The following is a 260,507-nucleotide window of genomic DNA, read 5'->3' on the forward strand; positions in this document are numbered from 1 at the left end:
TTTGTAAGCTAACAGTCAGTAATAGATGAATTTACAGAGAAAAATAACCTTGGTTTTTGGACCAGGTTCTGATCTTAGGTCTGGCATTTGCTGAGGATTAAACCTGAGAGACGTTGATGAAAAGTCCTCAATCCAGAGGTCCAAAGTCGAGGCTTGATAACTTTGCGTCTGCTGCTGGAAGGTATAGGATGCTCAGAAAACCAGCATAGCATGTATGAAATAAAGAAAAAACCTTTGAGTCCAAGAGAAACCTGCAAAACAATTCCTGCATGAGAAATCGACTCTTCTCAAATGCACTCGCTGCACTCCTGAAAATCCTCTGACATTGTCCGGAAGGGGAGTATGAGTGAACACAAATCTCCCAGTTCGTTCACCCCGATGTCACTTCACACACGCACACTTTTTGCCATGACCTTGGGGCATTCAGTGCTATCGCTATAAATTCTAACAAACTACAGCGGCTGTTCCCAGTAAAGGAGCAAGGTAGTAACTTTTCAGAGGCACCTTTTAAGACTTCACGCTGTAAGTATGTGATGCTCAGACTGTGGATTTATTTTATTTCAGTCTAAGTACAGTGTCTGAGATTTAAGGCTAAAGTTGATATTTTTGATTACATTCAAACAAACATGGAAGTTCTGCAAGTTACAGACTTCCAACATCATGTAATGCAACACAGATTAAATTATGACTCATAGTACACAGATATCCACATTTAACCATTCTTTTATTCATTATCATAAAGACAAATATATGTCGACTGTAACACAATACATGCATCAAAGTCCAAGGTATCAACCCTTAAAATATAAAATCCTTTTAGAATATAAAAATAAATAACGGGATATCATATATGGCATTCAGAAATCATCATCCCATTCTAACTTCCACCTGTACATCCATGTGGTTTCACTGGCCTGTACCTTTAGATAATACAATTTTATGGAAACAGGTGAAGCGGATGAATACGTCTGAAACAGTGAAATACAATTGGAGGAAAGTTTGGACCTCAAGGACCTGAACTGCAGAAACGGACGAACCATTTGTAAAGCAGGACACAACAGCAAACCTTTGAATGGGGTTATTAACAGTTTGTCTCCAAGTCATTTTGGGGAGCAGAATTTACACCACAAAAAGCACTAGAGAATCCTTTACTGTGGGAACACTCATGAAAATATTATTAAAATACTTTACAACCACCAAAGAGCTTATCTACAAACACTGGTCACACAGTTGTTCTGTTTATTGCTGTTTAGGCCGTGACAAAAAAAAAACAAGGCAAAAATAAAAAGTGCATTTATTTTACAAGTAACCGATGTTTGGCAAATCCAGCGAGGGACTCAGTGACCCCATAACCCCCCTCACACAACAGAGCAACCACAACCGTAAAAACAAACAGCAAAATATAACATCCAGCAAGTTTCTATGATCACTATTGTTTCTTACATATACACTACGTGTGTAGCACACAATGCACATGGGTTTTGTCCTCAGGAGTCGACTTTGCCGTACGTCCCCTCCGGTGGTCGGTAGCACTTAGGAAAGGCCATCAGCTGCAACATGTTGAAGGCATATTTCCTGCATCTAATATTCTTTTGAACGTTCTCAATGCGACATCCTTCTCTGGTGATCAAATAAGGAGGGCGAAGAAGAATGAAGAAAGAAAAGAAAGGAAAACAAAAAGTAAACATGAATGAGTTTTTGAAATGATACAAATGATTCAAGCTTAAAAATGAGGCTTCAGCCCCAAAACACAATTTAACTTTGTCTGTGAACACAAAGATCACCCACAGTACCCATTTGTGTTCTACTTCAGGTGAATATTTAAATAATGTACTAATAACACTGTTGTGACCAAGTCATCTTTGCTCGAGTCCCAAGTAAGTCTCAAGTGATTTGGTCCAAGTCTCAAGCAAGTCTCGAGTCATTTTCTCTTGGGCAAGTCAAGTCAAGTCGCAGGTTATGTCAAGTCAAGTCGAGTCTTTTTTTCCACCCAAGATCCAGCACTCTTACCTGTAGTATCCGGTCTTTATAAAGAGAAAACACAAGGTGTTAGTAGCCAGTCTAATAATGATATTATTGGCCAATTTATATAACCTGTTCATAAAGTATGACAATGAATTGTATCTGTATTATCTTTGGCACAGACGAAGCCATGATGATGGTCTGGTTAGAGACTGTATTGAGTAGTAACGAGTACGACTGATGAGGCTTCTCTTTGGGGGAAAAACATCAGGTAGCATGGGGCTTTGATGTTGCGTGTTGCCATAGCGAGGAGTCAGCAAGTCATCCAATCATGACAATCACATACCGGGGAGCTTTTTGAGTCGTCCAATCATGATTCCCAGTTTGCGCTGCATACATACTTGATAGTTGGACAGAAACTTTGAATTGTATCAGCTAACATTCAAACTCATGAACACACTCAAGTCATCCGAGTCATCATGCCTCAAGTGAAGTCGAGTCTCAAGTCATTAACTTGCAAGTCCGAATCGAGTCTCAAGTCATTTATTTTTGATAAGTCAAGTTGCAAGTCATCAAAACAGCGACTTCTTGCAGACTTTTTACTGCCAGCCTTCTAGTACAATGTCTGCAAGCCGTCGGCCGATGTGTGAACGCAGCGTGTATTAGTCAGGAACATTCACTGCGAGCTAGACGGCTCGGAGAGATGACGTTTACATCACCTTTTAAACATTAATTTCCTTCAGTTCAGACACAACAAACCAAGCATCAGCTCCAGAGTAGTCCACTCTCTCTCACAAGTTTAAAGACTAAATGTCAGAATGCAGGAGATGCACAGTATACACAGTCACCATGGTAACCTTTAATTGCAGGTGGGAGCGCACAGATGATTTAGATGAGCTTATTGGACTGCTTCTCTGATCTCTGGCTCTGAATGTCCGAACATCAACGGCCTCGTAAAGATGCTTTTTATCACTGTAGTTTTTGACGTGTCTATAATCTAATAAAGCCATACAGCCTCGTGCCAGCCCTGACTTGACCTGACGACAGTGAACAAGTGTTACTACATACAGTGTGACTGGAGTCCTCACAAGTCCAGATGGGGGACACTTTGATTGGGCCTCAATCATCCCCTCCATCCTCCTCCTGCTGCTGCTTCATAGAAAACTAAACTAGCACTGAAGTTTAACGTTAGATTTTTATGAACCAGCTTGCAACTTATTAAAACTGCCTGCTTTGGTGATTTAGTTTTTCAACAGTTCTCCTGTTTTCCCAAAGGCCTCTTCGTAGTAAACAAATCTCCCTCTTCCACTGGGACAGAAGACGTCTTAATAAGCCAAAGTAAATGGTTTCAGTGGAACAGTGCCAGTTGTTTTATGCTTCAGAGGATTTAGTTAAAGAAATAGCAAACATTTTTTCTGTTTTATTACAAATTAGAACACTTTGATATTGTAATTAAAGACCAACCTTCAATGCCAAAAACTACCTTTTAGCCGGGAAGGATCCAGCTCATTTATTCAGGTTTTAGTACTTTAAAGGGCTTTGACACTGTCTTAACTTGCATCTGTTAAAGCTTCAGTCATTTATCAAAGATTATGTTTCTGTTTGAAACTGTAATGTGGTGTGGGGCCAGAGCCAGAGGGTTAGATTTCAGACAGGCGAGAGATGAGTGTTGCCCTCTTGGGCTGTAAGTGTGTTTTACGACAGTTATGTTTGGGCTTTATTTCCAGAAGAAGACACCTCAGTCTTAAATCAGCTCATCTGTGACACAGCCTCAACAAATATTTAACATTACAAGCTTCACTAATTTGCTGCAGGTCTTACTGTTTTTATTGGATTACAACACAGTGTAAAAGTAGTGAGAAGTGGGACCATCTGAATTCTGGCATACCAATTAAGTTTAATGGCTGTGATGGTTTCACCAATTTGGAACTCGATCAACATACAACAGGCCTTCTGTGTGCTACAATAGCTCCTTAAAGGGTGATTTCACTCAAATAACCCAAGTGTCTACAGTACAGTAGTCTGTTCATCACTGCTACAAGTGGGACATTGTTTCTGGAAAGAATTGCTGCTTATGACAAAGGTCATTTTTTTATGCATGAAGAGCCACAAGTCAAATTCCATTCGTTCATAAAATATTTCTTCTGGGGGAGTTGACTGATCATGGAGATGTCATAACCTCTGAGTGAGAATGAAACGATCTGCACGCAGCAGGTGAGTAAGGGAAGGATTTTTCTGTTTGACTCTGTTTTGTTTGGCGGTTTATGACAGAAGTCTGCACAGAAGATAAGAAAACTAAGAGTAAAAGTAAAGTCGGAGTAAGTAAGTCCTCTGTGCTAAGTGTCCATGCATGCTTGTTCACTGTGCATGTGCTGACACAAAAGCAGATTAGTTCAGGACAGGTGTTAAAGAGAAGTCTACGGTGTTACAAAGAAAGAGTTAGAAAATCAGGCCGGTTTTCAATCAATCAATCAAATTTTATTTGTATAGCGCCAAATCATAATCAGAGTTATCTCGAGACACTTTACAAAAAGAGCAGGTCTAGACCGACTCTTTGTTATGTTATTTAAAGAGAGGCCCAACATGAATCACCATGAGTAGCACTTAGCAATATTCGGGACATTGGCAAGGAAAAACTTCCTTTTAACAGGCAGAAACCTCGAGCAGAACCAGACTCATGTTGAACAGCCATCTGCCTTGACTAGGCCCGATTCCCCCCTTCAGGCAAAAGCAAGCAAAGTCCCGATGATGGATCTAAAGCTCCAGATGTTCCTGTGGTGTGAGGTACGTTAGGAGTGATTTTACTTCCAATGATCTGCTTGGAAGAACGTTGTGGCACCGCACTGATTTCAAATCGTAAACATTAAACATGTTCAATATTTACGATCCGACATCCTGTTGGAATGAAATGAAGGCCAATTTGGAAGCAAGCTGACAGAAGAAGGAAGCCACAGCCATGGCCATTGTTTGAGATCTCTGATTGTCGGGACTTATTATTGTTTAGTTTTGTATTTCATTTATTCTTGTCATGACTTAGTCTTGTTTAGTTATGTAATTCATTTGTGTTTCACTGTCATATCACTTCCTGGTTTATTACTGACACAGTCTTGTGTTTGGTTTCAGTGTTTCCTGTTTTATTTTATAGTTTTTGCTCCATGTATGTCAAGCTTTTTTGTTTTTGCCTCGTTTTGTGATTTTGTGTTTCATTAAATCTCCCAAGTCTGCATCTGGGTCTTCTCCCTTTTTGTTTGAACACACAACCGTGCATGGTTTAGCTCTGTAGTAGTTACTAACTTGTTCATCTGTGTCCCCTGCAAAGTTTCGTTGGTGTGTACACCTTGCTGCATGTCCATGTTTGCATTTCTTTTTCCAAGTATGTGATGTCAGATAGATAAATAGGTTTCTCAATTTACGTGTTCTGTACTACTTTCAAGCAATTAAAAAAATGCTTCCTTTAAGGTGTCGAAACAGGGAATCGACTTCTTCACCCATGTTATTTTGTTTCAGTATTATTTGGCGAACTCCTGGGTCTGAGAGAAACTGTACTTTGTGGCAGTGAAGTTGACTTTGAACTTCATATGCTTGTGTATTTCTCAAGTGGCAGTGCATTGAGTTCTGTGAGAAACTGCACAGAGCACACCATACTGAAAAGTCAGAAATAAAGGTCTATATAGTTATATGTTTATGCGTTTATATAATTATTGTCTGGTAATAATTAAGCTGAAAATACAGCTGCTTTAGGAAGAACAACACTGCAAGGTGAATGATGTGGCTGTCAGCAGCGTTGCAGAAGTGTTTTACTCCCACAAAGCATGTTTGGAAAATTAAATACAGCGCCAGATGTGAACATTACTCACATCTGAATATGAACGTCATATAATGCAACTGACAACGATGTTTGTGTTTGCTAATTGTGTATCACTTTGCCGAAGAGCTCCCCTGTTGTCCAAACGCCATGAAAAACAGATCAGTAAGCTTCATCGTTGCGCTGCACTTTTAATGGACTTCTGTCGCTGTGAAGAACACAGACACTTTTGAATATTTAGAGCCAGTCCGACATACATCATCCTATTGCCCAAAACACTTTGCAGTGCAATAAATGTGTATTAATCTGCAGCTGGAAGTAGCCCCCTTAAAAATATGCTTTTTATTTCTGTTTGTTGCGAAAAGTTTTGTTGAGTTTTTTATATAAATAAAAGTGTACAATTGGGACCTTTTCTTTTTTTTAAATATTGACATGTTAAAGTGGAAGTAATAATGGCTATATGATTAATGAAGATTAATGCCGGGCTTATCCATTAACACTAAAATGAAGATAAAGTAACTTAACTTCTGTTGTGTATGCTTTAGTTATGCAGTTGGTGTGAACTTTACTTAAAGCCCCCCTCCAGTGAAAATCAAGTGTTTAACCTTGTAAACATCTCCATGTGGTGTTCTTCATGTGCTACAAGACATATCAGGGACAACATGAGCAGTCATCTCCATGGCTGGGCCTGTCTGCTTTTAAACTGCAGTGTACCAAGGACAGGCCGAACAACACATTTTCAGATTTCAGGTTTGAGACGTCACAAACCTAAGGAACCAATCCCATTAATGGACGGGGCGACGCTATGCATATCATTATGTGTAACCTATGGCAACCACTCAGGCGATGCGCGAGCCAGCTGTAACCGTCATTATAATTTTAGCAAACTCACTACTGACTACTAACGTTAACGTTACTACTGCTAATAACTACATTTCAAGCTAGCTAAGTTTCAACTAGTTGCCACTAAATGATGGCAGAGACGCGTTTAGTTTTCACGACAGAGGGGGCGGTTGTAAATTTGCATAGTGGGCGCGGACTATGCAGGAATTTTTAATGAGGCAGAAGGAGGAGATGCCTCGGGAGGATTTTTACAAGGTGATTAAACATATTTTGCAGAAAAAACATAACAGACACAATTTATTATTTCAAGCAGAGCATTTTATATGTCTTAAAACACGACTGGAGCTGGACTTTAAGCATTACTCTGGAGAAAGTTTGTTCTTGTTACATTTTAAAAACTAACTAGCTTATTATCAAAATGAAATAAATTCCTCCCAACCCCTCAGGGATTAACACCACGCAGCTTGAGGTCGATATTAAAGCACTCATGCTTTTTACCCTTAAAAGAGAAAGCCAATCAAACCCTACCACCACCACTCTCAAAAGAAACATCGCAAACATGGAAAAAAAGAAGTGAGCCTAGATGGCATTGTCAGCAATTTATTGATATTTTGCAAGCAGAAAAACAAGACTTAAAATGAGCCACACAACCAGTAAGTGGGAGCTAACGAGCAGCAGGGCAATGGGGTAAAAGTGTCGTGACGCTGGTTTGTTCTCTGTCACGGCGCCAGCCTCAGGATCCTCCCACTGCCCAACGTCTCCCTGGGTCAGCCGACTGCAGGGGCGCCCGTCAGAGTGAAACAGAACGGACAGAGACAGATTAAAACACGGCGGTGTTAGTACAGTCTAGATGCAGTCTAAGTGGGACTTCTGGCACAGACTGATCACTTGAGAGACAGCGCAGGCTGCTACCACAAGGCCCACTTAGACACAGAGCCTGAAAAAGCCACAGACACACGAAGCAGAGACGTGAGAGAGACAGGCTCACGGTAAGCTTAGATGGCAGAGGATGGAGAGCGGAGGCATGCAGAAAGGGTTAATGAAGAATGTGTTTCCATTACATCTGATCCCGGTGATATGCAGTCACTGAAGTGTAGAGCGGAAGCATCGCGCTTACGGTAGGGATGTATCAGGTTTCCTTGTGAAACGTGACGCTTGTTTGCTGTACTGTAGACTTGACTCGCTGCCAACTCTTCCAGTTCACCTCAGCTCAACACTAAACGAATGTTCTTCTCAAACACAAACTGATCCTCCAACTACAACGTTTTAATTAGACCGACAGGCTTAGTTCATTTAGCAGAAAACAGACCTGTTTACAGAGCTTAAACAACTTAATCAGAGTTATTGTTCTCCATCAAAGGGTCCCTTCATTGTGCCTAAAGGGCATTAATAAGGGCTACTTAAAGGCACTGTTATGAGTTTATAGTAAGTGGTTACAAAGCAGACTCAATGTAATACTGACGCCTCCATATGAACTACTATAGCCAACAAGATGGACTATTTCCATCCATCCATTATCTACACCGCTTATCCTGTTGCCCCCCAATCCTGCCTGTCAATCACAGGGCTGACAGATACACACAGACCAGAAATTACACTCACATTCACACCTACGGATAAGAGTCACCAATGAACCTAACGAGCATGACTTTGGACTGTGGGAGGAAGCCCGGGTACCCAGAGGGAACCCACGCATGCACAGGGAGAACATGCAAGGGGCCCCTGCTGGCGGAAAACAGGATTCAAACGGGAAACCTTCTTGCTGTACAGTGCTTACCACTGTACCACTACGCCGCCCCTTGACTCTTTCTATCTAGTTCTTTTTTAATGCTTCTCATCACTGCCACTGTGTCGGTGCCCGATGAAGCCATTTGCAGCTCGCAGACCGCGAGTGCTTACTCTTTTAAAAAAGGACGATCTTTGTACGGATCATTTACGTAATGTTGTCGGACACCTGGAGTAACAATCTGAGCTGTCAGTGGCAAAAACAAGCACTTTTAGCGGACGTGCTTTGAACTGGCAAAATTGCCCCAGTCCGTATCGCATCCACGGTGGACACCACCTACTGGACCGATTCCAAAAGTTTTTGTTCCTATGAGTCATTTTGACACCCAAGTTTGTAAAAATAGGGCCCAGGCTTAAAAAACGTCTCCTTTAAGACATTTAAAATAAAGCAGGATGACATTTTTTGTTTGAGAATACTACACACATGTACATTGTCTCAGTTAAGAGGTAAGAAGCATTGCTTTGTTCGGCAAAATTGCCACAAAATGAATGTTTAACGTTAGCGAAATGTTTGTTTTCTTACATCACATGCATTTATGAATATTGCTCTACTTGACTACATCTGAATGTGAAATCAACAGTATGATAAACCCTAGACATAAAACACTGGCTCTAACAAGTAAATGTATGACTAAAGGCACCACATATAACACTGAAGAATGCAGCACCTGCATTAAGACCGTGAAATACTGCTGCACTGTTCTTTCACCTCCCCACGGGAGCCGTATGACGTGTGCTCAACTGTTTCAGACATGTGTTAATAATAGTTGGAGATGCACTGCCTTAGAGGAACAGTTGGTGTAACATTAGCCTTATTAAACAGATAGATTTTGGTGACAGTCACAGGTACAAGAAACACCGAGGGTGAGATCCATGCATCACTAATTCTTTAACATTCTACAAATTGATGATGCATATTTCTGCATATTAAAGATCTGATGAGCATGAATCAACACTAAGCAGTGTTTTAGTGTCTATAAATTTACCAAGTGAAGATAAAGCTGTATCTATAGTTTGGTTATGAAACGTCCTGTTCTCTTATTCATCTCACACAGCTGCCATCAGGTCATTACCACAGGCGCTTCAGATGTGCACTTCACCAACGGCCTTACAAAAGTTCTGAAATGAGGATTCTCAGATTCGACCAGATGCAGATGAAGATGTTTACCCTGCTGGCCAACACACACATTAAAGGCAGCAGTGTCCCTGCAGCAATCATAGGAACATGCATGGCTGCCTTTGAATGTTTGAGGAGAGGTGGTGATGGTGGAGGGAACACATGATGATCTGTATACGGGCATCACACAGTGATAAGCTCGATGTTTTGATGTGTGCGATGGACGTCAGCTTTTACTTACATGTGGTGCAGGTGCAGGTTATTACTTTAGTCATGTTACTTGTTTCTTTAAGGGTTAAAGAAACAAGGACATATTCTGCAATCTTTATATGGGAGGTCTGTAAACAAAACTACCTCCAGTAGTGTCGAGCCATGCTGATAGTTTTAGCTTCATGAGCTCAGATTTTGAGATATCTCACCAGATAACTCAGCCGGGAGTCAAACACAATGGAGGTGAACAGTATCTTATCTGTGCTCCACAAAGCAATTTGTGTCGAATTGTCAAAAGCTCTGAAAATAACTTTTCTTTTGGAGTAACCATTAATTATCCTGGAAAGACAACTTGCTATTTAATTTTTCGTCACATTTTTTTTGGCATTTATTATACACTTAAAACATTCAGCGGGGAATCACTACAGGATTGCACGGGTTTTACGCCCGCAAAACCCGTGTAAATGACACATTCTCAAAGCACACGCAAAGTGCGCCGCAGAGCAAACAGCATCTCTGTGCTCTGGTGCTGTCTGCACATATTTAAATGAGTCATTATGCAGGCATTTGGGACAAATTTGGCCCCTTTCTTTGCAAATGAGCCTCGTGGCAAAAAGCACCTAATTCACAAGCGCCAGTGTAGCTGAGTCAATATTTTATTTTGAAAATATTGTTATTTTATTTTGATGAACTTTTTAAAAACCTATATGTGATATTCTTTGCCATCATTTAAGGTGATTATTTTTTCTGTGTACTGTCAACCTTACATGAGTAAGTGAACATGTTTTTTATATATAGTTCCGGGTAACCTGTTGTAGCTGGGGGGCCTTTAATTAATGAGACACACGGGGCACGTGAGTGACGAAGCTGCATGTTCCTGGCAAACGTTGTGAAGCTTGTGCTATGGGTAGTAGAGCTGTGATGCCCTCTCCCATATTGTTTAAGCTAGCAAGTTGTAAAAGTAATTTAAGCTGCTCTAAACTGCATAAAATGCAGCGTTAAATTGTTGTTAACGTGTACGTGACTTTTGATATACATTTGGTCAGCGAAAGGGTCTGTTAATCTTTAACATGCGTCGAATGTTCTACCTCATTTGCATATTGTCCGACTCGCTACAGGAGACAGAGAGAGAGCCTGCCACTGCCAGTGTGTTTGTTAATTGTATTTTATGTTTGTTAATTGAACACTTTATGAGATGGACTGCACTGTTTAAGTAGCCTATAAAAGGGGAAATAACCTCTGTATTTAATATGTATTTTATTTTCCTCTCCTGGAGAGGTGTTTACATTCACATGTACATTGATAGGTGAGGCATTTGATGAGAATGTGTTTTATTTAAGTACATATAATGTAATATAATCTGTTATTTTATTTAAATGTTTAACAAATACATATTTTTGTAAACAACTGTAGATGCATATATATTTTTAATGTGCATATATTTTGACTTGAAACAGAATATTGTTATATATTTACTTTGAGACACTAAAAAAAATGTTGGGCAGCTTCTGCTACGGAGACAAAGAGAGAGCCTACCACTGCCAGTGTGTGTGTAAATTGTGCCCTGTGCTGCTTTCATAGAAAATAAACGTGCAGATCCTGATTCCTGGTGTGGGTCGTATTCTTCAGCCTGTCAGAGACAATCTCAAAGCTGCTACACCGGCGCTAACAGCACCATGCAGTTAAAGTGAAATTAATACCGCCTGCAGAGAGCTGGTGGTAACTGCGGCGCATTATTACAAGGGCTGTCACTCTCTGAGTTTACAGTGATCATGACAACAACTTCACATTTTGTGTGATTAAAAAATGCATTTGTCTGTTAATAATAAGTTGTCATTATTATTATAATCGGAAGACCAATCAGTCCGGGCTGTGCGAGGCTCAACCCCAACACACGGGCACACTTTGTCCACATCTGTGGAGACGGTCTGTTACGCAGGACAGGGATTATTATATGGATGAGCTGCTGCTGTGCTCTCGTCTAAAACAAATGAAGCTGCGTTACAGACAGTTAAACTAGTAAACACTTGTTGAGTCTGGACATTACAATAAACTGTTCAAAGAGCTGCCCCCTCCTCGTCGATCTGTGCATGAAGTTGGGATCCATCAATGTGCGCTCAACTACTGCCTGAGAGCGCAGCACCACGCAGCAGAGAGTGGAGGGACAGCTTCTCTCCACAATCAGACATAAAACAAGAGCAAACTGCACGAATCTGCAAAACCTAATGGTCGTGTTTGCTAACATCATTAGTGCAATCTGCCTTGTGAATCGCACCTTGAGAAGGGGCAGATAGCGGGGGCAAACGATTTATGGAGCTAGCATCTGCCGCAATTCATTCTTAGTGCATTCCCCCTTCAATGTTTTTCACACTACATGTCACATTGGTACACACACTCATACAGTGATGGCAGTGGCTGCTAACCTGCCCATCAGTATCTAATTTAGCACATTCACACACACACACACACACACACACACACACACACACACACACACACACGCTGATAGCTTTGTATTTGGGAGCGTGTGGGGTCCAGCGTTTTGCCTAAAAGCTTTTTAACAAGCAGACTAAAGGAGCAGGGGATTGAACTGTGAATTTTAATTTTAGTGGACATCCGCCTCACCTCCTGAGCCACATCCACCCCAATTGAAACAAAACTACCTGCATGGATTCGTACTTCTTTACCAATGTATGTATGTATCTTTTGATGCGTGACTTTTTAGAAGCGGCACGTTTGGGATGGCTAGAAAAATAACCTGCACCTATAACAGCTTTATACTATTTATTATCATGATCTTACCTTCGCATACAGTCGAGAGCGCGGATGAAGAAATCCTTGCTGAGCTGGTGTTCATCACGTAGGAGAGCACACTGCTCTAATGTGACAGACATGGATGTCCGGTCTTTGGCACTTTTACAGCTGGTGAACCTGATGCCATTTAACCTCCGGCAGATCTGGCGGGGGAAAAAAACACTGAAACTGTTTACATGCATCATGCAAAGTGTTTCTTTTTGGTTAAAAGTGACTCATCTTAAAAGGAGACTGCCTTCTTTAACATGTGGATTTTACCCCCTCAAAACTACGGCCTTGAAACACTCGCTCGTGCTATAGTTGACAGGATGCTAACACGCTACACTGACATACCAAACGTATTAATTTCAGCACAGAGCTGCTAGCACGGCTGTAGTCATGTTATAACACATTCCTGCAGTGACTGTGAGTCACAAGCCCAGCAGGAACATGTGAAACACTTCATTAACACGCACTCACACAGACACGTTTATAAAGTATCATCTACTGAAGACAATCCATCACGCTCAGGCACTTCCTCTGTGTTCGGCTCAGCGCCAATAAAACCCATGTAAATTTGATACTAGACTACATCTGCGTTCTTGTTTACACATCACAGCTACCTTGGTTATGCAACAGAAAGTTTATTTATATTAAACTTCCTTGTCAAGGAGAGAAAGTTACAATGACAACACTGCTCACCGTTCCAGCAATCCACAGTATCTCCACATTCTTTCTCTTCTTCGTAACTACATTCTGGCCCAGGGTTTCAAGTAATTCCTTTATGTCAGTCTGTGTCTGGAAACACGGTAGACCTGTTCACAGAAAACACAGTGCCAGTGAGAGGTTTTTTCGTTTTTGTTTGGTTCTGGTAGATGGAAGAATTCCCGAGGACTGGCTGCCACTCAAGGCTGAATACAGATTCTGTTTGATGAGTGTGTGTTAGCAGTAAAAAGGGAATCTATTTACTTCCCACACTTTGCTTTAGATGATTCAATTAAAAGAGTCGCTTCTAACAGATAAGACAACAATGAATGGTCCTGATTGCAATGCATATTAAAACTAGTTTCCCTCCGGTTTTCAAAGTCTTGCAAAGATAAATCCTATTAATGTTTGGTAAAAGAAATCAAAATGTTGTGCACTTACATTCTAATGGCACCTTTTCACTTAATGATTTGTAATAGGCTTCTAACATCTCAAAGTTCTTCTGGTTTATTCTCTCTTGTAAAGAGATATCGCCGAACCTGAGAGGAGGTCACAGACAAAAAGAAAGAATGTAATCAAACATAGAAAAAGCTAATTATTATTTGAATTTAATATCTGGACACAGCTGCTCTGCAAGAATGAACTCTTGTTCTTTATGTAAACTTCATTACTGTAAGACCGCACTGGCCCAGGTTAACATGTTCACACAAAGAGCGGATTGGAAGTTGTACAGAGTGAACAAAGAGCTTTCGCAGTACCTCTCTGCTATAGTTTGCTGTTCATTGATGCCCACGTTAAACAGCACCGGGAACACTCGTAGAGGCTTGCCCTCCTTGATCTCCTCTGGCAAGGCCTGAAAAACCAGTCGTGGTAATGGCACTTCAACAGTGAAGTGGTCTCTGAATGCAGGGAGAGAAATGGAAGGTTAAAAAAAGATTAGAGAGAAATGCAATACGTTTTGCAAAGCGGTACAATTTGACACGTTTGCGAAGTTGTACAATTTGACAGGCCCGTGCAAGCTGATGGTGTGTGTGCATAAGAGAGTGTAAGTGTGTGAGATAGATCGCCTTACACACTGACTTAGAGGGGGTGCGGCAAAAGGATCATCTTATCACACTTGGCACAATTCAAACATTAACACATAAAGTGGCTTGACCTTGTTTTGGGACCTTTAAGTGAATGATTTGCCTGTGTTGCAGGGAGAGGGAGAGAAACCAACAGCAAATGATTTATTCACTCCAATGTGGACTGAAGTTCTCCAAGATTAAAGTCAATATACTTCTTTATAATAATAATAATAATAATAATAATAAGACTTTATTAAGGACACAACGTGTGGTCCATAGCAAGGGGCTGCATGGTACAGTTTTAAAACTTTGTTCCACTTGGCAACTCATTGGGGGCTTTCTCTGGCCCGGACAGCACACACCAGCAGACCCTTGAACACTGAGCCTTGCTATAATCTTGATACACAAACAAACACACAGACATGTCCTTTTATAGAGATGTGCCTCCAAAGTGCCCTGATAACTTATATGGTCAGAGAGCTTTATAAGAAAATATACAAATCTATTCCCTAAAGTCTGGAGTTTGATTCACAGGCTGCACTGCTGGAGCAGAAAACAGCTTCTTGCAGCTTCTTGCAAAAGACGACATGGCTGCAACTGCATCCAGTTACAGAACAGATAAGAGAATGGACAATTCTCAACCCATTGGCAAAGCAAGACAATGCAATGGAACAACCCATACATCTGCATACAGTTTCCCTCTGGGGTTAGGATGGGAGCAGAGAATGCCTAATTCAGATTAGTCAACATCCTGTATACACACTAGGAAGGTTCTGGCACACGTGCCCCCTTCTCCTATCCAGCCATAATCTCTCTTTTCTGTCTGTTCTTTACAGCAGTGACTGTAGAAGCTAGCATGGAGACAGGCGAACCCAAACCTGCTGATGACACAGTTTCATCATGAAGATAATTCTGAGCATTGCCTGGTAGTAGATGAGTTTGTCAAAGGGTGTGATGAGGCCCTCCTCTAATTAAATGCCACACAGACCAAGGATGTAGTTTAATTTAGCAGGAAATCATGGCTGCCATCCGCTTGGAATTTGTAGATTTGATGACAACACAAAATTTGATGCAAATGCTGATCTGTTTATAAGAAGGGGCAGCAGCGTTCCTTTTGTCCCGACCAGACAGAGTTTGGTTATTGCAGTAACCGTTTAACAGTTAACTGTTTTTGCAGAAGCAATCTTAATGCTTCGAGTTGAAAAAACTCGGGGAAGAAACTCACCAGACTTCACAGTTTACTTTAAATCTTTCCATTACCAACTTTTCTGTTGTCATGGGGTAAAACTCAAATATTTTTACACCAATGATCAAAGTAGGAAATTACACAGCGGCAGCATAGATAGAGAGTGTTAATTTTGTTTCGTTCTCTTTGGCGGCACCTATGGTGATAAACTGTAATTGCAGCAGCACATATCGCAGCAGATATCCAGACAGTGTCGCATGTGTGACGTCCACGGTCGGCTCCGGTTGTAACTCTTGATTTTCCTCGCTGACGGTCGCTTTCCTTTTTAGACTGTTTGCCTTCATCTGAGCGTCCAGTTTGTTTCTTTTTCTTTGGATTTTCACTTATTTTTGAAGTTGTATCTGTAGTCATCCATCTTTTCTTTGTTTGTTCAGCCAAAGTAGATAACTGTTTACTCGCAACACTTGCAGAGACCGGAAAAGCAGCCGCTTAGCTCCGCCTACCCTCTCTGGCAGACCAACCACTGCTGGCTGATGGAAAACGCGTCACTAACTGGGCGCCGCTTGGGATTTTTTCCATGAAAGTTGCCCCAGACACCCAGTCTGTAATACTGCAGATGCAAAGGCTTTCATCAGCGGGTCATAGGCTCAATCACCATTGTGTTACCTCATTCGGCGATAGATAGTGACTTAACAGACATTTATTTAAATGGAAATCTTCAAGATTATTACTTTAACAAGAGAACTTGACCGAAACATCATCAGTTCATTGTAATTATTTAAAGTGCACCAAATGAACATGGTATCCACTCTTCACATAATCGGCACCATATTACATCATCATTTTGCCAGAGCCTTTCAAAGAAACGAGTCGTATCTCAGACCCTTTCTTAGAATTTAGAAGAAGGAGGAGATAAGGTCTCACCGCCGGCCACACACTGAAGGCTGGAGGTCACTGAGGTCATCTGTTTTAGCCTCTGTTATCTGGAAGGCGACTCTCCGCAGATCTGAGATTCCAACCTCCATGTCCTCCAGCATCCCGATCTCTTCACCTTAAACAGTTTGTTAAGACACATTAGAAGTAGTGACTTCATGCTGACTCATCATCTGTTTACTAGTTGCTCATATCGAGGTGAGCTTGTCTGGAAGGTTTTAAAATGTTAAAAGGGTTAACTTGATAATGAATGTCATTAGGAAACTGCCCATACACTGCAGAGGAATTACTTCAATGGAAACATGGATCATAAAAAGAAAGAGTTTGACCCGGGCGGCCTGAGTGAGAACTTTGATCAGGGTGTTTATCAGAACAGATTCACAAATAACTTCCAAGCACCTCTCTTGAAATCAATCCGCTGTTTCTTTATTGTTCTGATAAAGATGTATCAAAGAAATGTTGAACCTGCAATAAAAGCGACGTGCCAAAAATGTTCTGAGGGGACTCACTAGCTCGCTACGTGTCATGATTTGCAACAGCCTCACACTCACTCATTGCATCAGCCGGGCTCAAACAACCCCAAACCCCTCTGTTAGGTTGTGTCCTCTCAACAAGGCAAATTAAAGGGAGCAGCTGCCTTTGAGCTAGCCAGTTCTGATTTGACTCTTACACATCTACTCACTGTAGGTGCTGAGCAGGCTCTCAAACTGGGCCACCAGGCCGACCAGGTGGAGCTGCCTCAGGAAGCCTTTGTCCTGCATTCCTGCATACAGCCTCATGACAAAACCACACGCCAAAGCCGCCAGCTGTTAGAAAAAACACACAAAAGACAAATATGAAAATTTCAACCATATCGCCTGTAAGTGAAGAGCCGGGCAGAGTATACACGTAAACCGGGAAGCCCAGAATATGCAGGGTCTGACACAATCCAGCTGCAATAGAAGGTGAGGAGGTGTCATAGCACAACATTTGGGTTGTTGACATGCTCTAAACATAACAAACAGGAGTCGGCTCATGAAGCAGAATCTGTAGGAGGATATTTGACTATCGGTGGTGTGCTGGTTTCCGTTTTTCCTTTGGTCCACTTTGATTGCACGCATCAAACAGTCTGGGTAGATAGCAAGAGATTGAACAAATGACAACAACAACCTCTTAGCTGAACTTCAAACAATGACCGGAGTTCAGAAAAGGAAGTCCTGGCCCTGTTCTAGCTAAAGCGGAAGCTACAAAAAATATTGGCTGAGATTTTAAGGAGTGTTGTTCTTGATAGTCTGTTTAATCTTAATTTGTCGAGGTAAGTTGCGTCTTAAAAGTGTTATCTTTGCCTCATGACGCAAAGACAAACGAAAGATCAAGATATTAAACACATGTGTCTGTTTTATAGGCCTTTAAACGAGCCAGGAGAAAACCCTTCTCCTGAGAGGCAGTAAATAAAGGTTTGTTATTGTCTCAGTGTTGCCACCTACTGCCTGACTGAAGACCACGTCTCGCCTCTGTTGGAGGAGGAAGCCCTGTGGGATGCTGCAGGCTGCCTCCTGCAGGAGCACAAAGGTCATGGCTCTCTTCGCCTTCTCCACCACCTCCATCACACACTCCTTTAGCCTGGTCACCAGAGGACGCAGCTGCTCCCTCCAGTCACCTGCGGAAAAAAAACAGGCGTAGGCACAGATGAAATGACAGTGACAATGTTTTTGTCGATTAAAACCTGTGCACTCAGCCAGAAACAGCACATAGCTTATCTGTGCGATGGAACAGGTTCAACAATTCAAATGTTTCCCAGAAACTGGGGAGTTACAGGAAAAAAAAAAAAAAAATACAACAACGAAACCGAAACTCTTGAGCGAGGCACAGCTTAAAATGGAACACGATTACATCCCTGTGATACTTATTTTAAGCACTGTTGTCTTTTTAAATACACCATGTATGTGCCACAGGGCAGATTGCACAATGCATAGTGAAGTAAAACTATATGTCAGAGGTTGTTAAAATGGCAATAGATGATTATAATAAATACCCTCTAAACCAGTCACATCCCCGGTCTCTTTGCTCCAAAACAGCTGTGACGACCGGTGAAGTATGACAACAATAGCTCCAAACTCCTCCAGGAAATCATATTGTTGTCTGGTGATGGCACGGCGTGAACACACGGCGCCCCGATCCTGCAGCTAAAGCCAGATGGTGTGAGCTTTTTCAAGCTTAATTAGCAGCATGATGACGGAAATAAATTATTTTAACAAATAGTTTGCTGAAGCCGTTTATATGATCGTATCAATCTGACGCTATTCCAGGCATAATTCTACAGCACATTACGTCCTAAATGATCACATTATATTGTAATTGATGTGACACACCAGCATTTGCATCATAATTTATATCGAGTATAATGGGTTTTTTTTAAGATAGGTAAGGAGGAAATGATGCACAGAATTAATGAGCCCTGCTTAAACATGCAAAATATGAAGTGTGACGTGTGCAGAGTTGTGTGTGGTTGTTTTGTCACTTTCATGTTATTTAAACAACGAACAGGAGTGTGTGGAGGCTCTGTTGTGGAACTCGTTGAACGAGAAGCTGCAGGTTTATCAACATGTCTGTGCCGCTGTCTTCACACAGTGAACAGATTTACTGAACTGAAGGTGTAAGCATGCAGTACAAACGGCTGTGGACAATCATTCACCCATTTCTGGATTCCTCGGACTGCCTTAGCTAGCTAGCAGTTAACTTTGGCACTGAAATGACTGAAGATACCACACAGACAGGCAAAGTGAATTTGAAGGACAAGGGTCAAACTGCACGTAATGAGCTCTAAACTGGTTGTTACTTCACCTTGAAAGGACGGCCCCTTTCATCTATTGCCAAAATGTCTTATAGCTAGCTCTCTCTGTTCTGTCAGTCATTAAGATAATCATGAAATCGCCTCTCTACTTCCTTAATGTGCTAAAAGTCCTGTTAAACTGGATGTTTGGGTGAAACAAAGCACAGGCATGTTTGAGACAAAGTGAATGCTTGTGCTCCACTTGACAGTTAAGGTGTGACAATTGTTATTATTAATTCTTGCACTACTTTTATGTGTCTGATACTTTTACTGCAGCTGATCGGCAGCTCCAGAGTTTTCATGAATCATTAGAGACTGGAATCACTCTTTATTTGTATATTCTAACACTAAAAGCAGCTGATGATATCCTTAAATAGCGGTACGCCTGGTCTCGACCTGGCTAGCATGTATCTGTTTAGTTAGGGAATGAAAGGAAACATCTGACATCTAAACATCTGCTGAATTCCCTGTCTTGCTGTTCCCTGATTGTATCTATTTGTGGCTGTGTAAGATCTATAACTGTGACATGACAATGATAAAACTGTAAACAGCGAACAGCTTCAACTGCTTGGTAGCAACATGAATTACAAGCCTGTTGTTTTCTAGTCATGTCCACCATCTCCCCCGCAATACACGTCATGGATGAGATAAATAAACCTGGTATGGAGGAAGAGTGCAGGATGGGTTTCAGACCATGGTGACCTGTGTTTTTTCCTGTGCTCTATCAATGATCTTTTTTAACTTATTTGTTAAAGCCATTGTTTTTTTCTATCTCTGCACATGACCCTGTATTGTATGTGTATTGTGTATGTGCCGGCTGACGTACTGCAGAACTTGCAGGGAAAATAGGAAACGAAATAGGCTTAGACTGCCGGGGTCTGACGCACCTAGCTCCATCATTACTATGCTGTTCTCGCTAATATTACACATTTTTACCATAAGTCTGTATTATCTGTTGTTGTTGTAGTTGCTGTTACAAGAACATATGTTGTTGTTGCTCTCTCTGCCTGTCTCTCTCCTGCCTCTCCCTCTATCCCACTTAATCGGCCCATCGAGTCGAGGCAGATGGCTGTTCAACGTGAGCCTGGTTTCTGCCTGTTAGGAGGACGTTTTTCTTGCCACTGCTGCCGAATGTTGTTACTCATGGTGGATCTCTCTCTAAATAACATAAAACAGAGCAAACTATTTTGATAGATTGATTGGAACAAGGGCTCTTTGCTCTGCTGGCTGTAAATCGCCTCTTTGAAATCTGACCCTATTTGTAGTTGCAGGCATTACAATTACCTTTATAGAGACGTCAACATTCTCACTGATAGTCTGGTTCGATTTGAAGGTCACATGGAGGCATCAGTGCTAAATTAAGACTGTATCACAGCAGTTTGAAATTCACTAGGTTTAACACTAACTAAAATACTGTCATAATACACTGATCCGAAAGTAATCTCAGGCTTTAGCTGTTCTGATTATGTCCTATTCCATCTTGTGTATTCCATTGTGAGTCCTTGTGAACATAGGCACACATTCAGTATGCACACTGACCTCTTTGAGTGGACTCAAATGTGTTACGCTGCACACTCAAAACCTGCTTAGAAATAGTATGTAGGAGTCGGGACACAGCTACAAAGTGTGATTTCATGCCGTCTTATTATGTTTCAGTCTGATCTCCTCAGTAGCCAACAGGGGGCAGTGTTGGTTAAGTTATCAGCCAGATGAGATATCCCACCAAGCAATCTGTTCTACTTCAACATATTGAGAAGTTCTTGTGTGGTGATGGGGACACACACACATGCACGCACGCGCACACACACAAAACAAACAAGCAGCGTTTGATATGACCACGAATGTACAGCACATCCTCCTCGCCCTTGCCTTGTCAGAGAAGTCATGTCTTATCTCATTCTGCAAATACCGCCTCTGCACAGAGGAGGAGGAAACAGACCTCCAGCTGTAATTTCTTCACTACCCCACCTGTCCAAACACCCAAACCCCCACTACGCCTTGTCATCAAACGCCCGGGCTTCACCAATCTCCTCCAGCAGATAAAGCCCCTCTCATTATTCTGTCCATGTTTGTATTTATCCAAGCAGATGACCGCTTGCTCGGCGCCTGTTCATCGTCTTCATAAAGGTTTCTCGGGGAGGTGGGGGTCGAGCTTATCTCTCTCACAGAACAGCGGGCGAATGGCTTTGTTGTCACCTGCCAGACGCACACAGACACACGTGCACACGCAGGCACGAAATGATACAAAGGCACCAACACTTGCACAGAAGCCTGAGTGTGCATTGGCCTGTGACACACTCTCTCACACACACACACACACACACACACACACACACACACACACACACACACACACACACACACACACACACACACACACACACACACAGAGCCTCTCCTTGTCGCCTGGTCAGACTAATGCCTCTGCTCTGCGTGCCAGTTGGCAGTCGGAGCAGACTGGGCACTTGTCTGGACTCAAGCTTGAGGCAGGATTTCATTGGATGTAAGGGAAGACTGGGCAGCAGCTTGCGGTCAGCAGTGAAAGGCTCTGCATATCAAATGTTGCTTTCATCCACTTCTCTGGCATCACTTTCACTGTCTCTTTTTCTGATGCTTAAACAACAGGGAGCCTCGGGATTGGACGTTCTCGCTTCTTTCATCTGAGCCTGCGGACACACTGTAAAACACTGACGGTTCTGTTTGTTTCCCTCACACTGAAAACAGATCTGATTTAGTGTTGCTGTGTGTTTACATGCTAAAATTAGCTGTAGTTGATTTGTAACGGAAACAGGAGTCTCTGATGCATTAAAGTATCTGTAAAACTGCAGCGAACACATTTAAAAGGAAAGATACATTCTCAGTAAACAGGGATTAATCATAAACTGTATTTATTTACTATATTTTAAAGTTAAGTTGGTGTTTTTTTACTTTAACAAACAAATAGGAGGAAGAAGTGTGATGTCTAAATCCTCACTGACTCAGAGCCGTTTGACACACAGCAGGTTGTCTGCAGATACCGCAGATTTTTCATTTAACAGCTTTAATTACCACATATGAAGCGAGTTTATACCAATTTTGGGATTAATCATGCCAAAAGCTACAACAAGGTCCTTGTGGTGCCACCTGTTGTAGCATAATTTATTTTATTTTTTTTACGATATCTCTCAGCCCTAAAGCTGCAAAGCTGTTCGGATCACTCTCCGCAGGGAGCAAGGTTCATCTAAAAGAGTTGTTTATCCGAAAGCTGTGTATGAAATGAAGTGATTTTTAGGCATCTTTAGCATTAGGCAGGCTTCTGGCTCTGATCTGAAACATGTTTATACTGAACTTAAGATCTTAAAAATACAGATTCAAACAACAACTATTTAAGAAGCTGATTTAATAGCTGAAATAATATCATAATTAAATATGGAAAAAGTGGTTTTACACTTATATAAGACATATATATAAAATGTTATAGTGTTGGATGTCCAGACTAAATGTGGGTGAAGTTTCAAATCTGTAGGTAAAAGTATGTTGGAGTAATCCCGAGGCTTCTTTGGCAAGACAGTGAGGTGAGAGAGCTTCTTCTGATCCGGGGGAAGAACCCTGTTTCCGGCGTATTTGTGACGTCAGACGGTGATGCAGCAAAAAAGAGACCGAAAAGAATATACTCCACTGGCAATGGGAAAAGAGACAATCAGCATTTATTAGTGGGTCTTCCCGGGTCTTAAAAACCTGCGTCAACGCTCTAATTTTGGTGGGAAAGGAGTAAAAGGGAACATAATTACGTTTTTTTCTTTAAATATCCATCTTCAGGTGAACAAATGGTCAGGGTGCAACAGACTGTTTTGACCAACATACTAACCCACTACTGGTTCTGATCTTGTCTTATTAAAGAGGGGGTATTATGCTGTTTCACATTTTAAGACATATATTTAACTTTACAATGTTGGATGTCCAGACTAAACGTGGCTGAAGTTTCAAATCTGTAGGTAAAAGTATGTTGCAGTAATGCCCAGGCTTCTCGGCTCAGGCTGCAGGCTGCTGTGAACGCCAGGTTTCACACAGTTTTTTCTAAACGCTGCACTTTGTGAAGTCACAAAGTGCAGCCTCAGGAGGCTTCGGCGAGCTGGCCAATCAGAAGAAAGTGGGCTTGTAGGGGCGGAGTTTCTTAGAGGGACAGAGCTGACTGAGTCGTTTCAGGCAGAGGCCTGCACAGAGCACCAGTGTGAGAAAAATGATAAGTGTCTTTTTAACTGTAAATTATGCTAAGCTACTCCACAGGTATCACAGAATGAAATATGAAGCTTGAAATTAGCATAATAACCCCCCTTTAATTAATTACGACAGGTGAGTAATGTTTTCTCACTGGCTGGAGAGGACTGCAAATTAAAACACTGAATAGCCAACATCAGGTCACGTGACTTGTAATAATAATAGGAAAGGTCTCCAACTGTTGGTAAGCCACCTGCAAAAGTGCCAATTGTGCAAAATCCACTGGACGTTTGTGCTTCACAAAAACAGTAATTTACCGGGGTTGTGTGAGGTGATGACATCAGCGAGCTGCTGCTCGGGGACCGGCTCCTGCTTGTTGTTGTCTTCGTCCTGGAGTTTATCCACCATGGCGATGACACAGTTGAGACATTTGGCCACGTTTGCCCACACCCTGTCCTGAAAGAGCCGAGGACACAATCAGCAGTCAGAACAGCTTCAGTGATCACACACCTCTGTCTTTTTCTAGCCCTGTTTTGAATAGTGATACAGAGGCAAACCAAAACCATTGTTTCCAGCTTCTTATTCTGCGCTCCAACTTTTGAAAGACGAATGGACGCTTTCTGTTTTCTGTGTGTGTGTGTATTTAAAATTTAGATTGTGAATTTTTGTCTTGGTTTCTTGAAAAATACGGTTTCAACATGCTAAAACAGTGAGGAATATTTTGAGGGGTAATTAGGCATTGGTTTGCAGAAATCGTGATATCGCCTGCTGTCAGCGAGACAGACGCTGTCCTCACAAACAAACAAACAAACCAGCAGACACAAACTTCAGTGAAAAGAAGCAGCGTGGCTTTGACTCAGCTAAGGATACCACCAAATACTCAGCTGTTTGTCAGGACGAATGCTTTAAAAACTTGAGATTATTTGCCAGAAAAATTCTAAAATTTGTTATACAGTAATAGTTACCTCCATGTGTGACTCCTCTACCATGAGTACAGCAGTAAAAATAACAATTTGTCACATTAAATAAAAAAAATAATCAAATTCTAACAAGACTTCTTTATAACTTTGCCAAACTCACCCATTCCTCCTCGTCGTACTCTTTGTGGTGCGGTATGGAGTCATGCTTCGTCGACAAAGGCGCACCTTCTCCTCCAGCCGTGGTTTGTAATCCTTCCACATTATTACACATCACTGTGCTCTCAGTGGCCGGCGTGGCTGGACTGTGGCCTGGCAGTCCCTGCACTGGGCTCTGATTCTGCTCATTGCTCTGCTGGATGTGGCCTTGATGTTGGCCTCCCTGCACCGGAGTCTGCTTCTGGTTCTTGGAAACGTACCCGGGCCTCGCCGCGTGCAGAGCGAGCAGCGCACTCTTCACCAATTCATCCTTAAGTGTGTGAACAAATTGCTCTGTCTGAGAGAGAAAGAGAGATTGGAAAAAGTTATTGCGGGACAGCAAAACAAATGAAAATTTAGGACGTTGAAAAAGCAAAAGAGACGGAGGAAGTGAGAGATTTAGAGGAGAAATTGTCACATTGGCGAGGTGAGTGGGTGGAAGAAAAAAACACTGTTGAAAGAAGGTTGCTATTTACAGGCGAAGCGAAAAGAAACGAGGAAAATAAACACCTTCCTTCACCGTAAAGATGCTGCTCTCCATCACCGCAGCACAGCCGGTGAGCAACAAAAACAGCAACAAACAACAAACAATTCAATTACTCCTCCTCCAGCCAGTTTCTCCGAGGAGAACACCTCCTTTGATCTCAAATTCACCAGCTACTGTAAGATGATGATGATCCCGACTCCAAGGAGCCTCACGTCGCTGCTGCCACTGTGTAAAAAATGATAAAGGCTCTCCAGTGTAATTGAGTTAGCACTGCAATAAGCAATTTTATTACCGCAGCAAAATGCAGTCTGATAAAACACGGGGGCTGGCCTTCAATGAAAAAAAAAAACATGCGAGGTCATTATAAGCATACAGTATACTCGCTGCACAAACACCCTTTTCCTGCTCCCGCCTCTCTGATGTCGACTGAATAGTGGGCTTGTTGAGGCTGCCAGAAGTAGAGGAGAAGGCTTAGTCAGCAAAGAAGCGGATAACTGTGGAAAAGAACCCCAGGCCAGTCCTGTCCTATGACTATAGATGCTTTATGTGGATGCTGAACAGAAGCCATGCTGAACTTTTTCTGGCTTTTGACCCTGTGACGGCCCACCCCTCTGGCTTCATGTCATTCATATGCCTGCCTTACACTACTGGCATTCATTTCTGTGTGTTTGTGTGGACAGGCCTGAGTCAAGGATGTAACAAACACCTTTAAATAAAGCAATGTCAACTCGGGACTCTTTACAACATGTGTAAATGACCTATCAGCAGTTTGTCACGTGTCTGATCGTGCTGTTTGCATAATTATCTACAAAGAATAATATAAGAAAAAAGCCATAAGCTTGAAAAGGTGTTAGAAACATCATTAGTGCAGCATTGATGTTGTTTTTCTCCTCTATTATAATCTTATCTTGACATCTCTTGTTTGTCTTTATGTTAGGTCGTGACCTCCATGGCGGGAATAACTTTCAAAAGGGATTCGAGCTACAGAAGAATTGTGACGCACTCTGTTGAAGGGAAGCTTTGTACGTTCATCAAAGAAGATCCTTTCTGTCATGTTAAGCACTTGTTCTTCTGCTGACGTGTACACGTTCTGTACTCAAGATGCACAGATACCTGTATGAAAAGAGACTGATTGAACTTGTTTACTGAAGTGAAAGTGAATAAGCACATACTCTGAAATGGACTCACAGTGTAAAAGAAAAAAAGTAATCATCTGAAGGATGTGTACCAGCAGTGTCCGTGCAACGCTAACCGAACCTTGAGTCAGATTCTGGAGACCGTTAGGGCCTGTGTCCACTAACAGTGGTTTTTGCTCTGGCAGCTCCCACAATGTCAATTTCAGAGTGCTTCTTACCGACATGTTTCTCTGTATGCTTAACTGCTGTTATTCAAAGCCATTTCACAAAGAATATAGAAAAACAATGGAAAGAAATCGCTCTACACCTGGAAATTGTACCCTCGCAAAAACCAAAGGATTAGCTTCTCCTCCGCCATTGTTGTTGACAAAGTTGATATCAGAAGTCTCGCTCCTTCTAAATTTGGATTGGTTGTTGAAGGAGAAGTGACATTGACAAGTGCTGCGGTGTTCCAAAAGTTGAACTATTTTCAAATGCGAGCGCTGTGAGCGCAGCGACATAAACAGGGCGTTTTTGAGCCTAGGACACTGAGCGCTGAAATCGCTGAACTGTGTTAGTTTAGTGTAAAAAAATAAGAGCTGCCAGTGCAAAAGCTGCCTTTAGTGGACACAGGCCCTTAAACTTCAATCATTCTGACTTAAAGCCCCCCTCCAGTGAAAATCAAGTGATTAACCTTGTAAACATCTCCATGTGGTGTTTTTCATTTTAAAACATATCAGGGACAACATAAGCAGTCATCTCCATGGCTGGGCCTGTCTGCTTTTAAACTGCAGTGTACCAAGGACAGGCTGAACAACACGTTTTCAGATTGGCAGGTTTGAGATGTCACAAACCTAAGGAGCCAATCCCGTTAATGGACAGGGTGATGCTATGCATATCATTATGTGAAACCTATGGCAACCACTTCGGAGACGCGCGAGCCAGCTGTCACCATCAGCGTAATTTTTGCAAACTCACCACTGACTACTCACGTTAACGTTACTACTACTAATTACCACATTTCAAGCTAGCAAAGTTTCTACAAGTTGCCTCTAAGCGATGGCGGAGACGTGTTTTGTTTTCGGCTGTAATTTTCCGGAAGGAGAAATGAGTACATAGTGGGCGGGGCCTATGCAGATGCAGGAGTTTTTAATGAGGGAGAAGGAGGAGATGCCTTGGAAGGATTTTTACGAGGTAATTAAACATATTTTGCAGCAAAACATATCAGACACAATTTATTATTTCAAGCAGAACATTTTATATATCTTAAAACGAGACTGAGCGGACACTTCCTGCATCTACAGCCTGATTCAGTCATTAAGATAACAATACACTCTACCATCTCAGCGTAACTGTTCTGCTCTTCATTTAAAAAATATGATAAAGACTGCTATCCACACGAAATGGCCCATTTGATCAATGTTTGAGCAGCAGAAGCAAATTATGACTACACTGAAAACACCACTGTGTTTAATTCATATCCATTTTAATTGCCCTGCATGGATCTAAATGAGTTCCATTACTGTAAGTCAGTGATGTGAGAGCTGAAATCTATAGATAAGACTACATGTGTAATTGCCTGAGAAGGAGCATTTCTGCTGGAACACTAATCTGTGATGCACACAAAGAAGTAAACATCACTTTAAGATAAAAATGTCCAAATGACTAAACAAAAAAAAAAGGAAGGGCCATGCTTGAGTCAGCAACCGAAACACTTCACAGGCACTGGGAATTCAACATGTAAATTCATATTCAAATTGAACCCTGCTTATCTGACCTCGGTGTTAATTTGCAATCTATGAGAGCATGTATTATTCATCATTTCCCCTGAGACGAGTGAACAAAACCACACACTGTGTTTAAAACAATCTGGGACATATTTGCACTTCTTAACCGCAGGGTCACAGATCGCATGTGTTTGACTATGCAAGTGTTCATACAGTAACTTTTTATGATGCCGAACTTATTTCCTGTACGATGAACTTCGTGCAGCTTCTTGTGGGTAAAAGGGAATTGGTTATATAACAAATCAAAGCTTCTTACTCCTGAATATTAAGCCAAAAACAGAGCTTGTATGCTCTCAGATCAGGAGACACTGTAATGGTACACTTTACTGCAGGAGACGTATAGATATTGTGTTCAAACTGAAAATAAGAGGTGCACTCTTTTAGGAAAAGGAAAAGCATTGCAGTTTTATTTTCTTACCGAGGCTAAGCCAATGCAACTCTGCTCCATCACCTGAAAACTACTCCTTAGTGTAGCTCACCCACACCCACCTGTTTTAGTGATCTGAACCGCCGAAAAAAATCCCTCGGGAGAATTACTGTTGCTCTCTTTCTTCAATATATCTGCTGATAAGACTCTGACTGAGCAGAAGTGCAAGTCAGAACGAGCCTCTGTGGAGTCCAGCTGCGAAAAAAATAAGTTACGTTTGATCTATAAAAGGAGAAAACTGAAGGAATCTATTCACCCTGATTTACCCTGCAGGATGAGGCGCATGAGGTAAAAATAGAGCTGTTTTTACTCGATGCATCTTCACATGAGGGATGAGGGGAGGCTGAACGGATAGAGCTGGTCAGATTCCAGCAGCATTTGGCTGTAAGGACACTTACTCACCATGCGTGTACGACCTCCACACAATATATAATTGAACACAATCATGCAAAGACGATCAAGCACTGCCCAGGTTACCCTTACAGCGGAGATAGATCTTCGGACACAGCTGGAAGGAGGAGAGGAGATGTGTTGCCCTTTCACCGTGATTATCATCAAAGTGAAATTATCATCATCATCAACAGACACATCATCATATATATGAAGCAAAAGCACATCTGACGTGTCCAACACCAGGCAGACTGGCCCAGGAAAAAGAAATAAAGAATAAAAAAACCACATCATGCTTTGAGTCAGGTGGTCTGAACCAAAAAAAGGAACAAGAAAGAGGCAGCGAGTTCTTGATAAAAAAAAGCTTCTTACATCCCCCTGATTTCTCTGCAGGTGTCTCATGTTTCCCAGATTCTGTGTAGGTGTGACTGAATGTCTTTACTGGAGAGACTTCAAACACACTCCAGAGACACCTTCTCAAACGCACCTGCCTTTATTTATATGGCTGTAAGAAAGATATCAAAAATCTGCCTGACCTTAAATCTAAGTATGGATTGTTTTTGATGTAGTGTGTGTATTTCTTTCCTCTGTTAATTCCCAAGTCCCCCTGAAATTTAGTGCTTATCTACAAATATTAAGAAAATAGTGAAATATGGCCGTTACAATTCCTACAGCCAGAGGAAGGGTATTCTAAGAGCTTATTTTCTAACTCTCACAACAAAGACAAAGGCGTTAGCTAACAGTCAGTTAGCTTAGCTTAACGCAAAAAGTGGAGACAAGGAGAAACAGTTTTTACACAGTGATTTTTTCACAGATTGAACAGACAGGCTTTAAAATGTCAATTATTGAGATTGAGAGGTTCTGCTGGGCAGATTTTATTATATCTAGACTGAAGCTATCGGTTTTCTCATGATACCAGTCTTAACGCTAAAGCTAAGCTAACTGGCTGCAAGCTAGGCCTTTATATAAAATGAAAGAAAAGAGTCTGATAATTATCTTCTCATCTATTTCCTGCCAGGATACATTTCCCAAATATTTCTGTAAGTGCTTAGAGATTAATCTGTGATTCATAAAAGTGACTAATCTCGACCTCCCAGTGAGCACCAACCGGGATTTCTACGTTGAAATTTGGTTGATGACGGGTCAAAATCAGTTACGGTTACGACATTAACGTGTCAGGAAACACTTTTTTTTTTGCTTTTGCCTTTATTTATAGGACAGCTTAAGAGAGACAGGAAATATGGGGAGTAAAGTGGGGGATGACATGATCACCAAATGATCAGCATACCAGGAGAACTGCTATTAGTGCATTCAGGACTGTAGCCTCTATACATGGGGCACCTGCTCTACCAATTGAGCTAAACTAGCAACCCAGAAAACACACAAACACTGCCTATATATATATGGTGTTTGCGGACCTCCCTATTTAAATCCATTACAGTTGATGTTAGAGGCGCCTCTTACAGATAGTACTATATGACAGCTATGCAGCTCGAATCCCTCTTCGGGAGTACTAACTTTTGTGAGACTTTTCTTGTTTTTTCTGTGGGTACACATGACACGCACGTCTTTTTGTGGGGTTCCATGGAATGTGTCCTAAGAGAACTACAACTAGATCGTCATTGAACATTGTCTGTGTATAGGCACGACAGGTACGCTTTTGTGGTACGTGTTCTACTTTTTCTCAGGGTAGATTTTTTGTGTGCAATACATTCGTATGATAATCAAAAAATGATCTCATGTGTTACTTAATTAATTATGGATGTCAGCTGTATCTTATCATGTGGATGTCTGTATGTATTTAAGATGGCGACTCACAAATGCCTTTACAAGTGGTATGTGGATCTTTTTATATATTTTTTAAATACTTGATTGTTTTGGATCTAGCACCCACTGGGGGATGTGTGTGTATTTAATTTTTGCAGCGGCAGTTCAACAAACTCATTTTGAATGCAGCTCTTGTGAGATTGAATCCAACTCCACTCGTGTTTGAAATAATATTTGCGTTGGTGACAGTGGTGCACTGCTCACTTTTACAATCATTTTAGCTGCTAAATATACGGTATGTTGGATGCAACTTGAAAACTGCCGTTAATATGTGTGTGAACGTGCGATAATTCTTGTGACAGAAGCAGATTTCCTGCCGATGTCAGTGAAAAAAACTTTCACTTTTGAACCAGGTTTGAACGTCTTTTCAACGGTGGCCATGGTCGTCTTTTAAACGTCTTTTTTAACGGAAAAATGCTCACGTGTGTTAGCATGCTTGAACAAGTAAGATCAACCGTATGCAAACCTAGACATATTACAAAGAGAATGGTCCAGAGCTAGTAATGAGAAACTTTTGTAGTGATTTCTTGCTATATATATTAAAATATTGATTGATTGTGTGTGTGTGTGTGTCGTGATGGATAACCAGATGCTGAGGAAGAAATGTTGATAGAAATGTGCCCTGTTGTTCACGACTGCAGGCTTTGATGTTTGAAGAAAGTGATGTCCCTTTACATCAGCTTTTTAAACACACACACAAACCCACACACAGTTTCACACCTCCACTGCCCCGAAACCACACGCACACACACACACACACACACACAGACACAGCTTGAGATTTTAATCAGAGAGCAGCCCTGCGAGTGCTGACCAGGCCAGGGGTTTACTTGGCCACTGTGTGCGTGTCTAATCAAGGATGAGAGGAAGTGGTGACAGAGCGAATGTACCAATTAAGCGGGCTGATTGCGCTCTATTCCTCTGTGGCAAAAACAATCTCTCCCACAACAGATTGCAATCTGACAGCACCAGATGTAATTCATTAATTATACTGATAAAAATGCCTCAACTCCATAAACCTCCATGTTGCTGTTCACTTTTGTTAGTTTGGCATTTTTATGATGACTTATGGATTTTTCCTCAGGTTGTCTCTTTAGTTTGTGCATGTGTGTGTGTTCAACTGTGTCGAAGCAACAGCTGGATTTGAATGTAGTTTGAGAATTTATACATTTTGTGGTTTTGTGTGCAGATAAACAAGTAAATCAATATTACAGGCGCGGGTACGAAGTCACAGAATAACTCCTCTAAGGGGGTAATCATTTGGATTGTCGCAGTCAATACATTCACCTGAATAGTGGTCGGAGCTAGTTATAGGCTCAGAGGCAGAACCCCTAAGCAAATAATGAAGTTATTTAAAGAGGAATTTGGTTCTGAAGCAGCTCGCAGCAGTTGAAGTTAGATCTAAAAGGCTTCAGTATTGGGGTCAAGAGGAATAAAGGGACAGCTTAGACAGAAGTGAGGGTTGGTGGAGGGTTTTTTGGGGGCTGCCTCACCTTGTCAGAAAGATTCTTGAGTGCATCCCTCAGTCCAGACGAAGAGTGCTCCTGTGCCGCTGTGAGGAGCTGGTCTGCTAAGCTTGTGATGAGGGGCTGGAGGAGGCTCATGGTGCTGAGGACCTCCTGAGCTTTGGCTGTGTGCTCTGGAGAGTAGTAGATGCACTGGTAGGCAGTGCTGAAGCTGTAGTGAAGGACAAAAACACATGCATTAGGGTTAGCTGTGACAGATCTCACTGCTGTTTCATGGTCATAGGTTAGAAACAGGGCTGTTAGTAAAATTCATATTTTCATATGTGAAGTTTTTTGAAAACTGATATTTAGGTAATTCTGTGTGCTTGTATTATGTTGTATATGTATTTCTGTATTTTTCTACCACACCCACACATGTGTTTAATATTTTCTTCACATGGTTTGTATTTTTTAAATTTTGTGTGAAATAAATAAAGTAAAGCAAAGCAACGTAAATTAAAGTATAGCACTGTGAAGTAAAGTAAACTAACGCAAAGTAAAACAACGTAAAGTAAAGTAAAGTAAAGTAAATTAAAACAACGTACAGCAACGTAAAGTAAAGCAACGTGAAGTAAAGCAACGTGAAGTAAAGCAACGTTAAATAAAGTAAAGTAAAGCAACGTAAAGTAAAGTAATGTAAAGTAAACAAAGCAATATAAAGTAAAGTAAAGCAACGTAAAGCAAAGCAAACAACGTAAAGTACAGCAAAGCAACGTAAAGTAAAGTAAAGCAACATAAAGTAACGTAAAATAAAGCAACTAAAGCAAAGCAACATAAAGTAACGTAAAGCAACGTAACGTAAAGTAAAGCAACGCAACACAATGCCCAGTAAAGTAAAGTCAAATTAAATGCAGTAAAGTAAAGCAATGTGAAGTACAGTAAAGCAACGTAAAGTACAGCAAAGCAACGTAACGTAAAGTAAAGCAACTAAAGCAAAGCAACATAAAGTAAAGTAAAGTAACGCAACGCAAAGAAACGTAAAGTAAAGCACAGTAAAGTAACGTAAAGCAACGTAAAGGAAAGTAAATTAAGTGCTGGCAAAAACTAGCAAAATAGAGAGAGTCTGTCTGTTAGTGCTTTTCTTTTCTGCTGTTGGGAAAAAAAAGCATTGCTGATTTCGAAATATATTTTCTCCATGCCTTTGCTTTCTGTGGAGCAGATGATGCAATAAACCTGGTTGCTTTGTGCACTAAACTGTGGCAGCTCTAAACCTCACACACAACACCTACGTTAAGCCAGAGCATCACGCTGTGAATAATAAGCGTAACCTCCCCTAACCGCTAGCAATTGCACCTAATTGTATTGACCTTGCATCACAGGTGTAACTCAGATACTGACTACAAAGATAAAATTAAACACACACAGAATGGATTTTAAGGACAGGGACTCAAAAAATGTTATTTTACAACAGTAGTAAGCCTCAGAACAACTCCTTTCTCATCTGATCATAAACATGTTGTCGAGCGGTTATTCATCATTGTCGAACAGCTATTCATTTTGTTGAGGTCATGTAATGACAAACACACAAATAACAGGTTTAAGCATTTTGTTATGGAGCACTAATTTTCTCAGCTCATTCCATTATGTGTTGCTACTTTTGCCGTCTAGAAAATGCTCTGCAATCGACACTTTCCAGGTACCCAGCCTGACCTGTCAAATCGAACCTGCAGTCCAATGTCAACCCAATTTTCTCTTTATGAATAATTAATCCCTTTTTCATTTCTAGGGAGCTATTTAATCTCAGACAAAAACACCTCTTGTCAGCTCATAGATTCAGGGCAAATCACTCCAATCAAACATTCTCCGCGGGTGAAGTTCCAGTGACTTTCAATGAGTTTCCGCTGACTTCCTGCCATCAGATGCAGCGTGGAGCGAGGCAGTCATTTGCAACCCTCGCAGCTAGTTTAGAGTCAGCTCTGCAAGCCTCAATGTAGGCCAGAGCCCAGAGCCAGATCCTGGGGCATAACTGACATAAGAGAGACGGAAAGAGAGAGAGAGAGATAGGGGAAGGGAGGGGCAAATACAAAGGGCTGCATTAATACAGAATTCTCTGCAGCGCTCACAATACTTCACAGCGAGGGAAAGAAAGTGCTTCTTTAAAGTCCCCCTGTGTCAAACAGCTCTACCTGATGTATCAATAATCCTGGAAATCTGAAGGCCTTAGGAAATTAGGCGAACCGCTGTAGGTGCTAGCCACTAACTATGTCTTTGACTGGCTTTAAAATCTTGGCCTTGTCATTACAGCTAATGAGCTCCCTGGAGGACAACCACCCACAAGTTCAAAGCTAATCAAAGGAATCACTACGAGAGAGGGAGAGAGAGAGAGAGACAGACCACCACCATTTCTGCTTGCAAACTTCTGTTATCCCCTCTCCTTTAACCGTACCTTCAAATGCTAAGACCTCAGCCACAGAGAGGAGCATAATTGAATAATCTCCTGCAACAAAGTAAAGTCTGTAAAACCCCTTTCATCCTCTGTGAGCTTACATTCGTCTTATTACATTACGCAGAACTAAAGAGAAAAAATCCTACAGGGCTGCAACAGCAGAGATACACCAGAGAGGAGGCAAAGGAGGAAGTTGTTGGAAGAGGACAATTGGTTCTGCGAGTGAGATTCAATAACAGCCCTGTTGACTCATAAGTACAAATCCAATCCCATTAGGGAGCATATGCAGGCAATAATGAATGCTGGGACCTGCCACCTGATGCTAGAGGACGGAATTGATCCCCTCTAAGGCTGGCGAAGGCGAGGAACTTTAATTGCCTCATCAGCATTGCTGTCAGTCCGAAAGGAGCTAGCAAGACAGCAGGACATGCCGAGATATTAGAGCGAAAATCTGTGAAAGGAAAGTTGATGAAAGGCCAAAGGGGATGAAGCACACCAGGAACTGTTTGTCTCTTTAAGCCTCAGGTATGTTTTCCATGCCTGATGGCACACTGGGTTTATGAAAGTGGAGATATTCTGATGCTAACCTTCCTTCCCGATCCGACCCGATATCAAGTACTCCTCTGATACTAGTGTGTAAGGGTGTGAATCTTTCAATATCTCACTATTCGATTCAATTTCAATTCTTAAGGTCAACATTCGATCCAAAACAGATTCCCAATTCATAATCACTTCCCTATTTGTTACAAAGGGGTGCTTATTTCAGGATTTACTCCAGTCTGCTGTGTGCTAAAAAAACCGCAGTGGTAAATTATTATATGACATTAAAGCCCAGGAAATTGTGTTCAACATTCAAGATGTTTAGTACTTGTTGTGAATTTTCAATTACTTTAACTGTAACTGTAACGCAGAGAGCTAGCTAACGTTAGCAGCGCGACTGAGTAGCCAGGGCGCACGACAAACAATGCATGCACGAACTGGCTGGTGGTGAAAATGTACTGAGGATGAAATAAAAAAACCTTTATAAAAATCGATTTTTGGAAGTTTCAAATTGGTTAAAAAAAATAATGAATTAAAAATATATACACAATATTGGCGGAAAAGACTGATTGTTGACATTTTTGCTAACTTTGACTAACACTTTAGTTTTTGCTTGCACTACACTGTTTATGTTTGTTATTATCAAATGATAATTCACCTGAAACCAGGTGTTTTTTTCAGGAGGACTAACTGGTTCTGGTATTAGTTTGGTACGTTGACTGGCGTACTCGTGAGATCTGATTCCAAATTTTTGGCGGTATCGGAGGCAGATACCGATGCCATGAACAACTCTATATATTAAAACTGTTTCATTAGATTCTAATATAATCCAACAACCCTGCAAAAAAATAGTCCCTTTGTGGAGTTTTCTTTGGCTGAATGTCAGGGAGGTGGTGATTGACCCCTGAGGTAACGTCTGATGCCATAACTCGTGGTGTCATTGGAGTGCATGACATTAATAAATGAGTACAAGAGAAAAAATCCTCCCACCGTTGGCAGGACTTCGCCTGAAGCTGACTCACAGCACACCTGAACCCACAGAAGGCCTCCTTCTTCTGAAAGCCTTTACTTTTGATTAAAGGAGCTCCCTGAAGAACTTGTTATTTTCTTGATCGTTTCATGCTGGACCTATTTCATGTTGGAATCTAAATGAATTTCTTTAAGTTAAATCGTGTTCTTATACAGCTGCCATTTGATCACACCATTCAGAGTGTTTGCCTTTGCCTTGTAGCGCTGTATTATCTGTAATGATCAGAACGAAAGTGGAAAATCCCTTGAAAATAAAGGAAAAGATTAGATGGCTGTTTGTGTTGGAGTGTATATAATTTGCAGATTTCTTTTAACAAGAGAAGCGATAGTGGATTGGTTTTTACACCAGGGCTTTCTTTTATTGTCTACTGCATAATAACCTCTTTGATATTTATAATGTGTAGTGAGCCATTTGTCCAGTGACTGCGTAAACTTTTAAGTCTGCATGTTATTTATGAATATTTATGTGCGTGCACCGCAGTCCTGAGAGACTCGTTAGGTTACATTTCATACATGCACTATAGAGCATTTCAAGTGAACTGGTTTTCATGGTTTTTCATACAAAACGGACAAACTAGTGAATAAAACACACTAAGTACACATCGGTGTAGAAGGCTGCCGTTGGAGTGTTTCAACAATAATGACGCACAAGGTCAAAGGCAATGATGAAATAAAGACTGTTGTTATACTTACAGAGAAGAAAACTCCTACATTTGTGCAGGAGAGATTTCTAATTTGTCAACAAATTGTATATACCGTAAAATCTGGAATATAAGTCGCACTGGAATATATATTGCAGTCTGTTTCTGGGGGAAATCCCAGAGGGGAAAAAGGTTTTCTATAGCTATTTATTAATAAGAAAAATGTGTGTACATTTTATTTATTTATTTTCATTTAACACACACACAAATTACAGCCTACCATCTGTTTTCGCCATGTCGAGTTTGCAATCCTGCTAGCTACCGGTGCTGTAGCTAGCGGTAGCTGGCAGCCTACGGGAACGTTGATTGTTGTGAGGACGGCGGCTGCAATGCCGATCATGACGGTGCATGTCCGTGATGAAGCGTTAGCAACAGCCAAGTTAGATTTCCTCGTAGCGATAGAAACAGCACTGCGGCATATTGTAAATAGGAGACGAAGCGACTTGGAACCGGACACAGTTTAATGTGGAGATGTGGAGTCACCACTTAACAACCGGATAGCAGCCATCGTCTGGGTAAAATACCGTAACACAATAACAGACCTCTGTGAATTTTATACTGGTATATTGGTTCTGCCGGTATATAGGACGCAGCCCACTTTTTAGATGAAAAAAAAAAGTGCGTCTTATATACTGAACTTTACGGTAACTTAAATGATCTCAAAGTGGAGCTACAATAGATGAAGAGGCTTATTTGTGCAGACTCCAAACCATGTTATCTTAATAGTTACCAGCCTACCTACATAGAGCTAGGGCTGCACAATCGAATATTAATCCCAATCACGACTGGCTTCCAACGATTGAATAAACATCATTGATCGCGACATTGATGTTTAAAATCGATGCTCCGCCCGTGGAAATCTTTCCTGCTTATCAAATCAAGCGCTCCCGAAAGTAACAGCCACTCCCCCAGGGGGGCCATCGAGAGGTTTTGGCTTCACTTTTGGGGGAGCTGGCATGTCATGGCATGAGGGCCTACCTTTGCGGTGGCAACAGAGACGGTCGGGAGAAACAAAAGTCATATGTCTGGAACAGAAGACGTAGAGCTGGTCTCCCGTAACAACCTGTCATCGGTTGTTTGGAGGTCTTTCAGCTTTTAGAGCAAGCGATGTTAAGCAAGACAAAATAAAATGCATGAAACCTGTGTCTGCGCCCTAAAGCAACACAACTAACTTGTTAAACCAGCTGAAAAACAAAGTGCAGCATGATGAGTGTGTGAAGGTCACGAGGAATAACATCGCTACTCCCCGTCCTTGTCCAGCGTCAATCAGACATCCATAGTCATAATCGTGCAGCTCTACTTAGAGCCACAGCCACCTGCTTGCTCAGAGTCAACAGTGAAGTGTAAATAATTCATTCATGTTTTGTGTGTCCAATATGAAATTTTTATCAGCTACTCTCCCACAAAGAGCTGATTAACTCACTACAAAGCGATCTGAAGATGGCAGGTTTGTTTTCCATCCACTGTGCCGGATCTACACGGCTTAACATTTCATGCAGTGCACACTGCTGAGTGCTCCCTCCTGAAGACAAATAATCCAATAAATACTGACCTGTGGCTGTGATGAACAGCATGATGAAGAACAGTAGAGTAATCTCATGACGGGAACAGATAGCTTCACTGGTTACATTTAAGAATGGTGTAAATTACCACATTTGTGGCTCACATCCAGTTTCATAACGGTAATCTTTAGTTTACACAGGCAGCGTAGAAAAATGGTTTTGTTCCCAGCGTGCCAGCAGTGACAATATTGATGCATGTAAGCTTTGTGAATGCAACCATTTCTGATGCCAAATTAACTTGTTCAGCATCAGAAAAAGACAATAAAGCCTGTTGGATGATCAGAAACAACAACAACTGAACTCATCAGGCCTTGGAGGTTGTTTGAGCTAGACTGCATTTGCCCGTGCGGCTCTCCCCCTCCTAGCTTCTTAGGTAAAGCTCCTCCAGACTGCATTAGATGACGTCAGCACATCAGTGAGGGAGGCAATGCTTTTAGAAGGAACTGATGTCAGACCTCCGCACACTCTCTGATAATGTATGATAATGGATTCCTCTTAATCCCACCTCATTTCCATGCACACCCTGGGTGCTCCACGCGCCTCCAGCCATGAAAATACCGAAGGTGTGCCGGCGCTCCCTCGGCACAATATGCACGCTGTACTGCGCTGACTGCGCTTTGTACCTGCTCTTTGACACAGGAAATTCATAGCCCTCCAGCTTCGTCTACTTCTGGTTTCACACAGAGCATCCGCATTAAACCTCTTTCCACATGCTCACATCTTTGTGCTGCAACACTTTATCTTGAAAGTCAAGTCTAGGAGGAGACTCAGGTCCTCCAACAGATTACTAAAACCAGCAGTTTGTCCAGGAAGAACTTCCTCCTCAGTTTTCCTAATGATCAATAGGAAATTGGTTATAACGGTAATGAGAGGGGGAAAACCACTGGGCCCAGAGGCCTAATTAAGCCAGCGTCTACAGCGCACAGCTAATTAATAGTGGAGAGAAAATTAATGAAGAGCTTGTGGCCGGCTGCTGACAGCCAGCAGGAGCAAAATGCAGCTACGTCAGCACAGAGCCCTGCAGCACTCCAGGTGACTGCCAAAGCCTCCTTTGTCATTTAGACAGCATGCTCTAACAACGGTGCTTTCACCAGGCCACTGCCACATGGCCACAATGGAAAATATAGCCTCCTATAGATACAGGACACAGGCTGGAAGATCTTTTAACTAGCAAGCTCCATCTGTTGTTGAATCCTCCGCTCGGCACTGATCTCACTTCAGTTCTCAGAATAACAGCCAAAGCTTTCCTCTGAGATGCAGACACAAGCTAGAATCCCTGATCTGAGACCAGATCTGCTGCCAGCCCTCCTCTCCATCACCAACAGAACCTGGAGCAGGCTGACTCCAGAGCAGGCAAAGAGCTAACAAGCTGCTGTCTATCAGCATGGAGTCGTGGGCACTGCCAATGTCCTGTCTCTGAACACATGCAGGAATCCTGGGAGGGAGTTACTTTGTTGGACAACATGCTGCTAGTCACATTTAATGTGAACATTCGCCCCAAGAGACTCTATTAACTGTGTGCGAGGTGGCTTCGAACACTTTCTGCGTCCCAGTCTGACGTTCTGCTCGACCAGGAGCTGACAGGGCCTCTTTCTTCTGTTTCAGAGGACACATGAAAAGAGGAGCTCTGCATAACACGGCAAAAAACATTTTTAACTGTATATCTGCTACTCCCATACATGCACAATAAAACACACTCACATAGGGCACATTAGGTACACTTCGTACCGTACCGAGTACGGTTGCCCCCCCCTCTGCTCTCCCCCGCCGGTCAGCTTTCACATTAATAATTTCGTTCTGTACCCGAGCACACTTGCGGTAGGACTCCGAAGCAGAAGGTGGCGGTAATGCACCTCAAAAACAAGGAGAAATAGAAGAGTATCATCAACTACAGAACATTGTTTATGTTGTTGTTCCAGTGTCGAAAAGCGTTCGAATCGCATGATCCGAAGCCCATACAATGGAGCCGACCTTCGCCTTTATTCTCCAGAACGATCCTCTCACCTACATTCCTATGGTATCAGCCATGGCCGTGCAGTTTAGAGGGAGATCGGCGGTGCTGCGCGCATACGCGGATTTCGGAGGAGATGTTATAAAAAGCAGTCCACTTCCGTGGTTTGGTACGGTTAGCTTTTCACACCTGATGCGGATCGTACCCGAGTACACATGAACCGTACTCGAGACCACCTTTTCAAGCGGACCCGGGCACGGATCAACGAACCGTGCTCGAGTACGGTACACAGTGTTCCCACTAATCAAACGAACCGGATTTTGGGGTCACGTGTACTCGGATCCGGGCCCGGGTCCTTCATGCGAAAGCCCCCATAAACACCATCGGCCCAGGTAGGAGAGAATCTGCATCATATATTCCGTTTAATCCGACTCCATAAAAGTGTGTTGCATCGTTATGCAGATTAGCTGAATAATTCAGAAGAGGCCCGTTAATGAAAGATTAGACCACCTCAGCACATCCACAGCTCCGTCTATAGGGTTCAATTAAAAACGGATAAAAATCCAGTGACTTTTAAAACAGCCATTTAAGTGGGACTGCATGCATTAATGAAAGATAAATGCTCTTGCCCTGTGTGTACATCTGCAGCCTTTCAGGAGGAATACTAAGTGTAGCTATTGATTAAACTCTTTCCCAGCCCATCCTGAGAGACAAACTACATTGCATACTCTGGTCATTGCCAAGTTTGGCCAATGCAGGTTTTTAATGGATCTGGAAAGCACCCCCCTCCTTCTCTTCTAGTGTCCAGGGAACAAAGACGAATCGCTCTTTTATTGCCCTCCTGGTAACACCTCTGTGCTCAGGTTTTCACCTTTTTTTCAGCCCTCCTCAAACTGTTTCCATCTCCTCTTTGATGAATTCATATCGCATTGAATAGCCAAGGCTCACATCTCAATGATTGTTCCCTTTCTTAATGAAATGTGATTACAAAAGGCTGCTTCTGAAAGGCGGGAAGACATACCGGGAAGTATAATGAGTCAGTGTGTGTGTTCAAGCACACGTGTCTTTGCCCGACTTAAATAGGCCGACTTTTAATGCAATTAAGTGACTCTCAACTGGACTTGCGCTCACATCGGGTCCCTGTGGGCGAAATATTTGGTCAGACGTTTAGTGCTTGCATAATAAAAACAAATTAAACCATGAAATAATGAATGTTCCTCATGTAAAGTAGACACGCACCTTCATTAAAACGACGGCGAACACTCGGAAAAAAAAATCACAGAGAAATGGACTTTATTCCTTTTTCCTAGCAATGACTGACAAATGACTGCACATCAGGTCAAACATGGATAAGGCTCAGCGCGGGGCCGCAGTCAGTTAGCCAGGCGGAAAATTGGAAAATTTAAGCTACAGTGAGTCATTAGCTAAGTCAAATATGAAACAAAAAGCTCTGACTCCCTGGAGAATTCTTTGTGAAGTCTAATCTCTCATTGGAAGAAAACAATTTCACCTCAGTGGATTCTCAAAAGTATGCTAACCTTATCATTGTCATGCTAGCAGATAAAACTGACCATCTTCAGCACATTCGCTTGTGCACGTCAGCGTAAAGAAGCCCTTTCTTTATTTTTTTTACTATCAGCACATGCCCCCAACTATTTTCCCATCAACTTATCCATTTCATACCCACACCTCGGCCCTCTCCATCTTCCCTCTCCTCCCCTCTTTCTTGAGCTGCAAACTCTGTAACTAATTGGATCTGGCATGGTCTGTAATGACTTTGCACTCTGTGGGGAGCTTTGGGAGAAATCACCCTTCATTTCTCCTGGCATCTATCAAGTGACCACATACTGAACTCCTGTGACATACACCTCCATCCTGCATGCAAAGGGCAGAGACTGCAAAATGTAGAGGATTCTGCTGATCTCAGGTTTGAGGAAGTCGTATGGATACGTGGCCCGAGAGTGCACTCTCAGTCAGTGTATGTGCGTATGCATTTATCTGTGTATCTGTGTGCATAGAACAATCACAGCAGCATAGTCTGCCTCTTTGAAAACACCCAGGAGGAACACGGGTTGTTTGAATTACCGTACAATTCGGTGTATGAGACCACTTTTTTTTCATCTAAAAAGCGGGCTACGTCCCCCACCAATATACCGATATAAAATGCAGAGAGAGGTATTTCATTGTGTTACATATTTGTGTGTTTACACAGATGTTAGGCTGTAATTTGTGTGTTTTTGAGTGTGTTTCAAATGAAAATAAACACAAAAAGTGTTGAAATAACTTGTCGACATGTTTTTATTAATAAATAGCTACAGAAAACCCTTTTTTCTTCTGATACCCCCCCAAAACAGACTGCGTCTTATATTCCGGTGTGACTTATGTTATGGATTTTACGGTAAGACCTTTGACGAAATATCACGATGGTTTATTTCTTAATGATGGTGTTTTGTTAGCCTGTTTATTTCTGGGCATGCTTTGTATGTTCATCTATTCATTCAAACCTTTATTTAAAGCTCCTGTGAGGAGTTTTCCGCTGGCTATGAAACAGAAATGAATTCTGATTACTCTGTACGAGCTACAAAAGCAAACCAGACCATCAGCTACAAGATTGATTATTTCTATATAGTTATCTTTAATGTCTGAACACGCTGGCGGGGGGTAGGTGTCAGACGAAGTGGTTAACTGCACGCTGCCTTTGTTTACATTTTCCAGGGCAGAAATTTAAAGTGAGTGATTCATATGACTGTTAAAGAAAGCAGGAGCAGATATTTTTAGTTAAAAACCACCACTTAAGCATTTACAGGACAAAATAAGCAAAGAGATGAGAGGAACGGCTTTGTCCACAGGGGGCGCCAAAATCCACCCCCAAAGTTCCTCACAGGAGCTTTAAGCCTCGAAAATCATTGAGGTTTCCTTCATTTGCAGCAACGTCGAGATACAGAAAATGACACAATAAAAACAACTTAGAAATTAGAGTGTCGATCCTGAGAGTGTGTTGTAAGTTATTCCATGTTTGGAGCACAAAAACTAAAGGCAGATTTTCTAAGTTCAGAGTAAACACGAGGGACTTGAAGCGTAAGAAAGTCAGTAGAACGAGTTTAGGATTTATAAATATAAGTGATTACGCCCCTAGTTAGAGAAGACCAACCAACTTTGTTATACAGAATACAATGATGAGTGTAGGGATCTCCAGTAATGAATCTAAGAGCAGAGTGACGATCCTGCAATCAAGCAGAGAGCTGGTTCACACCAACAGACTGAGCTCAATCTAACATGAAACCTCTGTGTGTCAGTGAGAAGAAAATCACACCTCATACAGTAACAATACTTATGGAAAATGTCCTCCTTCTTTAATAAAAGCTTTGGCTGACCACTTGGTTCTGAGCTAGATTGCTTTTTTAGTGTGAGCTCCAGGTGGCAGCTTGGTAGCTGTAGCAAGTGTGGCTTGCTTTTCAGTGACAACCTAAAACTCAACTTCAGGAGGTAGCCGGGAAAAAAGAACCGGTGCAGAGAAAGTTCTGACTGTAAAAGCCCTCTCCATCAAGCCTGGTGCCTGCAGTCAAATGGAGCTGTCACAGGCAGTGGAGTTCCAGTCTAAATTCACAGCATTGTTTGGCTGTAAGTAACTGTATGTGGCTGTGAAAATCCAGTCCAAAGGCCAGGGACACATTTATCCGTCGCCATCAATTATGCCCGGGTTAAATTCTTTAGTCAATACAAGCCTGTTTCCACCTCAGCCTGTGTCCCCTATTAAATCACCCACTCAACAACAGGGTGTATCGGGTTGTTTTTGTCGTACCTCTTTTTGTCTGCTTCGTATCTGCTGAGGAGACGCTGCAGGCCGCCACACTTGAAGCCCTGGAAGTGTGCTGCAGGGGCGCCGACAGTGATGATGTCATAGAATGCATCTATAAAGAGAGAGAATAACAGTGAGATGTACAGAGAGAGTACAAAACTCAGAAACATCGGCACTAAAGGGCCTTGAGGTAAGAAAAAGAGATTCAAATGAATTAATTATCGCAGCATTTAAATATACTTTAACTGAAGATTTCAGCTTGTTTTCTTTCGCTGACGGTCGCTTTCCTTTTTAGACTGTTTGCCTTCATCTGAGCGTCAAATTTTCACTTTTTTTTGAAGTTGTATCTGTAGTCATCGATCTTTTCTTTGTTTGTTCGGCCATAGTAGATTACTGTTTACTCACTAACACTTGCAGAGACCGGAAAAGCAGCCGCTTAGCTCCGCCTACCCTCTCAGGCAGACCAACCACTGCTGGGTGATGGAAGACCTGTCACTAACTGGGCGCCGCTTGGGATTTTTTCCATGAAAAACTCCACAGACTCCCTTATTCGGTTATAGATAGTAGGGATAGACTGATTATCGGCCGATTATTTTCTTTGCAAATTTTATTTAACTTTGTTTTATTTACTTAATAAAACTTCAGGAAGTTATTTATTTATTTATTTACATTTTCAGTTAACTTTATAAGAGATTCTGCTGACCCTGGGAACTCCCTGCGCTTTTTGTTTGTTTGTTTAATAAACATATGCTTAAAGGCATTTAAACAAAGTTAAGTGTTGGAGTTTGTATTGTTCAAAATTTTTACGCCAATATTTTCACTTTTACTGCAAATGAATATCGGCTCCAAATATCGGTTTTCTGCCTCCTTGACTACTAATAATCGGTATCGGCCCTGAAAAACCATATCGGTCTATCTCTAATAGATAGTGACTTAACTTAAATGAAAATCTTCAAGATTATTACTTTAACTTAATTTTAAAGTCCAAATTCTGCAAAATATCATCTTAAAGTGTTCTATTAACAATTAAAAGTACCTGATATGAGGATTTATTTGAGTATTAATTACATGTCAAAGTTGTAAGGTGCCTTTTATAAGCTGCACACAGTACTTCTAATCCCGCAGATGCACTGTATCTATGCACAAGTTATCCTGCACTCAGCCACTATATTACTTTTTCGGCACACATATTTCAAGTTGATTCATGTTGTGTCCACATCCCTCCATTAATAGTCATCCCGCGGTCTTAATGTAGCGTTAGTCCCATGTTGAACCAGAAGGACGGCCAATGTCACAGCGCTTTATTCCAATTTGCACACCGTCGTCAAAAGTAAATAAACACTTCACAGGCGGCTAGGTGGGCACGGGGGTGCTTACAACAGGCCTTGTTTTGAATGAGTAATGGATGAGGCCGACAATTAAATCAGGGAAAGAGGGAGGACGGAGAGAGATGCTGGTGGACGGGGGTTTATTGGGGTGAATATTTTGGTGTGGTTGAGTGCCAGGTCAGGTAATGATCACCCCCGGGGAAAGCGGCAGCCCACAGATCAGACCACAGGAAAACACGGCTTGAAAAATCGTTGAAAATAGAAATTAATGACACAACATAGCTCCAAGTGTTGCCACAGAGATATAAACGACATGCGGCCAACAGAATCCCGTCCCCTAACAACACCACAATAGACCAATAGCGGTTTGATGTGGGGGCTTCGCTGCTACCCACTGCTTCTTCCATTAATTATCCCTGTGTCTGGCCATGAGGCTCCCTGTCTGCCACATATTCGGCCCCTGGAGTTTTCAGACATCCAAGTTCCCTTAATTGGTTCTCCAACAGCACAAGTCCACTGAAATACAATGTCGGGTTTCAGAACATCAAGCCCGATGACCAATTTGTGCTTGATTTGCCTTCTCTGACTCTCACACCAGCTCTTTCTCAATAAATCAACATGAGAACAAGCTGTTTAAGCAGGAAGAGGAAGTTTGCTTTGTAAAAGAGGAAATTGATTGTGGCAGTCAGGATGAGTGGTTATAATTCATACTTAACCTGTTTCACAATCCTGTTTAACAATGACAAAACACCCTTTCACTTCAACCTAAATAGTGCGACACAATGCTTTTCAGTTGGGCTTTGCCAAGCTGAGCAGTTGTCATGTTGGAGACAGAAGACAGCCGTTCAGCCGAACAAATGAATACTGTTTGGAGCCTGACGCGTTTTTTTCCCCCCTCCAGATTTCCTTTTCTTGCGGGATGATAAATAGACAAGATGAAAATGAATGGTTTACCATTGTTGAGTGGATTGCGTAGCCCGGCTCAATGAAATGCATCACTCCAGAAAATCAAATGGAACAATAGAGTGACTGACTGCGCTGAGAAACCGAGCCCCGTTATGCAGCAGGTTCCTCTGTTTCCTGATTGCAATCATTTACTCCGTGTGTTTTTCTTGTTAAAAATGTGCATTCCAATTGTAATTCACTATCAAACAAGGTGCTCACAGTAAATTAAAACTAAAAGCTGTTTTTTTTTGGTTTAATTTTTGCTGAACTCTTCATATCAGAAGGCTTCTGCTGTCATCGTCAGTCGATCTAAAGTGCGTTACAGCTGCCACACAAGCTAGCAATCAAATTCAATGGTAACTTTTTATAGGGGAAATACACATGTAGTCGCGTGTTAGTTTGGGAAACCTACCAAAGTAATGCACGATCACGATCAGTTTTTAGTTAAACAGTTTCAGCGTTGATTCAACTACATTATTTTATGTTGAGGAAGTTTATGTGGCTTTTACACTGTATTTAATCTGTTAATTTAACCTGCCCTCATTGATGCAAACCAAATGAACAGAAAGGTCTGTCAGGGGCGTCAGCGGTTAAATCAGCGGCCCATATTCAGAGGCTACAGTCCTCGATGCAGCGCCCCGGGTTCGACTCACACCCTCAGCCCTTTGCCGCGTGTCATCCTACATTCTCTCTTCCCCTAGTCAACACTATACACTGTCTTCTCTCTCTCGCTCAGATAAAGGCATAAAAGGCCAAAAAATATTTTAAAAAAAGAAAGGTCTGTCAGTGTAACACAATACAATTGAACAGCACCACAAGACACGGCCTCCAAAATGCCCAGACGGTTCAATCACACAAAATTTCCCCACATTATCATTTAGCAGTGTGTGTATGTGTGTGTGGTTTCTCCAGATCAATATTTTTTAATGATCCTTTTTTTGCATTTTTGCCTTAATTAGATAAATAACACGTTAGAATACAGGCAGGAAACATGCAGAGAAAGAGGGGGGTAAACGACAGGTATCAAAGTCCTTGGCCAGAGTCCAACGGTGATGTTGCTCTTAACCAGTTTCCACCTGAACACACCGGTATGTCCCAACATTATTAAAATATCAGGAAGATATATAAAGAAAGAAACCTTAAATATATATATTTTTTATATTAATATAATTAATATAGAACTTTCAGTGGCAAGAATGCATGGGGCTGGAGCAGGGACCATTCTAGCATTGCACGCGATGGCAGATACAACTAAAGAAAATTTATCACCAAAAAATATCACTTTAATGGCTTTTACGATATCTAACGTGCAAAGAAACATGTTTTCCTGTTACTGTAAGTGCAGTGCTCAAACATACATGCAGTATATTGGATTTCACTCTGTGCTAGACGATGCTTAAGCAGTCCTCATTCAACACAAACCTGCACCGTCATGTAAGAGGAATGATGGAAGCACTGGGTGTATTTCAGACCAGTGGCGTACTCAGACTGTTTGAGGGGCAAAAAAAAGGGGCACCCATGGGGCACCAGCGCGCACAAAGTTGTGATGCCAAACAAAAACGTGGGCATTTTTAGCTGCAGAGGCATACCATGAGGGCACATTGTCTCACACGTAGGAGTGTGCGGAGGCCAACTAATTTTCCAACATGTATCATTTATTCACTGGAAGGACACCCAGAGCGCACTTCATCACTTTTATCAAAGACGAAAGCATCCATGAGGGCACTTTGACTGAGATTTTTCAGACATCGTGGGGCACAAAAGGGGGCGATTATAACTTAGATAAATTTAACATGCAACTTTTTATATACCAATTTATGCATAAATGCATCAGGAAGCAGAAAATAACCTCGGGATGACACAAGATAAAACACTTGAGTAGAAAGCGATGGTGTCAACAGATTTAGAGCACTTTAAACTTTCAGGCAGACTGTTGCAGACTTTTTTGTGTGTAATTTAGGTTTGTTCAGATGCTATTTGATGTTACTGCTTTTCATCATAACCCAGATTTCTTAATTAATATGAGGAAGCCGATGGGAGCTGTGTGTAGTTACACTCCTGTCACTCCTGTGTTACTGCAGGTACTCCAGGTCCTGTTGCAGGAGACGCAGAGGAGTGTGCGCAGGCAGACACGTCAGCTAAAGCACCGCTGCTTGGACTAGAGTCAAGGTGTGAATCTGGCCCACAGAGGGTAATTATCAGGCTGTCAATCAATCAATAGACAAACTCCTCTGAGGCTCATTTTATCCTGATTTCTCCCCTTTTTCTGCCTCAGCTGTGCAGGACAGCTGTAGGGTGTATGATGACTTAATTTTACCTTTTTCATCTGTCAGCCCGGATACTCTCACTGAAAGAACCACTGTTTATGTCAAGGTTTGTCTCTCTTCATCTTTTCGTCAATCATCTGGTGTATAGTTAAAAAGGAGCCCACTCACGCATGAGGCAGCAGTTTGTCGCCCTAACACACTCAGACAGTTCCAGGGCAATAACAGGCTGTGCCAGCCAGAGAGCAGCGGTGGAGGAGACGGCCTGCTCATTCTGTCCAGAAGAACGCAAAGGGCTTAATTAGTGTTTGTCTATCGCTCTCAGGCCCAGTTAATTCTCACCTTCAGCCTGGCCGATGACCTAGAACCTCCCTGTCTGAGCGCTCTGAGGATCTCTGACAGATGGAGAAGTCAGACATAGAGAGACATCAGTCAGTGAAAACCACCGCAGCTCATATGAATCCATCTTTCCACAACGCCTGCTTTTAGGTCTGCATTGGGTTTGTAAAAATGTTTTTCAAAATAAGAGCGTATAAAATAAATGGTAAATGGACTGTTCTTTTTAGTCTTTAGACCACTCAAAGCGCTTTTACACTACATGTCACATTCACCCATTCACACATGACACAGGCTGCTATGCAGTACCAATCTCTCCATTAATTCATGGCCATAGGGTTCTGTTCGTGCATGTGTGTATTTCTGGCCTATGTGTGAGTAGCATGTTTCTAATTATAACAGAGAGAAAACTTTTTTGGATTTTTGCCTTTATTCAAAAGGACAGCTGAAGAGAGACAGGAAATGTGGCGAGTAGAGCGGAATGGATCGGCAGACCGGGAACCGAACCTGCGATCATCGACGAGGACTGTAGCCTTTGTATATGAAGCACCTGCTCTACCGACTGAGCTAAACCAGCGCCCCATGAAAAGTTTTTTTGAAATTGTTTTATTTTTTCCGAGGGTAGACGGTAGCTCAGTCTGTAGAGACTTTGCTTGGGAACCAGAAGGTGGTCGGCTCAAGTCCCAGTACGGACCAAGCATGGGAATTAGGGCTGGTAGCTGGAGAGGTGCCAGTTTCCTTTCCTGGGCTCCATCGAGCTGCCCTTGAGCAAGGCATCGAATCCCCCAAATGCTCGGGGCGCACGTCCATGTGCAGCCCCCTCACTCTGACATCTCTCCATTAGAGCATGTCCACAGGATCCTGTTTGTGCTTGTGTGTATTTCAGGCTTATTTTGTGTGTGTGGCATGTTTGTCAAAACAGAGTGAAAAAACATGAATTGAATTTCCCCTCAGGGATTGATGACGTATGTCTTCTTCTTCTTCTTCTTCTTCTTCAGGGTCTAACCATTCACGCACAAACATACACCGATGGCTTCAGGAGCAATTTGGCCTTCAGTGTCTTGCCCAAGGACACTTTAAAATGTTGACTGTAACAGCTGGGGATCGAAAGACGGCCTACCACTGAGCCACAGCTGCCCCTTAACTAACTAGCAAACAAAGCGACAAAGTGACAGGGTCACAATTATCACCTGAATTTGCAGCTCCTATCTGCTTTAAGGACATTTATAGTGAGTTTGAGTTCAAAGTCTGGCTCTTTGAGATGCACCTTCGCTGTTTTGGTTCACTCTAACTGCTCTTGAAACTTGGTTTTAGCCGCAGTAGGCACCTTTTTGTTTTTGCTAAACAGGATGGAGTAGCTGCTTGGCACCAGACAGCAGGCAGACACTGTTAGAAACCAGCTGGTGAACATACTGGAGCGTTAAGCGGACAGATATGTTCAGAAGTTAGTAGGACCAAAAAAGGAGTGATAATACAAAGTTAATTTTGGACTTACATTCGGCAGGTAGCCAGACACATGATTAATAATGTTGCCCATAAATGCTGGATGTATATAAGCAACTGTTTCATCATATCAACTCAAAGGTCTGGAACATGATTGCAATACCTGTTTTCCTGGGGCACGTCACCCTCATCCTCTGGGTGTGCAGGTTTATAGGGATGAACTCCAGAGATTTCTGGGCTTTGCAGCAGCTTGGCTTGAACGAACGGCCTGAAAAGAACAGAGACGCAAGCACATGTCAAACTGTCATCAAACACAATTGAGTTGGAGGAAGGTTCAAAGACAAAAACATCCGTGTGAAAGCCTCTTGTGTCTGTATACTATGATCTTTCCAGCATGACCGCTTTACATGGCTCTCTCTTGTTGATGTGCTCATGAAGGGGCACGGCAACAGATTAGCAAACGTTAGATAACAAACTGGATTGATGTTTGAATGTTCTCTTTGTTTTAAAAATCAAAGGAAAAGTCCTGAAGCAGTTGCATGCCTTGAGGTCTTTTTAATGAGATCTATTTAGTGACAAAAAAGTTGCTATGGCAACAATCTCCAGATTGGAGATTGGGACCCTACGCAAATCTTGCGGGATGTTTAAACTTTGTTGCGGGCAGGAGCAGGAAGTAAAAAAATAAACTGCGGATTTTTTGCGGCATGAAAATTGTAGAAATTAGTCCCTTTATGTCTTTAAATAGCCTTGTTTATTAAGAATAAAAAAACAGGTTAACAGATTGTTCACAAGACTTCTTTGACTACAGGAATTACTGAACCCGAGCACTGTCGTTGCCATGGATACGCATACAAGTACGACAATCGTTCAGAAAAATTATACATACACAAATGAATCAAACTGCTATGTTTGCATGCAAAGGAGGAGACCGTAATTTTCCTTACGTCATTACCTACAGGTATGCGCATTGCAGCTCTCTTTATTAATACTAAACAATAAAATAACGTTTATGTCAGACCTGTCAAGTTAATCTATTATTAAGACATTTCCTGTCAAGCTGTCTCCCTCACCGTTGATCACCGGGTCCCTCCCTAATGTGTTGCACCTGTGTTCCAACTTTTCCTTCTTCAGGCCTGGTGTTCCCTCACTTCCCTGCCAGATTATCACTAGCCTTAGCAGTAGATACATCCAGCTCAATCCAGCTTAATTAGTTATCCAAGTTTTTCCTTACCTTGTTCCTGTTTTTACCTATCGGATCTCTGTACCTTTGCCTTCGCTTCTTGACTTTTGTGTATCGGACCTAGTTTGAATAAAGACCATGATTTTGGAACTATCACCTGCCTCCGCGGTTGAATCCTTACTCTGTGCCTGACAGTTTATTCCCTGTGGGACAGGAGAAGACATGAAATCAATCTGTTGCGTGGGCAGGGAATGTCATAATTTCTGCGGGTGTGGGTGGGAGTGGTAAACACACATTGCGGGAGCGGGCGGTAATGGTCAGAACTCCAACGGGAGCGGGATTAAGGAAACAGGGCTCGAGTGCACATTCAGTTGCACATGGGAAGGATGTTGAGGTTTCAACACTTAACTGCCATTATTTTCAAATTTGAATGGTGGACAAAATGCATAAAACTTCACGAGTATTTTCATCCCTTTTCAGAGGATGGATGATAAATAAATATGCTTAACTATACATAACTTCTGTCACAGATCACCATCACCCATTAAAACACATCTACGCAAATGAGGTAGAGAATGTATAAACCAGCATGTCATTTTTTTCATCATCTGTTTGTGACATCTTCTTATGTGCACTGTAATCCTTTAAGCTCTGGATTTTATGCCCTTTGCAGCCACTGCTTTCCTCAAAATGTCCAATTAAATTTTTCCGCCAAACCATTCTTTGTTTTCAGATTAAAGTTAAGCTCAAAATCACAATCTGACTCTCCAATCTCAAATATGTAAATAGGGTTGATGAGCCTCTTGGAGATGGGGCTTTCAGGAGAATTCACACGACAGAGGAAATTTAGAGGAGCTGTCATGTCTGCCAGCAGAGGTAAGACGATTGAAATTAAGTTATTCAGAAGGGGCACAGACGAGCAAAAAGGGGGACACAAATTGTCATGTGATCAGAAGATTTAATTAAGTCCTCTTTAAAGACTCTAAATTTGAATTTCCTACTTGAGTTACAAAACCAGAAAGTTTCCCAACACGTCACTGCCCTCCCGCCGGGAGATGTACTGGTATAGGGGTTGAAACATCAGTGGTTTTCCAGCAGGCGACCCTGCGGCTGACCTTAATGCACCTGAGAAGGTGCGACAGGCTGAAGAGCCAAGGCAGGAAACGACACCTCACCTGTACAACCATCTTAATGCTTGTTAATTGCTATATTATGACACAAAAGTGAGAATTCCCAGCTGTAAAGTCTGCTTCCTCCTGTTCTTTAATCACTCCTAAGACAACAGACCAGTTTGCAGTTGTTACCTGCCACAGATTTTAAACACCATTTGGCAGGTTGGCCAAACATGAAAACAAATCAGCGCACCTCTAATACTGTATATGACGCTGAAGCAGCTAACCCACTCAAGCTGAAATGTGTTACCTCAGAAATGGAAAACACTCCTGACTCGGCTGCAGCTGACGTGATACGGCTTATTATTTCCCAGCGCTGGGAATCAATCATGTCTTCTTTCCAAGCTGGTAAGTGATTTGTTGCTACTTATCAAAGTGCAAATGTAAAAAAGGAGCCATATCTTAACGCTGAATGTAACATCCATCGAGCAAATATAATGAAGAACAAGACAGAAGCTGCGCATGACGAAATGTTCTGTTCAGAACACTAAGAGCCAGATTTATGAAGCCGTTGGAACACGTTTTTTTTCGCTCAATAAGAACTGCAGCGCACATCAGCCGAACACCGTTTGCAGTGCACTCAGAGGCAGCAGAGAAACATTAAGGCATTAAAATATTCATACAGGACTGAATTAGCCTTTGCACCAGTTGCATTTTTGATGTCAATTAGGTGTCAACTGATTTATTCTTAATGCCACAATGAGCCCGTTCACATGTTGGTACAGGTATAATCCTTACAATCGTCACCATCTAAGTTGAGCTTGTTAGCATGCTAACATTTGCTAATTACTAGTCGACACAATAGCTGTGCCCCAATCCTGGGGCTGCTGCTTTCGAAGAAGGCGGTCCACGGAGTATGCATCATTCATATCCTGCGTAGACCGGTAAAGCCAAACTGATGAGGCGGCCTGTCTACGGAGGACTTCCTGTTTGCACCACCAGCTGTTCCCGCCCTTACCCTTGCATCCCCAACGCCATAGCAACAGCTAACTAGCTAGAATAACTAAGTCCAGTAGGTTAACCTATTGTTTGAAAGATCATTTATTTTAAGGGCCCTTTAGTTTATTTAAACATGTATAACGCGAGCTGTTCGACTGAAACCAAAAACTTTTACATTTTAAGTGTATTCCTCAGCAGCGTAAGAGTCCGCCATCTCGTTTGAATTGGCACGCAATGAATCTTGGGATAAGGAGGTCGCATTTGTCGGCCGCATCTGAAGGAGTCTTTGAATTGGGACAGCCTTCGACGCGCTTCTGTGCTGCAATCGGCCCTTGAATGCCTATGAAGGCTGAAGGCCCTGGATTGGGACACAGCTAAAGACATTGGGTTTTGGTTATCTAGCAATGTACAGAAGTATCTTGCAAATGGCAATTTTGACGAGGTGATGGTGCCAGATAAAATGTCAAGAGGATCATGCAATTATTAGAACTGATCCTCTTTGGATCTTTAATCTCTTTAGCAAATTTCACTGCAGTCAATCGAACATTTAATAACACAGAAATCCAAAATTGTCAATAAAGATTTGGTGCAACTGGGAAAACTCACAAGCCAACCAAAGTCAGCAGGTGTTATCCTCCGAGTGCATAATGCTGTCCATAGAGGCATGCGGCTAGTTAGGCTAATAAAAACACTTAATCGGCCGGCTGTTTCTGCAAATGTCTTCACAGACGTAGAATAAAAGTTGCCTCCACATCCTGGATCAGCATCTGTTTCAAAAGGCTAACATTCAAGTCAATAACCAGCCTGTCATCCCTGCTCCGTGGGCTCTCACTGTCAACTGCAGAACTCTGGGGACCAGGCTAATCGAGCCAGTGACCGTTGTAGGTTAGATGAATTAGTCATATCAGATCCCCATCTGTTTGCCCAGGTGGGCTGGCTGTATGACAGCAGGGCTGGACGCCAGCAGTACTGACCAACATCTGCCCACCATGTCTTCTTTTAATCTCTCCTGTCGTTTCTTTGCTCTTAGCCACTTTTCTGTACTTCTTTGAATCCTTCAGAAGATGAGCGACCAATATCCTGTGCTTTTATAAATGTTCCGCCTCGATGCCTGAGGATAAGCTGTGAAGAACCAAAGAAGAAAGATCACAACGACAGCGACCAGCGCTGGAAGAAGAACCGTGTTGTAAGGGAGGTCTGTCAGATCAAAGTAGGCCTGTTTAACTATGTGAAGGGGTTTCATCGTCATGGTCCTGTGGCACTGAGAGCGCAGCAGGGTTTCTTAATAAAGCCACAGTTACATATGTTGTAGACATAGAGGAGGATTGGACACATGCTGTGTGAGCACTGCGTTGGGATAAGCAAGTCATGTCTGAGGGTGCTTTTCCATCCAACAGTTTGTCCATTATCTTTAAGTCTTTTTCTTTCCTCTTATTATTTAAATGTGAGCTGTAGAAACAGGAAAATAGAAAACGTGTGTGCACTCCACAGCTGAACATTTTACCTGGAGGCACCAGACTGCAGAGACTACAGTTCTAATACAGATATTAAAGAGAGAAAGTAAGATATGAGCTTTAATCTACAATCCGTAGCTCTGGGCTTTAAGCTGCGGTTATCCCATAAGTGCGCTTTAAGAGTGACTGACAGTTTTGTGCAGAGGAGCGCCGGCAGTGTTGGAGGTCCAACAAACAGCACCCTGACGGGATTATGTCTGCGCCTTTAATAAACAATGAAAGCCGGGATGATTAATTTATGAATGGAATAGAGTTATTAGAGAATGTGGAGTGTTCACTGAGGTCAGCTCGTCATTAAAAATGGATAAAATGAGGGTGCTGAACCTGAACACAAGGAGTCTGCCTCCGTCTCCCAGCAGGCTGCTTCACTTACTCTGCTCTCTCTGGCTTTCTGCAGCCTCTCCAGCTTTAGTCTTTTTTCATACACACACAGTGAACAGAGAGAGAAGAGACTGCACAAGCTCGAGTATTTTTAAAACATGGCAGAAGGCAAACCAGTCATGTTATCTTTTTTTTTGAACCTTTGTATGGAGCTGTCCTCCAACATGGAGAGAAGGAAAAGTAGCTTTGCAATGTATGTTTTTATGTCAAAAGGGTTAATTTGTATTTTTTTTAAATTGTTTGTATTTTAATGTATGTTTTTTGTTTTAGATCTTCCTGTCTGGGGACTACAGATGTAAATTAGCTATATAGTTAACTCTGGCCCAAAAGTGGTGTTGTGCACGGCCCCTGTCATATAAACTAATAAGCTAAACTAAGAAAACCAACATCCAACTAATGACGTGCACAAACGGACGACTCCACATTGCGCATAAAAAAAACCCCTGACTCTGGATTGACCTTAAATTATTTGCACATTAGAGTCAGACTCTAATTAATTTGAATGTATAAATAATCCTATTTAAGGACAGAAATCCTCAGAGACATGTTTAGAATTTTTTTTAAATGCAACTTGACACTTTGGGAGTGTTTTATGATTTCTTTTAACTTTGTATTATTTGGTTTTTAATTAAAGAGATTGTGATTTCCTTTATATATCATGAAAATCTCTGCGCTTTAAAGTAATAATCTTGAAAATTTTCATTTAAATAAATGTCTGTCATTATCTATCACCACATGAGGTAACACCATGGTGATTGAGCCTATGGCCTACTGATGAAAGCCTTCGCATTTGCAGTATTACAGACTGGCTGTCTGTGGTGACTTTCCCAGTTAGAGAAGTGTTTTCCATCAGCCAGCAGTGGTTGGTCTGCCAGAGAGGGTAGGCGGAGCTAAGCGGCTGCTTTTCCGGTCTCTGCAAGTGTTGCGAGTAAACAGTACTCTACTATGGCTGAACAAACAAAGAATAGATCGATGACTACAGATACAACTTCGAAAATAAGTGAAAATCCAAAGAAAAAGAAACAAAGTCGACGCTCAGATGAAGGCAAACAAGGAAAATCAAGAGTTACAACCGCAGCCAACCGTAGACGTCACACATACAACACTGTCTGGATATCTAGGAAGTGTGCTACTGCAATCACCGTTTATCGCCATAGGTGCCGCCAAAGAGAACAAAACTGAGATCTTCAACATCACCACTTTAAAGAGAATGTGATTTCCTTTATATATCATAGAAATCTCTTTGCTTTAAAGGCATCCTGAACACTTTGAGGTCATATGTGATTAATAATTTGAGGGTAATAACATCATTATCAACAAATTTACCTGCATTAATTTGTGTGAACATAGTAAAGTAAAGTGTTGCTCTGTCCTCTCTTGTGACGGACATCACTTCTCTTGTATATTTACACCATTTGTTTGCTTTGCGTAATTATCTCCCCTGTGTTTGCTCACCCACCGGTCTTCCCTCTCAAACCACATTCTCTCTTTTTCTCTCTCTACCCTCCATCTTTTTTTTTTTTTTTCAACAAAATGAAATAACTTATCAATAATTAATCTGCTGCAGCTTGCCCACACAACTTGTGTCATGCTGTTTGAGTTAATCGCTGTTTGATAAGGGTGATGACTTTGGCGGGGGGCTCCTCCGTATATTGCGGCAACGTGGCCCACACAAGGGACTTGTCAGGGTCCGTAATGACCATCGTCACATTATCCACTCCCCCTCGCCGTCATCTCTTATCAGCTGAGCCAAGCAAAAACATATGCTTCATTATGGGGATGAGAGAAAAGTCCAGTTACTCAGAGCTAAGATGTTTCTTTGCAGCGTAAATATGCATGAGATCGCTGCAGGGGAAATAAACAAACCCAGAGTTATTGATCAGTCTGTGAGATTTTTAATGCATGTTGTTGTTCCTGTTAAGATGTCATTAGTTATGAGCTTCATTTAGGACAGTAGGACATCTGTTGTTTTGTACAGTAACATGAGTGTGTCTTTAAGGGCTTGTGCTACACAAGGACATTACCTATTGCATTTAAAGTACGCAGTATGCATGCACACTTTGTATGAGTTTTCATCCTGCTTCTGAGTAATGAAACCAACACAACTGATATATTAACTATGTATAATAAGGTTAAACAGCCCAGTATCAGAGGTATCCTGCAGCATGTCCAATGCTTCCTCCTTCAATGTCAGAGGCAAATGAAAAACAGCCTAATTACGCTCTGTGTTCACATCAGAGCTAACTGAGTGGATTAATTTTATTATGTAAAACATCTGCAAAAAGTGCACAAAAAACACAACATATTTGCATACCGAGTAGAACACAGAATGTTTGCAAATGAGATGCAACACTCGTGTTTTCCCCTGCACGTGGCACAGATTTGTATCAGTTTTCATGTGCACTGCAAACATTTACTTTGACACAACACAGAAGAGCACATGGGCTCACACATTTCAGTTGCTATGGAAACTCTTTGACAGCAAGTAGATATATAGGAAATTACCTCTGGCTGAGCTTGCGATCGACACAAATTACCCAGAATGCATCATTCAACTCAGAGACGGCTTCTGGTTTTCAGATTTAACCTAAAAGGTGACGAGCTGACAGTGTTTCGTGTTGTGACTGGGTCAGATTTGCGACACACCACACTCCTTTAACTCCTCCCACAAAGTCTCTATAGGAGCCACACATTACACAAGAGGCTACATGCAGAGTTCAAAGCTGGATTTTACAAAGGAAGAAAAATTAATTCTACTTGCAAAAAGGTTTATCTTAATGGAGCCGGATATTCTGACAATAAAAAGGATGAATCCAAAGTCACAGAGCTTTTGTATCTTTAGGACATCCTTGAACTCTCTGAACGTGGAAAAGAAGCACTGTGACATTCTCCACTTAGTAACATTAAAATCAAACACTGTTATGTCACAGTATCAAAACAGCCAATATGTGACCTCTCAATCTGTTAATAGACTAAAAGGGATTTTTTTGGTTGAGCGAGACTCTCTCAAAGTATGAGCTCATTTGAGTCATAAAAAGTCTTAAAAAAATACTAAATGTGAATATTTTCTATGTTTTAGGACCTTTTGATTCATTTATTTAAGTATTTAGTTGTAATTTATAATAGAAGAAGGTATAATTGAAACATTTCAACACTACCTTCTCATGTGTTTCAACTACAGTTGCTCCACTGAGGGTTAAGAGCCTGCTAAAGTACACTTCCTCAATGTAAGACGCCCGCCTCCGATGTCATGTCTTGTTCAAAATGGTCAGGTTTGAAATGTAGACTGCAGATTTTTTAGACGATCCACCGGTATATTCTCGTCGTATTTCAGATTCTGTACCGCTCTGAGCCGTTATCTACAGCGAAAACGGTTGTAGGAATGTAGAGTGGGCGAAACCACAAGCTGTTTGTACAACTTTCTCCACAGCAGCTATGCCGCCAATTTCAAATATTATTGCTTCTACTGATTACAGAGAACACCAGCTTTGACTGACAGTGGCTTTTTCCAGGGGGAAACTGCTCCTTTAAAGTCCTGCATTGAGTGGTGTGGAAACATATTTTTTGCATGTTTGACCATTTATGAATAAAAAAGATGATAAAACACAGATTATGCCTTTTTTTTTTAAGCCAACTTGATTAAAAAAAACAAACACAGAAGCTGTGTCTCAATTGAGGGGCTGCATCCTTCAAAGGACGCATTGTTGCATGTCGCCTAGCAACAGGCAGCTAGCTAGGTAACTAGCCAACATTATTTTAGTTTCATGGCCCTTTTCAAGTTCAACGTTTGTATCGCTAGGAATTTGATTGAGTTGAAACCTTTGTATTTCAAAGTGTATACCTCGGCCGCTTGAGAGTCCGCCATCTCGTTTGAATTGGCAGGCAATGAATGTCAGGATAGTTGGGGTGTGAAGGAAGCACCCGATGGATCCTTCGTGGCCCGAGAAAAGGAGGACGCATTTGTGGGCTGCATCTGAAGGAGCCTTCGAAGTGAGACAGCCTTCAAAGCGCTGCTGTGACACAATAGGCCTTCAAATATGGCCTTCAAAGGATTCAGACCCTGACTTGGGACACAGCTAGAGCTAGATCCAGAAAAGCTGGACAATCATTACTAAACAAGAGTGAAGCCAAGGACACTGAACTACTTAATGTGAATGCATGAGTAGATGAGCAGCTTGTGTATTAATACCTGTAATCTTGTCCAGTTCAGCCAAGGTCTCTTGGTAGGAGCTGATGATTCCTCCGTATCGTGTCATCACCTCCTTTCTTAAGTTGTCCCAGTGAGGGGAAAGCTCCCCCAGCTCCCTCAGGTCCTTCACCCTACAGACAAACACACATCAGTGAGGAACTCTGTGGTTTTACTGCACATTAAACAGATCTTTAAGTCCACAGTCTGCTCGGCTTATCAGGCGTAAAATAATCTAATGTAAGGGAGAGAAACTATTAAGTATTATTTCAATGCTATATCTAGTTTGGGCTCGTATCCATGCTTCCCAAAAGTCCTTTCCAATTATCTCCATTTTCAAGCGAGGGCACAAAATGATTATCAATCCTGGGAAGAAGACACAAGCACAGACACAGAGTGGACCAGTTACACATGCACACACAGAACTCCCGCAGCTCCCTGTGCTGAGCCAGATAAACACATTTTGAACCTCAGGCTTGTAGCTTGTGCCCACTTATCCATTCTGCCCTATCACATTCCTCCCTCCTGCTCCTTCCATTACTTAGAAAATAAAACCATCCAGTCTTTACTGGTGTCACTGGAGCGATTGCCGTTTCTGCAGCCCGAGGCCAAAAACATCTGTTCTCCTTCTATAGAAAAATAATAGCGGCCGTGCATGAGTGTGTGCATCTGTGTTTGTGTGGGAAGGGGAGTCCTGCAGCCTCTTTCACTGGCTCATCATTTGCATGTGAAAAGACACATCAGACAGACAGATATCATTCAGAAACCAGCCCCTTATCCTCCATTGAAGGTAAATTGCAGTGATATTATAGACGTTGAAGTTGGTTCAATATAGTATTCAGGATAATAAATGAAGGGCCACAAGCATTTCTTTAATGAAAACAAGCCCAATTTTCGGTTATTATACCTCATGCATATTGTAAACTGTATGTCCTAAAATGAAAGGCTGCATGTATAAATGCCCAATGGTTGCACGCATTGTGAAGAGCAGGTGTAATTGCTTAACTGCATTATGCAGTAGTTAGTTCTTTGTTGGAGTTCAACTACTACAACACGGCATTAGGCGCCGAAAGCCTCTCCAGACTGTTTCCTGATTTTCTCCAGGTAACTCAAGTTATTTTTAGAGGACTTTGAAGTCTTTCAATACACGGCAGAGCGCGATAGAAACGGTGCCAGAGAGAAAGAGGCAGAGTGAGTCAAGGTCACATGTAGCATGAAACGCAATATTTCTGTAGTGTGGGTGAAGCATTAAAAAAACAAAAAGCAGACGAACATATTTTGTCACGTATTGCTGATGGTATGTAGCCATCTCGTCTATTTTCAAAGGGACTATTTCTTTGCTTGGAAGCGGTTCCAATAATAACAGTGTTGAGTGAGGTCTGTCCAGGTTGATAGGAACATTGTAGACGCAAGGACATGTTGTGGTGGGACTTTAAGCACTACAGCTAGACTCTGCATTGGTCGACATAATGAAGCAAAGCCAGTTCATGAATCCCAACTTCTGCACTCACATGGCACGCTGCAGTCTTCTTGCTGCCTCATATATCAGACACACCCCTTTAATCATGTCGTTCAGCCATCAGGGCTCTGCTCACTCTTTTAATGCGTTGTTGCTGTTGTTAGCATTTGGCACTGAGTCCTCCTTCCCTTAGAGGAGGAAGACACACTAGGTTGCTCCTCACAGACTGCTGTGCTGAAGTTGACACGTAAAAACTGTGTATCTGCATCTTCAGTGGCAGTTTGGCCACTGTAGCTTAGCTTGCATGTTGGTTACAAGCATAGACTGTATAAAAAGATGGACAACCTGACGGCTCCCTAAAAGTGATGCCAAAACCCTCTCCATCACCCTCTGCTGACTGGCTGCAGTATAGGTCATAAAGCCCGCCTTCTCCATGTTAACAGATGGGACATGAGTCAAACTATAAAACCAAAATACACCCCAAATACATTTTCCTCAAACACGGTTTCTGTCATTATAGTTGGTTCTTATCATGCTGCTTTACATCCAAGTGTTAATTTTTCCGACAAGTTTATTTCTTATTAGTTATTTGATGCTGTAAAAAGGATGATTGACAGCTCTGTTGACAAATCCGGCTCCTGCAGCCGATCTGTTCCGGATTAGCAGAGCAGAGGAGGAACGGCGAGAGGAGACGCAACTAAAACAATCACTACAGTCATTGAAGTTTACATATGTGTGAACTTCTGCTTCAGACCAACACAAGGAGCTGTTCTGCTGTTAAATACGCCCATGTTTTTGCCGGGGGTTTTTTGTAAGTTAAGTGGTTTTGGTTAGCAGTGGCTACGGTAGCTCGATCTCTACTGCGCAACTCTGGCTCCAAATGACGTCACCATCGCAGGTGGCAGCACCTATCACAGTATTTTGGCTTCAGTTTTGTCCAATGAGAGCAGATGGAGATGCATTGTCCATCTTTATATAAAGTCATTGGTTATAATTAAAAAATTAGTCGTATCAGTCAGGCTGATAATCAGCATGAGTAAGCAGTTCTATATATCAAAGGAGAGAGGCAAAACTCAAAAGAATGGATCCATCAAAACCTGCACACATTGCACCAAGATTGTCTGCATGGGTTAATCTACTTGAAGTAATAGATTTTTTGTATTATATTTTGGTTGAACTGACTCTTAAACTACACTACAGCACAGCATGCAATCAGCTCAGTACACATACATACACACAGAAAACATGAGAAGTCGACATGAGAAGATGTTCTTCTCTAACTTCAACATAATTGGCAGTAAAACAAATGAAACATCACATTTGAGACAATTTCCTCATCTCTGCCTCGTTCAAGATTTAAACAAAAGCACAGCTGACAACAACCTCGAGCCAGAGAGTTACCGCATGCTGAGCAAGTCTGCCAACACGCTCTGCAGGTGGTTGTAACTAACTTGTGTTTATGGCATAGAAATGAAGAAGGCAGCTTTCAGGAAGCTAAGTGTGCAGTGAGGAGTGATACAGGTATGCATGTGACTTTAGGTTATTTGGAGGAGGAATTATTTTTACTTTTGGGATATAAATAGTGCTTGAAACTATTCTTAATTATAAAGGGATTTAAACAGAGAACAATGATGAATAAACATGTTTATTCAGGAGGTGTTGTGTGCAAAAGTCCTAGAGACAAAATTAGCATCTTTAAAAATGAGACGGGCTCAAAAGTGCTGCTTCTGAAACGAAAACAAAGACGAATCCAGCAGCAGCTCTTAAAGAAAAGAAAAACAAAGGACACAGAAGAGAAAAAAAACAGCTTCTTTCACAGATGCATGCTAATGTTAGCCCGCGGCTGAACAAAATAATGATATCAAGACTCTCGCAGTGAGGTATGAGCAGGGCCACCCCTCATTTCTCCCCGGTTTCAATCACACGTATTGTTTCCAGCGTACCCACTTCAGTTAAAGTGGCGCCTAATACCATAAATGGGTCTGTTTAATCAATCAAGCAGCGATGTTGTGTTATTTTCTGGTTCATGTTGCAGATTTTACACAGAACTTGATTGTTAAACTGTTCTTTGAGAAATTGCAACAATTCACAGTAATCTATCTACCTCGGTCTGAACCTCTCAGACACGCTTATTTGTGCTCCGCGCTGATTATTGTCTCAGGAGAAATCTGTAATTTAGTGTGGAGTGGAGGTCAGGGTGGATGATCCCGCCGTTAATAATAGATAATAGATTAAATAATAGAGAACCTATCTGCTTGTGAAATGACTGTGATAAGAAGAATGGTGGACGGAGAGATATCGGATCATTTCCTTAATCAGAGGGCCTTTGTCTGGAGGAGTAAAGGTGTGGAGGAGAGGCTTGATAAGAGCGAGTGTAGGGTCACTATGAGCACTGAAAGAAAGGTGCTTTAGTCTCACATCCAGCAGCAGTCATTTACAAACGGGATCCAACAAACAATCAATACTTATGGAAATTAGGACCTGTTTCATTAGAGGCAATCGGATCCCATCGGCTATAGTCTGAGACGATATAGCTTCAGGGGACAACAGTGAACAACAGCGGTTAGACAGTCAATACTTCCTTCTCTGCGTGATGCTTTGTTTACAGAAACAGAAACTGTTTTTCTTGTGATTGACTTTAATTAACGGCTCTTACCTTTGCCGAAGTTTCAACATCATGATGCAGATTAGTAAAAAGTCAAAATTCAAGCTTTGTCAGGTCTGTCCTCAAGAGGAGAAGAAAACTACTTTTAAAATCCTCGTTTGTTGAACGGAGGCCTGAGCTATAATTTCTGATGCATTCGCTGAAGTTGGGAAATCTGAACGCTGAGCAGACAGATGCAGAAGTCTGTTTATAGAGATTAAAAAGAAGCTAAATCATCGTCAGATAGCCGCTGATGGGAATGGGGAAGTCATTACGCAGCATTACATTTTTGCTCTCCACACGCACTGTTTTTCGTACACACGCCGCAGCCTGCTGATACGTGATTGGTCAATATTACTCGGACTACAAGCATAGTACAAACGGAAACCAGAACACTTACCATCCCTAAAATCCACGCCCCTGCTTACAGAGTCTACGTTCCTATGTAGAGATTACACGAGAGGAAACTGCACTAAAATTAAGCAACATATTTGTTTGTATTCCAAAATACAAAGATAAAGCATACAGTCGTTGTGAATACATCCATTTTCCTTGTCTTCTGTCGTTTATGGCTGATTATGAGTCAATTGCAGATATTTGGTTTCAGTTTTATGAATGACTGATTCTTTCGTCCTTGGATTACTTTATATTTATGGCAGGTTTGTTGTCAGTTGTAACTCCAAATGCTTGAAGAAAGATGCTTGACAGATACACAGCCCAGTCCTGACAGTGAGTGTGGGAGCTGACTTTTTCTTACAAAATCTCACAGCTAAAAAAAAACAGTTCGACAGTAAAAGTTTTTGGAATAAATGCAGCAGAGTTGCTTTCTGCTTTTTACCCTTCAAGTAGACAATCAAGTTTTGGAACGAGCCAATACATTTATTAAACTATAGAAGCAGAAAAGTGATGTTCTTTAAAAAGAATGGATGGATGGAGAAAGGTTCATGCAAGGGAAGGCGGAGAGCGAGGGAGGGGAATAATAAGAGAGAATAAAAATGATAAAAAAATGAATTTGGTTTAAAGACATAAAGCAGCTGAAGCATTTATTTGGACTAAAGCAGGAGACGAGGAAACAGTTGACAGAAATTAAGCGGCACAATGTGCTAAATTGACTCAGACAGATGACGGAACACGTTCCCCACCTGTCATGTGAGCACCTTTTATTTCATGGTGCGTTATAGTGCCAGTTCAATTTAATCACACAGGGCTTTGTGTGAGGGGTCAATAAAACTGCGTGAGAGGACTGAGAAGCAAAGCGTTCTTTCACATCGCACGCAGCTCAATCTGAAAACAAAACCACCGGCTCGAGTCATTAACACTGAAGCTGGACGCACAAAACATTTGGAAACTGATGTCCAAATGTCACCTGTGTGATCTTGATACACAATCATAGCACGTGTTTATTAAGGAAGAGAAAGGGGGACAGGATTTCTCTTCATTAATGAGAAAGCCGACGGCTCTTAATGAATGGGGTTTTGACACCCACACACTGACACTTTACAACACGCGCATTAATTATCTTTACACACACACACACATAAGGAGTCCCAGCATCTTCGCTGGAGAAACAAAGACAAATCAGCCACCTCTGTGTTCGATTAAAACACGACTGTAGACATCAAAGATAATCACAGAGCCGTAAAGCAAACTAAACCACCCACCCTCCGCCTTCAGCTGCACTCCCAACTTTGCAGCACTGAGCGAGCCATTAAAAACATCGCAGCCAACACCGGTGTGAGGCAGGCTGACAGAATGGGCTAAATGGAGAGGCAGCGTGGAGAAAGACGACATTCAAAGAGGATTATAGGAGCGGCGCTGGAGATGCGGCTCACACGCATGTTAATAAACAAACACAGCGAAAGGCTAGTCATGGTTTGGAGCCCGCTGTGTGCTCAGGAGCTGTAATATACCGATAAGGCATTTAATACATATCCTATAATTGTCTTCTATACTTAGGGCTGATTTTAATGATCAGTTTGCAGAGCAGATCAGCGTCTATTTAAACAGGAGGGTTGCAGATACCGAGAGAGGACACATGGGGGGGAAAGAGTCGAGGAATGTGGACGGATTTCAGAATATAAAAGGTCTATCTGGTCAGTCAGTCTACGATTGTCTGTGTAACTCTATTCGCATGGGACTAGTGTTACCTGGGGACCTCTAGTAATTTGTAATAATTGCGGAGGTCGTCCTTGAACTTAATCTAGTGCAAATCAGGTATGTATGTAATTTATAAAAGAAAAAAATGCAGCACAAATGCCAACCATATTTTAGCAAACACAGAGGTCATCTGATTGAACTGAACCCTGGAGCGTTTGTCCCCTCGGTGCGGTTCGTCTAGGTTGGTGTGAACGCCAGAATCGAACAACCAGATCATGGTCCGCTAGAAAAGATGGGTCTAGGTCTGTTTCCAAACGAACCACGGTCCGGTTTGATTCTGGTGAGAACGTAAACGGACTTAAAGCAGGACCTAATAAAGAAACCAAACCAAAACACTGTGCATCGTGGGACGTTAACGGGTGCTGACACTTGCAGAGGCACGCAGCGAGATGAGTAGAGGACAGACGTGGGGGAGCAATGAGGAAATAGAAATATGGCTGATCAAGCAAATGCTTGTGGAAACGCACAAGAACACGGAGGTATTCAAAGTGTTCAGTGAGTGAGAGTGGGACTGATGTCGGTTAAGGGTAGAAAAAAACGATTAAAGTTTGCGATCATGTTGAGTGTGATTGATCACTGTGCTCTCCCTCTTTGTTTACTTCAGGGAGTTTTCCCACATGGAAATTCTGACCGATCAGAGAGCAGTTCAAAACTTTTGGTCCGCTGGTAAAAGCTGCGGTGTGAACACAAACCAAACACGAGGCAAAATGCAACTTTGTAACAATTTGGTTTTTGGTTCGGACCAAACAAACTTTAGGTGTGAAAGTGTCGTCAAATCCAACACAAGAGCGAAATCCTGAAAGATGATGAGATGGATGATGTGCACGGCAACATGCAGTAAGAAACATTTCTCTATCTTTCAACAGGTTTAAGCATTTAAGCAGATGTTACCTTGAAGCCTTGACATTTTCAATCATATCCGGGGGGATAAAGTCTGTGAATTGTAGTAAAATACAGACTTTGCTTATCCCGTGCGAATGCGCTGCATGAAACACAGACGTGTGGGGGTCATTTCTAAATCACATGAGGTCCCCAGGTAGCACTAGTCCTGTGCGGATAGGGCACATGTGTCTGTGTTTTGAGGTTATGTTTGTAGTTGTGTGTGTGTTTTCGTGTCCTTGAATTCGCACACTGATTACAAATCACTCTCTCTCCTCCCACATCCAAGTTTATCAAAACCTCTGATTGCTTCTTTTTGTGCCTTTTCATGGCATTGAAGCAAGCATAAAGAAATGCTTCCAAGCTGTGTGTGTGTGTGTGTGTGTGTGTATGCCTTTGTGTGGCATGCATGAGAAAGGGTTGCCAGGGACAACAGGGCAGCTGAGTAATGATCTGCCTTGACAAACACGGGTCGGGCCTGAGGGAAGGGGGCGCTTTGATCTAATTACGGGTGCAAACTCAGAGACAGTTGAAACATCACCTGCTTCTGACCTTGGCTCCACCTGTCCTCATTCTCACACACTATTAACTGGAGTTTAATTGCTGTTCCTGATGCACTCCTTCTTGATGTGTTCAAAAACTATTTGATCAAAAGAGGTGAAACGTCTTTGGAAGTGGTTGAGCTTTAAGAATTGAAGGGAGTAATGGGGCAAGAAAAAGACGGCACATTGGACATTTGCAGGCCTCTCAGCAAAGCAACAACTTTGCTGTGACCGACCGTTGTGTATCAAATAACTTGCACTGTGCACTGAATTAAACCAGACTGTACTAGCCCATGGCATGATGGGAAAAGGCCAAGTTTTGATAGACTTCATTATTAAATCAGCATGAATCTGTTTGGCTGCACTGTTAACACACACACCAGCCAGTCTCTGCTGTTTTTCTGACTAAATAGCTCCTAAAGCAACAATGCTGTGCCCAGAAATAAGCCTGGAGTATTACCGGACACTTGCTGTTCCTACAAGAAACCACAGGTGTCGCCAAATTAACCAGTACTGCAGTCTTATGGGTGCAAACTTTTACCTACTTATAACTTTTTAAAGTTTTCGTCTGATTCAGCACAAGCAGCAGGATGTTCCAGGAGCGTTCTCTCACTGCTTGGCGCGAGGACGGGGAGAAGGTGTGCACGAGTTTGAAAGAGACGATGTTTGCCGTTTTCTGGATCCATGGACTTAGGAGGCTCTTTTGAAGTGTTAAGCAGATCTGAATAATTCACTCCTCTCCAAATACAGGCGGAACTTTTTAAATAATCATTTACATCGGCGAACTGGGTCGAGACAGACTGTCTAGAAGCTTCATACTCCTAATGTACGGGAAGTGAGGTAACACTACTTTGAACTTTTCATTGTTCTCCTTCTAAAGGTTCAGTGATGCCTGAACAAAAAGGACACAAGCTGTCTGATGCAATGAGAAAGCTGGCAGTGACATCCGGGGACTCAAAGGTATGATTTGAAAGTGACGTACCTGCTCATGTCCTCCTGGATATACAGCGAGAGCAGCTGTTTGGGGATGCTAAAGGATAACGTGCACTCCTCCATTTGTTCCCGCACCAGCATCCACTTGCTCTCCATGGTTTGAAATCTGTACACCTTGCATACTGGGTTCTTGAACACTGGGAGAGGGAAGGAGAGAAAGGGAAGGGAAGAAAGGCATATTGAACAATCTGCCACAGCAGGATGCATCACAATCTTTTTAAAAGTAGTTCCAACTTTTTAAATTCTGGAGAGGGGAAACAGCAAGATCTGAATCAAGTCTGACAGCTCGCAAGCTCAAGGACATAAACTCGTCAAAAGTTGCATGAGGTATGACGCACAAATTAAATTCTATAATCAATAAGTGTGTCTGCCATAGATAAGGTGGCTTTTTCAAGGCCTTCTCTCTCTCTCTCTGTCTAATACAGTGGAGCCACTGCAGAGCAGAAGGCAGTCTAACATAATGAGGCCTTGTCCTGTTAATCTTTGCCTTATTATTTCCTCTATTTCCATTTTAATTGCTTGTTTATTGTATTACAGCGGGGCACAGACATTTGAATGTTTCTAAAACTTTGATTTGCTAACCTCACCACCAGAACCTATTCAGATTCAGACCCAGCGTCTTCAGTTTTGCAGAGAGTGGCTAATAGCAGCAAATCGAAGGCTGGAAATGAAAACAGCTCTAATGCTCTTATCTGCATGCCGGCAGCAGAGGGCAAGAAAGCTGTGCGCCTTTAACAGTGTTTACTGCCCCGGTTCCTTTTCTAGAGCTGCAGTCATAAAGGAAGTCAGTCAATAAGTCGGAGCTGAAGCACCCGGGGTGAAACGTTGACAATCTGGCTCTAGGCAGTCAAACACGCATGGCAACAGTGAAAAGTTCCCGCTTGATTTCAGAGGCAGGAGCTGCACTTCTATAACAGAGAACAGTCCCACCACCAAACCCTTCACACTGTCCTGTACCCCGATCTGACCCTATAGATTGTCCTCTCTCCAAAGTCATCTTTCCAAGTGTCCAAGTCATTAATCCTGCTGGCGCCTCGCATATGTCCTCAAGTCTTTATGTTCAGCGATGCCCTTCAATGCAGACAGCATAAAGATGTTCTTAGCTAGTTTCATGTATCTCAATATAAAATGCAATGTCATCAAGACCGATGGTTTAAATGTGAAATTTGTGCAACCAATTAAAAAGTGGCTTGTGGAATATAAAATATGTTCGGCTACTTTGAAGTTTCTTCTTTATTAGTGTCATTGTCTGATTTATGTGCAAGGTACAAATCGGTTTCATTAGCATCAGTTTAGCGGACATGATTTCATGCTTTCCTCGAAATACACCCACCGGCCACTTCATTAGGTGTACCTGAAAAATCTAATGTAATCCACTACATCAGCTCAGCCATAGGATTTGCTTTTATGATGCCTGTAATGTACAGGCTTTTGTCTAAGCTGTCATAGAGGTGTTGATTTGATGATATGTCAGCATCAAGGTCATAATTGGTGTTGGGGCTGTACTGAGCTGCATTATATTCAGAGGTGTCTCTAATACTCTGGCCCCCTCATGTATGTAAATAGGGAGGACAAAAAGTTAGAGACACATCTCAATATAATTGAGTTCAGTTCAACACCACCTTTAAGTACGGCCTCAGTAATAAACATCATTGAATTTACACACTTCTGACTCTCAACAAAACAAAAACTAAACTTCATAAAAGCAGAATCCATGGCAGTGCTGTTGTATTGAACTGCATTAGATTGTACAGGTGTGCCTAATGAAGCGGCCGGTGAGTGTATGTTTCTATTTTCACTAAATGAAAACTGCAGTTCTAAACAATCAATCCTAATAAAACAGCGTTTTTTGTCGCCTGATATACAGTGGCTTATTCAAAAGTGCCGTAGATAATCATAGTGGCATGTTCTTCTTTCATGTGAACAAGCACCAAAGTTAATTTTAAACTGTTCTGTTGCTTCTTTAAATACTTGCTAGAAGCGCAAATGTGTATTCAACCGTAGACGAAAATAATCCCCCAACAATAAATCATTCGCTCCCATAATGATGTTTGCAAAAAAACTACAGACCCCAGCTGCCTCGTGAAGCTTAAAAGAAGCATCTCTGTATGTGGGAGCAAATGTGTTTGGAGCCTCAGATGAGGTAAGGAAAGGTAAGTACTGACAGATAAACTTATGGGTTGTTGAGTTGGTCTTTTTGTATCTTAGTCTATTATAACTGCAGACGTTTCCTTTGAGCACCGTCTGGTGTGATATTTTGACAGCAATGTTGAAATACATCTTGAACATGTAAAGAAACGACTAAAGCTCTGCACAAGAGGTCTTTCTATCCCCGTTTAGCATGTCTGCAATTACCTGCAAATACATGTTCAGAATTAAAACAGAGTGACTATTTTGTAGGTATTTTGATCAAATAAGCTGGTTTTAGGACCAGGACCTGGATGCACAATAATCCCCAAGTAAATACAGAAAATAGAGGATAGAACTGTAACCCAAACAGCCTATAGAGAGGCTTATTGCTCACTTTCTATAATGCTGAAGTTGATGTTGAAACTAATGCACATTAAGGTTAAGCCTTGCGCTAGCATGACCCCAGAAAGGATTCATAATTGCATCTTAATGAAATGAGATATGCAGATATTGTTGGCATGGGGATAAGAGGAAGTGAGAGAGTGAAATGGATGACAAAAATAAATGGGGAGACAGGGACGCGTGAAGAGTAGGGGGTGCAGGCACAGCCTCAATCGGAAGAGCGACAGTTGCTGACTTACACCTCGGTAAGAGCAGCAGATTAACCCCTGAACCCCCCCCTGCCACCACACTAATCTGAGCACCAATCAGGCGCCTCCGTTTCCCTCCTCGACACCTCTTAAGAAAATGACTTCCCGAGACGTGCTGTGCGTGGGCTCCCCTGTCTCCCCGCTCTCTCTGCATGCTCATTCTGAAAGGTAATAAAAGTGGAAGGCTAAATTGCATTACTCAATCTGGCGCGGTCTGCAGGGAGGATATTGTTATGACGGGCTGCAGATGTGCACCTGCAAACGTGGCTGCAGTTCACTAGCTAATCACAGCAGAAACGGTAAGCGACAAAGACGCCACGACAACAGGCGTGGGGCTGCTGGGGAGTTCAGGGAGGCGGCTGGGAATCTGGATAAAAGAGAAAATGGAAGTGGAACAAATGATTGCTTGAGATGAAAAAATGGAAACTAGTTCCCCAAGTCTCCCCGGAACAAGGGCTGTGAAGTTTCAACACAACAGGAGTCGTGACCTTTTTCAAGTCTACCCCCTTTTTGTCTGCACGTCTTTCATTTTTATTTCAACAATTCCCTTTCTCTGCCAAAGAGAGAGCTTGCGTCTGTGTTACCACTCAATTAGCATCACGCAGCTAGCACAGCTTTTTCTCGTGGTAAGTTAGTCCACAAAGCACTGAGAGGGTTTACCTCATAGTCTTACTCCTCCCATCTCTCTTTGACTCTGCCCTAAAAACAACAGGACTTAATACAAGCAGGATAAGTGGGTACTCCAGAGATGCTCAAATCTTGTTTATAGAAAGGATATTCAAGGGCAGTGCAAGGTCAGCTAGTTACCAAATCAAGATTAAGGGGCTTTTGTAAAGGGACGATGTTGTAGTTTATTAACCAGCACAATGCTGCATTGTGATATAGTCTTTCCTCTGTGGGATCACTGGTTGAGTTTTTGCCATTTTTCTCCGGCAAAAACTTTGTTGTGGCCAAGCAAACAAATCACAAAGATGATGTAACAATTAGAGAGCATTTTATGATTGCCATGTTTAAGCAATAAAGCAATACATGTGTAAAGGACAGGTGTTCAGAGTGTGAATCCTACCCGGCCCTGTCAGTAGGTTATTTTCTCTGTCAATGGTGGCATGGTGGGTAGCAGACTCACAGACCATGGGACACTGGAAAGATAAAAGGACAGAAGGAGAGAAACACAGACAGAATATTACTCGACATTAATAATTGCTTATGAGACAACAACAGAAACGATGGAATATTGTGAGGAACAGGCTCACAGCAGGCTCTCATCAGGACTATTATCATATCTGAAGGTACTTTAGAGATTACCTCAGCTGTGAGCAACTGTATCCTGTGACCAACATTTCATCTCACAGCTAAGTGGTAGTTTAGTGATTGAAATGCCAAGTTAGCTTTGTCAGTCAAAAGTAACATAACATTAGTGTCAAGCCTGCAGCCAGCAGCCACCCCTAATCTTTGTGTTACAGTCAAGTTAGATTCAAGTTGGCTGGAAAACAACAAAACTCAGAGGGTGACAAAATCTGAACTGTCACATTTTGAACTTTAATGACACATGAAATTGTAAGCATGCTCACATTAGTACATTATAAATGAATTATGCAAATAACCACAGATATATGTATGAATTGCTAATGTCTGATTTGTGTTTCCAGAACTACAATAATCTAATTGAATTTTAAATGAAACAACGTGCCGCAGTGTCAAACAGGCCGACATAATATCTACTGCACGCATATTACAAACGCTACTTTGAAAGACTGTATGGAAGCACTAATAGAAAACAGCTGCATTAGCAGTGCTCTCCTTAAACATTAAATGTTTGAGCATGTTGCACTTTTGTTTCACTGCAGTCAGTGATGTCTCAGCAGGTGTCAGCTGCAGGAAACACCTGCTGTGATTTCACTGTCTGGGGTTACCAATTTCTCATCTCTGCTGTCATTACGGTCTCTCTTTATCTGTACAGCATGGTTTGTTGCTTTTGAAGAATAACCTCATTTTACCACGCTATATGAGATAATAATAATTGTGGTGTGTGGGTGCTCACTTCAATTTACCCAAAAGAGATGGGGAACAACATAACTTAAAACTGTCACAATGTGTTACTGGGCAGCATACCCATTATTTTTGTTTATGTCCTTATTAAGTAAATTTATACATATTATAATTTCTATTTTGGTTTAGCGGAATGTTCCACTGGTATACAGTGTTTACACCGTGACTGATTGTCCCATACCCATAAGTTAACAATAAAAACAGTGTCAGATTTTCAACCTGAAATTCTTTCTAATTTTTGAAACCAGTTCTTAAATTAAAAAAGAGATAGACATAAGAAGTTTTTCATATCTGTCCAGCAACCGTCAACTTTGCTTGTGGAAATAACTTGTTAGCGGGTGTTATCAGTTGTAGCTAGCTAGCTAACTTTGGCTCAGTGCACTGTAGAGTGCTGTGTCCGGTTGACTTCCAAATGTTTTCAGTTGACATGTTCTTAAAGATAAATCTTGTAAAAGAGGTCTTATATGTGCACTACATGGCCACACACATGATATTGTGCTAACAAACTGAAGCTAAAGCTAAGGCTAAAGTGTCTGTGTGTAAAAACTCAAAGAATGAACAAACTGTCTTGTTCTTGTAATGCAGTGTAGCGTTAGCCAGGTAAAAATAAGCTAAGATTATTACTTTGTTTTAGCATAACCCTGTAGGGTTGACTAGCTTATATGTGTTTGTATTTCAAACAGCATGCTATTAGTATTAAGGATACTGGAGGAAAAGGTTTTAGATTAGCCTTCGTGTTAAGCTAATTTGACTTCACTTAGCATAATGCTGGTTAAGTGTAAGGTCACCCGAATCAGCTTCAACATATTGGATAAACACTCCACAGTGAATAGTGTTAGCTTTATTTTACCTGTAGCCCCACAAACAAAAGTAGTTAGTGATTCTTGTCTGTAGATATGACCCAAGGTTAATACTTTAGGTAGTAGTCTAGGCTAGTTAGCTGGATATGCTACCTATAGCAGCTTACTGTCACCGCAGATAAAAACACACATTCAAACCATTCCTACACTTATTTGTTTTATAAAGGCTTCTCCATGTTATCATGATGTCGTGCATTTTTAATGCAGCATACTCTGGTGTATAAAGTATAAAACTGTAGAGTTAATTTAACCACTAGTGTATCTATCTCTACACTCTGCTACTCAAAAATCCTAAAACGATGTGTCTGCTAGGCCTTTGATATTAAAAACCTTCAAAGCCTCTCGATGCATTAACTGTGGGATTCTCTTCAAAGCAATACTGACAGCTAAGCATCTATTCAGCTTGCTGTATGTCAGCTCTGCCCTGTCTGATGAACCATTTAACACAGTTAGACAGCCAAACCTGTCCCCAGAACAGGGCTTTAATGACTGCTAGGAACAATCCATCACCGCTCCTGGTTTGGGAACTGATCCTGAATAAACTAGACACCTAACCGATGCCCATCCTCATCCCACTCAACTCTACCCTTCCAGAAAGATTTCTAATAATGAAAAGTATTAACAATGAGCCAGGGGCCACAGCTGTGAGAGCAGTCCCATTGTAATGGTAGGCAGTGGGCAGCATGTGTTCGATGGCTCTTTGATGACTAAAATATGCAAAGAGATCAGATCAAACGTGACTGGAGTCTCTTTCTTGTTTCACATGACTGTTTTTCTCGGGTCAGAGGCCTATTCATGACAGGGCATGATCAAACAAGTGCCTCCTACTCCCCCACAGACACACAAGAGCACACACGTACAGTAGACAAACACACACACACACACTGCTAAGGTAAATTGAACAAGAACTTCGCCACAAGTGCATCTGGAGTCTGAAGCGAGCCCTCCCTAATGTTTGTCACATGCCTCCCCTCGTTCCTCCCCTCATCTTCTGCAACACAAGCAACACACACAGGGGGAAATGTGCTGTGACAACACACACACACACCCACGATACTTCACCCACACACACACACACACGCACGCAGGGCAACACAATCATCAAGGCGACATGGGCAGATTGTCAGTGACACTTTGGAGCCTAGCAGGGAACCTCCCTGCACCAGCAACAGGGGTGGGCAGAAGCAAAAGTCAGTCAGCCATGTAGAAGCCCTTGGTCAATTATATAAGACAGTGATTCATGCGCACACACACACACACACACACACACACACACACACAAACATACACACACAGCAAATCAAATGCAGGCAAGGACTTCAAGTCTCCCTGCTGCCTTGCAGAGCTGTGCTGTGGTGGGAAAAAACCCCCGAATGTTCCTTTTACAGATCAGAAACATCATTAAAGCCCCTTCTTTACTTTTTAATACCGACTCTGCCTCCACAGCACACATTCATTTGACAAATGCTCAACAAATCTGGCTCCAATAGGAAAGTACAGAAAATTAAGTGAAATCAGAGTACGTACGACTTCATTTCTGGTGTGCAGGCACCCCATTCGGATGACAGTCTTCGGTTTACTGTGAACCTCTGCAGAAAAAATACGCTTTCTTCCTCTTTCTCCCCCATGGTAACGTGAGTCACTTCAGAGCGGAGTTAAGCGCTATGTATTGTATGAGATTAGAGTGGAGAAGGGGGGGGCGGTGGCGCCATGAAAGCCACGCTCAGGAGATCGGCTTCACTTGGTCATTTGAGGGAAGGTTGCAGGTTGTCTGGGTTTACAATCCCAGAGTCAAGTGAATGTAAGTCAGTATGCTAATGCGGGCCGTCCCTCTTTAATCTTTCCTCTATATGACAGAGAGACAAGGCAAATGTACTGAGGACGCAGACATTACACACACACACACACACACACACATCCGCTAAATCCCCATTAGGGTTTACTGGAGTTTATTTAATCTCATTGGAGGACTTGAGCACTGCCAGTCTAATCCTAGCATTAGCGCTAGGCATTTGAAGCATGGAGGCTCCTACTTTGTCTCTTCCCCTCCGTGACTTTACCTTTTGAGACTGTATGTCGGTGGTGATGTGGTCCAAGTCGACCTCCTCCATCTCCCCCATCTTCAGACGACTCACCACCACTGATCCCGCTGCGCACACACCATCAGATGACCTAGAGGGAGACAGGAAGAGAGTTTAATGGCGTTAGCGCCTTCATATAATCTGTTGGATAAAAAGTCCTCTGGATTCTACCTCTCCATGGGCCTCAAAAACCTCCATGTTGGGCCCCCCAACTCTTCAAACTTAATAAGCTTATTTTCAGGCTTGAACAGGTTGTGAAATTATAAAGCTGTTTGGATAAAAAGTGGAATTAGGATAGACGCTTGCATTGCGGAAACTTCTTTTTAACTTCCTTTGCAGAAGAGTTAGCGTGCTGAATGAAGCTCAGACCTCCTCCAGAGGGATTGTGACGGGTGTGTTCAAATGGCCGTCTAATAACCCTGGCTGTGTGTCCTGACAGACGCGAAATTGATACTCAAGTTTTCATATATAAGGGAGCCCGACCAATCACTTTCCCAATCATGGCGCCATGATTAAGGAGCTGATAGAAAATCTATACTATTGGCAGCGAGACAGACGCTAGCAAATGAAGAAAAATGGTCCCCGGGCAGCACGCGAGCAAGATGATCACCTTAACAGACCCATCCCTAATGTGCTCAGTTCCACTCCAGCTGGAGAAAATATTGGATGTTGTGTGCCAGCGTATGGTCCGGGGGAGACAGAGCGGGGAAGGAGGGATGACACACCCCCTGACTGAGGAGGAGAAAACGCAAGGATGGTGATAGAAGCAGAAAGGATGCTTTCAAGGCCAATCCATCTTGGTCAGACACGAGGGAGAAAATCTAATCGCACCCAGGAGAGAAGAGGAAAGGGAAAGGAAGCAGCTGAGGAGCGGTAGAGAGGATTGTGAGGTACTATAGGAGAAGAGGATTGGGGATGGGAAAAGTGTCTCTGCAGTGGGACATAGGGAGTGTCAGTTAGCGCTTAATGTCTTACAGCAGTCCCCGAGCAGAGAAAATAACATTGGTTGCTTTATAAATCTAATCATTGTCCCTTGCCAGACACCTGTCTCAGTGTTTACTCATCTTTCTCCCTCCCTCTCTCTCCATTCCTCAACGTCTCTCTCTCCCTCTGTTTTCTCTGAGCAAGAGCAGAGGACCGAGGCGCGGTAAAAGAAAGTCACCCTGACTTTGAACAAACAGTGCGTACTGACAGTGGGCCGCGCATAATCGAGGAAATGGAGATTAACATGCATCACGTTCGGCGATAGTCGTCCCCGGGCAAACCTCAGGGGTTACAGTGGCCCTCTACTCCTTAGATTGCTCTGCCTCAATCCGCTAATGAAACTCTCCTTTTAAACAGACAGAGGAGACTTTGTAAGAATCGCTTTAAGATAATTGGTTTATGCCTCTGAGAGATGTATTGTGATTTGTTTTTTTGTATTTGCAACTCAGCACCTGTTCCAATACAATCTTGATACTTAATGGTGCGAGGGAGAGAGCTCTTCAGCAGCTCGTTGTGTGATTTGATTTAGTTTCTTGTACAAATTCTGCTAAAATCAAGCGGAGAAAAAAAAAGGGCAGAAACGTTAACTTTCTCAGAGAAGTGCCATCTTTAAAGATGCACTTTGACTGACCTCGAATTAACTTTAAAGGTTCTGATGAGCTGTGGATGAAAAAGAAGCCCATCTCTCACTCCCCTCCCATATCCCTTCCTCTTCCCCTCTCTCTCTCTCTCTCTCCGTCTGTCAGAGCTGGCATGGACACAAATCTGCAAACTGTTCTTTGCCTGCGAGCCCATCTTTTTAAATCTAATTGGCCCCGGATCTCTTTTATGACAACGCTTAATCAGACGTCTTTGTTAAAGTGACAAAAATAATGTGCTTACAAATGTCTGCGATGAATTTGGCACAATTCTAAAAACAATTAGTTATCAGGGAAGTGCCTTACATTTAACAGTTATTTTCTTTTGAAAGGCTGTCTTGCAATTTGCAAACACATTTTCAGATGCAGGAACCCACAGCGTAATTTGTTTAACATACTGATCTGTACCCTGCTGGTCTAAGAGGCTTCTGAATTATGAGCCACATACTGTAACTACTTATACACGGCACTATTCAGCAGCGGCTCCAATGAAAGGTTATTAATTCAAAATAAAAGTCTCCTGCTGAGTGTAAAATCTTACATTTACTTCCTCTGAATAATAACATGAGTAACTACATTCCCTATTTATAGACACATTTATAGAAGATTCACAGAATATTATTCACTAAGGATCCCTGAAATAAAGTGTTATGGTTCAGTCGGAACTTTCTGTGCTTCCTACCAAGGTTCAGTTAGTTTGTCCTCCCTGCAGACGATGTTGAATCATGCCTAGTTGTCAATCTATTTTAAGTTTAACCAATTTTATTCTGCGGATAAAAATACAATAACTAGAAAACTTTATCTGCCCAGTGAAAATAATCCTCACTGTCTATTTAACACTTGACAAAGAGGCTCTTTCAGTGAAGTGACACTCTAAAACAATGACTTTAAAACCGTCTGTCACATTGCAGTAAGTGAAACTGAAAGGAAACTGACAACTCTTACAATGGGAACAAGTGTGTTCAATAAATAAAGACACAGACATTGACCAAGACAAGATACTGCGGAAAAATGTCTCGACAAACTCATCCTTAACACGGGCACAATTGGTTGTGCTTGAACGCAACACAAATGTAGCGACAGCCCACACGCCAATGGGAAGGCGTGAAAGCAGTATCGGATTAGTCATCACGAGTGACTACAGGTATGCCAGTAGCTGTGGAGAAACCAACAAGGATTCACCTCTAATTACAGATTCTACAAAGTGTTTGTAGTACACTTGTAGTCCGAGTAATATTGACCAATCACGTGTCAGCAGGCTGCTGCGTATGCAGGACAAACAGTCCGTGTGGTGAGCAAAAGCAGGCAGAACGTAATGCGCCGTAATGACATCCCGTCTCCCATCAGCGTCATCTGATGATGACTTAGCTTCTTATTAATCTCAATAAACAGACATCTGCATGCTAGCAGCTAATAATCTGTTCTAGATGTAAAATTCAACATGAGATAAATTCCCCCTGATGTGGTGTCACGAAAGCCGCTCAGATTTCCTGACTTCCTGGAATGCATCAGAAATGATAGATCCGACCTCCATTCAACAAACGAGCATCTAAAAAGTAGTTTTCTTCTCCTCTTGAGGACAGACCTGACAAGGCTTCATTTTTACTTATTACAAATCTGCATCAAATTTCAGAAAAACTATTTATTTTTCTGTAAACAATGCAGCACGCAGAAAAGTAAGTCTTGACTATGAGTCATTTATCGCTTCGCTTGACATCAAACCTGTCATTTTTGACAGCTCTGAAGCCCCCCCTCCTAACACCAGCACCACCAGCACCAAGGACAGTTCCCCTAGCAAAACTGGGCCATTTCCAACACTGCATATGCTGCATGTGTTCCTATGCAGCAGAAGGCTGAGCACCCTTGTTTGTTTGCAATAATTGATCGTATCACAAGTACCATTATTAGAATCGTCTGCTTTTGCTGTAACTACTATCATTACCAGTGTTATTGTTTGCTTGTTTGGAGGATAAACAGCGGATACACATTTTGAAGGTTACAATTTGAGAGTTTTTGTTTGGTGAAATAAGCAGTTCTACTGTTGTGTTCGGCTCCAGAGGAGAAATGGTGACTGTGCAAAGTTTGGAGATATGGTGGGTAATATTCAGAGGGGTTTCGTCTTTGTCTGTAATTACAATATGAGCCATGTTTTTGCTCTGAACACAGTAAATGTGGAAGTTGTATTAAAGGATCATAATAATAAGGATGGTTCTGCACAGGTGTTTGGAAGTTAAGACAGCAGAGTGGACAAAGAGTGGCATATAGGACAGTATACATGGTCAATCTGAGGCCCTCTCTCTGACAAAATAAGGAACGCTATACAGACTAATGTTTAGGACAAGAACAACATCAATAAAGGTTTGATTTGAACAGCCTGTAGGTGGGGAAGTCTATCAAAAACACTTCAAAGCCGCAACACTTCTGCCATTAAGGGCTTTTTCTCTGTACGAAGTCTCAGAGGAAACACCTGACAGCCACAGAATTGAAGCAAAACCCCGTTGGCTTTTCCACTCACTGGAGCTTTTTCTTCAACTGTTGGCAGCCACGAATACACAGCAGGACCTGGGGAAACTATTTTGCCTTTTGCTCTGGATTTTTCCAACAGGAGATTTGTTTTAGGAGTCCTTCAGGGCACCTTAAATCTGTACGTTGCCCGTGGAACGGGATTGGGCAGAGAAAACTAATTGTCAGGATCCTACACAGGCAACAAGAACGCTACAGCCTTGAAGTGCAGCAGTAGAAGTGTAGATGGGATTCTTGACCTATATAAAGCTGGACGGGTAGGCTAAATATAGCGCTGGCTACTTTTCACTGAGGACAGATGTTAGGACGCGGGGCTGTAATAATGGGGAACGCCAGCTACAGGATTGATTGTGCCGGTCCTGATTTTTTATTGGTAATAAATGACATTATCATGTGACTCAGCAGTAATTGCATATCTCGCGACAGGAAGGCTGACTCAATCAATAAGACTACACTGACGGCACCGTTCATAGAGCCCGCCAGAATCACCAGGGGACTCGAAACCGTGCACACACTCTCCTTCATGTCTGGACCACTTCAAGTATACTCTACGAAGAAAAAAACTGCCCTCATTTCCTCTCGATGAAAGAAACCTCCATGAAAAATAAACTGTTTATTCAGGCTGAATCGAAAAATAACTGCAAAAGAGTTCTGCAGAAATCTGTTTGGTGCTGAAATTAAGCACATTTATGTGGCAGAGGCATGCTCAGGACTTTTTATGCTTTAAAGGTTGAGCAACTTTCACTCAAAACAAGCTGATTTACCCAGAATACACCAGTGTGATCAATCTCTACGACATAGAAATTCGAACAATGTGAGAAAGTCTGCTGCAATACATCTGTAATAAGCAGAATAGGAGCTGTGTCAGGGCGAGATGCAAACTCGCACAAGATTTGTGAGTTTTAACGCATCCTATTTGTTCCAGTTCAAGCGCACACACTACTGTATTCTTGCATGACGAGGACTGTCTTCACACCGCATTTACTTTTATGTTTGTGCTTAACCAGTGTCAGAAACAGTCCGGGATAAGCTGCACAGAAGGAGCAAGGTGGGAAAAAAAATATCCAGAGAGGATGCTTCTTCTCTGTGCACTCACAGGCCGGGGCTCAAAACAAGGCGCTTTATGACTGTTGTGTGCAATATCTGTACATTTCATAAAGCAAGCCAGATAAGAGAGATGGTGAGAAAGCTGTTCATGTAGCAAGAGAACAGCGACGACTCATTCAGAGATTCCCTGTGCGTCAGAAGTACACATGCAATAAGGGCAAAGAGAACATCTGACTTTAGCTCTAGAGGACAATAAAGGTTTGGATACTGTCCTGTAAAGACAAAGAAACATGCTGAATGTTTCCCATACTATCACGGTATATAGTGTATATTGTATGTACATTACAGATGTGAGCAGCAGCTACTGCTGCATGTCAGGCTGTGAATAACAGCAGCGATGTATCAGCAAAAAGACTCACTGACGCATCTTGAAATCTTCGGCCTCTCTAGAATTTAACACCTGGAATAAAACCTTTCTGGTGTCTTACCAAGGGCCTCTAAAGACCAATAAAAACTACACAAGCTTTACAGTAGCATTGGGCGTAACTTAATAATATTACAATACTTTGCAGTGTTCATGGGGGTATTGGGCGCTGGCTGAAAACCCAATGCTTGAATGTGCAATGCAGGCGCTTATAAGATTAAAAATACGGGGCTAAAGTAAAGTATGGAGCTGCGTTGGCTACACCTCTAGCGACGCAAATCATGACTTACATTATAGTTAAACAAAACTCCTCGGATCCCTTGTCTTGTAACCTTCATAAAGAAGCTCACCACATCCGAAGAGACGAACAACTTTAGAGTGATGCTTTAATTCTTGCATCTAATTTCTATAACTTTACTGTTATATAAAAACAGATGACATAAATATGTAATTATTATTATTTTCATAATGCTGATTTGATCAAAACAACTTTATTTATATTAACTGTTTCTCTGTTGCATCTACTCAACAGTGAGTTCAATAAATGTTCTGTTTATGCCACTCAGATTATCAGAATAACACGTTTGTAGTCCAAGTAATATTCACCAATCACGTATCAGCAGGCTGCGGCGTATGCAGGAAAAACTGCACGTATGCAGAGCAGAAGCAGACGGAACGCAATCCGATGTACTGACATCCCGGCTTTCATCAGTGGTCATCTGACGAAGATTTATTTATCTCTATAAACACAAGTCTGCATGTGAGTTCAGCTAACAAAATTTCTGCTTGAGCGAAAAATCTGCAGCGAGAGTCACTCAGCGTTCAGATTTCCTGGCTTCCTGGAATGCATCAAAAATGATCAACCCTCAGGGCGCTGGTTTGGCTCAGTTGGTAGAGCAGGCGCCCCATTTATAGAGGCTACAGTCCTCGACGCACTGATCACAGGTTTGACTCCCGGTCTGCAGATTTATTTGGTGCATGTCTTCCCCCACTCTCTACTCCCCCAGTTTCCTGTCTCTCTTCAGCTGTCCTGTATAATAATGCCCAAAAAATAATCTTAAATTAAATAATATTTCAACGAAGGAGCATTTTGAAAGTAGTTTTCCTCTACTCTTGAGGACAGACCGTTTATTTTTCAGACATATCTGAACACACAGTCGCTTCTCAAGTTGCCAACTGGACTGTAGCGCACGGAGAAGGAGCGACTTCCACCCAAGACGAATGTCGTTTATCGCTAACCGCTGGCTACGCTAGAAATACAGTAAAGTTAGCCATCGTTCCCAGAGGTATATATCATCGTCAGACAATAGCCGATGAGTTCCAACACCGGTGTAACATTAGTGGGACTGCGTTTCTGTCACAGGTGCAAGTGCACTAAGTAACACTAAAAACTCAATATATTCAAACACAATTTTTCCACATTGTATCAATATTGCAATCCAAAAATGGCCATATCCAACCCGCAGAAGCAGCATGTTTGTGATAAAGGTAAAAATTGTGACAGAGCAGCATTATAATGACGTCCTGTAGATCTGCAGAGAGGACCTGGGCTATAAATCTTGTCGACCCAAACAGACTTCCATTAAAAAAAAGCTGAAAATAATTGCCACTAATCTTGAATCATATTGCAATTGTGTGTCACGACAATTACATATTATACAGACCTATTTGGACTGACAAACCAAGCCCTGTGGTTTGCTGGGAAGCGCCCTTTAAGTTAATGTACATGGCAGTTGTTAGGTGCCAAATGATTGAAGTCAGACGGCCAAGTATGCTGTGTAAAGTGGATAAGGGTGAGCGCTGAGTGTCAATCACAAGTAGAAATGTAATTATGTTCTTTCATTCTTCACCTCAGCCTAACACACACACACACACTAACACATTATCTTTTTCTACCTCCAATGCTCCCTGCTACATTAAACACTGCTGCACAACTGAACGTAAAGGCTTTTTAACATTGTGTGAAATATTTTATAATTGTTCAGATGAGTGATCAAAAGGTGCTTGTGTTCTTCGCTCTGCATTCATTTCTGATGATGAGGATGAGTGGCATGCATTCAGTGTGAGGCCACTGAAAAGCTAAGAGCAGATCAATGACAATTGAATAACGGTGGGCGGAGACGATATTTGAGTCGGAAAGGTCATGTGGTACGGGGACAAAGAGCCTCCTGTACGCCCAGAGGATGAACTTCATCACCACTTACTCAATGAACACTACATTACAACACTTAAGTGGTAGGGGGTTAAACTAAGCTCGCAAGCCGCACTACGCGACATGAAACACCCCTGAAAATGGTTCTCACACATTCATCAGCTTGTAAAAAAGAGAAAATCACAGTCTGTTTCATGTGTAATGACTCAGAAACAGAGGGAGAGTAGATGCCCCCACAGAGAGCCACTAAGGCGTCATAATTATTTTTCAACAATCTGTAAAAGAGCTGAGAAAACACAGTCTCTTTTCATTTCTGTCAACAGATGCTTTTTGTCCTGTAATTGCTCTTAGAAAAAGAAAGCCGGCTAACATTGTCCAGAGCGCCACTGATTGTGAAAAGCAGGCACTTACTGTAGGAGCGGAGGTAGGTCTTTTGTTTTTATGAAGTGTTTGTTCAGTTCTGCTCTTTTTCATTTTGGGGATTTCCTGCTGAGAGTTAGAAGAGAAGATTGCGCTCACATCTGTCTGCCAAATATGAAACAAGGAGACCGGCTGAAACAGGGGACAGAGCTAAACTGACAACGCAATTAGCATCACTGCACATGTTAACGTAACAATCTCAAACTTTAGCTAAAACATGTCTGGCAGATGGGGTTATTTGGGGACTACTTCTTGGCGGGGCGCAGTGACTTTTTGGAGTCGCTACTTCAGGTCTTCAAGCTAAGCTAAGCTAAGTTTACCTGCTGCATGTTAATGGTGAAGATTTAAGACACAACAATGTGGTATGTGGTTGTTATGAGACCAATGCCTGCGAAGCTGCAGCTGTATTTTGTCATCGCTGTCAGAGTCCTGAGAGACATAACAGAACTGAGCCATAAGGTATAGCAGCTTTCCTGAGGAATAGCAGGCGACCTCAGGGGAGGAAGCATAAAAAGCCTTTCTCCCAAACAACACTCCCTGCATGCGTGTGTGGTAGACAGGAAGAAATGGTGTGTGTGTGTTTGTGTGTGTGGGTGTGTGTTTGTGTGTGTGGGTGTGTGTGTGTGTGGGTGTGAGGTACAACAAAGCAGATAGAAAGTGAGAGCTACTGTTGCTAGCGGCGGTGATTGCAGCGAAATGGTGGCTCACGCCTCGGAATAAGACAATCAGCTGATGACGAATGTTTGGCTGCATGACTTTGGTCAAAACAGAATCTCAGAGCAGCCAATCAGTCCAAATATTTACCAAGTAGCTTCAGTGCACACATTTCCTGAGGCGGATCCATAAAATTACAAAGAAACAAATCATTTCTTAAGCAAAAACTAAAATGATTCAAGCAGAGTTAGGATATTTTTAGTCAAACTTTAAGTTTTAATATTCCTCTTTTACATCCGATTATATTAAATTACCATCAGCAGATCATTATTTTACTGGCTACAGGAAAAGTTTAATGTAGTCCCAGACACAGATTGCATCAGTTATATATTTGCTCATGACCTTTTCATTCAATGTCTTTGTTGCATTTCTTGCTTCTGGCAGTAAAAATGAACAAATGATATGTGAGAACTTTTGGAGTTGATTGGTGAAACAAATGTAATTGTGCTAAACCACTTAGAGTATTATTATATATATAGGCACTATATTTAACTGTGAATTTGCATCTACTCCCTTTAAACTATCAAGACCTAAAAGTCTGTTTGATGTGTCCGTATGAACCTGTATGTGTGCTTTAAAGTGATAATTGTCTCTGTCGTTGAATGAGGTAACACAATGGTGATTGAGCCTGTGGCCCACTGATGAAAGCCTTTGCATTTGCAGTATTATGGACCGGTGTCTGGTGTCTTTCGTGGAAAAAAAATCACAAGCACCGCCCAGGTAGTGACGCGTTTTCCATCACCTAGTTATGCCCCCCGCTACAAGTTTCTGTTACAAGAATTGCCTTCTTTCTTACAGGTATATGACCCTCTGAGGGCATTGTATAAAACACAGAATTTACAGAAAGAATGAAGAGTTTAATTAATTATTGACGGATCAAAACAACCTGTGATTTAAAAAACATTCTTGCAAATGATAGTTAATCACAATAAATTGATATAATTTACATATTTATGTGGAGTGGTAGTAATTATTAATCAAATCCTTCTTTTTATTAGTGTGCGGTAAGTATACCAATTACTATATACTTACCATATATGAAAAAAAAAACTAATTTCCCCCCAGGGATTAATAAAGTATTTCTGATCTGATTAATTATTGTCAGGCAAGCAGTTTCCCATTCGCCAGGATCCTTGCATTAATGATTTCACCCAGCTCTTGCCTCAGTGCCCTAGCCAACCGAACCGGGTTAAAGGAGCTGAAACCTGCTTCAGTTTGAAAGTAACTTTAAACTCCCCTGGCTGGTTCCCTTCCATCCTCATCATCTTTGAATGTCCCCGCTGCTTCCTCCCTTTGTCTGACGAATTGCTCTTGCTCTTTCTTTTCCTGTCTTTTTTCCCTATACTGCTTTGCCAACTCCCTCCACCTTCATCATCAGTCTCCATGGTAGGTGCAACAAAACTTGTGTTTTATTAATTAAAAGTCAGAAATGGCCGAACTTGAAGCAAACTCAGCGTTCTCTCAATCTTCCCTCCACGCTGCCAGCCTGCTGCTCCGCCTTCCCGCTTTGACATCTCACGTGGTGATGTGTTGTGATCAACTTCAAAGAAGGGGGCGTTTCTTGTAACAGGGAGCAAATCCTGTAGCAGGGGGGCGTAACTCTCGCAGGCTGCAGACAACCCCATCTCCACCCAGCAGTGGTTGGTCTGCCAGAGAGGGTAGGTGGAGCTAAGTGGCTGCTTGTTCGGCGAGTAAACAGTAATCTACTATGGCTGAACAAACAAAGAAAAGATCAATGTTTGGTAGCTCGTTCCATCACCGGGGGACTACTGAGGAGAAGAGTCTAGTTAGCGACTTAGGGCCCTGTTGTGATGAGAGTACCAGGCGCCTTTCATTGGCAGAGAGTAGTGGGCAGGACGGAGTGTAGACCTGGATGAGGTCGTTCAGGTAGGCAGGAGCCGTTTTTGTTGCTGTTTTGTAAGCAAGCAACGGGGTTTTGAATTTGATTCCAGCGGCGACTGGGAGCCAGTGGAGGGATATGAGCAGTGGAGTGACATGGTTGATTGAAGACCAGTGGCGCTGCTGCGTTCAGGATCATCTGCAGAGGTTTGAATGTGCACGCAGGAAGGCCTGCCAGTGGGGAGTTGCAGTAGTCACTGCGTGATATCACGAGAGCCTGTACTAGCAGTTGCGTTGCATGCTTTGAAAGGAAGGGTCTGATCTTCCTGACTTTGTACAGGGCAAATCGACATGACCGAGCAATCGAGGCCATGTGGACCTTAAAGGTTAGCTGGTCGACAATTGTGACGCCCAGGTTCCGGGCAGACTTAGTGGTTGTGAGTTCAGTTTGCATAGAGGGACTGGCTGGAATGACAAGGAGCTCAGTCTTGGACAGGCTGAGCTGAAGGTGGCATTCTTTCATCCATTTAGAGATATCGGCAAGGCATGATGAGATACGTGCTGAGACTGTCGTGTCGTCTGGTGAGAATGACAGGAAGAGTTAGGTATCGTCCGCATAGCAATGGTATGAGCAACCATGGGAGCGGATGATTGCACCGAGTGAGGTTGTACATACTGAAAAGAGCAGGGGACCGAGCACTGACCCTTGAGGCACCCCTGTGGATAAGCTCTTGGGTTTGGACACTTCTCCTTTCCAAGATACTCTTAAAGAGCTCTCTAACTTTACTGACTCAGTTACGTATAAATGACCTACACTGAACTTTCCACAGAAACGAATTCCTTTTTTAGAAAGAGAGAAACAGTCGTCAAATGAACCACTACGGACTTCAAGAGTAACACACTGTAAGAAAGTCCTGAGTGGTTACACCAAGCATAGGTTGATATCTTCTTCTTCTTTAATTCTAAGAATCAGCTGCTTAAAAGACATCATTGTGGGCGTCTGAGTTATTAAGCTGCGGGCTGAAAAAAGCTACTTGTGCCCGTGTACTGAGCTCACAGCTAGATATCATTTGTAAAGAACTCTATGAAAGGTAAATACACTTGCTCAGAAATTGCCACCATCTCATAGAAATATGAATGCTTACAAATGTCTGCAGTGCAGAACACAGTTCAATCAAAACACCGACCAGCAGGTATGCAATACAAATAAAATCTGAATTAGCTTGCTAAGGACCACATACTTACATTGATCTGAAGAGATTATCCTCTGTACAGTGGTTACTTTAGGTTGCACACTCAGCACCACAGGCTCAGCCCGATGTTCAAGAGTCAGAGCTGCACTTTGTCAGCCCAGCATCTACCTTCTCAGTTACAGTGCGTTATGAGCCGAAAGCTAACATTAGCATGCTAAGGGCCAATGTTAGAACCGCTGCACAAGGGGGAATCTTGACCTGTATTTGGGACTATAAGTAAGAAGTCTTCCTTTCAGTATTAGGATGCATGTGTATAAGCTGCTCTTTTAACACACAATCACAGACAAACATGAAAGGTGGAGAATTCAAACAAAGTATGTTCAATGATTCAGGTCATCCAGGTGAGTCTGAGTCACTTAGGAAACACAATAAGAAAGGTCAACTACAGTTCTATAAATACTAGCCTCTTTAAAATGTCGGGTAGCACGGAGCTCTCTCTACTCTCTCTCAGAGAATGAAAGGGATTTAAGAGCTGTGCTGATGCAGGTCATTGCTATAGACAAGGCAGGTAGTTAGAATTCTGCACGCGCTCCCGCTCAGGGTGTTAAAAAGAAGCAGGGATTGGCTCCTGCAGAGTTATGTGTCTTCCTGAAAATATAACTTTAAACTAACAAGGAGCAGTGCAGGGATGTGATTTTAATGCAAATAGCTGAGTGTATGTTCACTTTAATAATAATAGAACCTCTGTGCTTCTTCCTCTCCTGGGTTATAGAAAAAAAGAGACGTGCAAAGAATCCAAAACATTTTTTTCTTCTCTGTTGAGTAGTTATCTCTATCCCCCCGACATCTTTCTCTCGAAGTAAGTAAGAAGGTAAGTAAAGTACAAGTGTAAGACACAGTCCCATGGTGCAGTGTGACCTTGCCCCTGACCAAAAAACAAAACACGAAGGCTATCACACGTAAGATTTGACCAGACATCGTCCAGCCCCAGTGGTGTGTGTTTTTTCTGTGTGGGTGTTGTACGTTCGCACATACCAATGTCTGTAACATGCCCACACAGACCAGTGCAGACCCAATGGCCATTTATGTAAATGCAGGTGAATAAATAATACAAATACAGAAGCTTATTCCTGCAATGCAATCTAACTCGCAGTTTACTCCGTGTCAACACTATGAGCCAACATTAGCTTCTTGTTATGCTAATGGTGGATGCATGTCACCGTGGATATGCAGCATGCATGACAGGACAAACACAAGTCCTATAGATGCCACGTGTCCTTGTTTGCTAAGATTCTACAAACAGCAATGAGCTGGTGAATCTAGAGATCTCTGGAATAAACAGCAAAACAACAACAGCAACCAGACCTTTGCTATACTTGTCTTCAAAGTGGTGTGATCTCAGTTTCATTGTCTTATGGTGATAAACGGTAATTGCAGGAGCACACTTCCCAGATATCCAGACAGTGCTGCAGGTGTGACGTCCACGGTTGGCTCCGGTTGTAACTCTTGATTTTCCTCGCTGACGGTCGCTTTCCTTTTTAGACTGTTTGCCTTCATCTGAGCGTCAAATTTGTTTCTTTTTCTTTGGATTTTCACTTATTGTTGAAGTTGTATCTGTAGTCATCGATCTTTTCTTTGTTTGTTCAGCCATAGTAGATTATTGTTACTTTTTACTCGCAACACTTGCAGGGACCGGAAAAGTAGCCGCTTAGCTCCGCCTACCCTCTCTGGCAGACCAACCACTGCTGGCTAATGAAACACATTGATGATTTTTTCCTACTCCCAATCCATAATACTGCAAATGCAAAGGCTTTCATCAGTGGGCAACAGGCTCAATCACCATTGTGTTACCTCATTCAGCGATAGATAGTGACTTAACAGACATTTATTTAAAGGAAAATCTTTATAAGATTATGTCTTTAAGAATAAGAATTCATGTACCTGTTTTCTGTCTTTAAGTTACAATACAAACCACTGTCAGTGAATAAATATCTTGTGTGTTAACATGATAGTTATTGGATCTATGGCCTGCTCTTTAAAGCCCTTGCATTTGCAGTACGGTTGCGATAACGAGTAACGGGTCTTGATATGAAAAATCAGCAATGGTATCCAACACCCAGCAGATTGATGGTCTGCCAGAAAGAGTGGGCAGAAGGTTGTATGATGTTATCTTGCTAAATAAATAAAGGATAACGACTACAGATGGTGAAACTTCAAAAACATGTCCAAATCCTGAGAAAAAGAAACAAAATCGAAGCTGAGATGGAGTGGAAACAGTCGAGTCAGCCTGACAGCACTCTGTGCAGATCCCTGGATAAGAGTGGGGGCCAGAAATAAAGCTGAAATTGGCGCATAAAGCCATATTTGCTGTCATAGAGTACAAAATCTAAGAACTAACTAAAATTTAACTTATTATTATCAAACTCAAAGTCTCTTGCAGACATTGTGCATCTACACAGGTGATTTAGTTGTAATGGACAGCTCTGTCCCTCTACTGTAGCTCTGTTGCAGAGATAGACGTGTTAAACTGTCTATCGCTTATCAGTTCATGTAGTCAGTGACATCCGGTTATAAGCATCAACGCTCTCAACACTTCAGAGGTGTGATCAGCTATAATTAGTGAACACACATGAGGTTGTGCTAACCAGCAAAACAAGGTAATAAACTAACTGGTGAGACATTTGACAATATTCCAATATAGAGAAAAGTCAACTAAAAATGGGCCACAAAGCTGACATGTAGAGTTTGTATATTGTAACGCTGGGTAGAAGTTCCTGTTCATGTTTGCTGTTGTTTACTGAGGGAGGTGTCCACCGTCGCAGGTAATTGGCTGGGTAGTTCCGGTGGAGGGAAGAGGGCGTTTTTGTGATGAAGCTACTTTTAAGCGGGAGGAGACGCATGTTGAGCGAGCGAGAGCAGTTAGCCAACCTGTTTTCTCGGCGACACCTCAACCTCGAGTTAGCTGTTGCCGGACAAGGAAACAAATCTGGGCTCGGCTGAGCTAGCAACGCACAACGCCTCTTCCTCGTTCTTCCTCCATCTGTCTCCTCGCAACGCTACAATATCATATGTGCACATTTAAAAAAAAAAAAGCATGAAAAACATACACTGGTGTCATGCACTTAATGCCTTGTGATAATCATGGCTGATACTTTATGTTCGCAACTCTAATGCTCCTTCAGTTTTTCACATCACGGGCAGGCTGCAATATCAAATAAATGAGGAGACATAAAAAAATGAAAGGATCTGCAGATCTAAACTTCACAGAGACGAAACAAATTAAAAGCTACCAGATGAGTTTACCATGCAACACCCGTGGTAGAGAGAGCGATGTCAAAGTGTTGGTATATGTGCACTTTGTAAATCCAGCCTAACTGATGTTCTATGCATTAAGAAGCAGAACACACCCTAAAGACAACATTTGAATCTTTAAAGCCGTCCTATGCCGACAAAAGGACACTGCATTGCATTATTGAGGTGCATGATATTAAACAGCCACCCAGACAGGATATTATACATGACCTCAGCTTCTATGCAGCACATATTGTAGTTGGGCCAAAAGGAAAGATTACGTTGCCCCAGCTGGGTGCTTCAATGATGGAACACCGCAATTTAATAGGAGAGCAAAAATAGAACATCAACAAACCTGTGAAACATTATTTTACACACCTACTCTCGTCCCGTCTTCCTCCCTCCTTTTTTTATCCGTATTATCATCCTCTCATCACTTAGTGAGCTGCGCCCCGAGCGTGCCTCAGCACCCCGTCGGGCCACATTTATTAAATCTCCCTCTCCTATCTCCGACTCCGAACACATCGCATTTTTCCATCTCTTCGACCTACATGTGTTGCATTGCAAAGAGATGCTCTATAGGAGGAACCTGATGAATGATTGACCCCAACTAATAGATCGTACCATAGCTCTATTGCCTTGTTTAATATGAATGTTAGCGCCGTACTAGGCTCGGGGTCATCCCTGATGTACCTGCTCAGTTTAGTAGGCTTGTAATTACTCTGGGCAAGTAATTTAGGCAACTTATCAACAGAATATTTCTCCACTCATTTTTCTCCCATAGTTTAATTTTGATGCCATGGTGCAGTATTGACCGAGTTAGTTATTTTCATATTCTGCCCATGAGCCTTAAAGCCTGGGGGAGCTCACAGATTATGCAGAGGAACCGCGCAGCAAAGAAGCACTTTTAGCGTGGAAGGAGTAAAAATGAGGAGGCCATATGTGCATTCATTTCTGCACAAGCGAGCGCCTGTACCCTCTTCTTTTACATAAAAAGGTGGTGTGTCTTTGTATTACCATTTACAGTACTGTACGTGAAGAAATGCTGTGTGTGCATGCATGCATGTAATGTGTATGTGTGTGCATGGTTAGCCTTGTGTGCCTGACTGTGTGCATGCAAGGGCTAGTGAGTGCGAACCCTTAACACCTGCATTAAATGCATTTTATTGAATCACACATACACACACACACAAACCTATTTCAGACAGTGCCCTCAATGTGCAAACTACAGATAAAACATTTTCCATCAGCCAAACGCTAAAATGCTGTGTCCTTAAATGTCCTTTAGTCTCTTCAAAGCAATTTAGTACGTATGTTCCTCTATTCCCTGCTCCCTGCTGATACAATAAAGACGCCATAAATGAAAACATTTATATGTTAAATAAATATCCTCATACCATTTAAAGAGTAACTGCATATTTAAACATGTTTTTTGAGCTGTAATCTAAATTATTTTGCTGTACTGTGATGAAACGCGTCGATGCTGGTGTTAATATTGACAATTCTTACCAAATGTTTCATGTGCTGGAAATGGCTCAAACACGGCATCTACGGTTTTAAATCAGCCCTGACCCTTTGCCAGCCGATGGTGACGTAGAGGCGACCGTTTGGGACAAAACTACGTAATGAAATGTATTAAAAAAACAATGTTAACACCTGTCAATCAACAGTGGGCGGAGTGTGAAACCATGCTTATTTTCAAATATATCCTCATTGAGACACACCACTCACTTGAGTTTACAGTATTTTTGCTAGCACATTGTACATTAGCCTTCTAGCTAACGTTACGTTACCATTCAGAGACTGCCCTCATTCTCTATTTAGAAACAGAAATAAGGCTGCACGCGCAGTTGGATTGCCTCGGCTCCGAAATGCTCCGACTTCAGGCGTTAGTGGGGCCGGAGCCAACGGCTCGAACTGATAGGGCTCAGGACCACCACGGTCCTCCACCACACTAAAGTGCTCATCAGGGGACTCTGGAGGGGAGAAGTCCTCCACCTCAGAAGAGCTCTCTGTGGCATATGTGCCTCTGTGTCACTCTCTATTTCTCTCTGGTCAGGGGAAGGGACGTCACTGAGCTGCCGGACACACCCGCCCCGCTCTCAGCCCCCTCTCAGCCCCTTGCCCAATTTGAGCATCTTTCAAAACTGTGCAGTGGGTGGAGTTATGGTCAGACCTGTGGGTGCAGATACACTTTTTTTCTTAAGCCACATATTGCTGTGGTTTAAACTGAGCAACTAATAACAACACAGAAAAAGTCAAGAGGAAAGAAGAACCACATCACAGTAGTGTTATGAGCCCACAAGCAGACACATACAAACAGAAGTTGTTATTTAAATATCGTCCGGCATTTTCGTATTCGGCTGTGTGCAATATGGAGTCAATTGTTTGGAATTTAAAGAATGTTGCATTTCTGACCCCGACCTCGACCCAAAAACCAACTGTTAACTTTAAAATGTTAACCGTGAGGTGTAAAGCTCCGTGTCCCCACATGGGCAGCGAGTCCCCATAGTGTGAAAAGATTAACGTCTCCACAACATCACATAAACAAGTACACACAAACTTTTACACACTCCCACAGAGCCACACACACATACACTTTTTCTCCAGTATAACTGGATCCCATAGTGGATCTTTAGGCTTTTAGTCAGGCTGAGATAACATCAGTCATAGGGGATGCAGTGTAAGGGGCCAGTGGATAAGTGTGAGAATTGGGACAGGGCGATAGCGAGAACTCTGTGGTGGTGAAATGGTATCATCGTGATAGCAGGCTCAACAGTTACTGGTGGGACAGCAGAGAGAGGGTCCATCCAATGGGAGTGGATGAATAAGCCATGAAGCCAGGAAGCAGAGGCACTGGTCTGAGATAATGTAGCCCTGTCTTGGTAAATCTCTGATGCACACACATGTGCACACGTACACACACTCGCGCGCACGCAGGCTAACGCAGCCACACAAATTCATATCAAAATCACATCTTAAACTGTGCTGCAGAACTGGGTCAATGTGTGCCTCTCCTGCCGAGTGCACAAAGTTTTTGAGATAACAAGGAGCACAAAAGGGAACTACATTGTGAGAGACTGAGAGGGCAAGAGAGTGAACACGAAGGTTCCAGCGGGGCTGGAGATGCAAAAGGAAACACTGTGGAAGTGTCACTAATTTGGCAAACACCTGCTTATATTCTTATATGTGCACCTGCATGCTCTATATAGGTTGTATTCACATTTCACACTACCCATTGTCCCATTTAGACAACTGTATTTCCTTCTCTGGTAGGATGAAGGAGGCTCACCTCCCTTTCTGGAGATAATAATCTTTCCTCCCATGTGTATACATAGCATGCATTATTGAGAGACCTCTGCAGCGCTGACATCCTTCCAGCTCCTGTAGCACACTCGTTGTGCTGCTCATCCCCGGCCCCCATTTAAACCAAGCTACATTTAGAATGTGCGTGCCTGCAAAACAAGCCAAACTCTACACTGGAGGGAAAAACAGGTACAACCCCTCCCAAGTTATTCAGTTTAAAAAATGTCAACAGAGCTTTTAGAGAGGCGGGATAAAATCTTGCAAATGTGCACAAAAGGTTTGAGATTGAAATAAAATGCAACAAACTACACAACAAGCAAAAACTCATGAATAAAGCAGAGGTAGAAACATTTAGGTAACTTTTTACACTGCTGTCAACAGCTGTAAATAAAAACATTACAACTTCATCTACTGCATGCATGCATGTTTGTAAAAAGCAGACAATCACAATAGTGGTTAGTTATTGCACTGTAAACACTTCTGACATAGTAAGGCAGTGAGATGCATCACTTAGCCTAGATAAGGGAGCATTTCTAAGGTACAGTAGCTCCTTCATTCTGTGTGAGTAATGGCCATGAGGGAATCAGGCAACGAGTCCAAGTCCATATAACACACAACCAGAGAGAGATTTACTACAGGCGGTGAGCAGCTACCAGGACACAGGCAGCGTGGAGGTCACTCCTCACAGTCCTGTGTTGTGACAGCACATTCAGGGTGAAGGGAAGTTAACGGTGAGTGTAGATATAAAGAGTATGGCTCTCATTATTAAAGCACCAAACAGGTCAAAGGTTGAAGCTACTGTGAAATATGATTATATATGTATAATGTGAAAGGCAGTTCCCCGTAGAGAACCTTGCAAATACCGGTTCCTCTAAGCATTTTAGCATCTTTAAGCTTATTGTTTTGGTTTTGCAATTAGCTGTTGCGTCTCGGGCTGCAAGGTGGTGCAGTGGTAAGTTCAAACCCCGGTTGGGACGAAGAGGGCTTTTCTGTGTGGAGTTTGCGTGTTCTCCCCGTGCGTGGTTCCCTCTGGGTACCCTGGCTTCCTCCCACAGTCCAAAGACATGCTCGTTGGGTTCACTGGTCTTTAAAATTGCCCGTATGTGTGAATGTGAGTGCGTAAGGTTGTCCGTCTCCATGTGTCAGCCCTGTGATTGACTGGGCGATCAGTCCAGGGTGTAAACCCCGCCTCTCGCCCAATGACAGCTGGGATAGGCTCCAGCCCCCCTGTGACCCTGAACAGGATAAGCGGTATAGAAAATGGATGGATGGATGTTTCGTCTCCATGCCCTCATCAACAGTGTTTTCAGCAAAAGCAGGCAGCTACTGAGTCGGATATTTACCTCAGAAGTTGGTGGAGCCCCAAAACAGAGCAAAAAGAAGACAGAACACAACCCCAAATGAATCTTTTTTTGCCAAACTGTATAAGGTAATAATAAGTCAATATTGTGTTTACAGCTTGTTCTATGACCCTATGTGGACAGAAAACACTTAATCCTGCTAAAAAAATGTCTTGTGTACCTAAAGTCGAATGCAGGAAACGCACAAGCACACACAGTAGTAGACGCATGCATTCCTAAACATCGGATGCGATGCTGCCTTTATGTTACAATCAAGTTGCAACAAGCACACTGCTGCAAGGTGGCCGGATGAGGCTTTACCTGAGGCAGGAGATAACTGAGGACATGTGCTGTGATGCAAGAATTTGTTCAAAAGGCAATGCAGACATTCTCACACACACGCACACAGCTGAGAATTTTATAAATATCATGCATGCAGTTACCTTTGCTGCTAAAATAAAGCCTTTTAGATGACTAATGAGTAATTATCTTCTGTTCAGACGTCCCAACCGACACCGAGTACGTTCACACAAGCCGTGATAGATTCCTTCTTTTTCTCTTCAGTCTTAAATGTTAAATATCGTTTGTATTTTTTCCATCTTCACTTACAAATTCAAAGAGTGCAGCCTTTTTGTCAGGCAAACATTGTTTTCTATTGGAACAAATCATCAATAATTCCCTTTAAATCAGATGCCTGCTCTTTGATTAATAAAAGTCGGGACTTCAAAGAAGATTTTCTGCTGTTGTAAGTTTTTGTCTGTGTTTCGTGAAGCCACGTTCATCCACGGTGTTTCTGTTTGTGCGCAGGTGAGCGCGAGCAGCTCGGGGTGCTTTTCGTGCAGGAAAGGTGCGATTTTCTCATCAACATTTCAATGGCTTCTGCTGGGAGACAGATCCGCACACAGGGCCGACTCCATGCATCCACCACACCCAAATCATCCAATGTGACACTGTCAGGAACCTTCAGAAAAGTGACCCAAATCAAACCGTCCGTGCCTTACAGAAAAACAAAAACAATCCGTGACAAACATCCCAACCATGCACACATGAAAGCCAGCGTGAGACCGGAGAGCAGCTGAAATGCAGAATATTCATGTGAATAAGGGATGAGGTTTGAGGTGGACAGCCCTGTAGCAGCCTGAACTTTACTGAAGGGCCAAAGTCAAAGCAAAAGTCACATACACACACATCGGAGCTGGTCAAATACCAATTTCCTCTCTACATATGCTCAGCACCAATGTAAATCCAGGGCTTATGAAGAGAAGTTGGTCAAAGTCATATTGGTTTTGAGATTCACTGAAGGGAATCAATCCCTGCCTCGCTGAGATAAAGTAGTCCCACGTTCCCTCAGCAGAGCGAAGTCGACTCAAATTAACTTACTTTCTGCAACAACTAACCCAGTGGAGATTAAACATTGTATTAAAAAAGAGCATCTCTTCCTTAAAGTGCAGAATGAAGTGCGCTCCTGTCCATGTCAGAGCCGCAGCAGCCGCACTGCTTGGCCAGCAGAACTAATTTGAACTGTGAATCATATAGGCTCATCCACAGGTCAAACAGCCCCCGATGAATCACACAGGCCCACGAAAAGCTGCTCATCTTTGAAATGTTTTCTCACTGGATGAACCAACGAGCAAACAGCATATCGAATCAAGACAGTTTCCTCTGTGTGCCTGCATGTGTTACGCACGCATCACCGGCTGTGCAGTGTAACACGTCGGAGCTGCAGCACCACACCAGCGACACCTCTTCAGGCCAGAATAACTCTGTGTGTCTGTTTGTGTAGAGAAGATGATAAATATGGAACCTGTCATTATTTAGCACGGTGCGGTTTGCTTCCATTGATTCTGTCATGTGTGAATAATCATTTGTCATTAAACATCATAATGCAACAAGGTAATATAATATGCTTTTTACTGGTGTACACATTTTAATTAAAAAATGCTCTTTTTACAACGAGTCCCCTTCCAAATCTTATGTAACAATTAGAGAAAAACCTGAAGGTGGGGGTTTCCTCGTTTAATCTGAGTAATTGAAAGGCCTTAAAAGATCAAATTAACTATTTATTTTAGGGATGCACGATATTAGATTTTTGTATGTCGATATTTTCCAGCCCTTTTTGGCCGATTTCGATACCGATATATTTTCCCACCTAATAGCAGAGAATATCAAGTCCCCCCTGTAGAGGAATTGATATCGTGCCTACTCTTATTGTAGTGGCCAAAAACTACCGTAGACATCTTGCACCCTTCTTCATCAGGCTTGACGGAAGAGGCGTTGCACAAAAGGTCACGTGTCCGATCACTCACATTTCTGAGCACACCTGAATGCAGCATCCCCCTGAAACACGGCAGTGAGGGAGACATGCCCGGACTTGTTTCCCGCACCTACTACGAAGACATCAGTGATCGCTGACGGACTCTTTTTATTGTGTGTGTGTCCATGAATCTGTAAGTTAGTTTTGCACTGATGTTTATGTTACACTCTGTTAGCGTCGGCTTTACCCACGAGTGTATTGTCGGCGTGTTTGATGTTGTTAATTCCGGTAGAATGGCGAGAATGTGAGCTAACTGTTAGCTAGTTAAAAGTTGTGTTTAACTTCTATTCATTGGCTCGAGTTTCTGTGACTTTTTAGTCTTTATTTGTATATTGTTCATAACTATGTGCAGGCAGTGCGCGCGCACACATGCGCCGAGTTAATGTCGTAACATTACGTCAAGCTTTTTTAGCTTATTATTTAGGCATAATTAAAGCGTTGTTTTATCTGTGGAAAATATCGGCAGAAAAATGACATATCTGCCGATGAGATATGTAATTTTCAAGCCATTACCTGCAGATAGCGATAACGTAACGATAATATCATGCATCCCTAATTTATTTACAAGACAAAGCACATTTTAGAGAAAAAAAAAAATTAACTGGTTGCAAAACTGTGTATTTCTGCTTTTTCCACCCTGTCAATAATTTTGCTACCCTTCTAATTTATCTTGAAACGTCTTCAAAGAGAGTCCGGACCTGAGTCCCTGTGTTAGAATCCCTGCCACAAAGAATGTGGCTAATCATGTAGCCTTTAGCATGTGTAGGTGGAGAGAACTATAGTAGTAAAGAAGATAGCATAAAAGCAGCAACCTCTGAATACTGACGCGACTGCTGATAATTCAGAACACAGATCTTGTCCCTTGTTATTAAAGAACCTTGAGGCAACATTGTAAGCATCATGTAGGGACTTCATGTTATCCTCAGGAAGACAAAAACACACCACCAAACAACAAAATGAAGCAGAAACAAAACACCGCAGTGTGACTACAAGGGAGTAAAATGACAAGTCTGTGCTTTTCAACGCCTGCATGAAAGTGTGCATGCACACACACACACAAATATGCAAACACACAGCGGGGGGGCTGTAATCTCTATTCTCACTGCAGCTCGTATAGTGAATCGTGCGAGATACAATTATACCCGGTGACCTGGGATCACCTACAGGAAATGAAAAGCACAACAAAAGACAGTAGAAGAAGAAGAAAAGAGTGAGAGAGCGGGTTGCCAGGGGGGAATATTTTGAGCTTGAAGGAAGAAGGAAATTCAGCTTGACAATACAAACATGAGAGGCAGAGACAATTTCATTTTAACAGTTTACAGGTGGAGGGAAAACATCCTGGCTTCACACACACTGAGACATTGTGCATACTTAATGTCACTGCCATAGACACAAGAAGACGTTTGGGACTATGTTGGTACCATGTTTACCCACAGACACTATCAAATTTATCTTACTAGCATACTCGACATATAAATGATGGCCTAGTGTTTTCCAGCAGATGGAACCATGTTCTTGTCACCATGGTAACATGTTCGACCTTCACCTTTGTCCCTGTAGTGTCTGCAAGACAGATGATTTGGATTGCTTTGCCTGAAACTAAACTGGCGCTGTGCTCCCTGTTTGTTGCTGCAAGTATAAGAAATGCCAGGTAACAGTTGATGGAGCAAAGACATAAGGCTTGTTCAGTGTTATAACTGTATATGGCGACATACTAGATGTTGAAATATTTGCAAAAATGCAGTGTTGCTGTGTCGCACTCTATTGAGAAATACTTAATGAATCAGCTCAAAAAGCAACGGCCGCAGCAGGCCAGCAAGTTGAAAAGTTAAAACACTGGAGGTCAGCAAGAACAACATCTTAAGGAGGTGTAAAGTTACACTTTGAGGATTCAAGTCAGGCTTCTTATGCACCATATAATTCTGTGAAATTAGTTTTTAAGCATTCAGGACCACAAGTAATCATCCCAGTATGGCCATATCTATGAAGTAGACTCAGTTTCATGTAGGTGTGGGTGGGGTGTTTGGTGGTTTGATCCAATTTGGAAGCAACCCAAAGCTAACAAAAACATTAAAGGTGGAGTATTATGCTAATTTCAGCTTTCAAGCTGCGATACCTGAGCATAATTTACAGCTACAAAAACTCACATTTTTCTCACACTGGTGCTCTGTGCAGGCCCTCATACAGCCTCTGCCTGAAACGACTCAGTCAGCTCTGTCCCTTTAAAAAAAACCCGCCCCTACAAGCCTGCTTTCTTCTGATTGGCCAGCTCTACGAAGCCTCCCGAGGGTTAGATCTCAGTGCTTGAGGAACACCTCCTGCCCTGAGACCGTGCTGCAGAGCTGTCAACAAAGAATAAACTTGAACACTGACACGTCTTTCCGTCACAGCCAAAGAAACACTTTCTCTAAGACATTCTTAACCAATGTGACGAGCAGAGCTGATGAGCAGAGCGGTGGAGTGAAAAAAATTTCCGAGGCAGACTGAGCTGCTGGGTGGGCGTGTACTTGAACTGTGGCAGGGGCAGGAAGCTCTGCTGTGTCTCGGGCAGATGCCCAAATATAGAGTTCCTCCACTTTGTGACATCACAAAGAAGTCTGAAGCAGACTTTATATAGCAGGGGATTACTCCGACGTACTTTTACATATAGATTTGAAACTTCACCCACTTTTAGTCTGGACATCCAACATTGTAACATTATATATATGTCTTAAAATGAGAAATGGCATAATACCTCCTCTTTAAGCAGCACTAGGATGAGTGAAAAAAACATAAACCTTTTTTAATACTGAAGTATGAGTCAAGTATGTCAATGATCTTTGTTCTGAGTAGGTGTGTAGGTGATGATCACTTAATCTGCATGGCACTTTGCTGCCTGAAACCTACGCTCTTAGCTCAATGTACAGTAAAATGCACCCAAGAGAGCAGTCAATTTACATACAACAGGTCAGAGCAATGCATTAAAACATTAACAAACACTCCAACTCCACCAATGCATGAATTTCACTCGCTGCTGTCTCAACAGTCCGTCCTTAAACCCAAACACATTCTACTCCTGTGTGTAAAAAACACACCAGAAAAACACCATTTCATGCCTGTCAAACCATGGTAGCCATTTATTTATAGCCCTGCGCCATACTTCTTAGCAATCATGTCAGGCGCTTCATAAGATGGACACACCATTAATCATGTTCGGGAGCACGGCTTATCTGTCGGGTCGTGTCGATGCGTCCTCCTTAAGGCAAACATTGTTCTTTGTGGCAAAATTACTGATTATATCCTCATTGTCCTGTCGTAAAGGGAGTGAGAGTCATACATCAACTTTCTGGAAGTAAAGCCCTAACCTTCCCCTGCTCAGTTTTTCCCCCTCTGTCGGCATCTATCATAACTTAGCTTAAATGAGCTTAAATTAGGCTACCTCCATGCAGGCAGACATTAAAAAGCTTGATTTGTTGTCTATGAAGGCGAGCCTTTGGCTCTGTGTGCGTCCCAAAAAGATCAGATGTGTCCTTGAAATACATTTAATTTGGCTCACATTTCAAACAAGACACAGTAGTCCCTCTCGTTTCATTCACTTAACCAGAGGAGACAGTTATTCCCACCCCCATTTACCATAAAAACAACAAAAAGTAGATCACAGTGCTATATTCCCACAAGCTAACTCAACATCTCTAGAACAAACAACGCTGGCAGCCACTGCAATGTTCCTGAAGCTGCTGTTGCAGCATCTGGGAGGAGGTTTCTTTTTCCCCAACTCATCTCAGTTTGATGTTTAAGTTGTTCTGTCAGTTCTTGTGTTAAGAGGCAAAATCCTTGTACTCTCAAGTCCCGATTTTATTTAGCCTGGAGGAGCACAGAGAGCAATGAACTGAGTGTGACAGAAACATGTTCTTACCTGAGACTCAAGGTCAGTCGTTCATCTTTGGCCCTCAGCAGATCGCCGACTGAAAACGTGGCACTGCCCAGGAAGCTGCTCTGTAAGACCAGACAGAGAAGAATAAAACACAGCTGGTTAATATCGAGCGAAGAGGGCATAAAGAGACTACTGCGAAGCTCTTTCCTTCCTTTGATTGAACCACAGGGGGGTTATAAACAGGTAAGTGACTTTGAGCCGTGTGATCTACGAAAGCATAAATGCACGATCTTGTTGACACGAGGCACAGGGACGTACGATCTACTCTTCTTTTCTCGTTCACCTTCTGTCTCCACTTTATCTGACAACATGTGTTAGCTGCGGGCGTGATGCGAACAGGGGGTGTCAGCACACGAGAACTGGGTCATGGAGAGTGAGGTAGGGGACGAGGCCATCAATAACGTAGAGGCATGATCCACATTCATAGAGAACACACACTCAATAACAGGCAAGATGCGCAATCATCCACATATAAATAAAAAAGGCCTGAACCTGTAAGTAACACCAGCAACATGCTAGCTTGTGCTGCAGGAGGCAAGCGACCGTGCCAAGGTCACGCAGGCTAATCGGAACAAAACTAAAACACAAAGTAGGTCTGTAATACAGATACAGAGGTGATTCCACCTGTTTTATCACACCAAAAATATCTTAATTAAAGCATTAACAGCCCGCTCACATTCCTTTCTGTGAAATTGAGACGCTACAGTATCATTTCAGGCCCTTTTATCTGCCAAACGTAAGTGTTTCTTTGTTATCTCTCGGCTTCTACAACAGCGCTGGAGACGGTCCTTCGAACACTCGAGTGACAATAAGAGACAAGACAATTTGGGTCTTGCCCCAGTGTGTCCCTTTAGATGGCTGTCAGAGGCTGTAAATTGCCTCTGAAGATGAAAACAGGATTGTCTGGTTTTTTTTAATGAATTCAAATGAGTGCGACACTAAAAGCTTGATACGTTTTTACGATCCATTGCAAGGTATCCACAACGTCAGCCTGTGAAAATGATATGCTCTGACCAGAGGGGCCCTGAAACTTACCCCACCAATCAGATCGGGTATCAGTCATGACAAGGTCCGCAAGTATTCTCTTACATTCATTATATAATCAATCAGGCTTGAGGAGTAACGGAGTACAAGTAACAGTGTTACGTAATTAGGATTCAAAACAAAGGCAACTTTATTCTGTTACTGTTGCAGAAAAAAAGGGAATTAGATTAAAGGTACGTTTATTAAAAATAAATACTAGCAGGATTACAATTTTAAAACAAAGACGATAGAATACCGGAGATGCTCTATAACATCTGGCGTCTCATTTCTAAACCGTATTTACAGGTGAGACCGACCGCTAATGTTAGCTGCACAGAATTCCAGTTAAAAATGTTAGCTAACCTGTCAGTTACATTACTTAAATGTGATACTTGGATGAGGTTACAGATTACACTTTTTAACAGGTAATTAGTGACTGTATCGGAATTTTTTTTTAAAGTAACCCTCCCAACCCTGTGATCAATCAAACCCAAACTCAACATGCTGTCCCTAAATTCTATCCTTTTAGACCAGCTCAGTCCAAACCCAACGATAGCCAAGCTTACTATTACAAAAAAAACCAACTAATCTTGGTATTTTAGAGACTAAAACCAGAGATCGACTTGCACATGCCAGGTCATTTCTGTCACTCAACTTGTCATTCAAGTTCTACATCCACATTAAAGATTCAACCTTGAAGATTTCAGTTTTGTTCTCTTTTGCGGCACCTATGGCGATAACCGGTAATTGCGGGAGCACATTTCCTCGCTGACGGTCGCTTTCCTTTTTAGACTGTTTGCCTTCATCTGAGCGTCGAATTTGTTTCTTTTTCTTTGGATTTTCACTTATTTTTGAAGTTGTATCTGTAGTCATCGATCTTTTCTTTGTTTGTTCAGCCATAGTAGATTACTGTTTACTCGCAACACTTGCAGAGAAGGGAAAGGAGCCGCTAAGCTCCGCCTACCCTCTCTGGCAGACCAACCACTGCTGGGTGATGGAAAACGCGTCACTAACTGGGCGCCGCTTGGGATTTTTTCCACAAAAGTCGCCACAGGCACCCAGTCTGTAATACTGCAAATGCAAAGGCTTTCATCAGTGGGCCATAGACTCAATCACCATTGTGTTACCTCATTCTGTGATAGATAGTGACTTAACAGACATTTATTTACAAGAAAATCTTCGAGTCAGCGATACATTACAATACAGACTTTGAGAATTGGGAAACGAGAGCTCTAGTAATAGATATCTAAAAGCCTCACAAAAGACATGTGACAGTGTCACAGAGCACGAGTCATATGGCAGCTGTGTTAAGAAGGCATGACTGATTAGATGTAGCGCCCTGAAACACAGCAAAGCTCACATGACTGTTGCGCTCCTTATTATAAAGCCATCACAGCCATGACTCATTGATTTTTAGACTTATGAGATTAGAAAGTGTTTGGGGCTGAAAACACTCGGCGAGGCTGTTCTCAGTTCATTATACGAGCAGGTTGTTTTTCTTCACCTTTGTTCTACCTTTTCTTGACTTGTTTCCAGGCTCCACTTTTACCTCTAATCTTGGTTCCTCCCTCTTCCTACCGCTGCACTGCTCTTTCTTTCCACCTTTTCTCCCTGCAGTCTGTTGTATCAGATTCTTAAAAAAAAGGGCATCCTGTCTGCTGACCTTTTCTCTCAATCATTTCCTCCCTGAGCTTTTTCCTGCTACCCCATACGAATACCGCATATGCTTATAGTAAACTGCGACCCAAAACCCCTTCTCGCAAGTAGGCAAACACTGAGGCACACGCATGCATGCACACGTACAGAGAAAGAGGAAGAGACCCACAGAAAAGGTCAGTCAACAGTGCGATGAAAAAAACAGAAGAATACAGAGATAAAGATTTTTAAAGCAGCTTGAGTTTCCCAAGAAAAACACACAACCCCAAGCCTCACAGTGGAGTTTGTGCAGCAAAGTGCCATGTCTTTATAAATTAAACACAGCCAGGACCCCCAGTAGGCACCACTTAATATGCACAACGTCATCTTCTTCAGCACTGGAATCATACCCTAGTCAGTCCCAGTTTGCCCTGATAAGCCACTGCACAGGGCACAGAAGGCCATTACACACCGTGGAGGAACATTACATCCCCGTGCAGCCGCTCCTCGCGGGCCGCTACAGAACGTCTGGTAAATGGTCTTAGAATTCCATTCCTTAGCATCTTTTTATGGCCCCCTCACGATGAAGGCTTTAAAAGTAATGAAGCTCCGGAGACCGTCTTCTTACGCAAGATCAAAGTGGCTGCACGGCAGAAAATGAGAGAAAGATGGGGGCAAGAGGAGGAGCGGAGTGAGAGAAGAAGACAAATGATGCTCTTCCAGGATCATCGAGGATTGATTGTGATGGTCTCGCTCTGTTCCCTTCTCGCACGCTCCGGCTCGCTTTTTTTTTTTTTTCCTTTCTATCTGTCTTCTCGCCTCTCGACTGGTTCTGTTGGCCGCACCGGTTGCGATCCTATGAGAGAAACTTTTGATCAATGATCTCCTGCGCAAGTTTTCCAAAAGAAGTGCTCGGCGGCGTGACATTTTACACGCGCTCAGAGATTAATAACACGTTCCTTAAAAACAACAACAGCAAAGGGCTCTCAAAAAACGAGCGCAAAAAATCAATCAGAGTAAAAAATTGAAAGACACTTGTGCGGGAGCACGCGCGGCTGACAGAGTGCACATCTGCAGGCACTTGTCTGTGGACCTTTGAAGGCCACGATGTCTGCCCATCACTTGGAAGAGGTAAACGGTTCATCTCGAGCTGTACATCTATTGATTTCCTCCGTGCCCTGAGTGACAGAATGACACACACACACACATGGAGACACACTAACTCTCTCTCAATCATTTCTCTCTCTCACACGCACACACACAGACTGCAGAGAATACCTGGAGGAGAAGACATTCATTCACATGCTACGCCGGCAAATGACATTTTATATAAATGGCAGCGCTGACAGTTTTGGCACTTGGTGAATAATATGCATCTGGCAAACACTTATGAATATGAACAGACACATACCATGGAAGTCCCTAATGTTTACATAGATATGGTGCTCCTTCATTACAAATAGGGCCTCACAAAGTGGCCTAATTAAGTCATTGAAGATGTCATGACATGCCATTTATACTTGCATGCGAATGTGTTCCCTCAGGCGTAAAATACAGACATAGTAACTTTAAACTGACACACAGAGTGAGCTCACGCCAACAACACACACACACACACATAAGGAAGTCAACTTACAGTTATGTTGCACACAATCCTAGCAGCGACAGAGAGCTATCGAAACGAGGAGAGCTTCAAAAATGAGAGGACGGAAAGGACGAGAGAGAGAAATAAAGAAGAGAGAGAGAGAGAGAGAGGAAAGAGATGTCTTCTTTCTTCCTCTTAATGAGCTCCAGGACGTCCTCCTACACGTCTTCCTCCACTCCCCAGTCAGAGCAACTCCATGTATATTCGCTCTTTAGTGAGCAGCAGGCATCCCGGCTCATACATACATGGTAAACACGCAAACACACACACACACACAGATATACACACACGCACACACTGCAGCCTCCGCTGTGACTGAGAACTGGCACGAGTGAGCTACTGGCGCTACCGCTGTTGCTGCTGTGGCTGGCTTGACAGTAAGCGAGACCAGCGAGAGAGAAAGAGAGAGAGGAGGAGGAGGAGGAGGGAGCCACAAGAGGGGAGGGAGTCGACAAATACGAGCGGCAGGGGTGGAGGAGGAGGGTGGAACGAGAAAGAGGAAGGAAGACGAACAATTAATGGGTAGAGAACTAAGGCGGCGCAGAGAAGGGAGAGAGACACAGAGAATAATAAGAGAGAGAGAGACAGAGTTGTGTGTCACAGTGCTGCTGCAGCCTGTGACTCAGATGGCCGACAGGAAAAGAAACACTTGTTATGGCTACTTGAATTAACATGAATTCTGACCCGTGCGAGGTATACGTGTAGGAGTGTTTGCATACAACGCGGGTAAACACATATTGACTCGCTTGAGGATCACACAAGAGGCTTATTGGAAAGCTGTTGATACGTTTGAACTCTTACATATTTACCAACATATGCAGACACCACAGAGAGAGAGAGAGAGAGAGAGAAATCCACCGTGAGACATGAAGACAATGAGGAACAAACCCACACAGCAGCAGCAGCAGTGACACCAAGCTGAGGTTTTAACTATCTGGGCTCAAACCTGGGATTAAGCAGGGTTTAATTTACCCATGCTGACACAGGGGGGGTGAGTAATTCCGCCCGAACAAAAAGGACACACTCCACACCGGCCCTTATCACCCCGAGCAGGTACACAAACAAACACAATGAGACACCCCGACAAACACTTAAAGCACACAAGCACACGTAACACCCTCCCAGACAGCTGACATTTGTAAGCACACGTAAAAAACAAAAAAAACAAAGTGTTATGTGCAAATACGCTGAGCAGAGCTCTGGAGGTCACGGTGATGACTCGTCCGCCTTTCTTAATACGAGAGGTGGGGTGTGGGATTTAAGAGCGTGGGTGGAAACACTGGATTTTCAGTGTTCTTGCTGCCTTCATTACCATGAGGATGGATGACCTGAGGGCCAAGAGGAAGCTGGAGACGGATAGTGTGTGGACTTGTACCTGCCAAAAATTACCCAAGATGCTTCTCAGTCTGCTACAAACTGCTTACTCTGACTGTGAAACAGTGTTTATTTGCATTTCTACTGCTGCCAAATGTGGTTAGTACATTTATTTTGCTGGTTATACTCAGTTTTTCATCATCGATTACTGATTTCTTTTCTGGGTTTTTCTTGTTTAAACTCCCACTTTGAAAAAGAATCTGTGCACAATATGAATTTGTTAAAATCTAACAGGAATAGAAATCTACTTTGGATAACAAGTGTCACGTAAAATCCTAGATCAAAGCTCGTTCAAAATATGAATCAGGCTCAGTGAAAATGGGCCTGTTTAATGCCCTACTTAACTTTGAAGTTCAAAATGTTTGACACATTTAAGGGCACTCAAACTGTGATTTCCTGGAAAGCACACTCAGACTGGCAGATTGGTTTTACATTCAACACGGGGTGCGAACATGTTGGAGGCTCCTGGCTGTTAAGGAAAAGCGGGAGCACTTCTTAATTCCCTCTTTTTTGCAGCCTTTAACCAGCACTCACAGCTGGTTGAACACTCACTACTACTGCATATGCACACACACCAATATTCACGGAGCTTCTGTAGGCGCTTGATGTGCTGGTCCATGTAAAAGAAAAATCAACTGGCAGCTGAGGTTTTTAAAGAGACAGCAACATCAGACCTTAGACAACAAGTCACCTCCACTCTCGGACAAGCTCAGACAAAACCGCCTGGTTGTGTTTTCCCTGGGTGAGCTGATGTTCTCATTCTCAGCTGCCTGCCCTCCACATCGTCCTGACATTCTTCCCTAGCTTATTCTAGTCATGGCTCCTTACCTTGACCTCATTCCCCCCACGTTTGATCTGTTAAAATGAAAAGGGGAAAGTCTGCAGGCAGACAGACAGAGACGAGGCTGACCTGAGCTCAACCTCTGTTGCCCTTCTGTATCTGTCTCTTTCTTGCATTACCAAGAGCTTACATGAAAGGGAACGCCAAACAGCACTGACATTGTGGTTCACTTCTGCAAAGACAAGAGAAACATTTTTCTGGAAATTACTTTTGAGATGTGGTGCTATTACATAATTGTGTTGTATGATGTGGTTGTTTGTAGCTTTAATGTTGTCAGACTAGCAAGCTACTTTAAATCTGTCTGTAGAGTGTCCTTCAGCCCTTCAAGCTCCCCTTCTTCAACCGATGTGATTTATGTTTCATTAAAGTGGTGATCTTAAAGATCTCAGCTTCGTTCTATTTGGCGGCACCTATGGTGATAAACTGTAATTGCGGGAGCACACTTCCAAGATATCCAGACAGTGTTGCATGTGTGACGTCCACGGTTGGCTCCGGTTGTAACTCTTGATTTTCCTCGCTGACGGTCGCTTTCCTTTTTAGACTGTTTGCCTTCATCTGAGCGTCGAATTTGTTTCTTTTTCTTTGGATTTTCACTTATTGTTGAAGTTGTATCTGTAGTCATCCATCTTTTCTTTGTTTGTTCAGCCATAGTAGATTACTGTTTACTCGCAACACTTGCAGAGACCGGAAAAGCAGCCGCTTAGCTCCGCCTACCATCTCTGGCAGACCAACCACTGCTGGGTGATGGAAAACGCGTCACTAAGTGGGCGCCGCATAGTGTAAACTGTCCTCCCTGGTATCATGGCGTTTTCAAAGAGCTGAACTGAACTGCTAAAGAAAAATACTTGCAATTATTGTAAAGTGTGCATGTATGTGCAGGGGCATGGGTTTACAGGTATGTAAATGCATCATCGTTTTTAACTGTGTATGTGTATACTTTGTTGTTATGCAATCCTGAAAAGAGATCTCTGTCTCAGTGGGTCCTCCCTGCTGTAAAATAAAGAATAAATACAAATTGGAAAGGTATTGGAAAACAGGCTGATCTTAATGTATAATCAGAGAGCCAATACTGCATGTTCAGCTTGTGTGATTCAATACAGTGGTCTGTTAGATACAAGCAAAGCAGCCTCCAGATGCGGTGCACTTCTTCTTCTGTTGCTCATGCTTGTCCTAAGGCAGTATGTGTGCGCGCTCCGAGCAATGTGAGGCAGACTTATCTGACTGTAATTAAACTGATTTGTACTGAGATACAAAATACTTTGATGTGTTCCTCCAGTGTTTTTCTTTTACAATTACAAGCCACATTAATAATCATTTGTACTATTTTTGTCGGCTTCATGAATAACTTTTCGAAATGAATCAAAGGCACCCGACGCGCCTACTGTAAAACAAAAAGCATGACTCGTTGCACAAACATGAAACTGAAACGGCGGAGATGAATGCCTTCTGGGTCTGCTTTTGATAAAATGAAAGCTTAACCTTAATCTTTTTCAACTCGAGTAAGATTATTGGGTGTAAAAGCATGGAAGTGAGCTCTTAATTGGCACAGCTTTCCATGACTTAGCTTCTGTGCTCACATAATGCTGTGATAATTCTTATCTCTCTTTGGAGTCAGACAAGTGTAAATTGCCATGAGAATACATGGAGGGTGTTAGAAAAAAATCTATATTTAAACTAACTTATGAAGCGTAATATAAAGGGGCAACAACAAGGCATGCATTACTGCGCCTTGATTAGGGACTGAATCAATGTTTTAATATCTGAGATGTTCAAATTAAAGCCACAGTGCTGCTGTTTTGTCGATACTTGATGCATTTGTTTAATTAAGCAGCGTTTTTTTAAGGAAAGCGGCTCGCTGTGCTAAAATATGGCTGACAATGACAAACAAACTCAATCATTACCCCAGCCCAATGTGCCATCTTTGATACGGCTGCACTAACTGAATTTTAAGTGTATATTTTGGGGCCTTTAGATTTCCCTCTGAATGAATTTACCAGCCTCTCCAGTGTGCTATTTATACCACTGTCTATCTGCAGTACGCCAGAGCAGGGTGTTTTATTCTCTGGGGCTGTGAAATTCTCTTTTCAATCAGATAATGTCACATAACATGTGTGCTATCATAGACAATGCAACAAAATCACACATAATCCGAACGCTGTGAACCGAAGCAGATGAAAGAAACTCTCCATGCTCTCTGTCAGTGCTGCTAGCGGAGGCTGTCACTGCTCGTCGCAACTGTTTGGTGCGCTGAAAATACATCTTCTCTAATGTGATATTTCCTGCTTCTCAACAAAGTTTAAAGCGACACTTTCTGTGTTAAAACTTCACATTTTTGCACCTGACTCAAAGACTTTATGAGCACTCAAAGGAAGCTGGACTTTTCCAGCCTAAGAGGTAAATACTCACTGAAGGCTGAGTGCCAGTAGACGGGGGAAACTCCTCTTATGATTCCTTCTCCTGCAGCACTGTAAGTACAGAGAGATCTATAGAGCCGTGTATGATAAACGCTGCAGAGTGGCGGACAAGTTAATATCCCTCTTTCTCATGAAAAAAGAGAAACAGTTTAAGGCTCCAGAGTATCTGCGATGCTCTGTCAAAAAAGGAAGAGAGACGAGAGGCGAGAAAAACAGCGCTACAGGGTGAGTGTTAATACCTGCTCTCACGTACATTCTTCAGCTTGTCAATGCTTGCCCCCCAAACCTGCCTAGCCCTTCCTACCACTCTGTTAGCTTTTAGCATCTCCCTCCCTCTTCCCCTGCTCTTGTTTATTCAGCCACATTTTGGCTGCATCCTTCTGGGGCCTGGCCAAGTATCAGACAGCCTATTTTTTTTCCGAGAGAACTCTCCAAGTACTACAGAGGGCTCCAAGAATGATAAGGATGTGCTCGAGTAAATAGGAAATCAGATACCTGCGCCCATGTCGATCTATCTCACAGACAAAGCTGCAAGTACGAGGAGAAGAAAGCCAAGTTTTGGCACATGCAGGCTGCCCTTGGTTCACTGGAAGCACACTTTGCCTTCCCCCTACACTCTCTTATTTGGTCCATAAACTTTAATGGCTAACCTCACTGCAGAGTAGGTGATAAAAATCAAGGCTCCCTCACTCACAGTCTGTAAACATGGCTCGGTTGCAGGTCCAAAGACTGTACAGCGCCGTTCAAATCCCCTCTATTGACTTGAGTGCTAGACTGAAATTACAGCACAGCAAACTCGCCGCTGTTTGGACAGAGTTGCTTTTTTAATCAACTCTTTTTGTCTAAGCAGATGACTCCAATCTATAGCAAGTGTTTTTTTATCAGCTACTTATTGTGAGCTGTTATGAAGCGGGGCTGCCCCCTCATAGTTGACCAAACGCTAGTTGATGAAAAGAGTCTTAGTCGGCAAAGTTTTCATTTCACGTTCACAGAAAAAGACACATCTAAAAATAATTTGCACTGAGTGTATAAAGCACCTGTTTCATGCAACTTTAACACGATGTCTCATGACCTTTACTTATTAGTTACTTTGTTATAGGGCTGCACTATTAATCAAATATAAATCCTGATAACGGTTTTGGCTTCCCATGATTAAATAAACATGACTGACGGTGTTTAAAATGCATGCTCCGTCTGTAAAAAACTGCTGCGTATCAAATCAAGCGCTCCCTAAACGAACAGCCACTCCCCCAGGGGGCGAGCAAGAGGTTTTGGCTTCACTTTAAGGGAAGCTGGCATGTCATATCATGAAAGCCTACCTTGCAGTGGCGGTTTTGATTTGAAGAGTAAACAACAGAGGCCGGTCGCAAGAAACAAAAGTCAAATGTCTGGAACAGAAGACGAAGGGCTGGTCCATCGGTTGTTTGAGAAGCAAGAAAAACAGCACAAAGTGCAGTATGATGAGTGTATGAAGGTCAAGAGGAATAATATCGCTACTCCCCGTCCTTGTCCAGCATCAAGTCAGACAGCCATAACAGGGACGCTTTAAGAAAGACTGAAATTACCCATGATGCACCAATGCAAAGGTACGACAAATTAAGGTAGAGAATATAATTTGACCTTTTATTTTGATGCTAAATTTGTACATGAATCGGAATGTAGCACAAAATGTTAGATGTGATAAAATAATCGGCCCTACTTCGTTAGCTTGTTAGCATATACGAGCCAGGCTAAAGCTAACTGAATCAGCTTAAGAGGACAGAATAAGTGGAGGGATATTATACTGCGTTTTAAAAATGTTCAGTACCCTTGCTGGTTGTTTTGACACATTTACAGTTCCTGATCCATTTTTGCTGTTAGTGTTAGCAGGCGGCTCACTTCATGCAGCGATGTAAAACTCATATTAAAAGGCTTGCCTGACAGTTTGTGTTATTCTGTTATGTAGAGTGTTAACAATGTTACTTATAACATCCTTTTTCAGCCGTAGGACTGAAGCCCCCCAAAATATATACTTAGATAATTAAATAACATCTTGAACTTGCAACAACTAGCCAACTATTGGCTTAACCTATCCACTACTTTTTGACTAGGAAAATCTTCAGTCAGGGGCAGCCTCATTATAAAGTGAGAGCTGATGGAGGAGCTGTGGTTAGCTACTTCCTCTTTTGTGACTCTGCGGCTAAAGTTCAGGCCCTCAATTGCAGCATTGGCAAGACGTTGCACACAGCGTGAGTGGAGGATGCATTTTATCACCTTATCACCCACAACACATGTTGCTAAGCTTCACATCCTGTTTGCTAAATCATCTCTGTTATCTTGCTTCTGGCATTGTGTAAAGTTTTTGGTGTCTGGCATCAGGAAAACACTTCTCAGACAAATTGTAACTTTGTGCGCAGCAGTGTTACAAAATATGCTTCTGTGTTGTAATTTCATTTTGCATACCAGGGAATAGATAACAGAATGCTTTCTGCCCTTATGCAAGAGCAAGAAGCTGCTAGCTCACCCCCAGGCCTGTAAGGCTACAGGCTATGCTGGGTCTCTTTCCGAACCTTGCTCGCTTTCTCTCTCTCTCACACGTACAAACACACAAAAACATGCACAGTAATAGTACTATAATATGCTAGCTCATGCCTGAAGTGGTTGATAGCTCTCTTCTTCAAAGAGCGGGGCTATAGGGGCTGTGAAAGTAAACAGCTCGGATCAAACCAACTCTCAGCTCCCTTTGAAGAGTGGGAGACAATTACGGAGATCAATGGTGCAGCCCAGAGGTGGTTAACAGCCTAGACAGGCAGGCAGACAGGGATTGATGCCCCGTTATATCTCTCGGAGAGTCTCCTCCTCAATGACTTTTACTGTACAGTCGGATCCACGGTGTGCTGCAACCATGTGGAACATACATGTCAGAGCACAATGAGCTCTGCCCTGAGGATACACTGTACCTGGGAGCATTTAGCCCTTGGTGTAGGACATTCAAATGCCTGTTGTGTGGATTTTACCGCTACATTACAAACTGGAACCAATGAGCGTAGGTTGGGGGTGGGGGGCTGCAAACTAGCATAACGACATGATGTAAGAAACATAAAGACATGAAAAGTGAATATAAACTATAACTTACAGTTCCATTGTCTGTCTGTTTTTTGTCTTTCCTGAATCTAAAATAAGTCCAAATAGTGCAACTGATACTGTCCTTGCAATGAGTACCTTGTATTCAAAGCGAGGCGGTTAGCTAACAGTTTTAAGTCCTCCAATAAGCACAAGGCAAAACTTTTCTAAACATTTATTGGAGAAATTATAACTGTGAAACTGTAACAAAGCACAAACAGCTTACTGGATTTAAAAATAACAAATAGAGATAATAAAAGACAAAGAAAGACTGCAATTCATAAAAAGTGAAAATGCTGAGTCATGCTGCTAGCATGCTCACGGCTCTGCTAGCTATCAATTAACACATTTTACATGTGTAGTAAAGCAAACAAAAGCAAAAACTGCCTTGTCAAAAACAGTACTCACAGACAAAAGCTTTTAAGGCAAGAATATGGAAATAATTTTGTAGCATGAGAAGCAGTCGCAGACTGTACTCCACCGCACTTAAGAGCCAGCTCTGAGGGAAATTCACTGCTCAAATGCTAACGCTGTTTATGCACCAGGAGGGGCAGTGTGATAAACAAAACTTAAACGAACAGTTTATAATGAATTAAAAAAGGACGAAATAGAAGTGCAGTTCAATTTAACAACAATGTCTTTTGACTTATTTGTAATTAGCTGGTGGCTAGTTGGCAGCTAGCTGGAGCTTCATCTGATTGGCTAAATAGTGTCAATATATGGTCAATATATCAGGGCTCTCACTGATAGGTCATACGTTGGAGGGGGATTCAGGGATTGTGCGGCTTTTGCGCCGCTAAACCTGTAAAAGGAAACAACTAATTCTCAAAGCACACGCAAAGGGTTCAATTCAACCAGCGCTGCAGAGCAAACACTCTCTGGTGCATGCGCGGATTTCTATGAGTCATCATGCATTCGGGGCAAATTTGGCCCCTCTCTATGCAAATGATCCTTGGGGCAAAAAGCACCTTATTCACATATGTCAGCACTAACAGCATCACCAAGTTAGAGTGAAAATATATCGTATGCAGAGAGTTCCCACTGATTCTCACAACAATTCCACCTTTTGTGTGACCAAAAAAACTTAAATGTCGGTAAATATTTTTTTTAAATTTTTAATATAATCTTAAGCTGCTGTTGCGGGCTCGCTCGAGAAACGCAGCTGCGTTAAAGACAGTGAAACTAGTAAAACACCTGTCTAAAACTGTCTAAACTGTTCAAAGAGCTGCCCCCTCCTCTCCCTCCTGCTCATCATCGATCTGTGCATGGAGTTGAGATCCGTCAGTGTGGAGCTCTGAGAGTGCAGCTCCACGCAGCAGAGAGTGGAGGTGCAAGACAGCTTCTCTCACTTGAGCAAACTGCACTGATCTGCAAAACGTTATAAGCGTGTTTGCGCTTGAGTATCATTAGTGCAATTTGCTTTGTGAATCGGACCTTGAGACTGCGGGTGCAAAGGATGCTCACTTTAAGGTGCTATCAGCAGCCGCAATTCATTCTTAGTGAATTCCCCCCTTTGTTTTTCCTTTGCAACATTTTATAATAAATGTTTATATTGGACGGTTTTTCATGCAATACTTCTCTAATAGACTGGTAGCTCTCAAATACTAATCTCTACTTCGCGTTGCACTGACATTTATTAGAAAATAATGAGTCTTATGTAATAACTGTGCTGATGTTGACTGTGTGTGATTCTTTTAGCTATCTTTGAAATCATTTGCACCGTGATAAATAGGGCAACCACACACTGAAAAGCCACAAGACCCAGTGTCAGGTGTGATTATGCGTGTGCGCGTCGCTCACGGAGGCAAGAGGTTAAGCCGGAAACTGTATCTTAAAAGCTCTGGCTGCACACTCACTCTTTCTGTGTGGGAGTTTCAGCACAAGCTCTCCGGCCCCTGTCCCCCCGTAGTGTAACTCAAAGCAAAGTCCGCGCATGAGCTGCAGTTTCAGACTGCTCAAGCCACCTTGACTTTGTAAACAACTAGATGCAGGAAGGAGTGGGAGAAGTGCAACAGCCGCCAGCTATTTTTGTTTCTCAGCACAACACAGACATATTAGCAACCTAAATGACATATTTGCCAGTTGATGTGGAACAGCACCAACAAAAGAGCCTTTTGAGCTAAATATACTGCTAGCCTGAAAGTAGAATTTGTCCTTGGTGGCTGTGAGATAGCGGATGAATAGATTCAGAGGCTGTTTTTTTGGTGTTGTGTACACTCATGAATAGCTCAGAAGATTCTTCAAAATAAAAAAAGAAGAGATAAGAACAAAACAAATATAATTGTATTTCCTGGGGAGTGTGAAAAAATGCCTCTTTGAGATGTTTAAAAGGCGCCCCACCCTCTTTGGGTGTGCGGAGGGGAAACGATGTTGGCTGTTTTCCTGATTATCATATAATTCCATCTGCGCTCACAGAGCGCAACAACAAAGCAGCGACGAGAACCCTCCTGCCCCACACTCATTTGCTTTTCAGTCCTCCTGGGTGAGAGGAGGAGGAGAGAAGCGATGTGTCATAATCTTCATCAACAAACTTAGAAGGCGCACTGCTGTTCAGGCAGGGATATACATTAATGTTTGCACACACAGAAGGGGAAAGTTATGAATTACTGTCAACAAAATCTGTATTTAATCTATCTCAATTGACCAACTGTGGGGTTTTAATTGCACAAGCGCAGCATGACTATACAGTACACCGACATACACACATGATGCTGCCTTCCACAGGCGTACACGCGCAAAAACACAAAAACGGACACACTGTACAAGAGCCTGGTCTGGCCGGCAAGCTCATCAGTGGCTCAGTTAGCCATGGAAAATAGCTGCCTTACTCTTACACACACACACAGACACACACACACACAGCCAACAAGCATCAGCACTTTCCACCACTGCCTCTCAAAGGAAACCATTACACTGCAGAAACCCGCGGGAAGCCAGGCAGAAAGGGGATTTTCTCAAGCACTTTTCCGCTCTCCCTCCCTCTCAAAAAAAAAAAAAAGAAAGAAAAAAACTAACTTACACTAAGCTACTTTTGCCGGAGAAGAAAAAAAGATTACAGTCAGCCAAGCGTCTAATTCACCTGTGACCCAGTAATTCATTTGGCTGATAATCTGCTATTGCAGGTGACACTAACAATCAGCGGTACGATGGGAAGAGAGGGGAGAGGGAGGGTTAGGGAGAGGTGTGGGGTTGGGCTGATTGGTGGAGGAGATATTTGATTAAATTCTTAAAATGAATAATGCATTATGAAATTGATCCAGACAAATCCCACCTTGAAGAGATGGGAGAAGGATTATAGCAGGAGGGGTGTCGGAGAGGTTATGACAAAGAGGAGGTTTCCTGAAAAGGTGCACTTCAGCATCAAGTGGTTACCTGGTGCTTGATAAGACAATTTGCCAGGCTTCATTTATATGCATGTCAGGCTGCATGCTGGAAGAGCGCGCTGTGAGTTACGTGCACTGTAATAGATTATGTGAAATAGCCTGGATGGTGTATCACACATGTCCATAACCTTTTCTGTCCAATGGCCTTGAGAAATACTGAGTGCAAGCAGTTTCCTCTTCTTCTGACAATGATGGCATAGTGACACATACCTGACCTTAAGACTATGTCAAATTTATCCCACTGAAAGTCCTTCTGAAGTTTGACACAACTCTCTATCTTTATGGTAAATATACATCTGCAGTATAGATGGTAAGAAGAAGCAGTACAAGCCACCTTGACCTCACCTTTTGGTGAAAACATCCAATTTGGTGCCTTTCCTCCTGTTTCCATCTTGGTATTTTTCACATATTTCGAGAAACTGGATACTCAAGAGGTCAAGTTTAGTGACTTGAATCACCCAGTCCATAGCTAACTACATCCACCTGTAACTCAAAGTGGCCACACCCTTACAATTAAGCATATCCATAATATATTATTAACTGGTGAATTTTATAAAAATGTATGCCCCCAAAAATTGTCCAAAACAGTTTTTGTACCAGGATGTAAACCTGTCTAAATCTACTGTTAAGTTGAGTCACTTTTTGCCTACTACATACTCAAACAGTATGTACTGCATACTGCCTACTAACCTCACTAGTAATCATACTCAGAGCCGTCTTCTCCGTATCACGTGACTTAACTGTTACGTATGTCCGGTCTGATCTCCGGTCCATCTCCGCCATAGTAGAAGCTGAATAGCCGCAATGCATTTTGGGACGGTTGAGTACAACCAGTGAGCTCCCGTCTCATACTCAAACATCCGGGCCGATCTAGTATACATCCGGGTATTTCTCGCATACACAAAATTGCATACTATGAGATGGGAACGCATGACATACTCAATTTTACATCACGGTTCGTATGATAGTATGATAGTATGCGGTTTCAGACACACCCATAGACTACAACATCACTGGGACTTTCCACTCTGTGTATCACTCCGCCTCAGCCAGGTGTTCAGAATACTGTTAGTTAACATTACAGCAAACTGTTTATGTCAACACTGATCACACAGCAGACTCTTATTTCACTGGTTGATTATAAATTAAAACAAACAGATAAATGTACAAAAAAAGCTGATCTGTGGTAACCTGTAGACACAGAGTGCAGGAGAATGTTTGGTTGCTTGGCAACAAAAGTCCAGTTTCAGTTAAATTGAGGAACTAGTTGAGTTGGTGGATCAAAAAATAAACTGTTGTTGATTGTTACTTCTGACTACTATTTGCTGCTTGTGTAACTGTTGTATAAAAGCAATATGATACTCGAGGTTGTGATGTTGTACTGAATATCAGCACGGCTGCGATTATCTGCTACAATCGAATCACAGCCATGATGATATTCAGTACAACATCACTCCCTCTCATGTGATATTGCTTAATTGTATTTGTTTTTACCCTATGGTTTTGTTATTGAATGAACACACACGGTAAAACATGTCGATTAGATAGTTTTAGGCTGACTTCGATGGAGTCAGAGGGGTTAGTGTCCATCTTTACACGAAGCTAAGCGGCTACTGAACTCAGCATCATCTGATAGACGAATAGACAGTGAGGCATACTTATCTTCTTATCTAACTTTCAGGACCACAATGACTCAGCATATATCCCCAAATGTTGAAGAAATCATTAAATTGTGCTATTGTTTGTTTGGTTCTATCCATACTTTACGCAAGCTTTCATATTTTACCAGTCTTGGAACCCATCAGCTATCATCTGACGACCATATAGGCAATACAAGTTCAAGTCGAAATTTTTGATGTAGAGCAGATTGTTAGCTGAACTTGCATGCAGATATCTGTTTATAGAGATTTAAAAAGAGAAATCATCGTCAGATGACCGCCGATGGATTACGTTCTGCCTGCTTTTGCTCTCCACATGGACTGTTTTTCCTGCATACACATAAGCCTGCTGATACATGATTGGTCAGTACTTGGACTACATTTCCTGTACTAAAATCTGGTTGCGTGTCTACAGATTTGACATTTTATTATTTTTATTTTTCTCCTCTTTGTTTTCCTTGCACTTATGCTTTTCGTAATTGTTGTATCATGCTCTTTAGTGTTTGTGTGCATGTATAAGTAACACATACAGTAGGTGAAGTGACTGTACTTTCGTTCTAGGTTCCTACAGTATGATCCCTCTAATCTAATCCCCCAGTAAGTGCAGCATCTCTTCTTCAAAGTTACAAATGTATCACTGTAAATGCTAATGAAAAAATACTTTGGCACTGATCTCATCGTGTGTAAATAGACTGTTTACTAGCCTACTTCACTTGCGTTAACTTGCGGCTTCACCCTGGAAAGAAAAGGGCGTCTCCTCGTGGCACCAGCAGCAGACATCTGCTCAGCAGCTTTTATAAGTAATTAGCTTCACTGCTTAGATTTAGTTGGTTGCCTTTAATGAGCGTGCACTATTCCAACAACTATTTTCACGAACGACTGCGTGCCGCTTCACAACAGAACCTAGAGTGCAGTTCATTTCCAACAATAGTAAATATTCATTGGCACAATGAGTCACTTTATTGAAGTGCGCGTCAACACAGTGGGGGGAACAATGTGGGTAAACAGAGTAATTATCTGGTGCCTTCCTACTGTAAAAGCAGTTTGAAGTATTGTCAGCCAATGAAAATGATATCATGACTGTGAGAGGGCGCTTCAGAGGAAGGAGAGGAATGTTTTAGAACACACATTCCCCCTGCCTGACATGCGATGCTGCCAACAACCCGTCCATGGGGCCTCTCAGAGAGCCATGTGAGACATATGTAGTGTCAACCTGACATGGCAGAGTGAGCGCTCGGTCGTCAATAGAATACTACTAGAGTGTTTAACTTTCTATTCTCTTGGGTCAGGCACCATTAATCTCCCTCAATTGTCATCTGTCTGGCTCCAACACTTTTTACAAGTGTGCTCAAGTTAACAGGATTTTAGTTTTAATAAGAAGAGGCAGGCAGAGTCGTTTTTTTAAAGCTTTGAAGGCAATCTCACCCGTCTGCGCTGAACATGTGAAAGAAGCACTATAATTCATTAGTCTGTAAAATGTATGGGGCTTATGAAGGGCAAATCCCATTCAGGTTTTGGATGTTTGCCATAAAAGGTATATTCTGAATCCATAACGTTAAAAGCTGCAACAGTGCCTTTAATGATGAGCTTAATTTACAGGCTGTGTTCACAAACAAGACACACTTCACCCTCTAATATCTTATCCATACATCGTCTATGCAACTAGCCTCGGCTAAACCAGCACTCAAAGCAAATTTCTCATCCAGAGGTGCTTTATCGCCGCCAAAGTAAAAGCTTCGCCAATTATCATACAATGCAAAACGGGTCCCTCTGTCCTCTCCACACTGATGTTTTATCCCCTCACTTTAGCTTGTAATGGGGCATGAAATGCTGAGACCACGGGTGACACTTTATAGGAGAATCAGGGGCTCGGTAATCAAGTGAATAAAAAGCCCGGCTGTCAAAGCACAGACATTTCGAATTAGAAAAATAAGTTGAAATCAATGTGAATTTATGAAAGAGGATTTCCGACGACACTCTGCGACGCCTGATGGGTGCGGAGCAGATAAAAGGAGAGGCGACGAGAGGATTTAGAGAGGCAACCGGAGGTTCACAGAAGCGTAATAGTGCAATCCATCAAACGCACTCTTTGTTGCCTGCCTGGCTGCGATGTGAAATTAAATGCACATAAATGAGAATAATTTAAGGCCAGTTGGAATGAGGGGAATGTGAGAGTGGCAAAAGTGGAACTTGTGTGTACAGTATATCAGATCATAAGCACTGAGACTGCAGCATTGAGAGTGAGGGCGTTACAACGCATCTTACTGCAGCTGGATGCTGAAAGCCAAAAGTTTCTCTCTCTCTCTTTCACACGCACACACACACACACACACACACACACACACACACACACACACACACACACACACACACAGGATTGATGCCAGTAGCCACCCATCAAGTTCCCACTGTTATGATTGTTCCCTCTCCGTGTGCTCGCCTGCCAATGTCATGATTGACAAATGTCAAATCTGTCACCATCCATGGAGCTGTCTCTTCTCCGTTGTGACTGGTAGTCACACCTTCGCTAACTTTTGACTGAATTTTCAAGTAGAATTCATTATGCACCCCCTAACATCTTGAACCTGGAGCTATCTTTGACTCACTTATTCTAGGGTTATTACAAATCACTGTCACGTCTCAGCCTCACATGTTATATATTGTTTTTCTTATGTTGTTGGTCTGAGAATATCCATTGGTTTCATCTGTTAACAGAGCATGATAAATCTGCAGAAAAAGTAAAGCACGGCTTCTCCTCCTCCTCAATTTGACCCCTAAGCCCAGTGAGCCAATGAGCACTCAGAGTGGGTCAGCCATTAACCACAGCGTTGGTGTCTCAAGCAGTGTCATTTTTGTTTAGTTTTTTCCACGATGAAGACGTAAAGTTGACGAGCTAAAAACAGATCGTTGATATAAAAACTCCTGCAACACGTATGTTTTGTTTTTCGTTAAAGAGAGGAGACTAAAATGGAAGAAAACGTTTTCATTTAAACAGTCTAACTGAAGCAGACAGCCAATGATCTCTCCTTTTTGTGCAGAACAAGCGTCAAATGACGCGTAAAACGCCCCTTTATCTGCAAGCGTGCACAGAGCCTGAAGCAGAAAGCCTGGGTTAACAGAGAAAGTTCACAACCACCTTCATGATACCCGTCATCTCCAACCGCGTTACCCAGTTACAGGAATTAATTGGTTGTATTTTGACAGACAGATTAGACGCATGGTGGGGGAAATATCATGGATCTTAAACGTCCGACAGCCCACCACTAACACTTTAGTCTCGTCTCGTTAACTATCTAAAATAGCTGCCAAAATTAACACTGGTTTCAATCCCCTTCAGCAAGAAAGTTCACCAAAAGTTCTCCTGACTGTCTGTGAATGGGTGAATGAGAAATAGATTGAAAAGCACTTTGTCCATTAAGGTACTAAAGCGCTATTTAAGTGGAGTCTATTTACCATAGACTGCAATAGTGCTGGGCGGCTTGTAGTGTGACAGTGTGATACTGTTTGACTGCAAATAAGCACTACTTTCAGTGACCACACTGGATAAATAATGGTTAAAAAAATACTACACATGTTCAATGATTGTTTTTATGAGACAAAATTAAAGAAACGATAATTTGAGATTACAAAGGCAATGACATAATCCTAGAGGAGGCTCTGAATGTATCTGTATTCACCAGAAAATAAAAGACCCTAATTAATAAGACAGGACACACTGTTTTGTATTGACAGTTCTTGTGACATTTTAAGTTGACATTATACTAATTGGATAAGAAAGTATGCCTCCACTGGCCTGGCACACATCCATTAGAGCAGTAGATTTAATACTAAAACAGAGGAAAATGGTTTTTATACTGCTCATAGTTAAAGTAACAGCATCGTTAAAGTCTCTCACATTCTCGAGCGAGGGTGAGACAGAGGTCACTAGTTTGACTAATTTTAGTATTGCCGACTTGAACAGCAGCACTTTTCAGCACTTGTGACATTGGCTCTGACATTGGCACAATGATGGTGAGAGAGGCAAAGTGGCCATCAGACAAGAGACAGTCCTTATCTGAGGACTGTTACTCTCGTAGGTTATCACTGCTCAGCTGTCCACCCAATCACTACCAAGACCTTTCTGGGATATCTCTGAGATTGGTTCTTGTAAAAGTGTGTTTCTGTGAGTGTGTGTGTGTGTGTGTGTGTGCGTGTGTGTCCTCTAGTCCTCTCTCAGTCTGCTCCCTTTCCTTGTCTGCTCCTATCCCCCTCCTTCCTCCCTCTCTCTCTCTCTCTCTCTTTCTGGCAGTAAACTCGTGCACTTACAGAAAATTCCCACCACATTGACACTCATCCAGCTAAAAGCAAGTGCCTATGCCAAAAATATGTCAAGTCACCGCCTTTTACACATCATGATTATTGACAGAGCAGGATTAACTGAGGCTGGGATTCTCCATACTTCAGCAGTTCATAATTGGAGCGACAATTCACCGTGGAACAGTGGCTGCTCACGCCGCCTCCTGAGATGTGGCTAATATCTGCCAGTCAAACACTTCCTAAATCAGGTAGACAGCAGAATAGGAGAAACTGCAAGCATCGCAAAAATGCAACATTGTGTAGAAAAGGTGTGACTAAAAGCTAACAGAAGTATTTACCATGTCATGTCAAATCAGTTTATATCTATTCAAAATTTAGTTTTTATTTTAGCATTCAAATTCATTTTGATGTTGTTGAAAATTTAAATTTTTAATCAAGCGTTAACTCTCAATTCCCCATGGCCATAACTCCCTGAAACATCTGCCATTTAGAGTCACAATTCAATACACTCAGTGTAAGATATGTATGCTTTGGAAGCCATGAGACAATATTTACCCACAAAGCTGTATAAACCATGAAGGCAAATTGTTTAAATGAGTGGTTAACCGTCAATCTAAGATCTCGGCTATAGTCTGATGACGATATAGCCTCTGGGGACAACGATGAACGACTTCCAATCCAGACTTCCTTCTCCGCGTGCTGCATTGTTACAGAAAAAAAAAAACGTTTTTCTTGTGATTTACTTAAATTAACGGGTCTTACCTTTGCTGAAATTTCAACGTCATGATGCAGATTTGTAAAAAGTGAAAATGAATCTTTGTCAGGTCTGTCGTCAAGAGGAGAAGAAAACTACTTTTGAAATGCTCGTTTGTGGAACGGAGGTCGGATCGATCTGATGCATTCAAGGAAATCGGGAAATCTGAACGCTGAATAGCTTTCGTGACACAGCGTCAAGGGAATTTATCTCAAGTTGAATTTTTGATCTAGAACAGATTGTTAGCTGTTGGCATGCAGATGTCCGTTTATAGAGATTAATAAGAAGCTAAATCATCGTCAGATGGCTGCCGATGGGAGCCAGGATGTTATTACAGCGCATTACATTCTGCCTGCTTTTGCTCTCCATTATTCTTGTAAAAAAAGTTTAAGCTAGATAAGCGTTTTGTGTGTTAGAGAAACAGACTGGAAAAAACTGCTATATTTTGCAGTTAATTGTTGAAATTTGAACTTGTTCACTTTTTATAGCCACCAAGTTTTCCCACTGCTAATGAGTGACATCTAATGTTATAGATAATATATAATGTTCTTAGCAAATGGTAATTCCTGAACCACTGTCTTTATAATTGTGTTGCTAATCTCTAAGTCAAAATATACTTTAGTGTAACTACAGCTACAGCAGCATTTAAGCTAACGTTTGCAGGCTAATGACAATGGCTACTTGTGTTTTGTGTGGTTGTCTGGTAGATTTAGTCTTCCCTAAAATTAACTGGTTGTATGAGATGGTTATTCAGATTAATACAGGGCTGTTACTTCCCCTTTGGTGTCTTAATTGCGCAGCTACAGCAGCACTTAAGCTAACGTTTTCAGGCTAGTAAAAAGGCTTCTTTTGTTTGGTGCAGTCATATAGTAGATTTAGTCTTCCTTAAAAGAACCTGGATGTATGAGATGGTTATTCAGATTAATACAGGGCTGTAACTTCCCCTTGGGTGTGCTGCTTCACATTTTTTGGACTCTGTTTGATTATGAAATTGTTCCAATGGGTACAACCAACTGTGGGGAAGCCAGGCCGCCCTCTTCCTGATTTCTTACACAAAGTCACGACTGAAACTACACAGGGAGACAGAACAAATGGTTTTTAAGCACCACTCAGACAACATTAATTATTTCTCTGTCTCCAAGTCTGGTTTTGAACCGGTATGAAAAGTTAAAAAGGGGACCTACTGAAAAGAATCAAACAATGCCTCATACTACCTATGCTTGGCTCTCCTCTCATACAACCTCTATCCAATTTTCTAAGAGTATATGTGTGCGTATTTTTGTGTGTGTGTGTCTGTGTGTGAGTGTGGCAAACAGGACGCGGTTTGAGATGGAATTTTGATCACCTCTTTCTCCATTGCCCTCTGAATCATAGATATCTTGCTCTTTCCCTTTAGTGCAGATAGTGTGTGTATTTGTGTGTGTGTGTGTGTGTGTTTATCAGGCTGCTTGTGGCAGCCAGAGGAAGAAATGGCCATTATAGTCGCACAGTAAAAACCCCTCTGCTTGTGTTTTATTTGATTGAATACATTTTATTGCGGCTTTATGGAAATGGCCGGACATGCGCCATTTTCCTGTTTTATTCCGATGAGGCCTTTTGTTTGTCACACTACGCTGCACAGCACAGAAAGCAATCAAAATTCCTCACCATGGCCGGTAATAGGAATGCAAACTGAAAAGTGCATTACACGTTCATCCCAGATTGCAGCGACCAAAGGCAGGATAAATGAGGCTGTGATTAGAGAGAAGAGCTCTTCCAGAGGCAGCTGTCCTATCGCTTTATACCACCAGAACACTCAGTAATAGGTTTGCACTGACAACAAACCACAGGTCTGTCATTAGCGGGGTGTCTTCAGGCCTCTTCACAGAAATAAGTGAGCACATACCTGATGGACCACAAATAATCATATTTGCCACTTTTATAAGCTTTTAAATAAAGACTCTATTTATCGTACCTCACTCACATGAACGACGATGATGAACTTTAAAAATAATGAGATTTAATCTAAGAGCCATACATGGTTTGCATGACTCCATCTTCCACTCTTGCTCTCACTCTACTCTCCTCTTCCTCTTCTCTCTCTCTCTTTGATTCAGTTCCTCTCAATGCATGTTTTTGTGCTCTCTTGTTCCCGTGCATTGTCGACGCAGACCACCAGCTGTGGACCTGCTCGACCCCAACGATTATCAGTCATACTTGTTATTGCTAATATTAGCCATATTTATACAACTATTTTTAGCATTGCAACTATACAGTAAGGCTGGGTTGCACCAACACGGCTTCATTTTTAAATCCAATTAAGTCATGGTTTCACTTGAAATGATGTTGCACCAAACTTTCAAAACTATCTTAAAATTAGGAGAGATTAAATTTTAACCTCTCTTTAAACCCCAGTTTGTTTATTTATTTGAATTTGGGTAAACAAGCATCTCTATACTGATGAAACTCTGTTTCATCTCGGGCAATAAACTTGGATGTACTAAACAGAGATCAGTTTTTAACTGGACTTACTCATTTTAAACCTAGTTTTGCTGAACTCAGATTAGAACTAATCTTAGATTAAATTAATCCTTGTTGGGGCACTGTTTGGCTCGGTTGGTGGAGCGGGCGCCCCACGTACAGAGGCTGCGATCCTCGTCGCACTGATCGCGGGTTCGACTCCCGGTCTGCCGATCATTTGGTGAATGTCATCCCCCACTCTCTACTCCCAACATTTCCTGTCTATCTTCAGCTGTCCTATAAATAAAGGCAAAGGCCAAAAAAATAATCTAAAAATTTTTTTAAAAAAAATTCTCCTTCCTCCTTGTTGGTGCAACCCAGCCTGAGTGTGTTATGCATCTGTCTCTCTCGTTCAGTCTCTCCCTCTATCCCACCCAGTCGAGGCAGATGACAATGAGTCTGGTTGTGCTCGAGGTTTCTGCCTGTTATAAGGACGTTTTTTTCCTTCCCACTGTCGCCAGTTGCTTTCTCATTGGTGGATTAATGTCGGATCTCTGTGAATAAGACAACAAAGCGTACAATGTAGATATGCTGTTCATGTAAAGTGCCATGAGATAACTGTTGTACTTTGAAGCATCTTTGTTTAAGTCATGATGATCACAAATTTGGCTGAGCCTGTGATGAAGTTTCTTTCAGCGAAGTGATCTCTTTCAGCCAGAGGTAACTCTTCTGCGCTCAGTGATCAGAATGCGAGCTGAAAGGAAATGTACTGCCCCCCCTGGGATCATTCAAAGAGCAGTTGCAGGTAAGACATCAGTGACAAAGTAAGGCTAGCCTGTCATCCTTTGACAACCAGGGCTTCAGGGTGGGATCACTTACACCTGAGAGATATCTAACCCTGTCGTACTCCTTCTCACACCTCCACTCCCTCACTTATCGTCCTCTCAGCCCTGTGCGTGCTCTCAAATATTCATGACCAAGCAGCCAGTGTCATCTTAGAATATCTAAATGCGAAGCCCAAGGCGGAGGGGAATCATCCGCCTATGAAATTCTCCACGAATGTTAAAGCAGTCATCTATAAACCTCGCTCCATCAGTTCCCTCCTCCTCACGTTACAATTTCCTCCCTTCTTATTTCCACTCCAAAACTCTTATGCTAAATTGCTGCTGTGGCATATCAGACCAAACAGCAAATTTGCTACGTTTTTTTTTTTTTAAATAAATATTCAGCGCTTACCATGTGTGCTATGTGCTTTCCATTGCAGTGAATCAGCTCGTGGCAAAACATCTGCTGCTGGAGACGAGAGTGATATGTAAAACTTTTGACAGCTGATTTGTAAAACGCATACGCACTCACGCAAACATGACAAATTTACCCCAGCGCTCTCTCTCTCAAAAAAAGAAATAAAGCTAAATTAAATGACTGAGTCGTGGCTGAGTGACTCCAGATCTGCCTTCTTTAAGCAGCTAGGGGCTGACGCATTGTGCCAGCTCATGTTGCGGGTCAGGCCTGTGTCACTTAAAGAGGCTCTAATGAGACCGAGACAAGAGCGCTGCGCCCGGCCGAGCGGAGCCCCAGGTGTAAGGCCACAATAATGTGTCTACCTACAAAATGGAGAGAGGGTTGTGCTCAGTTTTTTTGTAAAAAGTTGCTCATCATCTAAAACTTCTTTGAGGGCGACGGTTGGCAGGGAATGAAGAAGGCTCGACAGCACCTGTCCTGTTCGGCTGTTGGCGCGGCCTTAAGCTCTCAACGCCAGGATTGAGTGAAAAGCTGGGTTGTCTATCAGTGACGGCCGTGACAGACTGACAGGAGCGACTGAGAAATATCACTCAGAGAGAAAGAGAGAGACAGAGGGACAGCATGGGAGACTTTTAAAAATCCTAATTCTAAAGCAGTTATTAAAAACACATTTTATACAGCGCCTGCACACTGCTGTGCCATTAAAGAGCACCTAAGTGTTTTTTTAAATAAAGCCATCCTATTAACATGAATTTAGCTGGTAAATATTTAACCAGGTCTGAGTTAAATATGTGTGTATGCAGCCATAACCCTTCTGCGTTTCCTGTTCGGTAAAAACCTCTGGTGGCAGCAAACTGCACAGCACAACAAGTACTCCTAGGAAGGAGGCGGGCAATGAATGGAGTGTTTATACAGTGTTGAGCTCACATGGGTGCTGTTCAACATGAATATTCAATACACACCTTAGAATAAAACCATTGTGTTCCCATTCCAAGCAGATTTCATCTGGGATTATGTTTCCAGGCCGAATTTAAAGAGGTAAATGACTACAGAACAATACACACAAGTTAACAACAGTACCAAAAGAATGCTACTTACTTGTGTGCTACCTGATGAAACTGCACTTGTACAAGTGCTGTACAAGCAGGAAAAGGACAAGATAGCCATTTCTTGAAGTTTTGGCAAACACTTCATCCTGAATCGACTATCTGGAAAAGAAGCTCTATGATCAAGTTTCATGAATATATAATCAGCAGGTGGAGTCGTTATCAGCCTCAAATCAGCTTCACTTTCCCCTTTATCACCAGGAGAAACAAGTCCAGGCTCTCTTTTCTACGGCGATACTGTCTCCGGGAGGCGTAGAGTCGCACAAATACACAGAGACATAATAAAGTATAGCACACCCAATATGTATGCAGGACCAGGAGATCTCCCTGCTGTAGTGGGATGTGCTGTACATCTCAGGAGGCAGACGTTATTGTGCACACCAACCAATGCATTAAAATAAATTTTAGGAGCTACGCAGGTAAGCTACAACTACATAACCTATAGGTCAATAAAATGCTTGCTTCTGGTATATGCTGTTATAAATGCAGTAAATCAGATCTACTGCAGATTCTGTAGGACGAGCAATAATCTGTCAGTTTGCATGAAGGCGTTGAGGAAAAGGATTATTTCTATCATCCAGTGGAAATGATGTTTGGAGGTGCTGCGAGTCCTGAGGTGTTTGATGGAGCTCATGAGGCATCCTGGTTTAAAAGCTTTTAAAGAGCATTCTATTGGGCTTTAGTTTGTGCACTATAAAAAGCTGCCTATATTTGATACATTTACCCAGTGATTTGAGAGAAGAGTACCTACATTTATCAACTATGATAGACTAAAATAAATTAAAAATGAGTAATAATAATTCTTAAAACACAGAGACAGACGACCTTTTATGCTCACATTTACACCTACGGGCAATTTAAGAGTCACAGGTGAACCTAACCAGCATGTCTTTGGACTGTGTGAGGAAGCCGGAGTACCCGGAGGGAACCCACGCATGCATGGGGGAGAACATGAAGTGCCCCCTACTTCCGAACCGGGAACCCTCTAGCTGTGAGGCGACAGCGCTAACCACTGCACTGCTGTGCAGCCTTTCGGGAATTCAAGATGCTCAAATGAAAATAAATTATCGACAACATTAGTCTGCTCCTGTTTATTTACTTACTAACATTCAGCTAGTGTAACCGCCAACAGAGGGCTACAAATTTGAATATCTTGTCATATGCAGACACAGTTAACTAATCAATAAATAATGTAAATAAATTCATTCATTTTATGATACACAGCAAAATGTTAAACAGGAATCTTAACTGATGGCGCACCGACACTGGTGATACTCGCACCTATTAATCCACAAGGCCTGCAGCCGAGATCGTTGACGCAGGCACACTTTGCAGGACAGACCCAAAATCTTTGGGTAGATTTTAAGATGGTGTTTTGGGTTGTTACTGTTGGAAATTTGGTAATGCAGGTAAACTTTACTCATTTTAACATACTGTATTTCACTTGCTGACTTATATACTGTTAATATAATTTATACAATTTGCATGGATTTTAAACTAAACAGCTCACGCACCTTGATGCAGGTAGATTTCATTTAAAGCTACAGACCACTGAACAGTCATACTAAGTGCAGAAAAAGTGACTAAGGCTAAACAAATCGACAATACAACCCTGCTTGTGCTACTGCTGGCTTCGAGCCAGCGCAAAATCATTTCCACATTCTCACCACTGCTACAGTATAATGGAGTCCTTCCTCATCGTGAGCTCATGAATGTTTCATTAGAAGTTATGCCAGATTAAGATTTTGGCATCCTCGGGTGAGTGGGTTTCTTGATTAAGATCATGTTTACGCCCACACCGACGAGCCTGTTATAGAGTCTGTTTAAGACGTCTGAATCAGAGGGCCCAGCCCATTCAGGATTCTCTGTCTGGGTCTCTTTTACATTCTCACTGATGTGCCGGCTGGTTTTCCCAGGAGGGCGACGCTAAAGAACAGCTGCCATGCTCAGATGCTCAGCGGAGGTCGCACACCCTGCTCCTTTCAAACTCAAGGCGAAGGTCTGAAACGGACCTAAATGAATGATTATAGGATGGTGCCATAATTTGCCGCCTGCTACAGATCAGCATGCGACTTTTTGCCCCTCTGAATCTGCAGGATAAATTTAAACATAATGAGATTCTGCTGCATATTTCTCACTGCTTTTCATGTTCATCCCCTGTAAAGTGTAAAGCTCAGCGCTGCACAGACAAAACTTGAAAGGCGACTGCATCACAACGGGCTTTCAACACATTCTCATCATTAACTTCCTGGCTCACACACTACATTCAAACATACACACACACACAGAGAAACACAACAACTGTTTACTCACTGATTCCTGGCTCTTGTCCTTTGCATCATACACAGTCAGCTTGACTAATGTCTCCGGGCTTGCAGGATACTCTGAAGGGAAGGTCACCCCCGTCAGAAACAGCGGGTCTTTGTTCGCCTGTCAGACAGAGGGACAGCACAGAAACAGGTTGAGATACTCTGTGTGTGTGCGTGTGGGTGCATGCACGAAAGTGTGTACCCTTGCGCACATTTGAGCTGCAACACACGTGTTCATAAAAAAGCAGGAAGCCAGGGGGGAGAGACTTTGGTGGGTAAATGAGCCAACAGCTGGGCTCAGCCTGTCCTCATCTTCCTCCTCCTCCTCCCGGCGTTTTCTCCCTCTTCCTCTCACCTCCCCGGATGCCTCTCCTGGGCACAAAAAAAAAGGGAGTAGATAGAGCTCTCCCTGGTGGGTTCTACCTGCAGCTCTGGCATAACTACAGTCTTCCTACTGAGACTTCAGGCCAGGAGCAACAATTGTTGACAGGTAGGTTGGCGCAGTGGCAATGGGATTAAAAAGGTGCTCCCGGCAGCCTGAGCAGGGTCTTTAAACACACCAGAGGGCTGCATGTAAACTAATATTCACTCAAAACTTTCCTGAATTCACAAAACCCAGTTATCTCTTCTTTGCTTGTTGAACTGCAGGGCTTGTTTTTGCCATGGCCGGCAGAGAGCTTGCTTTCATTACACTGTAAAAACGTCCACCTCGACAAGGGGGCATCTGGTGTTTGCTTTAGATTTAAAAACCTCTCTCTTAGACTGCTGCAGTGTCAGGGGAGTGAGGACCTGCATGTCAGTTGTTTCACCTGTTGGGAGAAATTTTCTTTTCAACAAGAGAGAATAAACTGAGTCTGCAGTTTCAAAAAATAAAAGGGACTTTTGAAAGTCTTGACAGACAGAAGATTCTAGACGTTAGAGATTTAAACGGCTGTTTTAATTCGGGACAATTTGGCACCCAAAATAAACTCTTAAACATGATCATTAAATATAATTAATTCTGACACAAGTTTAAATGACTGCATAAGGAGCTAAGGGGGCTTTTCTGAGAAGGGTCAAGAAATGTTTAGTTTTGGTTTGAACTATTTCAAAGCCTTCTGTGTTTACACCGGGGACTTCCTCTTCCTCTGCTCCCCTCTGATGGGCGTCTTTAGAATGCAGCCCTCTGGGACGCTGCGGGGACAGGCCAGGGAGGGGTAATGAGACTGACACAGACAGACTGGCAGACATGCATGAATGTATTGTCACACCCTTCAGCAAAAAAAAACATATCAACAATAAGTACAAGCATCTTTCTATATAGCACTGAAAATGAGACATAATCATAAGGGGAACATTCTAACTGGTGTTTATAATGTGATGCGAATCACTTCCTTTTGTTGGATACAAACACTCAAACACACAACTTGTTTTGTTAGACTAACAGGAAGTCATTTATGTGGAACACAAATTATCTTACAAAAACTAACTGATGCTGTATTATATCAGCAAAATGTTGTCACTCGATTTAAAGAGTAAAGTCTGCACACGGAAACAAATGCATCTGAATGGACGTTTTGATCCCAGAAAGATGTAAGTTAGATCCAAATGTTTTACTGGATACAACACCCTTTTATTACTCTACCATGATACAGTTTCATTTTGCAGATTTGTCCAAAGCGACGTACGTCTGAGAGTTAATACAGCACAAGCAAGGATCAAGACAGGAGGGAACAAAGTCAGTAAGTGCCAACAAACAGCTTCAAGTGTGATCAGACACAGGTACCGACAGGCAGTGCACAGGGCGTAAAGAAGCATATTCTTTTGCACACCATCAACAACATTGTCAATATCATCATCATCAGGAAATCCTAATCAACATCCTCAATATCGTCGTCATCAATAGCATCAATGCGGAGGTGGAAAGGGACTCTGCGGACCGAAAGGAGTTTGGTAACTCATTCCACCACGGGACTACCTAGGATAAGAGTCTGGCTTAGGGCCCAGTTGTGATGGGATTACCAGGCGCCTTTCATTCCCTCCTGTCTTGATCATTGCATGTGTTGCAATAACTCTCAGATGTACGTCGCTTTGGACACAAGCGTCTGCTAAACAAAACTGTAACACTGTAACATTTACACACTCACATTCAAACACTGATGGCAATAACCTCAGTGCCAATTTCCAATCAGGATCTATGCATTCATACCCGCTGGCTATGCCTTCGGGAGCAATTTAACACTTCGACATCGGAATCGAACCCCCAACCTTCCAACTGAGAGACGACCGACTCTACCACTGCCATATTGGCAGAGCACTGTGGGCAGGAGAGAGTGTAGACCTGGATGAGGGCGTTCAGGTAGGCAGGAGACGTTTTTGTTTTGTTTGTAAGCGAGCAACAGGGTTGAGAATTTGATGCGAGTGGCAACTGGGGGCCACTGGAGGGATATAAGCAGAAGAGTGATGTGTGCTGTTTTGGGTTGATTGAAGACCAGTCACGCTGCTGCGTTCAGGATCATCTGCAGAGGTTTGAATGTGCATGCAGGAAGGCCTGCCAGTAGGGAGTTGCAGTAGTCAATGCATGATATCACGAGAGCCTGTACCAGCAGTTGTGTTGCGTGCTCTGACAGGTAGGGTCTGATCTTCCTGATATTGTACAGGGTAAATTGACATGACCGAGCAATCATGGCCATGTGGACCTTGAAGGTAAGCTGGTCGTCAATCATGACACCCAGGTTCCGGGCAGACTTTGTGGGCATGAGTTCAGTTTGTCCAAGCTGGATATTGATCTGTGGTTGCATGGATGGACTGGCTGGGATGACAAGGAGCTCCGTCTTGGACAGGTTGAGCTGAAAGTGGCTTTCTTTCATCCATTTAGAGATATTAGCAAGGCATGGCGAGATACCTGCCAAAGTGTCCGCAGAGCAATGGTATGAGAAACCGTGGGAGCGAAGGATTGCACCAAGTGAATGTTGAAAAGAGCAGGGGACCGAGCACTGACCCTTGAGGCACCCCTGTGGACAGGCTGTAGGGTTTCGCCACTTCTCTCTTCCAAGATATGGTAAATGATCTCCCTGAGAGGTAGGACATGAACCGGTGGAGGGCAGATCCTGAGATACCAAGCTCAGAGAGTGTGGAGAGGAGGATTTGGTGGTTCGCTGTGTCAAAGGTAGCTGATAGATCCAGCAGCAAGAGAGCTGAAGACTGACCAGCAGCTCTAGCCAAACGCAGTGATTCTACTTAAATAAGTTGATTCTTCATTGTCAGTATGCAGTCTCTTTGTCAGTCTTATACCTCAGACATGCCTGCAGATGGCTGATTATTGCCTTAAAACACCTACGAATTGTGTACGTTTGTTATTCATAGACAGAACAAATTGCTAAATAAAGGGTAAATCACATAACTGCAGCTCAGGTGGGATTGACACACCAACAAGCGAGAGTCCTCGACTCCAAAAGCATGAAGCGCCCTAAAAACAGCAGTGTACTTAACACACACACAAAGGAAGAATTATGTGTTCGACTGCACACATACACACAGAGGGAACACACAGACCCACCACCTCACCGCACCACTAACCCCACTGATCCTCCAGAAATCTTCCATGCGCTGACAGAGGGGAAACTAAACAAGTCTACAGCATCTTGTTTCAGCCTCTGCAGACAGGGTAATACCAGTCCTGATGCCCGCTACCATTTTGCCGCCCAGCCGTGCAGCTTTGTGGTTTGTGTACGCTAACATCCTAAACACACAGCCCCATTCAGCACGGCGGCTACAGGCACAGTGGAACCAATGCACCGCTTTGAGCTCAGCGCTAATCTGGATGTATATCTCTACTGTACGCTGACAAAAAGACAGACAGAGCCATTATACTCCAGAATGTGCAGGTACACGCACACACAACCCTGTACACCTCCCTCACTGGCACACTGAAAAGGCCTCATTCAGACTTACCAGCATGCTTGGCAGCCTCAGACGTGGCTGAATCTTCTTAGAGCGACTGATGGGCTGAGATGAGCTAAAGTGCTAAGCCTGTAACCATTTACACAAAGGTGTAAGCCAGCCTGTGATACAAGCGGTCAACATATGCTATGATAAGCAGCTGCCCCGCTCTCGTCTTTTTGTCCGTTTGGGTTGCAAACATCAGTGTAAGGGCTAATTTAGGACATTAGAGGGTGTGTGCGATAATTGGGTTCGGGGGGAAGTACGAGTTTTCTGGCTTGAGCCTCTTTTCCTCCCTCCCTTGACCACTCATAATTACACACACACACACACGCACACACAGACTAGACTAGACTTTTTGGACTTGTTCCAGGCAGGGGGTTCTTCGCTTCACTAGCATGACATCAAAGGCCCGTTTATATCCCTTGACTTCGCGTGACGTCAAATCCCCCTCGAGTACCACCACTCCAGGACCCCATCGCTCATGTTTGAGGAAGGGGATTTTCCTGCCAGATACTGGATAGCAATTGTCTCGCCAGCTTCAAATACAATTTGTCCAAGATGCTTCCTATTGCACTTTAAAGAGATTTAGAGGGCTTTAGATTTTCTACTTAAGTTGTCACCGGTCCTTTCTGTTTCACCAACACTAGATTAAGATACAGAAGCCACACTGAGACTGTCATTGCTCTGTGGAGACAAAAATTCTCTGTCTTTTGTGGAAATATAGAAATACATCTTAGATTAGTACTGTGAAGTGTATGTGTTCATCTTCTTACGCTTTAAGAGGTGATGGACTTTATAGTTTTGTTCTATTAAGACAATAACAAGGCATGCACCAAGCAGTGTTACCAGACTTTTTGATTGTGCCAAATAGCCCAATTAGAGCCTAAATCCCGCCCAGTTATCAAAATAGCAGCTCAATTCCCCATTTCAATACACTGACAGTAACATAAAAGTATTTTCTTAGTGTGTGTGAACACAGTGAAGCTTTCACATGGAGCTAACCTTCCTAATTTGGATAGGAAACAAAAATAGCAAATTCTTAGGAATAATATGCCACAGGAGAGGAGGGGACTATTCATTAGATTAAAGCCAGACTTTTACCACAATAATACTAAATGTGGCCAAAAGTTAAACACAGCTGCTAAAACTACTTTTACCAGCTGGCACAAATCTTTTGGCCCGATATACAGTATACCTTTGTGTAAACGCTGCTTATTTCATTTCAACACCAAGTAAATATGTTTTTTAAAGGATCTATTTCTTTTGATTTTTCTTCATCATATTGTTACTGAACATTGAAGTTCCTGACTAATTTCTACCCATATATTAAATATATAAACATGCTGGCCTTTCTAAGTGTAGCCTATGTTATTTTACCTGTTCTAGTCTGTTGACGCTGCGTACTTTTAAGTAAGGGATCCTGCTCACCCTGTTGGGGCTCCATTCCGCGATAACAACCTGCTCACTGTACATTACCCGGCTTATTACACAGCGTTCACTTACGAAATAAATACTTTTACACAATATATTTTGTTAATTTAAAAATGTTTTTATTTCAGTTCTGTCTCATCTGTTGACATTTTCTTTTCCATTCACCGTCTTTTAACACCACCGTATCACGTACTGTGTTCTGTTTAATGTTTACTTCATGTGCCGTCTTCATTTTGCAGATCTCTCTGTCGTAGCCTTCAGTTTTTGCATCGTTTAACCTTCATTGCCTTCCCTCCGCTGTTTTTATCTCTTATCTTTTTTTCCCCTCTGTAAACAAGCCGAGGTCAAATTTACCAGACTTCTTACAGCAGATTAATATGATTACAGTTAGTCCTCCGGATTGTGCGATTAGAGCCGCATCCCTAGCAATGGTCTGTTCTTCATAGCAATGGTCTGTTATTGAGAAATAACAGACCTCGGAATGCCGGAATTAACCAATCAGAATCAAGTATTTAACACAGCCGTGTAATAACACAGGATAACACATTGTCTCATGTTTTAACAGTAGCAGTTAGTTGTTAGGTTGTGAGGTAGTCTGTACTTGAGAGACAAAGAGGCAAAAAAAACCATTAAGAGTTCAGTTCTTTAAACTGGTGAAGTCCAGATCAAACATAATAGCTATCCTGTTTATCTAACCTCTCTAGTTATTCACCTGTAACACTTCAGATGGTTAAATAGCAGCCGGCACGTTTCATCAATGATCTCCTAAATTAAACTCTGACATCATACACCATAGATTCCCTGATAATAAACCTCTCTCGTGAGTAGGACTCGTGCCGAAAGCTTTCATGCGACAAAGACTGGAGTCAGTGTCCAGCAAAGCTGGCGGCAGCTGCTGAGAGCTGGCATCCCTGGAATGTGACAAACAGGAGAAACACAAGTGGCAGTCTTCAGATTCATACGAGAAACACACACACACACACACACACAGACACACGCAGAGAAGGGCCCCCCCCGGTACACACAAGAACACACTCACTCACACACGCGGTCAGGTCCTCCTTTGGCCACACAGGTTAATGAACATCTGCTGCTGTGCATGTTGGATGACAGTGTATCTGTGTGAAACCCTGCAGGTTACCACTGTCCTGACAAGTCACCTCTGTTCCTCTAAACAAACTAGCGCTTCATTCAAAGAGAGTTTTAAAGTCACATTGAGATTTTTGCATAGCTTTGCTACTTGCTAAGGATAAATAATCCTCCTATTAATGATCTGAATTCACTGTGAAGTGTTGGATAAAAAGGTATATAAAATAGTAGGCGTCATCGCTTTTATTACACTCTTCCGACTAATAAAAGGAATATACTGCAGAGGGATCTCCTCACACTATCTTAACTCACACCTCTTATACAAATACTGCAAGCATAGCTCATAAAACCACACAAAACGTGCACATACCCTGTTTTTGTGAAGTCGAAAGCAGTCCATATCCTCAGCTTCCACTCCCGAACATTACAGCCATGAAATCAAAACTCCAGCGGGTCTCTGAGTGTCTGCAGAGCCGGCTGAGCCAGCAAACGCTATCCTACCACATCCTGTGCTTCTACTCACACACACACATGCTTACACACACACATGCGGCCGTTCCCCTGACAGGACTGAGGGGAAAAGCAGATGAAAATGAAGTCTTTGAAAGAGAGTTATGCTAATTTAGCTTCACTGGATTAGCTGGAAAATAACTTGCGTCAGGAAACTCAGTCTTCGTGTGAGGAAAGAAAAAAAATATGTGTGTGTCCGTGGTCATACATGTGTGTAAGTGGGTGTTCCACAGTGGGACAGGGGGCAGCTGCTGCCGCCCAGAAAAACACTTGTGTGGCTGACTTTGAGACAGCAATGTCACACTGGAGGTAATAAAGGGAGCATTTAAAGAGGTCAGAGAGCACAAAAACACTCTCACCACATGAAGCTTCCACACAATTAAACCCACAAACACACTCTGCACATACTGAGGGATGATACTGACTGAGAGTCACAACTCTTTTAAATGTCTGGACTCAACTGTCACAGGGAAGAGAAGGTTAACTCTGGTTGTCTGTTCCAGCTCGATGAGTCAGATGTGGGAGGAAAAAAAGGGGGCAGACAGAGATGGAGAGAACACCGAGGAAGAACCAGTGACCCAGAGACAGAGCCAAACAACAAACATCAAAGGTCAGAGAGAGGCAGAGGAGGATGCTTCATGTGTGTGTGTTTGTGTGTGTGTCCTTACCTCCACTATCTCTGTGCAGGTCTGAGCGACAAGGTGCTGCTTGTGGGGATCTATGACAGACACCTGGACCAAAGCGTTGGGCTTTCTGTCTCTGCCGTGGGCCGCCAGATCCTTACAGGCTGTGCAGAGAGGAGGAGAGGAAGGAGACGATGGAGGGAGGGAGGTAGGGAGAGGGAGGAAAAGAGGAACAAAAATCAAGATTAGAGGAGGAGATAACCTTTAACAGAGATGTAAGTGACACAAATCACCAACTGATACCAGAAGCCTTTTGTTTAGCCTCTTTTTGTTGTATTAAAAGCATCTTACAGTCTGCTTTAGGGTCCTCTCGATCTGTTTGAAAACCAAACTTGAAAGAAGTTAAATCTTCTGTTTAAAATTTCATTTTTGGCAGGTGGGGCTGCTCCTCCGCTGCTCGTCCGCTGTCCTCACCTACATCCGAAGGCATGCTTTCAAACACGTTGTCATCGGCCTCATAAGGACAGTCATTGTGACACATTGCTCACAAAAGCGCACACTGACCTGATGCGGTCAGCCACATACTAGGTTTTGACCTCGTCTTGTTACAATTCGTATTAAAGTTATCTAAGATCTCAGTTTTGTTCTCTTTGGCGGCACATTATGGCGATAAACGGCAACTACGAGAGCACACTTCCCAGATGACCAAACATCTACGGCTGGCTCCCTTTGTCACGGTTGTAACTCTTGATTTTCCTCGCTGACGGTCGCTTTCCTTTTAAGACTGTTTGCCTTCATCTGAGCGACGAATTTGTTTCTTTTTCTTTGTATTTTCACTTATTTTTGAAGTTGTATCTGTAGTCATCGACCTTTCTTTGTTTGTTCAGCCATAGTAGATTACTGTTTACACGCAACACTTGAAGAGCCACCTGAAAAACAGCCGCTTAGCTCCGCCTACCCTCTCTGTCAGACCAACCACTGCTGGGTGAAGGAAAACGTGTCACTAACTGGGAAAGTCGCCACAGACACCCAGTCTGTAATACTGCAAATGCAAAGGCTTTCATCAGTGGGCCATAGTCTCAATCACCATTGTGTTACCTCATTCAGCGATAGATAGTTACTTAACAGATATTTATTTAAATGAAAATCTAGCAGAGCGATGTCAGTGTTTTTAGGGATTTCATTTCGTCAGTCAGCCCGTCTGGCTTCCAAGGACAGGAAGACTTTCCATCCCATGATGCCTTTATAGGAAACTGGTGCTTCCTGGTTAGACACGCCCCCTAACGAAATAACACTTATCACAGCAAAAAGTGATGCATGTTTCCTTATTCAAACACTACTGTACTGAGACATCCTTTGTTATATGACTTAGAAAAAACAACCTCATTTCTGTGCTTAAAAGAAGTTTATAATGTGATTTAAAAGCCTATAAAATCATCCAACCTTACACCCAGTAAATGACACCATATGGCACCTCATTTTTGTATTAATGAACATTTGTATACACTCGAGTATGTTAATGACAAATTTGTGCTCAGCTCCGTCCTTGGATCCTGTCCAAGAGCTGCATTCTCTCTCCCCGGCACGTCTCTGGCATGCAAACAGCAATTCATCCACTTGTAATGCCTGGACAGTTTCACACATTACGCTGCAGAAAGAAAAAAAAGGAGAGTCTGGATAATTTCACTCAATGGGTGAAATTCCATTAAAAATAACAGCAAGGGCAGAGGATTGCTTCTTGGTGTGAAGCTCTATCTTACGCTGGCTTTGATTTTAATGTTTAAGCAACTCAACAGCAACTGGAGATGAAAGAGGATCCTGCGTGAGGCTTCTTCAGAAAGAACTGAAGAGTGAGAGGAATGAAGGGTTCAATCGCAGGGCATCAAAAGTTCTGACATTTGTATGGACTTTTCTCACCTTTAGGTTCGGTCAGTCTGACTCTCTCTGACGTTTCAGGTTAAGCTTTTTATTTTCCAGTGTGCATCTGCAGATCAATCATTTGAAATAGTACGTTTACAGCATGATGTACAGAAACACGTACAGTACGCAGCACAGGGTTCACTTATTACACACACACACGCACGTTCAAACCCAGTGATTATTCATCCATTGTGAAGCTAAGATTGAAACATTTTCCAGCTTCACCGAAAAGCTGATTGTGCTGTCAAGGTGACTGTCCTTGGTTTTTTTTTTTTAAAGAGCAGCAACACAAACAAAGCAGCAGATTTAATGAGACGTTGTCACAAACTAGCGTGCAAGAAAGCAGAAGGATATAAAAAGAACGCTTTCAGCACACAAATATTAAAGCTTTGTTTACACCACAACCACTGACTGTATGTAAAGATGGTCGACGCGCCTCCATCTACTTTCGTTGAACAAAAGTGAAGCCAAAATACTATCAGAAGCGAGCCAAAACACACTTGCCGAAAAGATGGCAAAAATCCCTCATGCTGGCTCACTCTGCAGCAGAACAGCTTCATATGTTGATCTGAAGCTGATATGGATCTATGGATAACATGGAAACTTCTTTTGTTTAAGTTACGTCTCCTCTCGCCGTTCCTCCTCTACTCTACTAATCTGGAACAGATCGGCTGCAGGAGCCGTATTTGTCAACAGAGCTGTCAATCATCCTTTTGACAGCATCAAATAACTAATTAAAAATAAACTTGTCATATAAATGAACACTTGGACGTATATCAGCATGATAAGAACTAACTATAATGACAGAAACCATGTTTGCGAAACATTTATTGGCGTGTATTTTGATTTCATAGATTGACTCATGTCCCATCTGTTAACATGGAGGAGGCGGGCTTTATGAGCTATCCTGCAGCCAGTCAGCAGGGGGCGCTCCAAATGTTTTGGCTTCACTTCTCGGGAGCTGTCATGGTGTCCATCTTTTTATACAGTCTATGAGCTCAACCAACGATCTTTATCTGCTTTATGTGCTGAACGTGGACTGATTTGGTACGCTCATTCATGTATCAGCAGCTGTGTGTCCTTACAGAGAACGACTAAGATGTCTTGTTTTTGCTGGAATCCAGTGGCCTTAACTTCCCACCTTGCTGTAGTGATGTAAACGTGTACACTACAGTGTGGCAATATTATCCACAGCAATTGTTTATGCTGGAATAGATACATTCTCCCCTCGTTGTCATGTGTGTTGTACATGCCTTAAGAGTACAGGGAAGACTACTTCTTCACCTTTCATCATGACTTCATGTGACAGCAAACAGTCCCTATCACACGTGCCTGAGGGCACATTAAACATGAAGACTTTGCTCTTAAGATGTGGACTTCATTTAAGGCACAGGAGCAGGTAGAGCTAATGTTTGTACAGATTATGGTTGGCATTTAGTATTGAGGTAAGTGTAGGGAGGACTTAACCTCCGGCACATTGACCTTATGTATGAGTTTAATAGGAGGAAAGGTTCACATGCCCACGTGTACGATGAAGGTGTTATTGGCTGTTGTAATTTGTTCTTGTACTGATTCTGAACTGTTGGTACGTTTAGATCTTACTTGAGCTGTCTTGCTTCGTCGCAGCTGAGGTTTAGTAACATACAGCAGGGGTTTAATATTTAGAAAAAAAGGAACCCAGTCCATATGTCAGTGGCCATAACAGGAACAGTTGTCTTTGTCCTCTCACACTATGGTGGGTTGGGACCCAAAAGTAGGTTGCAGAACTGTTTTTAGTGGATGTGTACTTGAAAAAAAACTGGCAGTAAGTTGAGGCAGCGCTTTTATTTTGAAGGTTATAGGTTTCCTGTGACGTGTAGGCAGTAGTGGTGTAGCACGGTCACACTCCATCTATCCACTGATTGGTTAATCCCAGCTACATTCTTGACACTTGATGAGCCCTACAGTATTTATGTTGCACTTTTTAAGTTTATCTCTGTTAATTGAACAAATTGTAGAGGGAACATTTTTCCTCTTTCGCTGGTCATTATGGTGGACTATTGTTGTGTTTTGTGAGGCTGACATACTGTGATGTTCTGTTCCGTCTCAGGTCCAAACAGAACCATTTTCATTAAATACATTTGAGTGGTTGAAAGATTTGGGTCGCAATTTGTCATTAAGGAAGTGGTGATGGGTCCTGAGGCTAGACTAGCTGAGAAGCACAGCTTGAACACCGACTGCTTTCAAAACTGATTTCTCTGTATGGCAAACAATTATAGACACCAAGGACCAAACCAATTTACACACAAGGCCTGAACTATTAATATAACACTAATTGTGTAAATCCATTATTATTATTTTTTATCCTTCTTACTCTTATTTTATGAATTAACTTTTGAAATTAACTGACTTTTGTCACCTATTCTGAAAATGGCCATACAAGGCCAAGTTCAAGCTTATATATCATACAGTGCTGTACACGCTACATATTAAGCATTCATTCATCTGCATTGAGCTCAACTTCTTTTACAACGAAAGGTTTTTGAAAAATCAGTCCTCACAAACATTTGCAGTATTTTCCCAGTAAAATATAAAAAAGAGCGAAAAACGACTGGACTTTCAAATGTTATTTCATCTTTGAAAAACATGCTGCACCGCAGCTCTTCAAAGAGACCGACCAACTCGTAGGGCAAAATTAGGTATAAATGTCACAGAGATCAAGAGTGTGGTTGTCTGTGAGAAGCATTAACATCAGCTTTGAACCTGAACAAACAAACATTAACAAGTGTAGAGGTCATCCGTGGATAAAACTTTAACTTTTGAGTGACTGATTAAATGGACTGCACTTATAGAGCGCTTTGACACTACATGTCACATTCACCCTTTCACACACATTCACACACTGATGGCGGAAGCTGCTACGTAAAGTGCCCAACTGTCAATCAGTCATCACATTCTCACGTCGACGGCTCTGCAGCCGGCAGCAATTTGGGATTCAGTGTCTTGCCCAAGGACACTTCGACATGTAGGTAGCTGGGGGTCGAACCACCAACCTACCGTTTGAGGCGATTGACTCTACCACTGAGCCACAGCCGCCCCCAACTGTTCACTTGATATCTTTTTCATACATAGCCACCTGTACATTGGTCATGATGTAGATGTTGAGTCTGAAAAGACTCATTTATGACACTCAAACCAAGTGACATCAGCCATGAGACAGATCTCCACTGCATTAGATTAATCACATTTGCTACTTGAACTTTTAATTCATCAGGGTACATCTCCTCATTAGATTCACTAAGCATTCAAAATACATCTTATTTTCTATGATGTTAAACACAAGTGCTCAAATGAAGCCGAGAGCTCTTCACAGCCTTGATCTGACACACTTCAGAGTTTTTAGCCTGAGAGTTGGTAAAAGAGTCTGAGAGCAAGGGCAGCGGCGCAGCGGGGGAGCACACAGTGAATAATAACTGGGTCTAAATGGACTTTAGTGCATGCAGCCATTACAAGGCAAACCTTGAACTGAGTATTACAGTGTCTGCGCTGCTGCTGATGCACAAAAAGGGAAGTGCTGTTGGACAGAAACCATTGTTAATAACTGGGCTAGTTTTGGTAGCAGAGGTTTATATATGTGATGGATTTGATGTCTTCTTACAGCGAATATCTTTACGCGGTGAAATAATGATCCTGTAGATAAGACTTTTAGGGGAAGATCAGACGTTTCTGCAGCTCTAAAACCCTTGGATAATTTTAATAATGGCCATCTAATCTGTGTGGGTTTACATTAGATGCTGAGGCTATAATGCAGCATGAGTGCACCTTGTAGGATTTAAAACCACTCAGAGTCTTCAGAAGTGGGATTAACAGGCATTGATCTACATCTCCATGTTGTCCCACAAAACCAGAGGAGGTAATGGCAGAATAAATGAAACACGGATAAGGTTGACGTGATCTGGCGTCTCAATGCCAATGTGTGTGGTTGAGCCTGTATTAATACAGATTTTATTGCGTGTTTAACAACCTGCTGAGATTAGCTGCAACAAAGCGAGTGATGATGGCTGGATCCGTTTGGATGACCCCAGGATTTCCACGTCCTGTGAGGGCGGCCATGTGCATCGCTGAGCAATGAGACAAATGCCTTTTGCTAAGTAGGCATAAAAATCTGTAGACGCTGTAGGTTTTCTTCATCGCACTGCACCTTTTAATAACCTCTGCACGTTTGAGAAAGACCTCTATGCTAACAAGGAACAGATCAATTACGGGGTCGTATCATGGCTGCTTACACGGCAACTAAACATAAAAATCCCTGATCGTGTTCTGACCATTGACATTTCCAGCTACATTTCATCCTGACAAAGTAGCTAATGAAACTTAAACAACTTGTAATTTCTATTTTAAAGGGCCAGTGCACCAATTTTCAACCTCAGTACTATCATGCTATTATGGGGAGCTAATGCCATTATGGTAGAAAAGCTCTGTGCCTTTGGAGGACGCTATCCGCTTCTCCAATGGGCCCTGGAAAACCTCCGCCAGGCGGAGGCCAGGGAGCTCGCTAAACTACACTCCCTCAATCTAGGACACCTGCCTCCAATGTATATTCTCGTCGTATTTCAGATTCTATACCGCTCTGAGACATTTCCTGCATGGAAAACGGTAGTATTTCACTCCAGCTTCTCTCGCTGGGCCGTTCCTTTCCGATGGAGGGGGGCAATGCACGCTGGGTGTTGTAGGAATGTAGAATGGGCGAAACCACAAGCTGTTTCTTTCTCCACAGCTATTCCAAATATTATTGCTTCTATTGATTACAGAGAACACCAGCTTTGACTGACAGTGGCTTTTTCCTGGGGCGGATTGCTCCTTTAACAGCAGCTTTGTGGGAAAGCTGGCCTTCAAGCTGCTCAGACTACAAGCAGACCAACATTTCTTAAATTCAAGGCATCAATCTGTTCGTCCCAGAGCCACATTTTTAATCATTTGGAAGATTAATGAGGCATAGTGACCCCTCTTGAATAACAGCCTATTTGTTGGGAATTTTGCCAGATTTTTAATTAAAACACGAGTGACCTAATTGGGGCTAAAATATGTCTCTAACTGGGGGAAAAAAGGAGGAAAAGAAACATAATAACAGCTGGTAAAAGCGCAGTTACATTCACAGCCTTTGATTCTCTAAGCAGCCGCTGTAGGGAAGAGGCTACAAGACGGAGTTGTTGAATATCTCACAGTGTAGCAGAGCTCATGCATGCATTATCTCTCAGGGGCTATTCTGATCCCACATTCCCTTTCTCTCCTTTGCGATCCTGGTGCCAGATCCTTTGGACTCACATTAAAGGAGGTCTCACATTTGCTTATGCAGGAGGGAGGCTGAAGCAGAGGAGTGTTGGTGCAGGCAAAAACAAAAACATGCAGAGATATGTTCAGAGACCTGAAATTTCACACAGAAAGCATCTGTGTGTGGAGTCTAATTCTGTTCTTTACGGACCTACATAGAAATAATCAACATATCCAGACATGAAAAGTAAGCATGTGACGCATTCAAAGACGCATGTAAACGTTTGGACAATCAGGCTTCCAAAAAGGTCGGCCTTCTTTGTGTCGATATGTTTCATCATACCTCTCTGATTTAAACTCACATATATGATACTCATACTATTTCCATGCCGTGCACCACAGCACTCACTCACACACACACAGACCTTTAAGACGCGACACTGCAGATAAGCTGCTGACTGTCCCCATCAGTCACCTCGAGGGGGACGTATATTTGACCGGCCTGAGGGATCTTCCCTTCCCCGCTGCACAGTTAACCACCGACAAACTGGTGATTGAAATGGGACTGGGTGCCCGACCGTGCATCACCACACTGGCTCCGTTACAGGGATATGACACTCGGAGTGACCCTGTAAGGTCAGAGCTATTATGACGCTGGGTGGGGATGGCAGGAAAGGGAAATAAAGAGGGCGACGGAGGGAAAGGACGAGGGAGACCCTTAGAGAGACAGAGGAAGGAAGAGGAAGAAGTGAGAGGGAGATAATGAGGCAGTGACATGAGGCAGGAAAGAGGAGCACGGCCCATAGAAGAGGAGAAATTAATATATTGGATTGAAGTGCAGGGAAAAAAAATCTATTTGTAGATTTTCAGTCATTTATCAGTGGATTACCTGCCTGAGCGTAGGTGAAAATGAATTCAACAATGTCGTGACTTGCAATTTTTGTCAAGCGACTCACCTACCGAACTACACTGAGACTGATTACTAAATTACCATAACAATCGAGCAATTGGAGTAATAATGTTTGCCCACCCTTGGAGGCTTCAATTACGATGCCGTATTTATTTTCTGTGATTGGACTATGCCGAGCTCTTTCAAGATGAATTTGCAGGAAATGAGTTTTAATGCACCGGGCCTGCGAGACCCCACAGTGAATCTAAATTCCATTTAATCATGAGGGGAGCCCTGGGAGGGGCCCGGGGAGACGGGGATATGTGCTCATCTCCTGAAGACGGCTTATTCATCATGATAATTATTTCAATGCCTTAATTAATTTGACAACATTATTTGCATGTGCCACCATTCTGCGCACCTGTTTGTCGGTGTGGGGAGAAGCGAGGGGAAAATAAGGGCTGTCGTGTAATCGTAAATACGTGCTTCATCTGCCGCAGAGTGCTGCTTATCACGCATTTCATATCATAATTTATATAAAAGATACTGACAAGCTTACAATGTTAAATCAGTTACATACTTTAACATAACCCCTGTATTCATACGTGATTGAAGCCTCATGTTTGAAATGAATTACTCATTCTAAGCACAATTGTAAAGCTGCCTTTTGCAGCAAATTTGCACCTGTTACTTTGGATTCAGAGAATATAATTCACAGCACCATTTCTTTCTTTGAATATTGACAATGTAGGTTTAAACCTTGTTCACCCTGGAAGAAGAAAATCTTTTTAAAACTCCACTTTTACTCCTGAAAAGAAACAGGACCATTGCTTGAAACCGAACAAAAGACTTGTGCAGAAGTGTCGCAGAAACAAGAAGTCGGCTTTGGCTTCCGCTCTGGTTAATGACGGTACAGAATGATCTCATATTCAACATGTCAGAGCCGCCATTTACACTGACACCATAATAAAAGAATTTAAACTTACAAGGGAAAAGAAAGTGTATGAAATATCTAAAATTACAACATGCTACCATTGTGTGTTTAATTCAAGCGGTGGTTTGGGCTGACGCGTAGCTAAATAATGAACTATTCATTTTAACAATATTTCTTTTTATCCAACAGCTAGTTCCGACCAAGTTATCTGATTGGACGAGAGGCATTACATGAGTGCTGATATAGAGAACAACATCAGTGGGACTTTTCACTCTGCGTATCACTCCGCCTCAGCCAGGTGTTTTGAATACATTACAGCAGACCATGTATGTCTACATTAATCAAGCTGGTACCTCTGAATCACACAGCAGACTCTTATTCACTGGTTGATGATACATTAAAACAAACAGATAAGAGTGCAAGAGAGTGTTTGGGTTGCTCGGCAACAAAAGTCCAGTTGTGGAACTAGCAAAAAAAAATCTGTTGTTGATTGTTACTTTTTACTACTATTTGCAGCTTGTTCAACTGGTGTATCAAAGCAACATCACACTGGAGGTCGTGATGTTGTATTTAATATCAGCACAGCTGTGACTATCTGCCTGCGGCCTCAGCATCACTGCCTCTCATGTGATATTGCTTAAATATCCAAAGGTAGTCATAAGAGATAAATGGAATAATACTCACTGACTGCAAAACAATCTTTGTTTTAAACTGGTCAGTATTTTAAGTAACAGAGAAATGCACAACATCTCTAACTCGTCAGCGAGCTTGTTTGTTTATGTCTAAGATTTTTTTTTGCATTGACGGATTTTCAAAGTAGACCAACAAACACGCCAACGCACACAAACGTCCTCATTATTTTTGGTTTGAAAAATGAGTCCAAAGCTGCAGCAGGGAGAGCCAGCAAGTGATGAGGCTGACGAACAGTTGGAAACAGAATCCTACTGTATCTGCACAGAAGTCTATTTTAATATTCCATGTCAGATAAGGCCTGGCCCACACTGAAAGATTTTTAAAGTCTTAATAGATGTTGGAAATTTAAGAGACCCCATACATGACGACAAATAGCGATAGATTTAACAGTTTTGCTCGTGTATGGAGAGCAACAATATGACAGCACACCACACACTGACAAATTCATTCACCAACACTCCCAACTCTCGAAACTGGAAATCTCGCAAAATCTCTCATGATCAAACGAGACGAAACTAACATGGTGGACGACGGGCAGGATTGGCGATGATAGTTTTTGGACTTTTTACTGAAAATAGACGAAGAACAATCAATGGATGAAGTCATGGAGACGGCATGAACATTGGTTCCTTCAGTCGGCTTTCTTACCAATCGGCCATCGTTTGGTTCTACGTGACAATACACAGAGCGCATGCTCAGCTGTCCTCCGGGTTCCCCCCACACAACAAGATATTAGATCTTAATTTTTGAACATGTTTAATATTTATGATTTAACATCAGACTGACAATGTTCTTCTGAGCAGATTGAAAGTAAAATCACTCTTAACAAACGTCACACCACATGTGACACATCAGGCAAGGTAATCTTTAGAATCATAAAAAAATCAGGGCTTTGCAGACTTCAGTCAGAAGGGGGAAATTAGGCCCAAAATCTGCCTGATTATTGTGAAATTCTGTTGGCTAGGTTTGCATCACCCTGACCGTGGCAAGGGGGTTCTGTTGTTCTGAATATGTTCATTTAAATGAGGTAGCAACTTCACTAAGACTCTCTTTGTCCTCCGAATGGCTACTTCTTTCTAACTCCACACCTTCACTTTCAGTGGCAGCCTCTCTACTGAATAATTAAAGTCTTGCGCCCGAGATGCCCGAACACTGATGACATCATCTGGGCCAACATCAGAAAGCTCGTTCTAGAGCCAAAGAAAACATTGAGCAGCTGTTTTCACAGCAGTGTTTCTCACCATGATGAGTAGAATCAATGAAATGGCCCTTTAATAATTACCATCTTAGTGCTCTAAATTATGGAAGCAAATAAATGATCAAAATTCAAATGATAAATCTAATTTGAAAATGAAAATGCATTAACAGAAATGCTTTTTAAGTTTCAGAATTTGGGTGTATTATTTGACTCAAAATTAAAATGATGATTAATTTATCTAATTTGCATTTTAGTTTTCAACTTCAAAAATGCACAATTCTTCGACTAATTCAAAATGAAGAAAATGACATTGGCTTTTTCATTTTCACAAAATGTTCCGCTAAATTTGTATCATAATTCAAATGAAATTGCTAATTTAGAAATGAAAATGCAGTAAGAGAAACGCATTTTCATTTTCAGAATATAGGTGCATTATTTTACCTTTATTTAAAATTAAATTCAGTCATCCAATTTGATTATACTTTTGCTCTCTATGTACGCATATTGTATGCCATCATTCAAATGAAAACGAAAAGGTCTTTTGCTTTTCCTTTTCTAACTTGCCGTGCGAAGAAGTTCTCATAATTCAAACCAACTCGAAAATGAAATCGCAAAGTGGACGGCGCAAAAAAGTGACGTCAGACTTCAGCTCACAGGCCGACCGCGCTACGCATCTAGTACGTTAGGTGGCGTTGTGCATCTTTAACGCTGGTGCCGACTTTAGCTTCCACTGTGATGGACCAGCGTGGACATTTCCAGAGCGCACTAAACTTTCAGCGATTATGGCATTTCCTGACAGGGTCGTATTATCACTCTTGGAATTGGCTGACTTGGTGGAACAGAATGCTGTTTCTGAGTCAGATTCCCGTGACCGTGTCGAACAGGTGATCGAGACCTTGGCAGAATACTCTGCCATCACGGACACGGATGTTAGTGAAGTTGCCATAGTTAACCTGTTTTCCATCCTTGATCGACTTGGTGTGTCAGTGACTGAAAAGGGAAGGCCAGCTATCAACATCCCATTCGAAGTGATTGAGAACTACTTGTTGCAAGGTTTCAAAGTGAAGGAGACAGCGGAGCTGTTTGGAGTAAGGGTACGAAGCAACGGATTAAGGTAAATGACTAATTTCGCATTGTTTGGATTACAACATATTTTGCTTCTGCGAAGGTTATTTTTCAGAAACGACTGTTTTTTATTCTGTTATCGAGTATCTGACACGTACTCTGCCGTGAGTGACAGAGAGCTGGATGCAGTCATAGCCGGTCACCCGAACACCGGTTACAGAATGATGGGATCCTTCCTGCGTGCCAGAGGACTGCGAGTGCAAAGTCTGAAACATTGCTATATAAATAAAGTCCATTTAAACTTAACTAGTTGATATCACGCATTAACAGAAAAAGCAATTCTGTTAATGCATTTTCATTTTCAAATTAGATTCATCATTTGAATTTTGATCACTATTTGCTTCCATACTAATAGCATGATCGTCTACAGTGACATAATTAAATGTTGATTAGCTGCAAGGTTAATTAATACACAGCCACACACAGCCACAAGGACGTGTGCACACAAATAACTACTAACATTTACTGTTAATATTCAGAAGAAAACATTTCACCTCTGTGAAATCGTGCGAGGAAGTACATTTCACCTCTTCTCAAATGTCTGCGTTGCTTTCCTGCACAAGTTCGCTTGCTGATCTACGAAGCAGCTGAACAGAATTTCTCCACGCCGTGTGATCCGCATCTACAAACCACCCGACCCCTCCATTTATCTTGCACTCGTCTGTGCTGACGCTTAATTGAAAGTGTGGAAAAGCTGTCTTCAGGTGTTTGTGCTCCAAGATGAAAAAAACCTTCCTGGAGAGTTGAGATTTGCTCCGACCGTTGCGTCTTTCAAAAGCAGCCACAAAACATTCCTTTTTCCGCGCTGCGTTTCAGTAATTAGTAATGTCACTTTGCCCCCTGAATAGTTTGTGTGGGCTGTCAGGGCTCCGTTTTTGAATGCCTCTCTTTTCTTTGTCCTTTTATAATTCTCATTTTAAGCACACTGAGTTTCCTCTTGTGAAATAAAAAGTACAGGTTAGCTCGCTCTGCCTTGAACCTCTACTGCTACTGGGAGCTAGTGGCACAGAGGCTAGGGGCATGTTTTTGGCTGTATATTAATCATCATATTAATCATTACATACATTATCCATACTTTTCACTTATATATGTAGATATGTTGTTGCACAGAATAATATACACATACATATATAGTATATGTACACCGATCAGCTAATATTGTGTACGTCCCCCTATTGCCACCAAAACAGCCCTGAGCCATCGAGGCATGGACTCCACGAGACCTCTGAAGGTGTGCCGAGGTATCTGGTGAGGTGGGGCCTCGCAACTTACAGTTTGTCCAGCTCATCCCACAGATGCTCGATTGGATAAATATCTGGGGGATTTGGAGGCCAAGTCAACACCTTGAACTCGTCGTCGTGTTCCTCAAACCATTCCTGAACCTCCGCTGGCTTGCCTTATTTCCATCCTCGTGCCGAGTCGTTCCCACTGACACGCGACCTGTTAGTGGTCATAATGTTATGGCTGGGTCGGTGTATATTAAGTTATAGTTAATCCTTTTGTTGAAGGATTGATGGATCTGTTCAACAAGATGCTGTGCATTGAGCAAGCACCCGTACAGAGCACTTAAAGAGACACAGTATGTCTCTGTATATAACAATGACACAGGAGTGTCAAGTGCAAACCCTCGCCCTGCAGTATCACTCTTACTTGAAATCAAATAGAATGAAGATTTAGAAAGCAAAGCAGGAAGTACAAAGGGTTTCTGGATTTTATGCAGATAATGCCGCTACACCTGTATCTATGTGCAGGTAAACCTAGGTGTGAGCCTTTGTTAGAGTGTGCATGTTTTCAGGATGAGACTGCATTCTACTGAGCGCCACAAAATCTACATGAATGAACTCTCACATGTCCGTATTGCTTACTATAATTTTCCTCTCTATGTTTTGGCACAGGGATGATTCAGAGTGTTTAAACAACAAACTGGCAACTCTGAACACTTAGACGTCACTGAGTGACACTAGAGAAGATATAATAATATTGTTAGTCATACAACTGAGATAAAACAAATATTGCATCCCTGGATTATCTGTATTCAGTCAATCTCCAGTTTATCTTGAACAGAACAGCGGGGAAGCTTGGCTGCAGTCGCCTCAAAGATAGAAACAACGTCAGTTTTGAGGCTGTCAGTCTGGTGCAGAAAAGACAAGAATTGTTTTTGAGTTCGAGTTTTCGCTTTAGAAAACTTGTCTGGAAATAGAATAAAAAATATGAATCAGGCCACCTCAACAAAAAGTTTAAATGACCCTCTCTCTTTTCTGTGTGATGTTTTCTTTGTGCTCTTTTCACGTTGTCCCTTCTAACCACACTTGGGGTATGTGTTGAGAAAAGATTAAGGACGTCTGCAGATATGCATCTAATTCTAACTGACTTCTGTATTAGTGTAACTGTCAGCATGTGACTGTTTGTTGTTGTGCGACTAGGGCTGCTTTTAGACTTATCATAGCCAAAGGGTGTGACGGGGCAGAAGATTTTACAGTGTTTCTCTGCCAGGGAAAGGGGATGTGGCATTGTATAAAAAAAAGTGTGCAACCTTGACAGTAAGTCCATGTGTCCTTTATTTGTTGTACTTACTAGAATGTAATCTCCATTTACAGATTCTACATAGAAATGTAGAATCTGCAGGCAGGGACGGCAAGCGTTCTGGTTTCCCTTTGCAGTACACTTGTAGTCCAAGTAATATTGACCAATCACGTAGCAGCAGGCTGCAGCGTGTGTGGAGAGCAAAAGCAGGCTGAACGTAATCGGCCATAATGACATGTCTGTCAGTATCTGCATGCTAACAGCTAACAATCTGTTCTAGATCTAAGATTAAACTTGAGATAAATTCCCTTTAGGCGGTGTCACAAAAGCCGTTCAGATTTCCCGACTTCCTCGAATGCATCAGAAATGATCGATCCGATCTCTGTTCAACAAACGAGCATTCTAAAAGTAGTTTTCTTCTCCTCTTGAGGACAGACCTGACAAAGCCTGAATTTTTACTTCTTACAAATCTGCATCATGATGTTGACATCTCAGCAAAGGTAAAACCCGTGACAATCTCAAAGATTTCAGTTTCGTTGTCTTGGGCGCCCCCTAATGGCAATATACGCTAGGGCATTTCCCAATTTAACCAGGCGTCCACGGTTGGCTCCAGTTGTAACTCTTGATTTTCCTCGCTGACGGTCTCTTTCCTTTTTAGACTGTATGCTTCATCTGAGCGTCGAATTTGTTTCTTTTTCTTTGGATTTAATTTTTGAAGATGTATTTGTAGTCATCGATCTTTTCTTTGTTTGTTCAGCCATAGTAAATTACTGTTTACTAGCAACACTTGCAGAGACCGGAAAAGGAGCCGCTTAGCTCCGCCTACCCTCTCTGGCAGACCAACCACTGCTGGCTGATGGAAAACGCGTCACTAACTGGGCGCCGCTTGTGATTTTTTCCGTGAAAGTCAGCAGGCAGCCAGTTCGTAATACTGCAAATGCAAAGGCTTTCATCAGTGGGCCATAGGCTCAGTCACCATTGTGTTACCTCATTCGGCGATAGATAGTGACTCACCAGACATTTACTTACATGAAAATCTTCTAGATTTTAGTTTAAAGTCAATCACAAGAAAAACGTATTCTTTTTCTGTAAACAATGCAGCACGTGGAAAAGGAAGTTGTTTATCGCTAACTGCCGGTTACATGCCCCGGCATGTTCACAGGTGTTCCAGAGGATATACTGTCGTAAGACTACAGCCGATGGGATCCGAGATTGACTAGGATGTAAAGTGTGGGATATCTATCACAGAGTAAATACAGCACTTACCGAGGCTGAACTCCACCTGAGGCAGCTTGGGTGTCAGCATTACACCTACAAGACACAGAAAGAAAGAAGGAGTGGAGTTAAGATGAGAGTAGAGAGAGTGGGAGACAAAGGCAAAACAATACATCAATGGAGAAAACAAAGAAGGAACACAAGTCGAAAGTGAGTCACAACCTTGAATTTTGCAGTGACGTTCATATCAGAGTATGCAAACGCACTGCATTCTTTAAGAGCATACACACCGTCCTTGAGGGCTTGTGCCATAATGACGAGTCGCGGACTGACTGCTCGTATCATCTGTCACCAACCCCATCTCTCATTCATCAGTCTCTCAGTGTGACACACAGCCATTCGAACAGCAAACAGACACAACACCTGCGCGATGCTACTACACATATCTGGGCTCGGAACCACTGAATGGTATTTTCCTCTTCCAGCACTGCTTGGACACAATCGGCCCCTCTAAGGCTCATCAAGCCCTCTAATGGGCCATGGACGCTCGATGCTTACTGATGTATGGGAGCCAGGGGACTTTAGGTAATAGTCATTTCATATAATGAGGATCCTTCATAAAGATTAAAAAATGATTAACTTGTGCTGCATAATTACATCAGTTAGTCGGTTTCTTGGCAGCTTTCATGTCGAGGCAGGTCTGTTTGTTTGTCTTTCATCACAAAGCCTGTTTTCAGAGACTTTACAGAGAAAAGGGCCTGCTTAGATCTGCTCCACAGCAATCATACAACAACATGATGCAATATTAAGGTAACAAACAGAGCAAGACAAGAGTGCATTGTTGGGGAGGCATAAAAAAAAAGCTACCTACCCTGCCTATCCTATGCTAACACAACAAATACTGACTCTGTAAAGACAAAGGGGCGTATAATTAACAGCTGTTTGACAGGTGTTTCCATGGAGGTCCCACTGACAGAGGAAAACAGGGTTTTATACCGACAGCAGCTCCTTACTGTACCCCAGGCATGCTTATAGATAAGACTCAGATAATACGCATATCGGAGTAATGTCACAATATGGAGCGTAAGCTTCCTCTAACTGTCAGATGTATTGTCGGTCTTCGTGCCTCTGGTGCTTGGGGTAGACAGTTGCTCAGTCTGTAGGGCTTGGGAACCTGAAGGTGGCCGGTTCAAGTCCCAGTACAGACCAACTGGGGCTGGTAGCTGGAGAGGTGCCAGTTTCCTTTCCTTGAGCAAGGCACCGAATCCCCTCAGCTCATCAAGGCACATGTCCACGTGCAGCCCCCTCACTCTCTCCATTAATGCATGTCCATAGAGTCCTGTTTGTGCATGTGTGTATCTCGGGCCTGTGTGTGTGTAGCATGTTTGTGCTCAAAAAGTGAATAAAAAAAAGAATTGAATTTCCCCTCCGGGAATAATAAAGTACATCTTCTTCTTCTTGTGTTTCCATCGTGCGGAGATTAATGTGAAACTGTCCAGGATCACAGAAATGTTGTGAAATACAGTACAGAGCACAGATTCGTACGTCCTGTCTTAAACCTCAAATATTCGGAGGTTTCTCTTAACAGATAAGAAGTACTTTGGATTCCCAAATGATGTAATGTTCCTGCAACTCTCCTTTATCACTTACTGTGATGCAGTATTTCAATACTACACAGGGAAATGTGGTTGTCTTGTCAAAATGATAAAATGAATGCGCATTACACCTGAAAAGTTGTAAAAAAAGTGTTTTTTTGGTGCTCATTAAGGGCCGCTGAGTCTGTTGAACCCACTCAGCTGTAAATGTGTGAAAATTAATGTGGTGTTTTACCCACTGAACCACTCTTAACCACTCTCAAACTTGTAATTAAGTCAGAACATATTAGGAAGAGTGACATGGGAAGTCCAAAAGGATGGGGTTCAAAACCCATGTCCAGCTGGTGATTCGGGGGTTGCTGAGATTGGACAAAAGGGTGGAGCTAAGAAAAGCTAAACTGGAGTGACACCCTGCATCAAAGTGCAATGCATGGTTTTCTTCAATGCAGGAAGCCACTGGTAAAGCAAGAGCAGATGAAAGCCTGTTTAGTGATTTTCAAGGCTCTTATTGACGAAGGCTGGATCTGATGGCATCCAAAATGTATGCTGTCCCAAGGGAGAGGAGTACAGCAAGAAGTGCCCGGGCCCCACAGTGAAGTATGGCATAGGTCTTGTAAGGGGATGTATTTGTGCTCAAGCTGTGGGGGAGTTGTACAAAATACATTTCCAGATGTACTTCAACATCTTGAAGAGAAGATGCTCCCTTCTCTCCAAACCCTGTGTTGTTTCCAGTCTTCTTTCAACATGAAAATGAACCTTAACATCCTGGTGAAAAGTGAAAGTGCCGCAATGGCTCAGTATGTAACTGAACTGTACCCTATTGAGCAACTTGGGGTCATTTTAAAGATACAAGATTAGAAGTGGTCCCATTTAACATCAAGGATCTCAGGAAAGTCGGGACAAGACAGTACTTGATGCAAAAAACGGACAGTGCCGTTCTTAAAAGTAGGGGGAAGTAGAATTCAATACATTTAATTTCTTAATGTTTAGAGAGGGTGTTTAACATGGGCTTAACCGAGAACAGTAAATGTTGGAAATGTAATACAGAAGTTGGCACATTTCTCCATGCTCTATGGGAGAGCCCTAGGGTTCTGCCTTTCTGGGAGGTGGTACTGAAGAGTCTTGGACTGATAATGACGGGCTGTATTGTAACTGGAAGAGCCCACATAAGCCAAAGTTCACAGAGTGGGTTGAACTCATGGCAGACTGATACCTTTGCAAACTTGATTGCTCAGGTAAATAACGTTCAAAGGCCTTTGTGGCCTTTATTAGGGGTGTAACACCTTAAAGAAGGAATAGAGTACAGTCGAGCAGTAGAGAGGATGTAGGCTGCTTCTTTTTGCTGTGTTCAGTATGTATATAGTAGATTATACAGTATATCATAATCAAATACAGGAGTTGAACTTAGCCTTTAAATAAATCAACTTTTAAAAAGAAGTTTAGTTAAATTCCTTTAGCTCTCTTATGAAGACTATAAGGTTGGATTTGTTATTAATGAATAGTATTGTAAGTGATTAATATTGATTGTATAATGATATTTTAAACAGTGTTGTAATAGACTGACTGACTAACTGAACTGAAACATTAACATATATGCCTTCTGGCATAATTTATTTATTCACTTTAAAGCTCCTGTGAGGAGTTTTTCGCAGTTTATGAAACAGACTGAAATTAATAATGATGAGTCTATATGACCTATGAAAGCAAACCAGACCATCAGCGACAAGACTGATTATTTCTATACAGTTATTTTTAAAGCCTGAGACTGCTGGTGAGGGGGAGGGTGTCAGACTAAGCGATTAACTGCAGGCTGCCTTTGTTTACATTTTGCAGGGCAAATATTTAAAGTGAGTGATCCATGACTGTTGAAGAAAGCAGGATGAGATTTTTTTTAAATCACCACCACTTAAACATGAACAGGACAAAATCAGCAAAGAGAGAAGAGGTACAGCTTTGTCCACAGGGGGCGCCAAAGTCGACACAAACCCAAAGTTCCTCACAGGAGCTTTAAAGTATCTAAGAAATGTTGCTCCCAATTATTTGATTTCAGACATACTTAAAAAGTTAAGTTCAATTCATCAGAAGCTTGTCTTTGTAAATCTGTTAAAGCATTTCCCATTTAGATTTGTAAACTCAGACATGGCCAAGGAAGTATTTTTTTAAGACTCTACACATGAGTAAAATTATTAATGCAAGAGTTTAAACACCAATAAAATATATTTATTTTTTTCTTTCATGTGTACTCTTTGGAAGCTCATTCAAATTCATGCAAAGCAAACAATGTTACAGCGCCTGCGACTGAATAACAAACACACTAAATTACAGAAATCATTAGCATTACCCAGTCCCCTTTTGAGAGTCATTTGCCTACTGGGGCAAAGACAAACCCAGTGCAAAGCAGCTTGATGGAAAAGGCACAAGCAACTTGCAGCACATATCTTAATTAAGCAAACATGTTGTCAGAATGATGACTAAAATCTAAATTTACTGATGTTCTTTGAAGTGAATTTGGCTTTGTCAGCTGCTGCACTTGACACTTGAATAAACAGGCTTACGCAAACTTAGAGCAATGTCTGTTATGCATACTAGTAGAGTTACTGTCTAATTAATCAAGCGCACACATAGCTGAACCGCGCTGGCAAGTTAACACACGGTTACACAAATAGGCCAATTATGTATGTAAATATATTTCCTTGTCGCTACCTGGTTTTCACATTACTCTCATCATCCTCCCGTTCCTCAGGGGGGATGTCTCCTTGTGTTGTCACAGCTGAGGCTTCATTGAGAGTGTTGATGAAACTTTAATAAGCCTGGGTGACATGTTGTGTGGTGGCAACAGAGAGCCCTTTAGCTAGGTGGGCTGAGACAGTGCCAGCTGCCGGGTCTTGTCTCTGGTGACATCATAAGGGACTGTCACGTAAACAGCCCGGTTCCTCCAGAGGACTCCATCTGTGCTAGACAGACTTCTCAAGAGTGCTAGAAAGCTTGGAAAATGTCAGTCAATGCAGAAATGACTGAATGCAGATAAGAAGTAAAGCTAAGTCTGGGTCTGATATGGGTTGGGGATACTTATCATGAGACTTACACACGTGGAAAAGCAACTAGATTTGCCTGATAGTGAAGCAGGCGGAGGATTGGAGTTAAAAGATGTCTGAATTTAAGAGCACGGATTGTGAATGTGTCAAGTATTTATAGAAGGATCACACCAGATGTTTTGATAGTAAGACAGGCAGCACAGGTTATGTTGTATCTTTAACACTGACTACTAGAAATGCTCTGATACCATTTTGTCTAATACTGATTATGTTAAATGAATTGCTAATCGGACGATGGTGAGTAATGAAGTGATACCTGTGCGAGGATTTAAGAAATAAATCTTGTATACTATTAAGCCGGTATGTATGGATATGATTGCAATCATTTTTGCATTGGCTGGTTAAACGGTGGTTTAAAGGAGCAATTGGCCCCTGGAAAAGCCACTGTCAGTCAAAGCTGGTGTTCTCTGTAATCGATAGAAGCAATAATATTTGAAATTGGCACCATAGCCGTGGAGAAAGTTGTACAAACAGCTTGTGGTTTTGCCCATTCTACATTCCTACAACAGCTAGCGTGCATTGCGCCCCTCCCCCTATAAGGAACGGCCCAGCGAGAGACGCTGGAGTGAAATACTAATGTTTCCAGTCAAGGACATTGATCGCTGCAGGCAGTGGCTCAGAGCGGTACAGAATCCGAAATACGACGAGAATATACCGGTGGTTCGTCTAAAAAAATCTGCAGTCTACATTTCAAACCTGACGATTTTGAACGAGACATGACATCGGAGGCGGGCGTCCTAGATTGAGGAAGTGTAGTTTAGCGAGCTCCCTGGCTTCCACCAGACGATGCGTTTTACCTAGTCTGGTGGAGTTTTCCCAGGGCCCATCGTAGAAGTGGATAGTGTCCTCCAAAGGTACAGAGCTAAACTGCATTTTTGTCCTACCATAATGGCATTAGCTCCCCATAATAGCCTGATTGGACTGAAGTTGAAAATCCTTTAACACTCAAGAGAAGAACATTATAAATTAAATCTGGAATAAGTAACAATTCAGTATGGAAAAGATTTAGAGCATCAGAGCAACATGGATATTTAACCTAAAGCTGCTTTATTTAGTGTTTCTACTGGTTTAAATTGCTGTGTCAGTTAGTTTTGTAGAGGAGGAGACCTCTGCATTAGATTAGGCTTCTGTTAAAAAGGAAACAAGCTAAGCTAACGTTAGCGGCAGCTTGGCCTGTAATAGTATTGTAAGTAAATAATATTGATTGTATAATGACATTCTATACAGTGTTGCAATAGACTGACTGACTAACTGAACTGTAACATTAACATAAATGTATTAAGCTCTTTGGCATAATTTACATCTACTCTTAAGTATCTAATAGATGTTGCTCCAATTATTTGATTTCAGACACACTTTCAATTTCTACCGGCTTCATTTACTGAGTGAGTTACTTTTGTAGAGGAGGAGAGCTGTTTTTTTAATTAGGTTCCATTAAAAACCTCTAGAACAACAAACGACAGAGGAATGCTAGCTTAAAAACAAACATAACGGCTCCAAACAAGCTAAGCTAATGTAAGCGGCAGCTTGGCCTGTAATAGTATTGTAAGAAAATAATATTGATTGTATAATGATATTGTTTTGTGTTTGATTCGGCTTCCATTAAAAACTCCAGAAAAAATTAACGACAGAGTTGCTAGGTTGAAAACAAGCATAGCGCCTACAATCAAGTTAAGCTAACGTTAGCGGCTGCTAGACCTGCAGCCCCTGAGACCAAGTGTTAGAGAAACACCAATTTTTACAGTGACACTGCTTTATTGAGTGTAGCCCTTACTAACATTACTTTGCTAGCACTATATACACTGTTGTGTTTCTTCTTCTGGCTCTAAAACTGTAGTAGTCGCACGATACTTTGCAGGCTACTGCTTTCGAGCAGCGAATAATAACTTATTTCTGATTAAACAAGCTGATTTTATTCGGGGGTTATAAATTATAAAGCAGATCCATGCATCGACTGTTTTACTTGCTGAAACCCGATCCCACATTTTAGCAGTCATTTCCCATAACGGTATCACTATCGGAACAACTCTACTGACTTCATGACATCGAACATTGTTCCAGTAGAGCTTTGGAGACTGTTGTTTACATGTTCACAGTGATTCAACATCCACTCTTATTAAAATGATGGAGAAATTATGCATACACAACCTCAGGACAGAACACCTGTTATGTAGCCTACACTGTGACATCATTCTTGTCTTCCAGCACCGAACACGCTGCATGTCGTTAACCCTTCTGTGAGGATCAGGCTGACCAAAACAAATACACAAAGTCTAATTACAATAATTACCCATTACACGGGGAGAGGTCAACCCCCATTACTGTCCATCTCAATCCCCTTTAGCATATGAAGCTCACAGGTGATCCCGCTCCAAGTGTGCGGAGAAAAGTGGAACAGGTGTGGTATTTAAAATCAATATCCGCTGGCATTATGAATATGGTAATGAGCTCAGCAAGGCGGCAGGCAGGCAGGCAGCACATGCAGATGTAACTCCCAGAGGGGCCCAAAGCAAATGAGGTGTGCCCGCCCGCTATACTGCAGTTTCATCTGGCTCTAGAAATAACAGCACAGCCCCACTGTACCTCCAATCTATCACCCTCCTGTCTGCGGGAGGTATCAGTGGGGGAAAAGGCGACGCTGAAGGGAGAGGAGAGGCTAATTTATAAGGATGTGTGCAAGAGCAGGTGATTTGTCCAGAATGACAAAGTTAATTAATGTACAGGGACTTAAATTGTCCGTCTTGCAGATGATCATTTAACCCTCCTTCCCTCCTCACTGCGCTGCTTCCTCACCCGCTATACAGAGCGATAACTAGCAGATCCTCTGCTGATTCCTGACTTCGCAAAAAATAATTGTAGAAAAGCTCCAAAATGAAAGCCCGTCGCTGCTCGGGTCCACATCGTATGCCACCAGCTGGACAGAGAAAATCAAGCAATTTCCAAAAAGAGCCTCGGTAAACCCCCTCGCAGCACATTCCTAATCACGCCGTCTTATCCTTCATGAATAGATATTACATGTAAGAGTGTTTGCCTGAGAACAGATGCTGTTTGTGTTTTGAATATTATTTACTTAGGATTTTGGCACCATATTAGTAAGTCACTTACTCGGCTGGAACACCATGGGATTTGATATCTGGGGATATGACTGCCCCACAAATCACAAACTCCATCACCAACTTTCCTTATCCTCGCTACTCATACACACACACACTAATTGCAGCCTCTCTTTGTAACTCCTTTTGTCCTACCTCCCCATCCACCGTTTTCCCCCACTCTGTAGTTTAAATTGCCTCGGCAACACCTGCGCATCCTTTCTGATGATTCAGTCATCAGCCAGGCTAACATCCCCCCCTAACTCGATTGATGTTTGCACAAACAGGCATCCTATCAGGACAAGTGGTGCTGAATGGGAGAGTGAGTTATCGTCACATTACTGCCCTGGGAGATTGAGAGGGGACAGATGGTTTTGTTGCCAGCGTTTAATGAAGTGTTGTGAATTAGTTGGGAGGTGCTCAGGGGGTCTTGACTGTGGCGTCGATGGGAGATAGAGCGTTGAGGGTTAAAAGGGGCGAGGGGAGGGGTGACATTTTGCCCCATGATAGTCGAGAGTTGTGCAGTGAAAAGACGACAGCTACAAGTGAATAGATTTAATTGGATGTGTCAAAAGTAGACACATTTTTTAACTCAAGTTAAAGTGCAGATACCTGTGTAAAAAAATGACTTCTTTACTTCCAATGTATCTGGAAAAAGTACAGGCTGTTAAATGCACTCATAACAGTGAAAAGTAGCCCTCTGAAGGACTGACTTTTTCTGCATGAACCTAACTGAACTTGTGTCATATTCCAAAGTCTATTAAAGTTAAATCATTCTAACATCAAATACAATAAAAAATAATAATCATGTACTTTGCTTCAGTAAAATCAGTTGGTTGGGGAATCTTGCTGCTCTAATGTTGTTGGCGAAGTTTGCTGGTTCATCCCTGTCAGTCACAGATATCATGTTCACTAGATGCCTCTTCTTCACTGTTCAGTTTCCCTCACTTCTTTTTTCAAGACCTTCCTTTTAAGCCTGGCTTTTAATCAAATTATATTTTCACATAATCAAACTTTATCTTTCTTTTTACGCTGTTTCATTGATGTTTGGTCCTATTTTATAATTCCAAATGATCTTTTAGTGTTTTATAAGCTTAATTATTTCTTGCTTTTTATTTCATTTTATTTGATTAATTTGCTATCTAGACTTTTAACACTTTTATTCTCCCTCCTGTGTTTCCTCACTACAAATATGAGATTTGTCATGACACTTTCCTGTTTTATCAGGTCCATTTTTTATTCCATTGTTTTTGTGGAGTGAGGGTGATTGTATTGTTTTTGATTGATGTTCTGTTTTTGTTAAGCGCTTTGTGTTACATTACTGTTGTATGAGTGCTTTACAAATAAAGTCTGATTGATATCTTGGATATGCCAAGCAAGCGTATTTTCTGTATGTAATAATTCTATCCATTTGGGTTGAAATCAGTCCTCAAGTTTGGAAGGTCGTGCAATGATGCAAAAAACTAAATAACTAATTGCTAATTTTCCTCAAATGCATTTAAGCTAAAGTAACGGGCCTGTTTTGAAAATGTAGCAAGTAGAAAGTTCAGATAACTGTGTTAAAATAGGGGGGGACTGGTTTTGCTCAGTAGCAGAGCACAAGGCCTACGTGCAGACTACATATAGTGTTCGCTGCAGCGACTCCGACACTCGGCACCTTGCTGCATGTCTTCCCCACGTTCTCCTCGATACTTCCTGTATCTCTTCAACTGTCCTATCGTATAAAGGTGTAACGGCCCAAAAAAGTATCTTTAAAAAAAGAACACAGTAAAACTTGTCAGAATTTTTTTTTTTTTAAGTACAGAAACCTGAAAACTCTCCTTAAGAACATCTATGAAATACCTGTAATTCAATACTTTCCACCTCAGGTTAGAATGAAATTACATCCTTCCTGTGGTTTCCAGTTTGTAAAATGCTAATTTAGTCCCACCTTAATAAGCACCAAGCAGCACCCTGTTTGCTCCCTCTTTCTCTTCTGTCAAGAAGGAAGAGATAAACTGTTTCACCTTGCGACTGATAATGCGCGGTTGTCAACCTGTCTGTCGTGCCAAACATGGTAATTATGTGCTTTGCTCTTCCCTTTTGTCTCCCAGGATGCTCAGGTGGAAGAAAACAGAGATACAGTGTGGTGTTTGTCATTACTGCTGTACTCCCACACCTGTCAGATGTCATCTCCGAAGTTTGAACGTCCTGTTTCATTGTGGTGCGTATCTACGGTTCGCGATCAGGTCAAGCTGTTAGAGTAGGAGCAGTGTGAATATGCGTGCGTGCTTACAGCTGTGCACATGTTTGGTGTACAAGCTTTGTTTTTTCCCCGTGTCTGTGTGTGTGTTTCCTTGTGTGTAATTGTGCATGTAAGCTGCTTCAGCCTGTATCCGTGCGGTTGGAGGCAGAGGAGACATCATGAATTGGGCTTTCATTCCTCTTTTGTACGGCTCCATTTACTTATCCCCATGGGGAACATGATGGTGTTGAGCTTGCATGCCAATGCAGATGCTTAGCGGCGCTGCATGCGGCGTCTGTCCTTTTGGTGAGCAGAGGTATTAAAGTTGGAGAGCGGGCTTTGTGGCATCACTGATACGGCTAATCTCTTTAGCATTCTCCTGTTGTGATGGGCACTGAGACATCCAGTTTGCCTCTGCCAGTGCTCATTAGTGACAACACAGTCATGGCTGTATGGAGGATGACTGCAGTGAAGAGGCAGAGGACACGCACACACACACATGCACGGTCACATGCATACAGGGACAAGCACACACAGACAGAAACGTGATGCACACACAAGCACAAACAATTGAAGTTGTCTCTGCAGAGTCACTGAAACCGATTCGACGGTGCCCAAATCAAGGTAAGACTTCTATGACATCATTGCCCACAGTCTGAACTACTTGCATTTTTAATGTAACCTCACTGCAAGAAGTAAACACCTAATGGAACATCTGCAGAACGGCGGACACTAAGTTTTATAATCAATCCTCAAGCATCATTTTAAGACACACTTCAATATTGAATGGATCAACCCGATATTAATCCAACAAGTCTTCCAAACACTCTTCCTACTTGCTCATATTGTTTTGTATTTCATGTTCTTTAGCAAGCTGACCCTGAGGTTTGAGTTATCGAGGTAACACAAAAAAATTCCTTCATTATTGATCATGAAGCATTTTAAATTGGTACCCTCCCTCTCTCCGGTACCTCCACCCTTCTCTCTCTCTCTGCCTCTCCCCTAAAGACACACACACTCACTCTGTGTGTGTGTAAAAGAGACACAAACACAAACAGAGAAGAAATATGCAAACTAGACATCATTAGGACGTGCATTTATAGAGACAGCAGGAGACGGACTCAGTGTTAATAACAGACAAGGTGTCACAGAGTTAAAGTGTACAAGGAAGGACAGAGGAGACAGCTGGAGGAGACAGATGAGGAGACAGACGGACAGACAGACAACACAGCGCAGTCAGCTCACCGGCAGCGGTCAGTCCTTCAGGGTTGGCGCTCAGCTCCTTCATGTCAACCACGCAGTGTCCCAGTTGCTGGGCGCCGTCCTCCATCTGTCCAGCTTGTCCCTCACGTCTCCCCCCACCTCCTCTCCCTCCTCCTCCGCGAAACACCACAGTCCAGTCCAGTTCCCCGGCTCCACGCGCAGCCTGCCAGGCAGAAAAAGCTGTCACAAAGATAGCAATCCGCTCGCCTCGCTTTTTCCTGCTGCCTCACAGCGCGCTCTCTGGCAGCATTAAAGATGCCTTTTGGAAACTAATACGGGAGAGAGAGAGAAGGAGAGAGAGGGACAGGCGAGGGACCTGGAGAGGCGTCAGGAGAGAGAGAGAGAGAGAGAGAGAGAGAGAGGGGGAGAGCGGGGAGGAGTGATGAGGGAGTGAGACTCAGAATAAAAGAGAAAGGAGGACAGAATTGATGTTATGTGCGATACACGGCTCTATCCATCAATCTCAGGCTGTCAGGAGGGGACCGAGAGCAGACTGCACAGCGCTACAACACAGCCAGAGACACACAACTCTGCTCCTCCTCTCCCTCTCTCCTTTCTTTTTCTCCTCTCACTGCGCAGCCAATGCTGCATCCAGACATGGCAGCAGGGGTCCCTCTGATTTCTGACATCCGTCTACCTCCCCCCCCCACCCCCAGCCTCCTCCCGCCACTCCAGCATCCCTTCCCTTTTCCTTCTAAAGAAGCACAACAATTAACGAGCATCCGACTGCTGAGCTGCGTACAGGGAAGCCAGCAGCATGCAGCATGAGATTTCGAAAGTTACATATGGAGGAGAAGGAGAGGAGGGGGAGAGGAGCACAGCACAGCAACTTGATTTTAGTGCAGTGTGATGTAATTGCCGAGTATTACCAACACGGCAACTTCACTGCACGCGTAAATCAACAGGTTAAAGAGAGAGAGTGATGGATTTAAAAGATGCATCTACATCTGCATCACGGTGCACATCTGGGCTGCATGTCTGCAAATCCTTAGAGAATGAGTCACCAAAAAAAAAGATTGAGTTTTAATCAGCAATTATTTATAATGAAGAGGTACACTGGCAGAATAATGCAGCTCTCCTCCTTATTTGTTCCCCTTGCTGCCTCTCCGCCGACGCACACTGTGAAGGTTATTGTTAGTTATTTGGCCACCAAGGCCATGATGCTACAGAAAGACCATATCTAAAATCAATGTTAATTTATACCCTGCTGAATGGAGAGGCTGTTGTGGTCTGAGCTTAAGCTCGATAATAAAGACACAGAGAAGGCCGCAGCCTGAAACTCCTGAAGGAGGTAAACACCTACAGAGTGTATTAGAGAATACAAAACCAGGAAGTTTAAGCCTGAGAGGCAAAGACGGAGAAGTCGGACAATAAGGATGCTAACAAAGGCGAGTAATGATGCTCACACAGTGCTTAAAAAATACTATCTTTAACACTACTCACATCTGTAGTGCATGTTGCCCATATTTTATATTATATCTGTATAATTGCTGTTTTAACATGATGATGATTGAACCAACTTCCTCCCACTTCTGAGAGTCTCTTTCACTAACTCTGTACATTGGAGCTATAAAGAATCGTTGCACGAATCTTCAGCGGACAAAGTAGAAACACTATGATTAAAAATAAAAGAGAAGACATTGAACATTGTCCAAAACATCATTAAATGTTTATACCATCTGTTCTCATTAATTTTAAGCCTGCTGACAATAAAACGCTAATGCGTGTGTGAGATTCATGTTCAAACTTTGGGCAGCCATCGATATCCTTCATGCAAATATGCATTTAAAATTGACACTCTATAAAAACTAGCACAAGATATTTTACTGTAAAGTACAAAGAAAGACAACAACACAGTGAAAAGTGAACCAACTTAAATCTGAGCTTTAAATCTGCCAACCAGAATTCTGTTTTATGTATTATAAATGATTACTACTGATTGCATTAATAACACATTAGAAAAATGTGTCTGTCTATGAAGTTAATTTGTGATAACATAATTCAAACGCATTGATAAATCTTTTGTAGTTACTGTCTAAAAGCACCAGGCCGGCCAGAGGGTTGTTCCTTCCATAGTAGAATAAATTAAATTAAACCACAAAATAATGCTTGTTTCAAATGACACAAAAAGACTCTGCCTCATTCTCAAAGCACATGCGGAGGGTTGAATGCACGTCAAAGTGCGCTGCAGCGCAAACAGCGTCTTTGTGCTCCGGTGTCGCTTGCGTGTATTTTAATGAGTCAATCTGCAGACATTTGGGGCAAATTTGGCCCCTTTCTATGCAAATGAGCCTCGTGGCAAAGAGCACCTTATTCACAAACCCAAGCGCTCACAGCACCGCGCAGTTAGAGTGAAAATATTACCGTGTGCAGAGAGCTGGTGGTAAGTGTGGCGCAGTTTTATAAGGGCTCTCACGCTCTGAGTTTACACTAATCATGACGACAAATCCACCTTTTGTGTGATCAAAAATGCATTTGTCTTTAGAAACAATCTGTTAATAATTTATTGTCATTATTATAATCAGGGGACCAATCAGTCCCGGGGAATTATGCAGGACAGGGATGATTATATGGATGAGCTGCTGTTGCGCGCTCCTTTATTGAAATTAAGCAGCATTAGTAACCCAGACCATGAGAGGGAGCAGATAGCAGATACAAATGATGCGCAATTCATGGTGCTATCAGCAGCCGCAATTTATTCATAGTGAATTCCCCTCTTGGTCTTTTTGTCTTTGTTATATTAGTGGTTAAAGCTGCTGTGAGGAACTTTGTGTTTGTGTTGATTTTGGCGCCCCGTGTGGACAAAGCCGTACCTCTTAACTCTTTACTGATTTTGTTCTGTACATGTTTAAGTGGTGTTTTTAACAAACAATCTCATCCTGCTTTCTTTAACAGTCATATGTATCACTCACTTTAAATATTTGCCCTGCAAAAACTAAGGCAGCGTGCAGTTAACCGCTTCATCTGACACCTACCCCCCACCAGCAGATTCAGGCATTGAAAATAACTGTATAGAAATAATCAATCTTGTCGCTGATGGTCTGGTTTGTTGTTGTAGGTCGTATAGAGTAATCACAATTAATTTCAGTCTGTTTCATAACCAGTGAAAAACTCCTCACAGGAGCTTTAAATATAAAGAAAATCCTTTATTCAAAGCATACAGTCAGCCTTTAAAGAACTGAACTGGTCAGACCCTGGATGCACGCCACAGCGTCTACAGATCCACCCTGGGATCATGTGCTTCCTTGTGGCGGCCGGCCTGGCTCGGGGTCGGTGCCAAAAACCTAAATGAAGATAAATTGGTCCCTGCAGGAGCAATAAGACAGAAGATGAATCCACTCTGCACGAGGAGGTTTCTTCCTCACTTTCCACTACTCCCTCCATCCTTATCCCCTCATTCCTCTATTGCCACATTCCCCTTGTTTTCCACCCACTTTACTCCCTAAAACCATCAAGATGAATGTTGTCTTCTTCTGTCTTAATGAAAATGTGCCGGCACACACGTACACAAACGCACGACCGTGTCCGTGTTTTCGCATGCACACGCGCGCACACACAACGTCGCTAAGAGGCGAGGTCTGTGGAGCAAACCATTAACATTCTAATACGGTTCTTTTAAAGGCGACATGTGTTGTCTTATTAAAGCCTGACTGATAGAGGGGGCAGGAGAAAATCAATAGACAATGCACTGGAGATGTAGAATAGTACGAGAACACGGCGGAGAGAGGAGAGGAGAAGAAAATAAACATGCCCTTTTTAGCTATTCAAGGCCCAAAGCCTAGAGAATAGATCCTCACATTTACCCGTTCCAATAGCACTCGAGGCCCATTAGAATTTGTGATACACTCCTTCACAGCATTAACTGAGGAGAGCCAATAGCTTGATTCACCGGTGACACCGAACTGCACGTTGCCTCCGCCTGGGTTACGCGGCCGTGGTTCGGTGAAGGCCACAGTGCAGACAGACATCCCGCTCTCAAGGTGTAAGCTCTGTGGTTTCATTTAAACCAGTGCCTGAATCCACCTGCACTTCAAATCATACATATATTGGTTTACATGTGTCGAAGTTTGTTTTGTTGTATTTTTAACATCTATTGTGTATCAATGTTTTATTTGCGGCTACAGGAATCGGCATGCTGAGTGTGGTAATGACAACAACAATGATGACAACATCAAAGTATTCACCTTGTAGACGGCTTCCCCTGCTGGGTGCCCTTTGTTTGATTTTAACATGTTTGCAGCATAAAACTCTAAAACAGCGGAGGAAGAAGCCACTGCACACGCTGGGTGACAGCACAAGCAGAAATAATGAGGATTTAGAGAGCAGTGTAGACTGAGACTGAAAGATAAAAAATATTGTAATTTTGTTGATTTTATTGCGATAGACTGAAGTTCCTTGTCTTAAAGTAAAAGTAGCAGGAACAGAGTAATAAAAGGCTATAGCGCTAAGAGGTGGACACAATCACGCCCCTGCAGTCAGCAGATCTCACATTTCTCATTTAACATACTGTAAAGGGTGTTCTGTCACTACTTTACTTACTGAACGCAACCTGTGATGCAAAGAGGACACTATTAGTCCTAATGAAAATCTTAACTGGTAGACTGTACAACACTATGTGAAAAGGTTAAACTACAAATGATTCACATAAAAGGAAACAGTGATGTGTCAATGAAAAAGCCTTTCTGGCTTCAGTTTTCCGAACACAGGGGAGACTTATCGGTCCGCCCCGGAGCTGCCGCTAGCTTCTTGGCTAACTTCTGTCACTTTACACACACAGCAAGCAAGACACGGGAGTGCGGCTTCAGTCTTGAGGATTACGTGGCTTTATTACACACACAGCCTTACTGTGCAGTCGCTCTGTTATTTTCAGGTAGTGCAAGACGTGCGTTCAGACAATGACAAGCAACGAGTGCTGTGCGCCAATTTGTTTCATATCTGGCAACCCGTGGTGACGAAATGGGAATCACGCAAGCCAAGTAACTATTGTACCTATTCAAAACATAAGCTTATAAAGATTCATCAGTCAGAGATGGATGGTTAAAGTCTGCAAATCATCTACTGAAGCACAAGACAAGCGTTGACTGTGTCCCCTACAGTGACATTACTTTAAGAACTGATGGTTTTTTTAACAGTAATGTCAAAAAGAATAATTACAGCAACAAAGGGCCAGTTTGGCTCAGCGCTTAAATCGTGCTTCCATGTGCTGAGGCTACAGTCCTCGATGCGGCGGCCCTGGGCTCAACCCTCACCCTCGGCCCCACTCTCTCTTGCCCTGTGTCTGACACTACATCCACCATCCTCTCTCTCTAAATAAAGGCATAAAAAAGGCCAAAATAATAATAATGATACCAACATTCTAACATAGATTTGAAAATTGTGAAGCTTTCCTTTAACATAACTTACAGCATGATGACCACGTGATGAAAAAGTGTTTATTTGCGGTAAAAGTGCGGTGTATATTTAGTTTCTATAATTAGAAAGCCATACTTGGTGCATATGAAGTAAACAGTACTATACAGTATCTATATAATGCAGTTTCTGTCTATAGATTATTTGTATTCAGCTGCATCATCTGCACTAACGGGACCAACCGTCAGTGTCTGTCAAGCTCCACATGAATCCTCTTCACATTAAAAATGAACTGACACCCGCCCCCCACCCCACCCTTTCACTGCTCTCCCTTTAGGAGAATGTGGAGAGATGAGGTTATTGATTTCTCATCATGTGTTGTCATGTCAGGTTACAACATCCTCTTTCACTGCACCACCACTGACATCCCACTTGTTGACTTCCAGTGTTTTGTAAAAGGGATCCACTCAGTTTCTTGTAGAAGGAGCTCATCTGAAGGAGGTGGATGTGACACGTTTTTAAATCTAGAAATTCAGCATCCTTCATCCTGCTGACTAGGGATGCACGATATTGGATTTTTTGACGATATCCGATATGCCGATATTCCGATATTTTCCAACCCTTTTTGCCAATTGCCGATACCAATATATTAGGCACGTTTTTTTCCACCTAATTGCAGACAACATCAAGTCTCCCCTGTAGAGGAACTGATATCATGCCTACTCTTATTGCCATACCGCAGACATCTTGCACCCTTCTTCATGCTTGACAGAAGAGGTGCTGTACAAAAAGGTCATGTGTCCGATCACTCACGTTTCTGAGCGCACCTGAATGCAGCATCCCCTCGAAACACGGCAGTGAGGGAGACATGCCCGGACTTGTTTACTGCACCTACTACGGAGACATCAGTGATCGCTGATGGACTCTTTTCATCGTGTGTGTGTCCATGAATATGTAAGTCAGTTTTGCACTGATGCTTATGTTTCTCTCTATTAGCGTCGGCTTTGCCCGCGAGTGTATTTTCGACATGTTTGATGTTGTTAAGTCCGGTAAAATTACAAGAATGAGAGCTAACTGTTAGCTAGTTAAGAGTTGTGAAAGTTTAACTTCTATTCATTGGCTCGAGTTTCTGTGACATTTTAGTCTTTATTTGTATATTGTTGATAACTTTGTGCAGGCAGTGCGCGCGCACACTTGTGCCGAGTTAATGTCATAGCATTACGTTAAGCTTTTTTAGGGAATCATTGAGCATTTAGGCAGAATTAAAGTTTTATCGGTGGAAAATATCAGCAGAAAAATGACTGCCGATGCTGATATGTCAGTTTCAAGCTATAATCTCCAGATACCGATAACGTGCCTATAATACTGTGCATCCCTACTGCTGACCAATTTAACTTAAGGCTCTAAAAGTCTGCATGCTCTAATGGACATACACCAAGGCATATATTCATAATTTTTTTGGTCTATAAGCAGATTTTTACATATTAATTATTATAGTATCTGTTGACAATGTACCAGATTTTGGGTGTCTCATTCTGGTTTCCGTTTATACTCCCAGTAGTATTGTCCGCTAGCATTTCTGGTGTACTGGTATCTGCGGCAGGAAAACAGAACAGGTGGAGTGCACAAGTAGCGGAACCCATTGGCCGTAATGCAACCCTAAACCCATCGACTCCTCTGACAGCAGTTCAGCTTTAAATTAATCTTTATCAACAGATAGCTGCATATGAGTGCTGCCAACAGTGCCGTCATAGACTTCACCTCTCACCCCTAACTCAATTCTCGTGCCTCGAGTTTCTATTCAGACTGTAAACAATGATGATCATATAGGAAGGGAAGTGTTTGGACCGAAAATCATTTATCATTTATCTGAAAAACGAGTGGGAGTCAAAGCGATACAATACAATACGATACAATACGATACCATGTGATGCAATGCGATGCAATACGAACGATACAATTTGATGCGATGCGATGCAATACGATACGATACAATACGATACAATACAGTATGATGCGATACGATACAATACAATATGATACAATACAATACGATTCGATGCAATACGATACCTGTAAGTGGCCGACGATAAGGATAACACGATAAAGCGATTCTGCAATAATTTATATAATGCAAAACAATCATATAATGATACATCACGATATCTGATTAACTGAAGAATACAAAATGCCCCTAAAAAGGTGAAGTGCAGGATTAATGTATTTATTCACTGCAATTTGGTTTCGGTTTGCTGCTGCTCCCAGAGGCTGTATTGCATCAAACGATTGGTTCTACAAATGGGTGTGGCTAAAAGCAATACGCATACGTACAGAAGAGGAAGAGTTTTTGATGACTATGATAATTTCTCTCATCCATACTGGCAATGTAAACCAATCCTAGAGCACTTCCAGTGATGTAATACAAAATCCAAAGTCCTAGTTGAACTGTGCAAAACTGCTTCCTAAAAATGATGATAAACTAACGTTTGGCTTTAGCAGTCTGAGTTAACCAAATCAAGCGTGTATCTGCCAAAGTTAGTCTTCCAGGTACAACATTTCCTGGCAGCAAAGAAACACAAGGAGCTGCTTTTGAACTGAGAAGACTCTTACTTTGAGAGAAACTTGACACACACTGCTCCCAGACAAATACTTTCTCCAGCAGAATGCAAGAGTGCTTTTTCACACAGAACAAGGACTCCTTGATCTTGTCACAAATCTCTCATATTGTCGATGCACTATGCAAAAATATCACTTCATGGCCAATATCAGCAGGAGGAATGATTACAGCAATCAAAAACTCTTTCAGTATACTGTACAGGAGGGCATGTGGGGGTTGTTTGAATGGAGACATTTCTGTTAAAGCTGGCAGAACATCTTCTACTGCACAACCGTCACTTTAACAGAAAAAAAGATAAAAAGGAAACTTAATAAGGGTCATTCTGCTTTGCCACATTATGACAGAAGCTACAAGGTCTCTGCACAAGATGCTGTGTGCTTGGATGTACAGTACATTCTCAAATATATACGCATACTAAATATTTTGTTGAAAAAAAGTGGAATAACTCTTCACACAAGTGCATACAGACTAAACGTAGATTTCAATATGATATGAATCATGATTTTGGTGATGCATCCTGGGTAAAAAAACACAGTGAAACCTCACACTTTGTTACACAATGTAGAAATTCTTTAGTTAGTTAGTTCCGACCAAGTAATCTGATTGGACAAGAGGCATTCCATGAGTGCGCATATAGAGCACAACATCACTGTGACTTTTCACTCAGACTGTGTATGTCAACATTAATCAAGCTGGTACCTCTGAAACACACAGCAGACTCCTATTTCACTGGTTGATGAAAAAATTAAGACATACAGACGTACTGATCTGTGGTGACCTGTAGACACAAGCTGTGTCCCAATCTACGGGCTGCAGCCTTCGAAGACGGCAGTCTACGGAGGATGCTGCATTCATGTCCTGTGTAGACCGTTAAAGCCGAACTGAAATGAGACAGTCTGGCCTACCGAGGGTTTCCCGTTTGCGTCACCAGCTGTCCCCGCCCTTACTTACTGTTGCATTACAGAAAGCCGCTCCTGTTGTCTAGCAACAAGTAGCTAGCGGGCTAACTAGATTGCATAACTAACGTTGAGTAAGTTAACCTGTTATTTTAAAGATAATTTGTTTCAAAGGCTCTTTCATATTGTTAAACATGTGTAACGCTAGCTATTCGATTGAGTTGAAACCAAAAACTTTTACATTTCAAAGTGTATTCCTCGACCGCGTAAGAGTCCTCCATCTCGTTTGAATTGGCGCACAATGCATCTCAGGATACGCTGGGCTGTGAAGGATGCACTCCATGGATCCTTCGTGGCCAAGGAAAAGGAAGACGCATTTGTCAGCCGCATCTGAAGGAGTTTTTGAAATGGGACAGCCTTCAACATGCCGCTGTGACGCACGTGGGACAGTCAGTTCAGTCGTGGGACTAGTTGAGATGGTGGTGCAAAAAAAAAAAATCTGTTGTTGAGTATTACGTTTGACTACTATTTGCCGCTTGTATAACTGTTGTATAAAAGCAATTTCATATTCAAGGTCGTGATGTTGTACTGAATATCAGCATGGGCTGATGATTTTAACATCACATGGATCAGATGTTTTTATCTGCTCCTATCAGGTTTCAAGTATTTTTTTGCGATAGTCTGATTCTTATTTTTTTAAGTTTCTTGGAGAAAATAAAATAAGTATTTAATCGACGCCCAAAAGCAACTTTAATGCCTTATTCACTCTGCCCATTAAGATCTGTGCAGTGGAAACTAAACTCTCACACTTTGAGTCATGACTCGAGCCGTGGATCTTGCTCCCTCACTTGGCCAGAGCTAGGCTAATTGCTAATCACAAGTTGTTGTCTGGTTACAAATGCACCCCCCTAAATGAGGCTTAATAGCTTAAGTTCTGCAGGAGAGGCCGTGCAGAGATACTTTTCTCCTTTCTTTCTTTTCTCTTACTCACAATCGTCTCTCTGACAAAGAAGAACTGCAGCGAAGCTACCAGCGGCTCTGACACAGTGGAAATAAAATGGCTTTGGGCATTTGGTCTCCCTGAGAGGAGCAGCAATGTTGAAAGTACAGGATATATATGGATTAGCTGCTTCTGCTATGTTTCTGAATTACTTTGCTGCGAGAGACAAACACGCCAATGTGCCAGAATCCATGTATCATTCTTACCCAAGCAGCAGGAGTATTTTCATTACCAGAGGCTGATTCTCTGGATATTTCTTCATTGGGATTGTTCCTCTATAAGTAACAATATGTCCGTCAGGAAAGGTCAATACAGAACTAGTCCCCAACTGTTACACAACTCCCTGAATAGAAAAGGTTCTGTCTGCTTGAAATGGGAGATAAAACAATGATCTATGAACAGAGGAAACAAACAACACACTTTGAGGTGTGTGACGCCTGCTTCTTTAATATAACCAGTAAATAATGTGGCGCTTAATTACCTGTGATGTGAATTACAGCATTAGAGATGGCTGATATATCAACATTGAAGGAATATTCAACATTGACATGAAAGAGTTGTGATACCTACTAGCTGAGCAGTGTTGCCAACTTGGCGACTTTCTCGCTAAATCTGACGACTTTCCAAATCCTCTTGGCGACTTTTTTTCCCCAAAAGCGACTAGAGACAAATCTAGCGACTTTTTCTGGTGTTATTGCAGACTTTTCTGGTGTTTTGGAGACTCTGACGTGAACGCACGTATCGGAGAGGAGACCCACACCACTCCACGTCCACACTGCAATGAATCGCGCGTGGGTAAAGCCGCCGCTGATCCCGCCCTGGCTTACAGAGCGGGATGTAAGAGTAAATTATTTTTTTTATAAATTTGGTATTCTAACATTTAACAATACCAGACAAAATCGATATGTAATGTGGGTCTAAACAAAGCATTAGTCATGGAGTTACTTTGAGAAGTGATGGCCTATTTCAATGGCAAAACAAAAAAACAAACAAACCAAGAATCAAAAGAAGAAAGTTCATTTATAGTTCTCAACATATTTAGGGTGTTTTTTACTCACTTTCTGTCTCTCCCACGACGTTATTCCTCTCTCCTACAGCTTCCATTACAATTACATGCAAATGGTCAATTATGCAAATTAGGGGATGACGTCACTTAGCGACTTCTAGCGACTTTTAGGGCAGCCAATAGCTACTTTCCTTACTGACCCCTCTGTTACCTGTGAGGCGCCACCTTCTTTTAGCCGTACTTCCTCCCTGATAGCATACACTCTTCCTTTCGGCTTGGGCAAAAGGGAAAGGTTGGGCACTCTTAAAAGTTGGCCTCTCTTCACAGTACATACTGTATAGTATGGTAATATTTAGCATGTTACCTTGCTGACATTAGAAGGTTAGCATGTTTTAGCGTTAACTTGTTGCATGCTATCATTTAGTATGCATGTTAAAGAAATGATTAAACACATTGGTATGCTAGCATGTTAGCCTGCTATAGTATCATTAATATCAAAGTGATGGCAATTGACTCATTAGTTTTACAGGGATTATGTCATGAAGTAAAGTGTTAGACAAGTAAAAATGAGACAGCTTTCATGCAATAAATGTCATCCAACAGTTAAGATAATTCCAAAACAACAAAAGTAATACATGATAATTCAACAAAGTGCTATTTAAACAACCTTTTGTGTACAATTAATGCAACTTAAAAAAGTATTGATCACTGTTAAATTAAAACTAAAGTTCAGGTAACCCGGGGAAGGATTCAGGATTCACAATAGAGAGGATTCAGTCTTTATAGTAACTGCCACTGCAGTATAAATCTCATGTTACACAACAGATACACTGTCACCTGGTAATGTGCTCAGCATTAAGTCAGCCACAAACCATAAATCTGAAATCTAAATCTAAATCTGAAATCTCCTGCCTCCTCTCATTCTGCACACCACCGGCTCATGTGTCAGCCGGCTCCAAGCACCTACTGTATGTTTAAATAGACTCACCTCAGTTTCTGGCTCCTTTCAATCAGCGTCCTGGAGCATCCTTCAATAGACACGAAGAGCTAAAAAACAAAGCAGATAAGAGGATTTATTCAGCAACCTAATTTTTTTTTGGATGCAATCTTTCATCCTATATATAGGAGATTAAAGACAGCTCATTGTGTGCCAAAGAAACCAGCAATATTGCAGCACATAAGAGCTTTCAGAGAAGGGATCAGCAGCAGGCTGAGTTTCATTTGGAAAGGTCAGGCCACCTGCAGGACAGGGAGGATGATGAGGATAAGAGGAGGAGGAGTAAGGATACTGTAGGAAGAAACATGGGTTAGTTCCAATTCATATCTGTCTTTCTGAGTCGACTTCAAAGTAAGAGCCTCATCTGCAGCCAGGAAAACGTCGTCCTCACATAAACAAAATATAAAAACAGGAAAAAATACAAGCAGACTTTTAATGTAGCACATTGTCACTGCTTTTCCTTACATAAAAATAATGCATTTAAATGCATGGCAGCAATTCACATGGTACCTGCCAGCTCATAACTGGTGCCAGGCTGCAGCTGAAGGTAGGGCGCAGAGACAGCTGAGCGGAGCAGACCCCTGATCCTGCACTCTGTCAGCTGTGTATGCCCGCTGTCACTCTCCGACAGCGGGCATACACAGCTCGGCGTGCTCCTGTTGTTTGTCTGGCCCATTTCTTAGGGTAGGGCATGTTTCTCTCTGCAGCTTGCTCACAGGAGCATTACACGATGCAATCCAGATTAGCCCTGCCACTGATGGGTAATTACAGGCTGGCGGTGTGCAGGTTAGCCCCTGCTAGGCTGCATGAGGGTACAATCATTTTGTTGCAGGCCCTCTTACTGGATTGTGAATGCTAATGGTGCTCGTTTGGATCCTCTCTATTGCATTGCTATGGAGCACCTACATGACGCACAAACAACATAGTACCTCATTCATTTTGCATTCATTTACATGCTCACCTTTTCCTAAACAAGCTGCTGATGAAAAGCAGAGTGAAGATTTGACTCATCCACTGCGAGACGCCACAATTAACCTTAAGGGACCCTTTTGCTTTCGCCCGGCAGATATGCGTTTGCGGCAGCGCCTCTCATTCAATTTGTGCACATAATCTGCGTGTAATTACCATCTGATTTATCAAGGCTGCAGCTAATTATACTATCAGAGACTTTGACAGCCTTTTGGAATTTTGTTTAAATTAATAAGATGAGAAAAAGAGCTCAAACTGAGTGCAGTTGTGCAGAAATAGACATACTCATTAAATTAAATAACAAGTTTAAAACATTTGCTAAGGCTGTAATTAAAGTGTAATGGAGAAAATAATTTATGGGTGCCTGTTAGTTACTGATTAAATCAAGATGATTATTTATAGAACGGTGTGTAAAACTAATTCAGTTAGGCAACGATCAAGAAGCTAAGGAAGTAAGCGACAAAAAAAGTGCACAATTAAAAATAGCCTCTAAACAACTATCATCATTATTCCCTTGTTCACAAAAGTATAACTTTCAGCTTTCTCTGCGGCTTCTCTAGACGGTCAGTTACTGCATCCATTTTTCTTACTGTTCTCTTTTTCAAAGGAACATTTTCTGTTTTGAAACTGAATAAAGAAGCTTTGATGCTAACTTTAGTTGTTGCTGTCCTGTATTTACAGAGACTCAGACGTTCGTCCTTTAAACAATCTTTTAATCTACCTTCCATTATAAAGGCAATCTCTTCCATCTGCAGGAGTCTTCTAAGCTTTACACAGTGTCAGGCTGAGAGTCAGACTGCGTTCAGATGGACTTTAGCCCTGTGTGAAAAAGCGCAGCCCCTTTTATTCATTAGAATGGAGCCAGTCTGGTAACACAGCGGGGGCTTCTTCAAAACAACGCAGGGTCGGCCTGCCAAACTGCTCAACCTGGCTCAACTTTTGCTGCAATGCAACAAAACATCATACATAAAACATGAAAGCACACATTCCTTGTAGAGTTCTTTGTAATGTGAAGCTTTTGTACTATTTTTCTCGCTTATCTTTTAGTATACCAAATGTTAAAGAGGTGGTATGATGCTGTTTCACATTTTAAGACATATATATAATGTTACAATGTTGGATGTCCAGACTAAACGTGGGTGAAGTTTCAAATCTGTAGGTAAAAGTATATAAGAGTAATCCCCAGGCTTCTCAGCTCAGGCTCCAGGCTGCTGTGAACGCCAGGTTTCACACAGTTTTTTCTACACGCTGCACTTTGTGACGTCACAAAGATCAGAAGAAAGTGGGCTTGTAGGGGCAGGGTTTCTTAAAGGGACAGAGCTGACTGAGTTGTTTCAGGCTGTATGAGGGCCTGCGCAGAGCACCAGTGTGAGAAAAATTAGTAGTGTTTTTAACTGTAAATTATGCTAAGCTACGCCACAGGTATCACAGAGTGAAATATGAAGCTTGAAATTAGCATAATACCCCATCTGTAAGTGTTTTGGCATCTGAAAAGTGGGCTTCCTGGATACGATGTCATTATTTCACAAGCACGTTAAACAACACAACCGTGCTGTGCTGTTTAGTGCCCACCAACAGGGTCTGTTTGAGCAGTCACAGATTTGTTAATCAGCCTTTAAGAGGTTCTGATTTTTTGTACTCCTGAAAATTTTGTCAAAGAAGTAGAGAAATTATTTTTTCTCCGTGTTTCTGCATCATCATGTGGAGGAAAATTCATTTTTACTTAGTGAGCTCTTACTTTTTGATCAATGGTTTCCTTGTTTCAGGGTCAACTTTATTACTGTGGCCCAATTCTTAATCTGTCCGACTGTTGAATTTGTAATACTTCGTAAGAGCTGAATGACTCACTGTTTCCATCTGGACAAGATAAAGGTCAGAGCCTGGTTTCAGAAAACATAGCAGAGAGAGGGAGCGAGAGAAAGTTACAGACTGTGGTCATAAATGGATCCAGTTCTACTCAATAGGACATAAAAAAACATGTAAAATGAAGATAAATGATGTAATGATGCCCTGCATGCTCAAATGACAGTGATAATCCAACACTGGTAATGCAGAGGATACATTTAATTGTCCCCATGCTCTCACATCAGTGGTAATCAGATGGGGAGGCTACGTCCAGCAGAGTGTTAAATGCAGCAGCGTACAATCTCCGCTGATGATGTAACTCAGCTGCTACAAAAGTAACACATCTGCTGGATGCTGGTTAATGACAATCATGTTTGAAAGGAGATGATTAATCAAGTTTCTACATATAGAAACCTGATTATCTCATGTTACATCTGTTACATTTTTGCAGCCCTACATGTTGCTGTAGTCTCAGCCAATGACAAGTGTTCTCCTCCTACCTTTTTATACGGAAGCCGTCCATCCCAGCACACACAACTTTCCCTCGTTTCCACTGTGTGAAGAGGGAGAGATGGAAAGATTAGAGGAGGTCCGGGCTGCCATGATGCTGTTGGACTCCTGTGATTCTGCACAAATATTCAGGCTTGCGTTCCTTTTCACACGCAGAAGAAGGTAAGTCTTCGTCCAGTCGGCTGTTCTGATTTAATCCAAGTTTTGTTGGAGTTTTCTTTATATAAGGACCTAAAAGACAATCAGTAAATGAGTTTGGTTGACTCCCCACATTTTGAATATTGCTCTCAATTGCTTTAATGGCCCTTAAAGTCTTCACGCCATTCACTGCATGCTAATGCAGCTGCATAATAATGAATCACTTGATATCACCCGAAGCTTTAATAAGCACAGACAAGGTGTGCTGGTCAAACATCGGTGATGTCCCCTCAGCTTACTCCTCATCGGGCCATACTGTATGTTCAACACAACATACACACTTCAGTTGCATCTATGTGGCTTGGTTTTGCTCTTAATGAAGTCTGAAGGCAACATAAAGCTTCTGATGCTGTAAATGAGGCCCTACGAGTATACATCCGTGGCGGGACAGTCGTTCCTTTGCCTATATTTAACTCAGGTACCATCACTGTAGCTTGTTCTTCTTCAAAGAGTACACAGCATTAACTCTATAGACGAGTTAATGTAAACTGAATATACATGCTGCTACTCTGGGAGTGTAACGGTTAGTTGGCTCATTAGAAAGAGACTTCAAAGCTTTGTATGCTAAGATGATACAAGCATGCGTGTTGTTTTATTTAAAGAGACCAGCTTGAACCCCATGATAAAGCTTTAGAATATAAAGACTGTATATAATTTGATCATAGTATGGGAAAAGTTGCTGGACTAGTTCGAACACAATCGAAAGTTAGTTAATTGGTGAATGTGACAGGGTCGTGCAACATAAAGAAACATGGGTACATAGGCAGGTATTCTTTGTGTAGAGATCAAGGATGACAAGATTGGCACTCAACATTGCATCTGTTCTGCCAGGTATGAGGCCCCCTTCTCCCTCTTCTTAAGCTCGAGTCCTTGCTCTTAGCTTCTTGAAACTAAATTGCCAGATGCAATATGCGCTGCGTTTCCCCTAACAATCTTCGTTACTGGTCTAATGAGTTTTGATTTCTGTTTTTTTACTGAATATACAGCTTTAAAACATCCTGGAGGCCAACTGCCGTAAAAACCTCAAGGAGAAAAAGAAGGAGGAGGAGAAGAAGAATGAGAAGAACAAGAAGGAGTAGAAGAAGACAGAGGAGAAGAAGGAGAAGAATGAGAACAACAATAATGAGAAGAAGAACAACAACAATGAGAAGGAAAAGAAAAAGAAGAAGAAGAAGAAGGAGGAGGAGGAGAAGGAGAAGTCCAGGCTTCAGATGCAAGCAACTAGTGACTAAGTGGGGATAGTACAACTCGACGGTGATACTGGATGCATGATGGAGGCAGAGAGAGAGCAACAGCGTCGGCATCAGCTACTCAGGTGAAAGTTGATGGTGGTGACCGAGGTGGCAAAGACGAACAGGTGGACAAAACCTCTTTAAGTTGTGAAGACATTTTTTTTCTTCAATCAGAGTCAGAATCGGCGTTTATTGCCAAGTAGGTTTACACATACAAGGAATTTGTTTTGGTGATTTTGGTGCAGAACAATTAACACAGAACTAGAATAAAATTAAGTAAAAGACTTAAATAGAATAAGATAAAAAAAATAGGAATAAGATTAAAATATAAAAAGCAATACGTATAATACAAATAGTACAGAATATGTACAACAGGTGTGATTAAAAACTGTACAGGTGTGCAGGATATTGAACAGTGCAAAGAGCTTACAGTATTAATTTAAAAATAGTGCAGCGTATAGACAATATAAGTCCAGTGAGCATTAATGTAACGCATAGTCCAAATTACAGACTTAACACTCGTTAAGTGTTCTGTGACTGAGGGGCTGGATGAGAGTCAATGTCACGTGGGGGGGTGGAGGGGGGTCGGGGCTTGTTGATGAGGCTGGCAGCAGAGGGGAAGAAACTGTTCCTGTGTCAGGACGTTTTGGTCCTGATGGAGCGCAGCCTCTTGACTCCATTTTTTAAGGTGGTTTACAGTTAAAAAATAAAGTTCACTATTCTCAAAGTTTTGACCACTTTCTTTTTTAATAACATCATTTACTTGAACTTTTAATACTTAAGAATCAGTATTTTTCTCATATTGATTGTATTTTAGTACAGTAAACATCACATACTAATCCTTCAACATGACGTTTGTCGTCATAAATCTTGATGACAGCATCCATAGGAAATGATTTCTAGCACTATGAATGAATCAGAATAAGAGAGTCATTGTGTATTATGAACAGCCTCGCGGTGCAGATGTCTCATTCTCCAAACCTTCTGCTGAGTAGGAAGCGTAGTTATTATGACCGACACATTTTAACACTTTCTACTGAGTTGGAACATTTCTCTGAATATGATGCGTCATATGCAGACATAAGGACAAACAGTGACTCATGTGTTCTCAGAAAAAAACAATGACAGACTTAGGAAGGGACGTATTTCTCTTGTGCACTCTCTCCTCAATTGTTCTGTCTTGTTTGAAACTAGCAGAACAAATATTGCCAAAGCTCATCCCATGTGATCTGTAGGGTAGGGCTGGATTAAAAGTTTGTCTTCCTGCCTGGACAGTTCATCATTTTCTGTTAACGTACGTTCAATATATAGAAATGTAAAGGAAAAAAAACAAACATGCTTCTATATGTACTGCACATGCTGAATAAAGAAGTTTTTCATCTGGTCACTTCTTCTGGTATTTTAATAAATGAGAACTGAAGAGAATGTTTTGCACTCTTTGTTAAGATGGTGAAACCTAAATGACCGTTTTCCTCTGATGGGCTAAGTGGAATAATTAACTCAAGAAGAACTTGACAGAGCTTATTTTAAATTATCATTTTAAAAATTGTCTTTTAAAGTGCTACGAGGGTCATTTCTTTTCACAGCTTTTATTAAAGGGAGAAATATCAACGTTCAGTTTCAAGTTCATTAGAATGCTTTAGAATGGCAAATGCTCTGACTTTCCACTGCATTCACTAAAGGTATTTATTAATCATATCAGGGTATTGCATGACATTAACGACCACTTGTGAAAAAAATATGCAGTATTTCTTATTTCCTTTGTTGTTTCTACAGAAGGACAAGAAGAGAAAACTGCTTTTTTCAGAAACATTCAAAGAGCGCGTTCACATATATATTTATAGTGAAATGTGGAAGCAAGTCCAAATCCCTCAAGACAATCGTGTGTGATTCTAAAAATTAAGAAAGCATGAACTTTCACAGTGAATTATATTAATGGTATGATATTCTGAAGGATTTAAAGGGGGGTATTATGCTAATTTAAAACTTCATATTTCACTCTGATACCTGTGGAGTAGCTTAGCGCAATTTACAGTTAAAAATTGACTAATTTTTATCACACTGGTGCTCTGTGCAGACCCTCAGTCAGTCAGCTCTGTCCCTTTAAGAAACCCCGCCCCTACAAGCTCACTTTCTTCTGATTGGCCAGCTCTACAAAGCCTCCCGAGGGGCAGAGCTCAGTTTTTGAGGCACACCTCCTCCCCTGTGGCCATGTTACAGAGTTGCAAAGAGTAAACTTCACTTTTTCAATTTCAAGTGAACATCTGCTGCTCTTGTCCTTTAGGAAAGTAAACACTGATTTCTTTCCTTCACAGCCAAAGAAACACTTTTTCCAAGACATTCTTAACCAACTTGACAAGCAGAGCCGTTCAGCAGTGAAAAAAAAATTCGGAGGCAGACAGAGCTGCTGGGTGGGCGTGTCCTTGAACTGTGCCACGGGCAGGAAGTTCTGCTGTGTTTCAGGCAGATGCCCAAACATAAGCTGTGTCCCAATCCAGGGGCTGCAGCCTTCGAAGGAGGTGGTCCCCAGAGGATGCTCCATTCATAGCCTGCATAGACCGTTAAAGCAGAACTGAAATGAGACGGTCTTGTCTACCCTTGCGCCACCAAACGCCGCTCCTGTCGCCTAGCAACAGGTAGCTAGCATGCTAACAAGCTAGCATAAGCATAGCATAGCATCTGAAAGGCTAGCTGTTCTATTGAGTTGAAAACCAAAAACTTTAATATTTTAAAGCGTATTCCTCAGCCGCGTAAAAGTCCGCCATTTCGTTTGAGTTAGCGCGCAATGCATCCTGGGAAGGATACACTGGCATCTGAAGGAGCCTTCGAATTGGGACAGCCTTTGACACGCTGCTGTGACACAGTCGGCCTTCAAATACGGCCTTCAAAGGCTGCAGCTCCTAGATCGGGACCGAGGTAAAGAGTTCCTTCACTTTGTGACATCACAAAGTGAAGCGTCTGGAGAAGTCTGTCTGAAACCTGTCTGCACACTGAGACTTTTTTAGCAGGGGATTACTCCAACATACTTTCACCTACAGATTTGAAACTTCACCCACACTTAGTATAGACATCCAACATTGTAACATTGTATATATGTCTTTAAATGTGAAACAGCATAATACCCCCTCTTTAACCTTTGTTATAGTGCAATTATCCATATGATTCTAAATACATCAGCATCCTTCATTTGTGTGATTTTAATCACTTGTACTTGTCCTTCTATATTTATAACAAAAGGTACACAAACATAAAAGATGGCTCGTCAGATTAAGACTATACTGTATTTTCTTTATACAGTATATCTAATAATCACCGACTATAAGTAGAAAGATGGGTGGTCAGTTTGCAGAGTGGTTTCTTTTGTTTATACACAACTTCAATCTGGATTAAAATGTGTGATGGCTAATTGAAATCTAAGTTTTGGATTTGTTAAGGCACTTTTTTCTCTACCGTGTACCAACTTATTACAAAGCTGCAAAGCAACTGGGATCTACTCTTCAGTTGGTGGTCAGTTTGATAAAAAGGCCGGTATCATTCCATTTACACTTACAGCAGAGATTCTCAGTGCAAGGGTCAGGTTTTTGTTTGAAAGGGTTATTTGATTCCCAGCAGTGGTAACTCCATTTCAGTTGGGCTTTCAGACTTAGACAGTCGGCCCTGTGCAAGAAGAGGGAAGTTAGCAGAGGGTTCTAATCCTTTCACTGCACAGGCGAGAGCTGCTAATGGGATGGTGTTCCTGCACAGTGAACTTTATGCACTTTCATTGAAGCTGCCTGCTGGCATGTTACACCACCTGGACGATCCAAATAGGGTGAAAGTGAATTTATTGCAACATTGCATTATGTAAAAGTATGTGTGACTCAAATAAAACAGCCTAGTTTATAGGTGTAGCAGGAAACAATGGCTCAAGATAAAACAAATGGAAGATAATATGTCACTATGACAACTACAGCACCATAACAGATTCTGAGTACAATATTCTGTGATTGTTTCAAGTGCCATAAAGACACTGCTGCTGGCTCAGATTGCTGCAAGGAGCCTCATTGAGATGTCTGGAAAGCTGCAGACTTCGCTCTATGAATAAAAGTGGCTGCATCAACACGATAAAGCGTATAAAATGCTACTGTGGTTGTTATTCTCGTTTTTCCACGCAGTTCTGGGACTCATTTAATTTGAGTTTACATGTTTGAAGAGTGAGGCTTTAAAGTGAACGACGCCGTCGCAGAACAAGGAAACATTTGGTGTAGTTCCTTCAAAGTAAAAGTCAGGAGGAATGTTGCCGTTTGTGCTCCATCAGAATCGTTGGTGTTCTGTCCTGAAATAGTGTCATGGAAATTATGCAAAACAAAAGAATAATGCCATTAATACCTTGTTTATACCTTGTTACTAAACACAAATGCATCACCCAGGTTGGCTACAAACACAAAATCACATCCTACCATCTTCTCCCTGATACCATTTTGCAGCTGTTGTCTGATGCGAGCAACATTTGGCCCATTGTTAGACCAGAGTGCACCGAGAGATGCACAGGGAACCTCTCTCCCCCCCTATCATTCCCCCCCTCTACATCGCCATCTCCAGCTTCTGAAACCTTTGGCTCTCCCTGATAAAATATTTAAGATCTGCCATGATTAAAGTGCATCCTCCTCACCTTGGCAGCAAAATCCATTAACCCCAGGAGAATCAATTCCATTGATTTCAATGATAGAGGGTGGAAATGTGTGTGCGGAGAGAGGGGCATGAGGAGAAGGGAGAGGGTGTCGAGTGGGGGTCGGCGGGAGGGGGAAAACTTTTTTACTCATTGCTCACACAGTCGAGCTCCTGTATGAAAAATGCATGGGACATCAGTCAGGAACACAATTATTTGCATGGCTCAGAGGATTGAGGCAATGCGTGCAAGCCTCCTTGACACAAGCACTCAGGATGCTCCGACAGTACAATACAGCTAAACACAGCACAGCTTAGTTCAGCCGAGGAGGAGGTGAGGGGGAAAAAAGGACACAAACATGCTTGAACACACTCAGAGAGAGGGCATGTGAGAGTGTGTTACTGTGATCTCATCGGGAAAAAACCTTTGAAATGTGATTTAATCCGGAACTCATGAAGCCAAGTCCGTACCGGCTTTCGCTGCTACTGTTAAATTAGGCAGATCATTAGGTGTAATTCAGATTCGCAGACACCTGACTCGGACACAGTTACAGGAGTTAAACGTCCCATTGCATGAATGTACCAAATCTATATCTCACACCAGCAGTCTGTATCCATCTATCAATATCTCAGCCACAGAGTTATTAGTGTGGAAGCACAGCACAGGCTGTCCTCATAGGTGACTTTCAGAAAGCAGACACACATGCCGGGTAGAGATAGAATAAAGGTCTGAAGCAGACGCCGTTCCGAGGCTGTCATTTTTTCACATTCAAACATTCTTTCGAACATGGCCGGGTTGTTAATTCAGTCTATTACGACCTGTTGTCTATTGCAACCTGTAGCCTATCAGAGCTGTGATTGGGGTGAGAGGCGGGGACCGATCACCAGTCAATCACAGGGCTGACACATGGACACAGATAGCTTTTCACACATACAGGCAACTTCAGAGTAACCAATTAACCTAACGAGCATGCCTTTGGACTGTGGGGGGAAGCCGGAGTACCAAGAGAGAAACCACACATGCACGGGGAGACGACGGAACCGGAATTCTAACCAGGAATGCTCTAGCTGTTAGGCAACAGCGCTAACAGAGAACATGCAAGACCTAGTAATGTGCAAGCACACTAAACAGCTCTATATCAAAGTAGAGGTTTCACAAATACAAAATACTTGATCTTTCAGAACATCAGCACCACTTTGTCATAACTATGAGGACTCTGAAAAGTGATTTTATTTGAAACTGATTTGGGATTTTAGTGCAGGTGGTCAATAAGATTACAGGCTAACCATAGCCTCAAAGTCTTTCATTATTTTCATAATATTACAACGTTTTTTCTTGTTTCTTCTTCTTATTCTAGTAAGATTCCGCCTTTTTTTCTCGTAAAATTACGAGTTCATTCTCGTAAAATTACGACTTAATTCAAGTAATATTCGTCTTTTTTTCGTGTAAAATTACAATTTTATTCTCGTAATATTCAGTCCTTTTTCTTGTAATATTACGCCTTTTTTCTCATAAAATTACGACGTCATTCTCATAATATGCTGCCTTTTTTTCTCATAATATTACAACTTTTTTTCCGTAAAAAAATTACGACTTCATTCTCGTAATATATGACTTTTCCTCATAAAATTACGAATTTATTCTCATAATATTATGACTTTATTCTCGAAATCTTAGATAATTTTTTCCCCCCTCAATATGTCCCTAATACTCGTCATACCATTGGCCTACCGGTAAACTAAGCCAAACATATTACCTTGCTTGTTGTGAAATTGAAAACATCAGCGAGTGAGGCCGTCATCATGACACAAAGGCATCTGAGAAACAGTGTGTGGACATATTTGTGGACCCCTTAAAATAAGCAAGCAACGTAACAAATTTAAGGCTATCAGTCGGCTTTGCACAAGGCAACTGTCTAACCCTACAACAACATATCACCTGCTGGCTTGCCACTCAATGGAGGCAGCCAAGGCCAAGGGCGTAGAATTGGGTCAGGGCGGTAGGGACATATCCAGAAATTACTGAATTGTCCCTACCAATTATTCTGTCCAAATTACAGTTGTTGCACTTACAACCAGCAGAGGAGTCATTTATATGAGACAGCCGTCACTCTGTCTGTCACTGTAAACAAAGACTCCGGTCTACAGTTCATACGCTGCACTAAACTGAAAATGATACAGCCCTAACATCTTTGGTTACAGCGTGACGTTTGGTATGGAAACACCGCATCATGAAAGCGTGTGGTATCAAAAGATACAACCTGCCGTGAGACGTGTCACTTTGAGAAGAGAACAGAGAAAGAAACAGAGATCAGAGTTCATATATTGAAGTCGTTCCTTCTTTTCAGTCTCAAGCCGTGATGAAACAATTATCACCAGATAGTAGGTATTTGTTTGTGAATTCATAAATCCATCAATCTCAAATGGATGGCTCCTCCTGCAATAGTGAAATCTATCTGTACTGTAGGTCTGAGCAGGCTGAGGACAGATATGTGCTGTCTGCATGACACATGTAGACACTAAGACTACAAATCACATCATATCTAACATGATAAATTGCAAGTTGATTTTTATGAGTTTTCTACTCGGTCAAGGTAATTGTAATTGACAAATTATTCTCTAATTTTCTCTGTTACTTCCACTTCCCCTCATCCTTTATTTGACTTTAATCGAACTTGGCTTTTAAACGAATCAAAAAACACTGTTGTTAGTGTGCTGATTGGACTTTATTTGATTCATTATCTTGCTCTTCTGTTTGACTTTGGACGGTGTTGAGTGACTTGCTTGTTGCCCCGATCGTACTACTCATCATTCTTTCTGGACTTTAAAATGCAACGGAGGAGTCTCGTAAAATGGCACCTCGTGATAAAGCAGAATATCATCCAGCCTGTTCAGTCCATGCCTATTTACCATCCCCTCAAGGCCTCTTCAAGTTTTAAAGGCATCTACTAGTATGCTGACCTCATTATGAGTTTATATCGTCTCTGGACAGTTGGTCTGCAGTTCAGAATATAATCTAATTGAATTTAATCATCAGTGACTTCATGAAAAACACGAGGTTTTTCTTACTTAATATAAATAATAAGAGAGCATACAGATTTTATTAACTAACTAAGAACCAACTTTTCCTGTTTTGTGCTAATGATTATAACTCTTAGACAAAGTAAACTAAGTTTTCTTGGAGGTGGGGGGTTCTTTTATTTGTTAAAATTCTTATAATAAAAATCAGCATCATTTTTGGCTTGTGACGTCAGGCCGTGTGGCGTTATCTCCTTTCTGAGGCGTCACAAATGAGGCGACATTCCTTGCAAAATGCCGGACGTGACAAAAACAGTGATGCTTAACAGGACTTTTTACACATTACACATATATGTCAAGTTACTCGAGGCGTCGCAATAGATATTTTCAGACTTTTGACTGGTTGCGATTCTTCTTCTTCTTCTTTGCATGACCAGGTTATATCGCCGTCTGTTGGTGTGGCATTCTCATGACGTTGTTTCTGTTGTGTTTATGCGTTTTCGTTTGGAGGGGGATTTTTTTTAACCGTGCTTGTGTGGATGGGATTTTTTGGGAAACGAAGGAGGCAAAAACTCATTTTCAATAATACCCCGTGTACGTGTAGACATGGCCTGAGCCCACAGTGATCTTTTTAAGTGTTTACTTTGCATTAAAAAGGTGAAAGTACATTTTTAAACCAGTCAATAATGTTTGAAATGATTAATAATCATTGATTATTTTTTGTGGGTGTTATAAATTATTCTTATAGTTTCAGTACAAGTAACATTTTTCATTCTAAAGACTGAGTAGCTTTGCCTGATACTTATGACTCCAGTCATTTAGTTTCTCTTACAGCTGGAAAGATTATTTCTCTTGACGCAGCAGCAGCAGCAGGTCTATGAGACGTTATCTTACGAAGACTACACATCTCATCTGTGCATACAGTATATAGGATTAAAACACAAATGCGTAGACATGGGCAAACACAAGCACAATGAACAGCTTGAGTTGGATGAAGCCTGTGAAGCATTCAGCAAAACAAGCGTCTTATTCAGCTGTAACATCGATAAGCAACGCATCATTTTAACTTTTAAAATATACAGCTAATGTCTTAATTTTTGAATGAACTAATACATACCACCTAAGTGCTTTGTCTCCCTCTCCTGCTTCTACCTTCATCACCTGTCTTCGCATTGCTACCCAGCAGAATAGAGGGAGACAGAGTCAGTCAGCATTTCTTAACGAAATCTTTTCCCATCACTGAGCAGCAGTGGGGCAGTTGGCCACACAGGGGTGTTTTTTCGAGCTGCAAACCCTCGTGTCAGTTTGTTGACAGGCTGCTCTAATGAAGGACGGCCGCAGGGTTTCCCCGGCTGACCGGAGAATGAAGTCCTCCTTCCATGAAGATGATTACTGTGGCTTACCAAACCTCCATCACAGCCTCAACAGGACAACTCTTTTCATGGTGAAAGACAAACAGCCCTCCTGCAGGCAATACAACAAAGATTAATCTTCATCTTTTTCACTGTACAAAGGTAAAACACACATTTATCTTAAACGTTCCATCATTTTTCTGTAAGATTTTCCCAAGTAATCTTCCAAGTATAATTCCATAAACTCATAACTACACAAACCTGCCTTAATTGCTCGTAACAGCCTCATAAATGTTGCCTGCTACATTTTTTTTTATTTTTAAAAAATTGGATCAGAATAATTGATTCATATAAAATTACAAAATAAGCGTTGCCCTGGTGGCTCACCTGGTAGAGAGGACAGTCCATGCACAGAGGCTGCAGTGGCCCTGGTTTGATTCCAACCCTAGCTTATTTCCTGTATGTCATTCCCACTCTCTTCCCCACATTTCCATTCTCTTTTCACCTTACTTATCAAAAAAAGCAATTAATAACATTTGAAAAATAATTATAAAATTGCCATATACATATGGAAGGCTAGTTGTTTTAAAAAACACATATTTTGCACTGTAGAGCCCCAACGTGCAGTTAGAAATCAGCAGACAAGACGGGTTAAGTCAGTAATTGTATTAGAGGCTACTTCTTCTTTCCGTGCAGTAGAAAATTATTAAAAAGTAAAGCTCACAACGACATGTCCTGAACTGTCACAGACATAGAGACAGAATGGTTTAGGCTGCGAGAAGTAAGGCTCTAAACCCATGGTTCTCAACTGGTGGGTTGGGACCCAAAAGTGGGTCGCAGAGATGTTTTTAGTGGGTCGCGGATGTGTGCTCGGAAAAAAAAGATTGTGACAAAAAGCCTATGCTGCACTTTTATTTTGAAGGACATGGGTTTCCTATGCTGCCCGTTGAGTAGTAGTGTAGTTTATTCACACTGCATTGGTTAATCCCAGCTACATTTACATTCTTTTAACTTGCTGAGCCTGACAGTAGTTGCTTATTAGTTGCTAGTAGTAGCTTATGCACTCCTGTTGGTCATTTCGGTTTATTATACTGTTGTGTTTTGAGATGTTCACATACTGTGATGTTTCGTTCCGTCTCAGGTCCAAACTGCACCATAAATTTGAGTGGTTGAGGAGTTTCAGGAATGTGGGTAGCAATTCGTTAAGGATGTGGAGGTGGGTCCTGAGGCTCGACCAACTGAGAACCACTGCTCGAAACGTTGTTCTAAAGCAGGGGAGAGGCGTTTGAGGTTATGTAACAGAGATATTACACAGAAGGTGATGTCTGGCGGTGCCTATACTGAATTGCAGTAGTTACTGTGATTAAATACACTCGTTAAATCTTAACATCCAAGTAGTAAAGTTTATTCTATGTGTGTGCTTTTTTAAAAAAAACCTCTTATTTAAACTCCAAATTCACACAGATTCCAATTAGAATTCAGCACAAGTCTTTCTGTTCTAGCACGAGGCGCAAAGTCTCCCTCTCATGCTGCACAAACCACCCGACGCTGCTCGGCAAACTTAAGGCCTATCACCTCCGTCATTTGTTAGATGAAAGTGCGGCACAGTTACTGGCACGCACTGCAGAAGCAAGTGATGCAGCATCCACTGATCAAGGATGTAAAAGTCAATTAGCATCTGTTAGGACATGACAAGCTCCAGTCAACTATATAGAGAGCCAATTAAGCTGCCTGCACTTATAGTGAAGGATGTAATTGGTTATGCAACTTTGTTTCACACAAGCTAATTTAAAACTGCTGTTTGCTTGTTCATCAGAAATTACAAGTAAATCAAATAAACTCTCAAATTCTCACTTCGATGTTGGAATTGAAGACACTTTTCCTCGCATGGATTTATCGTAGACTAATCTGATGTAATAAAGTATCCTTGTTAGCATTAGCAGAAGCTAAATGGCTTTCCCTTTCACTGTTGGGGTCTAACGACTACTCTTTGTTGACCCCATAAAGTGCATTTTTAATTGTAATGTTTTAAAACACTGGTTTCTTTCACGGAGCAAGAGAGCAGACGTTAGGTGCAATAAATGTTTCTGAAAAAGCCCAGACAGTCTGAAGTTGTGGAGGAAAGGGAGGTTTTAAAGTATCTGACAGACACTCAGTGTACATAGTAACAAAAGAAAAGTTTTCCATCAGTCTGTCTAAAAAAAATCAAGCCAAATAAAGCAGGTTCTCCAGCCATGCTTTGTACTCCACCCCATAAATCTTGGCTACAGCTCAGCAGTGTACTTAAAAAAACACTCACAGAAATCCATCACCAATAAGGCCTTTACCCCTTAATTGTCTGCTAAGCAACAACAATGAGGAATCAAAGCCTTTGAAGATAAAGAGAAGCCATTAAGCTTACACTGCTGCTCCAATCATTATCAGCCAAATCCCAGCGACAAGGCTCATCACAGGGGGAAAATAAGGAGTAGATAAGGCGGGAGCTAATGATGATTTTTCTCCCAGCATCACGAATGAAAAGCAACAAATGGGTGATAAAAAAGCCCAAAGAGGTGTCACAGGGGGGCTTCAGGGAGCCGGCGGAAGCTAATCACCGGGGTTAAAAGCTTTCTGAAAAGAAGAGTAAGACAGCCAAATCAGTTTTATGACTTGTTCCGAATGCCGGTGCACGGATTAGATTTTTCTCATGGTCCAAAACAGGAAAAAGAAACAAATCCATAGAATATTTTTAAATAGCATCTCTAAAAATGATGACTGAAGCATGCTTCCTGCAGTATCTTTGCTTCGCTAGTTAGTGACGCGTTTTCCGTCACCCAGCAGTGGTTGGTCTGCCAGAGAGGGTAGGCGGAGCAAACCGTCTAAAAAGGAAAGCGACCGTCAGCGAGGAAAATCAAGAGTTACAACCGGAGCCAATCGTGGACGTCACACATGCAACAGGGAGTAGGGATGTGCACTGGTTAACCGTTAACCGACCATTAAGAATTTTAACCGGTTGATACTACCAGTCAAACGGTAAAATAAAATGTCTTTATTTAAATAAACATACTGTATATATTTGAGAAACACACTATTTGTTGTCATTAGCTGAGCTGAGCCTGAGAGGAGAGCAAAATGAAACGAGCAGTTAAACAAAGCTTTGTTGCATATCTCTGCTCCTGGCACCATCTGAGCCGTCTTGGAGTCAACAAAGCGCACTGTAGACTAACCCCACAGCATGATGACATGCTGCTATTTCTTCACCAAAACCAGTACACAAACTGTCTCCTACATAATAAGGAGTGGTGTAGGTCGGGCCTTTTATTTGAAGTTCCCATAGCCTGACACGCCGTCGTCAGGATCGGACAGGATCTTGTGTTTATTAAAGTTCTGTGTGCTGACCATCAAAGAAAGGTCGGCTGTAAATTTACTTATTGTTACAATGTTACAATTTCATTTAGCAGATGCTTTTGTCCAAAGCGATGTACATCTGAGAGTTAATGCAACAATCAAGACAGGAGGGAACAAAGGTATTGTTGCTGCTGGATCAAATGTATGTTCACGTGAGTGCGTAAAATGGACACTGGACAGTGTATTAATACTTGTGGGCACGATTGTCGGTACTCTCCTGGGAAGTGTGCTCCCGCAGTTACCGTTTATCTCCAAAGGTGCCGCAAAAGAGAACGAAATTGAGATCTTCTAGATTATCACTTTAACAACAAGACAGCAGCACCAGGCAGGTCAAGTAAGAGCAGCTTCTCAAAGGACTTTTCATTTCAGACTAACAGCACATCTCTTATAACCTTGATTTAATTAGCCACGTCAGTGTATGAAGCTGTCAGGCCGCAGCGCAATACACACGTTTCTCTGATATACAACACAGCTCTCATTCATCAGGCCCACTTAGAGTCCTTTCTAATGAGTTTTCTCTGCCTATTGTCTTTATTTGTGCTAAATTCAATCTGTTGCTTCAAAGTGAATTCAATATAAAGCTTTGGGACTCCCTAAAAAGGGGCCAATGTGCACAAGACGTAATTACTTTCTAACAAAGCATCTATCATGAAAGATTTACGATGGAATCAGACGAGGCGGTTCTGTTCAAACAGCAGATATTTGCAATGAAATAAGTGATGCTACTGATATCTTGTCTTAAAATTCACACATCATTTGCAGTGTAAAAAAAGGAGTGTCTATTGGCACCATAAATACAGAGCCTAAATGCATGAATGAGCTCATGAGTATATTTCCATTTTACATAACAATCTGTTTACGTATTGAAGGATTTACTGCAAAGATATTTCTTCTCCACATTCTCAGCCTTGTTACAGCTGTGGAGAGAGGATCTGGTCCCGTTGTTTTGAGCCTTATTCTGCACAAGCTTTGATCAGGAGGTTCACACAGGCGACAGACTATACCACCTAACAGGGGAAGTGCTGCGGTGCAGGCACAGCGGGTGGCGGTTGATGCGGGGACTTTTTCGTGGCAAGAAAACTCTGCAGCTCAGGGAAAAATAGCAGTGTTCTTATTCTTCCCGAATTTAGGTTTAACTCAGAAAAAGGCCGACTATTATCATTTTATACAAGTGGAAATTGTTTTACATAGTGTCCAATTAAGGCCTTTAACAAGGACACTTAAAGGGGCTATTATCGAGACCTTTACAGTGACAATATATCATATGATTAGTATGTTAAAGGGTTTGCTTGTAATGATGAACCCACAGAACCCCTCCGCTTTATAGTTTTCCAGCCTCTTTCAGCTCGTTCCCTTAGATTTTCTGCCTGTACTGCTTTGGTTCACTCACACAGCATCGTTTCCTGAAACAGCATGAAGCAGTTTTCAGCATAAAAGCCCTAAAATCTGATTTTACCCACCTCTCGTCGCACCAACCAGCAGGCACACAAGCATTAAGCAGCTAAAGAGCGAGGCGTGTCCCTTAGGAGGTAGTGGAGATCACAAATGTCAGGCTTGCAGTCATAAGATAACCAATCAGATGACTCGGCTTATATTTCTCAGTGTCTACTGGATGTTTAAATAGACTTTTTAAGCTAATAAGTAAGCCGTTGTTGCGGCGGCGTCAGGTGCTTTCTTCTTGTGTTTGTATTTCTTTGTTTTTGTCACATTTTACACATAAAAATTTTGATTACAGCCAAAAAAACAACAAGACTAGGTCAAAACCTAGTATGTGGCTGATCGCATCAGGTCAATACGACTGTCCTTATGAGGCCGATGACAACGTGTTTGAAAGCAAGTGCGTGCTGCGGACATAGGTGAGGACAGCGGACAAGCAGTGGAGGAGCAGCCCCACCTACTCCCCGAACAAAGTATCCAGAGCCGTTTAGACAGAGAGTCGCGTCAGTGGACGTCCAATATGCTCCATGATCCGCCATAGCGATGTCGCAACTCCCTCTCTCTCTCTCTACAGCTGTGAAAGTACCATCACTCACTCACTTGGTCAGTCACACACAGAAAAAATAAAGTCCCTACAAACCTTAATTAATCGCACTTTATTAAATGCATGACAGTCACATGATGATATTTGACGCTTTGTTTCGTTGTTTTGTCTGTTAGACCTCCACTAGTAAAAGGCGTGAAGCCTGCAAAAGAGGGGCCTTTAAAGCCCCGCCCACAGGAAGTGGAAGAGACCAACAGAGTGTTTTGTTTTGCTGATGTCATCATTTGCTGAAACACACAACACTATTTATTATGTACATTTTGATAAGATATTTATGTTTATATATCTCTTAGTTTGATATTCATCAGTTAACTTTCCCCTTGTGTCTATATTGGACTGTTCCATTCGCTATAAAAAGCACCTTGCATGTAATTTGAACTAAGGTTGCTATAGATACGATGCGTTATATTGAAACCTCAGTATCTTTATCGCTTTGTCTTTCAAGACTTTCTTTCTCATTATTGTTTACAGTTCAACTGGCAACTTGAGCAGAGAGAATGGAGTTGAGAGACAACATTGGCTGCACTTGCATGCTTTATATACCGTATATTATAAAATGCTAAATCGCCGTCAGATGATTGGATTCAAAATTTTAATGCATAATCTGTAAATAGATTTTATTGCTTGGTTGACCTCTTGACCTTTTTTTTGTAGTTTTCTTTATATTAAGATTTGTTTGTTGCAGAGTAATGATTTTCACAATTTCATTACAGCTAATATTCTTTTTTTATTATACCTTTATCCTGCCCACAGGTTAATGCAGGTCTTAATTTATGATGACAAGGTTTCATGAAGATGTTGGTTGCATAGCTCCCCAAATAGGGGACAAAATGTGCCTTCTGTGTTTTTACTGTCTGCACAATAATATCAACTCAGCATGCCCAGTAGATATGACATGGAGTTAAATGCAGCTTAACATCGAGTCTCAGCAACACTGGGTTATGTCCTTGACGTAATAAAAGGTCCAAATCGCTGTGGCTGCTAACGAACGCAGAGAAAGATGTAGCGCTACAAAACGGAACGGACACCTGCTCCCTCACTCGCGGCTCGTAAACACCAGACCTAATTGATTCTCAATGATATCCTTTAACGGCGCTAAGCAAACACTACCGCAGACAGCCGTGTCACAGCAGACTGCATTTATTGAATAATAACGGTCGGTGCTTTTGTTTTGGTGTTGTTAACCTTCGCGGCGTCAGATAATGGAAGCAGTGGATTGTGGGACGGCGGGAAAGCTGTCTCCTGCTGCTGTTGCTGCTTCAGTGCATGCTGTACCTTCCGCTGTACCACAATCCTCCATAATTGATGAGGCACTAGGGGGGAGGAAGGACCTGGCTCGGGAGCATATTTCTGAGTTGATTTCAGATTTTGGACATTTCCTCCGACACTAAAATCCATAAAAATGATCAATGCCAGTTTGTGTGTCCTGGTGTTAAACAAAAACAACTGTTTGCATAAGATTAAGATTAATCCTTCGACACTGAAACATGAATATTAACGTGGGCTAACAGTCACTTAACATTTTCACAAGAGGGCTGTTGACATTTCTCTCCTGTTGCAGAGGTACAAAGCAGCTTAAATGTGAAATCTCTGCTCCCTCCGTTTCTTCCTTGATGTTCTCAGCAGAGAAACCTGCTGTAATTGACTCTGCTGCCGGCTGTGGTATCTGGAGGCAATGATAGTGTGTGTGTGTGCCTTTGCAAATGCAGAATGTAGATGATATCTGCATGACTACAGTACACTCTGTGAGCAGGAGCGTGCATTTGAGTTGTCCTATTATTATTATTACTATCACTTGCAAACCGAGCAAGAAAGAAGAGTGGATGAAAGCGGTCGGGGGGAAAAGACGCCTGAAGGCATCGGATCATTTTAAAAAGAGTCTCAGGCCCAAGTGGAGAACAAGTGGCTCCGTAACTATCACAGCCAAAAAGATACATAGATGGCACGCCTTATAGCTTCACCAACTCAGTTTTAGGGAGCCTTTTATGTTAAGGGTAACTCACAGCAGGGGGGATAAATTGTGACTACTCAGCTTAAATCAAGAGGCCCTACTGGCACTAGAGTACGTGTTTCAGTCTACAGCACTTCCTCTGTTCGATGCAACATTTACAGCTGTCTGTCTCACTGTTCAGGACTTAGAAATTCAACATTTTTCTCAAGCAAAAATCACAGAGAAGTTAATTTATCCATGCATTGAATGTACTCTCTTTCACACTCACAGTGTTACATAATCTTAATAAATACACAGGCAAACGGTAATGATGAGACTGGTAATGTATATTATTCATATTGTCAATAAAACCAATAAAAAGACCGACACCAACGTATAATTGACCCTATTTGTGTCGTCTTCCTCTGTTGATATTAAAAATCACATCAATGAGCCACCCCGTTGCACTGCAGTAGTATGAACATGGGAAATGCAGTTCAAGTTACTCCTATATACTCTGTCCTGCAACACTCACTAGCTTGAGGTTCATTTCTTCAAAGGTTTGTTGACAATAAGTAGAACAAAGAACGAACCGAGCCGTATGTTTTAAAGCTTATTGGAACTGCTGTGCAGGAAGGTAGCTTTAGATCGCAGACAGAAAAAACTAAGCAAACAAAAGAATCTTTGTTTTGTCTTCAACTTTGGATTGAAGAAGTTTTACTTCTTTGCTCTCCTGATCTGAACTGGTAACTGTGCCGGGACTTAAGCCACCTAGGAGCCCTAAATGTCCCAGATGAATGGCATGTTTGGTTTTCAGCAATGACTGTATATACAGATGGACGATGCTACTGCTCCTCCTCTCACACAAAAATGAACCCAAAATACCCCCAAAAGTTGGCACTGCCATCTTGTGCATTTGGTGCAAGAGTCTGCACAGTAAAGATCAGCAGTATTTGTCAACAGAGCTGTCAATCATCCTCTTAACAGAAAAATGAACATTTTATATCAGCATGATAAGAACTAGCTTCAATCACAGAAACTATGTCTGAGGAAAATTCTTGTCGTTTTGATTTTATTGTTTGACTCTGTTAACAAGGAGGAGGCGGGCTTTATGATCTATACTGCAGCCAGTCAGCAGGGGGCGATAGATATGCTTTGGCTTCACTTTTAGGGAGCTGTCATGTCTTTCTATACAGTCTATGATTTTAAGGGATTAATTGTACATTTGTTAAATTAGTTGAAGCCCTGCAACCATCACAAATGGGGTCTTACAGCAAATGTTTGACCAATGAAAATTGATCTGGCCAAATATCAAGCAAATGATGTTGTAGTTTATATGCGACGTGTTTAAAAAGGAAACTGTTACCGCAATAAAAGTTAACTAAAGGTTCTTAAAATATGAATTGATTTGAGCAAGAAAAATTAAATCTTACGTTTTATCTAAATACCAAACAAAAGATTGACTCACCAAATCCTGCCACATTTGGCCCCCTCAATGGCCTCTTTAACTTGTGTAACTTGTTTGAATCCCAGCCCATATGTCTCTGAACTTACCTGCAAGGCATTTTTCACAACAATAAAAAAAAAAACAGCTCCTTTTACACTTACCCAGTCAAGACTGGAGTCAAAAGGGGAAAACACATTTGTGGTCAGAGCCCCACAGCTGTGAAACAACTATAAAGTTAGTGAGTCATCTTTTAGCTCTGTATTGAAAGCTTTGTAAAGGATTGGCTTTACAAACCAGAAGGTCCGACTGGTGTTGGTGAAGTTGTGAAAAAAAACTGTAATTAAAAACGAGATAATGAAGCAAAGTAAAGAAACAAATCATCAGTGAACAAAGATGTTTACCTCGGCCGATCTGACAGGTATTGGGAAAGTAACAGAAAGCTTCCAGCAAGTCTGAACCTCTGCTGAACCAACTGTTTACTCCGTCAATGAACGCCTCTGGAGAAGTTTCTACCCCGGCTTTAAACCAGGAAGCTCCTTTCAAACAGCAAGCCACCATCAATAAAGAGATTCAAATAACAGTCTCTGTAAACAATAACAATTTCTAATCATTTCTTTAATTGTCGGACCAGTATACCTCGCTCCAGCAGAAGGGGGCGCTTTAGCTAAAGAAGCGGAGGTTATTGTTTATTTCCGCCTGGCGTAGCATACTGCAAAATGAATTTGAAAAGCTCCTCCATACTACATACTACCGCCGAACGCAGTATGTAGTATATAGCATGTACTATATAGTATTAGTATATTGTATGTAGTGTGTAGTATATAGTACGGCATTTCGAACACAGCCACAGTGAAATGAAGTTGTTGATGGGACAAAGGACAGAGAGCTTTTGTTTCCCTCGTCTCCTCACATCATGATACCGCTTTTGGTTCGGTGCCGATCTGGTGATGCCAGAAGACGAGGACACGCTCACCGCTGTCTCCACACACACCTGCTTCACCTCAGGAAGATTCAGAACTCGTATCACCAGAGTTACAAAAGCACAAGAAAAGACTTAGAAATAGTCTTAACTTACCTCATTCATATTGATTCATGTCCATGTGTAAATGTTGACTGTATGCACAATGAATCTGCCAGAAACTACTTTCATGAGCAGGTTAGCTGAACCCACATGTGCTGCCTGTGCTATCATACCTTACCACGCCCCACAGAGGGTTACACAACCAACACTACACATCTATTGTGCCTGCAGGATGGAATTAATAATACAGCTGCAGAAACTTTAATGTGAGTCCAGGGGGCAGCTCGCTCTTATAGGGCGAGTGTTAGCACTGTGACTGGCCTATTTTTTTTGTATAAAGCTACTTTTACAGTCTGTGGCTGTTCTGCTCTAATTTAGTTACATTCTCTTTTATTATTTTTCCACAAGCCTCCTAATGCCACCTCCTAAGTTTTATTATACACAGATGTTTTATTGTTTCTTTTTTGGGTTTTCACACTTCTCTTTCATCCCGCTGTTTTTACTGCGGCTTTATTTCGCTGTTTAAGTATTTAGTGGCTATAAAACACTTTGTACAATATTGTTAGAAACTGTAATAAAACCAAAATGTATTTTCATTAGATGCAAGCAGCGTGCAATGCATCACTATCAGACTACATCTATAAACATCTGTCTCAGAGTAAAGCCCTTAATACTGAGGATAACAACACTCCAGGTCTAGCTTCATCGCTGGTGTTTTCAGCCCGCCCATCATTGTAAATTTGTTAACACTAAATATTTAATTGAGACACATAAAGCACAAACATCAACTCTGTACTGTGCGGCCACTTTTATAAATCCCATACCAGGTATTGAACTCAGCAGTTTGCATCTCATTGGCATTTTATATTGATTTCTGTCTGTTTGGTCAAGTGGCTGCAGCACCGATCACCCACTCTATTAAGACTTGTCACACAAACACCCTCTGACCTGTGCTTTAGTGACCTTTTACACAGTGTTACATGCACTTTGAACAGAAGGACTGACACAGCGGTGAACATCCAGGGAATGGACATTGAGATTGTGGACTCTTACAGATACCTGGGTGTTCACTGGATAACATGAACACACTTTACAAGAAAGGCCAGAGCAGACTCCATCTGCTTAGGAGACTTCTACGACTCTGTGGTGGCATCAGCCATCTCTTATGGAGTGGTCTGCTGGAGCAGCGTCGTGACTACAGACAAGAAGAGACTGAATAAAGCAGTGAGGAAGGCCAGCTCCGTTCTGAGGTGCCCCCTCGACCTCGTGGAGGTGGTGGGAGACAGGAGGATGATGGCAAAGCTATCATCTCTCATGGGGAACATTTCCCACCCCCTGCATGGCACGGTAACAGCACTGGGCACTTCAGTGACAGGCTGCTTCACCCGCGGTGTGTGACGGAGCAAGTGGGAAATCCTTTCTTCCTGCTGTAGTCAGACTGTTCAAACAAGCCTGCTCCCAGTAGAAAATATGAACACTGCAATAATATAAGTACATGTTAACTATATCGTGCACTGTGTGCGTTCTTTGTTGTTTCTTTGCTGCTGTGTAACACTGAAAAGTTCCCCATTGTGGGATCAATAAAGCTTTTCTTATTCTTAATGTTTAGTGCAACTGAAAAAACATTATGTAACAAAGTAAGCAGCTGAATTTTGAATGAAACAATATTACAGAAAACAACCTATTCTAATCTTTGTACTTTTTCTTGCATAAACTTCCTGTCTAATCACTGGAATATCCTCACAATGATCAGCACAATATTTGATTTTGGAATTCATCAAAGCCCAAATGTTCTGTGTTTGCTGCTGGAAGTACTTTCACCAGCGCACAGGCATAAGGAAGATTTTTTTTTAAAAGACAGTAAAAAAAAAAACATTTTTGTTATGAATCAAACAGATTTTGTTTCTGTCAGACGGCAGATTTATAAAGAAATCCTACTATTTAATGACATTCTGTCCTAACACACCAGAGCCAACCACAGATCTGTGCATCAAGTTGGTCTTGTTAGCTACATCTGAAAAAGTTAGTGATACAGTATTAATGGTCTGAATTTAAATGAAGGAAGCAAATGTGTTAAGTGAGGAGGGATTGAACTCCAATTGAAGGCTTTCAGGCATTGGCTCGGGCTTCATTAAGAATGGCTGGCTCTTCAAAAACAACCGTTAAAATCAGCATGTAATTATCAGGCCGGTGAAACGAATTCCTCATCCGAGAAGCTGCAGGGCTTCCAGCGCACCCGTGGTTACAACTGCACAGCGGTCCGCACATACAGCACGGCTCGCTTAAATATGATGTGGAAGTCTGCTCGACGGGGTGCACACGCAGCCGGTGGAGCTCCGCAGGTGTCGGGTTTACACACATCAGTACAGGAAAGGGGAAATTTTTAAGCCTTATATTTCAGGATAGTGGAAGAATGATTGAACTTTTTTACACAACATCTGCCTAAGATGTATAAAAGACATTGAAATGTCTCTTCCAACAACATGCAGCCCTATGTACAGATCAATTGTACAAAATAACCACCAACATATACTTTGTAGACTTTACAATTTGTCCATACATACAGGCAAGATGAAATTATAATGGCTTCCTGCCACGCCGGCACAATCAAGTGAAGGCTGTGTTTGTCAAAGCAGAGATCTACAGTCAGTCCATGTTCACTCACATGTCAAATACACCACGTTTAAAGCTCAAAACGGATGTTTTCTCCACCCACCCTGATCCCCACGCTTAGTGCATTATTCATTCAGCTTGTACACATGACAGAATGTAAAAAGAAATATTCAGCTTTTCCTGTTTTGCTGTCTAGCAGAGCTCTTCATCCTCGTGTTGCCGGTTATTACGATTTATATTCTGGTGGACAACAGGCACAAGGTCAGGACTAATGTATCAGATGAGCCTTGACCGTCATCTGCATTCATCAGACGCGTGAATGTGGCAATCATCAGCGCTCATTGTGGCATTTGTTTACACGACGGAGCTGCTGCTGTCAGTTCAGCGTGTAGCGTGTGTGTGTCAGAGACGCTCTCGACTGAGAACACACAAGTATCCTGGAATTGTTATCAGGTAGCATTGAAGGTAGCATTGACTTCCTATAGACAGACCTGAGCTGAAGGCTAAAGTAAACAAGCAGCAATTACTGCAGATAACAACACTGCAGCGCATCAAGGGACTTTACTTTCCAACCACTTCTGTCAAGAAATAAATAACATGTTTGTGATGTGTGTATGTTTAACCTTGTGTTTGCTAGAAGGGGATGCACTCCAGCCAATAACAATACTAGAAATCAAAGATCGATAAAAAAACAGGGGTGTCATGATTCTCCAAATCCGAAATTCCATTTGACTTTTAATCATAAAGTACCCGACCCATGGCTCTCCTCTCCTGATCCGCAGCCATCTTGAAGCAACTTCTGCTGCCTCTGTGGCCAACTCGATGGCCCTTCGCCTACAGGCCCCTGTGATACCAAGCATATTGTAGGCCCTGCAGACGGACTGGCCTGCGAACCCTCTGCAACCCACTCCACTGAGTTCCCAGTCTTGTCAGTGTTTCCGCTACATGTATTTTGCAGTGGCAGTATTATTGCCGCCGCTGCTTCAGATTTCTATAACGTGTCCCGAAGTTGCAATTAAACGACTCCGCGGAGATTTCAGCTCACAATGAACGGTCGTTCGCCCACTCTGACAGGAGTCACAGGACATCAATCAGACGTTAAGTCGTGGCAACCACATAAACAACAGCGGGACCTGTTTACTCCTCACAGTGCTCTAACGGCAAAAGAGAGTCCGACATCAGGACGCTCTCTGTCCGCACACAATCATATGCAGTTCAGCCGAGGCAGTCAGTCCCTGCTCTTTAAAGGACGCATTGGTAAGATTGGCATACATTGCGGGAGTCTCTGTTTGTTACTCCCACATGGACGCAGAATAGCGCTCTTCCTCATGAGGAAATATCAGTGTATTTGCTCCCACATGCTGTTACGCAATGTAAACAATCCTACTGTGTATCTCCGTATGTCCCTCTTGTAAATGCATTGATTGTCGCTGTTTACAAAGCTTATAAAAAGGTGCAGATGTCATTCGGTAACAATCGATCGACCGCTTTGATCGCTACGTCATTAATAACGTCCCTCGTGCACACGCGGCTCACGTGCTGTTTTGAATTGCGAGAGAAAATATTGAACTTGTGTGACTTAATTAAACAGACCGCTGATGAAGTCAGACAACAGCAGCAACTGTCAGCAGACAGACAGACAGAAAGACGGGGGAGGTGCAGGCATGTTGGGGGGACTGAAGCAAAGCAAAGAGATCAGATTAAAGTAGTTTGGTGAATTAAAACTTAATAAGGTGAAGAAGAGAGTACGATTGAAGTGTGGAAGTAAGAGATAAGGGTAATCCAAGTCTACTGATGTGCTTCTCACAGAAATCATTGATACATGCGAATAATTGAGATTAATTAATTACAAAGCCTGTAATTAATGAGATGAATATTTTTAATCAGAAGTAAAAATCATCGGAATCAGGGCCAAAACTAGAATATGTTGTGCACGTACATTTAATCATTGTAACATCACAGTTAGACCTTTGTCTGCCTTTCTGTGTCATCTCCGACTCCAGTGACCACGGTGTCTCGAACAGTGCAGCTGTAAGCTACTGGTTAGCTTCATCATAGGTGGACTTTGACTTTAATGGACTTAATTTCGATTCATTTTTTAGTAAGAATCAAAATCTTGACACAATTAGTTGTTAGAGTCCTCTCCCTGAGTCTTGGAGCTTGCAAAGAGGCCTTGAAGGAAGGATGGCAAATCCTCTGTTGAGTCCAGATATCAACAAACAGAACCACATACCTCACCTTTAATTTATTTAGCTGCTTTATGAAGTGTGACCCAAATTCAGCGAGGAGTATGTAGATGCAGGATATCTCTAAAGTTACCAAATCATATGCGACACGCACCACGTGCACAGAGTGTTGACAATGTGTCATGTGGGAATGTCAAAGCTGTCATGTAGAAACCCTCAAACCTGGATTTTTTTCACTTGCTGCTGCATGAGGCTGCTTTTCTTGGAGACTTTGACACGCTAGACATGTTTTTTTCTCACCTAACACCAACACTATGGAAATGAGATGCAAATCGAGTTATTTTCTCCTAAAGATCCGTATGTGGTGGACGGCCGGATATCGTATGGCCTTCAACAATCTGTAACGTGCATTTCAGTAATCTTGAGAAGTAATGTTTTGTAACGTTTCAGAGAACCTCGGAAAGTCGACATTAAAACTTTATGCAAGTGTTTGGCCGCTCAAAATGCTGCTGTCACAGCTGAAAAGGGCAATTATTAGAAAAAGTTTTTGTCTGTGTGTTCTTTACCGAAATCAAACTTCCTCTCTTCCTTTCCTACATGCCTTTAACCCAGCCTCAAACTGACCCCCGCAAGTCGTCCAAACCTCTCCATCATCCTGGTCTTCTGCACCCGAGCCGTAGCCTTCCAAGACTCTCTTAACCAATTCTGAATTCCCCCCCAAACCAGCCGTGTTTGCGACTACTAATGAGGCAGAGAAACCTCGAAGATATGGAAGATTGGAGATGTGTCAGCATCCACTTCCTCTCTCCCTCCCTCATTTACTAAACCCCCCTCTCCCAGACTAGGTGGTTGTGGATTAAATAGAGATGCTATCAGGGCTCAGGGCAAGTCAATATTGCACTTGCACGTGTGAGAGCTTGATAGGGGTCATAAATGGATAGCCAGAGGTCCTTAGGAAACCCAGCTCGAGCAGCACAGAGAGGGAGAAGCTCAGTGGATGAAGGGCAACCAGGATGGAGCTGTTTTTTTCCTGGGTTTTAAGAACAGAAACCTGATAGTATCTGACAGTTATGGCCAAGGCTAGTAGCAGAGAAAGATCATAGATAAGAAGGATGCTTTCATTAAAAATGTAGAAGGCCGTTTGATTTGGACAACCTCATCCTATGACTGTCACGTGCTCGGGATTTAGTACATTTTATAATGAACACAAACAGTAGAATGAAGGCTATTACTGTTTGTTTTATTGTCATGATCGAATCCAGGAAGCTGCAGGAGCCATTAGTTTCCCATTTACTTGTTTTAATTATTTAAAAGCCTGGTTAAATATTGTGAATACACACCTGCAGAAGCACAAAAGGCATGCTTACACACACACACACACACACACTGTACTGTAATTTGTTTATGGGCTATAACACACAGCCAGGAGCTCCTGAAAACATCGATTCAAGTGCTGGGCAGACTTATTTATCCCTTTTACAAACATGTTTGTTGCTTCCATTGCAAAGCAGATGGGAATGGAAATATGTCTAAAGTATGTCACAGCCCGGCTCAGGGGAGGACCACACATTACTTTTCACCAAAGATTTATTTAACCAAAGATAAGTCGAACACTACCAATGTCAAACGTGTTTATCAGTAATACCAGAAACTAAATCAGGAAACAGTCTAACCCAAACAACAAACCATATGCCCAGGAAGAGAGAGCGAGACTGCCTGGATCCGGCAGCTTATATAGCGGAGGAGCAGCAGACACAGGTGCAATGATTAGCCGATTGCACTTCCTGGTTCTCTCCTAACAAAGGAAAAGACAGCCCCACACAGGAAGCCTTTCACAAGTATTACAGGTGTCTTGTCTGTTGCGTCAAACAGGAATCAAAGAGTGTGAATGTTGTGAGAAGGTGTAACTGACTTGAATGAAGACAATGCGTTTGCAGCCTTTATAAACTGAATTAAAAAACCAGTACCATTAACTCCAGCAGCTCTTTCCCCTGCTGCCGATTGATTTTATATCACAGCGGACACATTGCTCTGAGTAATTTCACTCAAGGATTTAGTGCACGTTACACTGTAGCTCAAATAAATGTTATTTAATCAATAGGAAAGTATAGTGCTGTAATAAAAATCCTGAGGTCCTCATATATACAGGGCCCTAAATCATTTTTCTATTTGCTGTGTTCATCAGTGTTTCCTGCCAATAAGCATATAGCATTTTTAAGTGTAAGAGTGAACACTGGAGATGTTGTTCTGGGAACTTGTCTATCATACTTTTATTTCATTCTGCACACATTAAGAATCGTATTCTATTATTAGCCCCTATAGCGTGCATGTGTGTGTGATATTTGAGTGATTTATAAGGTGACGTTTCACCACAGGGCAGCCGAAGTACGAGGGGAGAAAGTGTGAGCGAGGGGAAGATAGCCGCTGCTTCCCCGCAAGACAGACGATGATTGATGGCCAACTTTGAGTGTAAAAAAAAAAAAAAAAAAGATTTCAACCAGACAATCAATCATTTTGCTCAAAGTTTCATCCTGGAAACGCAGCCGTACTTAAAAGGATTTGCTGCAGGATGTCCAATGTAAACCTGCCTCAGCTTGCCCCGTCGGTGACCTTCCCTGCAGATTTGTTCAATATAACCATTTCGATATCACCCCACCATGCCCGTCTCTGCTCCACATGAACACCGTCACGGTCTCTCCGGGTGGGCCAATCCTCAGTGGCTTGAGTTATTTGGCTTATTGGAACACAGCATTCCTGGGACACAGTTGCCAGCAGCCGTTGCATTATTTCTCATCATGCCGCAGCAGGGAGACGACGTACACTCTGACTGAGCATTGCTGCTGCCACAAAGGGAGCCGAGTCCCGATGAGGAACACCGCCTGCTGGCACCAATCTCGCTTGTTATTCTCCCTCTAAAACCTGAAGACAGACAACCGAGTCACCTGACCGTGCTTCATTTTACCTGCTTCTCTTTCTCCTCTGGCAGGAAGACCAGGAGCAAACGAGAAGCATCACCGCCGTGTGAAGACAGACGAGGGATAATCCTCGTGCAGACTGTGTAACTCTGCAGCCTGCCACCGTCTCTACTCTGACTTTTCAAGCCAACTTTGAACATTTTGCTTCTTTTTGTTTTATGCAACTCAATTAGTTTTCTCAAATGACAATACAGTTCTGTAACTGCTGAGCAGATTGGATTGATTAACAAATGAAGACCCACCAACCCACTTTGACCTCATATGACCCGTTTTAATGTGACGGTGGGATTTAGAAGCCAACAAAGACTATAATGTTTATAACAAACATAGAGTATCTAAATATACAGAATTGTCTAAAATTGTAAGTCAAGACTGGTTATCCAACACTGAACTTAGCCGAGAACACGTCCCATATAGTCAAACTGTACCTGCAGTTAACCCGTGTTTGGTTCGTCTCCGCTCCGTTACGACAGCGGAGCTGATAGGTTGCACTTTAATCAACAAGAGTGCTGCCACCTGCTCTGCTGCGTCTCGGCTGTGTCACAGCTCGGGCAGTCCGGAGCTCTCTGCCGGAGATACGCAGGGCTTCTATTTCTGCCGGATGCCGCAGCACTGACCATCATTCAGCACGGAGCAGATCGGGCGAGACAGGAAATCAGACACCGAAACCACATTAAAGCATCCGGTTCATTTTCAGAGAGAAAATACTCCATGTTGACACCAGGTCGCATTAACTACATAAACTAAATTAATTAAGCACATTTGTTTATGAATGGGTTATTTTCCCATGGTAGAAGGCGAAAAAATCTCCAGCAAGTCCAGCATTCTTTAACTCCTTCAGTTGGGATCAAAAACCTCACGTGTGTTTGTTTTATAGCACATATGTTGTATTATCTTGCACGATCGTGCGTGATTCTGTAATTACCGCGGGAACTCCTTAGTCTCGCGGCTCCAGCTGTCCGGCGATGCTGCTCCGTGCTGCGCGCTGAATATGAAGCCGATGGGTGTTGACGGACGGCGGAGCACAAAGTCAAATCCTAGCGCATTTGGTTGGAATTGGAAGTCCTTGCAGCAGTTGCATTTCCATTAGACTGAAAGGCAATACTTTACTGTATCTGATATTTTTGCTGCTCTTTTAAAGTTAACAATGTCACTGCAATTAGATAAATCCACACGGGGATCAATATCAATATTAGAAGCTTTTTAATTTATGAAACTGTCACTGCTTTCCAAAATACATTTCTTGTATAACACACATCAGCGAAATGAGAAAAAATAAATATATTTTTGAGGAAGACTTGAGTCAACTTTTATCACTCTATGACTCCAGTAAAACGCTTGCTGTTCTTGTGGTCACCGCGTGGCACTGTGATGCGCAGGTTTAACTTGCCGTGAAAGCTATAGGACCTACAGTTGAGACAGCTAGGCTGAACGATATATCGTTTAACAATCGCAATTGCGATGTGTGCATGTGCAATACTCACATCGCAGGTTGTGCGATAGTGAAGCAAATTGATGAGTTTTCATTTTGCATCAAGCTATCAATGGCACCTCGTCCTGGTGCACGTTAACACTGTGGCCACATAAATGCACCGTTCGCGGCGCAAAATGTGCCGCAGAGTGTTTACTTTCAGCGGCTACAGCTGCAGCGCACACACGGCGTGAGTTTGTGTGTGCTGACATCACCATCACAGTGACCATCACCGGCCTGGTCACGCCGATCAAATATAGAAAACACTGCATTTATCTGATAAAATTTCCGTATTTTTTTTATATCGCTAAAGATATCAGAGAAGAAAAAGTTATCGCAATGTCAGTGTTTTTTCCAATGTCGTGCAGCCTACAGACAGGATCAGACAGATTGGATAAACTTAGCTTGTATTAAAAAGTCAAAGGGCCGTTGAAGGCCAGAGGAGACAGCGTTTAGCCTTCAGGGTAAAAGCACAGACAGAGGCCAGAAGACATTTTTTATCCCAGGAGTTAACACTAAAAAATGGAAATAAGAGACTCATGAAAAGATAAGAAACACACCACTGGTAAAAGCAGAGCTTACTCATGCGATACGTGGACCCGAGGGGGTTTTGAGCAGAGAGAAAGGTGGAAGAATTACGTCGAATGTGGATGAGAATAACCCAAGGCTAAGCTGTTTGAGAGACGAGGTTAAAATTCACTACACAGCTGCAAAAGGTGGAGCATCTTTCCAACATCTTGGCTGGTTAACAGCGTCTCTGTTTAGCTGTTGGGGGATATTTTGCTTGCATGGTTTTGGTTTACTTGATGAAAGTCTTTCTGCGTTTTCACCTTTATGCTATGATAGAGTGGTTTCTTCCAGACAATGCCTCATCCAGTCACTGGTTTGATGATTGCAATCACAAAGTCTCAAGAAGGTGTGAGACTTCTTCTCCACACCATCATCAAACACTTAATGTGAGAACAGATTATGGAGCGATCGTTTGCGGAATCGATGTCAGGTCACAATGAGGTTGTGCTGAGGACACATGCTGATGTTGTGTTTTCCTTTTTGTTGTATTATCATTTACAGACACCCATGAGCACATAGGTCAGTTAACACCTTGCATTCAAATGCATCTCCACATGCATCTCAAGTGACCACTTGTGTTTGATCTCATTTCACTGCTCCATATGTAAATAAACATGATCATTTTCATTAGAGAAACCATCATGTGTATGCCTTAGTGCAGGGGTTCCCAACCCCTAGTCTGCTGAGTCAGAACCGTTGAATGACACTTCAAAAATGGCCTAATTCAGCTGGAAACAGCGCAGACCTGGCAACCCTGGCTTCATCCCATGAAAGTTTGATCATGAAGCCAGATGCCCCTCTAAAGCTCTGTGTTTATCAGTGAAATATATGAACTACACAGCATATGGGCATATGACGAAGTTTATACTTTAACTGTGCGCAGAAATACAGATGGATCGCAACGTAATTGATTCAGGTATGAGCATCAAAACACACACAGGTCTGCGTCATATCTGCTCATCTGTCTCTGACCTGCGCCGTCCCTCTTGTCCGCTCGTCCCGTACAAACTTGGATGCAGTCTCCTCACTGAATAAATACAGGTACGATTTGTCGTGCGTGTGACCGTGATTTATGCGCATGTGTGTCAACCCCCCCTCACCCCGGTCCGTCAAAAATATTATTGCTCCCGTCTGGTCTGTGTAGTCAAAAAGGTTGGGAACCCCTGCCTTAGTGAATCAATACAGGAAGTGATTTGTCCATACACAACACTCCAATGGATGAACTACGTTTGTATGCTTGTAATAACAAGGGAAATAATAAAAGTGAAATGGTTTCACAAGACAAGGGGAGAAGCATTGAATCAGGCTAGAATGACAGGATAATGGTGCGTCACCCAACATCAGCATTGTCCTGAATATTTTCTATATACATTGCATTTTTAAATTGCATATAAATCACATATTATATTTTGTTTAGACAGAAATCTCAATCTGATAGAGGCAGTTCTGAGTTGGAGAAAAAAAAAAGTTTTTTTCTCATGACATTTGAACTGTAGTGATTTTTGTAGAGAACCATCTACAGGCTCACAGTAAAAAATGAGCAAGCCTCCTATTATCTAGAGCTGACACTGCAGCTGCGTGTGAGCAGTGCCACCGGTAAAATGGATGTCAAAACAAAAAGAGCTTCTGCGACCGACAGAAACTGCTCAGGTTTTTTATCTGTTTAATTATTTATTAAATTTTACCTTCTTAGTCTGGTTTTTAATTGAGCTTTCTTTATTTATCTATCTATTTATTTATATACTTTAGTCAGTTTTACTTCTTGGTATGTGTTTATTTTATTTCATTTATTTTTTAAATCCATTTCCAATCCTGCCTCTGGTGTTTTCTCACTGTAACTTAACGAGAATTATGATAGCTCTTCCTCAGTTCCTGTTTTTATTATTATCCTGATGCACAAGGGGGGAAGGGGGGGGTTGTTTGCCTTCGGGGCCTTCCCCTACCCCTACCCCAAACCCTGACCCTGCTAGGGGACATGGGTTTCTGTTGGGGGGCTTTCTTCAACTCCACCCACTAGCTATTACAAGTTTTTCCACATTGTTGTATTATGTGAAGCACTTTGTGTTACATTTTATTCGTATGAAAAGTGCTATACAAATAAAGTCTGATTGATTGATTGGGGTGTCCAGTGTGGACCAGAGATTAGGCCGTACCTTCAATGTGACCCTCACATGTTAATGCCAGGTATAAAGGGGCCTGACATCCATCTTGGCAGGGAGCTGGATTCTTGCAATGACACATGTTGAAACCTGTAGGATTAAAAATAACAAAGTGTAACATGGATCATATTCCCCAGTTCATGATCTGCTGATCATCTAAGAACCGGATCAGATCAGATTAAAATGTGAAATAAAAGCAGAACGACTGAATCACAATGAAAGATAAAGATCAGGACCGAGCAGCCGGCTGGTTCACAGAAGGAAGAAGGAGGGCTGATTTGTGGGACGCGGTGACATGAAAATGAGGAGTGTCAGCGGCGTGGGAAAGCAGAAATGGCGCTGGCCGGAAATTTACGAGCCTGGAAATTTATGAATGAAAATGAAAGAGCGGAGAGATAGCAGAAACTCACCATAAACGGGGAGCCATGGCAGAAAAAAAACAACTCTCTTAAAAGGGTTCACATAATTCAGCCTTTAACAGCCAGCTCAAACGTGTAAATGAAGAGCTACATGGCGGGTGTGTGCTCAGGGGTCAAGTATTTCAAGTCCACACTGCTAATGTGTGAGCAGCAGGCAAAGACCACTACATGTGAACACACACACACACACACACACACATTCAAGGGTGATTTATGAGGGTCTAAAGAACAATTGAAAATGAGGCACTGAACCATGTACGACAGGTCTATGGGGATGAGTCCGCGGCTGCTCCGGAAGGCACCGTGTAGCTACCATAACTCTGAGTGATGAAGAGTATGGCCAGAGGGACAGTGTGTGCGTGTGTGTGTGTGTGTGTGAATAAGGTTCCTCTATGAAGGCTAACAGTGGATGTGCAGATGGTGTGTAAGGGTTAATGTAAAATGCTTTGTATGAATGATTTGAGAATTTTGAACTTTAGTGATGCATTTTAAGAAAAGTAAGAGACAGCACGGCTCAGTGAGGCTTTTATTGTGAAGCTTTTTGGAGCCTTGAACGCCTCGGTAAAAACTTAGAGCAGAAAAATAAACCTTTTCTTTTTGCCAGTTTAAACCTTACAGAAAGTTATTTTCTTACGTAGTAATTAACCAGCTACAATTAATCACCTGCATACATGATATCAGAGGTGACCCACTGAAATCATCTGATCTTCTGCCTTGCTTTCTATGACTATGTTGGAGACCTCAGATGCATTTCACCGCAAGCCAAAAAACTTGCAGCTGGTCTAAGATATTAATATTAAACACTAGAGGGGGGAGAGGGAGCTACTATTATTTATTCAGGAGCAATGGCCCAGTCTTATTCACACGTAGATCACTGATCAACCATAACTGCTACTTTGTATAGAAAGCAGACTGTAACGGTGGTCAAGCTTTAGCAGGGCCTGCTTTGTGTTTCGTGGTTTCTGCTTCTGTCTCTTGTGTTGCAGGTTCTGGTAGGCGTGGCCTTTGTGCACCTGGGAGTACCTGCTCCCTAGGCGCATTTAAGCCCTGGCCTTCTCCGCGTGTGGTTCTCTCTCATCATCATCGTAGCTCTCCACGCTTCGAGCACCATGTTATTGTTTAGTTGGCTTCGGCCGTCTTTGTGGCTTAGTTTCACACCATCCTACACATCACTCACGAGTGTCAGCTCGAAAATGGGTTACATCCAGACCCAGGAGAGAACGTACAGTAACCCTGTTTAGTTATGACTTTAGACTCCTAAATAAACAGGTTAAATTCTTGGCGTAATCCAAAAGGCAACTGGACTTGGTTGAAGTTCTTGGAGATGTTTCACCTCTCATCCTAAAGGCTTCTTCAGTTCTAGACTGACAGGTGGATGGAGCTAGAAATATAAGCCTCTGTAGGTCATTAGTATGCTAATAGATGTGTAATCGGGGTGAGTCGTTAACCTGAGCTGTTGACCTAGCCCAGTTGCCTTTTGGATTTAGCCTAGAATTACCATGACCTGGATGACTGAGAACCCTGTCCGCAGGTTGCATCTCATCCGTCCTGCAGTCCCGGACCACTAGTCAAATGAGTGACTTAAGATGTAGGTACTCAGGATCAAATAACAGACCACTCTCACTGGAAGTTTTATGGCCCAAAAACTGTGGAGAAAAAAAGTAAGAAAGTTAGTTAGGGTGAGATTTAAAAAATGTACATCATCCCTTTTCTTTTTGAGAGGTGTAGCATCTGGAGAAGAAATGTGTGATATGGTGAAAACACCCGAGTTGATCCACCACGATAGCTTCTCTTCAGAGGACAATAACCTCCTTTTGCTGGAGATGCGCAATCACCATGAGTGAATATATGGCACCTTTGATTAAATTAGCTTGCAGGAGAACACCTACGCTTACAATGTTACTGCCGCCCTGGGAGATCCATTGTCCCATGTAGGAAACGGTTCAGTGATATTAGGTGAAGAGCCTAACATAACCGGAATAGTGGGCCGCTGGGACAGTTTGGCAGCCGGTCCCTGACATCTATAAAAGATGTGGCTTGCCTCCACAGTTTTTTTTGCTGTGCACATTGCAGCGCATACTGATGACTCTGTGTTGGCTTGCAATCTTTCACACCACAGCCTCATGTGTACAAAGCTATTAGGAAAAATACAGGAAGTGCTTTTGACTGTTTTAAGTATTTGGAATCGAACCAACAACACTTGAACACCAAGTGTGATGAGGTGCTGTAGCTCTCAAACACAGTAGATCTTGACATCAAAATGACTCACTGCTGCTTGACTACTATTGCTACTGCATTAGAGGGATTGTACATGGAAATACGGATGCTGTAAGTTTACAGATGTTTTAGTCCAAGAAATCAAAGTGCCCAAATGTTGGCTATGCCATCGGGAGCAATTTGGGTTTCAGTGTCTTGCCCAAGGACACTTCAACATGTAGACCGAGGGAGCTGGGGATGGAGCCTCCGACCTTCCGACTGAAAGACGACAGACTCTACCACTGAGCCACAGCCGCCCCAATAAATTGGACAATTTAAAATCCAAGTTTTTAAATCGTCTCACTCTGCTGCAAGTCACCCTTTTTTTTAAATCCATGTGTGGTTTTAGAATGAAAATGATTTTATTTGCATAAGAAGCGAAGAAACAAGATCCGCCACAAGTGGATCTGGAGTGGCACTTGGAGATGCATTCTAATGCCAGGTGTAAACAGAGCTGTTCACTTGTGATGTTAGTGCCTCGTGTAAACACGGCCAAAGTGTATCATGTCACGATCTCTAGCACATCTTAAGCTTCACGTTTTAATTTTAAAACTAAAATTCATTTTGAACAAAGTTTCCTTCCTTTACCCTCGAAACAAATCATTTGTTTTTACATTCATGAATACTTCAACAGAGAAAATCTACAAGTCGTCCTTCTTGTGCTGTCATCTGAGTCTGAAGGTTTTTTTTCTTCTTCTTTCCATTTGAAGGAGAGCACCACTTCAGGGAGACACAATGCACTTAAAAGGCCTCACCATCTGTTGCGTTGTCTGTTTGTTTGTTTACCTGTGTGCTTTTTTTTTTTTTATTGTTGGCAACACGCAAATCCTGCTTTTTTTTTCTTTTTTTTTTACCTATGAACAAATGAAAACTTCAAGACCAAACACCTTTTAGATTTGAATGATCAATAGGCTGTCACTAAAGCATGATGAAGAGGGGTCAGCACACTGTGTGCACCTGTGGGACCACATGCACTTTGCAGACCCAGTTTCTGCTCTTGTGTCTGTCGGATCAGTAAGTGCCTTGCATGTGCATGTGCCCTCCCCTGTGGACACATGTATGTAACACACAGTATTCACCATAATCTGCTCTGTATTTTATCAGAACCTCTTTAGAGCCATGAACTGGGCCAGCTATTGTTGCCACCTTCCCCTCCTTTAAGGGAACAGCAGATATATTTATAACAACTGTATCCTTTCACCAAGCTCAGGCTGAAAGTGGGCTGTACAATAAAAAGAACAAGTGTAATGATACGGTGGATATCTTCCCAGCCTTTGGTAAACATATATTCACCAAAAGAAGCACAATGTCTCACATCACTGCAGTCCAAGTGAGACTGGTAGAAAAGTTCCCGACACGTCTCCATGTGTGTAGGATGTCCGTGTTTCTTTTTGCAATGTTTTCCTTTTGATTGAATCTGATCTCAACCCACTCAAGAGAGTTTCCAAACTTCCCAGCGGTACAGACAGGATGGCAGAGAATTTCTACATCTCCAGCTCTGTCAGATAAAACCGCATGTGGTTCTTTATCATCACATCCTAAGGCATTCCTCCTGATGTAGCTGTGATGCAGGATGATGTAAACTGTGCAGTGGACCTAATCCAATGTTTTTCCATTCGGTTCAAGGGCTTACAAAAACACACTGGGGATCTCTCCACTGAACCCTGATCTGATGCAGCAGTGACCTGACCACTAGTTATTATAATATCGGTTTAACATGTCTAGTTGTGAAGTTAATCCCACCAACAGTACTACCTAGAAACTAGTCGGAAAGCAAGCTACTATTAAAACTGTAACACATCAGGGGTTCTGGATGGTGCCGTTTAGTTGTTCAACAGATTGTGTCATCGCATTTTGTACTTCACTTCACATTGTTCACTCATACAGAGGAATTCAAATGAAAAAGCCTAACTTGTCACTTTCTATTATATCTACTGCTTTTTGTTAGGGGAAACTGGCATATTCATGTGATGTAGCGATAGCCAGGTGCACAGTCCAATAACATGCCAATTTTCTCACCTATTATGAGGAGGGGAAGTTGACTTAAAAACCAAGCGTACCTTTGGCTTTCTCAGTGCCCTACAACAATATATTGCAAAAGCTAACAAAAGTCAAAAATGCCTGGCTATGCATTGAGCCATAATTCTCTTAAGCAGAAGGGCTTTCCCCTAAAATCGCATGACCCGAGTCATCAAGTATACCCGGGCCATCAGTCGACCTGAGCCATCAGTCAACCACTGCCTTCGGTCCACCCAAGACATCGGTCCACCTGAGCCATCGGTCAGCCACAGCCATCGGTCAGCCACAGCCATCGGTCAGCCACAGCCATCGGTCGACCACAGCCATCGGTTGACCCAAGCAATCAGTTGACCAGAGTCATTGCTCAACCAGAGCCATCGGTCGACCCGAGGCATTGGTCAACCACAGCCATTGGTTGACGCGAGGCATCGCTCAACCACAGGCTTTGGTCAACCACAGCCATCGGTCAACCATAGCCGTCGGTCGACCAGAATCCATCAGTGCAGTTGCTTTTTGGCAACTTTGTTGTGCAAAGAGCAAAGCCTTAACAACAGCATGACAGGCTGTAAACTTAAATCAATTCCCAAAATGACCACAAACCAAAACACTAACTGTGATGGAAGCAGAAATGGAAACTATGGGCAGCAAAAAGCTGGAAAGCATTAGGAAAGGAGCATAACTGCTGTTGGCTGCTCTGACGATCTCTGATGCTCTCTGCCCAACTGATAGCTGTCAGTGAAGTCAAACCAGATGGTGGAACATCCTCGTCTTCTGCCATCCATTGTGACTAACTCTTTGGCTGACAGATCTTTCAGCAGCCTTCAAGTAAAACATCTGACTCAGGGGGCCTAGTTTGGTATGTCACTAAACTGAAAGAAAAAGGAATGGAAATCTTTGTAACAGACAGGAACTATGTGATTTTAGAAGACGGCTCTGGAGTGGATAAGCGTCAGCCATCTGCAATGGGCGGTTGCTGCTTCAATCTCCCCAACCCTACAGCATTGAGTAAGACGTTTCAGGTAAATGCTTTGCTGATTGGCTTTGACACCGTTATATCAACACTTCTGAAGTCATACAGAGTCAGAATGTGTTTATAGCTTCATTTAGCATTTTCTAGTCTATGCCAATATCCTGCCTAAAGTTTTCTAATAGCAAGTTCTGTTCCGTTTCTTCTGCTGCCTCTGCCTCTAAATGAATGCAATCAAACACATCAGGGTGAAGATTCCACTGAATATAATGAATGTAAACTGAGGCACCATCAGTGGAAATGCAGTGTATGCAAAGAAAAACTCATTTCAGCATAGGACATGTGGGATTACAAGAGCAACAGTGATCATATTTCACAATCCACCCATTCATTATTGTTTTTCAGGGGACAGCTGGGCCATGAATCCAAGGCAGCAGCAGAGAGCACTCAGAAAAATAAGACCGGGGCACAAAGGTGCTCGTGTTAGCTGCAGGTCGGGCTTTCCTAATGGAGCATGAATCTGCTGAGGCATGAGTGAGTTACTGAGAGCCGGTGTGATCACAGCAGCGTGGACAGACCGTTCCTGTTAGTTTGGCCACAGGGAACCTCAATGCAAGATGATCATATTTTGAATTTTGCAAAAAGAGGGAGTGAGGCCCAAGAGACAAGGGGGTCTGTCACACGAGCGTACAAATGAGAGCAGAACATACGAGACGTAAAAAGACAGTGCAATGAGAATCGAGGGAAAAAGCAGCACTGGTTTGTCAGTGTCGTGCCCTGTTACACCCCTCCACCTCCTGAAGCCGCTGTTATACCTGCGGTGCATTGAGGCGGAAAATGGAGAAGTACTCTCTCAAGAGAGCAACGGTCAGCACTGCTGCGATCACCACCATGACAAGTCTATAATTAGATGTAAGACTTTTCAGCTGTTGCACCATCCATCTGTCCCTTAATCCTTTGACACTTCTGTGGTTCACAGTTTGACATTTCAGTAACTGACGCGTACAATTCCAGGGCTGCAAATAATGATAATTTTAACTGTTGAGCTTTTAATTTTTTTTTTTCCATGACTGAATTAATTGTCAATCATATTGCAATCCCATTATCACGGAAATCTTAGAAACCTATCGACTATAGTCTGACGACGATATATCCTCTGGTAGCAAAGGTGAACATGTCGGGCATTCCAGTTAAACCAACCTTTAGCGATAAGGACTTCCAGCCAAGACTTCCTTTTCAGCGTGCTGCATTGTTTACGGTCCAATTACTAACTTTAGAAGCGACCGTGTGTTCAGATCAACAGTGAAGCGAAATTCACCCCTCCAGATATGTCAGCAAAATAAATGCTGTTATTTCTTCGTTCATTACATCCCTGGTAGGAGCGTCCGTTCATCTGTTTCTGGCGAGTCTCAGTTCCACTGTAAATAGTGAGTTCTAAGCTTACTCCAAAAGGCAACTGGACTTGGTTGAAGTTCTTGAAGACGTTTCACCTCCCATCGGAAAGGCTTCTTCAGTTCTTGACTGACTGGTGGAGAGAACTAGAAATATGAGCTTCTGTAGGTCTTATCTTGATTGTTTAATAGTAAGTTACGCAGAGGCTTCACCCTGGTAATTCAGTGGTATGAACCCAAATAAGAAACAGTTTTCTCGTTCTCGTTACTTTAATTAACAGGCCTTGCCTTGCCAAAATTACATCATCATGATGCAGATTTGTAAAAAGTAAAAATTAAGCTTTGATAGGTCTGTCCTCAAGAGAAGAAGAAAACTACCTTTAAAGTGCTTGTGGAACGGAGGTGGGATCAATCATTTAATTCGAGGAAGTCTGGAAATCTAACCGCTGATTGGCTTTCAGGAATTTGTCTCAAGTTGTAATTTTTGATCTAGAACAGATTTTTTAGCTGAACTTGCATCAGATATCTGTTTATAGAGATTAATAAGCAGCTAAATCATTGTCAGATGACCGCCTATGGAGCCGGGATGTCATTACGGCGCATTACGTTCCCCTGTTTTTGCTCTCCACACGGACTGTTTTTCCTGCATACGCCGCAGCCTGCTGATTCCTGATTGGTTAATACAACTCGGACTACAAACGTTCAACAAATGGAAACCAGAACACGTCCCGTACTAAAATCCTGTTGTGCTATATTTAATGTTTTCATTTCATGCAGTCGTATTAAAGTTATTGAAGACCATTTTGCAGAGCCCGTGGTGATGTCTTCAAATTGCCTATTTTTCTGGCCAAGTATTTTTTATTATTATTATTTTAAAAAAGCAGACAATCCAGAAATTGTACAACTGGACCAATGAATTTTTGATGAATAACTTCAATAAATTACCAACACTGCTATTGATTTCCTGTCAAATTAATATTCAATAAATCTTTTATTTGTGTCTACTCTCTTTCAGCGTCTGAGAAGATGTTGGCTGAAAACTCTCAACATATAGAAATACTTATTTCCTTTAAATGAATGAGGCAAACTGAGATGACGTGCATGCCAGACTGTTACTGAGAGCGTGATGGCTGCAGGGAAAAAAGCAGTTTTTAATCTTTTTGGTTCTTAAACTTTGAATTGCAGTCCAGGTGGGAATTCACAGTTCAATGAGTAGAAACAGACTCTGAGAACAGTCTGAGCTTTTCATAACAACTGAGACGTGCAGAGTGGAGGTGAGGTGAGCAGAGGCTCACCAATAAGCTCAATGGACAAACATCAGATTTAGAGCATTTCTGGTTTTGATGGATGGAATCAATTCCATGAGACGAGGAAAAAACATCTCTCTGCTGCCCCCTCTCTCCCCACAGCTACCCCCAGTTTATCATCCTATGATGCGCCATGGCTGGCTAAGACGGCCTTTCCCTCCCCATGGGCACCCTCACCACCTCCACTGGCTCCTGTCGAAGCACAGAAGCAGCAGCCTGACTCGAGAGTTTTAGATCTGAGTTCAGGATCAATGAGCTGCTTCACAGGGAATGAGTCCCACCACCCTGGGGACACTGTGATGTGATCCTTTCACATACCGCTACATTTCACTAACAGTCAATCAGCCCTGTTCAAACATTCAGCCGCTCACATGACCAAACCATGACCCGTTCTGGAGGCAATGTTGACTTATACAGAGTTCAAAAAGTCTTCATTTTTCAACTTTCTGAAAAAAGCATCAGAAGAAATTCTTACTCTTAAATTAAATCTAGCGTTATTCTTTTGGGGTGGAAAAACACATCAAACTGTTCAATAGGTCAAGTTTTAAAAGGTGCTGCAAAAACAGTATTTGCTCACCGTGCAATTTAAGGCAATAATCTTGAAGATTAACATGTAAATAAATGTCTGTGAAGTCACTATCACCCAATGAGCAAACACAATGGTGATTGAGCCTATGGCCCACTGATGAAAGCCTTTGCATTTGCAGTACGTGACTACAGATACAACTTCAAAAATAAGTGAAAATTGGGCGCCGGTTTAGCTGAGTTGGTAGAGCGAGGCTACATTCCTCGTCGCACTGATTGCAGGTTCGACTCCCGGTCTGCCTATCATTTGGTGCATGTCATCCCCCACTCTCTACTCCCAACTTTTCCTGTCTATCTTCAAGATGTCCTATCAATAAAGGCAAAGGCCAAAAAAAAAAAAAAAATCTTAAAAAATAAGTGAAAATCCAAGAAAAAGAAACAAATTGGACGCTCAGATGAAGCAAACAGTCTAAAATGGAAAGCGACCGTCAGCGAGGAAAATCAAGAGTTACAACCGGAGCCAACCGTGGATGTCACACATGTGACACTGTCTGGATATCTGGGAAGTGTGCTCCCGCAATTACCGTTTATCACCATAGGTGCCACTAAAGAGAACGAAACAGAAATCTTCAAGATTACCACTCTAACTAGGAAGGACAATTGATCGACAAGATCCACCAAGAAGTGTCTAAATCAGTATAAATGATTGATTAAGCACACTGCACGTTTACATAAAGGTTATTAACTAGATGAGCACGTTGCAATGTAAGAAGAAAATAAACTTTTTTAAAGATAAAACGATGCAAACAGTGCATCCCGTCTCTGTCAGGTGGGGATGCAGGAGAAGCTCAGCGCTGCTCTCGTGGTAGTTCTTTTGTATAATGCAGTTTTAAATCTAATCATAAAAATAACTATGTGCTGTATATTACATAGTAAACTGTATCAAGAGAATTTTCTGGACAAAGATTTTTTGTGTTTATTGAAATAGTCTTTTGTCCTGTTCTCCTGCTTTCACACTTGCAAATTGCATATTGATTATAAACAATGAAATAAACCACTTCGCCACCATCCAAAGACTAAAACTGCACCACAGTACAAATATGCTCTCACTAAACTGAACACAAATTAAATAGCATTGCATTTCGTTCAGCTCTGAGATACTATATATGACTGTGTATTGCCATAAAGCTAAATCCTTTTTGTTAATATCCCCATTCTCTCTAATGTGTTTCTGTAGTTTGAGGTACGCGTTTGCTGATAATGACAATGCACCAGGATCTGTGCCTATATAATGCAGCCCTAGGGGAAAACATTGTGCTTAACAAGGCGCAATTTTGCTCTCAGCATGCAGGTCACATTCACCACTACATCACCCACTGTGATGTCCCTACTTGTTTCTATTACGGGCTGTGTCCAGCTGATGCTTTGTAGCAGAGCGAGCCATCTATTGAGCTGTAATTTCTTAAATAGATGTCAGTCAGGCCGGCTTTTACTATGCAGTACGGCATTAATAAATTGCTTTTCCCTAAAGCACGGACATGCAATGCCTTTGCGTTGTGAAAGCCAAGAGCATGCAGATCTGCGTGTGTGGGTGTGTATATATAATGGATACAAAAGTTGAAACAGTGTTAAGAAGTCTTTCAGTTGTGTGCTAATGCATACATGAAATGGGTTGAAAAAGGACAGACAGCCGTAGCAGCATCTCTAACACTCTTGATCTTAGCCTTCTTAACAATGTAACAAGGAATGTCAGCGGGGGGGAAATGATCCTGAAACAGGAAAGGAAAAGAAGCCATAAAAAATGATTTTTGGAAGTAAAAGTGTGTTTCCACCTGAGGGGAAACAATGAGTTTGTTTTCAATCAGTACAAAGCTCCACATTGTCCGGGACTTCCTGTCCGTACGCCTCTCCATTCCTCTTGGTCAAACACACACAGGAGGACTAGTCTGTTTCTGGAGGGCAAGAAATCCTATTACCTCTGAAAGCACCTCGGTGGCACCGAACGATAGTCCAGCTGGGTGCTTGATTGCTCTGACAACTGGCACTGATACACAGGCAGCTAGTCATTCTACAGTATGCGCTGTTGAAACTTTTTCCTTTGGTGTTTCCAGTTAATCCGCGTTTCGGCACCGCTTCCTGCAGTTTCTATCCTGCATTTCTGGTTCCTTACAAAGTACTGACACCGAAACCTGCTGGGCATAAAGCAGGACTGGGAAACACCAAGTTCTTGCATTTGTTTTAATTAAATTTCTCTGACGGATAACAACATCTAAGATAGGAAGATTCGGATAATTACTTTTGCAAAAAGGCAAAGGTTATCTGTAACTACCTTCTATAATTGGATGAAAACTCAAGCTGCTCTCTTCAAATTAAAGACACAGCAACACACTTGTAACAGGTTAACACTGCCTGCATTCATCCATTCATGTCCTCTGTAATTGTTTCTCTTTACCAACGTTACCTACCACCGACATCTATTTCTCTCCTTCCACTTTCACCTTGTTTCATCCTTCGTTCCGGCCTCGCTTTCCTCTCAGAAAAAACACAGTGCAGGTCCAGACTTGCTCAGACAGACTCAGCCTGAAGGCCAGGGGACTGTGTGGCTCTCTTGACAAAGTGCATCTGCTCACTTCCTAATGATTCCTCGGCCACAGGGAGACTCAAGGAGAGAGAGATGAGAAGAGGAGAGGAAGTGGAGCAAAAGCACCTGTAAGTCTGTTGCGCCGGACGGTGGATCTGGGAAGAACATTTGTTTCTCTCCGAGTCCGAGTAAGTGGTAAGAATAAGTATTGGAAAACTAAATGGTACAGGCCCTCTGAGTGCCTCAATGTATTGAGTCTCAGGATACTGTTAGATACTTTTTCTGCCCCTTTTAAAGCTGCCCTTTACTGGACAGCTTTCCCAATTTCTTTCTTAGTAGCTCTCCCTTTCCTCCTTTACAGACAATTTTAAATCAAATTTAAAGACCCACCTATTTTCTCTTGCTTTTAATTCAGTCTGATGCTTCCCCATGATTCCCTCTTGCTTTTTACTGTTTTTGGTTTATTTATTTCTCCCTACTTCCTATTTTTGCAATTGTGATGTGCGCAAAAGTTACATCGCAGTGTGTGTGATGTCAAGAAAGATGTCATGCTGCTACGTTTATGTTGCTCGATCCAAAACTAAAAATCACCTGTTTCTCGTTTCCATGACTAATCTACAAGAAAAGACCGCGGAACGCATTTAGAATTAGTGGGGCCCACCTCCACCCCCTGCAAACAAGCAAATCACGATGCTATCAGCAGGATCCTGTACCAATGCTGGCTAATGTTGTAGCAGCATATATGGACTGTTAACGGAGGGGACGTGCCGCTGATTGTTCACTTTTAGCAGCAACACCTGCAGCACACATCCGGTTTTGGTGTTGTGTGAGTCGATTGTTGTGGAAGACTGTGAGCTTTTGTTTCAAAAAGTTAGCATCACAGGTCTCGCAGATTAAACAAGCCTTTGAACATCATTAGAAACGGTAGGTGACATAAGTAACACAACTGCAACATACAAGTCTTTTTGTAAAGTTAATAAAGAAACGTGTCGCTCCATCTGTAAGCAACGCCGATTGGACCGATACGTCTAGTTTGACTGTCTTAACGCGTCAAAATATGTGGTCTTAACACGCTAAAAGACGACAGAAAATTACCTGTTAACAACTACATTTCTAACTTGTTAAAAGACGTTTAATATTGGGTGCTATCACTTCATCCATTTCTGAGGGGAATCCCTATATGCAGTCATCGGAACCTTTTATGAATTGAGGTCAGGAAAGAATTGGGGTTAAGAAATGATATAAATGTACAGTAACATTATCAAAATCAGACTCAAAACAAAAGTAACCCCTTATTAATTACCGGCACAATTTCAGAAACTGGTCCACTGCACGCACAATGGACTGTTCCACATACAAAAAGTCAGTTGCGTGTAAGACATGTGATAGCTACATAGCCCAAACGTGCCCACTATCAAGACTCAACATGACCACAACGTAGAAATACGTACAACCAAACGCAGCACTGACGTCAAAAAGGGGTGGGTATGTGTACGGCAACCAATAGCATTAAAGCCTTAATGGTACAAACGTCTCATCAAGTTATGAATGGACGCGTAAAGACGACATATTTTGGCGTGTTAAGACAGAAATATTGGACATATTAATGTGAACGTCAAGCTAGACGTATTGGTCCAATCGGCGTTCCATACACCTGTTCTCTCTGTAAGTGTGGTCAAAGTAGGAGGGAGGTTTTGTTATGTTAGCAGAAACTTCCCAAATAATAAAAAGTATGGTTGTTCATTTCTAATTGCATATATGTACATAAAAAAACACACTCACTCGCAATCCAAGCCTTCACCAACTGTGAAGCACTTTGGGTCAATTGCTGTTGACTTTAAATGTGCTGTATAAATAGAGTGACCTGACATGACTTTCTATCTCTGTTTCTCACTCAGACACACAAGCACAATAAGCACCCCAGAGTAACTGATTGAATAACATTTGCCCATCAGTGTTTTTACCTACTGCTCGACGCCTGTCCATACATGTGGCAGAGGAGTCAAACCTGCACCTCCTCATGACCAGAGACAGTTTGGAAGCTTCAGGCTGCATCCCATTGATTCCATCCCATACCATAACATTGATCGAGATTCAAGATTGCCCCTGAGGAAGCCTTCTCCTGCTCAATAGCATGTGTACTTCCATCCGAGTCGCCCTAACATTTCATCAATACTTCTCCAGTTCCTGCACTTTGTGGGAAGCTCTCTCTCTGCGGGCAATCTCCATGAGGATCAATTAGCCATCCGGACACAGAGCGGCAACTGTCACATGCAGTGAATCCTGACAGGTCCGTTAAAAAGGCTGCGAGGTTGGTGGTCTTATCATGATGGAGCCCAGTTACGAGCTAGGTCCATTAATTTCCCCCTTGGCTGGTTTTAATTATTTAAGGGAGCCTTGTACTGAATACTGTAAATGCACACACATTCACACACATGCCACGAGCTCCGCCGTGAATCCACAGCAGCTGGAAAATTATTTTCCCAATTAAACTTGTTTGCTGAGTAAACACATCCCAGTGCACCAGAGCCAAAGAGCTCCTCCTCAGCCGAGTTTGATATGCAAACTGGCCACCAATCTCCAATTTGCTACCACTGTAATTGTAAACATTAGCAGAGAGGGGTTTACATACGGTAACACTCCTGATCCTTCCAGCTGCTGTACGTCTCATCAGGCTCATATTTAATCCATCTCTCTGCTTCGGCGTCTACGAGAGAACCTGAAATACATATCAATGACTTCACACCATTGTTTCTCCCTTATTCTACCTTTGTATCATTTTAGTATGGCTGAGGGGTCGCTGTCCTGTACCCTAGGACATCGACCAATCATATACTGTTAAAAGTAGGTTGGACAGAAGCTCAGTGAGTTCTCTGACCCTATCCACCTCTGATCATCAAAAGAACATTGGCTCTGCAGAAATCTGCAGGTATGTGGCCCCTGATCAAGGCGAGATGACCTGATTCTCTCGCTTTGTCTACTTCCTGTAGACACACTTTGATTTATTTTTAAATGTATTCAGTTCATTATAGCTAATAGTCGGAACCCAACAGATATAGATGAAACAGCTGACACAGGAAGTCTTCAATCGTAAGGATAAAACAGTGCAGTTACTACAGTGTATTGCTCTGTTAATGGAACATGTTCCCAACTCATTTACATACTGTATGTTAGAAGATGGGAATGTCTATTAGATACAAAAACAGGATTTTTTGGTTTGCCGTTCCCAGGTTTACTGTACGTCTGCCATCCGAGACATATTCTGGCCTCAGTAGACGGTAGGAGAACCAAACTAGGACTTTCTACCAATCACATCTCTGATTATTGGTGTTGAGAAAAACATCTCACACCAACCAAAATTACCTTCCGGAGTGTCGTCAGCGAGCTACATTGTGAAGTCAAAGTGGAGGCAGGAGCTGAGGCTAATGCTGCTCCCACTGGGCTGCAGTACGCCGGCTGAGGTAGTACAGGAAGTGGCCCTGAGAGGCGAGACTGGTTGAGAGAAGTGAAAATAACCAAAAGGACCTGGTGTCTTTTGTTGGATTCACAGCACTGCTTACCTGTCGGGGGGACTGCAGCTATAAAATGGAGAAAAAAAAATCAATGCCGCAACACAGGGGGAGTTTACTACCGAGGACTCCTGACAACCCACGTTTACAGTATGTGTGATGGAAAATGTAAGAACGTTTTGTGTAGTTTAAAATGTTAGCATTTGTAGCGGATGAGGTGGGTAGTAAGATGTTCATAGTTTTACTTTCCAAACAGTGCAAAGCCTTTTATTCGTTGGTTGTGTATTGTAATGGTACTCTTACGTGCTGTAGTCGTCTGATTCTCTCTCCCCTGTTCTTCAGGTGCCGCTGTGACCCTCAGCGCAGCAGTGATTGAGCTCACCTGTTTCCATCTTGCTCATCAGGGCTGCAGAATAAGAGCAGGAGAGTGGCTACAGCAGGTGCCTGTGTGCCGTCCAGCTGCAGAAGTGTGACTCTGACGTGCAGTAGTGCTTACTGCTTCTTTAAAGGGAGGGAGTCTTTTTCATGTCATGTTAGTTATTCTTTTGTTTAGAATTTTTGTTAATAGTGATCGGACTGGATTATTGGTCAGATTCTACAGTATTTAGTGTGTAACAGAAGCTTATTTGGGTGGTTAAAAAAACATACCTGGTTAGTAGGTTTATTGTGCTTATTCTCTGGTTACCTGCTTCATTTAGCCAGGATTATAATAACTATCCTTTCTAACTAGCCAACTATTCCATCCTCCTCTTCTACTTGATTATGCAGAACCAACAATATAGATTTATATTGGAATGGGATATTTAGAAATGTACATATTGAAAAAAAGTCCAGCTTTGTAGGGTATTTTTTTCTTAATATTCTATCTATACATTTAAAAATGTTTCTAAAAACACATGGGTAAACTCCCTGAAGTAAACAAAGAGAGAGCAAACTCCTCAATCACGGCCTTTAAGGTATTGTTGTGAGTTTTTTTTACTTTTAACCGGCATTGTTTGTTGAATACCTCTGTTTTTTTGTGTGTTTCAACAAGCATCTGTGAATTTGTTTGGTCAGCGCATATTTCTATCAGAGCCCTCACCTCGTCGCTCCCCCATGTTTGTCCTCTACTCATCTTGCTGCCTGGCTGTCTCTGCAAGTGTCAACATCCTTTAACAACCCACAACGTGCAGTTTTTTGGTTTGATTGATCGAACCCGATCGTGGATCATTTGGAAACAGGCCGAGTCCTGTCTTTTTTGGCAGGCAATAGTGCGGTGGTTTGGTCAAATGCGTGTTCTCACCTGTCCAAATGAACCAGACTTTCGGACTCCAAAGCTGTCAGGTCTGAATGAACCCTAACCCTCAAATTTCACAGGATCCATCTCCGGCATGTTCTGTGTGTGCTGCAAACCTCTGGAGTTGATTGCGCCCATTCAAGTCAATGAACTGTTGGTTGTGTGTTGCTCTGTTTAACATTGATGTTATCGCGTGATTTCGCATTTCTTGTGCAATAATGTAGTTCTCCCGCGATCTTGTGATCTCGCAAATCCAGCTGCTTGGGCCAGCGCTCCACTGCGGCGAGGACCAGACACGCTTCCGGTGGGCGAGGGCTCGCACCGTCTGACGGACCAGAACCGCGGCACAGACGGAACGCGCCGGACACAGATCCTGTGGGATCGAGGGGTCAGGCAGAAGAAGAAATCTGGGCGCTGCCTGTGCCAATTCATCCGCACAGGTAACTGTATAGTATTCTCTCTGTTACCAAATTTAACAGCTTCCCACTCGCATCTCTTCCAAAAGATCATGAATCACCAGATGGCACAGTAGCTTCCTTCACAAAAGATAGAATAAAACAATTGAGTTTAGTGTATTATTGGTCCGGCTCTACACCTAAAAGTTTGTTTTATTGTTTCAGCCGTATCATTTATCAAAAGTTCCTGTCCACTACGCTCTGAAACAGCAAAACTCATTGTTGATAGTTGACAGAGAAAATTTTTCTCGTCTTTTTTTTTCCACTCAAAAGAAAGTGATGAGTTTGAGCTTCATTCAGGGAGCCTTAGGGACCCCTTCAACGCAGAGAACAGGGTCTCAGTCATCTTAATGGGGCTGAGGTGTGTGAGAAGTGTGAATAATGGGGCAAAAGATGAGGAAGTATAAAGAGGTCACGGCAAACCATACATCATGTATCTAATCTAATTAACCTTAGCTGTCTGATTGTAGTCTCACAAGCATTCCACTCATGATATACACTTCAAACAATGAACAGCATACCGTGTATCATGTGTGTTTTATACTGGATAAGAGGATATATATCACGTGAGCTGTTCATATCTCCCTCGGTCAGTGTCACATTGCAGCTATAGTATTAAGATTACGCTTTGTTCACACGCGCAGCAGCAGGACCGGGGTCTCCATCACACACAGTGGGAGTGAGTTATTGTTCCCCTGGGAAATAAAGTCTAATTGATAATTAGAAAGAGAGCAGACAGGAGCAGGAATAGGCCCACACATTCTTTCAGCACTTGCAGAAAATGTGCACAGCATGCTAAATACTGGACCAATATTTATGCATATTGCAAACCAAAGGTCTGGTGTATCCGCTCAAATTACACTTCAATCTTCGGCAGATGGAAAACAATATTGGCAACATTTGCAGAGCTATTATTGTGAGAGCACTTGAAGATACGACTGCTGCACGGTAATAAGAAGTTATTGTACTGTATACGAGGAATAATGGGCTTTTCACTCGGCGGGTGATCGAGTTCCTAGGTTGGCTGATTTTTTTCCGTCATGAAGTGGCTACTGAACCTGGTTCCTAGTGGCGTCCAACTGCACCACTTGAACGTGGCTGCCATATTGGAGTAGTGGCGATGAAGGCAAACAGAATACTACAGCACGCACAACTGAGGTGTACTGCTTTTGAAGAACACCTCCAAGGGCAGCCTTAAAGATAGAAGTGCTTAATGTCAAACCAGCTGCTTTATAGTTTCTGAGGAATTACTTTAAACAGCAATTAGTTGAATATCAGCACATCATAAAACTATAATTAAACATCCAACTATGATTTATTCTTTATAATCACCTGCGCAAGAAAAGGCTTTAATTAAATCACACTGTAATAACTCCCTTGGATACAGTTGCCAATTATGGAGTTTCTCTTTATCATACAATGAATACAAGAACAAGATACTTTTTCTTCATGGGCCCAGATGAGTCAAGTTTTTTTCCCTGTTTATTAGTGGGACAAAATGTGTGCGTATGTTAATTTGAGCTAATTTATCCTTTGATATAAGCACAGCGAATGGATGAGGTAATCCTCGACTACAGAGGTCAGGGACAGCTCTGTAAGAACCACACTAATCCTTTCAAACAGATGCATTTATCAATGTCCCAATTGGAAAGTACTCCATTGAAGGTACATTGGCTGCTTTGTAGCCACTAGGGGACAGAAAGACAAATTTACACTGACAGAGGCCCTATAGTATTGACCTACACAATGTGTATGGCTAATGTGCTGGTACACAGTTTTCTCCTTTGAATCCAGCACACAGAGAAACATCCCACTGACCTCTTTGTTGTTAGCATAATATTCAGGAGCTCTGAAAGAATGATATACTGTATATGTTAGTGCAGTTTTTTTTTTACATAATTAATTAATAAGTAACTTGCTAAATCTGCTTGGGGAGCTGGGGTCAAGGTTTGACTGGAGCACACTTCCCAATTTAACCAGACGTCTACAGCTGGCTCCCTTCTTCATGGTTCTAACTCTTGATTTTCTTGTTTTTCTTTTTCAGTCGAATTTGTTTCTTTTTCTTTGGATTTTCACTTATTTTTGACGTTGTATCTGTAGTCATCCATCTTTTCTTTGTTTGTTCAGCCATAGTAGATTACTGTTTACTCGCAACACTTGCAGAGACTGGAAAAGCAGCCACTTAGCTCCGCCTACCCTCTCTTGCAGACCAACCACTGCTGGGTGATGGAAAATGTGTCACTAACCTGGCGCCGCTTGTGACATCCAGTCAATAAAAATACAATATACTGCAAATGCAAAGGCTTTCATCAGTGGGCTATAGGTTCAATCACTATTGTGTTAACTCATTCGGCGATAGACAGAGACTTAACAGGCATTTATTTAAATAAATAAGTTGGAGATTATACCTTTAACGAACTATTTCCTGTCCATTTTAAAAAACAGACAAATTAGTTGAGCGCTTAATGTTGGTAATGACTTCGAGTAGGGATGCATAACATAAGATCATGATCTGTATCTGGTGATAAAAGATTTAAAATTAAATAATGGAATCGGCCTTAAATAAACATTTCTGCCATTACGACCAGCCGGTAAGATGACACTTTATATATGATTATGCGACACAAAGTGTTCAGCTGATCTAATACCATTCGCTACACACTCCAAAACAAAATCTATTTTTAATAATGTTATTAAAATAAATTGAAAAATAAATTGGCCGGTTTGAGTTAAATTAGTTTTTCGTAATGTGTAAAATAATGTGGACATTTGAAAAGTTGTCTGCATCTGCCTGTGAGCCATTACAATAAGAGCAGACATAATGATGTTACAATGTTACAGTTTCATTTAGCAGACGCTTTTGTCCAAAGCGACATACATCTGAGAGTTAATACAACACAAGCAACATCATCGACATCATCAACAACGTCGTCATTACCATCATCCTCAACGTCATCATCATTAATAGCTTTAATATCATTAAGCACAGAGGTGTTCATGGAAGAGCTGGGTCTTTAGCTTCTTCTTAAAGGTGAAAGGGACTCTGCGGACAGAATGGAGTTTGGTAACTCGTTCCACCACCTGAGGACTACAGAGGAGAAGAGTCTAGCTAGCGACTTAGGGCCCTGTTGTGATGGGAGAACCAGGTGGCTTTCATTGGCAGAGCGTAGTGGGCGGGAGGGATTGTAGACCTGGATGAGGGCGTTCAGGTAGGTAGGAGCTGTTTTTGTTGCTGTTATGTAAGCGAGCAACAGGGTTTTGAATTTGATGCGAGCGGCGACTGGGAGCCAGTGGAGGGATATGAGCAGTGGAGTTAAGGGATGGTTGAGGATCAGCTGCATTCTGGATCATCTGCAGAGGCTTGCATGTGGGTGCAGGGAGGCCTGCCAGTATGGAGTTGCAGTAGTCAATGCGTGATGTTACAAGAGCCTGTACTGGGAGTTGTGTTGCATGCATAATAACATAATATGTTAGAAGCACTGGAGCAACATGATGGTCCCTGCAATTAGGTAGGAAAAAATGTGCAACGGTATCTGCATTGACAATCGGCAAAAATTAGTTGTAAAATATCAGAATATCAGATTAGTCTAATTTTGTGTGAACAGTCTTTGTTACCAGCAACACAACAAGTCTCTCCTTTCAGTTGTCTTTTTAATAACAGCTCTCTAAAAATACAGCAATACTACAGGTGGTCGAAGTGTCCCACATTGTCCTGGCTACTTTGTAGTCAAACCGTGCATTGGGACTGCAGAATGCACAACTTGCAGACAGATGGTCAATAAAGTTAGAAGCAGTGGAACACAGGTCCCACCTGGGCTTTGCTTCAGGGCCTCTGCAGGGAGTCTGCAGCTAGCAGATTAATTATACTATTTGTATTCCTTAAGAATAGTTGTGCAGCGTTCTTTCTCATTAAGTCCCCATGTATTATTTTAAAAGGGTTACCTGTGGTTTCGTGAATGTTTATGTTCCGAGAAAATAATGCTTTAAGGTACGAAGGTGGCAGAGTTGAGGGAGTGAGAGGAGTGACAGGGGTGTGAATACGTGGAAGGGAGTGATGGGATGCTTGTGTGGATGATTGATGTATGCTTATCAGTTGCATAATGCACATGGTGGGGGGGGGTTGTAGTGGTGTTGATTCAACTATATAGCAATTTAGGAGGCTGTAGTTTGTGGTGCTGATGTGCTCCATTGTTTTATACTGATAGTTGCCCATATCAATGAAGATAGATGTTTAAAAAAAAGGAAACACTTCTCTGTATAATGCACTTCAACCACAAGATTCAAGGGTTCCTGATTTTAGAGCATAAACTGTAAAGTTGACATAGCCACCCATTGGCTTGTGGACTACTGTTTTGAAGCAGCAAGTTTGGAATTTGGCAGTTGCCATCTTGGTCGGAGCTCGAGACGAGAGAGGTGCTGGCAGAGACTTATTTCTCGGCTAGGCGCTAGCTTGGTTAGCACGGCCCGATTGCATTTATGGTAACCAATTTATTAATTGGAATGCTAATGTTAGCAAGCAAAAAACAGGCTTAAGTACTTCTTAAAAAATGCATAGCCATGCCTGTATAAGTGCATTTTACATACATAAAATATTGTTTAAATTAACTATAGGTGAAAATAAACGCAGAAAGGTCATGCTTCCCCGTAAACGCAGCAAGAACCAATTGAATTTCCAAAGTAAAGCAGCAGTTCCTCAAAACAGCAGTACAGCGCAGAACATCAGTCAGTGAATATAGTTTTTTGTAGATCAAAACAGAGAGAAAGTGAAAGGGAGACAGAGACAGACAGAGAGAGAGAGAGAATCAGCAAAGCATTGTGCAAAAAAAACTGCAGACTGCTTTTCAGCTCGTATATCTAAGAATAACTAGAATAAAGCGCCTCACATTTCTTTGTCCTTATAATTTTCCAACATCAACTGAAGATCAAAATTGGTGATGAAAACTAACTAAATAAACAGTTCGATTTTATACTGGAATACATTTACATGTGAATGCTAAAACAGAGGAAATTATCTTAACATTTCTCATCTAGCTCTTTCCTTTCAAGTCCTGGTGGTCAGTTTAGTTTTGGTTGAACCCCGAAGAACTCTCCAACTTTCTCCTTTGAAGGTGACAGCTCGGAGTGTTTCAAACCTTCGCTTCGCTTTGCTCTCTGACTGTCTGTCTGCGACACTGACAGGAGGATTTCTCATGAAAGCAAATGTCATCATCTCTAAGGGCTTTCGCAGCCCTTGAAGAGTCATTTCCACTGAGTTAGACATGTCAGTGCCGCAGACCACCCACTGTGTTGAAAAGGAGGGTAAACGCCCATCGGGTGCCAGGCATCGAGGTGAGGACAGGGATGGGGATGTGGTGAGGCAACTGCGACAAACTATCCCGCGTTTCCCCGGCTTCTAATGCCTGCGCCTGAGGCTGCAGTGGGAAAAACAGACTCAGCATCGGGACAACAAAAGACCCCATGACTGAAGAGTCCGGTGTGGCCAGGAGGAGAGTGAGGAGGAGGCCTGGGGCCGTACCAGGGGACAAAATTAATCGATCCTTGCTCAGGAGGACAAACATAAGAGATGTAGGGGAAAACATGCTTCAAATGGCTGGCTGCTGTGACAGGTGGGCCGGTCTGTGTACGAGTCTAGAGTCTGCAGGCCAGACATGACAAGAGAGGGAGAGAGCAAGCTGCAAAAAGTGACATGAAAAATAAATAAACAGTATCAAAGCAAAGCTGTTGACAAACTTCCCCACTAGTAACACTGGTGCTACAGACTTTCAGAGTTGGCCACACTCTCATATGATGACATTTCCGTGCACTGCTTAACATGTAACAGCAACACTTTCTGAACAGAGTCAAATCTGTCAGACTGTAGCAGCAAATATTTGTCAGCTGATGGAACAAACAAGTTCACTTACAGGGCAAAAGCCATGTTAGCTTCTTAGCATGCTAATAATTGCCAGCATGCGCAATAATGTTCATTATGATTATACAGTCATTCTTTCTCATTCATCTCTCTACCTGTTTGTATTTGACCATCTGACAGTTGAGCCTGATCTGACCAGTGTAACCGCAGGCAATAGGTGCTAAATGGTGTTCGGACCCTGGGTGCACACCCCGCTCCCCAGGCATACAGCCGTGTGGTAATGCTGGTGACCCATCTCTCTCCCTGCGTTCACGGTCACTGCCAGGGTCATCATGGGCTCCCCCTTCCCATTTTCCTCTTTTTTTCTTTTATAGAAAAGCAATCTGCTAATTTGGCAACACAACAGTATTGGAGTGAAATCACCTCTCTTGCCAACTAGTGTAAGATTTACTCTTGTCCGGTCTCTTGCTGGGTCACTCTCTTTTTCTCTTCTCTGTCAACACCTTTTTCAGTCTCTGCCTGTGTCCTGATGATTGAACTGAGAACACCGAGTTAACACAGCTAGGGGAGGTGTTTTTTCTTCAGGGCTTTCTGCCAGCTGCTCGGCTGAAGTTACATAGTGCGAGAACAGACTTTCTGGGCGTGGAGATTGAATAAAAAAGATCCAATTCTCCCAGTTAAAAGTCAGCGTACCATCAAAATGAATTTGAATCTGCTTTCTTATGTTAGAATAGTTAAACAATGTGGCTTTGATATAGTATTTGATCTGTATAGTTTGGAAGACTGAGAACAGCTGTCCCGCTTCCATTTTGCAAAACCTAATATTCTAGGGTCTAATGTTGCTCGACAGACACACCGTTATCTTGTTATAATGGCACCTGTCAGTGGGTGGGATAAGTTAGGCAGCAAGGGAACATTTAGTACTCGAAGTTGATGTGTTGGAAGCAGGAAAAGTGGGAGAGCGTAAGGATGTGAGCGACTTTGACAAGCGCCAAATTGTGATGGCTAGATGACTGGGTCAGAGCATCTCCAAAACTGCAGCTCTTGTGGGGTGTTCCCAGTGCGCAATGGTCAGTACTTACCAAAAGTGGTCCAAGGAAGGAAAACTGGTGAAGCTGCACAGGGTCATGGGCGGTCAAGGCTGACTGATGCGGGGAGAGAAGGCTGGCCCGTGTAGTCTGACCCAACAGAAGAGCTACTGAAGCTCAAACTGCTGAAAGAGTTAATGCTGGTTCTGATAGAAAGGTGTCACTGGACCACAGAGCAATGGAAGAAGGTCTGGTCTGATGAATCATGTTTTCTTTTACATCATGTGGATGGCCGGGTGCGTGTGTCTCTTACCTGGGGAAGACTTGGCACCAGGGTGCACCAAGCCGAAGAAGGCAGTGTGATGCTTTGGACAATGTTCTGCTGGGAAATCTTGGGTCCTGCCATTCATGTGGATGTTACTTTGACACGTACCACCTACCTAAACATTGTTGCAGACCAATGACACCCCTTCATGGAAACGGTATTACCTAATAGCAGTGGTCTCTTTCAGCAGGATAATGTGCATCCAAATTCCCCAGATTTCAATCCAATCGTGCGTCTGTCTGATCCAAGGAGTCCCCACCGCGCAACTTACAGGACTTAAAGGATCTGTTGCTAACGTCTTCGTGCCAGATACCACAGCACACCTTCAGAGGTCTAGTGGAGTCCATGCCTCGACGGGTCAGGGCTATTTTGGCGGCAAAAGGCGGACCTACACAAGGTGTCTGTCAGTGACCTTCTTACAGTTTGACTCAGTTAAAAAAAAAACCTAATCCAAAATCCAGTTCATTTAAACAATGAAAAATAGAGACAGAACTTCAGCACTGGCAGCTGCATGATAGAACACCAATTTACCAACAGCTATGGTCGCTAACAGCAGCAGTAATGTTTCCCTGCTTTTCAAATTTGCTTCCATCATATTGACATACAGACCTCAAGACCAGCTGCAATAGAAAGGGACCCTACTCAACCCCAACATACTCAATGTGAATAACAGGACCCAGTTCTGGAGAAGACCACTCCATTACAATACACCATAAAATCGTGTTGTTACCACTTGCATTTTTGGAGAAAGTTTTGCAGATTAAGGTTGCATGCAGACGCCTTCCTTAACCATCTATATCTTTTAATTCTTGTAATTGTATCCGAACAGACTGACAAGCTGTCCTATATCTCCTACTTATGTCTCTATAAGTCTGCTTCATTTTCAGATGTCTCTTCAAAGACACAATCCACATACAATATAAGACTGCTTCTGACAATACGGAGCTTAAGGCATCGATACAGAATCTCTCTCCCTTGAGTTTTTATCCCCCCTGCAAGCCTTTTGTCAGCCCCAAACTGATGATGTGTGTGTGTGTGTGTGTGTGTGTGTGTGTGTGTGTGTGTGTGTGTGTGTGTGTGGGTGGCAACTGCAGTGTACTCACTGATGGCCTGTGGTTCTTTCACACATCAAGGGCCTACATCAAGACAAGAATCCTTTGGAAGAGCATCACGGACAGAAACTTCAGAATACGGCTCTGAGCTCAAGCAGCAGGCTTCCCGGGTTTCTGTTAAAGTTTAAAATCTTGTTTTCTAAATAAAATACATTTTTTAAGAACTATCTTTACAATTCACCATTTCATATTGCCTTGAGTTATTTTCGCAGCCTTACATCTTGAATCCTTGCATAAAAAACACCATAAATATCTTCTCACTCTGGTTATGAACTATTGCTTTTGTGGATTCGCTCTTTAACTTTCAGGGTTATAAAAGCAAATCTCCCTCGTTGCTTTAAAACCTTCAATAAAAAACACCAATAAAAGTTTTTGATGTGCAGCTTCAGTACATGGAGCAGACGCTGCAGCTACAATAACCTCTAAATGTGCAAATTTATGATGATCATACTGAATTAAATGAACCCAGTGTGAAATGTAGTGTACAGCGTGAGACATGTGCGCTGTGTGTCTCATGCGTGTCTGTAAAATCACCACAAATCATAAGTGACAGGTGAACCGGCAGACACCTAATGGAATAATTTGACAGCACACCAACTTTACACACGTGGCTCCATCGCAGCACAGACGTGGCGTGGGTTACTCTTCCATGTCGAGGCTATGAATGATAAGCTCTCGTAGCTGCAGTTACTCTCCGCAGAGGCTCATATCTAGCCTCAGGGCTCGAGCATTACAGCGATAATACACAAAGATGTAGAACCACGACGCAAAGAAGTGGCATCGACAGAAAATAATGAGCCTGGGATGAAAACAATCATGTTTCCCAAACACTCCAAAACGTATGAGCAGATTAAGTGTGGCGTTTGCTTCTGTGCATGCGAGCGCACACATGAGGGATGCTACTGTGAGTGTAAGAGGAATACCGAGGCGACTGGCAGGTAGAAATAAGAACTGGCTTCTTTTTTCAGCGACACCGCTGAGCAGCAGGACGACAAGCACAAAGCCATCAAGGCCCACACTCGACTGTGCATATCAAGTTCCTCGCTTATTTCACAACACAACAAAATGCCAGAGCTGGCTGAAAATAATGTCTTTGGATTAGCACAGATCAGTGCAATCAATCATTTTACATGAAGCATTCAGTAAATTAACTGTACTTATAGAGCGCTTTTGCTGTTCTTCTTCAGACCAATCAAAGCGCTTTTACACTACATGTCAATCAATCTCCAATCAGGATTTAACCATTCACACTCCGCCGACCTTCCCATTGGGAGACCGCCGACCACTGAGCCACAGCCGCCCCCAACAGCCGTAGAGCCAGCAGCAACATTCCATTGACTTTTAGCCATGTCTGTCGCTACTGTACATAGTCATAGTTTAAATATGCCAACATGTCACAATAGTATAATAAAAGATATGGTATGATTTACACTGAGGCCTGCATATGGTACAATTCTATATAAAAGCTGTCTTCTACATCGTTGTGGTGTTCAGATTTACTATCCAGTAGCTTCAGTTGGATATCCAAGACCAAGACAGGATTGTCAGAAAAAAGCCTCAAAAAACAACAACAGGGACAGCTTTGAAAATGGCTGCTTTGCGCTTTAGCCCGATGAGGAGAGCTGCGTTGAGGAATAAAGTCCAAATATGATGCCCAAATACTTTGAAAACAACACCACAGAAAGGGTTAAGAACCCTCTGAAACACAGTGGAATAACAACATCTGAGTGACTGGCTCCTTAGTCATTTAAAGCAGAGCTCTTGTCTGTCTAATATTGCTTCATTAAGAGAACAGCAAACACGCACAAAAACATTATTTCCTTGTTAGCAGCAGAGTACATTCGAGGTGACTCTGGGATCTACTTTATCACACATCGCAATTAAAGTCAAATCACCAGAGTCTTGCAGGAGCCCACAATATTGTCTGCATTGCACTGTAGTATTGTAGCCATTAAAGGAGCCCTGCAGCCTGACTGGCTGTTTCTTTTAAGAAAAGACAGCAGTGTCTGCTTTTTTTCAGTGAGCTGTCTTCTACATCAGCGATGGTGTGCATGAATACAGTTTATACAAAACACTCCCGTTCCTCTCTCTGAAGCGTTTCTTATTATCCTCATCTCCTCGTGGGACTGCACTACAATTTAAGATTTATTTTATGTTAAATAAACAAAGACGCATAAACTGGAAGAAGAAATAGTTGGAAAATCAGTTTCAGTATACACAAGCTATCGTCTTGTTCTTCTTGCTTATTCATGTTTTTGTTTCATTATGTAGTTTTAAAAGTGGCACCAAATGTGAGGACTGTGTTCAAAAAGTTGGAAACATGCAAATAGTAATGGACCTCAGAGGACCTCTCATGCAGTGGTCGTCAGATCAACTTTCTCCTTGCCAAACTTTTACTGGATTTATTCACTTTGTGGCACGACTTACAGTCCCCAAAAGTTTACTTCTCATATTGTAGCTAACACAGACTTTTTTTGCACTAGAAACACCAATAGGTCACTCTACTTGTACACAAAAAAATCAATATCTAACTTTTTTAAGTAAATTCCATGACAGTCTAACATTCACGCTTCCCAGGGACTGAACTTTATCTATTTTGGACACTATTATCTTCTTGGAACAGCAAAATGTGTTTGCTTGCAGAGCTTTAAAGTTTTAGTTTGGTAACTACCAGCATAAATCATAAAGACAAGAAATGTTTGGTTCCACCTGCAAACCCACACACAAACATGCATGTGCAAATCTGTAAACACACACTTTACAAAATACAAAGTGATTACTTTGATGATAATGACACGAGTTGAATGTGACAGAGCAGTGTGACTTCACAAGCTCTGCAGCTGTATAGAACTGTAATACTTGAGTGACATGGAATTTGTTTCGAATGACGCATCCTGCAAAGAGGCAGCTATTAGACAGTCAATTACTGCTACACTGAAGCATACAAGACGATTATTTCACATGCATTAGCAGTTTGTTAGTTCAAGGTTACAAAATATTCATGTGTTTCCTCCAAGTGTTCATCATTGGAAAATAAATGCGTCTTTTTGTTCCATTCTTCCACCACATGTTTGATTTAGTGAGAGCTAAGCGAGATAACGAGTTGACATTTTAATCTCAGCCTATCGGTCCCATCTTGAAGTCCTGCTTCTGTGCAATACCACATCAAAAGACCATGCTGCCAAACATACATAATTCAATTAAAGGAGCGTTACTGTATTAACTATCCTGGGGAAAGAAAGTGGAAGCCAATACTGTACAAATAATAAACTACATATTTTGATTATACTGTCATACTGAGGGAACATCTCATGAGAATTGACAGAATTATTTTGATACTTTTTAAAAGTAGACGACATAAAGCAGAATTATAGGAGCTGTATCCCCAAGTGTGTTGAGTTCCACTAGGATATCATTGAGCATATAGGTGTCAGGTTGATTGCTGTTAGCTGGTTGCTGATAATTAGATTTTGACAAGAGTTACATTGAAGAAGTTTATTCAGATCGGCGAGTACACCAGTCAATGCACTAACCCAATACAGTAATTTACTACACATCTGTGTTAAATACTTGATTCTGATTGGTTAATTACAGCATTCCGGGGCCTGCTATTTCTCTATAGCAGACTGTTGCTATGAAGAACAGACCGTTGCTAGGGAATCACAGAATCAGGAAGGCTAACTGTAATCTTATCAATCTGCCAAAAGAAGTCCGGTAAATTTGAAGTTGGTCTGTTTACAGAGGGGAAAAAAAGGAAAGAGACGAAACAGCTAAGAGAAAGCAAAAAAGGTTAAAAGATGGAAGAACTGCAGCGACAGAGAGATCTAGACAACCGAAGACGGCACAAATGGCACATTAAATGGAACACAGTGCGGGATACAGTGTTGTTTACAGATGGTGAAAAGAAAATGTCAACAGAGTCCGACAGCGACGAGAAATAAAACCTCAATCAGGTGCTGCGCTGATTCCTGCAGTACTGTTCACCTTGTTATACTTCACCATTCAGTGGAAATGTTCGATTTAATGCGAGTCCTAAAACGGCCCTGTTAGCTCATTTAAGAAGGCTCCACAGATAACCACTGCAGTGAGTGTAATGTTGGTCAAAGCTAGAAAAATCTCGGCAATCAGTATTTTTCAACCAATAATAATAAGTATTTCTAAAATCCTGCTGGTATCAAAGGGATACTTTGTATGGGCTGCTACTCTAGCCTAAGTATCAGAATCAATACCAGGACAGAAAAAACATCTGCAGTATTTTCCAGTGAATCTAGGATCACGCCTCTTGCATTTATAAGGCTTTCTGAGTCTGGGTTTCTACCAACTGTTCCTGTTAATTTTTCTAATTGCTATTTTCCATCCACAGCTCCCATTGCGCACCCTGCCATATGGAAATAGAGGATATCACTTTGATATTTCACACTCTTGAGATTTCTTCTGTTTTCCCCCCATATGTCCTCAGGTTCAGGGATGGTTTTTTAGGTTGATGTAAAGACTGTTTCTTTGATCTGTTGGCAGTTTCTATATACTGCCCTTTTATTGCTCTCTGGAGACTTCCATGCATGTCTTTCATATGCTAAGTTAAACTACTTGAGCTCTTTTATGCCATTACTCCCCCTGGCTACTATGGTCAACTTTAATGCATAATACATTTTGCATGTTTTTCTCATTTTAAGCACATTTTCACCGCCATGTATGGGTTCCCCTTCTGCATGTGTTTATAATTGCGTTGACTGGATTTATAGAGCCCTTTTTTCCCTGTTTGTGCTTTTATTCTCTTGTGTGTGTTTTGATAATTGCATAGTTTACGGATTTTGAGCGTATTTGCCTGAATATTTGTTTGTTCTTGAAGCATGTTTGTCCTTTGGGGCTGTTATAAGATGCCGACATGCTGCTGGCTGTCACCTCGATTAAAGGCATTAGTTCATCATGTTTGCACACGGGCTGGGTTGGTTTAGTAGAGCAGAGTATTTCCCGGATGGATAAATACTCCAATTAAAATGCAGCTGATCACACTGTATACAGTATCTGCATCTCATGGCACTTGGAATCCCAGGCTCATCAATCAACTTGGCTTCCAACTGTAATATGATTGTTGCTGTATATATTAGGCAAATTAATAGGCAAACTGTCCTAATATCTAGATCTTAAAGAGGAGCAGTATAGGAGTATAAGGCGAACAGGCTTGATGAGTTCATAACTCAAATCAAAAGAACCCAACAGCAATATTTGGTAAACACTTGTTTCACTCTCTTCTCACATTTACTGGGACAGAATCACTCCTGGTTACACTACAGTGGTGCTGGCTGAGTGAAGAATCCAGAGCAAGACATGCACAGTATGTCTGTTCAGCTAAGCTGGGTACATGGACAATAGGATGGCCGTCAATTGGGTTTCTCCGTTGTTTGGGGATTTCCTACTGTATCTGCATGAGTCAGAACTAAAGCAGATGCTTTTTTGTATTCTTTTGAAGATGTTTTCGCACTCTTTGCAGAATGCTTTCCACGCTCTCTTTATGCATTTGAAAAAAATCCTCGAAAACAGTCTCTTCTGCCAAATCCTACAACTATGCTTTCAAAAAAAAAAAAGCATTAACTTACATCTAACATTTCCATTTAAAGCAGAGAACCATTTTTGAATTTCAGTCACAGCAGTAGCTCTAGCACCGGTTGGCTGGCTGGTTGGCTGGTTGGTTGGCTGGCTGGCTGGTTGGCTGGCTGGCTGGCTGGTTGGTTGGCTGGCTTGCTGGTTGGTTGGTTGATTGGTTGGTTGGTTAGCTGGCTGGCTGGTTGGTTTGTTGGTTGGTTGGTTGGCTGGCTTGCTGGTTGGTTGGCTGGTTGGCTGGTTGGTTGGCTGGCTGGCTGGCTCGTTGGTTGGCTGGTTGGCTGGCTCACCAATTTCGGTTCCGTCTGAATCCTACCCTTAAATTCTGGACTTACTCATAGAATTTGGTACACACCTTCATGGTCCCCATAGAAAGAGGCCTACTGACTTGCATATCCCCCTGACTTTTACGTTAGTGCCACGATGAGGTTGACATTTTTCGTGAAATATCTTGACAAGTAGCGGATGAATTTGCTGTGAGGACAAATCCTAATAACTGAATTATAGCAGCAATAATCCCTTTGTTATTACAGCATTTTAGTGCTTCTGCAATATAACGCTCCATTTGATGCCTCAACATAAAGACATCATCAAAAGTCCTTAAAACGTTTACTTTGGAAGAATTTTGAAATCCTGCCATTCTGGTCACCGCTTTCTGCTTAAAGATAATGATGAATATTCTCCCAAGAGTCTAATTGACTGACGGCCAAAATGAAAGCAGTCCCTCCTCTAAGCACTATTAAAGAAGATGTGTTAATCACTCCTGTTTAAAGAGAGCTGATGAAGGGCATGTTCCCCACAAGGCTAATGCATCTCATTTAGCAGAATGGCAGTTTTATGGGAGCCTGACAATATTGTGGTAAAAGGAGAGCCTCTGCAGCCACAGAATCAACAATCAGCATGTGTGAAGCAGCGGTGCATGATCCCAGAAGACCTAAGGGCCAAGAGTTTACAGTCTTGGTTGTGTTTACTGCCGTTTTCAACAAAAATTAACACTACATTTTCACTAACTGCACAAAGAAGGAGTCTTTCCCCTACAGAACAGCCTCACCAAATTGTTAGATTGCTTTTTTTTTCAACTGAAGACCAAATTTGTCTGAATTAATCAATTCATGACCAAAGGTCAAAGTGTTTTAAGCGGGTGTCTGGTATTGATTTGCTAGTAGAAAGCAATGACAATTAAATATAAGAAACCTTTAATCTAGATGAGATTTAGGGATATGTAGTTTTTCTTTTGCTCCATGTCTTTTTAAAACTTAAAAAGGGGAGAGAACTGTTCAATATCACTGCCTATCAAAGGGCTGCTCAAAGAGCTTTTCAACAGTGATTGGGGTTTGTTTGCGACAGAAGCAAAATGTGTCATAATAAAGACAAATGTGTCACCATTTGGGTATTTTACATATTAAAGTCAAGCTGAAACGGCATCTCGAGAGTATCTAGCTTCCGTATCGTGACGTATTTCCGAGTGAAACATGACGTGCAGGCAGGACATATCATTAGAGGGATTTGATTTGATCGTTGAGAAGTGGGCGTAGACAGACGTTCTCCACAGCGCAGTAGCTAGCTAACTGACCGAGCGTTCTTGGTGCTCTGCGGCTAAATGTTGCAGATTGATTGGTTGAAATTGAGTTGATTGGTTTGGTGCTAACTTACATAAGCACACGTGAAATTTAGTTTTACCGGAAGAAAAAATGATCGGATTTTGATATACGAATATGAAGAAATTGATTTTCTGTATTTTTTTTTGCCTATATTGTCAAATAGATGCACAATATTACCGGGGATTTGATCTAAAATGATTAAAATGATATTTTTTATTTCACCTCGACTTTGAATGATCAATCAATTAGACAGTGCAACAGTTACATTAATCAAAATGTATTGTTTGTTTCAGCCATGTGGAAGCAAAAACACACTCAAATCTGATGACTACAATTTATTAACACATCAATTTTAAGTACTATGTTTAGGATTTCTAACTCTTACATTAATAACTGTCACCATGACCCATCTATTCACATTAACAGCCCTTTGGCTTATATGTGATTAAGAGGTAAGTTTGCTGAGAAGATCATGTGATGATCCAATAACCACGTCATGCCATTCTAGTGTTACCAATACACACATTCCAGGCCAGCCATCGATACCATCACAGAAAACTACATAATAAACCAAGGGGTATTAAATAGCACCAAGGAACTTAGGTTTATGCCTCCGCCAAAACAATATGGCTGTAAAGGTGACTCTTAACTGAACCGAGTGTAGAGTAGCTGTGCATGATTTAAAGTTCATTTGTAGTAGCACATCTACAGCATTGGAACCAAAACAACAAAGCCACTTTAATGCATGTATCAATTATTTATGCTGGTGAGAGCATTGTGGCATTCAACTCTTGAGGGTTTCAGACTGGTATAAAATTCTGACAGAAGTGTCTGATTAACAGATGTGCCTTTGAAAGCAACAATTTCCTTGAGGGCAACAAACTCAATAATGTGTGACACAATACTTCATTTAACAAGATCAAGAGAGGAAAGTGAAGAAAACAAGACACATATTAAAGAGTGTCATCTGTGAAAGGTCATAACATCAGCAGTTAATGTTGTTAGATTAACTCACTTCTTGCTTTTAGTTTATTGATTTACATGTTTTTTGTGATATCCATGAATCTGCATAAGGATTTATTAATATAGTAGTTTTAGATTTAGTTTTTAGTGTCTAAGTGTCTGCGTTACCTTGTCTAACCTGTCCTTGTTTTTAAGTTTACTATGTCTGTTTAGTAACAAGATCGCGGGAGAACTACATTATCGCACTAGAATTGAGAAATCACGCCATAACATCAATGTTAGCAGAGCAACACACAAACTACAGTTCAGTTTGCACATCCGAGGTTGACTATCTACTCATTTGGTAATCATTGTGTGATTTTTGTGCTTCAACCATGGAGGAGTTTACTACTTAATTAAAAGTGTTCTTTTTTTCGAGATTTCAGTGCGTTGATCTTAAAATAAACGGGAAAAAAACGGGAGTCTGTACCGGTCTGAACATGGTGTTTTATATTGAAATGACCGGATGCTGTATGCTGCTCGCATGTGTGACTTCCTGTTTGGAACGATCTGCTCAGTTGAGCTTGACGCGTGTTTGAAGCGGCCTCTTTCAAAAATAGACCTGGGGCATATCTTTAGCGGAGCAGAGCGGAGAAACGCTTCTGGGACGCGCCGGAGACAGACCGCGGCGCATGCTGTGGAATCACTATCATTGACTTGAATGGGTGCGATCGACTCCAGAGGTTGCGGCGCACACGGAACGCGCCGGAGACGGATCCTGTGGAATCGAAGGGTTAACCCAAAGTTTACCTTCAAGTTGCTTCCAATTGTCAGGATCCCCAACATATTGGGGTCAACCTTGGAACAAGGAGGCATCTCAGAATCTTGAGAAAGGCTCATTAAAAAATGTTTCTGACCAATGACTGTATATAAAGATGGACGATGAGTCTCCACCTCCTCTCATTGTGCAATAGTAAAGGTAAACCTAAACCAAAATAGTAAAGGTAAATTACCTTGTTCTCATGGCAGCGTGGAGTGGAAGGGGGGGTTGTTGAGCATTGCATTCCTGAAAGACAGCAGAGACTGACCAGAGAGTATTTCTTCACTCATCAATAATATAAAACCAAGAATAGCAGAAGGTTTTACATATGAGGAACTGGAACCAGCTCATTTTACTCATTCATATTCGTAAGCTGTCCCTTTTTCACTGTTAACAGAGAATCCAGGCTGCAGTGTCACTCACTCACTTCACCGAGAAAGCTGAGAATTCCATGGTTAACACTTGAAAAATGCTCGGACTACAGATTGTACTATACAACTTGCAAAGATGTACAAGATAATTCTGGTTTGGGCATTTCACGTACAGGATTCACACAAAAGGAGTGTTACTGAGGAGAAGGGAGGGCTGACATCCTGCGTGCAACCTCAAACTTCATAAAGTAGTTGAGACTGAGTGCATGCTAATCAACCCATCTTCATTTGAAGAGCATCCTGACTCTTGCAAAGCTTTAATCCATGACGGCTTGTTCAGAACATTATCTAATAATTGGCACATTCCCCTGGCGAGAACAGGCCTGCAATCTCTTTCCGCACCACGACAGTGTAATGGATTGCTTTGCACATGAACTTATCTTCAGTCCCCACCCCCCACTATAACTAAATTTGTGGTTGCCTCCCACCTCTGTATGGAAATGCGGTACATGACATGATTTCATCCCTTTCCTCATTGCTTCAGGGTGTGTACAGTAATGTTGAAGATTAATTTCATGGTGTGATATTTACATGATGTTTACCCTGAAACAACATAGTAAAAGGGGATCATTATAACATAAATGTAGTACATCTCTCACTGTGTATGTGTTTTATTGTAATTCTACAAATGCCTTGCTGTGTTTCACTCATTAAGTTGCACATTCCGGCCGACATACCTCACAGCAAGTAATCAAACATTTCCACAGTGACCCAGCACACACTCAGGATACAAACACAATCTTAGCTGGCAGGCGGGGTGAGGAAATACTCGCGCTCCCTTGATCTCTTAATCTCACACACTGGGCTGCACTACATGCCAGCAGATGGACAATTCTGCACACTGGGGTTTTTAAGGTCGGTGGGGAAACAGTAGACACAGCAGGTTACACACAACAGTGTTTTGGGGGCACGAAGAGGTAAACATCAGCCTTTTCCCCTGCTTAGTAAACTAACAGCTCCAAGCATCAACATTGCCTCAAAAGCCAATGTTTGAGACCTGCTGATTGCAGGCACCACCACAGGCTCTTTTCTATGGATAATATTTTTTCTTCTTGATGATTTTTGCCATCAGCCTCAGAAGTTTTTAAGCATAACAAACTGTAAATAAAAAAAACCTAGAGTTAGAAATCCACCGTTAACGAGAGTTACAGCTTGCAGTTATAGAATGAGAGTGGAACAGTGGCCAGGACATGGCAAACAGACATATTAGTGATTAGCTGGTGAACATAAGGGAGCTTTTAATCGCTAAAGTGCCAGCTATTTCCCTCACACGTTGGTGGAGACCAAAGCAGAGCAAAAAGAGGAGATTATTTATTGAATGTACATTCAGGACTCAGTTGATCAAACATATGATCAACCAAGATCCACTTGGTAAATTTAAAGTGATAATCTCGAGGATTTTCATTTAAATAAGTTTGTGTTAAGTCACTATCCTTGCCAATGGTGATCGAGCCTATGGCCCACTGATGAAAGCCTTTGCATTTGCAGTGTTACAGACTGGCTGTCTGTGGCGACTTTCATGGAAAAAAAAATCGCAAGCAGCGCCCAGTTAGTGACGCGTTTTCCATCACCCAGCAGTGGTTGGTCTGCCTGAGAGGGTAGGCGGAGCTAAGCGGCTGCTTTTCCGGTATTTTCAAGCGTTACGAGTAAACAGTAATCTACTATGGCTGAACAAACAAAGAAAAGATCGATGACTGCAGATACAACTTCAAATATAAGTGAAATCCAAAGAAAAAGAAACAAATTTGACGCTCAGATGAAGCCAGACAGTCTAAAAAGGAAAGCGACCGTCAGCGAGGAAAATCAAGGGTTACAACCGGAGCCAACCGTGGATGTCACACATGCGACACTGTCTGGATATCTGGGATATTAAGGTGAGGGAAAGACTGGCAATCGCTAAATATTGATTACGTCAGGGCACCAGTTTAGCCTCAGTGGTTAAATCACATGTCCCAAGTACAGAGGTTACAGTCCTCGATGCCACAGCCCCGGGCTCGACTCCCACGCTCGGCCCTTTGCCACACGTCATCCTCACTCTCTCTTCCCCTGCTTCCGATACAATCCACTGTCCTCTCTCTGTCAATAAAGGCATAACAGGCAGACAGAACAAATTAATATTTTGACACCATAAACAGACTGTCTCACATTGCTCTGGTCACAATTCATAGGATATATTAGCACCTCCCAAAAAACGGTAGGTTTGAATGCAAAACAAGCTGGTTAGTTTGTTAAGTTAGTAGCTTTTTTTGTTTTAATAACACCTGTGCTCTTTTTACTATCACTAGTCAAAACGTCTGGTCTTAAAAAAGGCAGTATAATATGTAACAGTAAAAAGGCCCCATCTGGTAGCTTGGTCTAACTCTCACAGTTAACCTAATTTAGTTCCCAGCCAGCCAAATCTGGTTCATCTTAATAAGTCATTTGAGGATTTAATCGATCCGGATGTCACCAGTATGCCGTTGTTACACTGATCCAGGATTGGCCGGCTAATCCGCCTGGCGTGTACCATTCGTGATAAAGAGAAGTCCAAATCAACCTGAGGGAGTGAAGGAGCCCAAAAGAAATCAGTTAGCCCCAGATAAGGCTTCTCCTCTCTGTTCCCACTTATAGCATTCCCACCTCCCTCAGCACATAACCCTGCCTCGCCTCTAAATCAAACAGTAAGGCCTTTTTATTAATAGCCTGTCAGCGGAGTTAACATTTATTTCATGTGTATTCATCTGAGCAGGTTTTACAAATGGCCCGGTGCTTGTGAACCTGCACTTGAAAAATTAGCCCTGTTTTTTAGCCCTCTCCTCATGAATTTCAATGACTAAGTGAATGTGCGGCTATGTGTCTACCTGGATGCCGCTCTCAGCCCCGGGGTAAAAAATGGAGAGCTGCTATATTTAGAAGGCTCAGAAATATCTCAGCATGTGGTCGTTTGTTAAAAAAGAGAGAGAGGGAGTATCACGGGAAGTTGAGGCAGTCGTGATGGTAGTTAACTGCTTAGAGGAAAATACTAAAGTGGAGTTTGTCAAAGAAACTTCAATTAGTAATGATGCAATATGAGATGCGATATTTTTGTTCTACTCAACTATGTAACCACTGGTTTTATATCCATGCTTTTAACTTGAGCAACATATTTTCTTTGCTGGTATGAGTGTGTGGTTGTCAGAAAGGGTGTGTGTGTGTTTGAATTGACTGCTGTGTCATTCTGTTGTGTGTGTTGTAACTTTGTGATTAGGGGTGGGAATCTCAGGGTACGATACACGATAAAAATAATATCACGATACAGCGATTCTGTGATAATTGATAAATTGCAATTTAATCACGATATCTATTAACTTAACTACTAGCTAAGTCGCAGCCAAATCTGTTTAGAGAGAAATATATTTGTAAATTTAAATAGCGATATTTAGCGCCAACCTATCGATAATTGTATTGCAAGAGTTAGGACGACGATGTATTGCCATATTGATATTTTGTCCCACACCCATTGGTGATGTTTTCTAACTATGTGATGTATTAATTGTGGCCTGCCAAGGCACTGCGGGTGAAAATTAGCTTCAAGCTAACTCTGGTACAATGCATCGAATGGTAACATTCATATTTAATAATAGTGCCTGGACAGAGCAGGCGCCCCAACGATGGAGGCTACAGTCCTCGTCGCACTGATCGCAGCTTCGACTCCCGGTCTGCTGGTCATTTGGTGCATGTCATCCCTCACTCTTTACTCCCTACAGTTCCTGTCTTAATTCAGATGTCCTATCTAATAAAGACAAAAAAATGATCTTACAATTGTTTAACACTGTTTTAGTTCTGTTATATATTTTTAGAATATTTAGATTTTCTGTGAGTGTATAAATGTATAAAAATGTAGTTAATTGCACTTAATGGGCCAATGATGTCTCACACTGATCGCAAGCCAATGATTTAAATGGAATAAAAATGGTATCATGTCACGGCAAAATGTAAATATAATACGTTTTCCTGATGAAACTTGTTATTCACCCCCTTGTTTATATTGCCCCGAGTTATATTCACAGACGTTAGTTGCTGTCAGTTGTTGAAGGACCACCGGAAACATCAGGGTTTGAAAAGCTGAGGATTTAAGAGGAGGCAAGTCACAGAGGAGCACCGGTGCCACTAAAAAAGATGCTATCAAAAGTTATCGGGTGGAGATCTCCCTAAACATGCGAGAAACAGACAGCGCCTCTCCACAGAATATATGGTGGCCCATTATTTCATTTCGTGAATACCAAGTGTTCTCCCAGCATTGGCAGTTGCCGAGAGAAACCCGGTGTGCTGACACAAATTGATTACTGGAGCGAGCAGACAATCTATTTCTTCCTCTAAACTGATAGCAAAGACCGACAGGATGAGAAAGGTCGGATGTACGCAGACAACAAAGAGAGAGAGAGAGAGATAATAGGATGGGGGAAAATGGAGTGGGAAAAGCAGGATGTGCAAAGTTTTCAAACAACTTCCCATTTTCAAAGACAAACATGCCAAGAGAAATGTTTTGTATTGGAGATAAATTCAGTGATAGTGCTGTGCTTTACAGGATTTCAATCAGAAACACATTTCCACTCTTTACTGTTTAAGGAACTGCTCGCAACCAAACACAAAGTCAAAGCCCTGAGTTGATCTACCTGGGGGCTTTTTACTTATTTGTTCTCATTCTGATGATTAAAAGAGTCGACTAAACGTTTTTATATTTCAGGTATCATGTTTACAACAAAATATATGAAATAATAAGTTAGAAGTTATCAAAAGAAATGTATTGTTTGTAATGTTTTTTGGCAGACATCACTGACTCCGGTACACTTCTGAGAGGGAGGGAAATGGAGAGCGTGTAATTAGCTCCAAATTGTGCAAAAAAGTTGGACTGTCAGCTAAGAAACTGAGAGAGAATAAATGTGTTACATAATCATAAATAACTCGAGTTTTTAATTTAGTAAATAATTAAATATGTTTTCATTTTGTACTTGTTTTTCTTGTATTTATTAAAGTGTCTCTCTTAAGGAAGGCTCTGTTAAATTACATGTGGGCCAGCAAAGATTTACTCCCACCTAATTTACGCCCTCGGTGGCCCATGGGGCTGGGACTTCAAAATATTAGTGCAAATCAGTCATTAAAGTTTTAACATTCGAGAGTGTTTCGAGGAACATTTTAGTTTCAAAAAAGAAAAAGGGACTACAAATTACACAGCTTGCATGTATATTCAGTTTTCCTTCTGAATTTTTTAATCCGTCAAACTCAAACGGTGCAGCTTAAGATCTTTAGCCTCCAGATAATTGATAAAACTTTTGGTTCAGGGCTGTGTGATTTAGTTTTGACAAGGTATTTCAAAACCCTTTTTCAGACTTAAAATTGAGTTATATACTATCATATACTTACAATGGTGTTTATGTAATATTCCTGAATACATATTATAACACATTAGCCTCCTCAAATATGAAGTAAAACTCTCCATGGCGACCACAACACCTTCACTTGGTATTGTATTCTCTGCTATCTTGATGAGGGGGATTCCAGTCATCTCACTTCACATGTACGTTGCAGTACAAACATGTTTTAAGGCCTCATATCCCCATAAGTCAGTATAAGGGTGAGACATGCATGATAAAGTACATAACATGTGTCTCTGGCTGACCTTGAAACTACTTTTCATCGTGATGGAGACTAAATGTTTATGCAAAATTGAAACAAGATCAATCCAGCAATATACCTTTCACATCATCGTCATACACAATTATTTAATGAACGTCACGAGAGAATTAAAATGTCTTCAATGCATCACTTCCCGCCTTTCAGAGCCAACTGTCTTTTGGAGCCACCCAGAGAGTCCTAATCTCCGCTCTCCGTTCTTTATGAATATGACAGAACAGGTAAAGCTGCAGAGCCAATACATTCGTCCTTCAGTACGTGACACCTTAGCCTTCCTAATGAGCCATTTAACAGCACTGCGAAGGGAACAGCAGTTAAACGAAAGGCCCCTTGTGGATTTGGTAAGAGCGTGTCAAGACTGGGAGAGACAGTAATACTTCACATTGACAGGAGGAAGAATGAATAATGAGCGGTTTTGCAGCTGTTTCAATGTAAGGCTAATCTCTCAACATTTTCCCATGCTCCATCTCTCCCTGGAGGGGAGGCGCTACTTGCACACCAAATCGCAAACTCAAATACAAGTTACATCCATTAGGACTCAGAATATTCTTCATTCTCTTAACTTACTAACTTATTTGGCCAAATATACATTATTTTAATGATTGCATGGCTGAAAAACCAACACACCATCATGTCTCTAAAGATTGTTTTGCAAACACTTGATATTAATTACAGCTGGATATTTAACACACCCTAAAGCGGAATTTTACCTCCTACCTAAGATACACCTAGAGCTTCATGTACAAGACAACTGTTCTTGTGGTTGTCTGCATTAAAGCTTATGAGTATTCATGAGCATGAGTAGGCAGCGCTCTCCAATGGGACCGCAGTCTGTGATCAACAGAAACTCATTGTCAATGTGAGAGCTGAGAGCTCAGGGGACGTCGTTAGGTTTCCATTACAACACAAGACTTGCATTCAGACTCCAAAGACTCGTCTCAAAAGAGCCAGAGCATATGGAGAACAAACAGAAAAGGGCTACCTTTGGAATGCAACAGATGGCTGTCACAGATGTTGAAAGTCAGTTATCATTTCATCTCCGACAAATTCATGCAGCAACGTCGGTTTTTCAAGTTTGAGGGGGAAAAAATAAACTAATTCCGTCATAAATATTTCCCTTTGGCTGTCGAACGCATCAGTGACACAGAGTGCTCCATTTACAGCAGAAAGGGAACTCATGAAAAGTTAAGAAAAACATTTAGAACTTCTTTTCTATTTAAAAAGGTTGTACACATCAGCAGTGATAATTAGATTTAACAATAACATTTAGTTAGTGATCTCGTCTTCAAAAAAATATTTTGTTTTGATAGTCGGTTTATCGCACAATTACAGAACAACAAATTCAAGTTTAAAGAGGGGGTATTATGCTGTTTCACATTTTAAGACATATATATATATATATATATATAATGTTACAATGTTGGATGTCCACACTAAACGTGTGTTGGAGTAATCCCCAGGCTTCTCAGCTCAGTCTGCAGGCACGCAGTTTCACACAGTTTTTTCTAGACGCCGCACTTTGTGACGTCACAAAGTGCAGCCTCAGCAGGCTTCCGAGAGCTGGCCAATCAGAAGAACGTGGGCTTGTAAGGGCGGTTGTTTCTTAAAAGGACAGAGCTGACTGAGTCGTTTCGGACAGAGGCTGTATGAGGGCCCGCAAAAAGCAAAATGATCAGTTTTTTTTAACAGTAAATTATGCTAAGCTACACTTTTCTGCATTATCCTTTGTGTCAGCCTTTATCAATATTCATCCTCTTTCATTCCTCTATGGTTTTTGAAGGGCTATGAGAAAGACCTACAGTAGAATATACAGTATATTACATACAGACATCATTTACATTACTTAAATCCGTACACTGACAATCTCAACTTTCATTTCCAGTAACAAGGCTTGAGCATGATGACGATGCCCTCTCTGACATCCTGCATGTGTCATTTCTGTCAGAATTAACCTCTGGCTTCACCTCCCAGAAAACCCACTGTCACGGCCCATTCATTAGCCGCAATTCATTGTTTTATATGCATAGGCTTCTTGTCTCCTTACCCACTACAGTCACATTTAAAGCGGACAAAATTAAGGACCACTGTCAGTCAGCTGTGAATAATACATTAGATATCATGGCATCCCCCAACCACTAGTAATTTATGTAGTACTCCCTTCTGAGAGCCAGACACTGGAAAATGCAGAGAGAAAGACAGCCTGAAAAGAAATTAAGCAAGAAGGAGGCTTGGCAGCGGGGAAAGTGACAGCCCGGCATGCAAATGTGGCCATCTATCTTAGTGGAGAACACTGAGTGTGCTTTATCTCATCTAGAAGGAGCAGTTCATCTCCGCTCGACAGCCATTTGGATGCACTAGACTTAAAAAGCAGGGTGCTAAATTGGATCGCAATTGTGCAACTGTACAAATGCTCGGGTTCGCTCACCTCAGATACCCTCCTCTGCACCTACAGAGTGTAAGGTAGCGGCGGCCTGAGCCTGAGCTGGAGGTTATGCTGGCTTCAGTGAAGGTCATATGACCCCATTTACCCCAACAGAGTGTATTTTAAAGAACATGTAACTGTGTGTATATGTGGTTTAGTGAGTTTTTCCAGGGTGCGTGTAAACTGGTCACAATGATTAAAATAATAACTATGCCGCTTTTCCTCTTGAGTGCTTTTGGACGTTCAGTGGAAAGCATGTTGGCAGTTGGAACATGTTGGCTGATATGACAAAACAAGTTGCACTCAACTGTTTATAGAGGAGAGGTTTTGGAACTACAGCAGATTGCATCAAATATGCTTGAATTGCGCAGCCTTGGCTTGTTTACCAAGGTTTGTGATTAGCCAGGAAACTATTCTTAAACCTGCCTTTTATCTGTTCAATACACACATATGCATGCACAGATGGACCCGCTCATGTGAACAGATAGACGCTTACAGTATGCAAATTTAAAAACACACACAGAAGAATATCAGGACATGCGCACCAAACTATTTTTAACTTCACTAAACTTGCAGTTGTCTGTGTTTCGCTTGAGCTATGTCACAAATAACATGACTCTTTTATCAAACATCTTACTGATGCTTTCAAAGAAAATAGTCTAAGAGTGAATGAAATAGCAGACATTTTCACTGCCTGGATGCACATGTACCCTAAAATTCAGTGGATAAGACGCACTTAAATACTTTCATTTTTCATCCACAAAGTGGGCTGTGTCCTACATACCAGTGCAACCACTTTACCAGGATAGAATGCAGAAAGGTATGTTATTGTGTTACAGTATTTTGCATGCCGCTATAATCTAGCTAAAGCTTCGTCACGATCGCCAGTGCAGCCGCTACTCTCACAACAATCACCGTTAACGTAGGCTGCTAGCTACCGCACCGGTAGCTTGCAGGATTACAAACTGGACATGGCGAAAAAAGATGGTAGGCTGTAATTTGTGTGCTTTGAATGCGTTTCAAATGAAAATAACCTGAAATCGCAGTCATTCATTCAATATGTCAAAGCACTGCATCTTACCTGTTATAAAAGAGTCTTCACATGAAGCCTCCGTCACCTCTGTTAGCGTCCAAGTTTTCCATATTTGTCTGTGCACATAAGGAAGAAAAGAAGACAGATGTGAGGAGACAGCAGCGTCACAGCACGGCTGATAAAGGCTCTAGAAAAGCCTCTGTGCACTCTCTCTGTTTAGTTTACTGGGGCTTCATCAAGAGATTGTGAGAGCGGCTGCAGCAGTCGCGGCATGGCAGCCTGAACTGACCTCCCTGCTTGAAATCTTCAGGGGAAAAAAAAAACCTTCCAGAAAAGGTCAGAGCAGAGAAGGAGAAGGCAGGGGACAAGGGTGGACAGCAAGAGGCAACTCAAGGTGATGCATCAAATGTTTTGAGCTGTGAGAAGCAGTGGTCAGGGCCGGTCTGGCTGGGAAGGTCCCAGAGGACGGTGTAAGGTCCAGACAGCACAACACAATGTCCTGAGAGAAGCACAAGCTGATATACACAAGCAAAAAGTTTGACTTTTATTGGAAACAAACTTGATAGGAGCATGTACTCTCTCCTTCATAAGCTATGCACGGTCTGATGCTTGGTTTGCAGAGAGTACGCATAGCAAGAATGCAGTGTACTGATATCACGTTGATTTTATAGTCTTTCAAACAGAATGTTAAATCAAACCGCAGGTTTTAAGATGCTAATGTGAGACTGCGCTGATTTAAGGATGTTGGGCAGCAGAGAAGACACATAGTATAACAAAAGTTAGTGTTGTCAATGTGATGCTGGATTATATTGATACCACTTCACTGCTGAACTTTGTTATACTCTGTTGGCGGCTGGGGCTCAGTGGTTGAGTCTCTCATTTAGAAGGTTGGGCGGTTTGATCCCTAACTGCTACAGTCACATGCCGAAGTGTCCTTGGGCAAGACACTGAACACCAAATTGCTCCCGAAGGCACAGTCATCAGGTATGAATGGACATAGATCTGATTGGAGATTGGCACTTAGACCTTTGCCATCAGTGTGTGAAAGGGTGAATGTGACATATAGTGTAAAAGCAGCTTTGAGTGGTCGGAAGACCAGAAAAGCGCAATATTAGTACAGTCCATTTACCATTTATTCTACATGTACTATAATTATATAAGCTTAATTTTTTGCTGACTCGCATATAAAGATGCCTTGCCTACTTTACAAATCTTCTTTTACTCAGAAGCTATCGATTCTTTCAAACAGGCTTTTAGATGGAATGTCTGACCTTCTACTTTGTTACTGTGACAGGCGAAAAAAGCACACTTCCCAGATATCCAAACAGTTGGCTCCGGTTGTAACTCCTGATTTACCTCTCTGACGGTCGCTTTCCTTTTTAGACTGTTTGCCTTCATCTGAGCGTCGAATTTGTTTCGTTTTCTTTGGATTTTCACTTATTTTTGAAGTTGTATCTGTAGTCGTCGACCTTTTCTTTGTTTGTTCAGCCATAGTAGATTACTGTTTACTCGCAACACTTGCAGAGACCGGAAAAGCAGCCGCTAAGCTCCGCCTACCCTCTCTGGCAGACCAACCACTGCTGGGTGATGGAAAACGCGTCACTAACTGGGCGCCGCTTGTGATTCTTTTTCAGGAAAGTCGCCACAGACACCCCGTCTGTAATACTGCTAAAGCAAAGGCTTTCATCAGTGGGCCACAGGCTCAATCACCATCGTGTTAACTCGTTCGGCGATAGATAGTGACTTAACAGACATTTATTTAAAAGAAAATCTTCGAGATTAGTACTTTAAGTAGTCTTTCACCTCACTCAAGTCTGATCTCATCATCACTTTGATTTTAAAGAACTGCACAATGTTTCATAAACAAACAGAGCCATAACAACCACAGTTACATTATTGGTAGTGCATGTGGGCTAAAGTATCATCTTACTCCACTCTGCTATAGCGTACATGCGGCCGAGCTTCAGGCCCATGTCAACTTGGAAAAGTGAAAAGCTAAGCATCATTTACCAAATGGAAGGCTTTAGAGGGAAACACAGCCTCTGTCCTGCTTCTCTTCCCCCTGCTTCAATAAATCAGCGTCAGTGTCACTGACAACTGGACAGACTCCAATTTTAAAAGGCATTTCACCATGCCAAGCCAGGGACACATAAAATGTATCCCTAAACATATTCCTGTCTTGATGTTTCACTGCCACTCATACTGGCCAAGTGTTGAACTGCTTTTGTTGTGGGAGCCTATAACTTCAGAATGCACCTCATTCTGTACGATGTGATTTATTTGCACACTTAAAGCTAATGTAGTCCTTTTCTTTCAGCCCCCTCTCACTTATTCTGATAACCTGAAATGGCTGGAATCCGGATAGAGGCCTGGGTAAAATGTAAATGGAGCTGAACATAGAGACACTCATAGACACAAGAGTAATCACTGAGCAAGTGCTGTGCACAATCAGGTACCAATTAGATTTGCACATACACAGCTTTTTGCACACTTTGTGTATCTTAAATTTTATAGTCCTGTGGTCCTGTATTTATTCTTGAATAATGCGTATGAGTGCATTTCACTAGTATATAAAAGTGTTACCATACTGTGTTTCTGTGGTGAGTGCACTGCTGGTTTTCAAAGCTGTGTATGAAAGCATATCAACTGAGAGAATATTGTTGTTGTGGCCGTTCAATCCTTTTCGTGAGTACATTTCAAAAGGTTTTTCTTTCAAGTGCGTAATTGAAATTGTTCAATGCCAACCTCTGTTTGGCTCTTTATGTAATATTGAACCATGTCCGACATCAGGCACTGGTTCTCCAAGGACGGGAGCAATGTAGCAACAGAATCCTCTGCTCCGATTTACTGAATTTTAAAGCCTCATATATTCACCTGCTCTTTTGCACCTTCAGCACAAAGAATGAGTCTCCTCTGAACAGATGTTTCTGCAGCTGCATCGTCTGGAGCGCCAACAGCTTACACCACCTGCATGAGTCCCATTAGAAATCTGCAACTTTGAGAAAAGATTTAAGTGGTTGCTAAATGTGTTTCTTGATTGTGCTTGTTTATTTCTTGACCTGGTCAATGATGTAACGGCGCATAAGATGGACTCTGGTTCAGTACAAACCCACTGTGTTTACACAAAAACACATGAAATCCTCGCTGACTGACTAATCATTTAATCAACAACTCTTAATATCTGCTCCAGATTCCGTAACTCACAGTGTTAGTCTAATTAGTACATGCATGCTTCTTCACAGCAGACATACACCGATCAGCCACAACATTATGACCCCTGACAGGTGAAGTGAATAACATTGGGATTATCTCGTTACAATGGCCCCAGTCACTGGTTGGGATATGTTAGGCAGCAAGTGAACAGTTTGTCCTCAAAGTTGATGCGTTGGAAGCAGGAAAAATGGGCGAGGGTAAGGTTTTGACCAACTTTAACAAGGGTCAAATTGTGATGGCTAGCAGACTGGGTCA

The 260,507-nt window shown here is 42.1% G+C and overlaps 1 protein-coding gene across 6 annotated transcripts; it reads right to left on the reverse strand.

Moving 5' to 3' along the window:
* Nucleotides 1–707: 707 nt before the first annotated feature.
* Nucleotides 708–139,188, reverse strand: inpp4b (inositol polyphosphate-4-phosphatase type II B). Of its 6 annotated transcripts, none has more exons than XM_069666285.1 (20): nt 138,302–138,357; nt 131,492–131,608; nt 102,249–102,328; nt 76,148–76,259; nt 72,245–72,317; nt 68,388–68,535; nt 59,728–59,858; nt 50,516–50,620; nt 44,040–44,148; nt 32,057–32,240; nt 24,496–24,828; nt 23,733–23,871; nt 17,873–18,045; nt 17,089–17,212; nt 16,398–16,524; nt 13,979–14,119; nt 13,662–13,759; nt 13,218–13,330; nt 12,525–12,679; nt 708–1,620 (listed from the first exon to the last, which is right to left on the reverse strand). In XM_069666285.1, the coding sequence occupies exons 1-20, from the start codon at nt 138,329–138,331 to the stop codon at nt 1,488–1,490; spliced, it is 2,625 nt and encodes an 874-aa protein (XP_069522386.1). In that variant the 5' UTR covers nt 138,332–138,357; the 3' UTR covers nt 708–1,487. The 6 variants fall into 6 exon arrangements, with proteins under 6 accessions (XP_069522386.1, XP_069522390.1, XP_069522384.1 ...); XM_069666289.1 differs by lacking the exons at nt 708–1,620; nt 138,302–138,357 and adding exons at nt 6,788–7,385; nt 139,110–139,188; XM_069666283.1 differs by lacking the exon at nt 708–1,620 and adding an exon at nt 6,788–7,385 and having other exon boundaries at nt 138,302–138,361.
* Nucleotides 139,189–260,507: the final 121,319 nt, after the last annotated feature.

The sequence above is a fragment of the Semicossyphus pulcher genome, unplaced genomic scaffold, assembly GCF_022749685.1.
Source record: "Semicossyphus pulcher isolate SPU_LCO1_2020_fin unplaced genomic scaffold, fSemPul1.0.p SCAF_17, whole genome shotgun sequence".
Classification (NCBI taxonomy): domain Eukaryota; kingdom Metazoa; phylum Chordata; class Actinopteri; order Labriformes; family Labridae; genus Semicossyphus; species Semicossyphus pulcher.

Excerpts from the sequence above, each read along its gene's own strand:
- inpp4b (XM_069666283.1), bottom strand. The coding sequence starts at position 138,331 with ATGGACTGCTTTCGACTTCACAAAAACAGG. Across the intron at positions 18,046-23,732 it reads CATCACCTCACACAACCCCG|GTGACTGGAGGGAGCAGCTG; the intron begins GTAAATTACTGT and ends TTTTTTCCGCAG. Across the intron at positions 12,680-13,217 it reads TACTGTGGATTGCTGGAACG|ATCTGCCGGAGGTTAAATGG; the intron begins GTGAGCAGTGTT and ends TTCCCCCGCCAG.